The 288,358-nt window shown below is 38.8% G+C and overlaps 2 protein-coding genes and 1 pseudogene across 5 annotated transcripts; all 3 read left to right on the top strand.

Annotated features, from left to right (window-relative positions):
* The first annotated feature begins 51,719 nt into the window (after positions 1-51,719).
* Positions 51,720-283,120, top strand: SYTL5 (synaptotagmin like 5). 4 transcript variants are annotated; one of them, XM_009197395.4, is made up of 18 exons: positions 51,720-51,925; positions 182,041-182,517; positions 209,141-209,350; positions 226,369-226,484; positions 227,910-228,018; positions 230,893-231,027; positions 243,849-243,981; positions 248,891-249,020; positions 250,732-250,832; positions 256,916-257,008; positions 257,605-257,670; positions 261,184-261,362; positions 263,198-263,297; positions 264,916-265,077; positions 274,578-274,686; positions 276,302-276,437; positions 279,566-279,774; positions 280,854-283,120. In XM_009197395.4, the coding sequence occupies exons 2-18, from the start codon at positions 182,399-182,401 to the stop codon at positions 280,994-280,996; spliced, it is 2,250 nt and encodes a 749-aa protein (XP_009195659.1). In that variant the 5' UTR covers positions 51,720-51,925; positions 182,041-182,398; the 3' UTR covers positions 280,997-283,120. The 4 variants fall into 4 exon arrangements, with proteins under 4 accessions (XP_009195659.1, XP_009195663.1, XP_009195658.1 ...); XM_009197399.4 differs by lacking the exon at positions 51,720-51,925 and adding an exon at positions 154,044-155,687 and having other exon boundaries at positions 227,913-228,018; XM_009197394.4 differs by lacking the exon at positions 51,720-51,925 and adding an exon at positions 154,044-155,687.
* Positions 88,224-95,605, top strand: LOC110742199 (annotated as a pseudogene).
* LOC101007805 (huntingtin-interacting protein M) lies at positions 141,263-141,904 on the top strand. The gene has a single exon (XM_003917572.5). It carries the CDS (start codon positions 141,430-141,432, stop codon positions 141,781-141,783), a length of 354 nt encoding a protein of 117 aa, XP_003917621.2. The 5' UTR covers positions 141,263-141,429; the 3' UTR covers positions 141,784-141,904.
* Positions 283,121-288,358: the final 5,238 nt, after the last annotated feature.

The following is a 288,358-nucleotide window of genomic DNA, read 5'->3' as shown; positions in this document are numbered from 1 at the left end:
ATCTGCCTCCATGATGCAAACATTTTCCACCAGGCCCCATATACAACATTGGGGATTACATTTCAACATGAGATTTAGAGTGGACAACATCCAAACTATATCATTTTACCCTTGGCCCCTCAAATCTCATGTTTTTCTCACATTGCAAAATACAGTTATCCCCTGCCAGTAGTCCCCCAAAAGTCTCAACTCCTTTCAGCCTCACTCAAAAAAGTCCCAAGTTCAAAGTCTCATCTGAGATAAGGCAAGTATCTTCCATCTATGAGCTGTAAAATCAAAAACTAGTTGTTTACTTCCAAGATACAATGGAAGTACAGGCATAGGGTAAACACTCCTGTTCCAAAAGGGAGAAATCAGCCAAAAGAAAGATGAGCCCCATTCAAGTCTGAAACAAAGCAGGACACTCATTAAATCTTAAAACTCCAGAATAATCTCCTTTGACTCCATGTCCCACAATCCAGAGCACGCTGATGCAAGGGGTGGGTTCCCAAGAACTTGGGCAGCTCTGCCCCCGTGGATTTTCCATGCTGAAGTTGCAAACTGTTAGCGGGTCTTCCATTCTGGGGTCTGGAGGATGGTGGTCCCCTTTCCACAGCTCCACAAGCCAGTTCCCCAGTGGGGACTCTGTGTGGGGTCTCCAACCCCACATTTCCCCTCCTCACTTTCCTAGTACAGGTTCTCTGTAGGGTCTCTGCCCATGCAGCAGGCTTCTGCCTGGATTCCTAGGCTTTTCCATACATCCTCTGAAAGCTGGGTGCAGGCTGCCAAACCTCCTTAACTCTTGCACTCTGCATGCCTGCAGGCTTAGCACCATATGGCAACTGCCTAGGTTATGGCTTGCACCCTCTGGAGCTTGTGGTCCAAGTTGTACTTAAAACTCTTTGAGCCAAAGCAGGAGTTTGGGCAGCTGGGATGTGGGGAGCAGTGTCCTGAAGCTGTGTAGGGTAATGAGGCTGCGGGCCTGGCCCAGGAACCATTTTTTCCTCCTGGGTCTCTGAACCTGTTATGGGAGAGGCTGCCTCAAAGATCTCTGAAATGCCTTTTTTTTTTTCCCATTGTCTTGACTATTAGCACCTGGTTTTTTTGTCATGCAAATATCTCTAGAAAGTGATTGCTCCATTGCTGGCTTGGATTCTTCTCCTGAATCTTTAGGGCTTTCTAGATAGAAGATCATGTCACCTTCAAATAGGAACAATTTGACTTCTTCTTTTCCAATTTGGATGCCTTTTGTTCCTTTATCTTGCCTAATTGCTCTGGCTAGGACTTTCAGTAATAGAGTGGTGAAAGTGGGCATCCTAGACAATGTATTTTGACACCTTCAAAACACTGAAAGAAAATACTATGAATTTAGAATGTCTATACAGCAAAAAATCCTTCAAAAATAAAGATGAAATAACAAAAATATAGGCCAATAAAAATGAAATTAGTTGCCAGCAGTACATTTCAAGAAATGCAAAAATTTATACTTTTCGCAAAATACAAACTAATTTTAGTAGAAATTTGGATGATGTAGGAAGAAATGAAGAGTAATTACAGGGCTACATTTAATGATTATGAACTCTATAAAACAATGATAATAATATCTGTGGAATTTAAATTATATGCCAAATTCAAATACAGAATAACAGTAGCATATAAATTGAGAGGAGGATAAATTGAGTTAAAGTGTTCAAATGTCCTTTTATTGTTCAAGAAATGGGTAAGGTATCAAGTAATATTTTTTTTTTTTTTTTTTTTTTTTTTTTGAGACGGAGTCTCGCTCTGTAGCCCAGGCTGGAGTGCAGTGGCTGGATCTCAGCTCACTGCAAGCTCCGCCTCCCGGGTTCACGCCATTCTCCGGCCTCAGCCTCCCAAGTAGCTGGGACTACAGGCGCCCGCCACCTCGCCCGGCTATTTTTTGTATTTCTTAGTAGAGACGGGGTTTCACCGTGTTGGTCAGGATGGTCTCGATCTCCTGACCTCATGATCCGCCCATCTCGGCCTCCCAAAGTGCTGGGATTACAGGCTTGAGCCACCGTGCCCGGCAGGTATCAAGTAATATTATACTTTGATAAATCAAGGATGCATTTTTGTATAGGTAAAATGCACTAAATGAAAAGTTTTTTTAAATGTATAATTACCATGCTAACAGAGTAGAGAAATAGAATTTTAACAATACTCAGTTAACCCAAAAGAAGGCAAAGGAGAGAAAAAAAGAACATAGTAAAAGCGAGATAAATATGTAAAAATAATAAAATGATAGATTTAACTCTAAATATATCTTATTTATAATAAATATAAGTAGATCATACATTCCACTTAAATAACCAAGGACAGAACAAAACACACTCCACTTATATGCTGACTATAAATGTCACATAAAAATATCAAGGATACGGAAAAATTTGAAGTAAAAGGATGCAAAATGCAACATTATTTAATGCTGACATATATGTTTTAATCTCAAATAAAGTAAGTTTTAAGCAAAAGACGTTACTAGAGGAAAAGAGACGTGTTTTATAATGGTAAGAATCAATTCAATGGGTGGACATAAGAGTCTAAAATGTTATGCACTTAAATATGCAAAATAAAAATGAATACAGTTAAAAGATGAAAAAGATAAATTCACAGTTGTATGGAAGATTTTAATGCTCCTCTCAATAGATGACAGAATAAGCTAGAAAAAAGTACGTTAGAAAAGATAAAGGAAATTTGTTCAATATGATTAACACATTTTATAATTGATGTGTGTAGAACTCTGAATACAACAACTGCAGAACACATATTCTTTTGAAGTACAAGAAGTACTTTATGTGAAGTAGATTATCTTGCTTGAGGAATTTAATCATTACTTTTATGAACAATGATTGTAATATGGTGATAGATAATTTGTCTATTTGTTTTGTAGCTGGCAGTCCTTCAATTTCAAACCATAGAAAAACACATACTCTCTGGCCGGGCGCGGTGGCTCAAGCCTGTAATCCCAGCACTTTGGGAGGCCGAGGCGGGTGGATCACAAGGTCAGGAGATCGAGACCATCCTGGCTAACATGGTGAAACCCCGTCTCTACTAAAAATACAAAAAACTAGCCGGGCGCGGTAGCGGGCGCCTGTAGTCCCAGCTACTTGGGAGGCTGAGGCGGGAGAATGGCGTGAACCCGGGGGGCGGAGCTTGCAGTGAGCCGAGATCGCGCCACTGCACTCCAGCCTGGGAGACACAGTGAGACTCCGTCTCAAAAAAAAAAAAAAAAAAAAAAAAAAAGAAAAACACATACTCTCATAAGAAAACGTTCCGGGAATTGGAAAGTATTTATTTTACTTCAAAACGATTCATCTTTGAGAACCAGAGTTTATTGATCGAGTCACAACGTACCACTTTGGGAGTGAAAAACTTTGTGGATTTGAATAAGATACTTAAAGTCAGTTATTAATGTTGTCACTAGTAGGCCATGATATAAGTATGCATAGAACTCTCTAATTTAAAATGCTAACTCTACTTCCGTACAGGCTCTTTTGTAGGTATCTTCTTCTATCATTCTTTTGTTTCTAGGATGTAAGCCACTGTAGTCAAGACTCTCACATAGTACTATTTCAAGGCCTTTGTAACATCTGGTCCCAGTATGACAAAATGAATTTTCTTCCATAGCACAAGCCATTATTACAAAAGAAAATTGCAAAGTAATACTTTTTTTAATTACCAGAACTAATTACCAAAAATAGAACACTAATTTTTAAATTACCTTACTTAGGATGAACATAGATCTACAATGGGGCAGGGAATAGAAGATATAAATGGAGCAGGAAGTTACTGTGCTGAGATATCCTTTCTTTCATTTCCAAGGAATTGATCACTAATGTAGACGTATGAGGAGAAATGTACTGACAATGAGGATTGCTATGCTGTAATACTAGTCTTTGGAGAATTGAAAGGAATAGGATTTTAACACTGGCTGCAAATCAGAAGCACAGGATGAGGTGTTAAAAAATTTATTTGCTAGACCCCACCCCCCTGAGATTCTGATTTAATTGTTCTGGAATCAAAACTGGCATCAGTAGTTTTTCAGAAGCTTCCCCAGTTGGGTGATTATAACATGAAGTCAGTCAGGGTTGAGAAACCTTGGTGCAAAATCTTTTTTTCCCCTTCAGATATTACAACAAGGTAAATTCACTTTTGCTGGACAGGCTGAAACATAGTTCTGCTGGACATTAGAACAATACATTTGCTACTTCTTGGGAATGTTTTTGTGCGCTATGGGTTTGTCATTTATTCATTCATTCATTCAACAAAGGTTTACTTAGCACCCTCTATTGCCAAACGTTGTATTAGAGAAGCAGTCCTTAACCAGAGCAGATTTTTACTCTCGCCCCCACTTCCACCCCAGGGAGATTTGGCAATGCCTGGAGACATTTTTGATTGTCATAAGTAGGGTGAGACCTACTGGCTTATAGTAGTTAGAGGCCACGGATGCTGCCAAACTTCTTACAACGCACATGACCGTCCCCCACAGTAAGTTATTTGCCATAAAATGTCAATAATGCTGAGGTTAAGAAATTCTGTATTAGAAGATGGGAATGAACAAGAAAGATTGGCCATCTCTATGGAGTTTATGATCTATTTGGAAAGGCAGACAATACACAAGCACTCTATATATATATCATATATATATCTCACATATATTTATCATATGTAGATATATATATATATGATATGTATATAATCTGTATTATATGACAGAGCAGGAACATCGCCGTCTTGGGTAAGCCCCTCATTCTAAAGTTCACTTAATAAAAAACTGCCTAAATCCAAAGGGCATCAGCCTAATGGCTAAGGTCAGCATGACCATAAACCACAAATAACATCTCCAACCAGAAACATTCCAAACTCCTCCCCGACCATAGGCACATGCTAGCCCTGAGATCATCTCCCTTTGGCTGGGAAGATGCCAGCCTCAAGATAATCCCCCTTCAGCCAGAAAGATGTCTGTCCAAAGGTAAACTCCCTTCCTCCTAAAGACATTCCAACTCTGCCATAAAACCTCTCCCTCACACTGAAACATTCCAAGCTAGTGATAAGCCCCCTCACCCTAAAACAAATATATTCTGTCTGTAAGAGAAAGTGCTCCTGACCAAAAAAATTGGTCAGAAGCCCCTTTCAGGTTTTATCTAAAGTAAGCGTGTCTTTAACTGTCAAGCTGTGTTTCATGTTTCTTTCCTCTTTAACTCTTACATTATATGTGTGTGTGTGTATATATATACACACACATGACATGAGGTAGCTGTAAGTGTTATAAAGAAGACATAAGAAAAGTAAGGAAATAGAGAGTGACTAGGGTGAGGCTACTATAGATAAGATGAAGAGGGAAGAGTTCTCTGAGAAAATGACATTTAGACAATCACTCAAATAATGTAAAGAAGTTAGATAAGAATATGAAAGTTACATTAGAAGTTATATTTGAAGTTTGACGTTAGATGAGAGAGGACACTGGATTTTCTCAGAGTGCGGGGAAAGAAATAAATTAGAAAAATATGGCAAAATCTCAGGCAAATGTTTGGGTTTTGTGGTCATAATTCCATGGCGAATGCTAGATGTTGCAGCCTCTGGCCATGTTCAGCTCTTGGGAAGCATATACAGAAGAAGTAGGATTAGCCCAGTTGAGTTTTTTCCAAGTGATTTTTTTTTTTTTTTTTTTGAGGCCGGGTCTTGCTCTGCCCCGCCCAGGCTGGAGTGCAGTGGCGGATCTCCAGCTCGCAAGCTCCGCCTCCCGGGTTCACGCCATTCTCCTGCCTCAGCCTCCCGAGTAGTTGGGACTACAAGCGCCCGCCACAGCGCCCGGCTATTTTTTGTATTTTTTAGTAGAGCCGGGGTTTCACCGTGTTAGCCAGGATAGTCTCGATCTCCTGACCTCGTGATCCCGCCCGTCTCGGCCTCCCCAAAGAATGCTGGGATTACAGGCTTAGCCACGCGCCCTGACCGAGTGATTTTGATGGGGAGAGAGAGTCATGGCTGGAGGGCGTTTCGGGGTGATTGGTCTGATGGTGTGATTCTAAACTGGTAAGTAATGATGGACAGCAAAAAAGTGATAGGATCATTGAACGCTAGGTCCAAATGGTGTCAGATAATTACTGGTGAAAGTTCTAGAAAAAGTGAGATGGAAGGAAAGAGAGTTGGGGTCAGAAAGTCGGATGATTAAATATGAAGTGTGTGTGTATATATATATATATATATTTTTTTTTTGAGACAAGCTCTCTCTCTATCATCCAGGCTGGAGTGCAGTGGTGTGATCTTGGCTCACTGCAACCTCTGCCTCCCAGGTTCAAGTGGTTCTCCTGCCTCATCCTCCCAAGTAGCTGGGACTACAGGTGTGCACCACCACGCCTGGCTAATTTTTGTATTTTTAGTAGAGATGGGATTTTGCCATGCTGGCCAGGCTGGTCTTGAACTCGTGACCTCAAGTGATCTGCCCACTTTGCCCTCCCAAAGTGCTGAGATTTCAGGTATGAGCCACTGCATCTGGATGAACATAAAATATTTTTGAAGCCAACATCTAAGCAGGAGTGAGGATTCCTCTTTTTCTTGGTGCTTCTTTTACATCCTACTGCGGGCATTGTAGCCAGGAGAGTGGTACAAGAAGCTTTGTATTATCAGCTAGGGGACAACATTTATATCAGGTTCTGTGATTTTGACTTGGTATTTTTCCCTGGCTTTTTCATACATGTGAGTAGGAGTGAATAGGGACAACTGAGTACAAATCCTAGAGTACAGTGCCATGATAAACATACTGGGCGGGGGAAATAAGCAGGCACCAAGGAAAAACAGGAAATAAGACTTTTCCATATAGGTTGATCCCTTTTCTCCAGACGTTCATAGATTCTATATGAGACATCTTATATCCCTTCTTTTTTTTTTTTCTCCTGCCCTTGTCTCTGCCGTACAATTTTATTATGCTTTAGTATTTGTTCATGTAAAGATGAAACTACATTTATGTTTCAGGCATGCTCTGCCTGCATAATCACAATAAGAATGTTTTTGGCTAAGGTTTGGAAAACTTAGTTTTTTTGTGTTTTGGTCCCTCTTGTGCCTACCATTTCTAGTGAAGGTTGTGATTTTTTAACCATTTATTTAACTAAAACTTCTACTAGTGTTGTGGCTAATTTATGCCCCACCTCATCCTCATATTACAAACTTTAAACAAATATCAAACTGAGAATATTTCCTTCCCTCACAGAGAAAAAAATCTGTTTTTTATTTAGTGTCTGTCTTTTAGTGGAAAGAATGATGGCTTTTTGATACAGGGTACATAAACTGACCCTGTTGTTTATTATAATGCTTTATTGCACTGAAGGGGAATATAAACTGGATAAGAAAAACGCTTGTGCTGCATGAATTGGTTCGGTACTGTTTCAGGGAAAGAACACATGCAAGGAGATTCATTTAGTTATACTCAGCTCTTAATCTTTGTAATTCTTCTAAGCCATGTCTCACAAAAGATGTTTCTTGGTGTTTTTGAAGAGCTGGAGTAATGTATTTACAAGCATAAAATGGCTTCATTAGGTATAGTCATTTTGCTCATCAAAAATCTGCAGCTTTATCACAGGGAATCATTCATTGTCAAAGTGCATACGCTAATGACCTTCTTCATAGTCAAAGCACATTTTAAATATTTATTCATAAGCCAGATGAGGACTTTTAAAGTAGTTAATTTTAAAACAAAGTGACCTTTGTACAGGGAGGAAAAAAACACTGAATATTAACAAAATGAGCATTTGTATCATGGTTTTACACATAACAAAGCATTTGCCAAGCATCAGCACCAATCATGTATACTTATTAAACCCATGATGCAGCCCTGGTTTTCAAATGCATAATCAAATGTAAACATATATAGATTGGCCTCAGTTGACATTAAGGGACTGTGGATAATTTTCTCCTTATAACAATCATAATTATATTCCATTCTCCTTAGGTAAAGACATGGATGATGTCGATGTTGAACAAGGTGCTGAAGTAACATGATTATACACATTTCTCATTCCTAGTGGGGCTGTTTCAAGGTGTAAAAATTAGAAATAGGCACTGATTGAAACATTCAAGTCTCAGTTTTCTCCTTCTAAACAGAGACAAAGACTTGGAGAACAACAAAAACTGTTTACAAAGAGTTTTCTGTCCACATGGTCTTATCTCCATTTTACTCTGAGTTAATGTTTGATAGAATGGGGGTATTTGGAGTCAAGAGATTGCCAGTCATTATAGTGAGGACATCAGGTCAGTGTGGTGGAATCGTGTTTAAATTTGTATGAGGCCCTCACTGAGGGCTTTTAACTAGGATAATCTCTCCTGGAGTCATTTTGGTATTTGGTTGTTGGCTATTTCTTTTAGGAATTGTCACATAGCGAAGAAAACTGTAATTTTTCTCTGATTCTTTGTTGGTTAAAAAATTAACCCAGCTAAACTCTTGAATTGATCCAATTCATTGACTTTTCTCCACCTAAATCTAGGCTGGTTGAAAATGTCTCTCAATGAACAGACTAGGGCTCTGTAACTCTGTGGTCTGCATCCACAATGGGGTTCTCAGAGCAGGAGGGGAAACCTCTGATGATTCTCTGATCTATTCAGCTTTGGTTCCCCACCACACCCATTTCAAACATTTTCCCACTCTCCAACTCTCTGACTCCAGAACATTCCTGTCACTATCAACATATTGCTTCCCACTTTAGCAAGAAACTGGATCCATCATTTGAGGGCTCCTTTAACTTCTTGCCATTGAATGAAAGAACACACTTGCATGCTTAGCTATTATTTGCTTCCCTTATAACAGAGTGGTAATTCTTCCACAGGTTCTTTGACAGTTCGTTCCTTCTATCTTATTCATAGACCATGGAACAACATTTTTCTTCTTTCTCCTTTGTTTTTAATCCCACTCCTTCCAGTGTTTACTGTAACTGCCAAACTGCTTATCTTGTATCTCTTACTCAAATGTAAACCCCATAAGAAGCAGGGAACTGGTCTATCCTGCTCCCCATTGTATTTCTAGTGCAAAGATCTATGCATGATTCAATAAATGTTTTTGTTTTTAAGTTAATGAATGAGAGCTAAGAGGGGTGTGTGGTGAGGCAATGTGGTGTTGTAGAACACAGAGTGTTTTAAAGTTCAACTGCAGTGGGGGTGATTTGTCCCGTGTGTAATCTCAGCACTTTGGGAGGCTGAGGCAGGTGGATCACTTGAGGCCAGGAGTTAGAGACCAGCCTGGCCAACATGGCAAAACTCAGTCTCTACTAAAAATACAAAAATTACATGGGTGTGGTGGCACACACCTGTAATCCCAGATACTCAGGAGGCTGAGGCATGAGAATTGCTTGAACCCGGGAGGTGGAGATCGCAGTGAGCCAAGATCATGCCACTGCACTCCAACCTGGGCAACACAGCAAGACTCTTAAAAAAAAACCATGTCAAAAAATTTAAAAAATAAAGTTCAATTGCTATAATTTTGGTTTTATTGAGGTCCCTTATGATGGTCTATACTGATAGGTAGTCTTTGATCAACAAATCAGTAGCACTATTAGAAGATTTTTCTGTAGTTGCTTGTTTATTTCTAACTCAACACAGAGTCTATGTCCTCATCCAGTTGTCCAGTTTATGGCATTCATACCATGCCCTGTTACGCAGTGACTGCTAATGTGTAAATTTCACAGTAAATTACTTATCAGAAAGGTAGGCATTAATACTCAGCTTGATGAGGGTAAGCTGCATAAGAAAATGTTTTGATAGAATTATGCTTATTCTATCAAATTTAATGGAGCATTGCATAATATATGTTAAATACCAATGACATGGTTGAACATAGTGTGCTTTCCCCACTGTTTTAGTCCATTCTCACGCTGCTACAAAGAACTGCCTGAGACTGGGTAACTTATAAAGAAAAGAGGCTTAATTGATTCACAGTTCAACATAGCTGGGGAGGCCTCAGGAAACTTATAATGATGGTGGAAGGCACCTCCTCACAGGGTGGCAGGAGAGAGAATGAGTACAAGCGGGGGAAATGCCAGACACTTATAAAACCATCAGATCTCCTGAGAACCCATTCACTGTCATGAGAACAGCATGGGGGAAACTACCCCCATGATCCAATCACTTCCTACCTGGTCCCTCCCATAACAAGTGGGGATTATGGGAACTAAAATTCAAGATGAGATTTGGGTGGGGACACAACCAAACAATATCATTCCACCCTAGCCCCTCCCAAATCTCATGTCCTCACATATCAAAACACAGTCATGCCTTCCCAACAGTCCCCCAAAGTCTTTTTTTTTTTTTTTTTTTTTGAGACGGAGTCTTGCTGTGTCACCCAGGCTGGCGTGCAGTGGCTTCGCGATCTCGGCTCACTGCAAACTCCACCTCCCGGGTTCACGCCATTCTCCCGCCTCAGCCTCCGAGTAGCTGGGACTACAGGCGCCCGCCACCACGCCCGGCTAGTTTTTTGTATTTTTAGTAGAGATGGGGTTTCACCATGTTAGCCAGGATGGTCTCGATCTCCTGACCTCTTGATCCACCCGCCTCAGCCTCCCAAAGTGCTGGGATTACAGGCTTGAGCCACTGCACCCGGCTAGTCCCCCAAAGTCTTAACTCACTCCAGCATTAACTCAAAAGTGCAAGTCCAAAGTCTCATCTGAGACAAGACAAGTTCCTTCCACCTATGAGTCTGCAAAATCAAAAGCAAGTTAGTCACTTCCCAGATACAATGGAGGTACAGGCATTGGGCAAATAAATACACCTGTTCCAAATGGGAGAAGTGGGCCAAAACAAAGGGGTTACAGGGCCCATGCAAGTCCGAAATCCAATAGGGCAGTCATTAAACCTTAAAGTTCCAAAATGATCTCCTTCGACTCGTGTAGGGAGACCCCCTGAAACTATTGTTATGGAATAAAAGATGAAATGCTCCTGATTATTGTAAATACAGAATTGCATGCAGGATTGTGTAAAGACAAAGCCAGGTTGGACTGCCAGAATGAGCCAACAGCACGTGATGTGCTTCTCCCTGCAGAGAGCCTATGAACAGACGTGCAGTCAGGGAGGTTTCACATAACCAAGATTCCTATCCCAGAAAAACAGATGTTCATAGCTCTGGGAATGGAATGCAACCCTCGTGGAGAGCCTATAAATGGATGCACGAGGGGCGCCTGTTCATATGGGTAAGATAGGGCTATAAACGCCCTCATCTTGCCACGGCTCTTCTAGGCCTCTTTAGGCATACTCCCTTCTGAGAATTTCTGGTCTAACTGGTTGTCTAGCTTCACGTCCTGTTTCTATTGATTGTTTGTAACCAGCTTTTGTTGCAACTGTTACTGCTGATTAATATCTTGCTAATCATAGGTTATGGAAAGACTGTGTTTCTGTTTTAAGGCTCTGTTAGAAATTACTGATGCACACACTATATTGTAAATTCTTATCTCTGTATACTGTACTTCTGCATACAGATGTTATGTTAAAGAATTACTTCATCCCCATGTGACCATCTCACCTCATATCAAATGACCCTAAATCCCTCACTAACCTACTCCTGCCCTCACTAAACTTAATAATAGATGCTAGTATATCCAGTGCATTGGTGGCATCACAGGACCAGAAGACGGTGACCCCCCTGGACCCAGCTTTCACTATCTTGTGTGTGTCTATTATTTCTCGACCTGCTGATCCACCTGGGAACAAAGAGAGAGCCCTGTTGCATTGTGGGCTGCTGGCCAGATCCCGCAATAGACTCATATCTAGATCCTGCTGATGCAAGAGGCGGACTCCCATGGCCTTGGGCAACTCCGCCCCTGTGGCTTTGCAGGGTACTAAGCCTCAAACCCCCAACCCCCGGCTGCTTTCACAGGCTGGCATTGAAAGTCTGTGACTTTTCCAGGTGCATGGCACAAGCTCCAGGTACATGGCACAAGCTCCACTAGGCAGTGCCCCAGTGGGGACTCTGTGTGGGGGCTCTGACCCCACATTTCCCTTCTGCACTGCTCTAGCAGAAACTCTCCATGAGGTCTCTGCCCATGCAGCAGACTTCTGCCTGGACATGCAGGTGTTTCATACAACCTCTGAAATCTAGATGGAGGTTCCCAAATCTCAATTCTTTTCTTCTGTGCACCCACAAGACCAACACCACATGGAAGCTGCAAAGGCTTGGGGCTTGCACCCTCTGAAGCAATGGCATGAGCTATACCTTAGCCCCTTTTAGCCATGGCTGGAGCAGTTGAGACACAGGGCACCTAGTACCAAGGGTGCACAGAGCAGGGGGGTCCTGGACTTGGCCCAGAAAATGACTTTTCCCTCCTACGCCTCCAGGCCTGTGATGGGAGGGGCTGCCATGAAGGTCTCTGACATGCCCTGGAGACATTTTCCTCATTGCCTTGGTGATCAACATTGGGCTCCTTATTACTTATGCAAATTCCTGCAGCCAGCTTGAATTTCTCCTCAGAAAATGGGGTTTTCTTTTCTAATGCATCAGCAGGCTGCAAATTTTTAAAACTTTTATGCTTTGTTTCCTCTTGAATGCTTTGCTGCTTACAAATTTCTTCTACCAGATACCCTATATTATCTCTCTCTAGTTCAAAGTTCCACAGATCTCTAGGGCAGAGGCAAAATGCTGCCAGTCTCTTTACTAGAGCATAGGAAGAGTTACCTTTGCTCCAGTTCTCAAGAAGTTCCTCTTCTCCATCTCAGACCACCTCAGCCTGGACTTCATTGTCCATATCACTATCAGCATTTTGGTCAAAACCATTCAAAAAGTCTCCGAGAAGTTCCAAACTTTCTCACATCTTCCTGTCTTCTGAGCCCTCCAAAGTCACTTCCACATTTTTGGGTATACTTGATGCAGCACTACACTCCCTGCAGTACTAATTTACTTTATTAGTCCATTCTCATGCCACTATAAAGAAATGCCCAAGACTGGGTAATTAATAAAGAAAAGAAGTTTAATTGACTCACAGTTCCATATAGCTGGGGAGGCCTCAGGAAACTTACAATTCTGGCAGAGGGCACCACTTCCCTGGGTGGAAGGAGAGAGAATGAGTGCAAGCAGGGGAAATGCCAGACAGCATGGTGCAAGCTGCTGGTGGATCTACCATATATAATGCTTATATACCATATGATGCTTATAAAACCATCAGATCTTGTGAGAACTCACTCACTTTCATGAGAACAGCATGGGGGAAACCACCCCTATGATCAAATCACTTCCCACTGAGTCCCTCCCATGACACATGGGGATTATGGGAACTACCATTCAAGATGATATTTGGGTGGGGACACAGCCCAGCCATATCACCCACCAAAAATACATTCAGCCATTTACACATAAGATAAAAGTGAAAGTACAAAAGGTCAACTCCAGGAAGCAATGCCATCCACTAAGTGGGAAAAGAACCATTTAAGGTCTATCATTTAGAGGTTATATTTCAGGTTCAAATAAAATGAATCATTCACTCCCAGCCAGTATGTATCATGTTGTGAATCTTTCTTGAAGAGGAGTAGGAGGAAAAGAGCAGTATAAAATCTGGTTATATGTCACCTTTCATCTTAGTAGTCTAAAACAAATTCTGGTGTTATGTCTTTGCCAAACAGACTATGACTTGTTTAAAATTTTGGAACAAAATGAAATGCATGCTACTTTTATTTTAAATAATTATTTCAATAACAGTTTGTCAATAGCCTGTTATGTTCTAACACTCGCCTGGTCTTTGAAGTAAGAGGAAAAAAAGAGAAACTGATGCTTCAGCTGGTCTGATTCTTGGAGAAGCTATAGATGTGAATGAAGCTAAGGAAGGTGGAACTGCAGGGAAAAAGTAACAGAATGTACGAAGGCATAGAGGCATGAAAAAGCACGTGTGGAAAATTACAAATGCTTCAATTTGTCTAAAGAAGGGTACATGTGGAGATATAAATTTGAGAATCCTTAATATGTAGGGGATAGTTAGATCACCCAGGAGGAGTATGCAGAGAGAAAAATAAGCACAGAGGCTGACATACTAGGAAACACTCACATCCAAGGGATGGGATGGGCAGTAGAAGAGTCCGTAAAAGATAGATAATAACAATTATAGAAAAAGTGATCATACACACACACACACACAGAGAAACAAAAAAGGTAATAGAGTAGGTAAATTGCATTAATGACTAATTTTTACCCCTCCCTATATTCATTCCCATTATCCTGTACATTTTCAGTGCTCTTCTACTCTAACTCTAGGCTCACTCATATGGCATACTTTAGCCAATGAAATGCCAGAAAATATGACAAAAACAGAGGTTTGAAAAGCAGCTTGCACAATTGGTCCCATACTGTTATGTCTCTGCTATGAGAAGGACAAACCTAGGTAGCTTACTGCCCACAGCAGAATAAGTTATTCTCAGCTGAGCCCAGCCTAGACCAACCAACCCCCACCTAACTCACAGACTTGTTTTGTAATAATAAATGATTGCTTTCCTTTAGTCACTGAGTTTTGGGGTGGTTTGTTATGCAGCAATAGTTGACTAATACACAGAGTTTTCAAAAAGAGAGTGAATGACAAATAAAGAAAATGAGATAAAGATTGAAAAGACCATATTTGGGCAATTAGAAGGATTCTGCTTACCTTAATTAGAGCAAATTTAACGGAGTAGTGGGTTCTAAACCACAACTGCAGAAGATTTGCAGAGTGTAAAAATAGAATAATCTACTGTTTTGTGGAGACAGACTAAATGCAGACTGAAGACTAAACGCAATGTGGAGAGGTAGAGGGCAATAGGTAGATGAGTATGAATAAAGAGAAAGTGTGCTGTTTGAAGATAGTGGAGATACAAGTACATTTATATGCTTAGGAGACAAAACCAGCAAAGAGAGAGTAGTTGAACAAACAGAAGAGGGAATGACTTAGGCAGAGTGATCTCTGAGCAGGTAGAAGGCAATGACCACTAGGGCACAGTAAAGGGAATTAGCTTTGGTTAGAAGAAGGGGTATTTCTCCACTGAACTGGGAATATAAAAATAAGGATGGGAATAGATAAAGATAAGTTTTCGGGAAAGAAGGGAGAGGGAGAAGAAAAGTGAAATGGAGTTCCCATATTATGGTCTCTATATAAAGTACAAAATGATATTGGGTAGGGCACTCTGCAAAGTCACATTGCAAAGAGTAAAAAGAATGATAAACATTAATAGCTGTTACTAAGTGAAGACAGGGAAGATTTACTCTAGTACTGAGGACATACTAAAGCTGCAAATGATAAATTTGTAGTGGTAAAAATACATGCTTGTATGATTTCTCTAGAAGGACTTTATAATTCAAGACTAACAGAAGATGGGCGGTTTCAGAGATTCTAATTTGAAATATTTCAGGATAGTGTGATAGAAGGCAAGAGTTAATAAATACAGAAGGAATAGCTGGGCACGGTGGCTCACACCTGTAATCCCAGCACTTTGGGAGGCCGAGGTGGGTGGATCACGAGGTCAGGAGTTCGAGACCAGCCTAATCAACATGGTGAAACTTTGTCTCTACTAAAAATACAAAAATTAGCCAGGTGTGGTGGCACATGCCTGTAATCCCAGCTACTCAGGAGGCTGAGGCAGGAGAATCGCTTGAACCCAGGAGGCAGAGGTTGCAGTGAGCCAAGATCAAGCCACTGGACTCCAGCCTATGCGAGACAGTGAGACTCCATCTCAAAAACAAAACAAAACAAAAATCCAGAAGGAACAAATAGGGAAGGACATTGTATCAGTATAACTTTACAGTACAGTCATGAGCAACAGAAAACCTTACCATATGTAATAGATTAAATAAGTAAGAAATTATTTTTCTCATACAACAAAAGTCCTGAAGAAGGAGTTTTGGGTCATGTTTTAACTCCACAGTAACATCAATATATCATTCTTCTTCCTCATCCTTTTTGCATGGCTTTTATTTTTGTTGTTGTTGCAATATAGCTACTGAACAAGGGCATCATCCCATATGAGTTCCAGGCAGAAAGGAGGAGGAAAGGATCAAAAACTTTCTCTTAATGAAGTGTTACCTTGGGAGGGCAGTTTTCAATTGAGTCTCCCCTTAACCTCTTTGGACAAAAGTGTGTCACATTGCATCTCTTGTTGCAAAGAAGACCAGAACTTCAAAGCTTTAACATTCTAGCCACTATAATAGAAGGAGGACCAGGAAGAAGGGTTTGATGTTGGAGTTAAGTGAGCCAATGAATAGTGTCTATCATTTAAGCGAGAGCAACAGGAGCTGATAATTGCAGAAAATAAAGGAACCAAGGATAGAAACTAAATAAATTTGAAAATCAGATATGATGAGACACGAGAGGAGACTAACAGACGTTAGAGATTATAATTTCTGGTGTGAAGCAATTTAGGCAAGAAGAAATGGTTGTTGAAGAGTCATAGGGTTTAAGTTTCTTGGAATTCAGAAGGTCAAGAAAACATCAAACTAGAAAGGATCTTCCATATGGATTTTGACGTTTCTTAAGATGATGGAGGGACTTGGGGTTTTAGTAAAGTAAAAAGTCTATAATAAACAATATCCTCTTCTGAAGATTACATCAGAATGAAAACATGTCCTGTTGCACATTCTTAAACCCAAAAAGAAATTAGAATGACTTAAATTGGGCAGCAGTTCCCAGAGAAAGTTAATATTCACTGACATATCACTTACCGATTTCTTTGTAATAAACAATTTCAAAATGTAATGACTTAAGGCAACAACCATCTATAATTTTTCAGAAGTCTGTTGGTTAACTGGGTGATCAGAGTCTTGCTAATTTGGGCTGCACTCAGCTGATTTCAGCTTGGCTCATTCACAGATCTATGTTCAACTGGTGAGTCAGCTGGTGGCTGGCTGGTCTAGGTTAGCCTCAGCTGGGATGACTAAGCTCTGCTCCTCCTGCTCTGTCACCTTTCATCAGGCTAGCCTAGACTTATACAAAGGAAAGAATCCAAGAGGGAAAGCAGAAGTAAGCAAGATTTCTTGCCACCTAGGCTTAGAATTGGAACAATATTACTTCTTTTGTATATTGGGCAAAGCAATTCATAAGGTGGTTAGATTCACAAGGTGGTTAGATTCCTCTTGGTGGGAGGAATCTACCGCATTGTTTTCTCAAGTCATTATTGTAATTCATGGCCATAGAAAGTCTGACTATTATATCTACTTCATGAAAATAAGCATAAATGTTTAGAGCTTGACTAAGTGGCCTCTTTTAGATTAGTCAGATTTGATTATTTGAAATGTCAGTGGATAGCAGTCATAAACATGGATAGACATACCTCATTTAGAATTTTGTATAGGTTTTTTTTCTTTTTCAGGTTGAATTGCTAACCCAAGTAGCTACTACACATATTGAGCTCTTGACACTTGTTTAATAATAATTTTTTTCATCATCTCCCAAGCCATGTAATAAAGTATAAACTCATCATTGCATTGCTTGGCTACTATGTGCCTGATTTATTAGGCAACTTTTTAGAACACTGGTGAAGCTCGAGCACAGAGTAATCGCTTCCTACTATTTCCATGAGAATGATAAGAGAGAAAAAACTTTTTGTAAATCCAATGACCCTTCACAGGTCTGAAACAAACAACATCAAGCCTGTTTTTCTCAAAGCTGTGACTACCAAATGTTCCCCTGACTGTGTTTGCCCCAATCCAGAGCACACACACATCCAACTATGTCCACATGGCTCATCCTCTCCCTGCTTCTTTTTGCCTTTCCTCTTACCCGCCCTCCAAGTTAGCTCTATATGAACGTGGGTTTGGAAGAGAAAGAAAGTAGAACACTCAGCCTGTTTCTCTGGATGAATGAGTTTCTCAAACAATGACAATCCCCAATGCCAGAAAGAAGCTGTTACCAGGTGTGGGACCTGAGGAGAAATACAACTCCCTTACCAGTTGTTCTTTGATGCACCACTTCAGGAGCCATGAAACAGAGGAAATTTAAGATCAATCATAGCTCTTCACACAGTTCCATAAAACATTTTTTCCCTTGAAAGTCACTTTATTTCTAATGATACTTTCCATGCCAGTGTGTTAAAAATGTCACTGAATCAAGCTTTTTATTAAGCTGTCAGTGTAGCCAGTGTTTCACAGAACCTCTGTGGGGGACTTTCTTGTCTTTTAAACCTACACATTGCCACATAGGTTTTCCTCCATAATTAGCACTGACAGGTTCTCTTTAGAGGAAATATCCCACTCTCAGAGTACAAGAGGGAGCAGGTGGGTGTAAGTAGATTTGAATCATTTGTGAGACAGGAAAAGGGAAACCAACAGTGCTCATGGCATATGGCTGTGAAGAGAATATTGAACGAATGGGTTCTGGACAAGTGAAGTCATACAAGTCAACAGTGGATTGAGGTAATAACACAGGCTACTTATTCCAAGAGAGATGCAAGAGTTTGGAGTGAGATTTTCCCCAAATCAGGATCACACTGCTGAGTACATAACCTTAGTCTACATTTCTGTGGTCTGAGACTATTCTGGGAACCATAATATTACCCTGTGGCCACCTATCCATGGAAGTCTTGGCAAGTCAGAGCCTCTTGGTGTCTAGGTGGTTTCTGCAGGATATCTTCTTCCTTGGCTCTACTGATTTTTATGGCACTAAACTCTGAACACCCATTCAGTTTCCTGTCCCTTTCCCCATCCTAATGGACTCAAATCTTTAGGAAACCATGAGTCCACCCTCATGTCACTAGAAATTCATTCACTTAGCTTAAGGTAAAATTCAAATTCACTGAATGTCCTTTGACATAAGCCAGGAAACTGTTTGGTGGTTTTAGTAGAGCCAGCCCAGAAGGTTCCCATCTATGTATTATGATCTGAGATGGTAGACTTAGCCTATAACATCCTGATATTTTTAATTTATATGAACAGCTTGCCAGGGAATCCAAAGATCCTACTACTGGAGTAAATGATCCTTTGCACCAGATCTAAGTTTCTTTTTTTTCTTTTTCTTTTTTTTTTTGAGATGGAGTTTCACTCTTGTCACCCAGGCTGTTGGGCAATGGCGCTATCTCAGCTCACTGCAACCTCCGCCTCCCAGGTTCCAGTGATTCTCCTGTCTCAGCCTCCCGAGTAGCTGGGATTACAGACTTCCACCACCACGCTCGGCTAATTTTTGTATTTTTAGTAGAGACGGGGTTTCGCCATGTTGAACAGGCTGGTCTCCAAACTCCTGACTTCAGGTTATCCACCCACCTCAGCCTCCCAAAGTGCTGGGATTACAGGCATGAGCCACTGTACCCGGCCCTAAGTAGCAAATTAAAAAATTCATTTATAATTTCCATTTAAATTCAGTATGGTATACAAACATATTACAAGTTAAGATAGCATGTCGTTGGACTCCTTATTTCAGCTCTAACATGTAAAGAGCTCGGAAAGTTGTCACACCCATCCTTATGACAGGAAAAGGTGAACTAAAAGGCAATTATTTTTTTCTTGGACCCATCAGAGAACTGAAGTACAGGGCAAACCATCACCCTGAAATCTAGAGAGATGGGTGAATTAAAGGAGTCACAGATGAGGTCTGTTAACCAGGAGCGGAAGCAGCTAGAGCCATAAACCGGTAGGAATACTTAAATGGCAATAATAAGAAGTTGCTAGAGGTAGAGTGTGGACTAAAATGAGAGGAAGAAACTTCTGGAATGCAGTCTTATGGTGGGGGGAATCCATATTTTCTTGGGATTTACCTCCAGGATCCCCACAACATACTTATGGGAAAAAAATTGAGCATGATCTCCTGGTGGCTCTGACAGGGTAAAAGGAAGAGCAACCATCTTGAAATATGCCCAGGGTATTCTATATGACAAAGGCCTAATCTCCAGTGGAAAAGATTTTAACCAGGATCTTATTCCAAGTTAAGGAAGGGCATTTTTCCTACTCCATTCCCTTCTAGCATAAAGCCAGGAAACACTGGTGATGGTCACAGCCCAAAGATACAGGCCTATTAAAAGATTAAGATTTCATCATAAGTTTGTAGAATGCTTTCCCTCCCCAGTACCTTACCACCACACCAATAGGGGTCTAGTAAAATGGCAGTGGATTTTAGCTGAAATAGCAGCAAGATGCAGACTCTTTGAGGAGTATTAGGGAAGCCCAAAGTCAACAGGTGAGGCAAAAACAAAAACACTAGAGGAATTTGAAGCCTCAGATACCTACAGCTACAGCAAACATTAAACACAGCCCAACTTCTAGCCAGGTTAACATGAACATTTACATTAAAGGCCATAATTTCTATTTTCTGATACATTATGTCTGGCTTTTAACAAAAAATTCAAGCCATTCTAAAAGGCAATAAAAATCACAGAATGTAGAAACAAAACAAACATCAGATCCAGATCTGGTTCTGACAAAGATCTTAGAATTATCAGACAGTGGATTTAAAATAATTATAATTAATATGTTATGGGTTCTAACAGATTAAAAAAATAGAGAAAAACAGATAACACTCAAGAACAGTTGGATAATTTAAGTAGAGAAGCGGGGACTCTTAGAAAGAATTTTAAAAATGCTAGAGATCAAAACCACTGTAATAGAAATTTAAAAATGCCTTTGATGATCTCATTAGTATACTGGACATGGCTGAGAAAAGAATCAGTGAGCTGGAAGATATTGAAACTTCCCAAAATGAAATGCAGAGATATAATACTATCCGAAAACCTTCAATAACATATCAAATAGTAATTTTATCATAATTATACCCATCAAACAATTAAAACATATTTTAGGAAGAAATATGAGATTGCATAGGGGCCATGTCTTTCAATAGAAAAACTATATTGGTCCATAAAATGTTTCAATAAGTTGATTACTTATAATCAATTATTTCTGAAATAGGAGGAGGGTTCTTAGCAAAAGCATTGGATAGTGTCTTATTTCAGAGAACTGGAATTATTGTTATCAGCTTCTGTATATTGCTTTAGCTGTTTTAGCAGAGAATAAATAACAATGGCTTTAACGAGAAGGAAGATTTGTTTCTTTTTTTGTTTTTGGAGATGGGAGTCTCGCTCTGTTGTCCAGGCTGGAGTGTAGTGGCATGATCTTGGCTCACTGCAACCTCCACCTCCTGACTTCAAGCGATTCTTCTGCCTCAGCCCCCAGAGTAGCTGGGACTACAGGCACTTGCCACCACGCCCAGCTCATTTTTTGTACTTTTAGTAGAGATGGGGTTTCACCATGTTAGCCAGGATGGTCTCGATCTCCTGATCTCATGATCCACCCTCCTTGGCCTCCCAAATTGCTGGGCTTACAGGCATGAGTGGCACCCGGCTCAATTTGTTTCTCTTTTATATGAATGTCCAAGCTGCTAAGTAGGACAAAAGGATAAAGAAGCTCTGGTCCATAAAGTCATTAAGAGATTTTCATTTCGTTCTTCTTGTTGCTCTGCCATCCTCTATGATGTTTTTCTTATCCTCAAAGTCACAGGTGACTCAGCATCATCATATCTGTTTTAACCCATGTAGAAAAAAGGAGAAAAATAAGTAGAGGTCACTCATCTTCCTTTTAAGAATGTGACCCAAGAGTTGCACAGACCACTTCTCTTCACATTGCTTTGACCAGAATGTGGTTGCCACGCTTAACTGCAAGGGGTCTGGAAAAAGTGGCCTTTAGCTGGGTGCTTAGCTACCCAGTTTTAAAATGGAGATTTCTTGTACAAAGGAAGGAAGGAAGGAAGGAAGGAAGGAAGGAAGGAAGGAAGGAGAAAGAAAAGAAAAAAAGAAAAGAAAAGAAAGAAAAAGTGAATATTAGGGACAATTAGCAGTCTGTGCCACAGTGTACCTTCTGAACACCCAAGTATCCATGAATACCACTTCCCTCCAGAATACAATCGAAACAGCAAAGCGGTTACTTTTTCCAGCTCAAAACATGGCATCTAATATGCCACTGGAGGGGTAAGACACAGATTGCATTCACAAGTGTACCAGAGTTGACTTGCACCAGCTTGTACTAGTTCACAAGAAGCATTTGTTAAAAAGTTTCAATTTTGTGAGCCAGTTGTTAAACACAGTCATTACTAAAAATTAAATTGTATACAACGTATCATTAAACAAATTATATTAAAAATAAGGTAAATATTCCAAACTCATCTTTTGAAAATTATTTTACTACGTTTTACTATTACCGGGCAGATCTGTGCTTCACTTTGTTGAACTTTGCAGATACGTTTTTCACAAATTGAAGGTTTATGACAATCCTGTGTTGACCAAGTCTACTAGCACCATTTCTCCAACAGCTTGTGCTCACTTTATGTCTTTGTGTCACATTTTGGCAATTCTCACAATATTTCCAACTTTTCATTATTATTATATTCATTATGGTGATCTGTAATCAGTGATCTTTGATGTTACTATTGTAATTTTTTAGGGGTGACATGAACCATGCTCATATAAAATAGTGAACATAATTAATAAATGTGCATGTGTTCCGACTGCTCTACCAACTGGCCATTCCCCTGTCTCTCTCCCTGTCCTTGGGGCCTCCCTACTCCCTGAGACCCAACAATATTGAAATTAGGCCAATTAACAACCCTACAACGGCCTCTAAATTTTCAAATGAAAGAAAGAGTCACATGTCCCTCACTTAAAATCAAAAGCTAAAAATGATTAAGCTTAGTAAGGAAGTCATGTCAAAAACTGAGACAGGCGAAAAGCGAGGCCTCTTGTGTCAGTTAGTCAAGTTGTGAATGCAAAAGAAAAATTATTGAAAGAAATTAAAAGTGCTACTCCTGTGAACATGCAAATGATAGGAAGATACGGAGAAAGTCTTAGTGGACAATCAAACCAGCCATAACATTTCCGTAAGTCAAAGCCTGATTCAGAACAAAGTTCTAACTCAAACTCTATGAAGACTGAGAGAGGAAAGGAAGCTGCAGAAGAACAGTTTGAAGTTGGTTGGCTCATGAGGTTTAAGGAAAGAAGCTGTCTCCATAACATAAAAGTGCAAAGTGAAGCAGCAAGTGACGATGTAGAAGCTGCAGCAAGTTATCCAGAAGACCCAGCTAAGATCATTGATACAAGTCACTACACTAAACAGTAGATTTTCAATGTAGGTAAAACAGTCTTCTATTGGAGAAACATGTCATCTAGGACTTTCATAGCTGGAGAGGAGAAATGAATCCTGGCTTCAAAACTTCAAAGTACAGACTGTCTTATTAGGGATTTAATGCAGCTGCTGACTTTATTTATTTTTTTTTTTTTTGAGACGGAGTCTCGCTCTGTCACCCAGGCTGGAGTGCAGTGGCCGGATCTCAGCTCACTGCAAGCTCCGCCTCCCGGGTTTACGCCATTCTCCTGCCTCAGCCTCCCGAGTAGCTGGGACTACAGGCGCCCGCCACCTCGCCCGGCTAAGTTTTTGTATTTTTAGTAGAGACGGGGTTTCACTGTGTTAGCCAGGATGGTCTCGATCTCCTGACCTCGTGATCCGCCCGTCTCGGCCTCCCAAAGTGCTGGGATTACAGGCTTGAGCCACCGCGCCCGGCCGCTGCTGACTTTAAGTAGAAGCCAAAGTTCTTTTACCATTCCAACAATCCCAGGACCCATAAGAATTATGCAAAATTGACTCTGCCTGTGCTCTATAAATGGAACAACAAAGTCTGGATGACAGGACATCTGTTTACAGTTATTTTACTAATATTTACTAATATTTCTTTACTAATTATTTTAAGCCCACTATTGAGGCCTCCTGCTTAGGAAAAAAAAACATACCTTTCAAAATATTACTGCTCAGTCCTCATAGACAATCCATCTGGTCACCCAAGAGCTCTGATGGAGACGTACAAGAAGATTTATGTTGTTTTCATGCCTGCTAACACAACACCCATTCTGCAGCCCATGAATTGACTTTCAGGTCTTATTATTATTATTATTATTATTATTTTTTTTTTTTTTTGAGACGGAGTCTCACACTGTCGCCCAGGCTGGAGTGCAGTGGCGCGATCTCGGCTCACTGCAAGCTCCGCCTCCCGGGTTCACGCCATTCTCCTGCCTCAGCCTCCTGAGTAGCTGGGACTACAGGCGCCCACAACCGCGCCCGGCTAATTTTTTGTATTTTTAGTAGAGATGGGGTTTCACTGTGGTCTCGATCTCCTGACCTTGTGATCCGCCCGCCTCGGCCTCCCAAAGTGCTGGGATTACAGGCGTGAGCCACCGCGCCCGGCTCAGGTCTTATTATTTAAAAAAAAAATATTTCAATAAGGCTATAGCCGCCATACACAGTGAGTCTGCTGATTGATCTGGGCAAAGTAAATCAAAAACTTTCTGGAAAAGATTTACCATTTAAATGCTATTAAGGACATTCATGATTTCTTGGAGGAGGTCAAAGCATCAACACTGACAGAAGTTTGAGAGAAGTTGATTCCAACCCTCATGGATGACTTTGATGGGCTTGTGGCTTCAACTGAGGAAGTAAACTACAGATGTGGTGGAAATAGCAAGAGAACTAGATTTATACGTGAAACCTGAGAATGTTACTGAATTGTTGCAATCTCATGATAAAAAATTTAACAGATCACAGTTGTTTCTTATGGATTAGCAAAAAGTGTGGTTTCTTGAGATGGATTCTAATCCTGGTGAAGATGCTGTGAGCGTTGTTGAAATAACAACAAAGTATTTAAAACATTACACAAACTTAGTTGATAGAGCAGCAGCAGAGTTTTGGAAGATTGAATCCAATTTTGAAAGAAGTTCTGCTGCGAGTAAAATGTTATCAAACAGCATCACATACTACAGAGAAATCTTTCATGAAAGGAAGAGTCAGTCAAAGCAACAAGCTCTATTGTTGTCTTATTTAAAGAAACTGACACAGCCACTCCAGCCTTCAGCAACCACCACCCTGATCAGTCAGTAGCTACTGGTTATGGCAAAAGCCTCTATCAGTAAAAAGATTATGACCTGCTAAAGTTTCAGATGATTGTAAGCATTTTTAGCAATAAAGTATTTTAAATTACAGTACGTGCATTGATTTTTAAAGACATGACACCATTGAACACTCACTAGACTACAATACAGTGTAAACATAACTTTTATGTGAACTGGGAAACAAACTTATTTGTATGACTCACTTTATTGTGATAACCATTTTATTGCAGTTGTCTGGAATTGAACATGCAATATTTTTGAGGTAAGCTTGTATCTAGGCTATTGAGGTTATTTGCATCTATGTCATCTGTATGATGGAAATACCATCTAATGGTGTGGAAATCTCTTCCCAACTTTGCATTGAGGGACACTGTATCTAGAAATTACACATGATGGGAGTATTTACACCACAGAGATCAACACTTGCTAGAAATTAGCTCCCACTTCCCCAGCTGAAAGCTAGTTGCTAAACAGCACAGTACTGTTTCCATTATATCTCTTTGACTAGAATTTACCCACACGGCCATACCTATCTGCAAGGGAGGCTAAGATATGTAGACTCAAGCTGAGTGGCCATCTTAAATTTGGGAATTCTGTTAGCAGGAAGAGAGAGAGAATATACGTTGGCGGATGATTAGCACTCATATTTTAATGTAGAAGAGCAAGTTCCAGACAAGTTTCTATACCTGGGATCCACTCTGTCACTAGTTCATCTTTCTGGGGAGGGCAGGTATCTAGTCAGCCATCTTGAACCAAAATTTTGTCACAGGTTCATTAGCAGAGATTATAATAAACTCAAAATAGAGATTTTAGTAGCTGTGTGGTCCCTCATCACAGGGTTAGTGAAAATTCAAGATTTCAATTTATGATAGTAGATTAATCCCATAAAGCAAGCTTTTTTGTCTTATGCCCAGTTTCCAGAAAATGTAAAAGATAATTATAAATATATAAATAAATCTATAAACATGCTGAAAAACAGGAAAATGAGCCCATTATAACCCAGAAACTATGAAGAATCACTGAAGGGAAGAAAGGTGAGATAGGATTCAATTATGTATCTACACCCCAAAATGTGCCTAGGTGAATGGGGGCTTTGAAAAGTGGAAGCCACTCACAGAGAGCTCCATACCTGGCTCTGCTTTCAGGAAGATTCAAATGAAGACATTGGATATATACAGGTATAAAAGAAAGTCTGTACTTTTGATTTGCTGAGAAACTGGAATGTGGGGATACCTAGCCCCTGGCTCCTCCTTCCTTCCTTAGTGAAGTTCCTATACAGGTTCATCTTGTTTTAAACTTTTAAGCCTGTGAGTATTTTTTTTCAAGTGATATACCAAGCTCTACAATTTAGTGCTCAATAGAGGCTCCTAGGTTAGAAGAGACATGATCAGTGACTGAATGCAATGTTTGCATGTTTGTTTACAAAGCAAACATCCTCAAAAGCTGTTTGCTTTTTCTACATTAAAGTATAATAAGGATATTTAGACCATATAATATGGTCAGAGACTTGTCTTATGCATATACGACTTATATTAAATGAGCATTGTACCCAAATATTTTATCTTTCAAAATCATGTTGGAACTGAGAACAAAAATCCAAAAGTAAAACTATTAATATTCCTAGGATGATGGATGTTGAAGTACATACTTCTTCCTCACACACAAAAAAAATAGTGAATATTTATTTTTAGCAGTATTTTCCCTCAGGAGATCAGAAGAGCCATTACAGGGTTATGGATGAATTCTCGGTTCAATAATAAGAATGACTAATGTTTCTATGGATTTAACAGAGCTGGAAAACGCTTTTCAGATAAATAATATATTTTAGAATGTTGGAAATTTGCATTTTGGAAGGAAGGAAAATAAAATTACAATTTTATTTTTAAATGATTTATCTGTTTCTCATTTTTGGATCATTAGACACATATCTTGAAATAATAGTAATTGAGCAGTTACTATAAGTAAAGTGCCACTAAGCCCTAAAGTAAACACAATGATGCCCTCAGGGGGCTTACAATTTAGAGAGAAATAAGAAAAAGATATCTTAGCTCAACTTTTTAAAAAAATGTTGAGGCCGGGCGCGGTGGCTCAAGCCTGTAATCCCAGCACTTTGGGAGGCCGAGGCGGGTGGATCACGAGGTCAGGAGATCGAGACCATCCTGGCTAACATGGTGAAACCCCGTCTCTACTAAAAATACAAAAAAACTAGCCAGGCGTGGTGGCGGGCGCCTGTAGTCCCAGCTACTCGGAGGCTGAGGCGGGAGAATGGCGTGAACCCGGGAGGTGGAGCTTGCAGTGAGCCGAGATCGCGCCACTGCACTCCAGCCTGGGCGACAGAGCAAGACTCCGTCTCAAAAAAAAAAAAAAAAAAAAAAATGTTGAGGCCAAGTACACATTGACTGTTTCCTCTTTAAAGCAGGTTCTGTCTTTTTCAACAAGTTGGGAATGCCCATGCTGTGAGATTTATAATATTAGGCAGGATATCTGTAATTCCTCAATTTCTTCAGTAGAGTATAGCCTGTGTATCTTAGTTTAGAGAGGAATATAAATCCTTTATAACAAGTCCACCTTTACCCTAAAGGGGATGAATTAGGAGAAGAGGAAGAGAGGACAAGACTGAGCTGATAAATTTTCACCGCAAGTGCCTTGAAAGTCTGTTTTTAGCTATAACAATAATCGATTTTAGTAATGTGTATACATTCCCAGCCTTTTGCCCTCTTTCACCTTTTGAGAATCCTTGGTTGTTGGATTACTGATGCTAGGGTTTTAAGTGAAGAGAAGAATTAGAGAAAGTGAAAACACTAAGTTGATTTACATATGAAAGAGTATAGAGCTACTCCCAGAATAGAAGAATCTAGAAAGGCTGGAGATCTATGTGAGAGAGTCATCTGGGAGATTAATGAGAGAAAGGAGAAAGATTGAGAGATGCTACCATAAATGAATGTGCAGAGTGATGCCTAAAAGAGTAATTTCTAGAAGCTTTGCTCCCTGTTAAGTATAGATCTTCTTTACTGCTCTGTGAAAGACTTTAGGATATTCTGTCATTCCTTGGTATCTGAGAGGGATTGGTTCTGTTACTGGAAAGAGGTCCCAATCGAGACTTCAAGAGAGAGTTTTGGATCTTATGCAAGAAAGAATTCAGGGTGAGTCCACAGAGTAAAGTGAAAGAAAGTTTATTAAGAAAGTAAAGGAAGGCTGAGTGCAATGGCTCACACCTGTAATCTCAGCACTTTGGCAAGCCAAGGCAGGCAGATCATTTGAGGTCAGGAGTTCCAGACCAGCCTGGCCAATATGGTGAAACCCCGTCTCTACTAAAAATAAAAAATTAGCCGGGCATGGTGGCATGCACGCCTGTAATCCCAGCTACTTGGGAGGCTGAGGCACAAGAATCGCTTGAACTCAGGAGGCGGAGGTTGCAGTGAGCCGAGATCGCGGCACTGGACTGCAACCTGGGCAACACAACAAGACTCCATCTCAAAAAAAAAAAAAAAAAAAAGAAAAGAAAAAAAGAAAAAGTAAAGAAAGAAAATAATGGAATAAAAGAATGGCTACTCCATAGATGGAGCAGGGCATTCCCAAAAGCAAGAGGAGGAAAATGCCCACGTTAGGTACAATGCTTGATTATATATAAAATAAAGCAAAAAATCATGGTGGAGATGTGCTCTATTACAAGGGTCTGTAACAAAAGTTTGTTAATGTTTATGTAAATACTGTCTTCTGCAAGAATATATATTATCATCTTTAAAGTTAAACTTATTCTTAAACTAAGAATGCTTTTGTTTTTAAGGTATCAGAACATCAGAACATTTCCAGGGTCTGTTATTTCCTGGGTCTATTAAATCCTGGCTCTGTTCAGTAAACAATATTAACTTGTTTCCTTAACTGTAAACATCCTCTGACTAAGAATGCCTAACCTCCTGGGAATGCAGCCCAGCTGGTCTCAATCTCATTTTACCCAACCTCTATTCAAGATAGGCTCGTTCTGGTTCAAACACCTCTGACGTATTTCCTCCTTCCTTTTACAAGGGGACCCTTAATTCTAAGGAGCTTTTTTTCAGGCTAAATAGGGGCAATGATATTGCTGCATTAACTATTAGGATCTCTTGTATTCATGGTAGAGAGGAATTCAGTTAGAAAGTGTCAGTAGGGTGACAGTCAGTTATATAACTCTGGGTCCCAACAAAAGGTGATATTTATTCATCTTGTTTCTTTGGAGTAGCAGCCAGAGATCGTTGGTTGGTTCACAGGAATAAGCAGGGTCAGTCTAAATTCCAGAAAAAACTGAAATACAATGGATAATACTAGGATCTAAAAACAAGTGTTCCATAGTTATTTAAAAATATAATCTTTTTCTCTCCAGTCCCAATTTTTATTAAAAAAAAATCATAGTAGGATTGATTTGTTTGCAAAATAAGCTTTAGTATTATTATATTCAGCCTGATTATTTGCATAAAGTACAACAAGAATGATTATTTGCCATGTAGGCTCGTTTTTAAAATTGGCTTTATTGGAATCTCAGGTTAAACTTTTTAAAGCCTTGAGCCCAGCCATGGGTTTATCTGTTCCTGAACATACTTGTACAAGTTGGGTAAATTCCTCTTCTTTCAAAGTCCCAAGATAACTTGGGCCTCCTGAGCCTGTCAGAAAATGGCATTCTTTACTTATTGCAGTTCAGGGACCTGTACAGGGACTGTGTAGACAAGGTATGACACCAGTTTTTCCATGGGGCTTTTATCAGCCTATGAGTAAAATTTGATTCCTTAAAACAGTCTACTTATATCTGAAAGCACACCATTCCAGTCAAAGCCTTGGTAGAATAACAAGTGTCTCCAATTGTGTCCTGCTATAAAATAAAGCAGATTCTTATTGCAGTTATTATGCTAATAACTGTATTGCCCTAAATTAATAATGCTCACAGATAGTTTCTAAATTCTGGAGAAATTTGGTAGAGAGAAAGAAATATGCTCTAAATTTTGTTTACAGAAGTGTACTTTACTCAATTGTTAAAAGCTGTAAATAGTTCAAAAGAAAAGTCTCCTTGATTCTGAAAGTTTGTCAAATATCAAAGGTTTAAAACACTTGATATTATAAAATAGAATCTCAGGTCACCATAAGTCATTATTAGCCAAAACGATAAAGATTTTAAAAATGCCCATCCTGGCTAACATGGTGAAACCCCGTCTCTACTAAAAATACAAAAAACTAGCCGGGCGTGGTGGCGGGCGCCTGTAGTCCCAGCTACTCGGAGGCTGAGGCGGGAGAATGGCGTGAACCCGGGCGGTGGAGCTTGCAGTGAGCCGAGATCGCGCCACTGCACTCCAGCCTGGGCGACAGAGCGAGACTCCGTCTCCAAAAAAAAAAAATAAAAAAATAAAAAAAAATAAAAAAAATAAAAATGCAAAAACCTTTACTTATTGATGCAGGGAAGACTTAGCTTTCCAAACAATCTTTCTTTTTTTTTTTTTTTTCTTAAAAAATTTTCATTATCTCTTTAATATTACATGAAAGTCTTGTTCAAGAGAGAAAGCCAACTTTCAACTTTGTATTAGTGTACTATTAATGTCAAACCTAATTCTTAATAAAACCTTATAGACAAATCTATCCAATCTTAATCTCTTTGGCAAAAAGGTAATATTTTTGGAAAACTTTTATAACACTTTACAACGTTCTGCAAAAGAGCACATCAGTGTGCTAAGAAAACTCTGCTGTGCTTTTATTCCAATGTTCAAGTTATGGGGAAACTAAATAATACCCCTTCAGCTTTAGCCAATATGTTCACACACAGAATTTCTATTACAAGGTTAACCTTTCAAAAATGTTCCACAACATACTCAAACCTTTTGCTTTATCCTATTGAAATTAAAACAATCCTTTAACCCTCTAAGCTAGGCAAAAATCATGCTCCTGTGCCTTCTTATAATCTTTTATCAAAAACACATTCCACTTTCCTTACAAACATTGCACATGAGACTGTTTCACCAGTAGTCTCAATTACATATGTTACAATGTTAACTTTTAGCAACTTTTACTTTTGGTAAAAAACCTGGTAAGTAGTCGATTTTAATTATGTACTGAGTGTGGAGCTTAGGACACCAGACAGAAATGCAGATAAGGTTTGATTCTTTCCAGCACAGCAAGGGGGCGTGGCTAACTCTACATGTCCCAAGGCCTTACCTAGAATCTAACAGCTCTAAAGTAGGTAAGTTGAACAATTATCAAAAGTGAAAGACCCAGATTGTGTAGTTTAGTAAACACAGTATCTGAGCGGCCTAATTGAGATCAAATGTCTACATTTTCAAAACATTTTTATTTTACCAATAACCTTTAAAATTATCTTTATTTCCCAAAGATTACTAAAGCCATGTGAACTAAAAGGCATTAAAGTTTCTTTTTTCTGGAAAGATATTTGACTTAAGTGCTTATTACTTTTAAGCCCATTAATCAGAGCTCTCATTTATTTTGGTAGCAAGATATCAGACACACACAGCACATAAATACACAGATGGACAGACAAGGCAGAGTTGATAGTTAAAGATTTTTCATTGGCTAGCTTTTAAGTTTTTCTTTCACATTTTCATGCCAAATTCTGGGTCACTAAAAAGAGGGAAATGCTATAGGACCAGACAGTGCAATGCCTTTACCATGAATTTTACTGCAAGGACATTCCCCTGAAGCTGACAGGCAATCCAAAGCCAATCAGCCCATCTCCCATGAGAGTTTTAACTTTTGAGGGAGGGGATGGTGGTGGACATTTTCATATTTTGCAGGTGGCTGAAACCACGCTTCTCTGATTCAAACATGCAAGTAGTGGACTATTTCTCCCCTATAACTGCCATTAGCCATCCCCAAAAGTATATTTCTTACCTAGTTATTACATGCCAAGGCTAAAAGCTCTTTAATAATGCAAAGTAATTTTTAATACCCCCAAAAGTCAAAAAGTCAGGTAATGCAATGCAAAATGGAGGAGAGCCTTAGATTTTTACAGGTATCTATTCACTTACAATTCCCGGGGCTTTATGAGGAAAACAGAAGTTTCTCTCTAAAAAGGGTCTGTGGTGCCTTATCTGTATTTTTCCAAGGAGTGCCAGGCTGTCAAAAATCATTTTAGGCCCCCTCATTTGGGAATTGAGGGCAAGAAAATAGACTGGGGAGATAATTCAGTCAATTGATAAGAACAAAACAAAAAACTTTTTATCAAACAAACAAGACCCAAGAAGAGAAAAAGCATAAAGGTCTTTTAAATAAGTTTATAGATTGGACATATGCTTTTAATTAAGCTGATTTTTAGCCAAATCTCTTTTACCAGATTCTAGCCAGGACAAACAGCCAGTATTTCTGGGTTTCGAATTTTACCAAAGGTAACCAACCAGGTGAAACCAATAAGCCTTAACTAAGGGTATGACTTAACCATGGACACAGAAGGTGTCTTCAAAGAAATGGCAAGCAGCTTTACAAGATTTAGAGTATCCAAAGGTAGCTTAGAGAAAAGAAAATTCAAGAGAGGAAGTCAGAAGTTGTTCATGGAGGGGTAAATAATAAGTCAATGGCAAAGGTCACACAAACATAAAACCAGAAGGGACTCATTACCTAAGCTGGGAATTGAACACGAGCCACCATTGTAAAGAGATAAAACCGACCGGGTGCCGTGGCTCAAGCCTGTAATCCCAGCACTTTGGGAGGTCGAGACGGGCGGATCACGAGGTCAGGAGATCAAGACCATCCTGGCTAACACGGTGAAACCCCATCTCTACTAAAAAATACAAAAAACTAGCCGGGTGTGGTGGCGGGCACCTGTAGTCCCAGCTACTTGGGAGGCTGAGGCAGGAGAATGGCGTAAACCCGGGAGGCGGAGCTTGCAGTGAGCTGAGATCGGGCCACTGCACTCCAGCCTGGGCGACAGAGCGAGACTGCGTCTCAAAAAAAAAAAAAAAAAAAAAGCGATAAAACCTTAGCTATGAGCTATAGCATGGAGCAGTCTCTAGTGCTCTTCCCAGAAGGAGCCTAGAGCAGCCAATTTTGAGTTTGCAAATGCTTTTAACTGCTCAAGATAAATTTATGGCTAAGTATGACATGAACTTTAAAATTCCCACACCCCAGATGGTGGATACCAAGAGAAGGTACCCTGCATGGTCACAAGGTTAAGCTCCCAAGGACATAAAACAAGACAAGGGGTAAACCTCACCTAGTTCTTGCTTCAGGGATCTGTAGCAAAGTTTGTACCTGACCAGTTTGTTAAGCCAGCTTGAATAGTAGGCTTAAAGGGGTCCTAGGCCCACATTTTATTCTGTTACCCCTTTTTATGACAGAGTGACACAGAAAGACTAATTCATAGCACAAAATACACTCGATTCACTATAGCCTAAGACTAGCCTCACAAATTCTTTTTCCAATTAATCAAAACCTTGCAGAGGAGACAAATAGTGATTTTTACCATTTATTCAACTGGTTTACACAGAGAGAGACCAGAATCCTGACTGCTGAGTATGCCAGGTTTCTGGGCTTCCTTTCTCTGGGCGTTTGATGGCCCTGCTTACTGTGCCATTGCTTTGTGCACCAAGACACATTACAAAAGAAAATCATGTTTTTTCATTTTTGCAAGATGCTGCATGGGGGAGCCAAATTAACATTTTGCACTCTGGCTGGGACAAAGTACATGTGACAAAACATAGACTTTAGCCATCCCACTTAGCACCTAATATCAACCTGGCCTGGCTCAAACTTGCCCTCATTGGCCCTTGTTGTCTTTGGTCCACTCAAAGTGGGGTGGAATGATCTCTGACCAGGAGTTTCCACACAGGGTCTCTAGGCAAGATGGAAGAACAGTCGCCCTGAGTGATAGAAAAGATAGAAAAGGGAAAAGAGAGAAAGATAACAAGAAAAACATTGCTTACAGCAGAGTGGGGGAAAGTGAGGAGCTCAGGGAGGCCAGAAAAAGATCCACCTATTGCAGCGACCCTGAATCAAAAGTTCAGGCAGTTGCTTGTCAGTCACGAAGGGATCTTTTCCAGCAATCCCATCAGCTCTCAAGTTTCCCAGTTTGGGGGAGAAAGAAAAGCTCCCCATGTCCCATCATTTTGCACGTGCCTAATCGTGTCAACCACAACCATGAAATACCAAATTTCAATAGACAATCTTAGGGATTGAGACTTAAAATGAAACTAAATTCTTCAGTGCCTTATTGTCCCCAGTGTTTCTCAGCTTTGTGACAGAGCCAACAAGCAAACAGATGGAAATCAGGTGGTGCATGGGGTAAGGGTGAAAGGAATGAGGCACATCCCCCATATATCTCCCAACTTCCTGAGTCCAGCACAAACACATTCCTCCATATTTCTTTCAAACTTCAGAAAAAACATCACCTGAGAGATCTCCGATAAGGAATGCTAAATGTAGAATGTTAACCAGTTGTAATGCTGTAACCGAGAGAATTACCTTGTTCCCTGTAACTTTACATATCCTGTTTACATCGGGCTATAAAAAGCAAGCACTCGCATTGTTCGAGGCCCTCCTGTATGCTGTGGAATGGAGGGACCAAGTTCGAACTTGTAGTAAAGATCCTTGCCGCTTGGCTTTGACTCTGGACTCTGGTGGTCTTCTTTGGGGAACAAACGGTCTGGGCATAACAAGGGAAAGTTAAAATTCCCAGAACCAATTAAGCGAGGTCTCCTGAAAGTGGCATTGAGCCACCGCACCCGGCCACACTGGAGTAGATTTTGAAGTCTGAAACCTAGAACTTGTCAAATAAACCGCCCTAATAAAGCACCCCTGTCAACGAAGGGCAGTTCTAAGGCTTGAAGTCAGGTCTGACCCTCTAAGTTGACACTCTAGCTTCTTTGACTCTCAGATCTTTGAAAGAAAAGGGAAAGGTCCACCGTGACTTAATTCCAGAGTGAATTTCTTTAGTTTTCAGAAGCCGTTTTACCATAAATAGATATGCCTTGGGAAGTGAAATTCTCTAATCTGAAACTTTATTGCAAAAATTGTGGGCATCTAGGAGAACTGGAGTTGTGAGCAGGTCAGAAGAGAAACTTTGCTGCTTCCTTCGTCAATGCCGTATGGAGAGAAATTTGAGATGCTCTGGATATTAAAAGAAAGACAGGATGGCAGAAGATACTGAATTAACCATACCAATGAAGAGTGGTAAGCAGACCATGCGAGTAGCAAGACTATTTCTGCAGAGTTCATAATAGGAGCTGTAAGTGACCCAGAGAACACTCACTGTGGAACGTTGAGATATCATCAGGCTCTATAGGACTTCAGGTCGTAGCATTTTACTTGTTGCAAATTATGTAGTGGAATTATACTTCTTTATCATAAAAGTCTCTTGCGTTGTGGTGTGGCCAGGGCTCTTTCATACATGGGAGTTGGTGTCAGTCTACTAAACAGTCCGGTGGAGACAGCTCTTTTTGTTTCCTGTTGAAGTCTCATACTAAAAAATAAAAGTTGACTATTGTACTACAAATATCATTGATCCTAAAGATAGTTTTAGATGGTACACAGGTTTTAATGTTTTCATAATAAGGGCATATGAAACCAAATAACTCTTGGATGTGGGATGGGCTTGAGTGGGGGGATAATCATACAAAGAGTCTTTATTAGATACATTGAAAAGCAAAGTAAAATTTACCTAATAATAGCCCACCCAGTGGAAAATAATTGCTTTAACTTCTCTTGGATATTTTAATCTCAATTCTGACAAAATGAAGTCCTCAATTGAACAGTTCTTTGGCTTTTAGCTGAAAGAAAATAAAAAAAAAAAAAAAAGGAAGTGCTGCTAATGCTTGAGATAAATACTAAGTCTTGCAGGACTGGAGTTAAGTTGTTTTCCAAAGAGATAAAAACATATCACAATTATGCTTCATTTAGGTTTTATTCTCTGCATTATTTTATCTTCATTGTGTCATACTAACATGGCAGACCAGGACTCACTAACGCAGACTCCCATAACAACTGTTCCTGCACTGACTGAGTGGTGAAGTTAAATATTAAAAGCTGATAGAGCCAGTGCCCTTACACAAAGGGTGGAAGGTAACAAAAGCCCACCAAGAGTTTTGCCCAGGCCTTTCCGGGGCCTTGAAGCATGGCAAGATAGTGAAGGAATTCTTAACAGGACCCTTTTAGGATTAAACAAGTTTTACTGGGGGTCTGAAGAAACTCCCCAGGCCTCCACAGACAAGCTTTATTGGGGACTAAAGGAACTCCCCAGACCTCCATGACTTACCAGGAGACAAGATAAGGGTAAACACTCCAGCACCGGGTCACATTTAGATTAAATACATTTACTGAGGCTTCAGAGGAAGGTCTTCAGGACTCACATCTTAGTTATAGATTAAAAGAAGTATCTTCTATCTTTAGATGAACGCACATTTATATCTAGACATATAGCTTAGAAGGCATATAAGCTCCAAAAAACTTTGTTAATTTTGGGTTGGTCTGGCAATAATTTCCAGGCCTTCTCCCTGTAACTGGTTACGGAAATAAAAACTCCCTTCTCTCCTAGTTCATCTGCATCTCATTATTGGGCCACAAGGATCAGTAGCCCGACCCTCGGTTTGGTCCGGGAACACTAATACCTGATATTCCCAAATGTATGTTGGCCTTGCCACTGTGAAGGAAAATTAAATGGGAGTCACATGTCCTCTTATGTTTTGCATTTGTGTTTTGCTCTGTGTAAGAATCATGCAAACACACTCCAGTTAAAAGTGGACACAGAATCTAAATAGACATTTCTCTGAAAAAGACATACAAATGGCCAATAAGCACATGAAAAGATGCTCAACATAACCAATGATTAGGAAAATGCAAATCAATGTAACAGTTGAGATACCAACCCACTAGGATGGCTATAATAATAATTTTAAAAAACAGGCGAGGCATGGTGGCCTATATCTGCAATCCCAGCACTTTGGGAGGCCAAGACAGGAGGATCACTTGAAACCAGGAATTCAAGACCAGCCTGGGCAACAAAGCAAGACCCTGTCTCTACAAAAAAATAAAATAAAAATGTAAAAAGCAGATAATAATGAATGTCGATGAGGAGGTGGAGAAATGGGACCCTTATAGTTTAAACATAGAGTACCATATGATCCATCAGTTTCACTCCTCAGTATATATCCAAGAAAAATGAAAACAAAGTCCACACAAAAGCTGATACATGAATGTTCATAGGAGCATTATTCAAAATAGCCAAAAAGTGGAAACAACTAGAATGTCCATCAATTCATCAATGTATAAACAAAATGTGCAATGTCCATACAATGAATTATTACTCAACAAAATAAATGAACTAAGTATGGATACATGCTACAACATACATGAACCTTGACAGCATGCTAAGTGAAGGAAGCCAATGACAAAAGATCACACATTGTGTGATTCCATATATGTAAAATGTCCAGAATAGGCAATTCAGTAGAGGTAGAAAGTAGATTAGTGCTTGCCTAAGCCTGGAGGATTGGAAAAATGAGAGGCAACTGCTGATGGTTAAGGGTTTCTTTCTGGGATGATGAAAATATTGTAAAATTGATCGTGGTGATGGCTGTACAACTCTGTGAATATACTACTATTGCATTGTACACTTTAAATGGGTGAATTACATGTTATGTAAATTATATCTCAATAAAGCTGATATACACACATATACATATATGTGTGTGTATGTGTGTGTGTGTGTATGAATTATCCAAAGGATTTCATATGAGTGTTTGTGTTTTCAGGCAAATATCATAGGTATACTTATAAAGAAACAAACATGGTTCTCTTTATGTTCTGTAGGCAATCCTTTGCAACTCTCTTTTTCCAATAACCTTACATTCTCCGGACATCTCTGATAGATGTATGGAAAAGCAAATCTGGGAGCAAAGAATGCTTGGGGCAAAAAGCTTGCATGCTACCTCTGCCTCAAATTGTTCATCTCCTTGGAAAATTAGATGTGGATGAAATATGTAAAGCAACTTATTCTGTGGTTTAATTCAACAACTATATTGAAGTTCCTTTGTTGGCTTTGCACTGAGGCAGGAACTGTGGGAAAACAAACACATATGAAACAGAGAGAGCCGGGCGCGGTGGCTCAAGCCTGTAATCCCAGCACTTTGGGAGGCCGAGACGGTCGGATCACGAGGTCAGGAGATCGAGACCATCCTGGCTGACACGGTGAAACCCCGTCTCTACTAAAAAATACGAAAACTTAGCCGGGCGAGGTGGCGGGCGCCTGTAGTCCCAGCTACTCGGGAGGCTGAGGCAGGAGAATGGCGTAAACCCGGGAGGCGGAGCTTGCAGTGAGCTGAGATCCGGCCACTGCACTCCAGCCCGGGCGACAGAGCAAGACTCCGTCTCAAAAAAAAAAAAAAAAAAAAAAAAAAAAAAAAAAAAAAAAAAAGAAACAGAGAGATTACTGTGTAACGGGCTGACAGTGCATGAATAAATAGGTCAACTACTAATCTGAGAGATAAATGTAATACAAGTCATAGGTACACCTGGGATAAGGGAGGCTTTTGAGTAGAGCAGTAAATAATAGGTTGCCTTCTGACTAGACAGATAACAGTAAAGGGGCATGATTTTATCCAGTGAATGTAAAGCACACGACATTGGAGCCAAACATATATTAAAGCAACTTCTCAGACAAATTGATTTCTAGTATATGACAAAGGTTTTATTTATTTATTCATATATAATATATATAATACTTCAAGAAAGTTAAGAATAATCCTATTCACGATTCTTTACCTTCATTTGCTGTAAGTTTGAATAACACCTTTGACATATACAATATCTATGTGTATATGTGTATATACGTATAGAAGGTATATAAGCTCTGAAAAACTTTGTAATTTTGAGTTCGTTTGGCAGTAATTTCCAGGCCTTCTCCCTGTAACCGATTACAGAAATAAAAACTCTCTTCTCTCCTAGTTCATATATATGTATATACATATATACTAATCTATGCATATATACAATTATATACATACACACGAATATATGCATATATACAATTATATGCATATATGCTAATATATGCACACATACATGTTAATGTGTGTGTATCTGCATATATGCTAATGTGTGTACATGCATATATGCTGGTGTATGTGTATATGCATATACTATACTATATACGATATATGTGTATATAATATACTATACTATATGCTATATATGTATATATAAGTTTGAATAAAACCTTTGACATATACTATATAGTATATATAATCTGCATATTATATATAGATTAGTGTATATAATCTATAATTAAGTATGTTATGTTCATCTTAGTTGCTTGATAAATTTTTAAACCTGTGTAACCACAATTCACAATTCAGATTATGGTAGAGAACATTTCCACCCCCCCAGGTTGCTCCCTTGTGCCATTTCCCAATCAATACTACTTTATCTCACCCAGGTAACCATTTACAAGTTTTGCCTTTTCTTGAACTTCATATAAATGATATTACACTATATGTCCTCTTTTGTGCCTAGTCTTCTCTTGCCCTACAAAAAAATGTCTGTGAGCATCATCCATGCTTTTGCATGTAGCAGTAGTTCATTCAATTGCCATGTATGTATATTTTTATGACTATATCACAGTTTACTTGTCTGTTTACCTGTTGTTGGACATTAGAGTTGCTTCCAGTGTTTGGCTATTATAATTAAAACATCTGTGATCCTTATTGCTTAAAGCTTTTGGCAGAACGTGCACTAATTTCTTTTGCGTACATACTCAGGAGTAGAATTGTTGGGTCATTGGGTTTGCATAAGTTAGCATTTGGAAATACTGCCAAACAATTTTCCAAAGGAGTGGAAGTGTACATATTTACACTCCACCAAGCAATGCATTGGAGTGCCAGTAGAATATATTTTTTAAATAAGATGAAAGTATGGCTAGATACTGTCATGCACGTCCGTGTGAAGAGACCACCAAACAGGCTTTGTGTGAGCAACACGGCTGTTTATCTCACCTGGGTGCAGGTGGGCTGAGTCCGAAAAGAGAAGGCCGTTTTATAGGATTTGGGTAGGTAAAGGAAAATTGCGGTCAGGGGTTTGTTTATGCCGGTGGAGTGCGGGGTGCTCGGTGGGGAGATTTTTGAGCCAGGATGAGCCAGGAAAGAATTTCACAAGATAATATCGTAGCAAGGCAAGGACGGCCATTTCACTTCTTTTGTGGTGGAATGTCATCAGTTAGAAGGCAGGGTATTTACACTTCTTTGTGATTCTTCAATTACTTCAAGGCCATCTGAAGCGTTCATTATAGAAATCACAAGGGATCGATAGTTTAGATTTAGGCTCTATTAGAACCCTGTAATAAACTGAACATGAGAAAGAAAGGTCTAAGGCAGGCATGGTGGCTCAACCTATAATCAGCACTTTGGGAGAGCAGAGGTAGTAGGATCTAGGTCAGAGGTCAGAGACCATCCTGGCTAACAGTGAAACCCATCTCTAAAATACAAAAACTGAGTGTCGGTGAGGTGGGCCGAGAGCCTGCTAGTCCCAGCTACTCGGGAGGCTGAGGCGGAGAATGCGTGAACCGGGAGGCAGAGCTTGCAGTGGTGAGGTCATTGCTGCATCCAGCCACCTGGGGCGACAAAGCGAGACTCGTCTCCAAAAAAAAAAAAAAAAAAAAAAAAAGAAAGAAGGTCTGGTTCTGGAATCCAAACCAAAAAATGACTGACTGAGTAGTTAATGCATTGTGAGCATAGATTTAACTTCCCAGACCGGTCTTGTGATGGCTAATTTCATGTGTCCATTTCACTGGGCCAAGGGATGACCATATAATTGGTAAAACTTTATTTCTGCAAGTGTATGTGAGTTTCCTGGAAGAGATTAGCAATTTCAATTGGTAGACTGAGTAAGGAAGCTTGCTGTCACCAATGTGGGTGGGCATCAGCAAATCCACTGAAGGCCTGAATAGAACAAAAAGGTGGAGGAAGGGTGAATTTACTCCCTGTTTGAGCTGAGACATGCATCCATCTTCTCTTGCCCGTGAACATTAGTGACACTCCTGCTCGTGTCTGCATCACTACTCCCTCTTTACTGGTCCCATCCCCACTTGTTTTCAGTCCTTCGGATTCTGACTGAGTTATACCACCAGCTTTCCTGGTGCTCCAGCTTGCAAAGGGCAGATCATGAGACTTCTCAGCCTCTATAATTGTGTGAGCCAATTCCTGTAATAAATCAATCTCTCTTTACCTATGTCTATGTCTACAACTATATCTATCACCTTTGACTCTGTTTCTTTGGAGAATCCTGACAGAGCTGTAAATCTCAACATCTATTAGAAAAATGCTCAAACATTTTTATCAGAAATGCAAAATACTTTCCAGGAGTGGTTGTTAATTACATCCTCAAAAAACTCTGCTCAAAGACTTAAGTTCAAAGCTAGATATGCCATTTAATAATTGTATGATCTTTGGTAAATTATTTAACTTCTTTGTGCCTTTGTTTCCTTAGCTGTAAGCTGGGGACAATAATATCTACCTTATAGGACGAGTTTAGGGTTTTAATGTCTGGCACAGAGCAAGTGTTCAATTAGTTTTCTTTCTTTTCCTTCTTTCTTTCTTTCTCTCTCTCTCTTTCTTTCTTTCTTTCTTTCTTTCTTTCTTTCTTTCTTTCTTTCTTTTCCTTTCTTCTTTCTTTCTCTTTCTCTCTCTCTCCTCTCTTTCTCTCTCTGTCTCTCCTTCCTTCCTTCTTCTGAGGTCAAATGTAAATTGCTAAAGAGTAATGTCATTTTGAACTCTTAAAATTATCTTAACAAACAAAATTATAGGCCAACATTGAGAAAAGTGGGATGGTGGAGGGTGGTTGGGGAAGAGAAGAGAAAAAACGTAGGAAGGCAAGACATTATGTCCCCATCCTTAAAATAATGTTCTCTCTCGGAGGTGGTTAAGTAATGTGCAGAATAGAACACCTGATATTCTAAAAATTAAACCTCATTGTCTGTATCAATATTAAGCACATTAGAAAATAGACTGATCCAGCTTTAATGATATATTACAAGTGAATTTGCATTGAATTGAAGCTAGGTCCATGTGAAAGTGTATCAAAATTAAAATCTCATTTGCATATATAACATCAGTTAGCACAAATGTTCTTTGCATGATTATGCTCCCTCTAGGAGAAGCCATTAGGTTGATTTGCATTCATTTAAATGTTCATGTGGGATGTTGATTTTGTCTGTGCAATTACTAGGGTAGTTAATACATTGTTCTGTTAAAACAGCTAAAAGACTGCACAGATGCTGTTACATACAAATGTGGCAATTGATGGATTGATTGGAAGGAAACCTTCTCACATAAACAGTCACCTTTTTTTTCAGCGTGAGCAAAATAACTGAAACTGATCCTTCTACACAAATCCCTCTCAACCAGTGTTATTCTTGTGCCCTGGATTCACAAATGAATGGAGAGTCTTTTTTTCAATATGCAAAATAAATAAGTAAATTACATGATATGCTAGAAGGTGTGGTAGATTGCAATATGGCCACAAATTATTCTTATCCCTCTTTGCACATCTCTTTACCATGTTTCCTTGCAGCATATCTTTGCAGCTCTTCTCACCAAGAATTGGAGTCTATTTTCTCAACTCATTAAATCTGAGCTGGCTATGTGACTTGTTTTGGCCAATAAGACTTTAGCAAATAAGACATAAGCACAAGTAGAGGTTTGAAAAACGCTGGTTCACTGGGGCTTACTGTTTTACTGCTCTTGAAATGCTGAGATGATCATGTGAATGAATCCAAGGAAGCCTGCTGGAAGATGAGAAAGCTGCATGCAAGAAAGCAGAGGTCTCCAGCTGACAGCCTGCCAAACACTAGAAATGTGAATGAGGCCATTCTGGATCATCTTGTCACCAGCTGACCTCCCAGCTGACCATCAGTGCATGAGCAAACCCAGAAAAGATGAGCTGAGTCAGTCCAGTCTAGAAGAATTGCCCAGTCAACCCACAGTATCATGGGCTGAATAAAATGTTGTTTCAAGCCATTAAGTTTGTGATGTTTTATTACTCATAATAGCTAACTGGTACTGAACGTTATAATTACTGCAGAGAAAAATAGAGCACAGAAGGAGGAAATAGAAGTGTATATGTGTATGCATGTGTGTAGAGGAGGGGCTGTTGAAATTTTAAAGAATTTTGCCAGGGAAGGCCTTGTTGAGAAGATAACATTTGAACAAACATTTGAAGGAGATAAGCAAGTAATTCACATGGTTATTTAAGAGAAGAACATGGTAGGCAAAAAGAATGGCAAGTGGAAATTTTCCTGAGGCATAGCATGTCTGACTCTTTAAGAAAAGCAAAGAAGTCAGAGTGCTGGAGCACTGCCTATAAAAAAAGAATGCTGAGGCAGCGAGCAGTGGCTCAAGCCATAATCAACACTGGGAGGCGCCCGAGGCGAAGCCGGATCCACGAGGAATCAGGAGATCAGAGACCATCCCTGTGCTCTAAAAGTGAAACACGTCTCATGCCAAGCCAGCAGGCGCCTGTAGTCTCAGGGGCGGGAGGAATGAGTGTGAACCGGGAGGCTGAGGAGCTTGCAGTGAGCTGAGATCCGGCCACCGCCTCCCAGCCTGGGCGACAGGGCAGACTCAGTCTGCAAAAAAAAAAAAAAAAAAAGATGAGGCAGAGGCGGAGGCGTGATGGCTCCACGTCCACTAATCCCCAGAACTTTGTAGAGGCTGGTGAGCCCAGATCCAGAGGTCCCAGGAGGATTCAGAGACCAGCCTGGCCAATATGGTGAAATCCCATCTCTACTAAAAATACAAAAATCATCTGGACGTGGTGTCAGGTACCTGTAGTCCCAGATATTCAGGAGGCTGAGGCAGAAGGATTGCTTGAATCCGAGAAGCAGAGATTGCAGTGAGCTGAGATCACAACATTGCACTCCAGCCTGGACAACAGAGCAAGATTTCATCTCAAAAAAAAAAAAAAAAAAGATGAGGGCAGAGGACAGAGAGTTAACAAGGGGCCAAATACATGTCTCATGTGAGAGCGTGACCACTAATCAACATGCAAGTTAAAAACTGACATGAGCTGAACCAATCAGTTTCTCCCTCCTGAAACTGTGAAACTTAGGACACAGAGCCCCAGAGATTGGGAGATGTTGGAGCTGAAGTCACCTTACTGGTTGTCATAGTCTGCTTAGGCTGCTATACCAAAAGTACTATAAACTGGGTAGCTTATAAACAACAGGAATTTGCTGTTTACAGTTCTGGAGGCTGCAAAGTCAAGGTGCTGCCAAATTTGGTATCTGGAGGCCAGGCACGGTGGCTCACACCTGTAATCCTAACACTTCGGGAGGTCAAGACAGGCAGATTGCCTGAGTTCAGGAGTTCGAGACCAGCCTGGGCAAGATGGTGAAACCCCATCTCTACTAAAATACAAAAACTCAGCTGGGTGTGGAGGTGGGTGCCTGTAATCCCTGCTACTCAGGAGGCTGAGGCAAGAGAATTGCTTGAACCTGGGAGGCGGAGGTTGCAGTGAGCCAAAATCACGCACCACTGCACCCCAGCCTAGGCAATAAAGTGAAACTCTGTCTCACAAAAAAAAATTTGGTGTGTGACAAAGGTCTTCTTTCTCCGAGATGGTGCCTTCAACTTGTGTCCTCACGTGGTGGAAGGGGCAAGGCAATTCCCGAGGGTCTCTTTTGTAAGGTACTAATCCCATTCAAGAGGGCTCCACCCTCATAATCTAATCACCTCCCACTTGCCCCAAGTCCTAATATTATCATATTGGGGATTAGGTTTCAACATATGAATTTTGGGGGACACAAACATTCAGACTTTAGCACTGCCTGAATTCAGGGGTACATAGAATTAATACTTTGTTCTAGTTGCCAAATTTCAGGAGCTAGCTTGCTTCTTGTCCTTGTCAAGGTTTGATAATTGAACTTGTTTTTTGAGTCTGTGGAACACTCCTGAATCATTAAAATGAATTTGCTCCAATACTCAATCTTTCTTTCTTAAATAAAACAAAGTTAATTTCTGTTGCTTGCAAATAAAACCCTTAACTAATATAATCATCTTGTGATTTCTCTCTAGCTCTTTAATATAGTCCTTTTCTTCTGAAATAGATTATTAGTTTCTTAGAGACAGGAATAATTCCTTCAATTTATTTTATATCCTTTTATGCAACTATACTTATAGGACAAGATAATAACAGCTAAGCATTCATTCAATGATTATAATATGTCAAGCACTGTGCTAAGGACTTATGTAGATTATCTTATTTAAACTTCATGAGAATTCTGTGAATAATTACTCTGATTATTTCTCTTTTTTACAGATGAGGAATCAGAAACCAGAGATGGGACATGGCTAATAAATAGTGGAGTGGAGACTCAATCCTGGGTAATCTCACCTAAGGGCCCGTATTCTTTCAGGACCCAGCACTTAGTAGGTACTTAAAAATAATTGTGTATTGATACATTGAAAAGTACTAAGTGTCCACAAAATCACATTCTTGGGTGATCAACTGGCCTTTACCATCCAGGCAGGGTTGCCCATGCATCTGTCTACTGAGGGTGGAAAGTTTTCATTCTAGGAACAAACTATGGGTGACAAGTTAGGTGGTATGATGACCAGATGCAGCAAACCATTCCTGTTCAGAATGTATTTTTTTTTTTTTTTTTTTTTTGCTAGCTGCTCTCCCATCATAGTGATCTCCAGAGACCTACTGTTCCTGCATTAAAACTTTGGCTTGCAGTAAGAATACTTGAGACAACGTGAAATTTTGAATAAGAATCTTATAACATACCAAGGAAGAAAATACAAGAAGTATTGTTTGTAGAAAAACTCAATTATTCCCAGTAATAAAGAAAAAACATTAATCTATTATTCATTATTATTAATCTTTATTATTATTGTTATTTTAGAGACGGGCCTCATTAGGTCGCCCAGGGTACAGTGCAGTGGCGTGATCATAGCTCATCGAAGCCCTGAACTCCTGAGCTTAAGCATCCTCCTGCCTCAGCCTCCTGATTAGCTGAGCTAGTGAGGCTCAGGCTTGAGCTACCATGCCCAGCCTATATAAATCTTTGATATTTCTTCTAACAGCCCTAAAAGATAAGGTAGGTGTTAGCATGCTCACTTAACTGACGAGGAAACTTAGGCTCGGAAATTTAAGTGCTTTGTCCCAATCTGTTAACACCCAACCCTAAAGGTGCTAGATTCAGTGAGCTGAAAATGCTCACTGAAAATGCAAAATGGAAAATGCCTAACCCTTAGAACCAGACACTCCAGTCACTACTTATTTGTCCACGTCTGAGTTCACAGCACATTCTCTCTCCCTATTTCGTTTGCCATTTAATTATGTGCTGCCCCATGACACTGGCGTGCTACTCCATAATTATGATCGTGCTATTTTAGTACCAGGCAGCTTCATTGTAATTTTACTTGTGAGACCCTTTTTTAATATATTGGGTACCTGTAAGAATGAAATATTTCCATAACAAAACAGATTTAGAGTCAGCTTGTAATGGTTTAATGCCAAGATGTTATAGAACTATCTACCAATGAAGAAAGGGTTGAATTGGATCAGATAATGATTATATGGGCTTTTCAAATTAAAAAAAAAAAAACAAGCAACACTTCAGAGAGAATTTATATAATTTGCAAATATAGGTAAATATGCAAGCGAATCTTCATTATATCATATTCATTATTTGTTCTCTTAAGCGTAAGAGTTTTGCTTGTCCGTATAGAATAGGCTGAATGAAACTGAAACAAGTCTTGCTTTCTGTAAGCTAATATTTGGGAACTGGTCACACACACACACACACACATTGGTGAGGGAGGGGCTTACCTCTTTTATTTACTGTCCTATTCCTAATGCCTAGAACAGTGCCTGGTGCACAGTAGGCAAATATGCACTCAAATATTTCCTTAGTGCCTACCACAAGCCAGATAGTGTTCTAGGCACTGGGGATACAGCATTGAATAAAACAGAATTCATGCTTTCATAGAGTTTATATTCTACAAGTGGGAGACAGAAAATAAAGACATAATTGAATACGATATTTAGTATGTCAGATAGTGATAAGGACAATTAGAAAAATTAAGCAGGAATAAGGGATAAGGTGGGAGAGTTGCCATTCAAAATAAAGTAGTAAAAGAAGACCTCAGTAATACATGACTTGAAGGAAGCAGTCAGGAAACATTTCACCAGAAGATGACAATTAAACTGAATCTTGAAAAACAACTAGGAGTTTTCCAGAAGACAAGAAGGGAAAAATATATAGAAGATGAATAATTTACTTTGAATTCCAATTTGCATCTCCTTTTCCATGTAATGGCATCATTTTTAAGGCAGATGGTGTATAACTTTGCTCCAGAGTTAAGAATTCTCTTTCCTGAAAACTCCAGGGATAATTCTGATTGGTTCTGCTTGGACCATGTGTCCATCTCTGAAACAATGACCATGGCCAGGCAGGTAGTGTATTCTCATTGGCTGCCCTGGGTCATGTGCCCACTCCTGGGATTTTGTTTTTTGTGTGTGTAGAGGGGGCTTCAGAGCCCCTACTCTGTGTAATCTTCCCCAGTAGATCATCAGTTAGGGGAGGCAAAGACAGTAACTCTTCTCTTTTTGACCTATCAGGGTTTGCAAGTTCCTTCGGAAGAAGAGAATTACAGACATATTGAGACTGGAAGGAGCACTTAGCACAGGACCACAGGATGATTGATTCCTTAGCACAGCTTAGCATCCTGGTGCCAAAGTGGGTGCTTCACAAAGATTTATTGTATGAATAGAGTGGACCATCACAAACCACATGCTGACTGAATGACTCCACCATTGTCTAACCACTGATTTGGAGGGGATCCCTTGGGACTATCCCATGGATCCAAGTTCACCTTACCTTGGGAGCAGATGGAACCAGACCCCAGGTGCTCTGCCATGCATCTCCCTCGGGGGATCCGGGCATCCCACAGATCTTACCTCATAGGAGCTACTGTAGAAGCAATTGCAGGAAGAGGCATTGATGCAGTGTTGTTGTCGTTAAGCAAAAAGCCAGGACTGCAGACACTACCCTGCCAGCAGACAGTCCTGCAGCTGGGCCTGAGGCTCTCACAGGATGCAAGGCAAACACAGGATTCATATGGGGGACAACTAACCAATCGGAAAACACAACCTCGATCAAGCTTTCGCTCTGCAGCTTTTCTCTGAGATCTTTCCTGCCTCTCCTCTACACAACCAAACTGAAGTTCTTATCTAAGAATTAGGCCCATATTATTCAATCATAAGAAGGAATGAAGTTCTGATGCATGCTACAACACGGATGACCTTGAAAACATACTTAGTGAAAGAAGCCACACACAAAGGCCCATATATTTTGTAATTTCATTTGTATAAAATGTCTAGAACAGGCAACAAACAAAAGAGTTGAGTATTGTATAAGGGAAGTTTGAGATTCTTATTGCCATTCAGGTGAGGATGTGGAGCAGGTTGCTCAACAGGTTGCTTGATAAGTGTCGGGAGTTCAGAAGAAATAACCAGTCCAGAGACATAAATTTGGGAGTCATTAGCAAATAATTGGAATTTTAAAGCATGAGACTAGATTAGATTCCATGGGCCTGATAAATAATTGATAGGTAATAAACAAATACACAAAATCTCTTCTGCTATAACACATTATCTATAACAAATAGTATGTATGTAATTGGAAATAGGGGAAGAATGTCAATAAAATGTGGACGTTGTGTGGAAGTAGAATTATAACCTTCAGCATGAAAGGAAAAATCCCTCAATTTGGCTGCTGCACAGTCAAAAGCCCTTTTAGCCTTTTTTTTTTTTTTTTTTTTAATTAAAAGTGAGGTTCTACACCCAGGGCTTCCTCCCCAAGGAAGCAGACCCTCAGCCTTGCATGATTCTTGCCTCAGGCGGAGTGTACTTCTTCCTGTGCCCACCTTAACAGCAGTCTTTCTGTCTTAGACTTCCACTTCCATCTGCATTGTCTCAGCTCTCTCAAGTAGAATTTCCTCTCTGTTGGTTTCTTGTATGTTTAATATCTACTGAGGTGGCCTCTAGCCATAACAAGCTGTGTGTCTGAGCTGTGCACAAGTCATCACCTGGTATATTATTTAAAAAAAAAATTGTTAATGCTCTGCTTATAAAGGTGCATAAGTTTTGAATGATCTGCCCTAACTCTTATGCCTTGTTAGTTTTAGTGTGTGATTTTGAAAAATGAGAGATTTTTCAGAGTCAGGTATATAATTTTATGTCAGAAATGCTTGTATACATATAATTGACATGCTACTTTTGTTCTCATCTTTCCTGGCAGGAACTGAAAGGTATTTATATTTATGTTTCTCTCTCCAAAAAAGAAAAAAAAAAAAGAACAAAAACCCAGGAGTGGGCACATGACCCAGGCCAACCAATCAGAATATACTACCTACCTGGCCATGGTAATTGTTTCAGGGATGGACATATGATCCAAGTAGAACCAAGAATTGTCCCTGGAACTATCAGGGAAGAGAACTCTTTTAACTCTGGAACAATGTTACACACCATCTGCCTTAATAATGATGCCATTACAAGGGAAAGGAGACCCAAATTAAAATCCAAAGTAAATTACTCATCTTGTATACATATCTCTCTTCTTGTCTTCCTGGAAGACTCCTAGTTGTTTTTCAAGACTCAGTTCAATTGCCATCTTCTGGTAAAATGTTTCCTGACCACCTCCTGCCTCCTCCATAAAGTACTGTGTGCTTCCTTCTTATTCCCACAGCACCTTGTACACATTTCTCTTACAGCATTGTTGTGTAACTTTGTTCTATTATCTGCTCTTCTCCTTCCCCCACCCCTTGGTCTGTGGCATTCTTGATGGTAGTCACATTGCCTTATTCATTTCTATAAACCTAGGACCTAACACAATGTCTGGTACGCATTAGGTGCACAGTAAATGTGAGTTGAGTGAATTAATGAAGACATGGTTCTGGTAATACATGGTTGATTGCTTTGCGCGAGAAGACACATTGTCTTGGATGCACACGCGCACACGCACACACACACACTTACTCTCTGGGGAATGTAAGATTTTTGATAGGTAAGAATTTTGATCCAACCTTAAAACAAACAAACAAAAAAGGTGTGTGTGTCTGTGTGTGTGTGTGGGGGGACAGTTCCTGCAAGGTAGGGCTTGAGGAAAGGCACTTCATTAAAATTAAACTTGAAAACATTATTCTTAGTGAAAGAAGCCACACACAAAGGCCCATATATTTTATAATTCCATTTGTATAAACTGTCTAGAACAGGCAACAAATAAAAGAGTTGAGTATTGTATAAGGGAAGTATTGTATAAGGGAAGTTTGAAAATAGGGCATCGGAAGAGAAAGCAGAGTAGGGGGACTTTAGAAAAAGAGAACAAATAAAATTGGAAATGAAACACTGCCTTATAAAATTAGAAAACAGAGGTAGAAAAACTGAAGGTTGGTATTATTCAGGGAAGTAGGTATAGACAAGGAAGAAAAGTAAAGGGAAAGAAATGGGAAAAGATGAAAAGAGGTGGGAGCCAGAGACAGGGGGAGGAAGGTCCTGGATACTAGACTTCTGAGCTTTCAATAAAGCTTCATTTTCCACTATGTGTTAGGCCATGTGCTGGATTACTAATACATTGAAATGAGTAACTTATAGTCCCTATGTGTCCAATTGTGGGGGAGATCTCAGTTTATAATGGTAGAAGAAAGCAATGGGATGATAAGAAAGGGCGTGTGTTAGGGGATATTGCCCACTTTTTGAAATTGGACCCCCATCCTTTACCAGAGTTACAAGAAGTCTGACAGCTGAAATGCTGTCCTCAAGTTGAGAAAATGACCCACCCCTTCCCTATTCTTGTTTCTTTCTCTCTGAACTCTATAATCCCTCACCCTTGCCAGGGATAAAGGAACTCTTTTTATACATTTTCTTCTTCCCCCCAGTTTTGATATGGTGAAGGCAGGACTGAGGGTTCATCACCCCTACCCCTCCTCCTAGCAGAACAAGATGACCTTTACCAGAACACACAAGGTCGTGAGACAGAATTCCCATGCCATGTTTGCTGAAGCTATTAACCCTTCTATAACCTGGCACCCCAGGACACCTTGACTGTCCCAACGAAGCACTGCCACCAAACCCAGTTTGGGTGGAGTCTTGGCTTTTCTTATTCCATGTCAGATTAGAGAGGTGACCCTTGGCACCAGGGTCCCATCATTCCCCACAGTACTTTTCCAAGACCCAGAGGGGATATGAGAGAGGAGAGACTTGCAGACTCCTCCACAAGGAACGGGGCTCCTAGGAGATGAGATGGGAGTAACTTGTGCCTTGGCTGTGGTGAGCAGTAAGGGTACTCCTGGTATAGGTACAAACTGTGGGAAGTTTGGGCATCGCCATATCCACCTTGCAGGCGGATGTGTCAGATGGGCCACGGGTGTGTGTATGGCGGGGGGTGCGGGAGGGTGACAGTTCCTGCAAGGTAGGGTCGGAGGAAAGGAAAGACCTATGGAAAAGGATACACCTGGGGTCTTGAGGAGCCAGCTGCACCTGTTTCTGGGCTGAGAGGCTTCCGGAGCCACCACAAGGTGGAGACCAAGGATGGCAGGGGTGGGGTCTTTTCAGACCGGTTGTAAGTCCTGGGGCTAGTTGTACCTCCTGAAGCCCGTTTGGCACAGCCTGCAGGAGGGACTTTGCAAAGCTGCGTCCAGGTAGTATATGAAAGGTGTGTTGAGCTCAAATGGTCAGCCCGGGGTCAGGGGGTTCTGGGGTGGCGGGGAGCCGAGAAGAGTGAGATCCACGAAGGAGGCTCTCACCCCTTGGCAGCGGGCGGCTGCCTTGAGGGGCGGGCTGTGCCTAGCGCGACTCTGGCGCCGCCGCCTGGGGGCAGCCGGCTGTGAGCCCCGTGGACAGGGGCGCCTGGAGACCGCCTCTCATGAGGCACTGGGTCCTGGTACTTGCTGGGGGTGGGGAGGGAGAGGGGCGCACAGCGCCCAGAGGCGGAAGCCAAGCGCGTGAGTCACTCTGTTCCCCTGGGTTAGGAGCGGGACTTTGCCTCTCGCCTGGGGTCTGCATTTCAGCTCCAGCTTCAGCGACTCATCCCAGCAGGCTGACCCCCTCCAGAGGCTGGACCAGCTGCTTCTCAGTCTAGGTGAGGTCCAGGCAAGTTTCTCGTCTTCTGACGCTTACTGTTTGGGGGACTCGCGGGGAGGGGGTCTTCCAGTCTGTGTCTGTCTGCCTTTGCTTCCTCCCTCTGGCTCTCTCCATTGGAGACAGAAAGTTAGATTTAAAAAACGCAACAGAGAATATAAAATCTATGCTCAGACCGCAGATAAACAAAACTCTGGGGCCATATTCTTAATTTCCCAAGTACCTTCACATGTCCGAATGCGGCGTTTATGGAGCTAGGAATGTTTTGTTTGTTTCGTGTATTTCCCTCCTCCCCCACTTTCCTCCGGTGTAATTCTTAGAGGTGGGGACAGGAGAGTCAGAGGGCTTAGCTGGGATCCTTTGCCAGAGTGGCTTCTTCATTCTCTGCGAGGTGGCAGATGTTTTACTGTAGCCTGAGTTGGGATCTTGGAACAACCCTCTCCAGCCCAGGACATGCCAGCGCTTAAGGTAACTGCAGTTGTTGCATATCTATCTCGCTATCATTGACTGAATCAAAATGTTCCGGAGGCACAATTAATGTGAATGCCACAATGTTGAAACATTCATTGAAGGACACTATTGAATGTTTTATTTTTTAACGTATTGTATTCCAGGAAAATTTTAGAAGACTATTGCTGGTTTTATTTTCTCTATTTTCAGATATGCTCCAAAGCCTATTATTCCCTTGCAAGACAACCAGTGAGGACCTGTTCTGTTTCTTATAAGGATTTAACAGTGCAAAACTACGTGTTAGTTTCTCCTCTAAGGTTAGGGAGTTCCTTCTATTAACCACTTTTAGAAAAACATTTTGGTGGTGTGGTGGAGGGGGGGAGATATTTCCCCTTTCTCTATCACTAAATGCAAAATGTTTCTGTGACTATTAAGTAAATACTAATTATTGTCATTTTTGCTTAAAAGGAGCAGAGGAGAGCATCTCCTGGAATGCATGAATTTGTGGTTCATGTTGATGATTGATTGCTTTACCATCAAATTGTTTGGTTTGATGCAATGTTAACAGGTGGTCTTAATTCACAACACGGAAGTATTCTATTCTAGAAAACAACCCTGTTGATATGCACACCACCGCCCCCCCACCCCCAACATGCACACACGAAACCATGTTTTTGTCTTGCTTTGTGGGAGAGAAAAATGGATGGGGGACTCTTTTCTGGCAGTTGATTAATCCCTGATCTTTCTTGAATTGCCATTTGTTTTATAACCTATAATTATAGAAAAGACCCCTCCTTGAAATAAAATTAATAAAACCTTACATGTTTAGTCAGATCACTGGAATAATTTTTTAGAGTTGAATGGAAGCTTCCATGATCCTCTTCCAATGTCCTCCCCAGGGAGCCGTTAAGCTTCCCACTTCTCTGATAACATAACTCCTCTCCTCTACATACCTCTGTCTTAGCTCTTACCACCTTATGATTCTTGGTTTACATATCCATCTTGCTTAGAGTAATAACATTGATTTGAAAACAAGGGTAATGCCTTATTAATCTCTGTATCCCTGGAGTCTAGTAAAGTAAGGTCTGTTTAAAAAAAAATGAATGAAGAAAATAATTTGGCAGTCCAGATTAGCTTTACCATTCCTTGAAATCCACCTGGGCATTCTTTCTGTTCACTCCTAAAAGATAAGTCATTTAATTCAATGATACTCAAAGTGTGGATCCTCGGAATACACTGTGTCCTAAATAAATGAGAGTTTTCTTTTTTTTTTTTTTTTTTTTTTTTTTTTTTTTTTTTTTTTTTGAGACGGAGTCTCGCTCTGGCGCCCAGGCTGGAGTGCAGTGGCCGGATCTCAGCTCACTGCAAGCTCCGCCTCCCGGGTTCCCGCCATTCTCCTGCCTCAGCCTCCCCAGTAGCTGGGACTACAGGCGCCGCCACCTCGCCCGGCTAGTTTTTTGTATTTTTTAGTAGAGACAGGGTTTCACCGTGTTAGCCAGGATGGTCTCGATCTCCTGACCTCGTGATCCGCCCGTCTCAGCCTCCCAAAGTGCTGGGATTACAGGCTTGAGCCACCACGCCCGGCCAGAGAGTTTTCTATATTTGAAAAAATCTGTATATTGTTGTGAACTTTAACTTTATTTTTATTTATTTATTTATTTATTTATTTTTGCTGAAAGTAACAGAAAAGCCAACTAAACATGGCTTGTAATACTACAGAAGTGTAACTGGGCATAGTAGCATGTGCCCGTGGTCCCAGCTACACAGGAGGCGGAGGTGGGAGGATCCCTTGAGCCCAGGATTTTAAAGCTGCAATGGACTATGATTGCACCACTGCATTCTAGGCTGGGTGACAGAGTAAGACCCTGTCTCTCAAAAAGGAAAAAAAAAAAAAAAAATAGAGAAGTCTGACAGCAGGTGATAACTGGAGTTGATTCAGTGACCCAACAATATCGGGGTTCTGAGTCAGTGTCTTACCCTCACGGCTTCAAGATGGCTCTAACAGCTCAAGACACTGAGTCCTGATCCCATGTTCAATGACAGGAAACAGGGTGGAAAAGGTCAGAGTATTTTTCCTCATGCAACTTTCTTATCAAAGAAAAAATATCTTTCCCCAAATTTATCTAACAGAATCCTACTTTGATCTCATTGGCAATATCTGGGGCACATAGCTGCCCTTAGTGGCAAAGGAGACTGGGAAAGTATCAGTTTTTTTCAGCTTCTATAGTGGAAAGGCAGCCAGGGAGAGGCAGGTAGGTGATGTATCTGGGGAACTAACCAGAAAGTCTACTAGACTGTCAAGAAGATAAGTCTATTTGAACCTGTGATCAATGTTCGGGCCAAGTAAAATACTACACGTTAATCAACATAGCAAAAGCACACATTTAGAGCAGAGTTTCCCTCTCCACAAGGGTGTATGGTATTTTAAGGGTGCCAAATCACTTTTATGGAGTGTGCTAACTTTTAGAGACTGCACCTTGCGCGCGCGCGCGCGCGCGCGCGTGTGTGTGTGTGTGTGTGTGTGTGTATAATCTCATAGGGTTTCTATTAAGTCTGAATCAAACCCTCGAGTTCCTGGAAAAGAGTAAATATTCAGTAAATAGTTGTCCTTTGAGTGGAGTGTTGAGTTTGGGAGCTTCAAAAGTTCACAGGGACATGGGAAAGGATTTAGTGAAAGAAAAAAAAAAAACTGATTAGTGGTTTGCTGCCAATGCCTTGGAAGGCTGGTTTACAGCATCTGAGTGTCCTTAATTTGGATCCTAGGAGCCTTGAGGGAACCTTAACAGGAGGGAAAAGAAGAACCTAGGGAGAGGTAGTGGCACTGACAACTTGGTTCAACAGATTATCTTTGGGGACCTTCCCTATACCTGTACTGGGGAAGATGTACTACCACACACACACACACACACACACACACACACAAAGTTCAAAATGGTCCCTAGCACACACACACAGACACTAAAACTTAAAAAGTTGAAGCACGAAAAGAGTGTATATTATTGCCAGCTTTGATTTAACTTTCTCTTTTCCAGTAGAATATTCTCTTAAATACTTACAGAAGGTAGTTTCGGTACATAATGGTAGGAGATCAGGTAAGCAAGTATCAAGAGATTGAAATTTAAGAGTTACAATTGTCTTAGATTTCTCATCAGTGAAAAGAATGGAGTAGACCAAGCTTGTCCAACCTGCGGCTTGTGGGCCACATGCAGCCCAGGACGGCTTTGAATGTGGCTCAACACAAATTTGTAAACTTTCTTAAAACATTATGAGATTTTCTTTTTCGATTTTTTATTTTTTAGCTCATCAGCTGTCATTGTGTTAGTGTATTTTATGTGTGGCCCAAGACAATTCTTCTTCCAATGTGGCCCAGGTAATCCAAAAGATTGGACACCCCTGGAGTAGATTAGCAGTGGTATTCAAACTTTGTTGCACATTAAAAATTACCTGGGGAGTTTTTTTGTTTGTTTTTTGCTTTTATTTTTTTTTGAGATGGAGTCTCACTGTTGTTGCCCAGGCTAGAGCGCAAGTGGTGCGATCTCAGCTCACTGCAACCTCTGCCTCCCGGGTTCAAGCGATTCTCCTGCCCCAACCTCCCGAGTAGCTGGGATTACAGGCACCTGCCATTGCACCCAGCTAATTTTTGTATTTTTAGTAGAGAAGGGGTTTCGCCATGCTAGCCAGGCTGGTCTCCAGTTCTTGACCTCAGGTGATCCACCTGCCTCAGCCTCCAAAAGTGCTGGGATCCAAGCCTGAGTCACTATGCCTGGCTGGAGAGGTTTTTAAAATCAAGATTTATGAGCTGATCCTCAGACCACTTAAATTGGAACCTCTGGGAATGGAAACCAGGTATCAATATTTTAAAAACTCCCTAGATGACTCCTGAGTTTGGAAACTGTATTAGTTTGCTAGGACTGCCATTCAAAGGACCACAGACTGGGATTTAAGCAACAGAAATGTATCTTCTCACACTTCTGGAGTCAGGAAGTCCGAGATCAAGGGTTGGTTGATCCTGAGCCCTCTCTCCTTCACTTGCACCTGACCATCTTCCCCCTATATCTTTACTACGGTCTTTTCTCTGTGCATGTCTGTGTCCTAAGCTCATCTTATAAGGATGCTGGTCGTATATTGTGTCAGGGCCTAGTCTAAAGACCTAATTTTAACTTGATTACCTCGTCAAAGGCCTATCTCCAAATAGTTATATTTAGAGCCCCTGAAGGCTAGGACTTCAACGTGTGAATTTGGGGAAGACACAGTTCAGCCCATGAAAGAACCCATTGGACAAGTATGATATTTCTCAAACTTTAACATGCGCACAAGTCACCTGGAGACGCTATTAAAATTTAGATTCTAATCCAGTAAGTCTAGGTGGGGTCTGAAATTCTGCAGTTCTAACAAGACCCTAGTGATTTCAATGTTACCAGTTGACAGATCGTACTTGAAGTAGCACGGTTCTGTCTAGATGAGTGGTTCTCAAACTTTAATGGACATCGGAATCACCTGGAGAAATTGTTAAAATTAGATTGTTGTGATCCAGCCCCAGAATTTCTGATTCCACAGGTGTCGGGGTAGAGCCCAATAATTTGCCTTTCTAACAAGTTCCTAGATGATGTTGATGCTGCTGGTATAGGGATGATACTTTGCAAACCATGTATCTCTGACATTTTGAGACTTTATGGTATTGGATGTGTCAGGGTCATTATATACATCATTGTACGTGAAGTTTGTAATTCTAATTGCTGATAGCATTACTTTTTTTTTTTTTTTTTTTTAACAGAGTCTCTCTCTGTCGCCCAGGATGGAGCGCAGTGGCACCATCTCAGCTCACTGCAATCTCTGCCTCCTGGGTTCAAGTGATACTCCTGCCTCATCCTTCCGAGTAGCTGGGATTACAGGTGTCTGCCACCACACTCAGCTAATTTTTTAAAATATTTTTAGTAGACACAGGGTTTCACTATGTTGGCCAGGCTGGTCTTGAACTCCTGTCCTCAAGTGATCTGCCCACCTCGGCCTCCCAAAGTGCTGGGATTACAGGTGTGAGCCACTGTGCCCGGCCAGCATTACATTTTTCTTTTTGCCAAGCATAATTGCTTTTTCTGTTAATAGGAGGAAGGATGAGAAAGTGGGAGAAAATGCTGTATTGGGATTTCTTTTAATCTCATACAAATAGAAGTGAATAAATACAGAGGCTACACATCAGCCCATTAGTCTCTATTCATGTTTGTTCTCCAATCATAGAGCTATTTTGCAGCTTGCTCTTCTAGAAGCTCAAAGTTGATTTTATGAGATTGGTTGCATACTTCTCATAATGCGATATTTAAAGGATTAACCATTCTAGAGATTTCAAGAGGCATTGCAAATTTCCCCCAAAAACATTAATTTTAAATTATTTCTAATTTAATCACACAATTGTTTCTACACGAGACCAACAGTGAGCTACATCAAACAGTATCCCCTCCCCAAAATTATTGGATATGAAGAAAATATTTTACCTGATTTCATAGAATTAGATCAGTAAAATTCACATTTTGCTACTGTTATTAGAAAATTTGATATATATATATGTGCTATATATAGGTGCTATATATACACACACACACATATACGCACGTGTGTATTGTATACACATAGGTTACGATTTTCTATTTGCTTAATTTAAAGCATTTTATATTATTTTAAATTGTTCTTAAATCTTTATTTATATCTCCATATGAAACAGTGAAAATATTTATATTTTAAACTTAAAAATGTATTCAACTTGCAATCCAATAAATTTTTTTATTTTTTTATTTTTTATTTTTTATTATTTTTTTTTGAGACAGAGTCTCGCTCTGTTGCCCAGGCTGGAGTGCAGTGGCCGGATCTCAGCTCACTGCAACCTCTGCCTCCTGGGTTCACACCATTCTCCTGCCTCAGCCTCCCGAGTAGCTGGGACTACAGGCGCCCGCCACCTCGCCCGGCTAGTTTTTTGTTTTTGTTTAGTAGAGACGGGGTTTCACCGTGTTAGCCAGGATGGTCTCGATCTCCTGACCTTGTGATCCGCCTGTCTCGGCCTCCCAAAGTGCTGGGATTACAAGCTTGAGCCACCGCGCCCGGCCTCCAATAAATATTTTAAACAAAGATGTAATCAGGTTTCTAGCTGCCCCATTTACTCTGGGCCTCTTATCTAAAGAATGGGTCTTGCTAAAGTATTTCCCTTACTTATAACTTATCCAAAATTATGCCAAATGTATAGGGCTTCTATTCAGAATAGATTTACTATGCCATAATTGTTTTAGTTTACCCTCATAGCTTTTCCACATGTTCCACATTCTTGGTGAATTTTTCCAGTAATGCACCTCCTAGCACTGTCAATGGGAAGAGGTTACCTGTCATGTTTCTAGCCTGAGCTTCCGACCACCAGATAACAGAAGCCCAATTGTGGAGATGGATACAACAGGCCCAATGCCACTAAAGATCTGAATTGTATAATGAATTCCGTTTCTCCTGACTTCATGCTCAGCAATCAACCTTAGTATGCCACATGTTCATTGCCTTCAGGGTGAGAATAACCTGGTCAGAGTGTCTGGTCTCCCTCACAGTTATATTTCCCATTGTAAATTACTAAGCCGCCACTCTAGCTTTAAACACTTATGAGTGTTGTGGGGGTGAGTCAGCACCCAACACCCTCAAACCTAATAAATGCAGGGACACTGATAAAGATCAGTTATCTGGGGGTTGGCTCAAAGCTAGGCCTTGATGCTGATGACTCATAGAAGTGAATTAATACCAGCTAGCATTTATTAAGTATTTTCTGCATACCAGGCACTGTGCAATTTTATTTACATTATCTAATTTTTCCTCATAGCAACTTTGTGAGGCAGTCATGTTAATTTCCATTTTACAAATAAGAAGACTGATACATGTATATTAAAAACCTGCTCTAAATCAAATGACTACTGTGGCAGGGACTTTTAGTTGCCATGCAATATCTATTCCCACCTTCTCCCTTAGTAACAGAATACCAGTTTTATTACTGGTAGTGATGTATCTAGCAAATAGTTTCTATTTCCTGGCATCCCTTGTATCAAGGTGTGAGCCTATGACTGAGTTCCACCAGTGAGAGGTAATTGTGTTGGGTGGTACTTCTAGGAAGCCTGCTTAAAGGGAGTTGATTTGGCTGGGAGGAGGGCCCTTTTGTCCCTCCCCCTGCTTCCTCCTGCTGCCAGTCTCCAACGCAGGCATGATGCCTGGAGCCATCTTGGACCATGGAGTGACTGACTGGATGTAAGCTAGCATTAAAGATGTTGGAACAGAAAGGTAGAAGAAATCTGGGCCTGTGGTGGCACCATGGAGCTACTGTGCCAGCTCTACCCCAGAGATCTTTGTCTGCTACTGAAACCAATTGGCATTCTGTCAGCAGAGATGAAAATTAGAGATGGCTATTGGTAGGCAGTGGACAATGTTTTCATGCTATGTGCCAAGTACCTAATTTTGATCTGTGATGGATACATGTGTTTGAGTTTCATCTCTGCCACTTACTAGCTATGTCTATTGGACATCTCTTGTGCCTCACTGCACAGCCTTATAGCCTACCATTTAGTTAAGCCATTAGTCCATTAACCAACTTTATGTGGGTAAAACCAGAGAGTGCCTTGCCTTAGCCTCAGAGCGAATATCTCACTTCTCATCCCAGGACTTCTTCAATGTTTCAACAGGAAGGCCTGTTGGAACACCCTTGTACCCACACATGTGTGTTATGGAATGTGAGGGAGTTAAAGGCCCAAGAACCAACCCTTAACTAATGTGAGATGGGAGCCTAAGATAAATAGTCCCTCCTCCATTCTTGGCCAGATAATTCGCAATTGCATTTTAATAGTGTTTGTTTCCAAGAGATTCTCAGAGGGTCTGACTAAGCAGGATTAAGTCCTAGTTGTCTACAGTTGTGACCAACTCAAGAATATACTCCCGTATTGGTTTTCTCTCTTCTTTTCCTTTCCCGAATTTCCTACTTCTATTCCCTAGAATCACTTCCCCAAACAAATTATCTACATTGAAACCCTTGTTTCAGCCTCTGTATAACCTTCTTTGCAACCTTGAAGTAAGCTATGCTGACAAAACTTTTTAGCACTTGCTGACATTTTTATGTCCCTTCTATGATGAGGCAAAATACTCTCTTTGGTGTACAAAGATGAGAATACATCATGAGATCTGATAATTCCAACTATTGGATGAATGTGGATCAATAGGAACTCATACTTTGTTGATAGGAGTACAAATTGGTACCATTCTGGAAAAGAAAATTTAGTACTATCTTGTGAAGTTGAACATTTTGTATACCCTATGACCTAGTAACTTTATTTCTAGGTATGTTACCTAGACAAATTCTCCTGCATGTGAAGCAGGAACCCTCCTTAGGAATGGCCATAGCAGCATGATTCATAATACAAAAATTCTGAAATAATCTAATTGTCCATTGATGGAAAAATGATAAATAAATTTGATATTAATTATTTCAACAGAGTAAAAATGAATGAACCATTTCTCTATGCAAGAACACTGATGCATATTATTAACAAAATCACCAAAAACTTCATGCAGTTGGGTATCATTTTTATAAAGCTCAAAAAAAGCAATACTACACAACACATTCTTAGGAATCACACACACATGATAGATCCTAAAGCAAGGTGAACCCAAAATTCAGAACAGTACTGGGGAGACAGGGATGGGATAAGGTAGGAACAGGTAGTAGAGGTACTAACATTGATGATGTTCTGGGTCTTGAATGGGGTGATGGGTTCATAAAAGCTCATTTAGTATTACTCTTTATAACTTACTTAAACCTGATACAGATTCTTTTATATACATCAAATTTTATGGAATAATTTAAAGAAATGAAACCATCACCAACAAAGATGCTGTACTAACGAAGGACAGCCTCAGTGAAAAGCCTCCTCTAGCCCTCACTCTAAACTAATGGCTCTCAGAGTCAATATTTCTCATCATGTAATGTATTTTTTTCTTTTGTGTTATTAAGTATATTGTAATCAACTAGAATGGCAGGGTACAAGATTCCTTTTTTCTCATGGCCCTTAAGGGTCACATCTTCTACTATATTTAGAAAAAAACAGTTTGCTGTGTCCTCTCTGCACCTGTGTCCATTTGCCTGTGATTCTTCTATGTCCTGAAGCTGCCCATTGCTCTTTGCTGTGCACAATCCACCTCTTATTTTACTGCTGTCTCAGTACAGCACACAGGGGCTACATTCCTCCTTGTTTCGTGTGTGTGTGTGTATGCGCGCGCGTGTGCACGTGCACAGGCGTGTGTTGAGAGGTGGTAAAATGGTAGTGAGTAGGGAGGCAGTTGACATGACCTTTTTCTTTATACTTCCAAACCTACTCCTTGCTTTCCTTAACAATGCTGCCAAACAAAGCAGTAAAACTGTACCAGATTTTTAAACTCTGGGCCAGGATTTATAATATTTAAATCATTTGTGCCCTGGAAACTTTGATGGGGTCGGTGACCTCCTTATCAAAATAGTGGCTTAAATACATGCACTCAAACTCATTGGATTACAAAGGAAGCAAATTTTATTGAAATACAGTTATCAGAAATTAAAAGCAATTGTGTAGTATAGTAATCTACGTACTTTTTAATTAAGTTATTAAGCAACAAGATCTAATGGTGGATCTAATGACCTAAATTTTAAAGTAGTAATGATTATGAAACATATTATATGATATCTACAATAACTGTAATATGATATGAAAAATATCTGTTTCTTTGGTGACAGTCACACGTACTGCTAATACCATTGTGGTTTGTTGCTTACATTCATACTTGCAGGAAATATTAAATGTCAGATAAAGATTAGTGAATATAAGGATGTCATTTTTTTTTCTTCCAAGTTCATGGACTCTTTAAATTCTACTGATATATTCTTGGGGGTTCGTGGATCCCAGATTGAGAAACTTGCTCTAAGCAAAGCAAAGGAAACTACAATAGACGTGGGAAATAATTTTAAACTGGATACCAAATATTATCTAACCCATAGCCCGCAAAGAAAGCAGTTAGCTCTAACCTTTCATGGAGGGTAGGAGAGTCATCTCAGTTTCCATTCTTACCTCACAGATCTTTTAAAGAGGACTTTACTTTTCAATTTTCTGCAGACAAGTCTCCATACTTCCGTTAGGAACTCCTGCCTCATTCTCAAAGGATCTGATCTTGCTCTTGGATTCATCAGTCTTCCTTCTCCACTATATTTTCCCACTAAGAGTTGCCCACTTTAGAATAACTCCCTAATGGCTCCCACACAACAGCATAAGGTGGGCTTTGGCATGCTGAGCCTTGTTTCCTTTAAGACCTTTACACTGGGGTGAGTTGTAATGATCGGAGCCCATGCACCCCTCCTAACCTTCCACTAAAAACACTTATTTTCAGGGATAGCACAATCTTAACACATAAGGAAAAAGAAGCATTTTCCTGACTTTCCCATATATTAAAAGACTGCTGAAGCATACAGGAAAGCTAGTACTGTACATTTATTATGCAGATCAGGTATAGTTATTTATTCATACCATAGCTGCTTTCAAATGGGCTCACTACTGAGCTATGTAGATCTTGTGATGGCTGTTTTCTGAGCTACACAAACACCTGGCTCCAAGTTTGAAGTTTCTGTTTGTATGAGTCCGATTAGGTGTTTAGATAGCGCTACTTGTATCTTCTACAATACCTACTGATTGAATGACTGATTGATTGATTATTTTAATTATTTTTTTCAGGATTAGTAATGGATTTTTAATAAACTTTATTTTTAGTACAGTTTTGGTTTGCAGAAAAATTTTGAAGATAGTAGAGAGTTACATATACCTATATCCAGTTTACCCTATTAAAATCTTACATCAGTATGGCACATTTGCTACAGTGCAGCAATATTGATACATCTTCGTTAACTAAGGCTCATGTTTTATTCAGATTTTCAGAATTTTTACCTAATGTCCTTATTCTGGTCCTGGATCCCATGCGGTCTTCGTGTCTCCTTAGGCTCCTTTTGGCTGTAACATTTTTTCAGATTTTCTTTGTTTATGATGATCTTGACAGTTTTAAAGAGTACTGGTCGGACATTTCATTGAAAGTTCATAATTGGGATTTGTCTGATAGTTTTCACTGATTAGACTAGGGTTCTGTGTTTTTGGGAGGAGTGCCATTCTCATAACATCATATAAAGGGTATATACTATCAACATAACTTATTGTTGATGTTGACCTTGATCACCTGGCTGAAGTAGTGATTGTCACATTTCTTCACCATAAAGTCACATTTTTTTCTCCCTTTCCATACTGCATGCCCATATTTAAGGAATGAGGAATTATGTTCCACCTCCTTGAAGGTATTTACAAAAATTATTTGGAACTTTTCTGCCCTTAAGATTTGTCTCTTCCTTCCTTCATTTATGTATTTATTTATTCAATAATTTATTTGTGTTTGTGTGGATTCATGGTAATGACTTTTTAACTAAACAATTCCAATCTTATTTATGACCAGTGGCATGAATTTCTGGCTAGCCCTATATTTCCTAAGCACAGAAAAGAGTAAAACCAATAGCTACACATAGAATTTGTTTCACTATTGGTCTATTCACCTATCTCTTTCCATTTCCTTATCTAATTTTTGGTCTAATTTTTCACCAAAAGAATAATTCAGTAACATGTTAAAAAATTCAATCATAAAAGATCACACAGTGAAAATTACTTTCCACCTTTTCATGTTTTTGTATCCCTCTTCAGCGGCAACTCCTGTTAACTGTTATTGATGTTTTTTCAGACGTTTTCAATGCATTTATTAGCAAATAGCTATCATTCTGCTTCTTTATACTCTAAGGAAAAAGGCCAGGAAAGGGACAGCAGGGCAACAAAAGGAAATAAGAAAGGGGAGAGCAGGAGCAAACCAAAGATCATGAGGTCAATCATAGAATTCTTAATTCAGTTACTATATTTGCTTGGCAAACAATTCAGTTTTCCAAGATTTTTTTCTGGTGTAGTTTTCCCACAATTGTGAGTTTCAATTCCTGATTATCAAGCAGGGTGGGTATATTACTTAAGTTTTTTAGTTGAAAACAACTAAATCCCCTCTGCCCAGTTTAAGCAGAAGAGTTTATTTGAAGGTATTGGGTGGTACGATTTTTATGGCCCCAATTGTCTCCATCCCTAATCTTGCCTTTTGGACATGTGACTTTGTAGTTTCTCTCACTAAGGACAATATCTATATGTCCCTTGATTCTAAGGTTGACTATGTGACTTGGTTTGGTGAAGGAGATGTTAGTGAATATGAAGCACATAGAGGCTTGAAAAAGCATGTGCACACTTCTACTTCTGTTTTTGTTCCTCTGTCATCTTCAAGAAGATGACAAGAGCCAAAACTAGCCTGCTGAAGGATGAGAGACACGTGGTACAGAGCCAAGTCATGAAAGTTACCCCAGCTGAAGCTGTCCTGGATTGTCTGATAGTCACTTGATCCCCAGGAATTTAGCAAGCTGAATTGCAGCTGACTATAGATATATTAGCAAACTCAGCCAAAATCAGCCAAGGCCAGGTCATCTGAATTCTGTAGATTTATGGGATAACTAAATGCTTATTTTTGTATGTCACTGAAATTATAGGGTTGTTGTGCATCATTTTATGGCAATGAATAACTGAGGATCGTACTTCAAGGAATTTCTGGGAGGGGCAGAGAAGGTGGTTTGGATGCTACATGACCAGAAGTACCAGCAATCACACTGCAGAATGTTTCTAGCAAACAGTTTGCCCCTGCTGCCTTATGGTGCTCAGCATCTGTCATTCTAGAGAACAGCTATTAGAACCTTCACCAGTGCTCTCCAAATGAACTGAATGCCTTGAACTCACTGCTTGCAAGAATCACTGACATCCAGCACAAAGTTCACGTTCTCATTCCAGTCATCCTGTGGATGCATCCGACTACTAGATTATAAACCACAATTAGAACTCTAGCTGCAAGGGAGTCTGGAAAGTGTGTGTGTGTGTGTGTGTGTGTGTGTGTGTGTGTGTGTGTGTGTTTAGCTTTCTAGCTTCTGTAGTACAAGAAGGCCTGCTAGAAGGGGTTTGGAGAAACTGTGAGTCATTCTCCAGTATCTGCCATGGAGGCATAGACAAAAGAACTCAACTTCCTGATCCCCTGAGTTTCTTCCATCTCTGCATAGAGAGAGTCAAGGTGTTGACAGGACTTAGAATCCTGAGGGGAGGACCCCTGGACCCCCTGACTACTCTACACCAAACTTGACATGGCAATTTTAGCTCTAGAAAAGCAGTTTCATTCTGATATTAATGACTGGGAGTACTCCTTGATTTTTCCTCCCTTGGCATTTGGCAGAGTGAGTAGCCAGGTGAAGCAACACTTTATTTTAATTACATTGGACACTGTAAACAAGGAGTCTGGCCTCATTTCACTTTCTCTATAGTTGAGTAAAAAGCTATAGTAAAAACACTTAGAGAAGTGTATTGTATATTCTTATATGGTGAGAATATAAAGGAAGAAATAAATCTCTGTCTGCCCCATATTCATATGCCAATTCCCTTTGATCTAAGTATCCTAAATACCTAAAATGTGACCATATTAGGCTGATACATTGTAAACTCACCCTTGCTCTTTAACCCTACTCCCACCACAAGCTAGAATGGTTATCTGCAGTGTCTGGTCTAGGACACATGTCATTAACTGATTGATAGAAGACATTTCCACAAAATGAAAAGGCTTTGGATATAGATGTATTTATTTGTAAAGTGCCACTTGTAAGATTGGCCACATGAAACCTTTACTTGTTCTCCTTTATTTTTCTTCTGAAGATCTTGTTCTAGCTAAATATTTGCTGAAACATTTTTGTAACCTTTTTGTGTTTTAACTTAATAGACAAAGCCATGCTGTTGCTGACACTAAAAGCACTGAAAAGAATTACATTTGGGCATTATTTTAAGGTGTGCTTTTTAACTAAACTTGGTGAGAAATTAAGTATACCTAGTATCTGTATAGATAATATCTGAATCCTTGACTGGTTACCAGTAAAAGTAGGAGAAAATCAATTGGAATATATATATGCTTCTGAAGAGCATATGATCTGTGAACATTCCCAACAGTGGAACATGATGAGAGCATTTACTGGGAGGATCAAAAGGTATTCTGATGTTGCCAAGATGCTATTTGGGCCATGGGCTTTGCGCACTCGATCAGTAGGTTTAATATCCTTTGGAATTGATGAAAAAATCTGAATAGGAAATAATAATCCATTCAGCTCACTGGGAATTTGTGATAACCACTCATTATTATTGTTATTTTCTGAAGTAGTTTTCCTTGTATTTTACCAAAAATATTTGGGACAAGGTCTGAAACTTCTGCTCACCAAGGTGCCAAACTGGAATCAAGACTTCAGGCCATGGAAAAGCTACCTCCACAGATGGAGTCAAATCTGTGGAGGTAGTTTTTCCTCCTACACCTCTCACTGCAGCTCCCACTACTCCTCTACCTGTGGAATCTTCTCCTCTAGCCAATTGGTAGAACTGTTGGACTCTAGTCATATCATATACATTTCTATATTTTTCCTGTACCCTTTGCCATGCCTAGAGGACCTCCCTGGCTCTCTTGGCATCTATGATCTGCCTGGATGATATCAAGATAAAACTTAGCTGCAAATCCAGAATTCTCCTGGTTTGCTCAGCCTTTGCCCACCATTCTCTTCTTTGAACTTCTAACGCATCTATATCTAGCATCTAGGCTAGCCCTTCTGTACCCCCAAGATGTCTACTCATAACTAAAATGATAGTTTCTGGAGGATAGACCGGTTTGCAATTCTGTGTATCCCCATTCCCTACATCAGTGCCATATGGATACAATAAATCCTCAGTTGATGGAATATGATGCCTAGAACATCTAGCACAAAAACCACAATGTTTAAGGAGCAAAATTCCTTGCATTTACCTGGAGCTTCCTTCACAGGCCCACCTGACTACTGACTTCATTCTTATTCTTAAAAGGGTCACATGATCCCTTTCTTACAAAGGTGACACGATTATTTTACTGCTTCCCTCCAGTAATAGAGAGGAAAGGGCTCTGTATTGGTCTTTCATCTCAATTTTCTCCTTGTGCTTTCTGTGCGTGAGGTGCTAAAGCAGTATGGCCCTTGACCTATGCGCTTGACTGATTCTATTGTTTAATCCCCACAACAACCCTAAGAGTAAGCGCCGTTATTATTCCAATTTGGAGATATGGAAACTGTCATGGAGAAGTTAAGTAACCTATTATCTCAAGCTATTAAGTGGAGGAGCCAAGATTCAAACCAAGACATTACGGCTCCCAGGTCTGTGCTGTTAACTCCTACACGAAACTGCACTTCCTGATGCCCAGGTATTCCATTAGATGATCCTTCAAACCTCAGAGTTTCCTGGGTCAGAAAATTTAAGTAAACGGAAGAAATTATAGCTCCAGGAACCTCTTCTGTTATTCTCATTGTGCTACCAAGAATGCCACAACATGCTCTTGGTGGAAGAAACAAAAGAGTAGGAATTTAGTATATGATATTCCCTCAAGGCTGCAAAATACAGTACTTCAGAATTATTCATGTCATTAAGATCAAATCTGGTCTATAAGTAAATGCAGAGTCAGGATATGAACTCACACTAAGTAAAGCACAGTGGTTGGAATTCTGCTATTGTCACTTACCAGTTATAATATGGGTATGTTACTTTACCTCTTTTTTTTTTTTATTATTATACTCTAAGTTCCAGGGTACATGTGCACAACGTGCAGGTTTGTTACATATGTATACATGTGCCATGTTGGTGTGCTGCACCCATTAACTCGTCATTTACATTAGGTATATCTCCTAATGCTATCCCTCCCCTCCGCGCCACAATAGGACCCGGTGTGTGATGTTCCCCTTCCTGTGTCCAGGTGATCTCATTGTTCATTTCCCACCTATGAGCGAGAACATGCGATATCTGGTTTTCTGTTCTTGCGATAGTTTGCTGAGAACAGAAGAAAACCTAGGTAATACCATTCAGGACATAGGCATGGGCAAGGAATTCATGTCTCAAACACCAAAAGCAATGGCAACAAAAGCCAAAATTGACAAATGGGATCTAATTAAACTAAAGAGCTCCTGCACAGCAAAAGAAACTACCATCAGAGTGAACAGGTAACCTACAGAATGGGAGAAAATTTTTACAATCTACTCATCTGACAAAGGGCTAATATCCAGAACCTATAAAGAACCCAATCAAATTTACAAGAAAAAAACAAACAACCCCATCAAACAGTGGGCAAAGGATATGAACAAACACTTCTCAAAAGAAGACATGCATACAGCCAACAGACACATGAAAAAAAATGCTCATCATCACTCGCCATCAGAGAAATGCAAATCAAAACCACAATGAGATACCATCTCACACCAGTTAGAATGGCAATCATTAAAAAGACAGGAAACAACAGGTGCTGGAGAGGATGTGGAGAAATAGGAACACTTTTACACTGTTGATGGGACTGTAAACTAGTTCAACCATTGTGGAAAACAGTGTGGCAATTCCTCAAGGATCTAGAACTAGAAATACTTTACCTCTTTTATCTGGCACTTAGTAAATACTAACCAAGTATTAGCTACTATTTCTATACCACAATATTTCCCTGTTTCTGTAGCCATCTATGCTTCCTTACAACAAAGCACAGTGTAAAGCTCTTTGCCTCTACCTCATTGGATTAAATAAACAGGTCTGTAAATATAAGAGAGAACAGTAATAGTGAAAAAATTGGATACTCAAGAAGTCTGGATGATCAGAGTGACTTTTTTTCTTTTGTTAATGAAAGGATGAGTTGGACGGAAAAGGAGTGAGTCACCCTGACAATGAAATGCTACCAATTTAGGATTTGATTCATTATTTTATGACTGTTGCTTATTTCCTGATGCTATTCATTTCTTATTCATTGGAGGAACAATAATCCTGTTTTGGCTTTTTTAGTTTTATAGCTGAGACATTCACTTCTAAGTATATCAGCTACACCTCTCCCTTTCCCTACTACTTCATCACCATCTCAAGCATCAGAAAATCAAATTTCGAAAATTGCCCAGAAGTATTGGGTGTACAAAAACATTGGTTTCTCTTTTGGAAGTTCTTCCTGTGAGAGTTTAAGCATGGGGATTTTATAGAGGAGATGAACATCAGGGATATTTGTGGCAAAGTCACTTCCCTTCTCTTAAAATGATGTTGGATGGAGAGCCTCCAAGGTAAAGATTCTCAAATTGTCTGCAGTTATAATGTCCAAATATTCGGGGGAAAATCCCATACGGCAAGCCATAAAACAAAATTATTATGACTTCCCGTTGATGATCCATTTTTTAAGGGATAGTTTGAAGTAATAAAGTAAGTAAATATTAGTCTAGGGAAAATGTGGATATACTTTATGGACTATTTAAATACAGATTATCTTTTCATTTTGTGCCGTGACCTGAGACTACTCAATGAATTTTCCATGTGTATGCATTTGTTCTTACACGTCCCTTTTGGCAATGCCCTTTATTATCCTTGAAAACAAAGGCACCACTATAGTATAATTCAAATGTGTCTAGTTCTTTAGTCCTTAAAGATTGGTGGAGGGGCTGCATTACCTCTCCCTTTAATATAAACTAGGAACATGATTATTTGAGAATGTTGGGAGTCACTTTCCTCTCCCAGTAAGATTGAGGAACCCTGGGTATTTTTACGTGTGTCACAAGCTTAACATGAATTTTCTCTTGTCCCCTCACTTAGTATCACATACATCACAGCTTTTCTTTCAGTCACCCCTGCTTCCTAGTAACTGGTTCTCCATGACACTACTTCCTCTCTCTGACTCATTTCATCCCCAAACTATGGAAAACAGCCTCTTTCTCAAAACCCAGCTAACAGAAAGTTGTCTTGTTTAAGGCTTGAGGATAACATTAGGGATTTACAATGCAGAAAGGAAATTTAAAACTTGGTATCAGATATATTGTGCTTTCACTCCATTGGCCCTGCCCCTTTGCAGGGAGGCACACTGTCTTTACCCTCCTTATCTCTTGGCCTGCAGCTGTGTTTCAGAAGTCCACTTATTCCCCTGCTGTAAGAGTCATTCTTTTCATGTCCTCAAATCTTTCTTTTCCTCTGTGCCAGAGGAAGCAAAAGCCGTTTACAAATTGATCCTGGGCATAACAAAGGCACTGTTCTACGTTGTTCTACAGAATCTGTTCATGGTTTCTCCAGTAGTTTAGTCTTGGGTGTGTAGTAATCTCTCACCTGCTTGGTTACGAAGATGCCCTTAAGTAGTGTGTCCAAGAACGAAAGAAGTACTGTTTCATTTATTATTCTGAAGAGTAAAAATGACTACAGGTTCAAACAATATTTTTGATCCTCTAGTCCAGTGGTTTTACAAAGGGAAAATATGACTATGGAATCTATAACAAACATAAATTTTATATATATAGAAAGAATGGCATATATATACATATATATATATCTGTGTTTATATACAATTCTCAGATATATTCTCAAAAGGTTAAAGGTCATGAAACTCATGTGCCTAGCAGTAGGAGGGGCTCCTTGTGTTAGAAAAACACCACTACCAACAACAACAATCAACACTTTGCTTCAAAGAACACTCAAACCCACTTAGTCAATATTGTGAATTTCACCTGCAGATCCTGTTTCTAATTTTATTTAAGTGCTTATGATTTAACTATTCATTACCTTGGTAGAAGCAGATGACATTCTTAGTTACCGTAAGACTTTTCCCTAGTGTGTTGTTCGAAAAACATTAGTGTTATATGAGGAAAGGCTTAATAGTTAGTGACTTAATTCTAAGTTTCTGGGTTTATTTCATTCAGTCAAGTATTTAGGCACGTGTTTAATGGGTTCCTGCCAAGGTTCTGACACTCTACCAGACACCAAAGATGATTCAGACACAGATGCCACTCTCATAAAACTTATATAACCTCTTGGGAAAAATTGACACAATATAAATAAATACAAGGTAGAAAGTTCTGCATGCCCTAAGGTAAGTCTAGATAAAAAGTAAATTTACATCACTTAATATGCAAGGCAGTATAATTTCTCTGACTGGCACTTTCTAGTAGCTACCTAGGGCATCCAACTTTAGCTTCATGACTTTGAATCCCATCAGACATGGGTTCAAATCCTGCCTCTGATATTTAACAACTATATGGTCTTGGGTTATTCACTTATTTTCACTGAACTTTAGCATCCCCATTTATACAACAAGCTTACTAATACTTCAGAGGTTGATGATGAGGATTAAGTGAGATAACATATATCGTATATAAAGCGTGTGGCACATAGTAGGTACCTGGAAGGTGGCTTCTCTTTTCCCATTGCTCCATAAACTGACCAAATAGATGTAAATACCTTAATGTGTGAATACTTATTGTATAGTTTATAGAAGAAGTAAGAAGTTACATCTTCCAATCTGAAGGCATAAAAATTTTATGAAATACTTGTAAGTTACTTTATCATGAAGCTTTCCCTGACCGCCCTGTATAAAATAGCAACAGAGTACTCCTAACCTCTTTTTTACTTCATTTTTCCCTACCATATATCTGAAATATTATATATTTATTGTTTCTATTAATTTTTGTTGATAAATATTAGTTGTACATATACCCCAAAAGTTGTACATGTTCCCAAAAGGAATACATGCGATATTTTGATACCTGAATACAATGTGTAATGATCAAATCAGGGTAATTGGGATATCCATCACCTAAACTATTTATCTTTTCTTTGTGTTGGGAACATTACACATCTTCTCTTGCTGTTTTGAAATACATAATAAACTATTGTTAGCTAGAATTTCCCTACTGTACTATCAAATGCTGGAACTTATTTCTTTTATCTAAACGTCTGTTTGTATCCCTTAAGCAATCTCTCATTCCTCCTCCCCCTACCCTTCCCAGCCTCTGGTACCACCATTCTACCTTTCGTCTCCATGAGATTCACTTTTATAGTTCCCACATATGTGTGAAAATATGTGCTATTTGTCTTCTGGCTTATTTCACTTAGCGTAATGACTTTCAGTTCCATCCATGTTGATGTAAATGACAGAATTTCATTTAAATTTTTAATCTTTTCTAATCTTTTTTATGGCCAAATAGTATTCCATTGTGTATATATACCACATTTTCTTTATTAATTTATCCATTGATGGACACTTGGGTTGATTCCATAACTTGGCCATTGTGGATAGTGCTGCAATAAACATGGGAGTGCAGATGTCTTTTTGATATATGGATTTCCTTTATTTTGGAAATATTGCCAACACTGGGATTGCTGGAGCATATAATAGTTCTATTTTTAGTTTTTTGGAGGAAGCTCCTTACTGTTTTCTGTAGTGGCTCTGCTGGTTTCCTTTCCCACCAACAGTGTATAGTGTTTCCTTTTTCTCTGCATCCTGCCAGCATTTTAAAATTATTGTCTTTTTGATAATAGCCATTCTAACTGGGATGAGATTATATCTCATTTTGGTTTTAATTTTTTTATTTCCATAGGTTTTTTGGGGAACAGGTGGTATTTGGTTACATGAGTAGGTTCTTTTTTTTTTTTTTTTGGGGACGTGAGTCTTGCTCTATCACCAGGCTGGAGTGCAGTGGCGGATCTCAGCTCACTGCAAGCTCCTCCTCTGGGTTCCGCCCATTACTCCCCTGCCTCAGCCTCCCGAGTAGCTGGGACTACAGGCACCCATACATGGCCCGGCTAGTTTTTGTATTTTTTAGTAGAGGCCAGGGTTTCACCGTGTGCTTGGAGATGGTCTCAGAATCTCTACAAACCTCGCTTGCGTCACGCCCGTCGGCCTCCCAAAGTGCTGGGATTACAGGCTTGAGCCGCAGCGCCCGGCCTTTTGAGGCCAGTCACCAGCTCGCTGAGCTGGAGTGCAGTGGCGATCTCGGCTCACTGCAAGGCTCACGCCTGCCTCCCGGGTTCCGCGCCATTCTCCTGCCTCAGCGCCGAGTAGCTGGGACTACAGCCCACAACCCGGCGCCCGGCTAATATTTTGTATTTTTAGTAGAAGCCGGGGGTTTCACGTGGTCACCGATCTCCTGATGCTGTGATCAAGCCGCGCCGGCCTCCCAAAGTGCTGGGATTACAGGCGTGAGCCACCGGCTGGCCGCTGAGTATTGAGTTCTTTAGTGGTGATTTGTGAGGGTTTTGGGTACCCATCCCACTTTAAACGGTATACACTGAACCCAGTGTGTAGTCTTTTATCCCTCACCCCCCTCCTCCCTTTCCCTCAAGTCCCCAAAGTCAATTATATCATTCTTATGCCTTTGTGTCCTCATAGCTCAGCTCCTACTTATGAGTGAGAACATATGATATTTGGTTTTTCCATTCCTGAATTACTTCACTTAGAATAATAGTCTCCAGTTTCATTGAATTTTCTGTGAATGCTGTTAATTATTTCCTTTTTATGGCTGAGTAGTATTCCATCACATATATATGTACCACAATTTCTTTATCCACTCATTGATTGATGGGCATTTGGACTGGTTCCACATTTTTGCAATTGTGAATTGTGATGCTGTAAACATACCTGTGCAAGCAAGTATCTTTTTCGTATAATGACTTATTTTCCTCTGGGTAGATACCCAGTAGTGGATCAAATGGTAGCTGGATCAAATGGTAGTTCTACTTTTAGTTCTTAGAGGAATCTCCACACTGTTTTGGTTTTGATGTGCACTCCCTGACGATTAGTGATTTTTCATATACCTGTTTGCCATCTGTATATCTACTTTTGAGAAATGTCTTTTCAGATCACTTGCCCATTTTACAATAAGATTAATTGTTTTTTGATATTGAGTTGTTTAAGTTCCTTATGTATTCTAGTTATTATTTACTTTTTTTTTTACTGGCTGACCCCCTCCCTGATAGAACATGTTTCACAAGAGCAGGGGCTTTGTCATTACACTGCTGTATTCCTGGAGCCTAGAATAGTGTTTAAAATATAGTCAGTGTGCTCAATAAATATTTTTTAGATGAACGATTGCAGGAATTAAGTAAAATTTTAGTCAAATAAAATTGAGGAGTTTTTCTATTGGTTTTAGTAATAAATAGAAAACTTTTGACAAGTGAAGTGGTAGTCGCTGCTATATTGGATACTGAGGTTTTACAATTGCATCATGTCTGTTAGTAATGATCATCTCTTAGCTATTTTTAAAAAATTTTTCATGTGTGCTATCAGTCTCCAGAATCTCTTTCTCTCCATGAACCTTATCATTCTCTCTCAACTCTGATAATTTATTTCTGTCAGGGGTATCCCTGATTGCATATTTTGAATTTCTAATCTTTGTTTCTTTTTTCTCTCTGACTCAGTGGTTTCTGTGTGATAGCTGCTCTGTCATATTTTCACCAGTAGGTGCCAGTATTTGCTATAACTTATAGAGACAGATCTACAACTTATGGAGGATTGACTTTCCAGGAAATGTTTTCTCTCGTGTAGATAATTTAGAAAGAGCAAACCATTCTCTCTGCTTGCAGTAAGCCTGCATTGAATCTTCTTTGCCTACAAAAAGATGGCATGATTGGGGGGTGAACAAAAGGCTCTGATAGCATATTTTCACATAAATAAATGCAAATTCATGATGGAATCCTTCTGATGGATATGTCTACATACTGGAAAACTTTAAAAGAGGTATTTCAATCAACCTAAAAGGTAATTACACCATTCCATTCCTCAAATATTCAAGAAACTTTTCTATGCATTTGGGCTACACATCAGTGAATCCATAATCATGGTTCCCAGTTTGCGTCTTAGTTTTAGGGTTTTGTTTAAGGCTCTGTGGTTGGGGGAAGAGTTTAATGTAAGATCATCTTAAACCAAATCAGGATACTTCTGAGAACAAAGGGATTCTTATGAGAGACTAAAGCAGGTAAACAAAGGCAGCTCTGACTGATAAAATACTTGTTTGAAGGTGTATGGAGGAGATGGTGGTATGCAACTTTTAAAAACTGGCAGGGCTGGGTGTGGTGGTTCACTCCTGTAATCTCAGCACTTTGGGAGGTTGAGGTGGGTGGATCACAAGGTCAGGAGATGAAGACCATCCTGGCCAACATGGTGAAACCCCATCTCTGCTGAAAATACAAAAAAAAAAAAAAATTAGCTGGGTGTGGTGGCATGCACCTGTAGTCCCAGCTACTCGGGAGGCTGGCAGAATTGCTTTAACCCGGGAGGTGGAGGTTGCAGTGAGCCAAGATTGCACCACTACACTCCAGCCAGGGTGACAGAGCAAGACTCTACCTCAGAAAAGAAAGAAAGAAAGAATAACAACAACAACAACAAAAACCTGACAGAATTCACAGATACTCCTGTCTTATCATGTGCTTCCCCCAGATTCTACTCTACAGCATCAGTTAAGCCAGCATAACTTTTCTTGGAAGTGAAAAAATGGCCTGAAAATATGGCTAATCCCCAAGATAACTTTAAAATACTTTCAGAAATAGTTTCAAAGAAAACAATGGAAATGGTGAGGTTGTACAGGTCTGGCTCAAACTTTGTGTGAGCTAATATAGAAAAGAAAATTTGATTTTATTACTTAAAGATTTTACATGAATTGCAAAGAGGAAGTGAAGACATTACATATATACCTGTCCCAGAATCATTCCCTGATTTCATGACATTTCCACATCTGTATCTACTTGTTCACTGCCTACGCACGGGGGCTGTATCAAGTTTTGGGGGGCCTGCACCTTATACTATTTAAGTGGTTGCCATTAAGAAAATGGTTACAAAATAAATATCTCACACATTCAACCTAACTAGTCCCCTTTTCCAGAGAAGGAGCTTTCTCATCCATTCACTGCAGTCCCTTACCTAATATATACCCTCACACCCAGGGTCAGCAAGCTACCACTTTGTGAGCCAAGCCTGGATCACCACATGTTTCTGTATTAGAACATAGCCGCATCCGTTCAGTTACAGATTGTCTATGGCTACCTTTGTCCTACACTTACCAAGTTGAGTAACTGCCACAGAGACCATAAAGCCCTGCAAAGCCTAAAATATTTACTCTCTGGCCAACTACTCAAACTGTTTACCAACTCCTGCCTTACACAATAGCTGTGGGTTCTAGACCCACTTCTCTCTGGATCTACTCAAGAGAATCTAAAAGAACCGTTCACCACATCATAGGACCGTATAAGACGCATCAGGTTAATCAACTAGACAAACACTCATGCTTTTTGATTTTGTCTTCTAAGAAGTCCGAATTCAAATTTAGTCCTAATTATAATAACTCATCCCTGATTACTGGCACAATTATTTTTCCATTTCTCATTAAATTTTATTTTTTGTTTATCTTAGTCGAATGGTGGTGACTTTCTAGTAAGCCATCTCATTTCTTATCCAGAAGGTGGAATTTAAGTGATAAATTAACATGGGAAAGTATTATCAGCCTGCCTAATTAGTCATATGTGCTTTAAAAGCACGACTAAAAGTTGCTATTTTTAAAAAGCTACCTTGGAATTTTTGCTTGTAACTCCCAAAGTGAAGGTAGAATTTATCACTGGGATGCCTGAGCTTTTGTGTACACAGGAAAAATACTACTTTAATGTATCTCTTAGTTATGCAGAGGCAAGGCCCAGATCTTATGATGCATAAAAATGTAAAATGTTCTTCTCTTTGGAGGAAGACTACATCTCTGAAGGATTATTATGCTATGAATGGGCTTTTCACCTGTTTTTTCTTCCTTAAAGGGAGTGTGCTGTAGGCCCAAGAGTTTAAGAGAGAGCACAAGACAGAGGTCACTAATCTGAGGAGATAAGGGCTTTTCTTCTCAGCAACAGGATGGCATGCTGAGTGGCTAAAGAGGAAGGGGGTCAGTATGAGACTTCTGGGAATGAGTAAGACCTGTGGGCTCTAGAAAAAAATATCTCAGAACAGGTTTTAAATCTTTCCAAATTAGTGTTTAAATTACCCTCTGTTTACCACAAAGCTTCAACAAAGTATTTTAAATAATAGCCTACTGTTTATTTTGCTTTAGCAAAAGATGGGCAAGGCTGTATCGATGTTTTGCATCAACTATTGTTGAGATAAGTGGAAGTGAGGAAGGCACCATGCAGAGGAAAACAAAAGGGAGGGGCAGTTACAAAATGGGTAGGGGTGGTCTGGGGAGGATTGAAGAGGTGATCCTAGCCTGATTTGAGACAAATGGCCACCTTTGGGAAACCTCAGGAGCATTTTAGGAAGTTATTTCCTTTTGCTAAATCTAGAGAGATATCTCAGAAAGCTGGAATGCCAGAGTTGCTTACGTAAAGCACTCTGATGATGATGTTATTAGATGACGTTAGGGTTATGACTGAGAGACATGAAAACTGTAACTGATTTGGTTTTCATCCTTCTAAAAAAGAAAAAAAATAATAAGGATTCAGAATTCAATCAGGCTGCACAGAGGTTGACTGAAGGAAGTTAGCTGAAAATTAATTGGAATTCAGGGTCGACTTCTAGTTCAGTCAAATGGAGCCATTAACTTTAGGGTAAAGCTTGAAACCAACAAAGACCAGTCGCTCTCAAAAAAATAGAGTCTCTTGTTTTCATAGCAAATGTATAAAAGGTAAGGACACCTATTAGGGCCTTACCCTAGTAGTTTCTGTGTCCTGACAACCTGGCCTGTCTGCTGAGATGGTAACCCTAGTTTAACTAGTTGGTAATTCCAGTTTGTTTAAGCATTGAGATTGCAATGTTGAGATAGCTGGTTATCCTTAAATATTATATTTTACTTTTTTTATTTTAATAGAACCCCAGATTTTTAGCTGGGCATATGTGTGCTCAGAATCAAGATTATATTTTCTAGCCTTCTTTATAGCTAAGTTTGACCATATGAATGTGTTTTTGTCAAAGTGATATAAGAAGTGATGTACAACATCCAGAAGCTATCTCTGAAGGGAGAAAAAGCCTATATTTATTCTTTCCCTTTTTTCCCTTCTTTGTGGCTGGAATATAGATAAGATGGCTAGAAGTGGAGTAGTCATCATTGACAATGAGGTGACCTATACTAGAGCAAAAAGATAGAAGGAGCCTGGGTCCTTGACATGATGAAACTGCTGTACCAATCTGACTGCCTTTCTCTAGACTTTTACATCAGGGGAAATACATTTTTCCTTGGTCAGTTACTTTTGCAGGTGAATCTCATCTTGACTAATTTTGCACAAAACGCTCAACTCCCTTGAAATGAAAACATTTTGTCTTAGCTGTTAAGTTTATTTTCTACCCATGGAACATGAAGAACAAATACAGGGACTGTATCAGTTATCTTTCTCTACTATAATGCTGTGTAACAACCACAAAATCTCTGTGATGCAACTCAAATTTCCTCCATGTGTCCCTCATCCTCCAGCAGGATAGCCCTGGTATGGTCTCATGGCAATGATAGAGGCAAAAGAGAACAAGTACTTTTTCAAGCCTCTAGTTGTCTCATGTTTGTTAACATCACATTTTCCAAAATAAGGCATGTGCCTGGACTCAGAACCAAGGGATAGGAAAATATATTGTCTCTTGATAGGAGGAGCTGCAGTCAATTGGCAAACGGCATGGATACAGGGAAGGGTAAAGAATTTATGTCATTATTTCAATCATTCTAACCTTAATACTAATGTTTTAAAATAAGCTTAAAATTAAATTTTGGGATAGATTTTCATAATCATGACAATACTCTATACATTTTGTATGTAATGTTTTTGCAATATCAGAGAGAATTTGGCATGTTAGAGAATATGCAAGACTTAGATTATGATTTCAATTTCAAATGTAAGATTTTGTCATTGATTTTAGTCTTTTGATTGATATTTGGAAAGTGTGAGATAGATTTACTAAGTTGGCAAACAGTACTGAAGGCCTAAGAGAGGTTCAGGTTCACTAGGTCTCAAGTTGAATTTTTAGATTTTCTAGCATTAAGTTTTGTGAAAATATCTCATTTGGTACTCTTCTTAAATGTTAGCCCTTCTAAAAGGCTTTCCCTGACCATTCAATAAAAAATGACTATATCACTTTACTTTCTCTTCTATAGAGCATTTATCAGTATCTGGAATGATATCATATATTTATTTATTACCTATTTTACCCACTAAAATATAGTCTCCACAAAGGCAAGCAATTTGTTTTGCTTGCTGCTGTATCCAGAACATTTATAAAGGAGCTTGGCATATAGTAGGTGCTCAAAAATTTGCTGAATGACTGAATAAAGCTTTTAGTTTTAGGTCATGCCTTTGAAATACTTAAAGAGAAATTTTAATATAATAAATTTATGAATGTAATTTAATTTTTGTAAATGAATTAACTGAATTATAAACAGGGCTAAAAGTTTAAGGAGTTCAGTCTGGTCAATTTGAGTTGACTGAGTATTAATCAAAGGTTTTCTAGTCAGTGACTGTTAAGATTTAGTGTGTATATAAATAGAATAATAGGATTTGCAAACTGGTCTTAAAGACTTGAAGGAAAGCTAGCTTGTTAAATGTTGTTTCAGTAAGTGAATATTATTTTTAAAAGTAAATTTTGAGAATTAATAAAGTAACAATATTGACTATTTCTGAATTAAAAAAAACTGTGCAAGGACTTAAGAATCCTCATGCTGTCCACACGAAGTCTGTATAATACACATATCGAGGGGCATGGAGCAGTAAACAGCTGAGTCCCAGAGAAGGAGCAAGGAGACATTATTTACTGGGATTGCTGTCACTGTGGGGAATGATGATGGTGTAACACAGGAAATGTAGGGGTTGGGGTAAAATGGAAGGGGGAGCCATCTTTACTTTAAAGAGATGGGTAAACCTTTCCATGTCTCCAAAACTGAAATTGACTTCTGTCTCTCCAAAAACCCCATGATGAGTGAAGACATTAGAGTTGAGGAGAGAGAATAAAGGAATATTTAGGAGGAATTATGGTAGCCTTCCTTTTACAAATCAATTGAAAAGGGGAACAAATAAACAATTTTCAACGACTTAATGATAAAGGTACCCACTGGGAGTGTTGGAATAGCAGTAATGGCAGTCACAATGACTCTGGTTTCATCAGGGCAGAATCTCCTGTCTCTGGCTTTAATTATCTACCATTTTGGCTATATTATCACATAACAACCACCTCAAAAACTAGTGGCTAAAAATAACTATTTTATTTTGTTCACAATTTTGTGGGCTAAGAATTTGGGAAAGGCTCAGCAGGACAAATTTCTGGTTCAGATTGTATGAGCTAGAAAAGATGGGACTGCAAGGTTAGCTTCCAAGAAGGATTTTTTTACCCATGTGCCTAGTACCTTAGTGCTCTTTGATCTCTCACTCTCTACATGTTGTATCATTCTTCAGAGCCTCTTGTGTAGCTTGAGATTCTCATAGCATGATGGTCTCAGGGTAGTTGCCCTTCTTACAGGATGGCTGGCTTCCAAGAGGCAGAAAGTAGGATTTGGCAGGTAGTTATGGCCTACAAGTAGAACTGGAGTAGCATTACTTCCACTGACTCAGTTGGTCAAAGCACTCACAAGGCCTGTACAGATTTAAAGGAGGTGGAGATATAGACTCTACTTTTTAATGGTGTGGTGTCAATGTCACATTGACTGAAAATGGCACAGTAAGGACCTCTGAAAATTCACTCCTACATAAAAATAATAAGAACACTGAAAAATGGTCAGAATCAACATTTTCAGAACTCTGGAAATTAATCAAAGGGTTGTGCTAATCTGGGTAGCATTTATTCAAGCACAATGGCTAAAACTCATCAAGAACAGCAAGCTTTCTGGCATTTTAACTTTCCATATTCCCATCCCCCTCTCTTCAGCTCCATGGTAGCCTTAAACACCAACAGCCTACAATCAGTGAAAACCAGCATCCTGACAGCCACCGGAAAGGGTAGAACAGAGTTGAAGCACTTTGCGACATTCCAGAGAATTATCATTATTTGACCTGTCTGTGGTTCCCTGGAAAACATCAACCTCAAGGCTGTCTTTATTTTACCTGACTTGGAGCTTGCTCAGTATGTAAAACTTTCTCTTCAGAGAATTCATCAAAAACAACGGAGGCAATTGTTGAACCTTGAAGCTGCCTGAGGTGGTAGATAGATTGCAACTGAGGTAGACAATAGGCTAAACAAAAAACTTAAATGGAATAACTGAGGAATGAAATGTCCATGGGGGCTTCAAAAATTGTAACATGTTCCTGGAAATCTGGAGGGCCATGCACATATATAGGGCTCTTTGCATGCTCAAGAAAAACCTGAGAAGTCTCTAACTTTTTATGTCTGACTAACTTCAAGGTGCTATTCAAATAAGAAGTGAAGGCTAAGGCGGAGTTGTCAACTCTGCCTGAGTGTTGAGGGGGTGCCTTAACATGCACTCAGAGACCCTCAACAAAGACTGGGAGACTTATTGGTTTCAGACATGAAAGGAAATCTCAAGCGAATCATTAGCTAACAGAGTAGAAACTTCACTGGCCACACATGACAAGGAATACAGATTTCACCGAATTAGTTTAGAAAAGTCACTAAGCAAACAAGAAACCCTGGGCAAGTAGGAGAAATTGATTTCCAGAGTTACCACGTTATATTATTTTAAATGTCCAGTTTTAAATTATGAGGCAAGCAAAGGAACAAGAAACTATGACGTATCCACAGTAAAAATGAGTCAATAGAAACTATCTTTGAGGAAACCCAGTTGCTGGGGATACTGACTTGAAATCAGCTATTTTATAAAGAGCTGAAGAACTAAGGAAAAGCACAGAACAATATCTTACAAGTACAGAACAGAACATCAACGAAGAGAGAAAGTATTTAAAAAGAAACTTGCAAGCTGAAAAGTTCAGTAACTGAAATAAAACTTTCAGTCAAGGTGTTCAACAGATTTGGGCAAGCAGAAGAAAGAATCAGTGGACTTGATAATAGACTGATTGAGATAATCTAATCTGAGGAGCAGAAAAAAAAAAAAAAAAAGAAAGAAAAACATAGCCTAAGAGATGTGTGGGACACCAGAAGGCATACTAGCATACTCACAATGGGAGTCCTAACAGGAGAAGAGAGAGAAAAGACAGCAGAAATAATATTTCTTTTTTCTTTTTTTCTTTTTCTTTTTCTTTTTTTTTTTGAGATGGAGTCTAGATCTGTTGCCCAGGCTGGAATGAAGTGGCATGATCTTGGCTCACTGCAACCTCCGCCTCCTGGGTTCAAGTGATTCTCCTGCCTTAGTCTCCCAAGTTGCTGGGACTACAGACACCCACCACCACGCCTTGCTAATTTTTGTATTTTTAGTAGAGACGGGGTTTCACCATGTTGGCCAGGCTGGTCTCAAACTCCTGACCTCAAGTGATCCGCCTGCCTTGGCCTCCCTAAGTGCTGGGATTACAGACGTGAGCCACTGTGCCTGGCCGAATACTTCAAAATAAAATGGCCAAAAACTTCACAAATTCAATAAAAGATATGAATCTACACATTTGAGAATCCCTATGAATTCCAAGTTGGATAAACTCAAAGAGATCCACATTTAGACAAATAATAATCAGACTGTCAACATGAAGAGAAACTTTGAAAGCAGCAATACTGTCACAGATCAGGAATCTCCAATAAGATTACCAGCAGGTTTCTTATCAGAAGCCATGGAGGACAGAAGGCAGAGTGTTGATATATTTGAAGTGCTAAAAGAAAGAGACTGTCAACTAAGACGCTAAGACTTCTATATCTATCAAAACTATCATTCAAAAATGAAGGAGAATTTAAGGCATTCCAGATAAATAAAAATAGAGAGAATCTGTCACTAGTAGACCTGTCCAACAGGAAAAATTAGACAGTCTTTCAGGCTAAAATGAAAGGACACCAAACTGTTACTCAAAAGCATGTAAAGAAATAAAGAACCCAGATAAAGATAACTATATAGTTAAATATATATAAAGTACAGCATAAATTTATTTTTTAAACTATTTTTTTCTCCTCTTTGATTTAAAAGGCAATTTCATAAGGCAATAATTATAAGTCTGTATTGATGGGCATGCAATGTTTAAAGCTTTAATTTTTATGACAATATCTACACAAATAAGGGTGCATAAAATGGAGATAAATTGGAGCAATGTTTTTTTGTATTCTGTTGTAATTAAATTGGCATTAATCCGAACTAGTTTGTTTTAAGTTAAGCTGTTAATTGTCATTGCCAGGGTAACTACTAAGAAAATAACTTAAAAAAATACGGTAAAAGTAATGACAAGAGAATTAAATGGTACACCAGAAAGTATCTTTTTAACACAAAATAAGGCAATAATGGATGACTAGAAGAACAAAAAGGCATAAGGCATATGAAAAATAAATTTCAAAATGGCAGATACAAATCCTGCTTGACCAGTAATAGCATTAAATATAAGTGAATTAAACAGCATAATGGATTTTAAAAAATGATACAACTATATTCTGGCCACAAGAGACATACTTTGGATTCAAAGTTACAAATATGGAAGTTAAAGAATGGAAAAAGATATACCATGCAAATAGTAATCAAAAGAGAGCTAGAGAGGCTTATTCTAATATCAGACAAAATAGACTTTAAGACAAAATTGTTGCTAGAGATAAAAGAATACATTTTATAATATAACTGTCAATCCAACCAGAAGATGTGAAAATTATAAACATATATGCACCCAAGAAGAGCATGTCAAAACACATGAAGCAAAAACTGACAGAAAAGCGTACGTGATGGGAGTTATTGTTGTGGTCATCTTTAGAAAATATAATCTGCCACATGCACTAGAAAAATAACACTATGTTTAGTGTTCACATTATCTTGTTCTAGTAACTCTCATTTAGATATCTGTTATAGAAATTAATGGACTGATTATCCCTCAAATCTCAAGATCATTTATTAAGACTTCACATTAGCATCCAAAGGTTGAGGCAGTGCAGAGTTCATATGATACAGCTCATATAATTTTAAAAAGAAAGCATCCTGTTGTCTAGGTTTTTCATCTTTTATATATAAGCCTGCCTTCCCCTAGAGGTCTAGATGTGATGTATTGATAGCCAGCTGTTGAGGACTGTAGGTGATTTACTCACCTCCAAGTTCTAGAGGCAAATTCTTGTGGTGAACCAGGAAGCTGAGGCTTCCTTCATTGAACATTTAGAATGTTGTTATTCACCCAACAGTTGATATAGTCCATGTCATACTTATAAATTGTTCCCACAAGGGGACAGCATATATCAAAATGGGCTAGGTGCAGTGGCTCACGCCTGTAATCCCAACACTTTGGGAGGCAGAGGAGAGCCGATCACCTGAGGTCGGGAGTTCAAGACCAGCCTGACCAACATGGTGAAACCCCGTCTCTACTAAGAAAAAAAAAAAATACAAAAATTAGCTGGGCGTGGTGGTGAGTGACTGTAATCTCAGGTACTTGGGAGGCTGAGGCAGGAGAATTGCTTGAATCCAGAAGGGGGAGGTTGCAGTGAGCCGAGATCATGCCACTGCACTCCAGCCTGGGCAACAGAGCAAGACTCTGTCTCAAAAAAAAAAAAAGTACGTTGATAGGTGTGGTAGGTACATTTTCTAGACATTCTCCCCATGATTCCAGGTCCCAATCCCCAGGACCTGTGAATGTAATTGGGTATGAAATTTGTGATTGAGTCTTGTTACAACTGTGTTACTTCATAACACAGTTGTAAAGGTAAGCTATCAGGGTATCAAGTAGCCTAATCTAAACACATGGGCCCTTAAAGTAGAGAATTTTCTCCAACTGGTGGCAGAAGAGGGCAGACGGGAATGTCAGAGACATTCAAAACACAAGAAGGCTTTGATTCACGACCATTCCTAGCTTTGAAGATGAAGGGGACCACATGAAAACCGTGGATGGCCTCTACAAGCTGAGGGAGGCTGTCAGCTGCCAGCTAGAAAAGGAAGGAGGACTTCAGTCCTACAACTGCAAGAAAATGAATGCTGCCAACAACTTAAATGGACTTTCGGTTGAAGCAGATTCTCCCCCATAGCCTCTTGAAAAGAGCTCAGCCCAGCCAGCACCTTGGTTTCAATCTTTTGAAACTCAGAGCAGAAAATCTAGCCACGTCCACCCGGAATTATGGCCTACACAACTGTGAGGTACTAAACGAGTATTCTTATAAACTGCTCAGTTTATGGTAATTTGTTACACATCCATGGCAAATCAATACAATGGATCAACAGAGTACCAGTGTGGAACCCCCGTTAATTCTTATCTTTCTTCTTCCCATGATCACATGAGTGAGCTACACAGATGTTGTATATAAAGCAAATGTGAAGATGTCTATGACAAGCGATGGGCATTGCAAATTCAGTGATTTCCCCAATACAGACGGAAAGTCTATGGATTTAATGATTGTTGCATATGTGATATGGGTTTTATTATCGCTTCAAAACATTATGTTTCATTATGGAAGGGGGTTGGGCTGTAATCCTGGTTGGGGGATATATGAACTAAGATGATATTCTTACACAAATGATTGGGAGGAATATGTGAGAAATGAATACATGATATATGGGCACAATTTCAACTTTATTTTTACTGCTGCAGATAATGATAAGATGTATTTTCACTGAGCCTGTAGAACTTAAAGGGCTTGTCCAGGGAGATTTTTTGAATGTACAGTTTTGGAAATCTTTTCAGAAAATGAATAGAGAAACTTACCTTTGGTTGTCCTTTATTGTTCAATCTTCCCTCATTGAAAATAACCCTGTGTCAGACACTGGTGATAACTATCAAATTGTTAATCATTCTGCATCCCCACCAAAGTAGAAAATCTTTCTGCTCTCAGATGCTGCATCTCTCTAATAGTAGCAGCCTAATCTTGCACCTTGACATGAATCAACTCATGACTGACTTTAAAATGCTTAAGCAGGCCGGGCGCAGTGGCTCAAGCCTGTAATCCCAGCACTTTGGGAGGCCGAGACGGGCGGATCACGGGGTCAGGAGATCGAGACCATCCTGGCTAACACGGTGAAACCCCGCCTCTATTAAGAAATACAAAAAACTAGCCGGGCGAGGTGGCGGGCGCCTGTAGTCCCAGCTACTCGGGAGGCTGAGGCAGGAGAATGGCGTGAACCCGGGAGGCGGAGCTTGCAGTCAGCTGAGATCCTGCCACTGCACTCCAGCCTGGGCGACAGAGCGAGACTCCGTCTCAAAAAAAAAAAAAAAATAAAATTAAATAAAATAAAATAAAATGCTTAAGCAAATGCTTATTTGCATTGAGTTTTCCATTTCTTTATACTATATCCCTGTTGTTCATAAAGTCACATGCTTTAAAACTTTGGTTTGAATGGAAAAGAAACTTAAAGATACAAAGAGCTGAGATTGATCCTTAACCCACAAAATAAGAATTTTCCATCTCTGCCATTCATTGTGTCATTTTGTCATATTCTCTCTCTCTGTCTCTCTTTCTCTCTCTCCCCCATCACTCCTTTCCTCCTTCCTTCCCTCTTTGGCCTCCTCCCTTGCCCCTGTTTTAAATATATATTCCTATTCCATTGTAATGCCAAAATGCTTTAGACTGAGCATAACCCTCACTTGAGCTTTTTCCCTTTTATCAGCTAAGCTTGGAAATTTTCAAAGGTTAGATATGATTAGTTACTGTGAAATGCTAAGACAGACCTTTTGGCAATTGTCCTCTCATCCAAATGGAGGGTTCAACTTTCAAACAGTTCATTTACTAGGTACTGCACCTATTCAAATGAGCCTGCATTAATACAAACATTTTTGAAACAAAGTTGTTGAGATCGTTTGAAAGATGGCCAGGCACGGTGGCTCACAGCTGTAATCCCAGTACTTTGGGAGGCAGAGGCGGGCAGATCACCTGAGGTCGGGAGTTCGATACTAGACTGACCAACGTGGAGAAACCACGTCTCTACTAAAAATACCCAAAAAACTAGCCAGGCATGGTGGCAGGTGCCTGTAATCTCAGCTATTTAGGAGAATGAGGCAGGAGAATCGCTTGAACTTGGGAGGCGGAGGTTGCGGTGAGCTGAGATCAAGCCATTGCACTACAGCCTGGGCAACAAGCAAAACTCCTTCTAAAAAAAAAAAGAAAAAAAAAAAGAAAGAAAGATAACCCATTCCACAAGAAGAAGATCAGTTTCCTTACAAGCAGGTTATTCTCCTAGTCACAAATGTATACATAGGCTTAACTTCTTTTTATATTTTAGCTTTATCTTTATCCTTCCTCTGCTGTGCTGGTGCTGCACAGAAATTATCTAGAGGAAGACCTGTATAGGGCAGGGGCAGGGCCTAGCTTAAGATGAGACCTAGAGAATATTGCTAATAATTACAACAGGAAATGGAAAGGCTGTCTTAGAATATTTTATGTGCTATTCATTGTCATCCTAGGTGCACTGGCTGAGCGCCATCAATTATACACAGTAATGCAATTAGTCAACACACAGAAGCTTGTATTCCAAATGAAAATTTCCTACATCTGAGGCATCTGTGTAAAAAGTAAGATGCACTACATTTCCAAAACTGTGTATAAAATTCTATTTACAATGGGTTACGAACTCAATACCCCTAGAGGCAAGGCAGGTAGACAATAAGGAAACAGTGGTAACTATGATAAATTGGGTGTGTCTACCCTATCTTTTTGTCTTGTTTTGTTTTGAGATGGAGTCTCCCTCTGTTGCCCAGGCTGGAGTGCTGTGGCGTGATCTTGACTCACTGCAATCTCCGCCTCCCAGGTTCAAGCGATTCTCCTGCCTGAGCCTCCTCGAGTAGCCGGGACTACAGGCGTGTGCCTCCATATCCAGCTAATTTTTTTTGTATTTTTAGTAGAGATGAGGTTTCACCATGTTGGCCAGGCTGGTCTCAAACTCTTGACCTCAGGTGATCCGCCCGCCTCAGCCTTCCAAAATGCTGGGATTACAGGTGTGAACCACTGCGCCTGGCTGTGTCTGCCCTATCTTAAGGAGACAGCCATTCTCCAACCTCTGCCTCTTGTTGCCACACAGATTCTGAGACCACTGTTGCCTGATACTGATTCTTGAAAGAGGAAGCGGAAACATGGATTATTTTATTTGAATTCCCCCATATATAAATGCTTATTCTTTTTTCATACAAATGAAACATAATAGACAAGACAAACAAAACACTCCTATATGCTGAATTTAGCCACTGGATCATTAATATCAAGGTGACCATTAAAATCAAGGGTTCCCAGTGATCTCGTTTCCCTCATTGGTTCTGTCTCTTTTACTAGGTAGACATGTTTAGTATAGAAACAAATATTTTCAGTTAGGGATAGGTGTATATGTATGTGTGTGTATATATATGTGTATATGTGTGTGTGTGTGTATATGTGTATATATGTGTGTGTATATATACGTATGTATATATGTGTATGTATATATGTATATAATTTGTGCAAAGATGTTATCTTTTGCATGAAAATCAATCTAGGTGTATGAACTGGGCCTGGGAGATTTATTGGAAGTCAGTAATAAATAAATATGACCACTGTGTTTATTTTACTGTCTTCTGATTAAATTTTATGTTGACTCTGGGGTCACTTATCTGATACGCTGCAATGGGATATTCCAGGAGACTTATTTGGAAAACCTGATTAGAACCCAGTAGAGGGTAAATGACAGAGTCCAGTAAAAGAAAACATTCTTGGAGGCAGTTGTATTCACTCTTCATGACTATTTCTGGAAATAAGCTTTAGGGAAGGATGTTGCCTAACTAGGGCTTACTATAGAGGGATTTTCCTGTTCCTGCTGGCAATTTATGTGGTTACTATGAATCAGTAGTAGAATTAGATGAATTTGTTGACTGAATCAGTTGGAGTTTCTGTTTGTTTTAAATCAGGCATACAATATATCATGCCCTGCAATGACATTTAAATAGAGATTTAGAATCACTGGATTATTAAATATAAGTATCATATGGACAAGTAAAACGCATCAACTTCAGGGATTCCCCGCCAGAAAGTCATGCATACTGGATTCATTGCACAGCCGTATCTGGGACCAGTTCCCCACCACATTCAGCTTGTGCAGGGACAATCCCAGAAAGAAATGTAAAGTGGCTGATTACAGTTTTGGAGTGTATTTCCTGAGACCCCTTCCCCCTTTCTGACTGTGTAATTCATCATTGATATTAACACAATAATGATGATTGAGGTAATAAAACCTAGATCTTTCTCATATGAAGTTCAGAGACCGTAGCAGAGGCTGCTGGTGCCCTACCATATCCCTTCGATGTTCACCTGGACATGCAAAAGGCTGCTTGCTACAAAAACCTGCTATGGTTACTCTCTGTCTGAGAGCTTTTTTTCCCCTGTGGTCAAAGAGGCAAGCTCTCCTTCTGTCTAGGATAAGGTCCCCAGAAGTAGCCTTTAACCAATGACTGACGGGAAGTTGATGGATAAAAACATCCCAACCTCGTTGACTGTCAAATGATGATTCTCTAAGATGTGACTTTGCATTTCCAGCAAGTTCCCATGTGATGCTTATCCTGCTGGCCAGGGACTACACTGTGAGAACCACTGTACTAAAGACATTGAGCCACATCAAGGACTGAAGCATTTTAGGATTTGATCACATGTTCTTTTCGTAGAATAATTTTCTAAAATCTATTTTTAGTTATGCCTCCTACCCATGGAAGTCAGTTACTTGAAATAACCTGTAGGGAAAAAAAAACTTTTCATTTATATTTTATCTTAGCCTTTCCCTCACTGGGATTTTGATTTTCTTTCTGTCAAAGTTAACCTTTTTGGTAGGCCTAAATTACCATTGAAAGTCATTAGTGGTATACATTTTCTAATAATTCAAAAAAATTCGATTGCATTATTTGTGAATCTAAATGGGTTAATGAGTTTTATTCTACAAATAATATTTATAATAATAGGCCTTTCATAAACATAAGCACAAATTCTTTCATTAGTACATTTTTCCTGTATGTCAACATTTTAAATAAAGTACATATGTTAATTTTATGGCATTTTTTTTTCATTTCTGATCATATATTTCTTTAAGGGAAATAACACATCACTTCAGATTCCTGTTAATTTTACCTGCTGTCATCTCCTACCTAAATGAGTCATGTCAAGTATTACATGCTGCTTCTCCTGACAAGAACCTGAAAGTTGGAGCAATTTTCACACACTGTGTCCTATTCTTCTGTCATAGTTCTTTAATGCATTATGGGCAGGAAATGACTTTGACTGATGAAAAGAGTTAGTGGGAGGATGTTCAAATCAAATGGCACTTATCCTTGCCCTCCACCCCCTTATCTCTCAGAACTCCCCAGAGATGGCTTACATCATCCTGGGCTGGTTTATGGTATAGCACCATTCTCTGCTAAGCTCTTAAACAGCAGTGCATCTGTTTAATTCTACGTCTTCTCTATATGTTCTGGGCTCTCCTATCCTCTTCCCCATTGCTGTGCTTCACTTTATTCCTTTTTTCAAATAAAACTAACATATGGCTTTTGTGTGTGGCCGATTTCTAAATCCTGGAAATAACAGGGAAGGGAAAAAATGATGACAACCCAGCCCAGTACCACAAACTTACAACAGAATATCATGCCACCATGTTCTCAGTTCTCTAGCTATGCCCAGTCACAGAGAATTTCTCCTCAGGCCTCCATATTGCTTATATCTTTGCCTCTTCGTCTTTCTCTCCCCTGCTTTCATCCCATCTTCCCTTCTTGCTGGCCTCCCTCCCGGCCACCTTAGTCTCTCTTACTCTGTTTCATGGTGTAATTTGGCTTTCATTCATTTAAACTTTGAGCAAGGATCCTCACATTTCTCTATGAACAAGTCAGTCAAGGCCCATCATCAAAGTATTTTTATAAACAAAAGAGCTATCTACCTCAGAGAAGATTTGAATCATTCCCCTAGAGACGATGAAGTGACTATAGTCAGTATTGTTTTAAGTACCATTTTAAATACCCCCTACATTTGTTGAAGGGAAGACAATAGGGAGGCTTACTGCTGAGAGTATTTTTGTGAATTGACACAGGTCTGGAAAGGAAAACTAAGGTGAATTAGGAAGTGCATTGCTGGCTTACGTTAAAGAAGAAAATGTTTAAGGACTCTTGCTAAAGATGGTAATGAAGGCTTTATTTGGGGAGACTATCGCTGTAGGTAGAGGAACCACTGCAATGAGGTCTTGAAATGGGGGAAGGATATTGGGCTGAACTCCAATAAGGACAAGTGGGGATTTACAGCCAAGGAGCAGGGTGAGGATCAGTGGGTGGAAAATTACTAAAAGGAAACCTCAGGGTAAGGGTGACTCTTACTAGACCAACTCAACATAATTCCTGCTGAAGGCTGGCCAGGGTGATTTGATATCGACGATGGGGGATGAGAAATTTGATGATACAAAGTGTGGGGGATTTTCAGTAAAGTAACTTAGCCCCATTCTTGCTTATACTTGATTCTACAGGGACAAAGAGGGAAGTCCAAGGTCAGAACTAGGTTAAAGGAGAGAGTCTTTGTTACTTGGAAGTCAGATTCCTCATTCTAGCTCTGCTTCTGTCTGGCAGTGTGGTCTTTTACAAGCCACTTAATGGCTCCCAGCCTGTGTTTCATTTGTAAATCGAAGAGTTTGTTCTGTGTTTTTCAAGCTGAAGCATAAGCCTACACAAAACAAACAAAAATTCACCATGGCTCCCTGTTGAAGCAAGGGAGGAGTCCAGACCCACCCCTTTATTTTTTTCTCTTCCATGGCCTCATGGGCACAGTTCTGAAAACACTAATCTAGATGGTTTTCATAAACAATTGTTCCCTGCTTTTCTGGAGCTTTTCATCAAAATTCGGTTTACTATAAATGCTCCCCATATGTCAGGCAGAAGCCTCTCAGGTGGAAGCCTGAGGAAGGAACTTCCCATGGCCTGACATAGCTGAGGAATTTTGGAGCACAGTCGTTTCGTGTTTATGTATGGGTTGTTTATGGCCCTAGGCTAAGCTATAACCAAATCTTACTCACCATCCTATGTATTCCTAATATTTAAAAGTCTATCACAGGTCTGGTCTATTTTGGAAATGATGTACCTGTTGAAAAATATTTTTTTTTCTGGGAAAAGAGTCTGGGGTTCATTTTGATTGAGATTTGACATTTGGCAATAACTGATGAGTATGTTTTTTATCTTAAAATGCCTGCGTAATTGATAATATACTTAAAGAAATCTATTACATTAGCAGGTGATTCCATGAAGAAGGCAGAAATCACTTAAACCTCTATAGCAGGAATTTGTGACATACCACAAGACTGCCCCAACCCCTTGGGAACTTGATTTCCATTCACTCGTGGAGATGAGTCCCCTGCACTTGCCAGAGACCCATGCCAAGTGGGCAGTGGGGCAAAAAATGGAGGGTCATTCCATGAATGCAGGCACAACTGAAAGTAAGTTAACACCTCCACAGGCAATCCTTAGCCAACGGTGAGTAGGAGTAGGTAGATTGATGCCCCAGCCACTCCTACTTTCGATGGTATGATTTTGAAGGGTATTCTGTGCAGTTCTTCACAGTATCCTCAAGGAGACTGAGTCTCATTTTTCTATAGAAGTAGCATACATTTGATTTTCTTTCTTCCTTTCTCCATTTCACTTTCTCTGTCTCTCACTTTTGCATCTTGGGATTACCTCATAAATACTTATCTGCCTCCAATTCCTTGCCTCAGGGTCCACTTTCTGGGGGAACCCAAATTAAACTAACTTCCAATGCTGGTACAACTTCCTATACTAATAATTAAATAGGTGGTAGACTGATTTCAAAGCAAAGCTTTTGCATTCTGCAACTATTCTTAACTACATATATGTTATTGTTTCAGTACATTGTACTGTGTTCTTGAGAATACAATCTGAAGTGAAGCAGAGGAATAGGTACAGTAATTCTATTTTTACAAGAATTATAAATTGAGATAACCGTGAATTATATGATTTTAGAATTTACCTTTTTAGCTTTCATGGAGCAAGTTTGTTGAGGGTTTTTAATTCAGTAAGAAGATAAATATGATGTGGTTTTATTTTTGTCAGTTAACTATCCCCCAACTGTGTCAACACCCCTTTCCCAAAGATTTTATACTAACTTTATGACATCTTAGATTCCATGACTCTCATCTTACTTTGTATTCCTGTAAATAATCATTTTATTTCAGAAAATTATTTTCTCCTCAGTGGGAAGGGAGGGAATTATCAGTCTCCATGAACACCCCCTAGAAGACTGGTGACTTTTCCACCTTCTGCACAGTTCTCCAGTCTTTATGGGAAAGCAGGGTGGTGTTGGTTGATGATAAGGGTGGCACTGTCCTGGCACCTTCCAATAAACCTGATCTCTACTGTAGGTGGCTCACTGAAGACTCAATGAACTTAGAGCGTGTCTTCAAATTGCTCCTTAAACTCCCATCTGCATCTTGTTGTGGTATGTTTACTTAATCTTAACAGTAAATGAATTTGTACTTCCTGAGTTCACATCAGTAAGTCTGTTATTAGAAGTCAGTTTGAGTTTTAGAAATTTATTAGGTATGATTTACTCATAGTAAATGAGAGTTGGCTAAAACAGGTGGAATGACAAAATCAGAAGCATCAAAAATCATGGCTACAGTCACCTTATGACCATCCAGAATTAGAAGGCTATCTGCAGAGATTTGAGAAATGGCAACAAATGAAAGTGCCAACATCTTTAGTTCAGCATTTGTAACTGTGGAGTATGTAGATTCACTTTTACCTGAGAGTCCTCTGCAAGAACCATTTTAAAATGCTTGGAATTATATGTTAATAATTATACAATGTTCTAGATTGCAACATGGGGATCTGCTATCATTCATGAAAGCTTTTATTTCTTGTTCTTTTTGCTTGGATTTCTATTTCAATTTATACCGTGCATTAAAAAAAAATAACATTGAAAAATATAAACCAGAGACATGGGAAAACCAATGGAAATGCTTTACAGTACTTCTCTTTAATCACTTTTATATCCAGTTGTTTTATTTGTGGAACCTATCATTTTACAGAGTATATCAATATTATTTATGATTGAAAAAGAATGACAAAATGGTATATGCTTTTGGCAAGGTGCTTTGGCTATACTACAGTCTTTGATATTACTTGGCACTATTTCTAAGCCTGCATAAATTCTTGTACCACAAAAAGAGTATGTAAATAGATTCATAAAATTCATCAGAAGTTTGAAGTTCCATTTGGAATAGAAGCTGAATATGCACATCCTTTGGAAATTCTAATTCTTGGAACTGGATTTTTCGTTGGAATCACGCTTTTGTGTGATCCTGTAATTAATTCTTCTTTGGACATGGGTGACAATTTATTTGATAGAAACTATTGATGCCCATCGTGGTTATGATATTCCTCTCAAACCTTTAAATCTCATCCTTTTCTATGCTGGTTCTCAGCATCATGATTTACAACACATAAACTTCATCAGAAAGTATGCTTCTACATTTTCATGGTGGAATAGAATTTTTAGAACACACTTTCAGTTTAACGTTTATAGTGAAAATATGAAGAAGTTTGAGAAAAAGCTGAATAAATATCTCATAAAAACCTTTCTGAAGATATACATTTTCCTGAATTGAAACTAGTAGCTAACATTGCTTCTGGGGAGCAGAAATAAGCATGTGGCTTTGGTTGCTGAGTGATAAAAGGAATATTAATAACCTTTAGTTATCTTCCTAGTGGAGACTTTTTCTACTTTACACACAAATTCTGTATATGTAGAAATACACAGATAATAAGTATTTCCTGCAAAACTAGGCCCCTGTTCATCACCTCACTGCCTTTCCCTCTTGCCCCACTTTCCTCTCTCCCTCATTTCCTCCTCTCCTTAAACTTTCCTCTTTCATTCACTGTCCCTTATTTCTCCCTCACTTCTGAGGGGCCAAATTGGCTGTCTTCATATTATAAGGCTCACCTTTTTCTTGATAATCTCTGGTCAATCAGTTTCATTCAGTGATTGCTTTGTGAACATTCCTGTGCATCATAAGACATTTCCTATTTCCATCTGATACGATTTGGCTCTGTGTCCGTACCAAAATCTCACCTCAAATTGTAATCCCCCTGTGTTGGGAGAGGGACCTGGTGGGAGGTGATTGGATCATGGGGGAAGTTCCCCCATGCTGTTCTCATGATGGTGAGTGAGTTCTCACAAGAACTGATGGTTTAAAAGGATGTGGCTTTCTTTGCTCTCTCTCTCTCCTGCCACCATGTAAGACATGCCTTGCTTCCCCTTCATCCTCTGCCATGATTGTAAGTTTCCTGATGCCCCCCAGCCATGCAGAACTGTGAGTAATGTAAACCTCTTTCCTTTATAAATTACCCAGTCTCAGGTACTTCTTTATAGCAGTGTGAAAACGGACTAACACACCATCAGAAAACTGATATCATTTCAGCTAAGATTTATATCTTTTTGGGCATGTGTTCTGATCTCTCTTTCTCTGTTGGATAGAAGAAATAGAAACTGCATAGATTTGGCAGACAGACTTTGATGTAGATCCTAATTTTCCCACTTTGGAAGTTTGGCTAAGCTGGTTATTTTTTTCTGTATTCAGTTTCCTCACATTAAGTGAGACTAGTAATAGCCACCTTGAAGGATTTTTCTGAGATTAGATAAGATGAACTGTTTGATTATTTGTTAACATCTTAATCTGAAAACATTTTCTCCTGTGCCCCCCAACTCCATCTCATATTTCTTTTCCTGATGCTTTTATACATTTCCAAACTAAACCAAAGTACCAAATGACTCAGTCACTTTAAGCCCAAATACACAGAGTTCCAAATCTTCTCCATAGCTTCATTTTTTTTCAGTATGAGAATATTTCTTAAGTGGGCAAATTCTACTCCAGGAGGCTTCAGAATTGTCAGAATCTTTTTTTCTTATCTTCTTACACTTATTTCATTTAGATCCTGCATAATTTCTCCCAAGTTTATCCTATTATCAAGCAGTCTAATGGACAATAATGACAGGGAACCTCATATAACAGAGTAGTAAAGGTTAATGACAACGAAAGGTATAACACGAGCTGCTTTTATTTACTAGGAATATTAGTTTTTCTAGAATTTGAAGTCCAAAAGCATCACTGGAATTGATTTTCTAAGCATTAGTTTTATGTTTTATTTTTTAAAATAAAAAAGTATATATTATTTTAAGGAATATTATTATATAATATGTTATAAAATTATATATTCTATTATAAAATCATTTACATAGTTTTTGCTTAAATTATTTTTTGCAACTTTATTGAAATATAGATGATGGTTAGAATTTATATATTTACATATATTTTTATATATATTTAAAGTATACAACTTGATTTGATATATGTATACATTTCCACTTTCCCCATCTGCCACCACCTCCCACCTCAGCCTCTGATAACTACCACGCTACTTTCTACATTCAACTTTTTTAGATTCCACATATAAGTGAGATCATGGATGTTTGCCTTTCTAGGCCTGGCTTATGTCACTTAACATAATGTTCTCCAGGTACCTCCATATTGTCACAAATGATAGGATTTCCTTCTTTTTTATGGCGGAATAGTATTCCATTTTGTATATGTACCACATTTTTAAAATTCATTCATCCATTGACAGACACTTAGGTTGGCTATTGTGAATAATGCTACAATGAACATAGGAATACAGATATCTAGCGGGCAGAGATTTTAAAACAAACTGAGCCTCAATTTGTTGCTATTTCTTTTCTGTATGTAAACTCTAAAGGTTCCTATGCAATTTCAAGCATGTTATCTGATATGGCAGGCATTCACATTGGAATCTAAAAATCATTTCCAACCCCTTTCTTCTCTCATCCACCTCTACCATGGAGGCTGAAAAAGCCTGAAACTCACTTTCCTATTCTCCCTTGCCAATGAGATATAAGGGAAGTTATTATGGGGCTTCATGGAAAGTTTGTACTTCCTAATAAAAGGAACAAAGTACGTAAATGACTTGTCTCAGTCTAATTTCTATGAATTCCTGCCTTTAAATGTTACTTTGTTATTGTGATGCTTGGAGCTAGGGAAAGCATCTTGAAACTATGAAGCAACCATTCAAAGAACAAAATCCCATATGCTAAGTATGGTCAAACATAACAGTAGAAAAAGCCTATGTCCTTCATGACATGGGTGTGCCGCCAAACCAACCTGACATTGAGGTACCTCCAATGGTTTATATCATTGTAGTTTGTTTATTATTGTTGTTGTTATTGATATTGCTATTGCTTGCTGCTCAAAGCATTCCTCATTGATTAAATCTGGAAAGAGTAAGCTATCACGCCATTAGTGCTTCCACCTTAATCAGCTTAATTTCTTACACCTCACAAGATCTGAGAAGAACAGGTACATTTTGATTGTGGTTGGAGGGTAGAACATGAAAAAAGGAAAAATAAATAATGTTCACCATAATGAGGGAAGCTTATTCGGCACCAAGGAAGACAAAAAGAGAAAATATACACTTGTTAGGGGAAATAAAAGGAAATGTAGAGTACACGTTTTGCCCTTTTAGTTGCACCTGGGTGCTGAGTTGATCCTGGGTACAACATTAAAAAAAGAAATGTAGTGTTTAATTTGTAAATATATGCTGTTTAATTGCATGTGAACCATGACAAATTATTAATTCCACTCTAGATCTCGCCTGTCACATAGACAGTGGTTTGAATGCTTAGGACATGGAAATCAATTTCTTGACTTGTCTAAAGTACACATCATTAGAAAAGAATATCTGTTGCAAAAAAAATTTTTTTTTTTTTGAGACGGTGTCTCGCTCTGTCGCCCAGGGTGGAGTGCAGTGGCCGGATCTCAGCTCACTGCAAGCTCCGCCTCCCGGGTTTACGCCATTCTCCTGCCTCACTCAGCCTCCCGAGTAGCTGGGATTACAGGCGCCCGCCACCTCGCCCGGCTAGTTTTTTGTATTTTTTTAGTAGAGGCGGGGTTTCATCGTGTTCGCCAGGATGGTCTCGATCTCCTGACCTCGTGATCCGCCCGTCTCGGCCTCCCAAAGTGCTGGGATTACAGGCTTGAGCCACCGCGCCTGGCCCATGCAAAAAATTTTTAAATGTGAGTGATTTGTTTCCTTTGTTGTTTCGGACTATTCACGCTCCCAATGCTTTTCTGTATTTTAATAAGTCTTTCATCAATACCTATTTTAATCTTTGAGGAATGCCATCATGATCAAATTGGAACTTCAGGAAGTTTAAAAGATTTTCTCTCAATAGATTGAGTCATTGCCTTTCACCTTTTTTCCTACTTAAGGAAATGTAAATTATGTATTTAAACATCGTCTTGCTCTCAGATACGGTATATATGCTTCTGGAACCCTTTCTGTTGGCAACTGTTCCTCTACCCTACAGTATTTCTCACTTAGAGGAAACCTGATAAATGTATATCTAAAATATATTGCTCTATTATGCATATATATTTTATGAAATAATTATTTGCTGAAAGTATTTTCAGAAGAGCTGTTTTAGGTAGGAAGACTTTCAAATACCATTTGATAACTTATATGTGAATTACTACCTTTCAGAAGTAATAACTGTAAAGCAGAAAATATCTTTATTTACTTTTACTTTTCCTAAGGTTTGATATATGCTTTCAGTCTTCAGAACCTGTACTTGGAATTCTGTTTCTAACCGAGAAGTGTGCAATGCTTTCCTATTTAAGAAACTCAGAAGCGTATTGCTTTTTTGGTGGCTTTAATATTGGTTGAAATCACCTTTAATGTGTGATATATATTCAGTTGGTTGTCACAGAAAACATTATTCATTAACAGTTTTATAAAAGATAGTAATTGAAAATACACCAAATATTGATTTTCGACCAAATTAAATAAGTACTTTTTCTGAGAGCTTTTCAGGCTACGTAAGTGTAAAGATGTTTGGAAACATACCTTGATATGTGTTCATTTTAAGGTGTACTGAGGTTTTTCAATTGTTAATCAGTGCAGCACATGATGGATGTTATCCGTCCAACATGTAATACAATTTTACTTTTATAGCAATTACCGAAATTGACTAAAGAGCCTGAATAGAGCAAAAATCATTGAAGAAATTGGAATATGTGTAAATTGATCTGATCTGAAGGGCAGAAAGACTTTCAAGGAATAAAAAACAGTTATGGATCCATAAAGTAAAATAATTTTTTTTCAAAGTTTAGTTCACTATTGTATACCAAAGAAAAGTGCAATCTGACTAAGAGGCCCTGTTCTATTAAATTCTTACTAAATATCTGTTTCTATGTGGAAACAAATGCTAAACTCCGTTATCTTGCTTTCATATTACTAACGTCAGATCTGTTAAAAGATCCTCGGTAAGTAAGTGAATTGATTTCAATGGTGATTTTTTGAATCACATGTATTAATAGCAAGAAAAAATATATTATTTGGGAGTAGGAACAGAAAATATCAAAAGCATTTTCATAAACAGTATAAATATGTTTTATGAGTTTTTTAAAAAATCAGTCATTCATTCATTTACTCACTAAATATTTATTTAGCATGTCATACATGTCAGGTTCTGCCCTAGGGCGGGGGATTCAAATTAAAGCACAAGTAAGACAGTCTCCCCTCAAAAAGACAGTAGGAGAGATAGATTGATAGGTCATTATGCTGTGGTAAGTACATATAAATATGTACAGCAAATTGTGGGGAGCAAGAAGGAGAAAACCATAAACTGGGGTAAGGCGATGCTCAGGGATTGCTTTCTGGAGAGATTTTGAGAAACTACAAGCAGTGTTGCTATAGTAAAAATTGCAAAGCAGGAGTGGTGAGGGATGAGTCTAAAGAGTTAGCCAGGGCCAGACCGTGAGAGTCTTGTTTGGAAGTTGGACTTTATTCTGTGGATGATGGAAACCCATTAAAGAATTTTTAGGAAAGAGGAGGAAATGGGGAGAAATGGCCAAATTTCCTTAGAGAAAGGTCCTTTGGTGGATACATGGATCACATTCTTGAGGAGGATGGGCTAGACACAAGGAGACCAGGTAAATCTATTGCAGCAATCCAGGATCAAAGATATGAGGGTTTGAATCAGAGCAGTGGCAAAAGAAATACAGAGGGGAATTTGGATTCAAGAAATGTTTGGAATATAGATTTGTAAGATCTAGGAATTGTTGGAATGTAAAGGTTAGGGTGAGGAGGGAAAATCAAGGATATCTTTAGGCTTCTCTTTTGGGTGAATTCAGTATTACTAACTAAAATAGAGAGGGGAATTGTGTCAATAAGCTATTGTTCCATTAAAAAGCACAGCAAAATTTACTGGCTTAAAACAACAATAATTTATTCTTCTTCACCCTTCTGCTATTTGATTGGGAGTTAAATGTTCTGCACTTGGGTTTGTCTAGTCCTGGGTTTGTCTGCACTTGGCTGCAGGTGGTAGACAGGGTCCAATTTTTGCTGACCTGACTCTTGTCTTTATTAGACCTATGGGCTAGCCAAGAAATGCTCTTTCCACGACAAGGTCAAAAGCACAAGAACTGAAGTTGCCAAACTCCTACTTGAGTTACATCTGTGGTTATATTGACCAAAGCTAATCACCTGGATAAGCCCAAAGTCAAAGGGTAGGGAAATCGACTCCATCTCTAGCGGAAGGAACTTCAATGTCATTAGCAATGGTAACTGGGGTAAGGACAGGGCCAGGGATTGATTTCCGAAGAGGACACTAGGAGGATGGACACTAGGACGGATGAAGAATTTGGACCAATAATTCAACGCCCTTATTGTTATTGTGGATGATAGATTTGAGAGGAAGAAGACTGGTGGTTAAGAGGCTATTTCAAAGATGGTAAAAGTCCAGAGCAGTGGCAGCTGGAAAAGAGAGAAAATGATAGAGTCAAGAAGTGTTTGCCGGGCGCGGTGGCTCACGCCTGTAATCCCAGCACTTTGGGAGGCCGAGGCGGGCGGATCACAAAGTCAGGAGATCGAGACCACGGTGAAACCCCGTCTCTACTAAAAATACAAAAAATTAGCCGGGCGCGGTTGCGGGCGCCTGTAGTCCCAGCTACTCGGGAGGCTGAGGCAGGAGAATGGCGTGAACCCGGGAGGCGGAGCTTGCAGTGAGCCGAGATTGCGCCACTGCACTCCAGCCTGGGCGACAGAGCGAGACTCCGTCTCAAAAAAAAAAAAAAAAAAAAAAAAAGAAGTGTTCAAGGCCTGGATATTGTTATAACATGGAGGACAGATTCAGGGGAAAGAGTCAAGGATGACTCTAAGCTTCCAATTTGACTGACTGAGATATGGAAAGAAGGATAGTGGGTTCAGTGCAGGAAACATTGAGTCTGAGAGAGAGTGACAATGAATTTTATCCTCAAAACCAGGACACTTCAGAGAACGTGAAAGAGTGCTATTAATAATTACTCCAGAACCACCAGGGTAAACATGTCCTGGGACTGACCTCAGGAAAACGGGTTTATATTCACTCTGGAGTGAGTTGCCCTTGGGTAATCAAAGTGAAGTTATTGGGCATCAGAGAAAGACTTGGTCTAAAAAATAAATTAATTAATTAAAAAAAGTGAAATTATTTAGTATAATGTTGGCATTTGAGTATGAAATTCAGGGGAGAGAACTGGTCTGGTGATATAGACTTGGGAGTTATCAGTTCATAGTTTAAAGTTTGAAAGCATGAGTCTGGTTGAAATCATCAAAAGAAGCATATGCAGGATGAAATGAATATAATAGAGTGAGAAGATGATGCTGGAGTAGATGACAGATGAGGAACTTGAGAAGGAAAGGTCAACAAATAAGAATTTGACTTAAGCCAAAGAGTAGAATTTAATGGATAAAATAACCATATCAGGACACTCAGGGTCAGAGCTGACTTTGAGTATGACTAAAGCTAGAAATTTTAACACCGTCTTTTCTTCCCTCAGACTCTCTGTTTTTTTTTTTTTCTTTTAAGCTGAGTGATGCTTTGAGGCTAGAGTCAAGATCTTAGGCAGTTCCAGATTCATATTCTGTTAACTCCAAAACCAGAAAAAAAAGGAGTTTTTTCCTTGTTATCTCAAAATACAAAATAAACCTGAGGGAAGACTCTGATTGGTCAGGTGTCAGTCACATGCCCATCCCTGTACTAATCACTGTGGCTAGGGAGTTGGGACTCCCACATTAGTGAAGATGCAAGAGAGCAGTCGGGGTAAAAGTCAGATTACAGCAACTTGAGAAGTGACTGAGAGGTGGGATGGACGCAGCAAGTACAGATAAGAATTTTAATAAATGTATTATAATAAATACGAAGAAGAGACAAATTGTACAGTAGATTACACGAAGGGCAATGCATATGTATTTTTCGACTTGTTTATAGGCTGAGATAAAGGAATCAGTGAAACTTGAGATATTCAAGTTAAAGAAAAAAGAGAATGCTTGTTGGAACAAGATCGTGGAGCAAGTCTGAGGAGATGAGATTAAGGACAAAAAAAATGAAAGAATGTAGATTTGAAAAGAGAAAAGAACATCTAGTCCTCTGAACCTATGATGAGGTACAGCTAAGTGTGAACATCAGTAAGTTAATGGAAGGGCAGTATATTGAGAGAACCAAGGCTAAGAGGGAGGGCATCAGGGCCTGAGTAATTTCAGAAGAGCATTGAAAAGTCATTGAGGGCACTGTCTTCAGGAACTGACCAAAGATAAGGAAAAGAATACACAGGTGATTAGGCTTAGCTGATTGGTGGACCACGAGTTTGTCTTCTCACCCAGTCTGTAGGGCTGTGTGATTTTTCTCTAGCTGTCCTGGATATGGACATGAAGAACGCAGATTGATCTAGGGTTGATGCTTTGATGAGTTCACATAAATGGGGACAAGATGCTCCCCTCAAGGAAACATACAGCTTTAGAGGCAAATACAAGGTCTTAAAGATAAGTAAGCAAGAACAAGAAGGGAACTTTACTTATTCCTGGCATTCTAATATGGTAATGGTAGACCTCTCTATGAGATAACATTTGTAATTGACCTTTGCTTTCAATTTCTGTTGTGATGAGAAGTTTATAACTCTTGGACCATGCTGGAATAAATCAAAACATAATAGACATTTCACAATTTGCAAAATTGATTTAATTATGTTTTATGTTGCATTATATTTCTGATAGTTATAACTTTCCTCCCCATCTTTCACCACACACACACACACACACACACACACGCACACACATGGATATATAGCAACATTGTGTGCAAAGATCTTTAGGTGGTGTCACTATGAAGCTATAGTGAGTTAACTGGTTATCAGAACATAATTTCAGGTCTCTAAGTTTCAAGTCCAGCATGCCATATGAAGAAAAATTATTATCAAAATAGAACGACTTTATGTAACCTTTATTTAATGATACCAAAATTCTTAGAGGTCATTGCAACAAAGTCTTATCAATAGCAGGAAATATTTCGCAGCATACTGTAAAGAACACTGGATCTTTTTACCACTAATGAGATACGAAATCCAGGGCAAATGAGTTTTCTCATATCTGTAAAATTAGGGTTATGGTCCCTTCTTTTATATCTCACAATGTGGTTATTAAAAAATCAGAGAGGATGTGGCAAAAAATGTTTTATAAATAATAAATGAGATTATAATTTATTGATCAATTTTTTTAACATTACATTTATATTCATTTGGCACCACAGCATGGATTATTTAAAAACTGATAATTACACATTAGTCTCTTTCCAGGGAACTTAGAGGAATTGTTTGAACTGGTTGCCTATTATATGTAAGTTTGCTTAAAAATATCTAAATTCTTTATGCTTCTTTCAATTTATGTAATAGATTTTAAGAGTCCAAAGATGATGACGCAAACTATTTACTTTGTTTTACTGTGTTTGCAAAATTAGTGAGGGAAAAGACTGGAATTATCTGCCAACATCGTCTGTATTGTGTTATGCTAGAAACATATAATTAGATGAACATTTTTTACTTATTTTTGTTCTTAAGGTTAAGAGATGACAGCCTTTTCTGACTGGGCAAAATGCTCACATCTTTTTAGTTGAGATTCACCCTTATGTAGCAATACACTGGCCAGGAAATGTAAGGAAAGTTCTAGGTTTTAGGTAATTAAATTTATGATTACCTTTCCCTAAGGGACTCTGTGAATTGGCTCAATAGCTATTTCCTACCTCAGGTTTCAAGTTCCATGTTAGGCTTTGGTAAGGACTCCTTCACTCCTACTCCTAGACTGAATCCCAAGCTTCCAACCTGAGCATCTGTATCATCTGGAACAAATGATCATCTTAGGCATCACCACAAAGTGATCACAAGAGGAACAGGAGACAAATGCAGACCTTAGTCATTTACTTATAGCCTGTTTTCTATGGTGGACCATGTTAAAATTGAACACACCTGTATACAAACATACATATTTTATTGATTCTCCTAAGCCAACTCTACTGGTTGAACTGTGTGGGAGAGATACAAAATGTAACTACATGGACTAATCTTGCAATTTCAAGTTAAACAATTATTTGGCATATAATCTCAGTTTAACATGCAAAAGCAGAAACTACTGTAGCTAGAGAATTAGAATTCAACATCTATACTTGTAGTTCACTTTGCCTAGTTGCTGGTTCTTGTCTTTGCTCAGTGTAATTTGGGACACTTTACTGAAAAATCTGTACTTAAGTCATTTAATTAATTAGATAATTAATTTAGTTCATTTTTATTTTGGTAAGAGCATTTAACACGAGATCTACCCGCTCCACAAATTTTTAAATGTACAATGGAGTGTTATTTACTATAGGCACAATGTTGTACAGCAGCTCTCTAGAACTTAATCATCTTGCATAAGTGAAACTTTGTACCGATTGAATAGCAAGTGCCCATTTCCCCCCCGCCAGTCCCTGGCAACTGCCACTCTACTCTCTGCTTCTGTGAAGTTCACTATTTCAGATACTTTATGTAAGTAAAATAATGCATTATTTGTTCTTCTATAACTGGCTTATTCCACTTAGCATAACGTCCACAAAGTTCATCTATGTTATCTCATGTGGCAGGATTTCATGATTTTTAAAATAATGAATACTATTCAATTGCATTTATATACCACATTTTTTATCTATTTATCCCTAGTTGGACATTTAGGTTGTTTACATGTCATGACTATTGTGAATAATGGTGTTATGAGCATGGGAGCTCAGATATGCCTTCGAGATCCATATTTATATTTAATACCAGTAAATACCCAGAAGCGGGATTGCTGGATCATCTGGTAATTCTATTTTAAATTTTCTGAGGAACCTCTGTATTGTTTTTTGTAGCAGATCCACCATTCTATAGTCCCACTAACACTGTACCAGGGTTCCAATTTCATCACATCTTCACCAACGCTTGATATCTTTCCTTTTTATCGTAGCCATTCTAAGAGGTATGAGGTGATATCTCATTGTGGTTTTCATTCACATTTCCCTGATTATTAGTGGTGCTGAGCATCTTTTTATATGCCTCGTGGCCATTCGTATGTCTTGTTGGGAGAAATGTCGATTCACAGTTTTGCTCACTTTTTAAATTTGGTTATTTGTTTTTCTGCTATTGAGCTGTAGGAAACCTTTATATATTTGTATATTTGCCCCTTATCAGATACATAGCTTGCAATTTTTTTTTTTCTCATTCTGTAGGTTGCCTTTTACCTGTTGTTTCCTTTTCTGTGTAGAAGCTTTTGGGTTTGATATAGTCCCCTTTGTCTATTTTTTGCTTTTGTTGCCTGTGCTTTTGAGGCTATAGCCAATAAATCATTGCCAAGAACCAACATTATGGAGCTTTCCCTACTGTGTTTTCTGCTAAGAGTTTTAAAGTTCAGGTCTTACACTTAAGTCTTTAACTCATTTTTAGTGAATTTTTGTGTATGGTGTATGACATGGGTAGAATTTCAGACTTTTGCATGTGAATGTTCAATCTTCCCAACACCATTTACTGAGAGGACTCTTTCCCAGTTGTGTGTTCTTGGCATCCTTGTTGAAGGTCTGTTGACTATATGTATGGGTTTACTTCTGGGCTCTCTGTTCTGTTCCATTGGTTTTATAGGTCTGTCTTTATGCCAGTATCATACTACTGGGTTACTGTATTTTTGTAATATATTTCGAAATAGTGAAGTATGATGACTCTAACTTTTTTTTTAACAAGACTGTTTTGGCTATTCTGGGTATTTTGTGGTTCCATATGATTTTAGGATTGTTTTTTCTATTTCTGTAAATAATGCCATTTGAATTTTGATAGAAATTGCATTGAATCTGTAGACTACTTTAGGTAGTATAGATATTTTAACAATATCAACTCTCAGTCAGTTTTCTGTTGCTATCACAGAATACCATAGACTGTAACTGGGCATGGAGGCTCACGCCTATAATCCCAGCACTTTGGGAGGCCAATGCGGGCAGATCACTTGAGGTTGGGAGTTCGAGACCAGCCTGGTCAACATGGTGAAAACTTGGATCTACTAAAAATACAAAAATTAGCCAGGTGTAGTGGTGGGCACCTGTAATCCCAGCTACTCGGGAGGCTGGGGCAGGATAATTGCTTGAGCCTTGGAGACGAAGGTTGCAGTGAGCTGAGATCGTGCCACTGCACTACAACCTGGGCAACAGAATGAGACTCCATCTCAAAAAAAAAAAAAAAAAAATACCACAGACTGTGTAATTTATAAAGTTTTTTTACCTCATAGTTCTAGAGGTTGAGAAGTCTGAGAGCATGGTACCAGCATCTGCTAATGGCCTTCTGACTGTGTCATAATATGGTGGAGGACATCTTATGGCAAGAGGGAAGAGTTTGTCAGTTCAGATCACTCTTCCTCTTCTCATGCAGCCTCCAGTACCATCATGGGGGCCCTAGCCTGATGACCTTATTTAATTCTAATTACCTTTCAAAGACCCCATCTCCAAACGCCATTAACATATGAATCTGCGGATTAAGTTTCCAACACACGACATTTAGGGAACACCATAAAAACACCGTAGCTTTCTGACCCTGGCCCCCAACATTCATTTTCTTTTCACATGCAAAATGTATTAATTCCATTCCAGTAGCCCCATAGTCGTAATTTATTTCAGCATCAACTCAAAAGTTCAAAGTCCAGAGTCTCATCTGAATCAGATATAGATGAGACTCAAAATGTGCAATTTCCTTGCCAGCTGCAAGCCTGTAAGATCAAAACAAGCTATATACTTGCAAAATACAATGCTAAGCACAGGACAGACAGTCGTTCCTATTAAAAATGGGGAAAATAAGCAAGAAAAAATAAGTAACTGGTCTTAGCAAGTCAAAACCCCAACAGGGAAACAACATTAAACCTTAAAGCTTAGAACGATCTTTCACTCCATGTGCCATCTCTGGAATGTACTGTGAGGGGAGGGGTTGGAATCTTCAAAGCCTTGGGCAGTTCCATCCCTGTGGCTTTGCTGGGCTCAGCCCATGCAGCAGTTTATACAGGTTGGAGCCTCATGCCTGCAGTTCTCCCAAGGGGACTGAATGCTTGTAGCTCTACAGTTCTGAATTCTTATGGGCAGTCCTTCCCCTGCAGCTCCACTAGGCATTGCCCTAGTGTGGACTACCTGTGACAACTCTAGCACTGACTGAGGTGTGACTCCTCACAAGAGGGCATTAGCTGCGGGGATCTGCCCACAGGTCTGCCCACAGACCCTGACCTAAACAACGGATGAATAAAACGCACACTGACACACAGATATTCTGTTTTGCCAGTCCTGCTGAGCGTCCGACCGCCTGCACACCAAGAGGGATTTGCCACTGCGGCCGGCCCTGAGCGGCTCGCACTCCAGCCATTTATTTAGTATAGAATTAACAACAGAAGCTTTGAGTAAACACACTTGTGGATAATTAACATGGTTAAGAGAGTAGTTCTACGAATGATTAAAGCTCAGGTACTGTGGTTTAAAGTAAATACTATTATGGGGCAATATGCTTGGTCGACCTTCCCCCATGAGGGCCATCTGGCCTAAAGGTTAGTTATTGGAGGTAGGGTAAACAGACTTAAATGAGGAAGCCTCTATTGTCCCTAGTATTTACCCTATGACCTAATGCTCTAAGGTAAGAACCGGCTGCCTTCAGCCTGTTCAATTATTACAAGCTATGTAACCTTTCGGCCTTCCAAACAGTTTGTGACTACTCCCTATAACTTTGCCTAATATTTCCCTTTAATATTTCCGCCACCATCCCGCGTGAATCCCAACGACTGACCTTACATTTCTGCTCAGCATTGCCCTTGTAGGCGCTCTCTGCTGTGGCTCTACCCTGTGACAACTCTCTGCCTGGGCCTCCACGCTGTTCGTGCCATCCTTTGAAATCTGGGTGAAGGAAGCCATGTTCCCCCAGCTCTTACATTCTGCACATCTCCAGAATTAGCACCTCATGGGTGCTGCCAAGGTTTATGTCTCGTACCGTTTAGGGTGGCAGGTCAAGTTGCACCTGGAGCATCTTGGGCCACAGCTGTTATGATAAGGAGTGCTGCACCAGAATGCAAGGAACGGAGACCTAAGGCAGCCCTGGCCAGTGGCCCATCCCTCAAAACCATTCTACCCTCCCAGAGCTCTGAGCCTGTAATGGCAGGGGAAGACTCGAAGATCTCTAAGAGTTTTTCTCCTATGTCCTGATACTCTCTGGCTTTGTTTCATCCATACTAATCTCCTTATCAATTGATCACTTAGTCATACCCTTGGTTTCCTGTGCTGAAAATGCTCTTTCATTCTCTACCACATGTCCAAAATCATTTCACTCTGCTTTCATTTTAATTACAAATTCTCTCTTCAAATCATCTCTTTCCTCTTTTGTTTTACTATAAGCTGTTAAAAGCAGCCTTGAAACATCCTGAATGCTTTGCTGCTTTCGTATATGTTCCACGAGCTAGTCCAGTTCATCGCTCTTAAATTCTGCCTTCCATAAAGCTCTCAACCAGGAACACAGTTCAGCCAAGTTTTTTGCTACTTTATAACAAGAATGACCTTTTCTCCAGTTTCTTTAGTTCCATCTGATACCTCATTAGAGTGGCTTTCACTGTCCATATTTTTATCAATATTTTGGTCAAGGCCACTTAAGCAATCTCTAAAATGTTTTAGAATTTCTCAGGTCTTCTCTTTTTTCTGAGCCCTCACAAGAGTCACCTTTAATGCACCATTTATGGCAATACAGGTTTTTTTTTTCCTAGTCTGTTCCTCCAGATTCTTTTTTTTTTTTTTTTTGATGAGTCTCGCTCTGTCGACAAGGCTAGAGTGCAGTGGCGGGATCTCAGCTCACTGCAAGCTCCACCTCCCGGGTTTACGCCATTCTCCTGCCTCAGCCTCCCGAGTAGCTGGGACTACAGGCGCCCGCCACCTCGCCTGGCTAGGTTTTTTTTTGTATTTTTTAGTAGAGACGGGGTTTCACCGGGTTAGCCAGGATGGTCTCGATCTCCTGACCTTGTGATCCGCTCGTCTCGGCCTCCCAAAGTGCTGGGATTACAGGCTTGAGCCACCGCGCCCAGCCTCCTCTAGATTCTTACAGCGTCTACCCATCACCCAATTCCAAAGCTGCTTCCATATTTTCAGATCTCTGTTATAGCAATGGCCTCACTTCTTGTTGCCAATTTTCCATTGCTATGGCAGAATACCATAGACTGGGTAATTTATAAAGAAAAGAAGTTCATTTATTTCATAGTTCTGGAGTCTGAGAAGTCCAAGAGCATGGCATCAGCATCTAGTTTGTTTGAAAGCATTTATCCCATTACGTTTACCTGATTAATTTAGTAGTTTACCTAGATTATTTACAAAAACTGTGACAGCCAATATTTAAAGTTATTTTTCTATTAACCATTTTTATAGCTGTGAGTTTCAGGTATTTACTGAGCTGTGCCCTAGGGTTCTTGTGTGGTGGATCCATGTGTGCTATTTGTGGGCAGGACTCCACCGTGTGTCACCACTGAGTCGTTTCTGCCCTCTTAGTGTCTCAGTTTCTCCCTCCAGAGATCTATGACCTTTGAAAGGGCTCAAAACGCTGGGTAATGAGCCCTTATATGCGCTTCCTGGATGAGCCATTTTTTAAATTAATTTTTGTTGGGGATTTCCCTGCAGGACCGCTGAGCATCGCGGGGAGTCAACCCCTCAGACACTCCCACGAGGCTCCCGGTCACCCAAGGGCGCCTTTCGGCTGGGAGGAGCAAATGCCCTTTCTCTTCAGAGCTGAAAAACTCAAGTCCCTCTTTTATCTAGGAAAACAACAGTTCAGTTCCTCACGCAAATGCACACAGACAAACCGAATAAGGATAAATTTTAGGAAAAAAAGCAATAGATAATTCCCTTTAGAATGCATCTCTGAACTAGAATTAGGATCCTTAAACAACTTCCTAGGAGAAAACCAACTCAGAATAAATCAAGGACAATCAACCAAAGTGAGGTCTGGGACTCAGGAGGACTCACCAGTTCCACCGGAGGAGAAGCTCCAATTTGGTGGGGCTTCAATGGGCCCCTGCTTGTACCTTAGCTCCAGTTTCGGGCAACTCCTTCGGGGTCCTGAGTCTTCTCTGAGGCCCCACAGGTTTTGGGAGTCAGATTATTGTTGACGAAAATAGTCAAACTCTGTAAAATATTCTAAGAGATTTATTCTCAGCCAAATATGAGTGACCATGGCCCATGACACAGCCCTCAGGAGCTCCTGAGAACACGTGCCCAAGGTGGTTGGGGTACAGCTTGATTTTATATATTTTAGGAAGGCATGAGACATCAATCAAATACATTTAAGAAATACTTTGGTTTGGTTCAGAAAGGCGGGACAACTCAAAACAGGGGGCTTCTAGGCTATAGGTAAATTTAAACATTTTCTGGTTGACAATTGGTTGAATTTGTCTAAAGACCTGGGATCCACAGAAAGGAATGTTCAGGTTAAAGATAAAGGATTGTGGAGACCAAGTTTTATTGTGCAGAGGAATCTCTCAGCAGACTTCAGAGACAGCAGTTGTAAATTGTTTCCTATTGGACTTAAAATTGTGCCTTGCTCTTAGTTAATTATCTCCTGGATCTAGAAAGAAAGGAAGGAAAACAAAGGGGGAAGGGGCTTCTCTATAGAATGTGGGTTTTTCTCACAATAGACTTTACAGGGGAATTTCAAGGTATGGCAAGGAAATATATTTTGGGGTTAAATATTTTTTTCCTTGTCTCATAATGTTATGTCAGAGTCAGATTGAAAAGTAAGTCACAATACAGAGGGTCAAATAAAACTCATCTGATGAGAATTTATGGTTTGAAGGGCATGACTCCCTCGACCCCTTAGGTAGGAATTTGGGTAAGAAAAAAATCAGAGCTTAGTCCTCAAATGCATCATCAGAAAAGGTCACCGAATTATTGGAGTAGCGCACTCCAAAACCCTGTTCTTCCACTAAAAGAAAAATTAAGCAAAAGTGGTCAGAATCAAGCTTTTCAGAACTCTAGAATATAATTCCAAATTCACAACAACTAGGGGAGTGCTTAATGAAAGAAGCTGCTGAAGTTCGGTAAGATAACTCTGATGATTTAACTCCTCACTTTCCATTCCCCACTCCCACCGCTCAGTGGTATCATAAAAACAGCAGCCCACATACCTGGTGCAGCTTGCTAGTACCAGAGGAGCAATATAAAACTTTTTTTTTTTTTTTGAGACAGAGTCTCCCTCTGTCGCCCAGGCTGGAGTGCAAGTGGTGTGATCTCAGCTCACTGCAACCTCCGCCTCCCGGGTTCAAGCGATTCTCCTGCCTCAGCCTCCAGAGTAGCTGGGATTACAGGCACCCGCCACCATGCCCAGCTGTTTTTTTAATAAATATTTTTAGTAGAGACAAGGTTTCCGCAAGTTTGCCAGGCTGCTCTTGAACTCCTGACCTCAAGTGATCCGCCCAATTGTACTTGTTTAAAGACTTAAAAATAAGGACACTATGCTAAGTGAAATAAGCCAAAAACAGCAAGAAGAATACTGAATAATTTCACTTATATGTAGAATCTAAACAAGTCAAATACATAGAAGCAGAGTAAAATGGTAGCTACCAGGGGTTGGTGGGTAGGAGAAACAGGGAGATGTTGGCCAAATGGTACAAAGTTGCAGTTATATAGGATTAATAAGTCTAGAGATATAAGGTACAGTATGGCGACTATAGTTAATAATACTGTATTGTAGACTGAAAATTTGCTAAATAAATGTCTATCAGCTAATGAATGGATATCAAAATGTGTTACCATCCATACAATGGAATATATTCTGTCATAAAAAGGAATAGAGTGCTGATACATACTGCAACGTCAATGAACCTTGAAAACATTATTGTAAGTGAATAAAACCAATAAAAAAATCACATATTATATGACTTTATATATATGAAATATTCTCAATAGGTAAATAGAAAGAAACAAAACTAATGGTTGCCATGGGCTGGGTGAAGGTAGGTATGGGAAATGATTGCTTGGGTAGTGAGCTTTCTTTTGGGATGATGAAAAGGTCCTAGACTTAGGTAGTAGTGATGGTTGTACAATATTATAAATGTACTAAAGGCCACAGAATTGTGCACTTTAAAATGGCAAATTTATGTTAAGTGATTTTTACTACAACAATAATTTTATAAAACAATGAGAAAGAGAATAATGAAGCAAATGTGGTAAAGTATTAACATTTGGGAGTCCTGGTTGAATATGAGAACTATTTGCAATTTTGCAGATTTTCTATAAATCTAAAATCACTTCAAAATAAAATGTTACAAAAAGTTTCAAGACTAATGAATCTAGATAACAGATTGCTGGGTTATTCTCTATTTTTTGTTGTTGTTGTTGTTGAGACGGAGTCTCGCTCTGTCGCCCAGGCTGGAGTGCAGTGGCGCGATCTCGACTCACTGCAAACTCTGCCTCCCGGGTTCACGCCATTCTCCTGCCTCAGCCTCCTGAGTACAGGCACCCGCCACCACGCCCGGCTAATTTTTTGTATTTTTAGTAGAGACAGGGTTTCACCGTGTTAGCCTTGATCTCCTGACCTCGTGATCCGCCCGCCTTGGCCTCCCGAAGTGCTGGGATTACAGGCATGAGCCACCCGCGCTGGGCCTGGGTTATTCTTAAGCGAAAGAATAGGCAACTCTTCCACTGAGGGTGAAGGGCAAAAGGGAAGTATGTGTGTGGATTTAATTAAGCTTGTAACTGGATCACCAGGGTTATAGATCACCCCTGTGATAGGGCTGGGGTCGTTGTTCTTTCTATGTAATAGGAGGTTAGTGCTTTTGCCGAAAGAGAATGTCTTAACATTGTACCCTCAGAAGCTAATACTGAGACAGGGTTTGCGTGAACGTAGTTTATTTGGATGTTAATTCCAAAAATCACCATTAGATTTATTTAGGAAGTTAGACAGGTAGGAGAAGGAAGCCAATAAAATGTGTACTATGCAGCATGTTTCCGCTTTGGCCAACTGTGGCTCAGTCTTGCTGGGAAATGCTAGGAAACAGAGCAGAACATACATCAGAATTACCCGATTTTAGAAGCAAGGGAACTGGAATATTTCTTCTCCAACTTCCACTAGTCATTGGCTGAGAGCTGCTCCCAGGGACATTAGCTTTCCATGACTCCAGTCCTCCCCAGGCCAACTGAGATAAAAGATTTTAGTTGAGAGGTATGGGTGTTTAGAGTAAGGTGAAGTCAGCATGTACTGGAGTGGCAGGGACTGAGGAGTTATTGGAAAGCACTGACAGCACCTTCAATAATGAGATAGAAAATGAGGGAAAACATAGTTCGAAGAGAGTGATGAGGTTAAAAAAATACACTAGTTAGGAGTGGGCAAAGGGATCCTCTAGGGAACATGTATATTTGTTGCCATGATTGCCATGCAGGTTTTTGAACCTGATGAAAGTTGGTGTCCATGGATTTATCATGGCACCAGTCCTCTCATGGCCACAGAGTAGGTGGAGTATAGAAGCTGTGGAAGCAGTCAGGAATTTGACCTTTTGTGTTTTTGTTAGCAATTGTATAAACCTATTAGCACATCTCACTGAGACTTTGGACTACAAAAACATTTGCTCATATATTTTCATATGAAGTACAGTACTCTTAAGCTAGTTCTCTTTCTTATGCATACTTAGGATGTGAACCTCAATATATAAGTTTACATTTATATAATCCTGTTGTTTTCAGGATTTCCAGGCTTTAGATATCAGTAAATTTCATAAGGTCATGAAGCTCTTCTTCAGCACTGGATGAATGTACCAACTCAGTGCATAGTAGTGGGTACTATATACAATTAGAATGGCCTCTGCCCTCAAAAGCTCAAAAACTTGCAGGGGAGAGAAACCTGTAAATCGATAAGCAGGATACAGTGGATTCAGTGCTGTGATAGAGATACATAATAGATGCTCAGTTAATATTTGTTGAATAACTGAATGAAATGTGATCCAAAATACAATTTTGTTTTGTTGGAATATGCTTATCTTTAAGGGTGTCATCTAAGTTGTCAAAATGTTGCAAATGGCATGTTCTTAGATAAAGTCAGTGACTACAGACTTCAACTGTTATCAAGGAAAGATGTAAATATTCACCATCACATGGTGAGAAGGTTTTCTTAACTCTTGCATAAGCAGACTAGGGAAAACAGAATAAGACACTGTGACCCATAATTTTCCAAATTTGTTTTTATGGGAGGGGAGAATGAGACACATGAGTCATTTTCACTTCTGTTAACTGATTTTTCTCATAATTATTAAGCCACAGAGGCCACGTTGCTTCTTCTATGGTGATCAAGTTTAACAGAGAAGTGTCATGAGTCCTGAAAGAATCTCACTCCTTAATGATGAAGTGTGTATATTCTGAGAATAATAAGGAACTCATCTTACCTTGACACTCATAAAAATGAAAGCCTTCAGTAGCTAGACTTTAAATATTTTACAATTGTTTTATTAGCCATGCAACAATTTCTTAACATTTATTTTCATCTAACAGTAGAGACAAATAAAGAAAAATCCTGGCCAGGCGTGGTGGCTCATGCCTGTAATCCCAGCACTTTGGGAGGCCAAGACGGGCAGATCACTTGAGGTCAGGAGTTCAAGACCAGCCTTGCCAGCATGGTGAGACCCCCGTCTCTAATAAGAATACATTTTTAAAAAGAGCTGGGTGTGGTGGTGCACACCTGTAGTCCCAGCTACTTGGGAAGCTAAGGCAAGAGAATCACTTGAACCTGGGAGGCAGAGGTTGCAGTTAGCAGAGATTGTACCACTGCACTCCAACTTGGGCAACATAGCAAGACTCCATCTCAAAAAAGAGAAAAATCCTGCTCTATCTCAAAGAACTCACAATCTTCTGTTTACTAACATCACTTTACTCTTAATAAGAATTTGACTTCATTTTGAAAAAATTACTTATTTACTCAACCAATATTATTTAGCACTGATTATATTCATAAGAATGTGCTAGAGACCAAGCACAGTAGATGAAAAAAGTAAGGTCCCTACCATCGAAAAGCTCAGATTCTTGCAGAGGGAGAGAGACCTGTAAGCAGGCAAGAACAATGATTTCAATATTGTTATAGGCCAGGAAAAGAAGAGAAAATATCTGCCTAGAGAAATTAGTGGAGACTTTAAGAGGAGGAGACATGCTACCTAGTATTACGGATGGAAAAAAAAAAAAAAAAAAAACTTCTTGTAGACATCAGGGAGAAAGAAGGTGGCTTGGGAGTAGGAATAATAAGGAACTCATCTCACCTTGACACTCATAAAAATGAAAGCCTTTTAGTAGCTAGACTTTAAATAGTTTAAAGGTAGGGAAGGGAAGAGGGAAGTGGAAGTATGAAAGGCGTTCCAGGTAAAGGAAATAGGAGATATACAATCAGCAATTGTGACAGGGCATAAAATGTTCTGGAAATGAATGGTCAGTGGGTTAAATATTGGTTTGTGTGGGGAGGAGGAAATGGGGAATGATGCAAGGGAGGTAGGATAGGGAGAAATGGTGAAGAGTCATATGAGATGTATTTTGTAGTCTACTTTGTGGGGTAGCGGGGACTGAATGTTAGGAAAATACTGTTGTGTCCATCTTAAAGATCCAGGATGAAGAGCCACCCAAATTTGATGCCGGTGTGGGGACCAATGATCACACACACACATACACGAAGAGGGTATGAAGATTTTTTACTCACATAATAAGGTTTTCTAGGAAGAGTAGGGTGACTCACAAGCAGTGAAAATTGCTTGAAGTTTTTGCGGTGATTAGTGAGTCAGGCCACAGTGAAGGTTCCCATGCATGGGAAGGGGTCGGTGGCGTTTGAATTTCCCACTGGCACCAAAGGAGAGAATACCTAGACTTTATTGTTAGCTTGACCACTTGTAGGATAGAAGAAGAAAAAGGAGTGGGGCTGGCCGGGTGCGGTGGCTCACGCATTTGGGAGGCCGAGGCGGGTGAATCACGAGGTCAGGAGATTGAGACCATCCTGGCTAACACGGAGAAACCCCGTCTCTACTAAAAATTCAAAAAAATTAGCCTGGCGTGGTGGCAGGCGCCTGTAGTCCCAGTTACTCAGGAGACTGAAGCAGAATGGTGTGAACCCGGGAGGTGGAGCTTGCAGTGAGCCGAGATCGCACCACTGCACTCCAGCCTGGGCGACAGAGAGAGACTCCGTCTCAAGAAAAAAAAAAAAAAAAGGAGTGTGGCTTAAAAGCTCTCAGAAATCAAACTTTTAAAAAATGGAGTCAGTCTCTTCACCTCACTAGTGCAATCATATTTTTGAAAATTCAAATCAAAACCAAAAAGAACCCAGTAATAGTGAGAAAATAACCTGGAAAAGGATGAGAATGGACCAGAGAAAACAGCAGGAGGTCGTGGCAAATACCCGGGCAAACGAAAACGAGGGCCTGAACTATCACACTGACAATGAGGATGGTCTGGGGAATATTTCTGAGGAAGAATTGAGAGTTGGTGCCCATAATGAGTGAGAGAGGCTGTTAGATGACTTTGAGAGCTGATTGGGCAACTGGAGAAAAAATGACAACTAATGATGGGATATATGGGAGGAAAGACAGGTGGTTAGGGGGAGAAAATGAGTTATTTCAGTTTTGAACATGTGATTGAAACGGCTTAGAGCCACCTTGTCTTTCGAGAAATGAACCACAGTAGTTCCAGGCTCTATCTCTTCCCAGATCAACTTATGTGATCACATGACCTGGTCACACATCATAATGCTTACAAATAAAGCCCCTCTGTGAAACTCAATTGAACATGATTTAATTTGCATTTTCTAAGGAAATTTTATTGTTTCTTTCCCTATTACAAAAGCAATTCATGTTTTATATAAACAATTATGAAATCTAGACAAGTAGAAAGAGGAAAATACAAATGACTTTTCATGCAGAAGTGGTAACTAATACCATATTGGTGTATTATCTTTTAGAGAGTACCACTGGAGCCCAAATATGAGAACAAAATACCTAGAAAACTGAGGAAAAGCTTCAAAGATGAAAAAAAAGTTTTATTTGGATCTTTAAGGATGTTGAGTACATTTGCTGGCTATAAAGGGGAGAAGATGAGCTGAAAATGGAAGTTCAGGGGAAGATGGAAGGGTGAACATTTTAAAGCTAAGGTTGTACAGTACATTCTGTATTATAACATAATAATTTTTAACTTAACATATTATTTAACTTAATATTTAATCTATTATGAACACAAATTATAAGTGAAATTTTTGCAGTGAAATATATACACTGATTTTGACATTTTGTTTTGTAACGGAAGAGTGTCTGAGACAGGTCTCCATCAATTTAGAAGTTTATTTTGCCAAGGATAAGGAAATGTCCTGAAGAAAAAAACATGAAATCACATAAACAGTCTGTGGTCTGTGCCTTTCTCCAAAGATGATTTTGAGGGTTTCAATATTTAAAAGGGAAAAGTGGACTGGAGGGGAAAGAAGGAGGTTATAGTCACATCACTGAATCCACATGTTGCAAGAGAAAAGGAGCAGGTAGGGGAAAGGTTAATTATGTATTCATCTCACTTTACATAAGATAAGGTGAATATAGCATAGCCACTGTGGGGATATTAAATCTTATATCTCTAGCTGTCTGCTTTGGAACAAAAAGAAAGACAGTTTCTTGCATGGCTCAGCCTTCAACTTAATTTTTTTCATTTTGGATAGTGAATTGGGTTCTGGTTTTTATTTTTTTTCTTTCACAGTTTGTATTATGAGTAAAGCATACTAGATAGACTATCTTTCTGACTCTGGAATTAAAGTAAGGAGGTTTTTAGTTGTGATAATACCCACTCTCCTCTTTCTCTCTTGTTCTGGCAAAATGTCTGAGGGAGGATCTCACTCTGCAAGTTTAGCTTTCATGAAATGCTGATTTCAAATGGAGTGATGGCTCCTCCTAACTGAAGACAGATCTTCAGTCTTGTTGTGTTTGCTTGCCACTGAATTGTGAGAGTACTTTTTCTCTGCAATAGAATAAATGACTGGCCATTTCTTACTGCCTAAAGAATTAAACTTCCTTCGCACCTGTCTATAAGTCAAATTCTTCCAATATGACTTAGTTTGTCACTTTTGGAAATTACATAATGAAGTGTTTTTCAGACCACTGGATTGTGTATCAAAGAAGTGTTTTCATGCGCTAAATCCGTATGGTGGTTTCAATTGACAATAGAGGAAATACTCTGGATTCCCCACGAAGTACTGGGAGCCTGGGGTTCTAGTGGTTCCACAATTAGGTAGTGTGCAACAGTTATCTATTGCCCCAATAATGCTGTGTAATAAACTGCCAAACCTTAGTAAATCAAAAAACAACCAGAATTCCACTTTCAGCATAACAGTGTGAGATGCTCTGCAAACTCAACCACTTCAAATCTCTAGAAATGGTCCTAAAGGCATATAGCAAGTGAAAAAAATATTTATTTAAGAAAATCTATTAAAATTGGTGAGAATAGCAAAAGTCTATGGTATTTGAACTAAGACTCAGCCTATTCTTGTCCCCTTCAAACTTAGTGCAATGGAAACTCCGCTTAGGACTGGTACTGCAAAAAACACAGGGCTCTTTCTCCCTCCAGTTTCCATTCCAAGGGCTACCTTTAAGAGAGGTTCAAGACTTCAGCATTTTTTAACCTGCCCCCAACTACTTGTTGCTAAGTTCTGGACAGGAGTGACCAAGAAGTGGGGGCTTCCTTCTTCATCCTAGCCTCCACTGTATAGGATGGAATCTCTACCTTAGGTGGGGCAACATTGAGTACACTGGGACCTGATCATCTTTGCATAGGTTCTAATCCATGTGTGATCCACGTGGAGAGAGGCAAGCTGAAAAGAACTAATGTTACTATCTACGTTCAGAAGTGTTCAGCTCCTATGACAAGAGATGTTACTCAGAGAAGGATGTGCCATTATTTCCATTCCCAGCTTTAGAGCCAAGGTATAGAGATTTTTCCCTGGAGGAGAAGCAGACCATAAAAGAGAGAACTGTGAATCTGTTCCAAAGGAGCAGACTTTACTTGCAAGAGGAAGTGGAGAAATTCAAGCCTAATAGCACTCTCAAAAACTGTGGAAGTTCTTTTAAAAGACAGTTTAGGGTAGATTGGTAAATTAATCAGATATATAGAGAAAACTGTAAGCTGACTACTTTGCTGGAGAGGAACTTGGAAAAGGACAGCTGTGAGGAGCCCTACTGGGGATAGAACAAATTTTATTTTTATTTTATTTTCGAGACAGGGTCATCCAGGCTAGAGTGCAGTGGCGCGATCACGGCTTAATGCATCCTCAACCTCCTGGGCCCAAGCAATCCTCCCACCTCAGCCTCCTGAGCAGCTGGGACTACAGATGTATGCCACCATGCCTAGCTAAGTTTTGTATTTTTTTGTAGACATGGGGTTTCTCGATGTTGCCCAGACTGCTCTTGAACGCCTGTGCTCAAACGATCCAACTGCCTCAGCCTCCCAAAGTGCTGGGATTCTAGGCATGAGCCACCGTGCCCGGCCTGAGAGCAAATTTTAAACATTGACCTAGGAAACTAACCCATCAAGAAAGACCACACTAGATTGGATCAGTCTGTGGAGCAATTTATGCCCTATGTTAGAGGCAATAGAACAATCAGCCAGTAATTAGTGGACTTTAATGGCTGGATGTGATCAGGGAAAGAGAAAAAGAGAGCTCTGCCCAAACCAATGTCATCCCAGGGTGACTATGGTCATTCCCAAGTCTGCACCCCATAAGGAACAGCATCAAAGGTTTTATACTGCAAGAGAGGGAGAGCGGGTTGAACTAGACTTCACTAAAATAATCCAACAAGTCACTAAACAAACAGGCAGAAAACAGTAAGTACTTAGGGGGAACAAATACCCAGAGTTGCCACAACATATTATCTAAAATTTCTGGTTGCCAACACAAAATTATAAGCCATTCAAAGAAACAGGAAAGTATAATCCATACACCAGAAAAAAGCAGGCAACAGAAGCTGCCTGTGAGAGCAAAAAGATGTATGATTTAACAGACAAGGACTTTAAAGTTGTAATGATAAATATCTTCAAAGGACTAATGGAAACTGTGATTAAAGAAGTAAAAGAAGATATGAAAATGCCACATCAAATAGAGTTTGCTAATAAAGAGATAGAAATTATAAAAAGGAACCAAATTGAAATTCTGGATTTGAGAGTTATAATAACTGAAATGTAAAGTTCAATAGAGGACTGACTAGTATATTTGAATGACAGAAGAAATAACCCATGAACTTCATGATTTGTCAACTGTGATTGCCCAATTTGAGGAGCAGAAAGAAAAAAATAATTTTAAAAAATTAAAGAAAGTTCTTCAGACTGAAAGCAAGTGATCCCAGATAGTAATTCACATCTATGCAAATAATGACTAAATAAGTAAGATAAAGAGAGCACTGGTAAAGGTAATTATGTAATTATGAAAGACTGTATAAATGTATTTTTTCCTATCTTCTCTTAACTGATTTAAAAAGCAATTGTATAAAGCAATATGTAAATAATGTATGTTGTACATGTAGTATATAGAAATGTAATATAATTTTCCAATAATACCACAAAAGAGTATGGGTGGGACAAAAGCCATATTGGGTTAAGGAAGTGACTCCAGATTTTAGCTGAAATCCACAGAAACAGATGAAGAGAGCCACAAATGAGAAATAAGAAGGTTCATATAACAAAAGCTGTAAGTATATGTTTGCTCTTTTTCTCTCAGCTTCTTTCCAATACATAAAATATATGAAGTAACAATTATGTCAATGTACTGCTGGGTTTGTAGAATTTATAGTTTTGATATATATAATAATAATACCATAACATGGGGAAATAAATAGAACTATATAGAAATAATGTCTCTGTATCTCAGTGGAATTCAGTTTCTGATAAGTTAACATATGATAAGCCCTAAAGAAATGACTAAGGAAATAACTCAAGAAAATATAGTGAAAAAATAAAGAAAATTCTACATTAGAAAATATTCATTTAATGCAAAAGGAAGCAGTAAAGCAGTAATATAGGAACAAAAAGGACATGTAAGCTGTAAAAAACAGAAAGTAAAATGGCAGAGGTAAATCTAGCTGTATTAGTAATAGCATCAACGGTAAATGGATTAAACAGTTCAAATAAAAGGCAGTTTGTCAGCCTTAATTAAAAAACAAGATCCAACTGTGTGTTGTCTATAGAAAACATACTTTAGATTCAAAGATAAAAATTGTAAGTAAAACAGTGGCAAAACATAAATCGTGCAAATAAAAACCATAAGAAAGCTGGAGTGGCTATATTAATGTCATAGGAAACATATGTTAAAATTAAAAAAATGTTACTAGAGATAAAGAGGGACATTTTCAAATGATTAAAGGGTAAACCCACTAGGAAGATATAACAATTATGATCATCTATACAACACAGCACCAAAATATATGAAGCAAAAACTGACAGTAATGAAGGGAGAAATAGACAATTTAACAATAATAATTAGAGACTCAATACCACACTTCCAGTAATGGAGAGAAGTAGGTAGAACATAAATAATAAAGAGGATATTTGAATACTACAAACCAACTAGACCTATTAGGCTTGCATAGAACACTCTACCCAAAAGGTAGGATGTGTATTTTTCTCAAGTGCACGCAGAACATTCTGAATAGACCACATGCTAGGCCATAAAATAAACCTCATTAAATTTAAAAGGGTAGAAAAAACATCCACTGTTTTTTCTTTTCACAATAGAGTGAAACTACAAATGACAGAAAGAAATGTAGGAAGCCCACAAATATATGGAAAGTAAATGACACGCTCCTAAAAAACAATGGGTGGAAGAAGGAACCAAAATGAAAATTAAAAAATAATTAGGAATGAATGAAAATATAAATATCACATACCAAAACTTATGAGATGCAGCTAAAGCAGTGGTTAGAGGGAAACGTATAGATGTAAATACAGATGTATATTTAAAAGGAAAGAGGATCTCAAATCATTAAATTAACCTTCCACCTAAGAGACTGAAAAAAGAAGGACAAACTGAACCTAAAGCTAGTAGAAGAAAGGAAATAATAAAGACTGGAGCCGAAACTAATAAATAGTTAATTCAAAAAAAATAGAGAAAATTAAAGAAACTAAAAGCTTGTTCTTTGAAAAGGTGACGAATTTGACAAACTTTTAGCTAGACAATAAAAAAGAGACAATTCATGTTGCTAGAATCAGTAATGAAAAGGGAACATTACTACTGACACTGCAGAAATAAAAATTATCATAAGGAAAGACTATGAACAATTTTATTCCAATCAATTAGATAACTTAGATAAAATGGACAAATTACTAGAAAGGCATAAACTACTGAAATTGACTCAAGAAGAAATAGATAATCTGAAAAGACTTCTTCTAAGAAATAAATAAATTGAATTTGTAATCAAAAGACTACCTACAAAGAAAAGCCAGGCCCAAATGGCTTCATTGGTGAATGCTACCAAATATTTAGAGAACAATCAATAGTAATTCTTCACAAACTCTTACAAAATAATGGAAAAAGAGGGCCAACTTCCTAAATCATCCTGTGATGTCAGCATTGCCCAGATACCAAAGCCAGATAAATACATCGCAAGAAAAGAAAACTACAAACCATATATCTTATGAATATGGTTACAAAAACCGTCAAGAAAATGATAGGAACTGGAATCCAGCAACATATAAAAAGAATTGTACACCATGACCAAGTGGGATTTATCCTAGAAAGTTCAAGTTGGTTTAACACCCCAAAAGCAATTAATGTAATATTCCATATCAATGGAAAAAACATGTAATATTCTCAATTGATGCAGAAAAATAATTTGATGAAATCCAAAACCATTTCACGATGAAAAGTATTCAACAAGCTAGAAATAGAAAGGAACTTCCTCAACTTGATAAAGGGTATCTATGAAAAATCTACAGCTAACATCATACTTAATAGTGAAAGACTGAATGTTTTTTCCCTAAGATGAGGAACAAAACAGGATGTCTGCTCTAACCACTTCTACTCAATATTGTACTATGGGTTCTACCCGGGATAGTTAAGCAACGAAACAAGTAAAAGCCATCTAGGTTAGAAAGGAAGAAGTAAAATTAACTCTATTCATGAATGACATTATCTTATATATAGAATATCCTAAATAATCCACTAAAAGTCTATTAGAACTAGTAAATGAGTTCAGCAAGGTTTATGGGATACAAGATCAATATATAAAAATCAATTGTCTGAGTTACAAGCATAAATGTAAACGAAGAAAAAATATCAAAAACAAAACTATCAGTTGTCTTTCTATACACTTCAAATGAACAACCTGAAAAAGAAACTAAGAAAAATAATTATAGTGCCACCTAAGATAATAAAATATTTAGGAATAAATGTCACAAAAGAAGGGCAAAAACTATACTCTGAAAACTACAACATATTGTTGCAAAAGTAAACATTTAAATAAATGGAAAAACATATCATTTTCATGGATTAGAAGGTTTAATACTGTTAGATTGGCAATATTCCCCAAATTTACCTACAGATTTAACATAATCCATCCCTATCAGAATCCCAGTTTATTTCTTTTTTAGAAATTCACAAGTAAATTCATGTGTAAAATTTCATATGAAATTTCAAGGGACTCAGACTGATTAAAACAATATTAAAAAAACAAAATTGAATAACTTACATTTCCTTATTTCAAAATATATTACAAAGCAACAGTAATCAAGATATTGGAACTGGTGTAAACACAGACAAATGGATCAATGGAATCAAATTGAGAGTCTAGAAATAAACCCATACATCTATAGTCAAGTGATTTTTGACCATTGAATGGGGAAGAAAGAGTACTATCAAATGAATTGTGCTGGTATAACTGCATAGCCACATGCAAAAGAAAGAAATTGGACCCTTACCTTAGACTATATAAAAAAAATTAGTTCAAAATGAATCAAAGAACTAAATGCAAGAGCTAAAACCATAAAACTTTTGGAAAAAATATAGGAAAAAAATCTTCATGACCTTTTCTCGGGCAATTGATTCTTATATGTGACAAAAGCACAGGCATCAAATGAAAAATATAGATAAATTGGACTTTATTTTTATCAAAATAAAAACCTTTGTGTTTCAAAGGACACTATTTTAAAAATAAAAAATATTCTATATCTTGGCTGTTGTGAATAGTGATGCAATAAACATGAGATTGCAGGTATCTCTTTGATATACTGATTTCCTTGCTTTTGAAACTATACCCAGCAGTCTGGATTGCTGGATCATGTGGTAGTTCTATTTTTGGTTCTTTGAGAAATCTCCATGCTGTTTTCCATGGAGGTTGTACTAATTTACATTCCCTCCAACAATGTATGAGGGTTCCCCTTTTATCACATTTTCATCAGCATTCATTATCCCCTGTCTTTTTTATAAAGGCCATTTTAACTGGGATGGGATGATATCTCATTAGTTTTGATTTGCATTTCTGTGATCGTTAATGACACTGAGCATTTTTTCATATACCTGATGGCCATATGTATGCCACCTTTTGAGAAATGTCTATTCAGATCTGTTGCCCATTTTTAAATTGGATTATTTGTTTTTTCCTATTGAGTTGTTTGAGCTCCTTATATATTCTGGTTATTAATCCCTTATCAGATGGGTAGTTTGCAAATATTTTCTCCCATTCTGTGGATTGTCTCTTCACTTTGTTGAGTGTATCTTCTGTAGTACAGAAACTTTTTAGCTTGATGTGATCCCATTTGTCCATTTTTGCTTCAGTTGCCTGTGCTTTTGAGGTCTTATTCAAGAAATCTTTGCTTAGACCAATGTCTTGGAGTGTTTCTATAATTTTTTTAGCATTTCATAGTTTTAGTTTTATATTTATGCCTTTAATCCTTTTTGATTTGATTTTTATATTTGGCAAGAGATAGGAAATCAACCTAAGTGTCCATTAAGGGATAAATGGATCATGAAAATGTAGTACATATACACAATGGAATATTATTTAGCCATAAAAAAGAATAAAATCCTGTCATTTGCAACACCATGGATGAAACTGGAACACATTGTGTTAAGTGAAATGTCAGGCACAGAACAACAAATAATCACATGTTCTCACCTAGACGTGGGAGCTAAAAAAAATTGGAACTCATGGAGATAGAAAGTAGAATGATAGTTACCAGAGGCTGGGAAGAATAGTGAGGAGGAGGGGGATAAAAAAGGGATAGTTAATAGGTACCAAGATGTAGTTAGATAGAAGGAACAAGATCTAGTGTTTGATGGCACAACAGGGCAACTATAGTTAACAATAATTTATTGTGTATTTCAAAATAAAAAATGTTAAACACTAAAATTAAAATGTTCCTAACACAAAGAAAGATAAATGCTTGAGGTGATGAATATTGCAATTGCCCTGGTTAGATCATTTCACAGTATATGCTTGTATCAAAATATCACATGTACCCCGTGAATATGTACAACTATTATGTGTCCATAATAATTAAAATAAAAAAATTTAAAAGACATGAAAAGACAACACACATAAGAGAAAATATTTGCAAATAATTTAGCCGATAAGGGACTTGTATCTAGAACATAGGACTCTTAGCAATACAATAATGAAAAGACACTCAATTAAAACATGGGCAAAGGATTTGAATAGACATTTCTCCAAAAATATACAAGGCCAGGTGCAGTGGCTCATTCCTGCAATCTCAGCACTTTGGGAGGCCAAGGCAGGAGAATCACTTGAGTCCAGGGGTTCAAGGCTGGCCTGGAGAACACAGCGAGACTCCATCTCTACAAAAAATTAAAAATTAGTCAGATGTGGCACACACCTGTAGTCTCAGATACTCAGGAAGCTGAAGCAGGAGGATCACTTGAGCCCAGGAATTGGAGGCTGCAGTGAGCTGTGATCATGCCACTGCACTCCAGCCTAGGTGACAGAGTGAGACCCTGTCTCAACAAAACAGAAGGTATACAAATGACCAACAGGCACATGAAAAGATGCTCAATGGCATTAATAATTAGGGAAATGCAAGTTAAAACTACAATGAGATACAGCTTCACATCCACTAGAATGGCATTAATACAAAGAAAAACAGAAAATAACAACTGTTAGTGAAGATGTGGAGAAATCGGCATCCTCATACATTGCTGGTGGACATGTAAGATTGTATAGCCACTTTGTGAAACATTTTGGCAGTTCTTCAAATGGTTAAACATGACCCACCAATTCTATTTCTCGTTACATATCCAAGAGAAGTGAAAACATGTCCGCATAAAAACTTAAACGTGAATGTTTATATAAGCATTATTCACACTAGCTAAGAGGTGAAAACATCCCAAATATCCATCAAATGATGAATGAATAAACAAAATGTGGTATATTCACACCTTTCCATGTGCCTGGCCAAGTGAAAAAGACACAGTCACAAAAGACTGCATATTGTATAATTTTATTCATATAAAATGTCTACAATAGGTAAACCTATTGAGACAGTAAGAAGATTACTAGTTTTTTGGGGGATAAGGGGATAGAAAGGTGATAGCAAATGAGTACAAGGTTTCTTTTGAGATGATGAAAATATCTTAAAAATGACTAGGACAGTTGCACATATCTGAGTATACTAAAACCTATCAAATGGTACACTTGAAATGGGTGGATTGTATGATATTTGATTTGTGTTTCAGCAAAGCCTTTATAAAAGCAAAACCCCAAACCACGTATTTCTGATGTGTTTCTGTGGTTTGGCAATATGAACTGGACTCACGTTGGTGGTGGTTTTTTTAATCTCAGCTAGGCTTCCTTTATACCAGTGGTTACCTGTGAGTTGACTGTACTGATTGAATGGTTTGGCTGTGGCCCCACCCAAATCTCATCTTGAATTGTAATCCTCATAATCCCCATGTGTCATGGGGGAGGCCCACTGGGAGACAATTGAATCATGTGGACCGTTTTCCCCATGCTGTTCTTGTGAGAGTGAGTTCTCATGAGTTCTGATAGTTTTATAAGCATCTGGCATTTCCCCTGCGGGCACTCATTCTCTCTCCTGCTGCCCTGTGAAGAGGTGGCTTCCCCCATGATTGTGAGTGTTAAAAGAAAAAGTCGGCTGAATGAAATTTAAGAGTTTAACTGAGCAATCAACAAGTCATGAATCAGGCAGCCCCCAGAATCACAGCAGATTCAGAGAAACTCCAGGGATGCCCCGTGGTCAGAACAAATTTATAGGCAAAAATAGGGAAGTGATGTACAGAAATTAGAAGTGAGGTACAGAAACAACTTGGTTGGTTACAACGTGGCATTTGCCTTATTTGAACACAATTTGAACACTCAGCAGTGTATGAGTGGTAGAAGTACGGCTGCTGGGATTGGCCAAGACTCAGCTATTATTACAGGTGCATACTCCTAAGTTAGGTTTTCAATCTTGTCTACCTATTAAGTTAGGTTGCAGTTCATCCACAAGGACTCAAATACAGTAGTACAGAGTCCTTCTTAGGCCATATTTAGTTTGCTTTAACAATTCCTTCCTTTTGGTATTTTCTCAATTTTGAGAGACTGACCAAAACTTTAGTCATTGATGTCACCATCACCATCATAAATGTACCTATTTGGTCTTGAAACCCACTGGAAATCAGTGGAACAGTGAGTTTTGCAAAGGTAGGAACAAGGACTGAGTAGAGGATACCTCCTTATGCTGGAATGTCTTGTTTACAGGAGAGAAACAAAACCTGCTCTGTTCTGGTCTAGGACCTATGTGTTTCCTAAAAGTCTTAGTTTGATTATGTCACATTTAGCATGAACGACTCCATTTTTGTTTGGTTTAGTCTGTTGGGGCCTAGTGCATGAGCTCGGTCCAAAACAATGACCTCCCATAATTTTGTTTTGAAAAATTCCCCCTTTTTGGCAAGATTCTCACTTAGGTGAGAGTGTGACAAAAACTTAGGGCCTCAGCATCACTTTCAATTACCAACATTTTGGGTTTCTGGTCTCAGCATGTCACTCATAGGTTATGGTGCCCTCATGGTCGTACATTTCTTTCAGCTCTTGTCATTCCAATTGAAGAGAGACCATTTGATGTTCAAGAGATTGCTGCATGCAAGCATTTAAAACCTTTGAGAGAATACAGCACACCAGGGAGAGTGTTAGGACTATCAGGAGGATAATACTAAGAGTTTGGAGTGTGTTCCTTACCCAGGGTCCCTATAAATCAAATCACCTAAAATTAAATTGATCAAAGAATGAGGTAGATAAAGAGTCTACTTACTTAACTAAGCAGTCTCTTTGTTAATCCCCTGCAACTGAATCTCTTTAATCTACATTTGATGTATTTCTTCATAGGTCACAAGTGCCAGCAGCTGCACAGATACTTCTCTGTTTAGCCAATTCTATTATTTAGCATAACTTTCACAAGATAATTTAAAGTCTGTTGTGTAACTATAGCCTTTACAGTAGAATCTGCTCTAAAATCTATCATGAGGGATACATTTCTGATCATTGCCTCTTTTACTCCAAACCATGCAAAAATGACCTAACAAATGATGCCCTTCTAGAAGAGTGCAGGCTTCTTGGCAATGCTCTCTTTAACCCATGATGTGGGTTAAGAGGAGTGAACCAATGTTCTGTTTCTGCCTGATTGTGAGGCAACATGTACCATTTAAGTTTCTTGCCTACACTGGCCTGTCATCTTTATTAAAATATAAGGTTATCCATGTATAAAGCTGACTGCAAAACAAAATCCTTCACAAATATAAGTATGCCCCATAAGTGAACACAACAGACCCCCTTTTCATTTCTATTGCTCATAGAGGCATAAACAAGGAAAACATATTTAAAGATAAGAGTCTCATGATGCTAGAGAAGTCTTGAACAGTGATCTTGGGAAAAGCTGTTCATATCAAGGAAGTCATCTTCTTCTGGGCAGTGACATCCCTGGTTAGCTTTACCTTAAGGGTTCTAATGAGGGTACATTGTCAATAGTGCAGAGGGATCCTTCTCAGTTGTAAGATTATGAACCCAAAGTTCAAGATCCTAAAATTTTGTTGCAATGTGGATGGCAAGGAAAGTCTTTCTATGATGTTCCCAGAAGATCCAATCTTTGGGTTCTAGATTGTGAAGGGGTTGATTGTCCTCAGTTAACCATAAAAAGTTTCCTTTACCTGGTGAAATTACACTGTGGCATAATAACCTAGTATGATAGCATCAGCTGTCTTTCATGGTAAAGCTTTTATACAACCAGAAAACATGCATTGAAAATGACAATAGAATGAAATCCCTTTATAAATGTTTAAATGACCCATCAGGTAACTGAATGTACCTGAAGCTTTAATTATCTTCCCAGGAGTATGTAACGAAACATCAGTTATAAGCTATTTTAGCAATTTATAAGTCACTAAACCAATATATTTAGTTTGGATCATTTTACCTTTTCCATGATGAGTCATGGAATGCAGAACTTTTAATAACAAAAGCTAAAGCATTTTTTTTAAAAAGGACTCTGGAAGGACTCGGTGGCCATCCTGGTTCTCCATGAGTCCATGCTTAATTAACATTAGACTTATATCCTCTTGAATACCAATTGTGTCTCCAAATTAGGTGCATAGCACTGATAGCTGATGGGTTATCATATATAATTTGACTTAGACCATGGATTTCATTTAAATTGTATATCTAAACAATTTTAATATTAGCTGACTTAACATGAAAATGTGGCAAAGTATTTTCTTGCTATTCAATTAATTTTTGTTCCACTTGGGTTAGCAGTTTTGTAACCCAGTCAGTCTTTTCATTAAAGTTCCAGGAATTCTTACCCAATTAAAATGATATGATTCTAAACTTATTAGAAATCTGTAATCAAGAATGCTTTTTAGGGTCCTTTCCATCCTTTGATAAACCTCCTAAAAGACACCATACTTTTGAAGTTTTCAGAAACTGCATCAGCATTAAGCAATTAGCTGTGGAAATGACTTTAAGTAATCATAGCTAAAAACACAATTGACAAGGAAATTTGGTTATTTCTATGGTTTACAGTAACTTAACATAATAACCATAAGTATGATTGATAGCATATATTGTGACATATTACAATTTTAGAAAGCCCATACAATTTTGGAACATATGTTAATGTCATTTACTAAAATACAACCTGAAGAAAACTAAAAATTACTTTTTTTATTTTGACAATGTTTCCCATGTAATTAGCATGTCAAACAATCCTGTTTCCCTCTCTTTTGGATGTTTCAGGGGTCCTCTGTAGCTTCTCAAAGTCAGAGGTTAGAAAAGACAATTTTGAAGCTGAAATTTGATTTGGAGAAGCCTATCAAATATGTAAAAAATTTAAAGCACTTGATATTATGAAATAGAATTGCAGGTTACTGTAAGTCATTCATTTAGCCCAAATCATGACTCAAAAATTTTTTAAAGGGCAAAAACCTTTAGTCATTGATAGAGGGAAGACTGAGCTTTCCAAACAGTCTCATCTTTCCCTTCTTTTTTTCAGAAGTTTATTCAAGAGACAAACAAAAATATTTCATTATTCTTTAATATTATACAAAAATCTGGTTCAAGAGAGAAAGCCAAATTTCACCCTTGTATTAGTGTACCATTAATGTCAATCCCAATTTTTAATAAAATCTTATAGATAAGTTGATTCAATCTTAATCAGTTTGACCATAATGTGATATTCTTATAAACCTTTTATAACCCTTTACAATTTTTGTGAGAGAGCAGATCAGTGCTTTAAGAAAACCCTGTTGTGCTTTTATTATATTTTCATGTGCAATTTACAGAAAAACTGAATCATAACCCTTTAAATTTAGTCAATATGTTCACACACAGGATTTCTTTTGCAAGATTAATTTTTACAAACCTTCTACAACTTGCTGTAACATTTAGCTTTAGCTTATCTAGTTTAAAAAACCTTTTACCGTCTAAACTCAGCAAAAATTTATATTCCAAGGCCTTCTTATAATCTTTTACCAAAACCACATATTCCTCTCCTCACACATCTTGCATGTAAAACTATTGTTTCAATAGTATCAATCATGTGTTATAATGGTAACTCTTAGCAACTTTTACTTTTGTTGCATAAATTTTGTTTCATGAATCCTCTGCAACTTATGCAGATCATCCACAACATGCTTGAACTTTCTGACTTGTCCTAAGCATTCCTCTTTTTAAACAACCAGTTATTTTACTTTAGGACAAGAATTTACCACACAAGATCCTTTCTTATATAAAATCTCTTTTATTTATAACCTTCTTTGCATAGCTGGGAGACACGGCTAATTCCACATGTCCCCAAGCTTTATCTAGAATCTAATACTGCAAAATAAATTGAACAATTTTTAAAAGTCAAAGAAACAGCTTGTGACCTTAAAGCATTTAGCAGCCCTAATATCCGACGTGCATAATTTAGACCAAATGTTTACATTTTTGAAGATATTTTTATTTTACCAATAATCTTTAAAGCTGTCTTTATTTCCTAAAGATTACTTAAGTCATGTGAACTAAAAGCAGTACAGTTTTTACTTTTCTGACAAAATATTTTATTTAATTGATTATTTTTCTCTAAGCCAATTAATTAGCGCTCTTTCATATAAACATCACACACGCAACACATATATTACTACACAGACAGACAGAAAAAGATCCAGTCATTGTAAGATATTTTTATTTTCCAGTTTGAAGCTTCTTAATCGGATTACTGGCTTTAAGGTAGTCCTTCAAGAAGCAGGGCTAAGAAGACACACAGTTTTTTTAAAAACGTCTAGAATCTTCAAAGGTAGCTCAAAGAAAGGAAAATTCAAGAAGGGAAGTCAGAAGTTGTTCATGGAGGAGAAGAGAATTAACAATTGGTAAAGGTCACACAGATATCAACCAGAAAGCACTCATTTCCTAAGCCAGGATTGAACCTGGGCCGCCATTGTAAAATTGCAGAGACCAAAAAAAGTACTGCCACATGTTGCAAGGTTAAGCTCCCAAGGACGTCAAATAAGATGGAGACCTCATCCACTTTTTTTTTTTCAGGGTCCTGAAAACTTTTATAACTTTTGTTTAAGGGCCATCTTGAACAATGGGCTTACGGGTGTCCTAGGCCCACATTCTACCCTAAGATACCCCTCTTCCTGACAGAATGACACAGAAAAACAAATTTATAGCACAAAATACACCAGATTTGCTACAGCTTAAGGCTAGCCTCAGAATTCTTTTTGCATTAATCAAAACTTTACAGAGGAGATAAACAGTGATTTTTACCATTCATGTAACCAGTTTGCACAGAGAGAGGCCAGAAGTCTGACTGGCAAGAAATTCTTACCCTTTTGCTGGCATGTCAGGTTTCCGGGTTCCCCTTCCCTGAGCGCCCCTAGCAATCGTACTCACCACACTACAGTCCTGGGGGACAAGCTGTAACACAAAAGAAAATTATGGAACCACAGGCAAAATCCTCTCAATTTTGCAAGATGCTGCCCAAGGGGTTGCATGGGGTAACCAAATTAGCATTTTTCATTCTGGCCAGAGCAAAATATGTGTGACAAAACATACACATTAGCCACTCTGCTTAGCAGCACCCAAAATTGAACTGGCAAGGCTCAAATTTGCCCCTGGTTGGGCCCTATCATCTTTAATCCATTTTTAACAAAGAGGGATTTTACTGAGGGGAGGGCCTCTAACCCAATCCCATCCTTTAGTCAGGTAAAATGTACCCCATTACTTGTCCAAAGTCAGCCAGTTGGTGCTGCAGTCTACTTCCTTTGGATCAGGATGGTAACTAAGTTAAAAGATTAGCAGATTTAATTTGGGGGGATCTCCTCATTTTTAAATGCACTGCAGTGCATTGTTGTTTATTCAGAAAGTTCTGCTGTAAGTTATCTTTAGTTAAATTTCACCATTTCTCTAAGACTTTGCAGCTTCTTGGGACTATCATATAAGCTGGAAGAAACTCAGGGTTTCAGAAATTAAGGACCCAATTTTTACCTAAAATATTGGCTTTGCTCTCAGGTTCCATTGATTAACTTAGCCAATGATTTTTCCTACCTAAGCACTCAAGAAAAATGAAACAAAGGGGCAGAACACAAAAATCCCTGTGGATTTTCAAAAGCCAAATTTTACAATCCCTACAATATTACCATTTGCTACCAGTTTTTTTCTGAACCAGTCATAGGTAAGAGGTCTCTGACTGAATCCAAGGCAGTTAATTATCGGATTCAATACAATCCCGAACCCAGTACCGTTCCTGTCGTGACTTCCAAACCCAATCTGGAAGATAAATTTGCTCAAAGAAATTCAGAGATCTCAAAACACAAATCTGTGGAGTTCCAAAATCCAAAAGAGAACTTATCATGATCCCCAGGCACTCAGAGATCAAAGGACACAAGTGGGTACAGCAAGTACCTTGCTTCTTCACTTAGCACTCCTGGAGGTCATTAAAGCTCTACTTTGGACCATGCTTCTGACATCATCTGTTGAAAGAAAAACTTCATCCAAATTAAATTTAAAGGAGTTCATTCAGCAATGAAAGATTCACGAATCAGGTAGCTCCCAGAATCATAGCAGATTCAGAGAAACTCCAGGAATGTCTCATGATCAGAACAAAGTTATAGACAAAAAAGGGAAGTGACATACAGAAATCAGAAGTGAGGTACAGAAACAACTGGATTGGTTACAGCTCAGAGTTTGCCTTAATTGAACACAGTTTGAACACTCAACAGTGTATGAGGGGTAGCAGTACAGCTGCTGGGATTGGCCAGGGCCCAGCTATTCTTACAAGTGCATACTCCTAAGTTAGGTTTTCAATCTTGTCTACCTATTAAGTTCATATATTTGAGTCCTTGCAGTTCATCCACAAGGACTGTGATATAGAAGTACAGAGTCCTTCTCAGGCCATATTTAGTTTGCTTTGCCATAAGTTTCCTGACCCCTTCCCAGTTATGTGGAACTGTGAGTCAATTAAACCTCTTTTCTTTATTAATTACCCAGTAACAGGTATTTTTCCATAGCAGCATGAGAATGGACTGATACAGTAAATTGGTACTGGGGGTGGGATACTGCTATAAGGATACCCAAAAATGTGAAGCAACTTTGGAACTGGGTAACAAGCAGAGGTTGGAATAGCTTGGAGGGCTCAGAAGAAGACAGGAAGATGTGGGAAAGTTTAGAATTTCCTAGAGACTTGTTGAATGGCTTTGACCAAAATGCTGATAGTGATATGGACAATGAATTCTAGGCTGAGGTGTTCTCAGATGGAGATGAGGAACTTGCTGAGAACTGGAGTAAAGGTCACTCTTGCTATGCAAAGAGACTGGTGGCATTTTGCCCCTGCCCTAGAGATGTGTGGGACTTTGAATTGAGAGACATGATTTAGGGTATCTGGCAGAAGAAATTTCTAAGTGGAAAGCATTCAAGGGGAAGCAGAACATAAAAGACTGGAAAATTTGCAGCTTGATGATGCAATAGAAAAGAAAAACCCATTTTCTGGGGAGAAATTCAAGCTGGCTGCAGAAATTTGCATAAGTAATGAGGAGCCAAATGTTAATCCCCAAGACAATGAGGACAATTTCTCCACGGCATGTCAGAGACCTTCACAGCAGCCCCTCCCATCAAAGGCCTGGAAACCTGGGAGGGAAAAATGATTTTGTAGGCCAGGACCAAGGGCCCCCTGCTCTGTGCAGCCTTGGGACATGGTGTCCTGCATCCCAGCTGCTTCAGCTCCAGCCGTGGCTGAAAGGGGCCAAGATACAGCTTGGGACATTGCTTCAGAGGGCACAAGCCCCAAACCTTGGCAGTTTCCATGTGATGTGGGGCCTGCATGTGCACAGAAGTCAAGAATTTGAGGTTTGGGAACCTCCACTTAGATTTCAGAGGATATATCGCTTCTCGGCCTTTTGGCTAAGATCAAGTGTGATTTCAGAGGATATATGGAAAAACCTAGATGTCCCAGCAGAAGTTTGCTGCAGGGCTGGAGCCTTTGTGGAGAATCTGTGCTAGGGCAGTGTGGAAGGGAAATGTGGGATTGGAGTCTCCACACGGTTTCCTCACTGGGCCACTGCCTGGTGGAATTGTGAGAAGATGGCCACTGTCCTCCAGACCCCAGAATGGTAGATGTACCAACAGCTTGCACTGTGTGCCTGGAAAAGTTGCAGACACTCAATGCCAGCCCATGAAAACAGCTGGGAAGGGAGCTATGCCCTTCAAAACCACAGGTGTGGAACTGCCCAAGGCTGTGGGAGCCCATCTCTTGCATCAGCATGCCCTGGATGTGAGACATGGAATCAAAGGAGATCATTTCAGAACTTTAAGGTTTAATGACTGCCCTATTGGATTTCGGACTTGCATGGGGCCTGTAACCTCTTTGTTTTGGCCAATTTATTCCATCTGGAATGGGTGTATTTACCCAAAGCCTGTACTCCCATTGTATCTAGGAAGTAACTAACTTGCTTTTGAGTTTACAGGATCATAGGAAAAAGGGACTTGCCTTGTCTCAGATAAGACTTTGGACTTGCACTTTTGGGTTAATGCTGGAATGAATTAAGACTTTGAGGGACTTCTGGGAAGGCATGATTTTGTTTTGAATTGTGAGGACATGAGATTTGGGAAGGGCCAGGGGTGGGATGATATGGTTTGACTGTGTCCTCACCCAAATCTCATCTTGAGTTGTATTTCTCATAATCCTGAGGTGTGGTGGGAGGGACCCAGTGGGAGGGACCCAGTGGGAGGTACTTGAATCATGGGTGCAGTTTCTTCTATGCTATTCTCATGATAGTGAGTGAGTTTTCATGAGATCTGACAGTTTTATAAGTGTTTGGCATTTCCCCTGGTGGCACTCATTCTCTCTCCTGCGACTCTTTGACGAGATGCCTTCTGCTATGATTGTCAGTTACCTAAGGCCTCCCCAGTTATGCAGAACTGCAAGTTAATGAAACCCCTTTTCTGTGTAAATTACCCAGTCTCGGGTATTTCTTTATAGCACCATGAGAACGGACTAGTACACTGATCATGGCTGGGCTCACTTATCTCAGACCTTAGAGGGGACAACTGGACTGACTTGACTCAGTCCACATGGTCTCTCGTCCTCCAGCAAGTTAGCTCATGCTTGTTGACATGACAAATGTAGATGTTTAAAGTGAGAGTGAAAGAGTACAAAGTTTTTTGGGAACCAGGCCCATTACTATCCCACCATCACTTCCCCATCTTATTTTTCTAAGTATGTGGGAAGGCCAGCTCAGATTTAAGAGGTGAGAAGGTCAGCACAATGTCTTTATTGGATGAGCTGCAAAGTCACATTTTAAAAATATGAATACTCAGAGTAGATACAGAGGATGGGATAACTGTGGGCACTTCTGAAAATAATCTGCTATAAAGTATTACAATCATTTATTTTGCACTCTTGCCCTCTCAGAATCTTTTTGTGTTTTATCAATAGTTCATAAAAATACATAAATTATGTTCATGTTCATTCACATTTGAGAGATGGATCCAACTGCCAGGACGTCTATAAGTTCAGATTCTTCATTGCTTGGGGATGAATACAAGGTCATCTTAAACCACTCTCATTTTTTGCACTCAGGTTCAGCATACTTACTAGCTTTCATTTAAAACACGCCAAATACTTTACCAGTCTGGGGATTTGTCCATGCTACCTTCTGGAATTTTATTTTTCTTACCACTTCTCTGACTCATTCCTTATTCTTGTGACAGTTCTAAGGTTCAATGTCATTTCGACATTCCTTCATAACCCTATGTAAATTACATCCCCTCACTACATCTAAAAGTAACATTTTAAATGTAAATAAGTGATTATCAATTGAGAATAATTTTGTCCCCTAGCTACTTTTTGGCATCACAGCCGGAAGATGCTACTATCTAGTGGATAGGGGCCAAGGTACTGCTGTCCTTTTATACCAGGAGCAGCCTTTCCACCAGAAAACAAAGGATTATTCAGTCCAAAATGTCAATAGTGCTAAAGTTTATAAACTGCTTTTGATCATGCACAGTAAGTTTGAAATACATATTTGTTTAGGTGTTTGTTTTAACATCTGTCTTTCCTACTAGACTGAATGTTTCATACAGATGAGATAATACCTATTTTGCTTAGCATTGAATATCCAGCGTCTTCCTCAGTGTCTGATGCCAGGTAGCTACATGAAAGGATGAAACAGCAGGCATGAGGTAAGAAGAAAATGAAAAGCTTTATTAGGAGGGTATACAAACATTTCTTGGTGTAGAAGATGTTGTCAGTGCCCTGTCCATACTCCAACAGCTCATACCATTTAAGTAGATATTTGCCTGACTTTCAAATGTCAGAGCCTTTATTTCTTGGTGTGAGACCTTTCATTAGGTCACCAGAGTCCATTGTGCTCAATAATATGACAGTCCAGAACAGTGGGGCATCATCTGCCCCCTGGAAGATGTGTTTTCTACATCGTTCTCTAAAGTTTTTCAGTAACATTAGCTGCTTGATAACAAATACTTTGTTTGCTTCTTTTCCTTCTCTGTCTCAGTTCCTCTCTTCCCTGCCAGAGTTTCCTGGGAATAACTCCCATGGTAGGCTGAATAATGGTCCCCAAAGGTACTTCGATCCTAACCCCTTGCACTTATGAAGTTGCCTTATATGGAAAAAGAGAATTCACAGAGATGATTGTGGAAGATGGGAGATTATTCTGTATTATCTGATAGAACTTAAAGGCAATCACACACGTTCTTAAAAGAGGGAGGCAGAGGTGGATTTGACACAGAAGAAGGAAATGTGACTACTGAAGAAAAATACTATGCTGCTGGCTGTAAATAGGAAGGAAGGGGTCCATGAGATAAGGAATGCAGCTCTAGGAGCTGGGAAAGACAAGGAAACAGACTATCCTCTAGGGTCCCCAGAGGGAGCATGGCAATGTTGACACTTTATTTTCAGCCTAGTGAAACTGATTTTGGACTTCTGACCTCCAGGTTTGAAAGATACTAAATGCATGTATTTTAAAGCTACCAGATTTACAGCATTATAGCAGCCATAGGGATCTATTACAATTTTTGGTCCCTGGAAGTGGGTTGCTGCTATAACAAATATCTAAAAATGTGGAAGTGGTTTTGCAACTGGATAATAGCTATAGACTGGAATAATTTTCAGGAGCATTATATAACAACCCTAGATTATGTTGAACAGATCATTAGTAGAAATATGAATGTTCAAAGTGTTCCTGGTGAGAGCTCAGACATGAGGAGCACAGTAGAGAAAGTCTATATTGTCTTAGAGAACACCTAAATTATCATAAACAAACTATTGATAGAGATAAAATGTCGAAGGTGTTGCTGGTGAAGGCTTAGAAAGAAATTAGTAACATAGTATTGGAAAAGGGAGTTTGTGTTAGATAGCATCAGAAATCGTAGCTGAGTTGTGCCCTACAATTATGTGGAAAGCAGGACTTGTAAGCAATGAACTTGAATATTTAGCTGAGCAGATTTTCATGCAAAGGATTAAATGAATGGCCTGCTTTTATTGCTGCTTATAGTAAAACGCTAGAGGAAAGACATAAATTGAGGGAAGAACTGTTAAGCAAAAAGAAAGCAGGATTCAATGATATGAGAAATTTTCAGCCTATCCAGATTGCAAAAAGACACCAAAATTAGGAAATTCATTGCCACGAAATCATCCTCCAGAGATAAAATCAAGGGCATGGCTAGACATCCTTTTGCTAGTGCCTTTAAAGGATCAACAGATCAAAGTATTCAATCACACAGATGGTGTTTTGAAGAGATATGGGGTGTGCTTCTCAGAATAAGCAAGGGATTGTCTATGAGGGATCTTGAAGAAACCTCTTGTCTAATCACATGAATCCCCATGACATACATAAAAGACCTATAAGTTTTTGAGAATGTTATATCAGCAGAAACAATGCCAGCTTAGACTAAAAGGGACAAATTAAGGAAGAAATGAAAGAAGGCCATAGGACTCCCAAAATTTGACAGGAGAAAGTAGGCTGATAAAACTACTCAGCTGTAAACATATGCTACCATTCAAAATAAAGGAACAATGACTGAGGGCACAACCTAGAGGCCAGAGGGCAGATTTATGACCCCAGGTGAAGTCATAGGATCAGAGCGATCAAAGGGAGGAGTCTCAAGTCATAGAATATTCCCAGGCCTTGAAACCTAATGGTTGGATTTTGAAATTGTTTGGATTTGAGACTCTTTTGTTCTTTCCACGTTTTCCCCTATGGAATGGCAAAGTTATTGGCTATAAATGAACCAAAGTCAAAGGGAAAACACAGAATTGCTAGAGAGGAAAATTAAATAATAGAAAAGAAACATCTCTTTGTGCTTTTGCTTCACCTAGGAGAGACAAGAAATACACATCTGGGCTTAAACTGAGCACAAGATGCACTTCTCTATCAACTGCTTACCTGGCACTGACAGGTAAACTTATTGAGCATCTTATTATTAATTGAAAAATGATTAAAATTTATTTTTCAACCATTGTGGAAAACAGTGTGGCGATTCCTCAAGGATCTAGAACTAGAAATACCATTTGACCCAGCCATCCCATTACTGGGGATATACCCAAAGGATTATAAATCATGCTGCTATAAAGACACATACACATGTATGTTTATTGTGGCACTATTCACAATAGCAAAGACTTGGAATCAACCCAAATGTCCATCAATGACAGACTGGATTAAGAAAATGTGGCACATATACACCATGGAATACTATGCAGCCATAAAAAAGGATGAGTTCATGTCCTTTGTAGGGACATGGATGCAGCTGGAAACCATCATTCTCAGCAAACTATCGCAAGAACAGAAAGCCAAACGCTGCATGTTCTCACTCATAGGTGGGAATTGAAGAATGAGATCACTTGGACACAGGAAGGGGAACATCACACACCGGGGCCTATTGTGGGGAGGGGGGAGGGGGCAGGGATAGCATTAGGAGATATACTTAATGTAAATGACGAGTTAATGGGTGCGGCACATCAACATGGCACATGTATACATATATAACAAACCTGCACATTGTGCACATGTACCCTAGAACTTAAAGTATAATAATAAAAAATAAAAATAAAAAAAAATAAATAAAATGCATTTTTCAAATAGGGTAAAATCATGACACTCATACAGATACGAAATGAACACATGCTAAAAGAAAAAGATGTTATGACTGCTTCTAAAGGGAAACCAAAGAGTCAATATGGGAATATTCATCAGTAATATTAAATGATTGTGCACATGGAGGCAAAACTGGTTTCATAAGGTGAAGACCAACTGAACCTCTACTAAAGAATATACTGTACATGTATCAGCAGCCTACAACTAACAAAAGGCTATAAAAGACTTCACAGATAATGTAAGGCTAGAATCAGATAACCTGCAGTGGTGTCCTAAAGATAGAGCAAAGTTTTCCATTGAAAAACACTTTTGTTTTTATAATGTCAAAATCAGGTAGAGAGTTATAGTTCCCTCAAAATCAGGGTTCAGTCATTAGGGTGACTAGATCAGTGTCACAGACATTTCTAAGCTGAGGTCTGATCAGGGACCAGTGGACACCAATGAAATCACAAAGCCTACGGATGTCACAAAGGCAGCTAGCTCCCTGACCAATCAGGGCCTGGAGCAGAGGGATACAATAGGCAGCACCAGTGTCCTCAGAGACCTACTTGAGCTGGAGAATCAAGCAGAGCTGATCAGAGCCAAACCCAGCAAATATCATGTCAGAGAAAAATAACCGTAAGAACTCCTCTACAAATAACAACCAGACTCAAGACCGGTCTAGAAATGAGCTGCGGGTCCCTATGAGCTTCGTGGACCGAGTTGTGCAAGATGAACAAGATGCCCAAAGCCAGAGTTCCTCCACAATAAATATCCTCCTTACCCTGCTCGATTGCCTTGCTGACTACATCATGGAGCAGGTAGGCTTGGAGGTCATCAACAATGGCAGAATGCGCAACACTTCACAAGATGGGGAGAGAGAAGTGGACAACCACCATGAGCCCCACTGCACTGAGAGTGATGGAACCCGCTTTGTGTTTGATGAGATGCCCAAATCCGGAAAGAATGACTGAAGACTGGGTCCCAGAGCCTTGAGGGGATCCTCACAGGCTTAGCCAGGGCAAAAATGTGTCACAGCTGAGGAATATCTGCTGCTGTCATCAACAAGTGCTACTAAAGGATGTAAATCCATGAGTATGTTTCTGACTCCTTCTAGTTTCCGTCTCTTTGGGTTGTAGGTGTCTGTGAGACATCAAGGAGAAGCTATCCCCAGAGAGCTGAAGTAGGGGGGGCGGGAAGTGGTGGCCAGTGTGGAGTGTTTGAATCAGTGATTTAGAGGGGGCAGTTTCCAACGGTGACGGAGAGGGCACGGGCCGTGTGGGGAGGAACTGGCTGGGATAAAGACACCGAGACTTCCTCATTGCCTCTGAACAGGAAGGCCTTGTGAGACCGGGGAGTTGGCTGGGGGCCTCTGAGGCTTGCTGAATTCCCAGCCTGATGCTGGGGCCTGGGGTGGAGCTGCAGACTCTGGCTGAGGTGCAGGAGGCAGAGGGTGGTGGCCACAGGGGCGGGTGGAGAGGGGGCACACTGGCTGGCATGAAGTTCATGGGATAGGGACTTTACATGGAGATTGAGAGTGAAGGAGAAACCATGATGAAAAATGCAAAAAAGAAATGATGGCCTGCTGGATTTCATTTCTTATTTCTTTATGCCCTGACTTATTATGAAAGAGGATTTGAGACAGGGATTAGTAGCTAGTGCTGTGAATATATCTTTCTGTCCTCTCTTCAGGACACTGGTAAAATAAATCATAATAATACGTAACACTTATGATCTGGCCTAAGATGGGCAATTCAAGAAGTTCTTAATGGTTGTTAATTATTAATGAATCAGCTTAATTATATATGTATTTCATTTAAAACACAATTAACAATTTCATTTTTAAATTAAATACCTATTCATTATAATTACTATATATTGCATAGAGCACCAAAGAATTATTAGTGACTCAATACATGTTTTAAGAGGTATAGAAATAATTCTGTCCCAAGTGACGGCCTCTAAAGCATGTGCAATCCTTTTCAAAACTTCCTGCTCTGTGCTAAGTTTAAAAGAGGTGTCACATCAAACGTCGTAGCAATCTGTCCCCTCGCCTGTGAATGCCCGCATTTGAGGTTTCCACCTGTTCCTTGGGTCCTTGGGTGCCACAGTCTGCTGCCTGCTGGCCTTTCACAGAGGATTGGTCAGAGGCTGCACAGGCAGCTCCAACAGTGGGAGCTGAGGGCCTGGGTTTCAGATCCCAGTTCACCACTTCCTGGACATGTGATATTAGACCTTCAATTACTACCTCTGAGCAGGTCCCCTCATGTGTAAGATGGGGATAATAAGAGTCTCTCCATCTGTGGGTTTTCCCAAGATCGAGTCTACTTGTGCCTATAAACGGCTCCTCCACACGGTGCATGCACAAGGTCGCCCTTAATAAACAGCTGCATCTCCTTTCTTCCCTAACAGCAGACCTGTAGGCAGGCTTCCCTAAGGTGCAGTGGGCCTGGTTCTCAGGTGACCGCTGGGGACTTAGGCCACTGGCTGTGAGAACCACATCTTGCTGAGCCCTGTGGAGAGACAGGAGGAATTTGGGAATATTTAATTTATGTAAGCAAAAGAGACTTTATAATCCAATACGTCAATACCATCCAGAGGCAGGAAAACTTTACATAATCACACAACCAGAGGTGGAGTTATTTCAGAATTACAAGCACATAGCCATATAGGCACAGAGAAATAGAGCTTAGAGCTTCAGTTCCACAATTTCAACCATGAGTCAAGTGTAAATAGAAACAGTAAAGTTCTCTGATCCAAATATATATATATATATATACTGTTCTCCTCTAAGAGAGTATAAAATTCTTAATTGATTTGAGCCACAAATAGACAAATGGACAAATAAAAAGACTGTCAAACCAGATTTTCTGTTGTCTTTTACACAACAGACTGGATTTCTGTGAATCATTAACTCATTTACACAACTCTCCAGATGGTCGGATCCTAAAACTGAATTCCCAACCATTTGGTCAACAATGCAAATAAGTTACCTAATATCGATGAACAACAACAACAACAAAAAATACAAAATTAGTAGAGAAAAATACTGAAATCAAAATTAAATGTTGAAACTAAAATTCGAAAAACACAATGAACAAAGACCTATTTGGGCTTTGGAGTCACCTAGATGAGGCAAGCAAAGACATTGCTGGGTTTAACCGAGCATGAGGTACACATCTCTGTCACCAAGTTTGCCTAGCTCTGACAGATGAATCCACTGGGTATAACATTGTGACCTTTAAAAACAGGTAAAAGGTATTTTCCAACAGAGTAAAATCGTAACACTGAAACACCTATGATATGGAAATGCGTTGAAACAATCGGTTAACTCATGAGGAAATTTTCAGATATTATAAGCCATTCAAAAGACAATTCAAAGAATAAACATAGGAATATTGATCATGAATGTTTAAGTAAATGTATACAGGGAGGCAAAATCGGGGGCAAGGCAGTGAACACTACTGTAAGTGACTTACAGCTTCTAGGGGGAATGTAAATTAGCTCACAGACAATGCAAGGCTAAACTTAAAGAATCTGGAGTGGTGTCCTAAAGACGGGACAATACTTTCATTGAGACAACTTTTTGCTAAAATGTTAAAATAAAATATGAGCCTTTCCTTAAAAAGAAGTTCCAGCTACTAAGGCAATCGGGTTCCTCTCAAAAAGAAGTTCCAGTTACTAGGGCGACCAGGTTCCTCTCAAAAAGAAGTTCCAGTTACTAGGGCGACCAGGTTCCTCTCAGAAAGAAGTTCCCATTACTAGGGTGACCAGGTTCCTCTCATAGGCTTTTCTAGGCTGAGGCCTGATCAGAGACCAATGGACACCAATGACATCAAAAAGTGGAGGTTGTCACAAAGGCAACCCCTGACCAATGAGGGGCTGCAGCATAGGGATACAGTGGGCAGCAATAAGCACTGGTACCTTGACAGGCTCAGGCCAGCAGGAAAATCAAGCTGTGCCAATTGGGGCAAAACACAGCAATCCTCATGGCTGGAAACAAACGCTCCGTAGGCCTAGGAGACAACGCCTTTCCCATTCCAGAAGAGCAGAGCTGCAGTTTCCTGCCAGCCGCTTGGAACGCTGCCTGCGAGAAGGTCAGTATGCCCGGCGCCTGAGCTCAACCACACCTGTTTTCCCGGCTGGTGTTCTCGAGCACCTGACAGCCAACATCCTGGAGAAGGCTGGGCAAGGAGGCTGAGAACAGCCACAGGGTGTGCATCACTCCAGAACACGTGAAGAGGGCACTGCAAAAGGATGAACAGCTCAGATGGATCTTGGAGTTGGAAGATGACACCCACTCTCAAGTAGAAGAAATGCCCCAACCTGAGGAGGAGGAGGAGGAGGAGGAAGAGGAGGAGAAGGAGCAGGAGGAGGAGGAGGAGGTGGCGGTGATCGGGGGAAGGAGGAGGAGGAGGAGAAGGAGGAGAAGGAGGAGTAAGGATTCCTGAGTTTCGGAGCTGTGCAGGACTTCATCGGCAACCTCCTCCAGCTGCCAAAATTCCCACAGATGAAAGACCCCAGGTTGCTTTCATCTGCCCAAGCTATTAAACTGTGTAAATGCATGACAGTGCTCCTGACTTCTCTCAGTTTCCACCGCTTTGGGTTGGAGGTGCCTGTGAGACATCTAGGAGAAACTATCCCCAGAGAACTGAAGTGGGGGAAGGGGTGGCCAGTGTGGAGTGTTTGAATCAGTGATTCAGAGGGGGCAGTTTCCAATGGTGGTGGTGAGGGCACTGGCCCTGTGGGGAGGAACTGGCTGGGATAAAAACACCGAGACTTCCTCATTGCCTCTGAACAGGAAGGCCTTGTGAGGCCGGGAAGTTGGCTGGGGGCCTCTGAGGCTTGCTGAATTCCCAGCCTGATGCTGGGGCCTGGGGTGGAGCTGCAGACTCTGACTGAGGTGCGGGAGGCTTTATTCAGGATAGCAAAGGTCTGAAGTCAGAGGGCGGTGGCCACAGGGGTGGGTGGAGAGGGGGCACACTGGCTGGCATGAATTCATGGGACAGGGGATTTACATGGAGATTGTGTTGGGGTTGTCCTTAGGGTCATTTGGGAGATGTGCTTGTCTGAATCCCAGAAGCCTTTCTTGCCACGTGATATCCACTGAACCTCATATTCCCAGGCAACTCATTGTGAAGATGCCCACCCCACCACTGGGTGATTCCTTATGGAGAGCTATAGAGCATTCCCAGCCTTAGCTCAGATCGTCACTTTCTCCTCTGTGCATTTGAGAAGCAAGCAGGCGTCTCTCCAGCATCTGCAGGTAGCTGGTCTCCTTTAGCTGATCACATCATGGTGACAACAGCGCCCTCTCCACTTGCCAAAGTGAAACATCTTTGTTTTCAGGGTATGTGTTCCTGCTAGTCCAGTGTCCTCCAGTCAGAAGTGAGTGCCTCTAGGATGGGTAATGGTAGCGAACTGAGTATTTTCCTCAGATCTTGACATATTGGCTACGTAGCCGTCTGGTGTTTAAAAGCTGTTGATGTTGCTTATGGCTGTGGCTTATTGTAGAGCTAGACATAATGTCCTGGATACTTCACTGGAATGCACATCTGAGGACTTCATTCAAGGCAGGAGAAGCCATAGTCGGTGGGTGGCCCGTGGCGGGTGAGTCCCTCTGTGCAGTCAGGTGGTCACCTTACAGTGTATGCAGTCGTCAACACTAACGGTCACTCTGACCTTGTAAGGACCCGGGCTTCTGGGCTCTTTCAGACTGTGTTTCATGTCTGAGGTGGAGTTTGGAGGTTGACCTTGGATGAGCCCCTGTTGCAAGCTCTCTGCAGAATCAAGGGGCATGGGACAGCCAGCAGGAGTGACCGCCATCCCTTTAAGAATTGTGCTCAGCTGTGCTCGTGGGTTTCAGAGGAATCGTGGGGGGCCACAGCCAGCATAGCTTCAGACTAATGCAGCACTCTGCCAGACCCCCCTTCCACACGTGCAAGGAATCCTACACTCAGGGGAGATGGGGAGGCAGAGAGAATCACTGCCATTGGGAAGGCGTGAGCCCACCCATGTTTAGGCCTTTTGTGCATTTCTAACAGGAGGGAGGGAAAGGTGAGGAAGGAGTCCCTCTGGCCTTTATCCTGTGGACAGGACGGCACTGGTGGCCAGTGCCCTATTGGGAGTGTGAAAATTAACGCCCAAGTAGGCAAGGACAGAGGCTGGGGTGACTGTGGCTGCCAACCAGGCCAGTGATCATAAGCCGTGTCAGGGCAGGCCGGTGCCAGACTCAGGTCAAGACTGCAGAAAACATCATGTGTGAAGAGAGACAAGCCCCAGAGTCAAGCCTGAGGGCAGGAGACTTAGAGGGTAAAGGCAACTTTTTGTTGGCTTTAACACAAGGCCTGGTTATCAGGCTGGTCTCCCACCTAGAGCATCTTTTGGGAAGCAAAGCATTTTGAAGGCCCAGGCCTCCTGTTCCCTTTATGCGATAGATCCTACATGATGTAGCCTATGGAAGATGGCCTGACTCCTTAGAGAGTACCTCTTTTACTCCCAAAATAGGAGTCTGGAAAGAGAGGTACTTCTGTGAACATCTAATACATCATTTTCCCAATGCTCAGATTACAAAGCGGCAGCTCACATACCTCATCTGGACAGCAGATGGGATCATTAGGACTACAATGATGTTTTTAAGGAAAATTATTTTGTTGCCAACATTGAAAAATCTAGATCTTTCATCTGAAAATTTCAATTTCTAGGTTTCCTTAGAAAATCAAAATGTCTCAGTATATATGTGGCTACAGTTAGAGAGAAATAATTAGCTCCTACCCCATTAAGACGAGATATCTCGTTTCCTACATTCCTCATGATGGCAGTGGTGACCCATCTGGGGTGGCCGCTGCCATCATGCCAGCTGCAGCAGGGAGTCATGATCGGGGATGCACACTTTGTGGAGCTGGCGGGAGCTGGGGACAAGTGGGAGCCCTGTCCCTTTCAGATTGGCGTGGCAGTAGCTCCCTGGTTGCAGCCGCAGCTGCCCGCGCGGTGGTTGTGGACCCAGGCCTCCCACTACATGGAGCAGGCAAGAGTCTTCCCCTCCCAGACACAGCTGCAGCCACCCAAATCGCGGCTGCAGACCCAGGCATACCTACCCTCTTGGAAATGTCTGCTTCCACTGCTTAGCTTCTCCCTGCTGTCAGTGCCCACTCCAATCTCAAAGCAAAGTCAGGGCTGATCCCGGGTGCTGTCACAGCCAGGCCATGTGCGCACATGCTTGAGGCAGTGCTGACACACCAGTTCACTGCTGCCTTAGCCCCCTCCAGATCTTGGGCTCTGACAAGCATAGGAAGGAAGCCAATGAGGGGAGTCAAGGGCAGCTCGGTGCTGGCCTGCAGACATCCCCTGGCACCTACAGCCTGGGTGCCATGAACGGCGGCATGAGGCAGACAGGTTCCTAGGTGGAAGGTCCACAGTGAGGCCCCATGTTCAGGCCAGGAAGGGCCTGAAGGCTGGGGGCTGGACTGCCAGTCCTACAGACCGGAGCGGGAATTTGTGGTGCTTTATCTGGGCCCACCCATGGCCACCCATGGGCCAGTCAGCATGCACTTCCTCCCCTCTGAGGCCCTTAAAAGTCAGAGGACTCAGCCAGAGCTGAACAAATGTTGGGACCACCAGCTGCAGAGAGGAGCTAGCTGCCCCAGGTCCTCCTCTCTGCTGAGAGCTGGGAAGATGACAGGAAGACCTGCCTACAGTGAGGAGCTTCGCCCTCCAGGGTCTCCTCTCTGCTAGAAGCTGAACACTCATCAGGACACCTTTGCTGCAGAAAGAAGCTGCCCCCCTGTGGGAGACTGAGCTGTTCTATTGCTCAGTAAAGCTCCCCTTTGTCTTGCTCACCCTCCACTTGTCTGTGTACCTCATTCTTCCTGGTCACAAGACAAGAACTCAGGACCCGTCAAATGGTCAGGCTAAAAGAGCTTTAACACGAACAGGGTTGAAACATGCCCCTTGCTTGCCATGTTGCAGGCAGAGAGAAGGAGAGAAGAGTTTTGCCCCTTCGGGGAGCCCAGACCTGGGAACTCCTTGAGCAAGGGCTGTCACTCCCTCTTTGGGGCCCTGTGGTTCACTGGCATCTCCAAACTTCTGGGTGCCACCATGTTTCCCGGTGCCAGCTGTGGAAGCTGCTTGTCGTGCTTCTGGTCCAGTGGCAGCCTCACAGAGAGCCGGCACCTGTTCTGGCATCTGGAGCTGCCTGCCTGCCCTGTTGCAGCAGCTGGCATGTCTGACTATGTGCGGTGGCTGAACCCCATGCTTGCTCACACACCCCTTGCCGTTCCATACCTTACTTCCCCTTGGCAGATGTGGGACCCAGGCTGGTAACATGAGCCAAGCACAGCCTGCCAGGCTGAGTGGGCAAAACGAGCCCAGCAGGACCGAGCAAAACTCAGACAAAGGTGCCACCTGCCACAGAGATTTCTGGCCAGAAAAACGACACCCTAAAGATCCCACAACACAGGCCGGGCGCAGTGGCTCACGCCTGTAATCCCAGCACTTTGGGAGGCCGAGGCGGGCGGATCACGAGGTCAGGAGATCGAGACCATCCTGGCTAACACGGTGAAACCCCGTCTCTACTAAAAAATACAAAAAACTAGCCGGGCGAGGTGGCGGGCGCCTGTAGTCCCAGCTACTCGGGAGGCTGAGGCAGGAGAATGGCGGGAACCCGGGAGGCGGAGCTTGCAGTGAGCTGAGATCCGGCCACAGCACTCCAGCCTGGGCGACAGAGCAAGACTCCGTCTCAAAAAAAAAAAAAAAAAAAGATCCCACAACACTTACTCTTCCCTATTGTATCCAATTACTGACTCATCCCATTCCTTAAAGTACCTGCCTGGCTCCTACAGATGAGTTCATTATTCTCACTGTAATTTAAATCTCCAACTCTAATGTTCAGAAGGGTTCCTTCTCGAATTAGTATAGTGCAGTGCAGCACTCCTCAGACTATGTATGGTGTAAAGCCACCATTTTCTGTTTTTCATGTTCTGTTTAATTTAGAGATGATATGTGGTCCTATTGTGCATGACTAGTGTATGGCTCACCATTGAATCATCACTGGAGTTTAACAACACTCAGACTGGTATACACTCTGTCCAATAAGATGACTTCACTCACTTAAATGTGTGGCAAAGACAAATTTCTATAAAGGATCCTGAATGGTGGTATTCAATTCCTGTACCTGTTGCAGTCAATCAGTAATTAAAAAGTTTGTAGCCATACACTGTTCCTGAAATCACAGTGTGTATAACACTGGAATAGTGAATTTATTGTATTATATGATTTAAATGTAATGAAAGGCAATAAATAGAATTTGCATTTGGCATTTTCTTTTTTTTTTTTTTTTTTTTTGAGACGGAGTCTCGCTCTGTCACCCAGGCTGGAGTACAGTGGCCGGATCTCAGCTCACTGCAAGCTCCACCTCCCGGGTTCACGCCATTCTCCTGCCTCAGCCTCCCGAGTAGCTGGGACTACAGGCGCCTGCCACCTCGCCCGGCTAAGTTTTTGTATTTTTAGTAGAGACGGGGTTTCACTGTGTTAGCCAGGATGGTCTCGATCTCCTGACCTCGTGATCCACCCGCCTCGGCCTCCCAAAGTGCTGGGATTACAGGCTTGAGCCACCGCGCCCGGCCTTCATTTGGCATTTTCTTAACGTGTGTCTTCCAAAGGACTTTATGAGAGTAAAAGATTGGTTCCTCTTAATGTTCTAGAATAACTATGGGGAAATATCTCTAACTTATTAAAGCAAACTCTAGTAAAGGAAACCAGTTAGCATCAGGGAGGCAGGTTATACACTGTGGTGGGGAGTTACTTGCATTCTGAAATGTAGGATGAAAATAATTCACCAGCTCAACTGTGAAGGGGAGTCTTCATGCCAAGAAAGAGGAAAATAGTGAAAGGAGGGGCAGAAGAGCTGGCTTCTGGTCACCTCAGTAGAATTTACTTGGGGGACCATCAGCTTCTGTGGCTGTAAAATGAGGTTGAAAAAATTATTTCAAAGGTCTTCCCGAGGTATATAGTTACCAGACTATGCTCTTTTCCTAAGAAAGAATCTACTGAAAATGGGTAAAAAGGGACCAGACTTTTTTCTAAGGTCTCCATTTTACAGCTGAGACCACTGTGGCCCAAAGATGATAATCAGCTCTTTCAAGGTCGAAGCAGGGATGAGAGCTGTTCATCCCACCTGTTGTTGAAGCTCTTTCCTCTCCTTTATCCTTAGAAATAGTCCTCAAGATAGAAGGTGTTTAATATTCTCTTCTGGGAAAAAGAAGCTCATGTGTTCAATGTCAAGATGTTGGGGGGTCTTGGATTTCTAGGAAAGCACTCACAAGAACTTTTGAGCTCTCACTCTTGATAGTGAGTCTTGACAATACTCTCACTTAACAACTCACTCTCGAGAACTTTCACTTGTGTTTTATTTGGGGAAGTCCAGACAGGTTGGGAGAAAATGGCTGATTTTATAATACGGGTCCTTAGACTTTGCAAACCTAGGTCTTGTTCCACTGGACATTGTGTAACCATGGTGTGAACACAAATACTTCTCAGTTAAGGTGTTCTGGAAATTCTGACTGTGTCCACTAACATTGTCTTAAATGTGGTTATGGGGTGATATGATGAGCCCATGCCCAAAAGTCAATTTTTTAAAAAATGTTATGGGTACCTAGTAGGTGTATATATTTATGGGTTACATAGAAATGGGAAAAGTTCCTTTGTCCCCCTCACAGGCATGTAATGGGAGTGTGGTTCACTCCTTTAGTGCCCTGCTGCTCAAACCCCTAGGGGAGCATGCAGATGTAGGTTGTGGGGCTCTGACCCCACGGCAGTGTCTAAAGGTGACTGTTTACAGGTGAAGCCTCAGTGGGCATGTGTTACAGTAAGCTCTTTCAGTTTAGCCGTCTGTAGGTAGCTTCTGTTAGTCAGCTCAATTAGACCCACTGACTTATCGCAAGGACAGAGGTCTTTCTGTATCCTGGGGTTTCTTGCCCTGGTGTACTGGAAGGATTGGATTACACATGGGTTTGGAGAATGAGTGCAAGGTGCAAGGTTTTATTGAGGGGAAGTAGCTCTCAGCAGATAGGGAAGCCAGAAGGGAGATGGAGTGGGAAGGTGGTTTTCCCCTGGAGCCAGACCCGCTCAGTGGCCGGGTTCTCCTCCTACCACCCCAGCCAAACTCCACATTGTTCTGCTGGTCAATGGCCTGCCAACCTGCCAGCATCTGCCAGTGCCTGTCGGTGTGCTCTGCCAGCGTGCTCCTCTTGACGTCCAGCTGCTTGTGTCTCTACCTGCGAAGGCCTTGGGGTTTTTATAAGCACAGGATGGGGGTGTGGTGGGCCAGTGTGGTCTTGGGAAATGCAACATTTGGGTAGGAAAAAATGCCTGTCCTCACCTAGGTTCTTGGTCACAGGCCCGGGGGTGGAGCCCTAGCCAGAGACCACACCCTCCCTTACCCAGCACTTCCCTGCCCTCCTCCCGTATCAACATGAGATATTTTGATATAGGTCTTCAATACGTAATCATCACATCAGGGTAAATGGGGTATCCATGACTTCAAGAATTTATCCCTTGTGTTACAAACAATCCAGTTATACTCTCATAGTCATTTTAAAATGTACAATTAAATTATTTTTGACTATAGTCACTCTATTGTGCTAGCAAATACTAGCATGGAAAAAATAGAAAGAATTAATGTCTTATTTATTCTTTCTATTTTTTGCACCCATTAACCCTCCCAACTTCCCTTCCAGCACCCTACTACCTTTCCTAGCCTCTGGTAAACATCCTTCTACTCTTGTCCCCACGACTTCAAATATTTCAATTTTTAGTTCCCACAAATAAGTGAGAACATGTGAAATTTATCAATCTGTGAATGGCCTATTTCACTTAACACAATGCCCTCCAGTTCTTTCCATGTTGTTGCAAATGATAGGATCTCACTCTTCTTTATGGCTTGGTAGTACTCCATTGTGTATATGTACCACATTTTCTTTATCCATCTGTTGATGGACATATAGGTTGTTTTCAAATTTTGTCTGTTGTAAATGGTGCTGCAATAAACATGGGAGTGCAGATATCTCTTGGATATACTGATTTCCTTTCTTTTAGTTATACACCCAGCAGTAGGATTGTTGGATCATATAATAGCTCTATTTTGAGTTTTTGGAGGAACCTTCAAACTATTCTCTAGAGTGGTTGTACTAATTTATATTCACACCAACAGTGTACAAGTGTTCCCTTTTCTCTAAATCCTCACCAGCATTTGTCATTGCTTTTCTTTTGAGTATAAGCCATTTAGCTTTAACATTTTGGGTATAATTGCAAATATTATCTCCTGCTCTGTAGGTTGGCTGTTCACTTTGTTGATTGTTTCCTTTGCTATGCAGGAGCTTTTTAACTTGATGTGATCCCATTTGTCCCTGTTTGCTTTGGTTGCCTGTGCTTGTGGGGTATTACTCAATAAATTCTTGCCCAGTCAAATGTCCTAGAGAGGTTTCCCAATGTTTTCTTTTTGTTGTTTCATAGTTTGAGGCCTTAGATTTAAATAGTACAATTGCATGGAGAACAGTCTGGAGGTTCCTCAAAAAATTCAAAATAGAGCTACCATATGATCCAGCAATCCCACTGCTAAGGATATACCCAAAAGAAAGGAAACTAGTATATTCAAGAGATATCTGCATGCCCATGTTTACTGCAGCACTCTTTACAATAGACAAAATTTGAAAGCAATATAAATGTCCATCAACAGATGAATGGATAAAGAAACTGTGGTACATATACACAATGGAGTGCTACCATCTATAAAGAAGAATGAGATTCTGTTGTTTGCAACAACATGGATGGAACTGAAAGTCATTATGTCAAGTCAAATAAGCCAGACACAGAAAAAAAAAAAATTGCATATTCTCACTTACTTGTGGGAGCTGAAAACTAAGATAATTGAACTCATGGAGATAGAGAGTAAAAAGATGGTGACCAGAGGCTAGGAAGGGTAGTGAGGTGCTGGGGGGAAGTAGGGAGGATTAATGGGTACAAAAATAGAAAGAATGAATAAGACATAGTATTTCTTAGTAAAACAGGGTGACTATAGTAAAAAAAGAATAATTTAATTGTGCACTTTAAAATAATGAAGAGAGTACAATTGTATTGTTTGTAACACAAAGGATAATTGCTTGAGGCTATGGATACCCCATTTACCCTGATGTGATCTTTATAAATTGCAAGCCTGTATCAAAATATCTGTGTAACCCATAAATATATACACCTTTTATTTTTCCATAAAAATTACAAATAAAAAATCCTAAAAGTCAGCCCTTACAAGATCTACAGGGGAGATAGAATTTGTAGGTTGCTCTCCCCAAATTCATCAGGCTTGGAAAGGACCTTAGGCTTTCTGCATAACTACATTGGCAAAACCAAACCAATTCTATGGAAATGCCAAATATTAATAGAACAAATATTAATACTCCTCAGAGGGAGATAGCAGAACTCAGTCTTTACACTATATGATCCCCATTGTCCAATATACAGTAAAAAATTCAACATGCAAAGAAACAAGAAAATATCACCTACCATTGTAAAAAGAAATCAATAAAAACAGATCCAAAAATGTCCAGTTGTTAAACTTCATAGAAAAAGACTAAATCAATTATTATGTGTTCAAAGAACAAACAGAAAATAGTTTCAAAGAATGAAAGGAAAATATGATCTTTATGAATGTACAGATAGTGAATTTCAGCAGATAAATGGAAACTATGAAAATAACCACATGGAAATTTTAGAACTTAAAAAATTATAGTAACTGAAATTAATAACACACTAGATGGGCTCACGTTAGTTTGGAGATGACTAGAGTCAAGTGAGCTTGAAGACAGATCAAAAGTAATCATCCAATCTGAAAAAAACAGAACAAAACATATATCTCTAAAGCTTTTTAAAGGTGTTGTATTGACTTCTCTGGTATGAGTTTTTTAACATAAGAAAGTAATAACTCTCTTGGTACTTCAAGCTGGACTCATGTTTTCGATTCTCCAGGACACCACCTTTGGGGTTCCCTGCTGCAGCTAAAAGGGACCTGGCTATGGTAACGTAAATGGGTAATCATCTTGGGGGCAGTAATCTCAAGAAAAATTTCAATTACTTCAACTAAAGATTCAGTATCGTACAAGCACTGAGAAAACCTCACTCATTCTCTAATGTTCATCTGAGAATTCACATACTGTTACACATTTGTCTTCTAAAAGTCATACATACATAGTACAGTGCTATGATTAGATACCTGGACTATGGTTATTAAGTGCCTGGATTTAATGTTTGACTCCAGCACTTACTAACTAGGTGACTGTTGGCAGGCTACTTAGCTTGTTCAATTGTAATATGGGGATAATAATAGTACATACCTAATACATTTGGAGAATTATTGGAGATGATATATGTAAAGCACTTACAACAGTGCCTGGCACACATGTGTTCATTGTTATTATTACATTTTTCCCAGGTTTTTTGAGAATAGAGTTTTCCAGGGGTAGAAGAATATTAAAAGAGTGAATCACCTTTAAAACACTGGTGTAAAAAATACTTCATGTCAAAAATGTTTTTAAATGTGCTTTTGATGAAACCTGTTACCTTTCCCCTGCTGATCAACAGAGACATTCCTTTTTGAAAGCTCAGCTTTAGAGATACTGCCTTCTTGGAATAGCTGTCTGCAACAGATAAGCATTACTCTGTGCTACTGGGTGTGTTCAATGTGTAAACAGATTGTGGGAATATGAGAGGCTGGTTTTTCAAGTTCTTGCTCCAAGTAGTTCACAAGGGTCAAGTAGTCCAGCATTCTACAGTTTGTGTGTCTGAGAGAAAAATAAGCCCACAAAAACAGTCTAACCTTCAGATTAAGGTAAGACTAATGTGTTTAGGGATCTCCAATGTGATATCTGATTTCTTGATTTCTGTATTTTGTGTGTAGTGGGGGAATACTGGGATTTGCTGGTCAGGAAGAAAACAGCTCCTTCCACCATTCGATATTGGATTTTACAATAAAAAAGGGATAAATACATACAGAAGGGACATTTTGGCCACTGGTCGCTATGAGTTTAATGGATTGAGGAGGGAAATATAAGTATCTTTTTGTTATTAACACTTGATTCTATCTACAAAGTGAAACATTGCACTAGGTTCTACTGAAGAGTGAGTGCCTCCAGCAACCAATATGCCTTCTAGTGACAAAAAAGTCAAATTCACAACAGAAGTGTTGCATCATTTTGCTATAAATCTCTTACATCTGTCTATATAAACCTCTCACATCTCTAACATAGATGGTCCTCTTGCTCTGAATTTCTTTCATTTATTAGAAAACTTAGATGTTTCATTTGGAATTATTTAATTGTTATTACATTCAGTTCGGTTTTTGATAAGGACAAATATCCAGTATGGATATAAATTCAGTAGAAGGATTAATAAAGTCTGAAAACCCTGTAATAATTTCAACATGAATATGATATTGCAACAGCTTACAGAAATGAGATATTAACTGTGAACACTAATATACTCTGAAAAGATGCATCAGGGTTTAAAAAATTTATCCTTAATATAGATTGTTTTAATTACCAATACTATCTTCCTCATTTAAATGAAAAATGTAATTTTACAACTATTAATACATAACTTCTGTTTGTTCCAAGTATATGTGTATGCTTGGAGAAAAGCATATGCCTGGAGAAGACAGGAGTTATATATTTATAGCATTCGATTCAAAATAGTATAAAATATTGTTTACATGTAATAATGCATTTAGGCTACTTAAGTAGTAGCCTCCTTAAAAAGTATTTTAAACACAGGAATTAAGTATTTAATTTTTTCATTTTATAATAAGTTGTTTATATGTTATTTGGACAACAGCTTACACACAAAAGTGTTACAATTCATACCCTAGGTCTTAAATGCATGAAGCCATTTTATTTGACTCTAGTGAAATCCTTAAATTGGTCCTTGCATCCCTCAGTATATATATGTACATACCCACATATACATGCATATTTACATGTGGGGAACTAATATCTGAGAAAATGTCTTACTGGTCTTTTAGTTGTTGAATCATGCTTTTTCTATATATTTATGATTTCCTGAAATTCTTTGCTATTTTAAGTTTGGGTATTAGCTATGTTATCCTTCTATTTTTTCAGACTCATTAAAGTCTTCTGATAGGTTTGGTGAATAAAATTATTGAGTTTCTACCTCTTTTCTTTTGGAGGCACATTTAATAATTTTGTTGAAATTACTTCTGCATTATTATTTAGTATGTTAAGGGAAGGAAAAGGAAATGCAGCTTTAATATGTAAAATGAGCAGTTCATTTTACTTAAGCTCTATTATATGATGATATATATTATGACTATTTTGCCAGCCTACATAAGCACTTAGCTAATCATCTTTAATGCATTCTACTTATAATCTACTTGTAAATATGCTTTTGTACATTCATATCTTACTTGTATGTGCTCTCTCATCCTCTTTCTCTCTCACCCCTCTACATACATTCACACATTTTCCATGATTTCACAGAACTTCTCTTCAACCTGGTTCCATTCCTGGTTATCTCTTTCTGTGGGGAGTATCATCATTTCCTTTTACCTCTGTTTCTCTACATCTAATATCATACTCAGCCCATGGACTTTTGATTTTACTGAAGACAGCAAAAAAGCAGATGGTGCTTCTATTACTTGCGGAGTTAGCAACTGCTGTGGCTACCTTACGTTCTGGAAGATTATCTAAAATAGGGAGGAGCTCTTAGAGGAACAAAATATAATAAATATGTAGTGTACTAGGATAGAAAATTCACTTGATCTGGTCTCTCTCTCCTTTTAACAAAAACATTTCTCTAAGAAGTGATTAATAAAACATACCCTACTGCCTCACTTTCTCTTTTAAAATCTTTCTTTCAAATTCCTCTATGACATAAAATCAATCTTGATCACTTTATTGACACTGTACTTCCAAGGGTCACCTGTAGTGCTGCTAGGAAATCCAAGTACATTTATTTATTTATTTATTCATTCATCCATTCAATAAATATTTATTTAGTGACACATATGCATCAGGCATTGCTGAGCACTGAAGTTACAGCAGGGAACACTTAAGTCTGCCTTTATGTACCTCCAGTCTAGTTAGGAAGGACGTTAACTCACCCAAATACTTCATTACAAGTGTGATAAGGGCTATAAGGAATACTTTTCCAAATTCTCATCTTATTAATTCCCTTGACTGTATGTGACACACATGATCAATTCCTAGTTCTTAAATTTTCACTTTCCTTGTTGTCCATGACTCGATACTATTTATTCAACTACTTTTCTACCACTTCCCCTCTTGTCTATTTTTCATTTTCTCTTCCTTAAGTTTGGGTTTCCCTCAAAGGTTTAGCATTTATTTAGCCTATAACCTATTACGTTTTTCCTTTCTCTGTAACTTCTTATCAACCCTTAGTTTTAAATATCACCTCTAAGTGGATACCTCTAAGACATCCATTTCCACATCTTATCTTTTCCATCTGCTATACATTTTCCCACTGTATGTCCAAGGATCACTCGATATTCATCATGATTATAGCCAAACTCACAGCTTTATGTCAAACCACTTCCCCTTTCTTTTCATTTGTTTCTGTGAATGGCATTAACGGTCTCCTCATTTCTCACATTTGAAACCTTGGAGTCAATTTTGCTTCTAACTTTTCCTTTGCTCTCGATATCCGAACCACTACCAAGTCCGTTCATTTATTTAATTATAATGTATCTAGAAGCCATCCTCTCTCATCTCCTTTTTCTATTATTTTTTTCTTTTATTCTCTATTTCCTCATCCTTTTTTCCCTCAGTCTAAGAGCTACCTACAATTCAAGGTTTTGGTCAGGCCCCATCTCCATCAGAAAGTCCACACCTCATGGATATCTTCGTTTTCTAAGCCCCAGAATCATGGGGGTAGTAAAAAGAATGTAGCCAAAGAGCCAGGTTTAAGTTTTGATTCTACCATTCACTGCCCCCTGTGTACTCTTGTGAACCACAGTTTCCTCAGACTCATCCTATCTCATATAGTGGCCACAGGAACAAATATGGTCATGGAGATGAAATCATTTTGAAATATGAAGCACTATACAGATATTAAAGTAAGATTTGTTGCTGGAAGAATAACTCAGGAGCAGAGACCAGAGCCCCAGGTCTTCACTATTGACATAATATTGCCCTGGGGACAAGAGTGTTGACTCTGCGGTCAGATGACTTGAGTTTGAATCTCAGCTCTGCTACTTACCAGCTGCATGAAATTGAGAAAACTTAGTTAGCTTTCCTGTTCCTGAGTTTCCTCACTGTCAATTGGAGATAACAATAGTTTCTACTGATAGTAGTGATGTAGGATTAGAAGGGTTAGTAAATGTAAAATACTTAAAATAGTGCCTAGCTCATAGTAAGTGCTCTGCAAATGTGTAAGGGGTAGTGGGGGTCTATGAGGCTAAGTGTGGTTACGAGGTGAAAGCCAGGTATTAGAACTGAGCCACCAGATGAGGATTAGGTACAGCAAGGATGCAAGCACAGAGCTACAGACTGGACACATGTACCTAGATGAATCCCTCATGATTCAGATTAAAAAAATAAAAGATAGATCTTGCCATTTGGGACAGAACTGAGCAAATGATGGAGGTATGATCGTTCTGAGCGACCATTTGGGGCACAAAAATGGGGATATCAGTCTTTCAGACACATTTTCTTTTTGTTGCCCTTTTGTGTTGTGAAATATGTCAGTATATCATGAAATCAAAATGTCAGTATCCAATTAAATGTCCAAATGTTGAGAAAGCTGACTCAACTGTCCTCTATATTCTAGAAATCCCTCTCTTTAACAAGCATACGCTTATTGCATTTCAGAGGACAAGGGCCCTTAGAAATGTCATTCCTCACAATTTATAGGATTATTGCCTAGAGTGTGTATTTTTACTAATACACTTGGAGATTAGTTTGTTTGATTGTTTCATGTCAGAAAGAAAAATAATAATACTACTACTTAGAATATTCTAAGGGTTGTTCTAAGTGCCTTAAATTTTTTAACTCATTTAATCTTCACAAGAACCTCATGAGATAAACATCATCATCATCAACATCATCGCCACCACCATTTACATAAGAATAAACTGAGGATCACAGAGGCTAATTGGTAATTGGACCAGATTTCAAACCCAAGCAGCCCAGCACCAGAGCCAATTTTCTCAACCACTGAGTGCTATCATATCAGCAACTCTGTGTTTTAGAATCTGGTTAAGAGGGCATGCTCTGGAGTCCTAGACTGCTGTTACGTGTTGCATCTCCAGTTTTCCTTGAGAAGTGGTAATAAATGTTTCATATTTTTCATAATTGATAAAAATTACTTACATAAGATTTACACTAAGTAATACAGTGTCCAGTAATGCTGTGCAAGAAGAGTCTGGTTTTTCTCATCCATTATTCTGTATCTGAACATCAAACAAAGGTCTCAAATACTGATGCCCTCTGTTTCCTAGAGAGTATATTATACTGCTTTGCCCTGTACTTAACTGATGTTGTACCCATGTACTTAACTGCTGCTGCTACCCGTGTGGATATTTTCTAGGGTATGTATGAGTTTCCATCTTTGTCTTTGCTAACTATTTCAAAAGTTCAGGCTCAATTTTTGGAGTTGCTATGTTTGTTTTCTATTTCCTATTTTAACTACTTCTTGTTCATTTAAATGTTCTCTCTCCATAGTTTAATGGGACTTTTTTTTTTTTTTTTTTTTTTTACTTTTCTCTAAGCATTAGCTACAAAAATAACTTAATAGACTTTTAGTTCATTTTCTTCTTCACTGAATAAGAATATTAAAATCAAATTTACCTTCACCAAACACTTAATAACTTTTTTCATTTCCAAGAAGGCCCAGTGCCACTTGTAACTCTTGTTAAAGTTTAATTTAGCAGTTTCCAATTTTTGTAACAGTTGACTTATCCAGGCTAATTTGATTTAATCTTTCTAACAGAATGCCAGGAAACACTCTGTTCCTACAATAAGAACATGTCTGATTCATTTAAATGAATAAGAACACGTCTGGTTCATGTAAATAGACTTCAGTAGCATTTTTGTTTTGGTGTTGTGCAGTCAAAAAATATTTCCGAGAGAATATCAGGACTTGGAGGGAAACCAAGAAAATGAATACAAAACAACTATAAGATACATATCATTGTAAAGCAAGTAAAATCCTCAAGACCAAATAATATAATTTAAACAACCATTTAACATTGACAATGTTTACTAAGAATGGAAGTGGTAGACTTTTCCAGAAAATATAGTTGAGTTGGAGTGGGAGGTGGAGGTGTGCAATAGAGAAATCAAACTTGGAAAGTAGCCATCAGATAATGATGTTCTAGGTTCAAATATAAACTTTAAATCCAAATATACTTTTATCTGGATTATAAAAACGAAAGTTCAGCAACAGCCCACTTGGTAAACAGAGAACAAGAGCGATCATATCAAACAGGTTTACTTAATACAAGCAGCAGAGTATAGACAAATCCATTAATATATCCCCCTAAGAGCTATTTATGTACAACAATAGTCTTCAGTCCCTTGTGTGAACTTACATTAAAATCAGTATATGATTAAAATTTTTGAAATTGATTTCATTAAATCAAGTCACATTATATCAAAGATCAATTTTCAAACAAAGTAGTAAGAGCCTATTGCAAAATAGGCATTTTTCCCAACTTTCAACAGATAATGGTATATCCAAAGATGTCTGTGGCCACAAACAAATGTGTAATTTTTAAGTTGTGTATTTTGACTAGAACTAGATATTACTAAAAAAACATTTTGTGATGAAGAATCACTTCCCACTAATTGAGAGACCAGCACAGGGAGAATACTATTGATCTTAACTACAAGGAAGTCCAGACAGTAATATGGAAAAAATATAGATTGGGATGTCCTGTTTGCATTAGCCATGTTCAAGAAGGAAGAATTTAACTTGCTTTGAACTACTCACAGTTGCCATCTAATTACTTTTGTTGACTGTTACAGAGTTTGAACTCCAAACACAGGAAGGTTATTTCTAAATCAGTTATACACAGCAACCAAACAGCTATTGATTTTCTTTCAAGTGAATTCCCATCTGATTATTGTTCTTGTGAATAATAGTCATATGTCTGGCTTTATACTTAAGCACAATAGGATATAACTAAATATTGGCTCAAGTCAGACCTATACAGTAGGTTCCTGAACAATGAGAATAACATCTAGTGATAATCTTTCACTGTGTATACTGGGAAAAATATTGAACCTGGGTCAGCAAACATGAAATGTAGGTTCAGTACTGCCCCTAATAATAATGGCAAAGGCTCACACTTTCTGAGGATTTACCATGACTCAAGAACTATTCAAGTGTTTTCTGTGTAACCAAGGCATACAGAGGTTCAGTCATGTTTCTCAGAAATGTTAGAGCCAAGATTTAAACCAGAGTTCCTGCTCTGTACCAGAGTCACTTTGGTCAGCTTAAGTAACTTTCAAAAGCATCTTCATGGGATATTTTTTCCTGCTGCACCAATTTTTACCTTTCTTCCCGATTCTCAGACTCACCCAATCTATACTGGTATCTGTGAACCTGTCACTGACCTCACCCCGTCTCCAGCATCTCACTGATTGGTTTCCTCTCCATGATCTTTTCTTAAGGGGACCCTGCATTCTTTGGGCCCCTCATCATTACTCAACGTCCCTAGATCTACTGGCCCCCTCAGTCCTCCTAGTCCCTCAACCACCACCAACTCCTCTCCTAGCTTAGCTCCCCCTATTCCTGCTCACAGAAGCCAGGTAGCATCAGGCCCTCCCCTATCTCATTTCCCTCTCTACCCTCTCCACACTCTGACCACTGCTGCAGCTTTTATTTCTTTCTTTAGTCAGGGCAATCTGCTCTGATGTTGTATCCTACATCCTCTTTACACTGTCATATAATAAAACTCTTTCGGGAGTGCTGGGCACTGGTATAAATTTGACCAACACAAAATTAAACACACACACACCCCTATGTGTTATGTTGTATATTATGTTATATATAATATTGTGTGTGTACATAAATATTATATGTATGTATATTTAATTCTACAGTATATTATAGTGGTCAAGAACACAGTCAATAGAGTCAGACCCCTTAGTCAGAATCTAGCTTCACCACTTACAAGTTGTGTTAACATTGGACAAGTTATTTAACCTCCCTCTGCCTTGGTTTTCCTACCTGTAATACGGGAATAGTGAAAGTATCTAAATCAAATGATTGATGTTGTAAACCAAAAGGTATCTGAGACAGGTCTCAATCGATTTACAAAGTTTATTTTGCCAAGGTTATGGATGCGCCCGTGACACAGCCTCAGGAGGTCCTGACGACATGTGCCCAAGGTGATTGGGACACAGCTTGGTTTTACACATTTTAGGGAGGCAAGAGACATCAATCAGTATAGGTAAGATGAACATTGGTTCAGTCAAGAAAGGCGGGACAACTCTAAGTAGGGAGGGGGCTTCCAGGTCATAGGTAGAGAAGAGACAAATGGTTGCATTCTTTTGAGATTTTGATAAGTACAATTTACAGGAATAGTCACTTATGCCTTGGTCTGCCTTGGTGAAAAAATAGGGCAAAGGAAGCAATCAGATACGCATTTGTCTTCTGTGACAGAGGGATGACTTTGAGTTCTCTCTGTCCTTTGTCCACAAGATATTTCCCTGTGAGAAAATTGTGAGGAAGGTATGTAGCTTTTTTTTATCTTTGTAGGTATCTTATTTAGGAATAGAATGGGAGGTGGGCTTGCCCAGTGAAGTTCCCAGCTTGACTTTTCCCTTCAGCTTAGGGATTTTGAGGTCCAGAGATTTATTTTCCTTTCACAATGTAAAGATTGAACTGTTCGTATGTATAAACCAAGAATTCGTAACAGGGCCTGAAACTTGTATATAAGTGCTGAGTGTTCACTACCATTATTACCATGACCCATAAGGAAAAAGCATTGAGACAAGTATAACAAAGGAGCAGAAAATATACATTTAAGTGGAAAATATAGTACAACATGGATAATATGACATGTGTGATTAATTGTGACTTGAATAATGCGAAGCATATAATTATTTTTTGGTTTTGCATTTGATATCTGAGGAATACCAGATATCAAATGTGACAAGGAATCTTCCAGGAATTTTGCATTAGAAGTTCCTTTTGATCCTCCTCAAAACGCCGTGAAGTTAGTTCTATTATTATCTCCACCCTGTATGAAAAGAAACTGAGGTTCAGAGAGGTTAAGTAACTTAGTTTCTGTAACATAGTAAGTGCCAAAGCTGGGATTTGAACTCAGAGCTTCCTGAATCCAAACCTGACTCTTTGCAATTCTCCACTTGAGGTGTCCATTGGAACCCCATAGGACGTTTAAAAAAAAAAAAAAAATGAAACCCATAGAACACAAACTCAGAGATTCTATTTTTTTGAAAAGCAGCTTTTATGAGATATAATGTACATACTATACAATTCACCCATTTGAAGTGTACAATTCAATGGTTTTTTATTTTTTTTCTAGTCTATTCAGAGTGCGTTTAACCATCACCACAATCTAATTTCAGAACACTTTTGTCCTGGGTGGGCGTGTCAACAGAATCCTTGGGGTCTTAACCTCAAAGCCACAGACCTTGTAGGAGTCCTGAATGAACTTCAAATGATTTGTGAACTTTTTCTAGGATCCACAGCTTTCACTATCTTCTCTAAAGTGATAAAAAATATAAGCCAAAAAAGTATTAAGAAACTCTAGACCAGAATGGCCTTGAACTTTAAGGTACAAATCACTGGGGGACCTTGTTAAAATTTAGATTCAAATTCAGTAGGTCTGGAATGGACTAGACCTACTATCATTAATTTTAATGCTCACTTTAAGTTAGATGTTATGTGCCATAAAATTCCATTCTTCTCTTTAGTAGAGTTATGCTACGAAATAACTGTACTCAATTATTATTGTTATATTTTTAATGTCATTGGTAAAATATTGGTAGACATTTATTTTCTTGATTGATGCATAATTATCCACAAAAAAGCTATGGTTTTGGCTCTTGGCACAAAACATCTAAAATATTTACTCATTGTTCCTTAATAGAAGTTTGCCAACCTCTAATATAGACCATGGGGGAAGGCCACCTTTAAGGAGCAGAACGTTGTTCATCTTACTCTCCACAGCTCCTTGCTACATGTGGCAGACATATTATCAATCAGACTTATAGGAATCCTAACCAAGTATAAGGGGCAGCAAGCTGGCTATGTTTATGTATAACTCCTCCTCTAGAGGAGAGATCTGGGCAGATGAGGGTCAACTTCATGTTTAGTTTAAAAATACATCTCCCTAGAGCTTCAAGCTACTCTCCTGGGTGATAGCATGGGTGGGTGTCCACAAAAGATCTTCGTGCCTTTTCAGTTAGGTCACGTCTCTATGATCTTGGAAGCAAGATTCCGTAAGAGTAATCTGCAATCCATATAGAGAGCTTGGTTAATTGGGATTGGATGGTGGTTCACCAAACTTACAGGTAGAATATTGTATCTTCTTACACTCACCTTCAAGCTACTTACATTAAGGTGTTTGTTCAGAGCACTGAACTTTCAAGAGCTGTCTGACCGTGCATTTCATATGCCTTCATATATGAAGGCATTTCTGCTTATTTTCCAACACTAACTCACTTTGAATCCTACAAAAATGATCTATGCTATGTTAATGCCTGAATATGCATGACTTCAAAATTCTCCATGTTTCAGGTGGTCTCCTGCACCACAAGCCTCTATTGCAGAGCATCCTCTCAGACATCCATCTTGAACTATTTTTTCCTTATGTCTTAGTCTATGACAACTTTAGATCTCCTAACTAATGGTTAATTTTTCAGCCAATTTTTTTGTCGTTTTCATTTTTTGACGCGAGAGGTTACCCATTCTCAAAACCCACTTCCTTCTCCCAACCAATCCCCATTACCACAAGGCCCACAACTGTGGTCAGCTTTCAGCATGCTCCAGGGGAACAAGTACAAAGTCTGACCTGGATGGAATTAGATTACACACCAAAATAACTCCAGGATTTACTAATTTATATCATTAGAAACCTAGAACGTTAGGCCAAGGAAGATGTAATATAACACTGGATAGGCTGAATGTATTGATATGGTGCATTTTTCAGAGATTCTGGGTTTAGTGTGACACTTCTTGCAGCTGGAGGTGTTAACAGTTTACTTGATTGTTTAGCTGAAATCTGAACTTAGCAATGACATACATCATTGACTCTGTGTGATATACTTGACTCCCGGTTCATTAGACTTAACTAACTGCTCCTCCCATTCTGTTGATCATCCCTCTTCAGTCTCTTTCATCATCTCATTTATTCCTCTTGTTCCTGGACCAAACCGAAGACCAGGCTGCTTATTCTCATGGTCCAATCACGAGATTCAGATAAGCTGGGAAAGAAGGAAGTTTATTTCTGTAACCGAGTACAGCTGAAAAATATCTCCAGTACAACTCAAAATTACAAAGTCAAAAAACTTAGATTAGAAGAAGTGATTTACTTCTTCTGAGTCCTGAAGACCTTCCTCTGGGGCCTCAGTAAATTTACTTAATCTAAATGGGTCCATGTGCCAGGGGTGATTACCCTTATCTTGTCTCCTGCTAAATCATAGAGATCTGGGGTGTTCCTTCAGACCCCCAATAAACTTGTTTGTGGAGGTCTGGGGAGCTTCTTCAGCCCGCCAATAAAGTTCGTTTAATCCTAAAAGGGTCCTGTTAAGAATTCCTTCATTATCTTGCCATGCTTCAAGGCCCAGGAAAGGCCTGGGCAAAACTCTTGGTGGGCTTTTGTTACCTTCCAGCCTTTGTGTAAGGGCACTGGCTCTATCAGCTTTTAATATTTAACTTCACCACTCAGTCAGTGCTGAAACAGTTGTTATGGAGGCCTGCGTTAGTGAGTCCTGGCCTGCCACACTCTGTCCATTCTTTACATATTGTTGCTTCTCATGATTCTATCTTTTGCCCCTTTCGCTTCTCTTCCTGGAAATCTCGCTTGCTTGCATGGCATCAGCCACCATCCACCATCTAGGCACCAATGATTCCCAATTAAATACCTCTAGTATAGACATCTGATAAACTATAAACAGTCTATTGGAAGTTTCCTATTCTAAATGCCCTTCTGGACAGGTCTTTGTTGTTGCATCATAAGTACCTGGACCTCAACATATCTAAATTGCAGTTAATTATTTTTTTTCTCTTTCAGCTTTTTTTGTCTTGTACTCTCCATCACTGTGAACAGTATTATCATCAACATTTCTAGGCTTTACCCCAGTGGTACTGAATCAGGCTCTCTGGAGATAGACACCCAGAAATCTATTTGTAACAATCTACTTAGGTATTCTTATGCAGACTAAAATTTAAGAAACTTTGCAGTTCCCCATGGTGCAAACCTCAGAGTCGCTCTCTTTTCTCTTCCATACCACTCACATCTAGAAGGTCACTGGATCTTATTGAGATTATTCTAAAACATCTCAAAAATGACTCTTATTTCCCTTCCCACTACCACAGCTTTAGTTCCTAATCTCTCCCTGGCACTCCTGCAGGAGCCTCCTCATTTTGTCTACCTGACCTTTCCCCTCTCTTTCATCCAGTCACTGAGTGCTGGTCTTTCAAAAAACAAATCTAAAATTCAAATACGATTGTGCTGTTCCTTGGCTTTAAAGCATTCAACAGCTTGATGGCATGAGAACAGTTTTCAGGCTTCTTAAGGTCATGGAATTCTTTCTTCAAGTAAAATCCTACCAGGAAATCCAACTTATAGAACAGATGAAAACGGAGCTGCTCTGTTTGAAGCAGGCATCGGCGCCACAGGCTTGGCCACTCAGCCTCTTTCGCTGTGTTTCGTAAGAAAACATTCCTGAAGATACAGTTTGAAAAACACTGGATAAAGTCCATATTCTTTGGATGCCAAATTCCTCCCACTCTGACATCCCCCTTTCTCTTAGCTTTCCAATATTAACCCAGACCCCAGACCTGGAGTTAGTCACTATTTCTTCTGGACTAGTTTTGTGTTCTTATGACTTTTTCACATTTGCTGTCTTTACAACCTAGAATGACCACTTTTTTTTTCCTAATTGTTTTTTCCTTTATGTTCTCGAAGCCAAAATTGGGATTTATGAAACCGTGATTTTATGTTTATGTTTGTCTCCACCAGAAAATAATAGAAAATAGAGAGAAGCCCCTTGAAAACAGAACCTATGCATTCTCCATGAATGTGTCCCCTAGATCTAGCATAGTTTCTTTTTCTGTTTTTTTGTTTGTTTGTTTGTTTGAGACAAAGTCTCACTCTGTTGCCTAGGCTGGAGTGCAGTAATGTGATCTTGGCTCACTGCACCCTCTGCCTCCCAGGATCAAGTAGCTACTCAGCCTCCCAAGTAGCTGGGACTACAGGTGCGTGCCACTATGCCCAACTAACTTTTGTATTTATAGCAGAGATGAGATCTCACTATATTGCCCAGACTAGTTTCAAACTCCTAAACTCAGGTGATCCACCTGCTTTGGCCTCCCAAAGAGCTGGGATTACAGACCTGAGCCACTGTGCCTGGCCCCACATAGTTTCTGACACATGATTTTATACATGTTTACTGCATGAACATTTATAAGCTCTATAACTCATTCTATCTGTTCTTTGGTTTTATATTTTCTTCAGACTAAACATGTCTTTGTGAATTAAACATTACTTTAAGAACTAGATTTATTAACTTCAAAACTATATGGCACTCATACTGTTCTTTTCCTGTTCAGTAGTCTAGCATGATAATTATTGATAATCAGTGGATATATGCATTGTGTATCATGACATATGAAGCAGAGGTAATATGGCTATAAGATATTTTTGACAGAAATGCCATTTGCTGTGTTTTTAAACTGATTTTATATGTAACATGTATTCATTGTAAAAACATATAAATAAATAAAATTATAAAGAAGATATTACAATACACTTATAACTATCCAGAAATAGACTTAATATTTTGGCTTATTTTTCTCATTTTTTCTTCTATAATACATATGTGTGTGTGTGTGTGTGTGTGTGTATATATATATATTTCTTTTAATATAATTGGGACCATACTGCATAAGTAATTTTGTATCCTGAGTTTTCTTTTCACTGCCTTTGTGTTGTGAACCTTCAAGCATGCCATCACATATAAAAAGAATATTAGTATTATTAATAATTGTATTAATTAAAAATTATGTTTCTAAGAAATTGTTAAGATTTATAAATTATTAATAGAAAGTCTAGGAAGCCAGAGACCTCTGGGTATTTTGTGAATCAAAGGGAATGGAGGTTTGTATTGGACTGATGCATTTTAACGACGTATTGCTTAACTTCAGTAAGAATAGAAAGGATGGAGGGGTCTAAATTTTCTGAGCATCTGTTATGTGCCAGGCATTGTGCTAGACACTTTTTATACATTAACTCATTTTAATATTCACTTCAAACCCAGGAAGTAGATATTAATATGCCCATTTAACAGATGGAAAAACTGAGATGCAAAGACAAAGTAGCACGTCTATGTTATTCTCTCAGGGATATAATTTTAATTCCATTAGTTTCCAAAGCCCACACCCTTTCCCTTACCCCACACTTTCTCCAACACCAACTCTGAGAGAGTCCACAAAGTCAGTCTTTTATTCTGAAGACGTTGTATTAGCAGTGCTTACCCTGTGGACCATAAGCCCTCGGGTGACCACAGTTTATAAACCCCTGAAATTACCTCCCTTTGTCGTTAGAATGTATGTGTATATTTTTTAGGTGAAGAGCCTATAGTTGTCATTGATGATCTAAGGGACCAACTGTTGCCAACAATATTTATGAATCTCTCCTGCAAACAAAGAGATGTATGCAAGTATTGCAGAAGCCCTTTGAGGAGTCTTTAGTTTTGCTTGTCAGGCCTTGTGGTGAGGGGTTATATTCCAATTTCCATTTTAAGCACCACTTCTCAAATGTTGTATTTTGCATTGAATTCATTAATTTATTCATTTGGCAATATTTTCAAATACCTACTATGGTGCCAGGAGCTGTGAGGTGTTAAGAATACAGGGCTGATCAAGACAAAACGAGATATCCCACAGAGCTTAGACATTAGCAGGGAAAACCAATGCATGTTGGTTAAAATCAGCATTTTAAATCAGCATGATGTGTGCTTGGCATAGTCCTTAGCATTGTTCACCAAATATTTATGATTTCTTCCTCTTGTAGGCAGATGGTAGGATACCATTTACTGGCCCCCTTGTAACTGGGTAGGGCTGAGTGACCACCAGTTCTGTTTAAGGAGTTGTAAGTAGTAAGTAGAAATAATGCTTTTCACTTCCAGACCAGGACATTTAACTCCTAGAATGAGACCTTTCAGAACTCTTTTTTCCCTCTGGTGTGGCAACTGGCAGTGTTCAAGATGGTAGCTACCTAAACAGCCTGGATTCTTGAGGGATACATAACATGACCAAGAAATATGAAATAAACCTGTGCTGTTACAAGCTGTTGCAATTTGCAAGTTATTTGTGTCACAACATAGTCTACCCCAGTATTGCTCAAAATATCTGTGGTGAAGGATCAGGTTGTTTGTTTTATTTTCAACCTGGATAGAATAGTATTTTCGTAAAATACAATTTAAATAAATTAGCAGATAAATGAGACAGGAAATACATAAACATTCAAGTATAAATTTTCATTAGATGCAACAGATTTAAAATTACTCTGTCAAATTGCTATAAACATTTCTAAATGCTTATTCTCAATTTCTTTACTTATATAATTGCAAACTCGTAAGTTTACAGATCTGCACTGGTCTGCAAGCCACACTTTGAATAATGCTGTATTAGCCTATCCCAACTGATACAGTGTTACTGTAAGAGAAGTATGAAAATGTATTGAATAGATACTATGAGTTTCCAATTGCTGCTGTAACCAATCACCACAAACATATTGTCTTAAAACAACACAAATGTATTATCTTAGAGTTCTGAAGGTTAAAAGTCCAAAATGAGTCTTGAGAGACTAAAATCATGGTGTTAGCAGGTTGCATTTCTTCTGGAGCCTGCAGGAGAATCTTTTTCCTTGTCTTTTCCAGCTTCTAGAGGCCATCTGCATTCCTTGGCTAGTGGCTATTCCTCCAACTTCAAAGCCTATCACCTCAGCCTCTGCTTGTGTCGTCACACCTGCTTTTCTGACTTTAACTCTACTACCTCACTCTTATAAGGACCATTGTGATTACATTGGGATCACCCATGTAATCCAGGCTAATCTCTTCATCTCAAGATCTTTTGCGTAATCACATCTGCAAAGTTTTGCCATCTAAGGTAACATATTCACAGGTTCTGGGGATAAGGACGTGGACTTCTCTGGGAGCCATGATTCAGTTTATCATAGATAGCTAAGCTAAACTAGGAGTCAGCCATTTAAGCAGATCCCTGTGGATACTTAGGAATTGGGAGATGGAGAAATGGGGAAAGTATTCCAGGCAGAGTCTTACAAATAGGAGGATCTGGAGGTGAGGAAGATTACGGCTTTTTTAGAGGAATGAAATTTTGAGTGTGATTAGAGGATAGATACGTTAGAGAGAGGTAAGCAAGGGCCAAATCATGAAGGGTTTTGTAAACCATATTAAGCAACTTGAACTCTTAAAAAGCAAAGGGAAGACATCAAAGGGTATTCAGTATAAGAGCAACAATTATCAATTTGTATTTTGGAATTGCACATAGAAGAGCCAGATTGGAGGCACAAAACTATGATGCTGATGAACCATGGTGGTGTTACCCAATTCACAGCATATCTGAAACCCAAATCCATTATTTCCCACAAAAGCCAGCACATTTTTCAGCTTCCATGTTCCTAGCAATGTCACCTGTATTCTTCTAGGATTCAATTCTTAACATTATTTTTGGCCTCTTTCTTTCTTTGGCTTCTTACTCTAGTCAGTCACCACACCTTACTGGTCCTTGAAAATTTTTTGAAGACATAAAATAATATATGGTTATATGAATACATCCAAAATAACAAACAATATGGAAATAAGTCCCTGTTCATCCCTTCTCTGACCCCTAACAATCCAACTCTCATCTTCATATGCAACCTGATTCACGATCAATATGCATTATTCTGTGCCTTTTATTATGCATTTACATTTATTATATACATGCATATATCTACTGCATTGTTTTAAAAGCATTTGCATTAAAAAGTGTAATTATCTTGTCTATTCTCAGCTCAAAATATAACTTAAGATATTTTCCATGTCCATGTATATTAAATGCCTCATTTTAAAATTGAACATTGGTATTGTTGTCTTTTCCAGCTTCTAGAACTTCTAACTCTAATAGAATCTAACAGCTTCTAACTTTAGACTATTGCAAAATTTCTACTATTGATAATTACACTATAAAGTAAGTGTATCTTATAACTTATTTTCCAAATCTTTCTCTTTTGAAATGTTTATTAAGGCTTTCTCTTTGCCAGCATTTTTAAAGGTAGAAGTAGTCTTCTCTTTAAAAATATCAAAATACACAATGCCAAGAAAATAACCAATGATCTTAAATATTAGGTTGGCGCAAAAGTAATTGCAGTTTTTGCCATTTTGCCTTTTTCCAAACTGAGAGTTCTGTGAAAATTCACATGGACATTAAAGACTCTGAGAAGTTCTGTAGAAAAAGAAAATATTTAACTTGGTTTAACTCTAAGTATCCAAAATTTTTGTTGAATGACATCACTTGATATAGTTTGGCTGTGTCCCCACCCAAATCTCTTGAATTGTAGCTCCCATAATCCCCATGTGTTGTGAGAGGGACCTGGTGGGAGGTAATTGAATCATGGGGACAGGTTTTCCCATGCTGTTCTTGTGATAGTGAATAAGTCTCATGAGATCTGATGGTTTAATAAAGGGCAGTTCCCCTGCACTCGCTCTTTTGCCTGCCACCATGTAAGATGTGCCTTTGCTCCTCCTTTGTCTTCCACCATGATTGTGAGACCTCCCCAGCCATATGGAAATGTGAGTCCATTAAAGCTCTTTTTTTTTTTTTTAAATAAATTACCCAGTCTCAGGTATTTCTTCATAGCAGTATGAAAATGGACTAATACAGCACTGTTAACAATTCCACAGAATATCTAATAACATCTCATGGGATACTGTTGTTCCATGAAGGCAATGTGTGGCCTCAAATGTAGTGGTTACAAGCAGGGTCCCTGAAACCAAACTGTTCTGAATTACTTACCAGTTGACCTTGGGCAAGTTACTTAACATCTCTGTGCCTCAGTTTTCTCATCTATAAAATAGGAATAATAACAATTTTTTTCATTAGGAAGTCATAAGGATTAGTTGAATAAGTGTTAGTGGTTATTATTTGGAGCATTCTGAGGATACTGCTCTTGAAGCATTGGTATGAAGTTGATGGCACCGTTAGCCTCTCTATTGTTATTTGGATAATCAATATCATTGTGAAATTTTAAAAAATCTTGACTATGGCACTCCCACGTAATGTACCACACAGAATTGCCCGTGTGAGAAGAAATGGCTCTGTTGCAAAGAAATGCCTGCAATTTCATAGCATCTATCCTTGAATCATTTAGTTTGGGGTTCGTAGTAAAAGTACTACTTTTATCTCTATCCACAGCGTGGCAGTTCTCACCTTTTGACAGTCATGTGGACTGCTGTACTTGTGGTAATCCAATCACAGCTGCCTTGCAGGATGACTGCTCCTCTATTTGAAAGGCATCCTCAAGGGAATTTTGCATATGTGATTTAGCTTGTATTCTAAGCATCCTAAACATGTCTGTAAGTGTGCTGAAAACTCATCTAATTTGTGTTGTCACATGGTGACAGGCAAACAGGAAATTAACTTTATTTCTATTAATTTCATCCTAGGAGCACTCTCAGAAATATTCTATATTTAAAGCTGCATTTCAAGTACACAGTAATGAGATATATTCAGACATACCCTTTCCTTTGATTCAAATATCGGCCCCTATTATTTTTAAGTGTGTGTTACTCAAAACAGATGCTTTTTAAACTTATGTCCCTTTGTGATGCTATGAGAATATTTGATTATCACATCTTTTTGATAATCAGAAGTTAATGACTTGTCCAAAGTTATCTATGCTCAAATGCAACAGAATGACGTACAAAGCATCTTGTCACCTTTTTAAATAGCTTAGCGTAGTTCAACAAGGTTACTGGCCACAGAGGGAAAAATCTACATCTACATTTAAAGAGAGAGATCTGTTTAAGTTAGGAATTGAAGAATAAAAGAAAAAGGAATTTCACTCTCCTAATCTGACTAGTGTTTACTAGCCACATTTAACTAAAAGAATGAGGATCAATTACTCATTTTTTTCTCTACTTGATTAAAATGTGTAATGGGTAAGGGATTCTCCAGGTGAGGTATGAGATAGCTGAAAAGAGATACGCAATGATGATATATCCTCAGGTGAAGTCATTGCAGCCCAGATGCTGGTCTTCAGTGCAAAGGCTGAAAAATTTGATTTGGTTAGCACACAGCAAACAGATCTGACATGGGTTCAAACTAAACCAAACATGGAGAACTCCATAAACAGGACCAGAACATTCACTCCTCAAGGGAGAGCTCTATGGGAAGCCAACTTATAATCAAAAGTGTCTGGGAGGAAGTGAGATTGAGCAAGGGGAATTAGCTGTATGATTTGAGTGATTCATGGCATGAAAATTTCCCAGAATGAGGCTCCATCACCTAGTGTGGAACATGCGCTACAGGGAACAAACAATTATTTTCATTTTCATTCCCTTTCTCTAGTTGGAGTCTGGATGGGCACTGTCATCACCTAGCTCCTTAAATCTTCCTTGTCTATGCTTTCGTTCACTGTCTCCTTTTCTTCACCCTGTATTTCTCTGGAAGGACTGTGTTATCATCAACTGCATTCTATCTTACTAAATTTATAATCATAGTCCAGTGCTGCCTTCTGGAGAAAACATCCTGATTTTCTTGATAGAGTTTTGCCTACTTCTGATCTCCTTAGCCAACTGTTACTGGAAAGGGGTCCTGATCCAGATCCCAAGAGAGGGTTCTTGGATCTCACACAAGAAAGAATTGGAGGTGAGTCCATAGAGTACAGTGAAAGCAAGTTTATTAAGAAAGTAAAGGAATAAAAGAACGGCTACTCCATAGGCTGAGCAGCCCCGAGGGCTGTTGGTTGTCCATTTTTATGCTTATTTCTGGATTATATGCTAAACAAGGGGTGGATTATTCATGCCTCCCCTTTTTAGACCATACAGGGTAACTTCCTGATGTTGCCATGGCGTCTGTAAACTGTCATGGCACTGGTGGGAGTGTAGCAGTGAGGATGACCAGAGGTCACTCTTATCACCATCTTGGTTTTGCAGCTTCTTTACTGCAAACAGTTTTATCAACGAGGTCTTTATGACCTGTATCTTGTGCTGACTTCCTGTCTCATCCTGTGACTTAGAATACTTAACCATCTGGGAATGCAGCCCAGTAGGTTTCAGCCTCACTTTACCCAGCTCCTATTTAAGATGGCGTTGTTCTGATTCAAACACCTCTTACATTTTCCCCTTCCCTTTTCCAAGAGAATCCTTAATCCTAAGGGTTGCAGAGAAATGAAGATCCATCTTCTGTAACTTCTTCATGCTGAACAGGGGTGATGATATTCCTGCCTAACTATTAGGGTCTCTTGTATTCAAGGTAGAGAGGAGCTCAGTCAGAAAGTGTCAGTATCGTAAGGGCCATTCATAACTCTTGAGTTCTGACAAAATGTGATATCTGGAAGATTAGTAAGTATTCAATTTAAGAAAATTTTCAGTAAACTTATTTTGCATTATTACACAAAGAGTACAACAGCAATATATTCCACAACAGTAAAGCAAGATAAGCAAAATTATCCCAAGTAAACTAAATTAGAAGGCTTTCCATGAACTGGGCAACTGTTGGAAACAAGCTGATATGGAGTCACTAGCCAATTTCAATATGTGCCCAGAATTAGAATATTGAACCATATTTTTACATTACACATCCCTTTTGTTTCTTTTGAGATGCAGTCAGACATCACGAATTGGTTCACAGGAATAAGCAGGGTCAGTCTAAATTGCAGGAAAAAAACGACAACAACAACAACAACAAAAACAACTGATGAGAACTAGAGTTTAATAACAGGAGTACCATACTTCTGGAAACATAATTTTTCTCTCTCCAGTTTTCCATTTGTATTAAAGACAAATCATGGTAAGACCGATTTGATTGCAAAATAATCCTTAGTCTTATACTTATCCTGATTATTTGTATAAAGTGCAGCAAGAATAATTATTTTTCACATAGGCTTTTTAAATTGGCTTTGATGGAACTCTGTTCCATGAGAAATCTCAAATAATACCTTTTTTTAAAGCCAAGCCCAGCCATGGGTTTATATCCTCAAATATCTATGAATAAATTCTTCTTTTTTTTTGAAATGGAGTTTCACTTTGTTGCCCAGGCTGGAGTGCAATGGTGTGATCTTGGCTAACTGCAACCTCTGCCTCTTGAGTTCAAGATACTCTCCTGCCTCACCTTCCTGAGTATCTGGAATTACCGGTGCCTGCCACCATGCCTTGCTAATTTTTTGTATTTTTAGTAGAGATGGGGGTTTCACTATGTTTGCCAGGTTGATCTCGAACTCCTGACCTTGTGATCTGCCCACCTCAGCCTCCCAAAATGCTGGGATTACAGGCGTGAGCCACTGCGCCCAGCCAATTCTTCTCCTCTTGAGGTCCCAAGATAACTTGCAGCTCCTGGACCTATTAGAAAGTGACATTCTTTACTTACCGCAAGTCAGAAACCCTGTACAGGGAATGTGTAGAGAAGGTATAAGGCCAGTTTTCCCAAGGGGCTTTTATTAGCTCTGCAAGTCAAGTTTGAATCCTTAAAGGAAAATGCACCACTCCAGTCAAAGCCTTGGTAAAATAACCAGTTTCTCCAATTGTGTCCTGTTGCAAAAGAAAACAGATTCTTATTGTGCTTATGCAAATAACTATATCGCCGTAAGTTAAAAATACTCACAAATAGGTTCCAATTCTGGAGAAGTCAGGTAGAGAGAAACAAATATGCCCCAAATTTTGTTCACAAGAGTATACTTTACTCGACTGTTAAAAGCTGTAAATAGCTCAAAAGAAAAGTTGTCTCGACTCTGAAAAACAAAACAAAGGATCAGCAATGTTTTAAGCAAAAAATCAAAAGATCACTTTGGTCTTCTATTAGTTCAATCCATGCAGTTAACTCCTGTCCTGCTTGATATTTATTAACATTTCAGCTTTTCATGAGAGTCCTGAAAGTTTTTTTATTTATTCTAATGTCATAATCCCCAACGTTATCAGAAACCTGCATTCAAGAACACCTGTCAGAGTCCTTTAGCTGACTATAAACCACCTTTTAAATAGGACTAAAATAAGACAACTGTTGGTGGATGACAAAAATTTCTCAGGGCAGCCACAGTCAAAAAACATGATTGACAAAGAAATTTGATTACCTTGGTGGCAATGTTGACAATGTTTCCTGTATGATTTTTATACCAAATAAGCCAAATGTCATTTTTATATTAGTGTACTATTAATGTTAAACCCTAACCTTAATAAAACTTTATAGATATATCCACCCAATTTTAATATTTGACTTAAGGTAAGATTCTTATACCTTTTATAACCCTTTACAAATTTATGTTAAAAAGCAGATTAGTGCTCTAAGAAAAACCTTTTGTGCTTATATTCCAATGTTCAATTCATGGAAAAACTGAATAATACCCCTTTAACTTTAGCCAGTATGTTCACACACAGAATTTCTTTTACGAGATTAATTTGTCACAAGCCTTTCACAGCTCACTCAAACCTTCAAGTGTTTGAGTGTCTAATTTCAAACAATCCTTTAAACTCTTAGGCAAAAAAATCCATATTCCTATGACTTCTTATAATATTTTACCAAAAATGCATTTCAGTTTCTTTACACACTTTGCACGTAAAACTGTTTCTTCAGTTGTCTCAATAACATATTACAATGTTAGCTTTTAGCAATTTTTACTTTTGGTGGAAAATCTGGTTAGTAAGCGATTTTAGTTATGTACTAGGTATGGAGCCTAGGACAACAGATAAGATGTGACTTTTTCAAGCATAGCTAGGGGGCATGGCTAACACCACATGTCCCCAGGTCTTATCTAGAATCTAATGCTCTAAAGTAGGTAAATTGAACAATTTTCAAAAGTCAAAGAAGCAATTTATGACCTTAAAGCATTTAGTAAACTTAATATCTGACCTGTAAAATTTAGACCAAATGTGTTTATTTTATCAATAATCTTTAAAACTCTGTTTATTTTCCAAAGATTACTTAAGTCACATGTACTAAAAGGCATTACACTTCTTACTTTTCTGACAAAATATTTGATTTAAGCTCTTATTTTTAAACTAATTAAAGATATTAAACGTATCACACACACACACACAACACATAAATATACATACAGGAGAAGATTCAGTAATTGTAAGACTTTTCATTTGCCAGTTTCTAAGTTTCTCTTTAGGCATGCAGTTTCTAGGGCTTAACTTGCAGGCACAGCTGGAAGGCAAAACAGATATACAAAATTAACGATCCCATTTTCATGCCAGATCTTGAATCCCAAAAAGAGGGAATCAGCCCATCTCCATGGGAGTCTTATCTCTCAGTGGTGGGTGGGGACTTTTTTTTTTAACCTTCTAGGTTGCCAACAGCATGCTTCTCTGATCTAAACATGCAAAAAGCCACATATTCCCCAATAACTGCCATTAGCCTTCCCCAAAAGTATATTTCCTACCTAGTTATTACACACCAAAGTTATCTCATAATACTAAGCAATTTCTGACTCCCCAAAAGTAAAAAACATTGGATAATGCAATGCAAAACAGAATAGAACCTTAGATTTTTAAAGGAATCTATCCACTTCCAATTCCTGGGGTTTCATGAAGAAAACGGGTTTTTCCCAAAACCCAGTCTGTGGTGCCTCCTCTGTTTTTCCCAAGGAGTCTCATGCTGTTAGAGCTTGAATATCCACTTAAAAATAAGCTAACTTTTAACCATAGCACTCTTTTTAAAAAGTCCTTTTAAATCTCTTATTCCTGAACTTTAGCCAGGCCAAATGGCCAATATTCCTGTCTTCTGAGCTTTACCAAAGGAAACCTCCCAGGTGCTCAAAGAAAGGAAAAATTCAAGAAGTGAAGCCGGAAGTTGTTCATCATGGAGGGGAAGAGAATCTACAAATGGCAAAGGTCACACAGATATCAAACTGGAAAAGACTCATTCCCTAATCCCGGAATTGAACCTGGGCCACCATTGTAAAACAGTGAAGCCTCTGATGCTGAGCTACAGCATTGGGCAGTTTCCATTGCCCTTCCCAGAAGGAGCCTAGAGCAGCCAATTTTGGGCTTGCAAAGGCTTTTAACTTCTCAAGATAATTTTTAGTGCTAACCATGACATGAATTCCAAAGTTCCTGTTCTCTGGAAGGTGGAGACCAAGAGAAAGTACTGCCACATAGTTAAAAGGTCAAGCTCCCAAGGAAATAAAACAAGATGAGAGGGAAACGTTACCAGTTTTTTGTTTTTGTTTTTGCTTTTTTTTAGGGACCTGCAGCAAAGTTTTAACTGACCAGTTTGCTGGGCTGGCTTGAACAGTGTGCTTACAGGAGTCCTAAGCCTGTGTTCTATCCTAAGGTACCCTTCTCCATTATAGAACAACACAGAAAGACAAATTTATAGCACAAAGTACAGATTTTCACTACAGCTTAAGACTAGCCTCACAATTCCTTTTTCCGATTAATCAAAACTTGATAGAGTTTTGGCTACTTCTGATCTCCTTAGCCACCTACTTACATACCAGTTCAGATAATATTAGTCTGTTGGTCCAGGTACAGAAGAATAAAAATTCATTTAGGCCTAATTTTGTTAATTACACTCTCACAGGGCAATTTTATTTCTCTTATATTCTTACTTGATCTCTCATCTTCTCTGTCACCTTCATATGCTACCCATGGTGTTACTTTCCTCCCTTCATTCTCTTCACAGGCCAGACTCTTGGATTTTTAGAGAGCAGATTTGTATTTATAGCCCAAGGCAGGGATACCTATAAGCTTCAGGTCAAGCATTTTTATAGCTACCAACCCCTTGAATAATTTCTGAATACGATTCTATAAAATATTCACAGAGTACAGTCTAAGTCTGACATTTTAAACACAAAATATGTCTTCAATGAATGCTGACTGTAATGATAACATAGTCATTCACTGAGTTTTCTTTTTTTTTTTTTTCCATTTCATCACAAAACCAGATGAGATACACAAGGGATGGAAAAAAACAACTGTGTTCTTTCTCTGCGGAGACTGTAGTTGACAGTGATGCAAAAAAACAAACAATTAACCTTTCTGAAAAGCCCGGTTGGTCCTAAACTAATTGCTTCCTCTTCTTTTCAACCTTGGAGCACTCTGGGCCCTGTTGCCTCTAGAGCTTTCAAGATGGAGGGAAGACCTAGAGCAAATCCAAAGAATACGCACTGACCTGAGCAGCTTCTTAAGAGGGGGTTGGCTCTAGGTCTGTAGGAAGCAGTTCAGTTCTGAGTCATTTCAGCAAAGTTCTGGTTTGGTGTACACTGTATAGAACAAACACATGGGGGTTTGTGGAAGTTGAGAAGGATCTAGACAAGATCCTCTCCTTTCAGATCTCCTGAGATTTAGGGGTCAGCCTGACCTTATGGTTACTGGGAAGCCCCAAAGTAGCCTTTAAGTATGTATCTAGTTATTCCTGGAAGCCTTACTAGAGGCAAGCAAACCAAGTGTAACTTGCAGGTAGACTGTAGTTCATAGCTCTGGGGGGAAGCTAAGGGACAGTATCATGGGATGATACCCAATCACAAAAATCAGGTAGATTACCCAAGAAGTCATCATTCTTAAGCAGCTTTAGAGAGAGAATCCAGGTAACAAACCCATGAAAGAATGTGCTCAAGAGTTAGGATGAGAGTCAGGGCCTGGTGAACTTTTTATGTTGACAAAGGGGTAGTTTTAAAACATCTATTTTACAATATATGATATGTACCTAGAATAATTCGCAAACAGCCATGTACATCAGGAGATATAAGCACTCATTTTGGGAGTAAAACATTACCCAATGCATTGAAGCCCCTGTGTTCTCCCCTGTAATTGAATACCTGTGTCCCCCAGAGGTAATCATGATCTTGAATTTCCTTATTTGCCTATATTTATACTATGAATGTATGTGTTTCCAAATTTTATATATATGTATATATTTGCAAGTTATACAATTCATGTGTGTGTGTATATATATGCGCTATCATTTTTTCATGAATTCTTGCACAACGTAATTTTTTTGTTTTTAAGAGACAGGGTCTCACTCTTTTGCCCAGGCTATAGTGCAGTGGCGCAATCTCAAAGCTCACTACAGTCCTGGGCTCAAGTGATCCTCCTGCCTTAGCCTTCCAAGTACCTGGGACTACAGGTGTCTGCCACCATGTCCAGCTAATTTTTAAATATTTTGTAGAGACATGGGTCTCACTATGTTGCCCAGGCTGATCTCAAACTCCTGGCCTCAAGAGATCCTCCCACCTTGGCCTTCCAAAATGTTGGGATTACAGACGTGAGCCACCACACCCAGCCTGTAACTTAATTTTTTTATTCAGCTGTGTTTGTGAGATCTATTTAGGTTGATGCATGTAGCAGAGGTTCATATTTGTTTCAACAGCAGGGCTTTCTATGCTGTGGGCCTAGTTTCGGAAGGGAAGGAAGAAAGAAGGAGGGAGCCACTTAAAGGCCCTGACCTGTTATAGGCAGTCCAGATTGTGCACTTAGTGTCCCAAAGTGGTGACCCAATTCACCCATCAGTCAGCTGCAAGAGTGGCGATGTGATGCAGCTGGCGGAGGAAGCTAATTATAATGGAGAAAACTGAATTTGCATAGAGAACCAGGAATCAACTAAATACAAATAACATTTCCTGGTTCAAAAAACACCAAATAAGGATTTAAAAAATGCATGTTTACTGTTTTAAAAAATAGTTTTTTGAGTTAGATACAGCAAAATTTCAAAATTAGGCAGTTTTACAAGTGCTATGGGAAAAATAGCCTAATTAAACTTTTCTCTCCTCTTTTTTTTCTCCACCGTCTTAGTGTTTTCTGCATTCTGTCCCAGCGGATCTGATTCCTGTTCTGAAGAACTGAAGTTCAGCATCGTTAGTTAAATTCAGCTGCTGCCTGACTGTACACCACAGCAAAGGCTTTGGAGACGTTTCACAGTTAAAACTATAATGACTTTCTCGGAGTGTAATCCCAGTGGAGGCTGTTCTACATATAGCCTGAAAGAATACTTAACTACCATCAGCAATTCTGCAGAGACCTTGTAAAAAACACACTTTACACCAAACAACTGAGTGATTCTGAGTTGGTTGGGGGAACCTTAGTTGTAGATATCAATTTACCTTCTTGAAGATTCAACCACTGCTACTCAGAGAGCTGCTGCTGAAATACCATGTCTAAGAACTCAGAGTTCATCAATCTGTCATTTTTATTGGATCATGAGAAGGAAATGATCCTGGGCGTCCTAAAGAGAGATGAATATTTGAAAAAAGTGGAGGACAAGAGAATAAGGTAGTATTCTTTTTATTTTTTCAGTCCTCCTTGACTGCTTTCTGTTTGTTTGAAGCAATTTGGATCAGAAATGGGCCAAGTGCAACCACACTGGGGACAGAGGTCAGTTAGGAACTTCATGAGTTCTCAGCAGTAGCCCAAATATCAGAAAACTTTGGTGTTTCACCATTTAGCCAGACATGAAAATGAAATTTAGCTAATAAAATGGTGTTGATGAGAACACTTAATTTGCTAATAAAGTCATAATTTTTAGTTAAAAGGAAGGACTACCCAAGTTTGAGTACCAGCTCTGGCAAGTATTAGTCGTGTGACTTTGAGCAAGCTACTCAACTTCCCTGTGCCTTGGTTTCCTCGTCGGTAAAACAAAGATAATAATAGTACTCACCTCATAGGGTTGTTGTAAAGATTAAGGAAGTTTGTACATATGTAGTGCCTGTCACCTAAGTGTTCAATAAATGTTAGCTATTATTTATTTGTAATGCCTTTGTCAGATCAGTCTTACTGGGGATTTGCCTCCAGGACAGCTGGGAGAAGAAAGGGACCTGGAGAGTAAAAAGTTCCCATCATATCCCAGAAACCACTGAATTTTTAAAAACAAGTTTCTTGTGAAGAAAGTTGAATAATATGGGCACAGCTGAGTTTCATATCTACTGTAGGCAGAGCTCATATTTAGCTGGTTTCCTAGGTATGACTTCACCTACTATTTCAGCCAGCATCAATTCTGATTGGTTGCGTCACCTGCTCTAATTGGTCACATCATTGTTCCGATCATGCGCAAGATCCACTGTGATTGGCTGCTGCCTGTACTGTCTTTGTTTTAAAATATATTTGGTCATTACACGTCACCCCAGAAAAAAAAGAGCAGAAATAGAGTTCCCTCCTCAGTCACTGCCAACTATAAAATGTGTAGGTTTTTTGTCTTGTATGGCTCCCCAAGTTGCAATCAGAAGCTTATGTTTATTTTACCTGAGGAGAAAACTTGTCATATGATTATCTTCACATGTTGAAAAAATCTTTAATGTGCCTAAAGCCACTAGGATCTTAAGAAATGGAAATACATCTAAATATTCTTGATTTATGTTTATTTCACAGGTAAGAGCCCAGAAGCTTCATTTTCATTTTTCCAAGATATTCAACTAATCTTGAAGAAACAAAAGTTTTGATGAAAATTATTGCACTTTTTCTATGCATACAATTCAGGTGGCAACAAAATGTAGTTAATGATTTTAAAGAAATCATGAATAGTATTTCTGACATTAGTAGTCATGAAAAGTAACTAATTTGTGCAATGCACTGCCAAAAAGAATTATGTTGTTTATAGGGGTGACATATTAACTAGGAATTGATGACATTCTAAGGGGAATTAAAAATCATTTCTGGCTGGGAGTGGTGGCTCACACCTGTAATCCCAGCACTTTGGGAGGCCAAGGTGGGCAGATCATGAGGTCAGGAGATTGAGACCATCCTAGCCAACATGCTGAAACCCCGTCTCTACTAAAAATACAAAAATTAGCAGGGCGTGGTGGCACACACCTGTAGTCCCAGCTACTCGGGAGGCTGAGGCAGGAGAATCACTTGAACCCAGGAGGTGGAGATTGCAGTGAGCCAAGATCTCACCACTGCACTCCAGCCTGGTGACAGAGTGAGACTCTGTCTCCAAAAAAATATTATTTCTATAGGAATAAACAATTTAATAACCAGATGCCCAGAAACATTGAAGTTCAATTTAATAACCAGATGCCCAGAAACAATAAAGTACAATGAATAGGACTTTGTTCAGAATATTTGTTTCTGTCATTATCAATAACTTGTATTAATAATTTTTGGCCAGGCATGGTGGCTTACATCTGTAATCTCAGCGCTTTGTGAGGCTGAGGAGGGTGGACCACCTGAGGTCAGGAGTTTGAGACCAGCCTGGCCAACATGGTGAAACCCCATCTCTACTAAAAATACAAAAAATAGCCGGGTGCAGTGGTGTGCACCTGTAATCCCAGCTACTCAGGAGGCTGAGGTAGGAGAATCGCTTGAACCCGGGAGGTGGAGGTTGCAGTAAGCCAAGATCGTGCCATTGCACTCCAGCCCAGGTGACAGAGCCAGACTCCATCTCAAAAAATAATAATAATAACTATTATTATTATTATACCCTATCTTCCTTTTTCTCATTCCATTTTTCTTCCCTAGTCTTCTTTCCTTATTCCCTACAAGTAAATTCAGTTAAATTGTGTAATATAAAACAGAGTATCAAGAATAAAGTCATTGATTTCCTGGCTCTTCAAACTTTTTTGAGAATAGCATAAGAAAGGCTGTTTATAAATCCAAGAGATACTTTTACAGAAAACAGATTTTCTGAAGCTGTGTCTTATCTCCTTGTTCGATCTGCATTAACTGCATCAGATGTGTTATCTCATTTTGTTCTGAGTTCCTGTAATATGACTCAGGCTCCACCACTCTTAACAGCTTGGTGTATTGAAAAGTCATTCCAAAGTGGGTGGCATGATGTTGAGGGTGTATGCTATTGAATCACACAGCCACAGTTCAAATCTTACTTTCGGCATGAAATATTTGTGTCATTTTAGACAAGATGCTTCCATGGATAAATCTAGTTTCCTCATTTGACAATAGAAATAATATTAATGACCTCATAAGATTGTTCTAAGGATTAAATAAGCTAACATTATAAACAGTTTAGAGCAATGCCAGCATACAGTAAGCACTCAAAAACTGTTGGTTATAATCATTAGCCCTATAGTTGGTTTGTGGTGCCCTTGATTTGCTAGTTGCAGTGGACACTATCAGTGCTCTACTCAGATCCCCTGGAGTCCCTCTCACCTCCTAGTTTTCATGCGCTTTACTTCTAAGGACTTGAAGTTCAAAATTACCTTCAGGTGACTGGAGTTTCCCATAGGATTAAAGAGACACAAGTGCCAGGTAAACTTGAGTGTAAACTGGGTAGCCCAAAGCCAATGGTTGACAGGTACAGAAATCCTTTGCCTCAAGGCAGGACAGACTCTGCGATGCAACTTGAGCTTCCTGTGGGATGATGCTGAGGCTGGACTTCACCTAAAAATCACATCCTTGCCTAGCCCCTCTCCCTACCTTCTCCTGCCTCCCTTACTCCCTTACAGATTTCTCCTGAGAGCACTCCATAAGCCACTTGCACACAAATCTACATAGCAGAATTCGCTTCTGGAAAACCTAGTCTGAGACACTATGAAGTTTGTATTACCAAAGCTATTGCTATTTAATAAAGTTCGTTTCAGGGGAAATATAATAAGTCTGCAAGGTGAGCATTAAAGTAAAGGATTTTGGTTCATTTGATTTACAAGCTATGATCTTCCCAACAATTTTTATCACAGTCATTGTGATTTACATACTGGTAAAGAAAAAAGTCCAAGCTAAAGAAAGAAACCCAAGATTAAGCATCTTGGTCAGATAGTATAACTTTCTGTTGGCTTTTCTCCTTTTATCTCCTCTGAATAGCCCTCCTTTTATTATGAATTTAAGTACAACCTAAATCAGTTCAGGGTACCTTAACTCCAGCCCAGTAGGTCTGCATGGCAATTAAATTCTGCAAGCATTTTTTTATAGATAGATGATAGATAGATAGAGATAGATAGATAGATAGATAGATAGATAGATAGATAGATAGACAGTTAAAATTATTTATTATAGGGAACAGGCTCATATGAGTATGGAGGCTGAGAAGTTCAGACCTAGGAGAGCTGATGGTATAATTTGAGTCTGAGTCCAAAGGCCTGAGAACTTGGAGAGGTGATGCAATAAGTTCCAATCCATGTCTGGCAGTCAGTAGCAAGGGAAAACTGATGTCCCAACCTGAAGACAGAGAGAGAAAATTCATTCTTACTCAGCTCAGCTTTTTACTCTATTCAGACCTTCAGCAGATTAGACGAGGCCCATCCGTATTGGGGAGGGCAACCTGCTTTACTCAGTCTACTGATTCAAATATTAATCTCATACAGAAACACCCTCACAGAAACATCCAGAAATAATGTTTAGCAAAATATCTGGGCTCCTAGTCATCCAGTTAAGTTGACACAAATACTTAACTGTCTCAGGAATTTATATAAAGCTGGCTATAGCCCCCGTTCCCACACTTTTGTGAATTGTATAGCTCATCCCGGCTCTGTATCCCTGCTTCTGTTGAACTCTCCTCTCTCCTTGAATCTCACCTCTTATGGCCATTCCTTACTCTTTTCTTTGCCAGGCCAGAGAGAACTTAGTCCTTTTTCCTTGATATCCTCCAAAACCATCAACACAAGAAATTTAGGTGGGTAACAGATTTTATTACAACAGTAAGCTTTGGTGCTAGCTATTACAATAGTTTTCATCATGCTATAGAGGTACAAATTGATATTTTGGGGGGAGTCTAAAGGAAGAAGTAATTAATTATGAGTAAGATAGAAATTGAAGCAATGGTTTCACAGAAAAGGTGAACATTTGTGCTTGCCTTTGAAATGTGCAAAGGACTTTTCACATTGGCAAATATAGGTCAACTATGTTTGGCTGTTTACCATGAGCCCCAAAGCCACCTTCAGACTGTACTAATCAGTTTCAGAAGGAAATGGAAACCAAATATTTTTTTAGACTGAAAAAGATTACAAAGAATAAACTTATCTGAAAAGTTAATAAAGTGGAGTTTGGGAGGCAGTGGATTTATTGTTTGTTTGCCTGTTTATTTGTTTGAATAGGTAGGTTGTCCTTTGAGATAAAAAAGTAGAAGAGGGAAAAAGTGTAAAAACTGTACTGAATCAATATTTTAGGCCTGACACCCAAATGTGTTTCACAGTCCACATACTCACTAAAGTGTGACATTGATTAAGGTGGGACTGGTCTTTGGGGACTCGTAGAGGTGCTCCATACCCAGAAGGCACATGGCAAGCCTGATAATTACCTCCAGGCATAAATCATCAGCTGGGGAATAGGCATCTGCCGACTACCATTGCATTTTAAGTTCATTCAAGAGGCTCAAATATATTTATATACATTCTTCTCCTTCAGACTAAGCAGGAAGGAGTGGTAGGAGATAGCTACACACAGGTTTTCACTGTTAGAGGGTAAGAGTATTTTTAACGTTCTCTATGGAGAACAAGTCACTCAAATTTATTGACAGCTTTACTGCAATGAAGAAAAAGCAGAAATGTTGCAAATAAAAGTGAGTTATCAACAATTATTGCAAATGGATAAAAATACTGACAGGTTGGAAGCACAAAATGGAAATCGTTGTTGATTATTTTGATTTTGTACCTTAGATTGCTTTTCACTTACTTCGAAAAAACTCAGACTAACATGTACATGGGTCATAATATCTACTCCAAAAAAATCTCATTAACAAATTCTTACTCTACTTGATCTCCCACATCTAAAAACAAATACTGTTAAATATCTACTTTGTGGTATTGACCTGTATTTAAAATCCTCAACTTATTAATGAATATTCATTTCAGCAGCATATTGTGAGCTTTGTTCTCACTAAGGGTACATCATTTCCATTTGACCACCATGCATGAAAACATATCTGCACATATTTTCTTTGGCACCTAATCTTGGGCTTGCCTCAGGGGTAAACTCTATTGGTTGCCCTACAGCATACATTTCTCCTTTCTTCCTTTCTATCCAAATCTAAGTTTTATTCAACTCTAGCAGTGAATTTTTTTAAAATTTTTTTCTTAATTTTTTTTTTTATTATTTTTTAAGAAATGTTTTAGGCCAGGCATGGTGGCTCATGCCTGTAATCCCAGCACTTTGGGAGACCGAGGAGGGCAGATCACAAGGTCAGGAGATCGAGACCATCCTGGCTAACACGGTAAAACCCCGTCTCTACTAAAAATACAAAAAATTAGCCTGGCGTGGTGGCATGAGCCTGTAGGGCCTACTGGGAGGCTGAAGCAGGAGAATTGCTTGAACCTGGGAGGTGGATGTTGCAGTGAGCCGAGATCGTGCCACTGCACTTCAACCTGGGTGACAGAGCAAGACTCTGTCTCAAAAAAAAAAAAAAAAGTTTTAAATATTTGTGGGTACATAGTAGGTGTATATATTTATGGGGTACATGAGATGTTTTGATACAGGCATGCAGTGTGAAACAAGCACATCATGGAAAATGGGATATCCATCTCCTCAAGTGTCTATCCCATGAGTTACAAATAATCCAAATAAATTCTTTACTTTGAAATATATTAAGTTATTATTAACTATAGTCACCATACTGTACTATCAAATAGTAGGTCTTATTCGTACTTTCTGTTTTTTTAACCCATTAACGATCCCCCCACCTTCCCCTCACCCCAGCCCCACACTACCCTTTCCAGCCTCTGATAACCATCCTTCTACTATCTATGTCCAGGAGTTCAATTGATTTGATTTTTAAATCCCACAAATAAGTGAGAACATGCGAAGTTTGTCTTTCTGTACTGGGCTTATTTCACTTAACATAGTGATCTCCAGTTCCATCCATGTTGTTGCAAATGACTGGATTACCTTCATTTTTATGGCTGAATAGTACTCCACTGTGTATATGTACCACGCTTTCTTTATCCATTCATCTGTCGATGGTTGCTTCCAAATCTTGGCTATTGTGAACAGTGCTGCAACAAGCATAGGAATACAGATATCTCTTCAATATACTGGCTTCCTTTCTTTTGGGTATATACCTAGGAGTGGGATTGATGGATCATATAGTAGATCAATTTGTAGGTTCTTGAGGAACCTCCAAACTGTTCTCTATAGTGGTTGTACTAATTTACATTTTCACCAAAAGTGTGTGAGAGTTCCTTTTCCTCCACATCCTCGCCAGCATTTTTTATTGCCTGTCTTGGAGAAAAGCCTTTTTAACTCGGGTGAAATGATATCTCCTTGTAGTTTTTTCATGCATTTATCTGATGATCAATGTTGTTAAGCACCTGTTCATATGTCTGTTTACCATTTGTATGTCTTCTTTTGAGAAATGTCTATTTAATTATTTTGCCCTTTTTTGGATCAGATTATCAGATTTTTTTTCCTGTAGAGTTGTTCAAGCTCCTTGTATCTTCTGGTTAGTAATCTCTTGCCTGAAGGGTAGTTTGTAGATATTTTCTCTTATTCTTTGGGTTATCACTTCACTTTGTTGACTGTATCCTTTGCCGTGCAGAAGCTTTTTAATTTGATATGATACTACTTGTTCATGTTTGTGTTGGTTGCCTGTGCTTGTGGGGCATTTCTCAAGAAATATTTGCCCAGACCAACGTCCTAGAAATTTTCTGCAATGTTTTCTTGTAGTGGTTTCATAGTTTGAGGTCTTAGATTTAAGCATTTAATCCACTCTGATTTGATTTTTTATATGGTGCGAGATAGGGGTCTAGTTTCGTTCTTCTGCATATGGATATCCAGTTTTCCCAGCACCATTTATTGAAGAGACTGACTTTTCCCCAGTGTATGTTCTTGGCACCTTTGTCAAAAATGAGTTCACTGTAGGTGTGTGGATAGCAGTGAATTTTTAAATAATTAACCATACCACTACTGGTATTCCTCTGGAAAATATCATTGATCTGGAGGTGGACATGAGACCAAACATGACCCACTCAGACATGTGGTCCAGATTTTATCAAAGGTCCTCTTTCCCACTGGATGTATTCAATGAAACATATTATCCCAGTTGCCATTAAGGACAAAAACTAGCATGTCAACAAAGCTGAGCCAAAAGAATGGCAAAAAATTATTGTTAGTATACTGATATACTAGAACCTGCCACACCTCTGAGATTGTTATTTAAGCAATAAAATATGTTTTCTTATTACTTATAGCAATTTGAATTGGATTTTCTGTTATATACAGCCAAAAGCACCCTATGATCCTCAGAAGTCAGAATTAATCAATGTTTGTTGAGCTCCTTCTATGGTTCAAGTGCTATTTTTATTGTTGGAATAATGGAGATGAGCAGAGATGCAATGTAAGGAGTTAGCAATTGTGGATTGGGCTTTATCCGTGATATAGACTAGGGGTTAGCAAATATTTTCTGTAAATGACCAGATAGTAAATATTTTAGGCTCTATGGGACGTATGCTCTCCGTTACAACTACTTTGCCATTGCAGTATAAAAACAGCAATAGACAATATGTTTTTTTTTAAAGAGAGGGGAGTGGTTTTGTTCCAGTAAAACTTAATTTACCAAAATAAGCAGAGGGCTGGATTTGATCCAGGGGCCATAGTTTACTGATCTTTGGTGTTTAAGACAATACCTTGGTAGGTTCTAGCCTTGGAAATAGCTACATTATACCCGAAAGCCCTGATAGCCATCTCAGGAAGAAAGAGAATATCTGTAGTCCAAGAAATTATATAGAGTTGGGATAGAGATGGCTGTCAGAGATGGAGCATGGGCACCTGTCTGGGAGGTTAGATGATTTCACAGGGTCTCACCACCTTCAGATTATGCCCCACCCAATCTGTAGTGCTCATGTCCTGAAACAATTTAAATGTGTTTTGTTGCCTCTAGTAGAATAACAGTAAAGTAAATCCGGAGGTATAGAAAATACCAAGAAATAGAAGATTCTACAACTTTGTAAAGGATAGGATATACATTCATTTTACCAATGAGATAGGAACTATTAGTATCCCATTTACAGATGAGGAACCCAAAGTTCAAAGTTAAATAACTTGTCCGTGTTTGCACAGCTGTTAAGTGGCAGAACTGTGATTTCCAGCCCTGCAGCCCGACTCCAGAGCCTGCACTCAACTCTTAGGCCACTTTTAACCTCTGAAAAATTTATCTGACCTTGCAGGGCCCCCCCCAAAAATAAATAGTAAACTATACAATGCCTACCTCACACCAGATAATGTATTATCCAATTCACAAATGTTTCCTCGCTTAATCCCCATGTCATCTCTGAAGTGAGTAGTGCTATAATGTACTACAGATATGGTACCTGAACTGTAGAGGGATTAAAAAATTTTCCAGCTGGGAAACAACAGAGCTGAGGTTCTCTCATTCCATACTGCCACCCTTTCCTCTTCGCTGTGATGCTTATGCTAGGACTGCACCTATTTGGACCCTATTGAAAGTCTACCCACAACCTTACTAATAGCTATCAGAGAAATGGAATAAAACAGAAATCATTTCCTTAGCCTGGTATTTACTGACAGTGTTGACCTCTAAGTCGTGTGGCATCATCCAAGTTACTATGACTTTTTATTGAACCATTGCTCTTGCACACTGAAACCTGATGAGCATTCCTTAAATTGTTCTACTCCTTATGCTGACTGAAAACCAGAGTGCAAATGTATTGTGATTTCTTCTGTAAAGCTGGCTCAGCTAAAATGGGCCACTAAATAAGCCAGAACTTAGTATCTTCAAGAGACCACAGACCCCAGCCTAGTAACTGCCATTCACCTTATGGTTTTCTCTTAATGTGACTGATTTCGTCATTTCAGTGCTAGGAGAAGAGAAGGAAGGAGAAACAGGAGGGGAACGTGTATTCAAATTGCTTATTTGGAATCCTGCAGATAAGTTAAATATTTGGTTCAAACGGACTTTGAAGTGATTTCAAGAATTATGCATTCAGCCTGGAAGTCAGGGAGTCTAAGCGCCAAGCAATAATACCCTTTTAATACACTACAAATGTTTGATCATTTGTTTGTTTTTCCAAATCTTATCACTCTACCACTAAGAACAAAATTAGTTTGACCTTCTCAAAAGCCTAAAGGCTCATCGTCCCCATAAAACACCAGGAGAACTGCTGGACTGGACTTCTAGTTTGGTAAACACTTTGGTTTAATCCCTAATAGAATTGCCACAAAGCTTCTTAATGGATTAACAGAAACTCCCAGCATGAACATATTGGCTCCCTAATGGAACTCAAATGCTTAATGAGTCACAGAGAAATGAACAAAAATATCCAGATCTGCCTTAAACCTTGGACGTTTTCCTAGCAAAGACCTTACCAATTTCAATATATAATTACATTTAGGGAAATTAACTTAAATTTTGATTCTATAGCATTTTTCTCCAAGGAAGTTTTACTTGTAAGGCTCACCATAGGCACAGGGCCACAAATACCTGATATTCAGAGACATGTTAAACATTGGATTGTCCAAATAAATAAACTTACCAGACCATTTTAAATATGTTTTACATTTTATTTTATTGATACTTAGTAGATTTACATATTTTCAGGGTACATGTTATAATTTCATACATTTATATAATTTGTAAAGATCAAATCAGTGTAATTGTGATATCTATCACCTTAAGTATTTATCTTTTCCTTATGCTAGAAACATTTGAATTATTCTCTTCTAGCTATTTCAGACCATTTTCTTGGGGGTTTGAAATAATAGGTCACCATAGTCATAAGTAAGATTGTTAGCTGAGACTATATCTATTATCTGTATCTATATATGTCTCTATATAGAGATCTATATTATTTCAAATTATTAATGTGTCTATATTATATTCATATTATTATAAGGTATATATTATTTCAAATACCTAGACTATATATAGAAATATAGAGAGAGATAGGTTTTCTCTCTACATATATATCTATACTTGGAGACAGTCTATATAAAGAGAGACTCAGTATAGGCTGGGGAATGGTTTCAGGGCCCTGGTGTATACCAAAAGCAACACGTACTCAAGGCTACAGTTGGCCTTGTGGAATCTGTATATAGGGAGAGTTGGCCCACTGTAAATGCGGGTTTCATATTCCACAAATACTGTGTTTTCAATCTTTGGTTGCAATGCAGAACTCAAGGTTACGGAGATCCAACTTTGTTTATTTTTTAAAATCCACGTATAGATGAACCTGGACAGTTCAAACTCATGTTGTTCAAGGATCCTCTGTATATGTTTTACTCTTCCCAGTATTCCCATTTTACTACCCTTTCCTTTCCTGGTGTATTGTCTCTAGCCAGAATTGGTATAGAGGTCATGCCTCTAGGCAGCAGGGGTTAACTGACACTCACATCCCAAGAAACTACCATTCCCTTTCAATGCAAATTGCAGAAACAGAACAACAAAGCCAATGTAATCCAGAACATGGCTGAATGTTGGGGCTGGAAGGGGGAGTAAAGAAGACCCATCCCCTCAAAGGTAAGTCAGTTCATAAGGGAATATTTAATATCAACTATATCCTTGGAGAAATAGGTATTTTATTCCTAAGAAAATGATATAAGTGAAAACTTCACTAATAAAAATGTCACCACTATTGTGAATAGTGCCGCAATAAACATACGTGTGCATGTGTCTTTATAGCAGCATGATTTATAATCCTTTGGGTATATCCCCAGTAATGGGATGGCTGGGTCATATGGTACATCTAGTTCTAGATCCTTGAGGAATCGCCATACTGTTTTCCATAATGGTTGAACTAGTTTACAATCCCACCAACAGTGTAAAAGTGTTCCTATTTCTCCACATCCTCTCCAGCACCTGTTGTTTCCTGACTGTTTAATGATCGCCATTCTAACTGGTGTGAGATGGTATCTCATTGTGGTTTTGATTTGCATTTCTCTGATGGCCAGTGATGATGAGCATTTTTTCATGTGTCTGTTGGCTGTATGAATGTCTTCTTTTGAGAAATGTCTGTTCCCTTTGTAGGGACATGGATGCAGCTGGAAACCATCATTCTTAGCAAACTATCACAAGAACAGAAAACCAAACACCGCATGTTCCCACTCATAGGTGGGAACTGAACAATGAGATCACTTGGACTCGGGAAGGGGAACATCACACACCGGGGCCTATCATGGGGAGGGGGGAGGGGGGAGGGATTGCATTGGGAGTTATACCTGATGTAAATGACGAGTTGATGGGTGCAGCACACCAACAAGGCACAAGTATACATATGTAACAAACCTGCACGTTATGCACATGTACCCTAGAACTTAAAGTATAATAATAATAAAAAATAAATTTAAAAAAAAAATGTCACCACTAACGTTTCAGATTTCAGGCAGGTGACAATTTTGTATCAACAGTAATCCTATAAGAATGTTCCTATGTTAATAGGAGTTATGGTTTAACCAATTTAAATTTATAATGAGATTAGGCTAACATGCATTTCATAATTTTTATAATTATTCTTTTATTGTAATTAAGCACAATGCAAATATTTAATGCAAATAACTAAATTAATAAAATTCTTACACAGCAAACAATTTTTTAAAGTTTTTAATCTCAGTATTGTACTAGGATCTATAAAGGGCATCAGTGTGTGCAACTTTTAAAATATCATAAACCTCAACCTGCTTAAACATTTAATATCTTCTGATACATATTTTCATTATAGAATCAATGGGCTTATTAAAGAAAATTAGATAACCATATAATATGAACATTAAAGTCTCACATAGAATTCCACTTTCCAGAAGTGAATAGTCTCCATTTGTGTTGACTTTCCTTCCTGTCACACACACACACACACACACACACACATATATATACATATATATATGCAATTTTCATATAGTTGGAAATTGCATGAAATTTACATATACATACTGTATAAAACATCATAAACATCAATCCACTCAAACATTTAATATCTTCTGATACATGTTTTCATTATAGAATCAATGGGCTTATTATAGAAAATTAGATAACCATATAATATGAACATTAAAGTCTCACATAGAATTCCACTTCCCAGAGGTAGTCTCCATTTGTGTTGAATTTCCTTCCTGTCACTTTTATGTGTGTGTATATTTTCATATAGTTGGAAATTGCATGAAATTTACATATACATACTATATAAGTAAATTTTACTTTATTTTTGCTTTACATTATTTCATGAACATTTTTCATGTCATTAAAAATTATTTGTAAACATTTTTATTGGCTGGATAAGATTTCATAACATAAGATTTTCCATATAACATGAATGTGCCAGGTGTTTCTTAACTATTTATTCTTATTTCCATGAACGTTCTCATTCATAAATCCTCTTATATTGTGATTCATATCTTGATTAATATTTCCTTAATTTTAAAAACCAGCAATCTGAGAAAATCGATTCAATTAAGACTATGCATCTTGTGAATCAGATTGCTTATTGCTTATCAGAAATCTCACCTTCCTTTCGTAGAATCTGAAAATTTGTAATTAATTGCCAGTGATGGTTTCCGGTGAAGCATATAAGGAAAGGACAACGCATAAAGGAAACATTTATATGCATATTCAACAAATTTCAAAGCAATGGTGACAACATTTCTTGTATCATGTACTGTTACTGACAACTAGGAAAACTGCTCGAAATGTGTTTTGCAATAACCTTTATCTATGAAAATGTGAATCTCCATAAGTATCACCTAAAAAGGTAAAATGGGAAAAATTAAGTACTGATAACTGCCTTTGATGAACATATAACCCCTTCCCCACCACATTTAAAATAATTTAGTTTGCACAAATTCAATTTAGAGTCATTCTAGAAATAAACTTCAGTTATATATCTACAAAAACTAAAATGGAAACCCTCTACTATGTGTCCATATTCAGCAACAGAATTGGTTTTAAAGAGTTTTTCATGAGCAACATGTTCTCTTTAAAGTATCAGTTTTTTGTATAAATGCCTAGTTTTCTTCTATCAAGTCAGTTCTATCATTGCATTGTGATACCAAATATTTTAAGAAGCCCAGCATTTTATCTTGGTTGTTTTTTAAAGAAATGCAGCTTTCCTACTTCTTGCTATACTGATTCTATCTCCATCTCCGTTTTTTTCTGAGTAATTTATCATATTGATAACAAGACTTTCTGATGTTTTTAATGCTTAAGCAAGGTATTCTTTAGGTTTCAGATTAGCAAAACACATTCTTGTTCCTTGATGGGCCAGGAAATTGAGGCAATAATTATATTAAGATAGTTCCATGTGGGAGATTTGTTTGCTAATTACTATGAGATAAATTTCTGCTATGATTTTAAGACTATAGTGAATAAACAGCAAGGTATCAAATTGCGGTGATTCCTAACTCCTTTAGAGTTGTAACGAGCTGTTTTTGTCATATAATTTATAAGATCCCTGTCTTAGGTTGAATTCCCCCAGAGGTAGACCTTGAGCTCATGATTTGTGTGCAAGTGATTTATTAAAGAGTAGTTCAATATTTAATATTAACTATTAATTAATTATATTTTTATTAATTGATTATATCTATAGAATTATCTTATTAATATATTAATTTATAATTAATTGATTGATATAATTAATTGAATTATAATTTATTTATTAAGTATAATTAATAATTATTTAATAAACTACTAGTAGGGAAAGCAATACAGGGAAGGAGAAGAATCTAAGCAAGGGTGAGATGTCAGGCAAAGTTTGGCAGAGGTCACTATCAGCATGACTTTACAGGGACAGATAATGTTTGCTGTTTTGTCTCCATCGTCCTTTTTAAAAAGAATTCAGAATGAATACTTGAGTCATTGTCCCTTTGCATATGTGAGCACATTTAATGTTTCTGGAAAATCTGTAATAAGTCATTAATTCTCTTGGGTTATAAGGGATTGGTTAAGTTCTTCCTTGTATTTCTACGGTTTTAATTATTTTCCCTAAAGCTGTTGCTTTTCAGCATTATCGCTCCTTTTTTTTTTTTTCCGGTTTTGTTGGAATTTGGGTTTTTTGGGGTTTTTTTCAGTCAAATGCCTGTCAGTTGACATGGTTTTGTGAGATTTTCCGGTGTACTCCTATGAGCCAAGCTTTTTAATACCAGGAAGTGTCTTCTGCAGATATTAAGATTTCACAATGCCCTCTTTCCTTGAGACTATTTGTTGAGACTATTTGTAAACATGAAATTGGCACAATTCACAAGACTTCTTTATCTGAACAAGTGTTCTTTTACTCCTCCATGTTAGTTTCTCTTAAGCAGCTTTTTATCCAGGCAAAACTTTTTCCCAGTTCTCAGAGAGTCTTGATTCTTTTTAATAGCCTTTGATTTAAAAACTAATCAAAAGTTGTACAAAATGTATTAAGATAGAGTCATGCTCGTTGAAGAATGGCTCTGTTGGGGAATATTTGTCATGAGAAACTTTGTGATAAGATCCAATTTGGGCAGATGCCATATGTTGAAAGAAGCCGAGCAGGCAGAAGAAACCCTCTATGTTTACTGAGGCTTAACTTTGAGTGTGCTCAGCATGGCTTTGCACAGCTAGGAAAGAAACAGCAGTCATTAATAAATATAGGGTCCTTTCTGAGCAAAAATATTTTAGTATATTGAGAGCCAGTGAGAGGATACTGATGTGTGGGAAGAGTGCAGATTTTGGAATATAAAATTCAGGGTCTGAATCCTGACCTCCTTATTTAGTAGCCCTGTGACCCACAAGTTACTTCTCAGAGATTCCACTTTCTTATCTATAAAATGGGATTCATAACGTATTTTTCATGGGTTGTTGTCAAAGCAATGGTATGACATGTGTATTAATTCATTTTCATGCTGCTGATAAAGACATACCCGAGACTGGGCAATTTACAAAAGAAAGAGGTTTAATGGACTCACAGTTCCACATGGCTGGGGAGGCCTCACAATCAAGACAGAAGATGAGAGGCACGTCTCACATGGTGGCAGACAGAAGAGAACTTCTGCAGGGAAAATCCCCTTTATAAAAGCATCAGATCTCATGAGACTTTTTCAGTATCATGAGAATAGCATGGGAAAGACCTACCCAAATGATTCAATTATTTCCCACCAGGTCCCTCCCACAACACATGGGAATTATGGGAACTACAATTCAAGATGAAATTTGGGTGGGGACACAGCCAAACCATATCATTCAGCCTCTGGCCCCTCCCAAATCTCATGTCCTCACATTTCAAAACCAATCATGCCTTCCCAACAGTCTCCCAAAGTCTTAACTCATTTCAGCCTTAACTCAAAAGTCCACAGTCCAAAGTCTTATCTGAGACAAGGCAAGTCCCTCCCACCTATGAGCCTGTAAAATCAAAAGCAAGTTAGTTACTTCCTAGATACAATGGGGTACAGGCATTGGGTAAACACAGCCATTCCAAATGGGAGAGATTGGCCAAAATGAAGGGGCTACAGGCCCCATGCAAGTCTGAAATCCAGGGGGCAGTCAAACCTTAAAGCTCCAGAATCATCTCCTTTGACTCCATGTCTCACATCCAGGTCACACTGATGCAAGAGGTGGGTTCCCACGGTCTTGGGCAGCTCCGCCCTTGTGGTTTTGCAGGGTACAGCCTCCCTCCTGCCTGCTTTCACTGGCTGGTGTTGAGTGTCTGTGGTTTCCTAAGCACACAGCGCAAGCTGTCAGTGTATCTACTGTTCTGGGATCTGGAGGACAATGGCCCTCTTCTCACAGCTTCACTAGGTGGTGCCCCAGTAGGGGCTCTGTGTGGGGCTCTAACCCCACATTTCCCTTCCATACTGCCCTAGTCGAGGTTCTCCATGCGGGCCCTGCCCCTCCAGCAAACTTTTGCCTAGGCATCCAGGCATTTCAATACATCCTCTGAAATCTATGTGAAGGTTCCCAAACCCCAATTCCTGACTTCTGTGCACTTGCAGGCTCAATACCACATGGAAGCTGCCAAGGCTTGGGGCTTGCACCCTCTGAAACCATGGTCTGAGTGCTACATTGCCCCCTTTCAGCCACAGCTGGAGCAGCTGAGATACAGAACACCAAGTCCCTAGGCTGCACACAGCATGGAGACCCTGGCCCTGCCCATGAAACCATTTCTTCTTCCGGGTCTGTGATGAGAGGGGTTGTCACAAAGGTCTCTGACATGCCTTGGAGACATTTCCTCCATTGTCTTGGTGATTACATTTGACTCCTTGTTACTTATGCAAATGTATGCAGCTGGCATGAATTTCTCCTCAGAAAATAGGATTTTCTTTTCTATCACATCATCAGGCTTTTATGCTTTGTTTCCCTTTTAAAACTGAATGCTTTTAACAGCACCCAAGTCACCTCTTGAATGCTTTGCTGCTTAGAAATTTCTTCCCCCAGATACTGTAAATCATCTCTCTCAAGTTCAAAATTCCACACATCTCTAGGGCAGGGGGAAAATGCCACCAGTCTCTTTGCTAAAACATAACAAGAGTCACCTTTGCTCCAGCTCCCAACAAGTTCCTCATCTCCATCTGAGGCCACCTCAGCTTGGATTTCATTGTTCATATCATTATCATCATTTTAGTCAAAGTCATTCAACAGGTCTCTAGGGAGTTTCAAACTTTCCCACATTTTCCTGTCTTCTTCTGAGCCCTCCAAACTGTTCCAACCTCTCCTTGTTCCCCGGTTCCAAAGTTGCTTCCACATTTTTGGGTATCTTTTCAGCAGTGTCTCATTCTACTGGTACCACTTTACTGTATTAGTCTGTCTTCATGCAGCTGATAAGGACATACCCGAGACTGGGCAATTTACAAAAGAAAGAGGTTTAATGGACTCACAGTTCCACTTGACTGGGGAGGCCTCACAATCATGGTGGAAGGTGAAAGGCACATGTCACATGGTGGCAGAGAACAGAAGAGAAATTGTGCAGGGAAATTCCCCTTTGTAAAACCATCAGATTTCATGAGATCTCACTATCACGAGAATGGCACAGGAAAGACCCACCAAATGATTATCTCCTACCGGGTCTGTCCCACAACACCTGGAATTATGGGAGCTACAATTCAAGATGAGATTTGGGTGGGGACATAGCCAAACCATATCAACATGTAAAGTGTCTGTTATTATGTGGCTAAGTGTTGTGAAATTTAGGTTTTAATGATAGGTGCTGCATGTGGAAGCTACAGTCAAAATGAAAGTGTAATTTTTTTATATTCAGAGTACAGAAAGAAGGTCTAGTCAGCCCCAGATTTTCCTCAGGCAAATATGAAATAGCACAGTGTTGCTGGCATTGTCTCTGAATCTTACAAAACATGGCAGTGCAAGGAGGTGTGCAGGCATCGGAATCAGGCTACTGTGACATTATTCTGTCCGCATATATTATTTTAGTGATTTTTGTCTCATTGTTGACAATAGACTTTGTCAGTTACTATGGCCTTGCTCTCTTAATGGAATATGAAACACTAGTTCTAGAGAAGTGCTTAGCTTGCAGGCATTACATCAGAGGCTGAAGCAAAACCTGACAGCAACATCTCTGCAAGTGGAAGCAAGAATACAAGCTAATATTTCCTGAGTTCTGATTGTATTTTTGGGGAAATAGGTTTGGCTGCTGGTGACAGAGACACATTATAATAATGACTTAAGATGGGAACATATTCCTGTCTAATGTAGAAGTCTGGGTTGATTGGTGGCTTTTGTGGTATTGTTATGGGGGCTACATTAAAGTGGGGGTCTGGACTCCCTATCTTCTGTTGCTCCACCATGTTGAGAGTTTAGCTCTTGATCCAGGATGGTTCATTCCTACGTTCTCATCCCAGCTTCTGGGAAAGGAGAAGGGGTCAAGGGAAAGGGATCCTCCCTATTCTGTTAAAGGCATGACCTAGAGGTATATCGTTTCTGATTACACTCCCCTGGCCAGCATTTAGTATCATAACAAAACTTAACTGCAAGAAATACTGAGAAATTTAGTTTTTATTCTGAGTGGCCATGAGTATAGCTAGATGTTCCACTAATAAAGAAGAAAGAGAGAACAGATATTGGGAAACACACACCAGAATTGTCTATTCCATAATTATTACGTGTCAAGCTGTGCTAAACACTTTCAAACACTGTCTTACTTAATGCTCACAACAACGCTGTGAAGCTTTTACAGAAGAAGTATTTTGAGACACAAACAGGTTAAGTCTCCTTAAGTCTTGAGACAGACAGACGTTAAGTAATTGTCTTAAGGTCTCAGAGGAAATAAGTGGCATAGCCAGAACTTAAACCCAGGCACTCTGACTTTAGAACCCTGTGCTCTGGGCCACTGTGTAATCCTTGCTTGCTCATTATCTCCCTTAGGCCTTGATGTGCTCTACTAGCTGAGATAGTTTAAAAGCATCAAGGAATTAAAGATACTTTATAAACTGTTTATTCATGGCTTCCTCTTCAGGGCAGCTAATTGCTTCCATTCTAAAATTCCTATCTTATTTGGTGTAAAATGGTGTTCAGTACATTTTGGTCCAGACAAGATAACACAAGAAAAACAACGCCACACAAATGTGAAAAGAATTTTAATGAAAGCAATTCCTGATTTGAAAGAAATATGTCTATGTGACGATAAAGCAAAAAGTCTTTTTCAAACATGGAACATTTTTGATGATGGGGAGGAAAAAACCTTCAATATATCACTAGAATACAGAAATGAAAAGATTCTATCATTCAACAACCATCAAGATAGTTAATCTTTTCAGTCTTTACAATTTCAACTACATGTAGGTCACCAATTTATATGTTAATAGAAATGCATCTACATAGCAACAAGGAAAATTAAAGAATGTGAAGCTGCTATAGATATGGTGGTCAGAGAAAATCTCCCTGGGCAGCAGCAGTAAAACTAAAATTAAAAAAAAAAAAATAAGTGAGAGCCAGCCAGATTAAGAATTAAGTTGTGTGTTTATCAGTCAAGATAGGTTAAGTGATGCTGCAGTAACAGCTCCAAACTCTTAGTGGCTTAAAACAACAAAGATTTCTCACTCATGCCACGTGTTAATAACAGGATGTCTGGGGACTCTACTTCATGGTATCCTCGGACCAGGGTCCAGACTTGCAGAGCAGACACTATTTGGAACATTGTCATTCTCTATGCAAAGAAAAGGGTGTGTGGTGAACACTGCCCTTGATTTTAAAGCTTTTACCTGGGATTACTTACCATATTTCATTAGACATTGTGAGTCACATGATGACATCTAATGCCAAGAGGGCAGAAATGTGCAATCCCAACTTGCTTTCAGAAGTAAGGAGAATGGGAAGTATTAGACAAATGACTACTGTGTTCGGTGATGGAGTGTGAAGGGAAGGCATACCCAGCTGAGGAAATAGCATGTTCAAAGGCCCTCAAGTGGGAAAGAACTTGGCATATTTATGAAACTTTAAGTTGAATTATGTTACTGAATCCTATCTCCTATCTGTAGATAGGAGATGACCAGAGGGAAGAGGGAGCAGATTAGGCAGATCTTTACAGGCTATGGGAAAGAGGTATGCACTTTATTAAAAATATACAGGAAAACTACTGGTTGGTTTTAAGCAGAGGAACCACATGATATAAGAAATATTTTAAAAGAGTATTGACTAATGACATTGATTATTCCATGGAGAGTAGATTGGAAGGGAATTGAAAGTAGAGACACCTAAAAGGCACCTTTTCAAAATTCTAAGTGAGATTGCATGGCGGTCTCAGTTTAATGCAGTCTTATTTGAGGCAAATATTCTATCTATTTTATACATTTTTTAAGTTATTCATTATTATCCATTTCAATCTCCTTCCCATATGCCTCAAATTCATACAGCACTTCAAGCCACTGCAGTGAGCCACAGGGAAGGAATAAAGGTTTTCTTTTACTCTTCTTTTACTTCGTTTTCTCTTCTCCTACTAAGGATCTGTGCCTGCTTATGTTGAAGGAAAGGAAAGAGAAAAGGTATGCATCATTGCTTGAAATATTTGGTAATGGGACAAAGAGGCCTCCTTTCTGTTGTCATTACCATTTCTCCATGTGAAACTGATAACAGAAGGCTGTTGATATCTTCTCACTCTGTTTAATCCACATGAATTTTCAAAGAGCTGATCTTCTCCCTCCAGGATGTTTGTAGGGTAGGAGACGCACAATCCCAAGCAGGGTTCCTTCTGTTCTGGCTCCAAGGGGAAGTGAGGCTGAGAGGAGAACTGATGGATAATGAGAAAGTGATATACTCATTAGAACTGAATAATGGCTTCAACGGTGCTTAAATTCATGATTTTGGATATAACATAATTTCTAGAGATAACAAGTTCCAGGGTTTCTTCATGAGAGTGAATGGTGCACATGGACAGAAAGGTCAAAGAAGATGACCAGGTCAAAGAACTGAAAGCCCAGGGAGTTGGGTGTGTTATGCCCAGGAATGTTGTACTCAGTAAGAAATGAGGCCAAATCGAGGGTATATCCATTTCCTGTGGCTGCTGTAACAAATTACCACAAACTTGGTGGGGACATAAAAGTGCTTAGTATGGCTGCCTGTTGCAACACATGAGTCATCATGTGTCATTTGTCTCTTTAACTAACATAAAGGGTAATGGTAATTCTTAGTAGTTGTTTTGTTTAGACTCATTTTTTTCTCAATACCGGAATGCCTAGCACAGTGTAGGCTACTATAAGTGCTTATTGGATGAATGAATGAGACATTAAGTCAAAGATTTTAAAAACTTTGCTCTACAGTTTGAAAGTTCTCTTTTTCTGAATCTCTCATCAGGCTGGGAAATAAATGACCTGGTTTCTGATTCCATCTGTACTACTTATTATGTTTAACATGAGTCTTATAATACCTCAGAAGCTAGTTTGAAAGATCAAAAGAAATAATAAATAGCTTTAAATATTCAACTGCTTTATAACCTAGCATGGAATTGGATCCTGACCAGTATATACAAAAAACTAAGGCCTTTGTTCCTGCCTTTGGGAAGATGCTAGTCTAGATGGGCATGACAAAGTTTGACACCACAAATGTAAAAGGATATGGTATAAAACGTGTGGGATGATTCTCAATTTTTTTTCCTGGAACATAGACATTCTATGTTGAAGAAGGGATTGACTCAGTAACACAAAGCAATGACATGTCTGTGAAGCATTTAAGTGAGAAGGAACCTGTCTTCTGGAGCAGTGTTTTCCAAATTTGGCAATATATTGGAATAAACAGTGAAGCTTTTAAAAATCCCATTACCTAGGCCACATTCAAAGCTAATTACGTTAGAATCTGTGGAAGTGAGATTTGCGAATCAGTATTTTTAAAATCTTTCCAAAGTGATTCCAATATATAGCCAAATTTGAGACTGAATCTGCCAAAGCTATGCTTCTCAAACTCTAATTACCTGAAAATTTTGTTAAAATGTAGGTTCTGATCCAATAGGGTCTAAGGCAGTGCCTGAGATTCTACATTCCTAAAATGTTCCCAGGTGATGCTGATGCTGCTGGAACAAGGACCACACTTGGAATAGCAATTTTCTAAAGGATAGATAAATAAATTCCATGTCAGGTAGTAAAAGAAGGGACATGGAGCTAACATTTCTTTAGAACCATTGTGCCAGGCAGCATGCTGGGAACTTTAGATTTATCATCTCATTTAATCTTTAAAACAATCATGAAGGAATATTATTACTCGCATTTTAGAAATGAAGAGACTGGGGTTGAGGGGGTAAATCATTGCCTGAGGCTGGACAGCTTATTCATTATGGAACCCGGATTTAAACATAGGTATGTCTAACAGCAAAGCCCATAGGCTAATAGAAATTATTGGAAACTTTCAAATGCTAAGCGGAAGCTTTTCAGTGTGAAATGGTAGGCAGTCTACAGCCATACCACCCTGAATCCACCTGATCTCATCTGAAATGGTAGGCAATGTCTTTGTTACTTTTCTTTTTTTATTATTATTATACTTTAAGTTCTAGGGTACATGTGCACACTGTGCAGGTTTGTTACATATGTATACTTGTGCCATGTTGGTGTGCTGCACCCATCAACTCGTCAGCACCCATCAACTCATCATTTGCATCAGGTATAACTCCCAATGCCATCCCTCCCCATAATAGGCCCCGGTGTGTGATGTTCCCCTTCCTGAGTCCAAGTGATCTCATCGCTCAGTTCCCACCTATGAGTGAGAACATGCGGTGTTTGTTTTCTGTTCTTGTGATAGTTTGCTGAGAATGATGGTTTCCAGCTGCATCCATGTCCCTACAAAGGACACAAACTCATCCTTTTTTATGGCTGCATAGTATTCCATGGTGTATATGTGCCACATTTTCTTAATCCAGTCTGTCACTGATGGACATTTGGGTTGATTCCAAGTCTTTGCTATTGTGAATAATGTCACAATAAACATATGTGTGCATGTGTCTTTATAGCAGCATGATTTATAATCCTTTGGGTATATCCCCAGTAATGGGATGGTTGGGTCAAATGGTATTCCTAGTTCTAGATTCTTGAGGAATTGCCATACTGTTTTCCACAATGGTTGAACTAGTTTACAATCCCACCAACAGTGTAAGTGTTCCTATTTCTCCACATCCGCTCCAGCACCTGTTGTTTCCTGACTTTTTAATGATCACCATTCTAACTGGTGTGAAGATGGTATCTCATTGTGGTTTTGATTTGCATTTCTCTGATGGCCAGGGATGACGAGCATTTTTTCATGTGTCTGTTGGCTGTATGCATGTCTTCTTTTGAGAAATGTCTGTTCATATCCTTTGCCCACTTTTTGATGGGGTTGTTTGTTTTTTCTTGTAAATTTGTTTGAGTTCTTTGTAGGTTCTGGATATTAACCCTTTGTCAGATGAGTAGATTGCAAAAATTTTCTCCCATTCTGTAGGTTGCCTGTTCACTCTGATGGTAGTTTATTTGGCTGTGCAGAAGTTCTTTAGTTTAATTAGATCCCATTTGTCAATTTTGGCTTTTGTTGCCATTGCTTTGGTGTTTTAGACATGAAGTCCTTACCCATGCCTATGTCCTGAATGGTATTACCTAGGTTTTCTTCTAGGGTTTTTATGGTATTAGGTCTAACATTTAAGTCTCTAATCCATCTTGAATTAATTTTCGTATAAGGAGTAAGGAAAGGATCCAGTTTCAGCTTTCTACTTATGGCTAGCCAATTTTCCCAGCACCATTTATTAAATAAGGAATCCTTTCCCCATTTCTTGTTTTTCTCAGGTTTGTCAAAGATCAGATGGCTGTAGATGTGTGGTATTATTTCTGAGGACTCTGTTCTGTTCCATTGGTCTATATCTCTGTTTTGGTACCAGTACCATGCTGTTTTGGTTACTGTAGCCTTGTAGTATAGTTTGAAGTCAGGTAGCGTGATGCCTCCAGCTTTGTTCTTTTGACTTAGGATTGTCTTGGCAATGCGGGCTCTTTTTTGGTTCCATATGAACTTTAAAACAGTTTTTTCCAATTCTGTGAAGAAAGTCATTTGTAGCTTGATGGGGATGGCATTGAATCTATAAATTACCTTGGGCAGTATGGCCATTTTCACAATATTGATTCTTCCTATCCATGAGCATGGTATGTTCTTCCATTCGTTTGTGCCCTCTTTTATTTCACTGAGCAGTGGTTTGTAGTTCTCCTTGAAGAGGTCCTTTACATCCCTTGTAAGTTGGATTCCTAGGTATTTTATTCTCTTTGAAGCAATTGTGACTGGAAGTTCATTCATGATTTGACTCTCTGTTTGTCTGTCACTGGTGTATAAGAAAGCTTGTGATTTTTGCACATTAATTTTGTATCCTGAGAATTTGCTGAATTTGCTTATCAGTTTAAGGAGATTTTGGGCTGAGATGATGGGGTTTTCTAAATATACAATCATGTCATCTGCAAACAGGGACAATTTGACTTCTTCTTTTCCTAACTGAATACCCCTTATTTCTTTCTCTTGCCTGATTGCCCTAGCCAGAACTTCCAACACTATGTTGAATAGGAGTGGTGAGAGAGGGCATCCCTGTCTTGTGCCAGTATTCAAAGGGAATGCTTCCAGTTTTCGCCCATTCAGTATGATATTGGCTGTGGCTTTGTCATAAATAGCTCTTATTATTTTGAGATACGTTCCATCAATACTGAATTTATTGAGAGTTTTTAGCATGAAGGGCTGTTGAATTTTGTTAAAGGCCTTTTCTGCATCTATTGAGATAATCATGTGGTTTTTGTCTTTGGTTCTGTTTATATGCTGGATTATGTTTATTGATTTGCATATGTTGAGCCAGCTTTGTATCCCAGGGATGAAGCCCACTTGATCGTGGTGGATAAGCTTTTTGATGTGCTGCTGGATTCGGTTTGCCAGTATTTTATTGAGGATTCTTGCATCGATGTTCATCAGGGATATTGGTCTAAAGTTCTCTTTTTTTGTTGTGTCTCTGCCAGGCTTTGGTATCAGGATGATGTTGGCCTCATAAAATGAATTAGGGAGGATTCCCTCTTTTTCTATTGATCGGAATAGTTTCAGAAGGAATGGTACCAGCTCCTCCTTGTACCTCTGGTAGAATTCAGCTGTGAATCCATCTGGTCCTGGACTTTTTTTGGTTGGTAGGCTATTTATTAGTGCCTCAATTTCAGAGTCTACTCTTGGTCTATTCAGGGATTCAACTTCTTCCTGGTTTAGTCTTGGGAGAGTGTAAGTGTCCAGGAAGTTATCCATTTCTTCTAGATTTTCTAGTTTATTTGCATAGAGGTGTTTATAGTGTTCTCTGATGGTAGTTTGTATTTCTGTGGGGTCAGTGGTGATATCCCCTTTTATCATTTTTTATTGCATCAGGGACCCACTTGAGCAGGCAGTCTGTCTGTTCTCAGATCTCAACCTCTGTGTTGGGAAATCCACTGCTCTCTTCAAAGCTGTCAGACAGGGTCATTTGCATCTGCAGAGCTTTCTGCTACTTTTTGTTTAGCTGTGCGCTGTCCCCAGAGGTGGAGTCTACAGAGACAGGCAGGCCTCCTTGAGCTGCTGTGGGCTCCACCCAGTACAAGCTTCCCAGTGGCTTTGTTTACCTACTTAAGCCTCAGCAATGGCGGGCGCCCCTCCCCCAGTCTCGCTGCTGCCTTGCAGTTAGATCGCAGACTGCTGTGCTAGCAATGAGGGAGGCTCTGTGGGCATGGGACCCTCCTAGCCAGGTGTGGGATATAATCTGTTGGTGTGCTGTTTGCTAAGACCCTTGGTAAAGTGCAGTATTAGGGTGGGAGTTACCCAATTTTCCGGGTGTTGTGTGTCTCAGTTCCCCTGACTAGGAAAAGGGATTCCCTTCCCCCTTGCGCTTCCCAGGTGAGGCGATGCCTTGCCCTGCTTCAGCTCTCGCTGGTCGGGCTGCAGCAGCTGACTAGCACCGATTGTCCGGCACTCCCCAGTGAGATGAACCCGGTACCTCAGTTGAAAATGCAGAAATCACCCGTCTTCTGTGTCGCTCGTGCTGGGAGCTGGAGACTGGAGCTGTTCCTATTCGGTCATCTGGCTCCGGGGGCCTTTGTTACTTTTCTTAAGTGCATGAAGATTGTGCCTACAATGATGCTGAGTTTGATCTCACACTCTTGCCTCAAGTAGTATATATAGGCAGGTAAAGAGCCAGGTACTATGTATACCTGTAACCTGGGACCATGCTCTCTAGTGTTATGGTATCAAATATATCCTAGAGAAGTTACAGTAGAATGTGAATAAATACTAATAGCAAAATAATAGTGCCAGTAGAGAATGTCAAAATTCAAAAGTAAGACACAAACATTTTATTTTTTGGTTACTGATATCAAAGGATTGTTGCTTCTGGAGGGAGAAATTGTATTTCCTGAAAATAGTTGGCTCTAACTCCTTGATTCAAATGTTCTTCCAAATGAAAATATCTCTTAAATAAAGAGATGGGAATTGAAAGTAGCGACATCAAATAGGCACCTTTTCAAAATTCTAAGTGAGATTGCATGGTGGCCCCCAGTTTAAAGCAGTCTTGTTTGAGGCAAATATTTTATCTATTTTAGACATTGTTTTAGACATTGTAGATATCTCTGCTCCTGTTTGTTTGTTTGTTTTAAGTGATTTTTTTCCCTCTTCTTTCAGGAAGCTGAAAAATGAACTCTTAGAAGCAAAACGTAGAAGTGGGAAAACTCAACAAGAGGCCAGCAGAGTTTGTGTTCACTGTCAGAGAAACCTGGGCCTAATCTTTGACCGGGGAGACCCTTGTCAGTCTTGCTCACTGAGGGTATGCAGGGAGTGTCGAGTTGCAGGCCCTGATGGCAGCTGGAAGTGCACTGTCTGTGACAAAATCGCGTGAGTTTCTTGCCTTTTCATGGAAAGTGGAGATTGATGACTGAAGGGATTGGAGTGGGGAAAGCAAGAGAGAAAAAGAGTATTTTAAGTTTAAGGATAGAGAGTGCAGGTGAAATTACATCCCAATCACAGGCTTAGCAATGCCTTGGCAGAGCTCTGGGGTGTGCGTGTGTGTGTGTGTGTGTGTGAGAGAGAGAGAGAGAGAGAGAGAGAGGCAGATACAGAAAGAATATTTTTTTAAAAACTGCAAAGCATTGTAAAATTGGAAGCCTCACTGAACCATATATCTTTCTTTTTAATCATTATTAATACTATTATTTTAGGGACAGGATCTCACTCTGTCACCCTGGCTGGAGTGCAGTGGCTGTTATCATGGCTCACTGAAGCCTCGACCTCCTGGGCTCAAGTGATCCTCTCACCTCAGCCTCCAGAATAGCTGAGACTACAGGCGTGCACCACTATATGCAGCTAACTGAAGAGGCAGGGTCTTGCTGTGTTGTCCAGGCTGGTCTTGCACTCCTGGACTCAAGGGATCCTCCAGCCCTGGCCTCCCAAAGTGCTAGGATTACAGGCATGAGCCACTGCACCCAGCCACTCTTTCTGTATTTAAAAACTGCCCCTGAGCATCCTTGTCTCAGGACCCCTCTTGGCTTCACGTGGCTCCTCAGAAGGCACAGATAATTCCCCTGAGACATTCTTAGACATTTGAGGTGACTGGCAATATGATTCTCACATGTTCAGCCTGCTCTGCACATTAGTTGACAAGTAAAGCTGGAGTAGTTCCCGAATTTCCTCAAAACCTACCTTTCCTTGAGAAAGAACGAAGGGAGGGAATCTTCCCATTTTCCTGTGGGAGTGCAGTGAGCACAAATTTCACTTTGCCAACATGGATGAAAGCCAAGAGTCTTTGTTTTCTCAGTTCAATTAAACCAGTCTTAGTCTGATTCCGTCTCTACTATCCTCACCCTTTCGAGAAATTTCCCCTGAATCTATTGGTATGTTTTCTCCCTCCCAATGTCTGTCTCCTCTGCTCTGGGAGGTGCCTCATAATCTCATCTCAAGGCAGCTGAGTGTTGATCTACCTTTCCTGTGAATGAAGTAGGGGATGCTGGCATCACTCCAATTCATTAGTTTTTGTTTTGTTTTTCAACTAATTAACTCATCCTGTTATAATAATTTAGGGGTTGTCTTGAGAGGAAAAGTAAATAGTGAGGTAGTAGAAGTGATCTTTCATTTTCAACTTCTCTAAATGAGGACTACTGTTCTGTTGAAGATGCCTATATTCAGTGCTTACATTTTTAGCGAATGTTATGTTCCCTGTACTGTTTCACAAAAGTGATCCTGAATAGAGCAATTCAAACTATGTTTTAATACTGGATTGAGATAAGTAGGGTTACTTTTTCTCTTCTTTAGTTTTTAATTTTTGTGAGTACATAGCAGGTATATATATTTATGGGGTACATGAGATGTTTTGATAGAGGCTTGCAATATGTAATACTTATATCAGGGTAAATGGAGTATCTATTACCTCAAGCATTTATCCTTTGTGTTACAAACAATCCAACTCTACTCTTTTAGTTATTTTTAAATGTAAAATTAAATTATTATTGACTATAGTCACCCAGTTATGCTATCAAGTACTAGATCTTATTCATTCTGTCTAACTATTTTTATACCTGTTAGCCATCTCCATTCCCTCGACCCCCACTACCCTTCCCAGCCTCTGGTAACCATCCTTCCACTCTCTATGTCCATGAGTTAAATTGCTTTAATTTTTAGCTCCCACAAATAAGTGAGAACATGTAAAGTTTGTCTTTCTGTGCTTACCTTATTTCACTTAATATAATGGCCTCTATTTTCATCCATGTTGTTGCAAATGACTGGATTTCATTCCTTTTTATAGCTGAATAGGACTCCATTGTGTATATGTACCACATTTTCTTCATCCATTCATCTGTTGATGGTCACTTAGGTTGCTTCCAAATCTTGGCTATTGTGAATAGTGCTGCAGTAAACATGGGAACGCAGATATCTCTTCAATATACTGATTTCCTTTCTTTTGGGTATATACCTAGGAGTGGGATTGTTAGATCGTATGGTAGCTCTATTTTTAGTAGTTTGAGGAACCTCCAAATGTTCTCCTAGTTGTTGTACTAATTTACATTTTCACCAACAGTGTATGAAAGTTCCTTTTCCTCTACATTCTCACCAGCATTTGTTATTGCCTGTCTTTTGAATAAAAGCCATTCTAACTGGAGTGAGATAATAGCTCATTGTAGTTTTGTCATGCATTTATCTGATGATCAATGTTGTTGAACACCTTTTCATATGCATGTTTGCCATTTGTATGTCTTCTTTTGAGAAATGTCTGTTCAGGTCTTTTGCCCATTTTAATCAGATTATTAGATTTTTTCCTAGTCAGATTATTATATTTTTTTGTAGAGTTGTTCAAGCTCCTTATAAATTCTTATTATTAATTCCTTATCAGATGGGTACTTTGCAAATATTTTCTCCCATTCTGCAAGTGGTCTCTTCACTTTGTTGACTGCGTCCTTTGCTGTGCAGAGGCTTTTTAACTTGATATGATCCTATTTGCTCATGTTTGCTTTGATTGCCTGTGCTTGTGGGGTATTTCTCAAAAAGTGTTAGCCCAGACCAATGTCCTAGAGATTTTTCTGCAAAGTTTTCTTATAGTAGTTTCATAGGTTGAGATCTTAGATTTAAGCATTTAATCCACTCCAATTTGATTTTTGTATATGGTGTCAGATAGGGGTCTAGTTTAATTCTTCTGCATGTAGATATCCAGTTTTCCCAGCACCATTTATTGAAGAGACTGTCCTTTCCCCAATGTATGATTCTGGCACCTTTATTGAAAATGAGCTCACTGTAGATGTATGGATACGTTTCTTGGTTTTCTATTTGGTTCCATTGGTCTTTGAATCTGTTCTTATACCAGTACATTGCTGATTTGCATATGTTCTACAGCATAAAAACATAGAAATTATAGTTCTGTGGTATAATTTGAAGTCAGGTAACATGAATCCTCCAGTTTTCTTTTTGCCCAGGACAGCTTTGGTTATTCTGGGTCTTTTGTGGTTCCATGTAAATTTTAATATATTTTTTTTGCAGTTCTGTGAAAAATGTAATTGGTATCTTAATAGAGAATGCATTGAATCTGTAGATTGCTTTAGATAAACAGTTTTAAAGAAACGAATCATTTAAGTTCTTTTATTACTTACTTTGGATACGTTATTTTGATTTATGTCAGCAATTATTCTCAATTCTTTATCTCACATAAATAAAGTTTTCCTAGTCCTTTCTGTCATCAATAAACTTCCTTCTACAGATCTGGGAGGATGAACACCAATGAAATAAACAATATGTGGATTTCAACGTAATATTTTACTGATTTGAAGGAGCTCTTTCTATATTCTATGTACAAGCTATGTTGGTTACCCATATTGCAGATATCCTCTCTCACCTCCTGACTTGGCTTTCCACTGTCTTAATGGTATCATTTTATGAACAGAAATCTCTACTTTTTAGTAGTTCCATTTGTTAATTGTTTCCTGGATTACTAGAGGGATTTTTTCTGAATCCTGTTGAAGAAAACTTTCCCTAACACCAAAATCATGAAAGTATTCTCCTATGTGATGTTTTGTAATTGTTATTGTCTTACCTTTTTTCTTTAAACTTATAATCCACCTGAAACTTATTTTTTGTGCATACTGTGAATTAAAAACTGATTTTTATATTTTAATATGGGAATTATGCAGTGGCTGATTTGAGTACCCTAGATAACTCTATTCAGTGATGTTTGTTAATTGGATTGTCTAAGTCTTCCGTATACTTAGTGATTTTTAATCTGCATATCCAGTCAGATATCGAGAAAGATATGCTAAATTCTCTCAATAATAATTGTGGATTTTCTATTTATCCTTTTAGTTCTGATTATATTTGCTTATATATTAGATTTACTACATAGTTCCCTTCCCACTGCTCTTTATTCTTTACTATATCTCTACGCTTCCATTAGAATAATTTTTCTTCTTCCTAAAGGGTACTCTTTAGTATTTCCTTTAGTGTGGCTTTGCTGGTGGTGAGTACTCTCAATTTTTTTCTTAGCATGGCTTTATTTCACTCTTAATTTTCAAATATGTTTTCACTGCTTATTGAATCCTAGGTTGGACGTTATTAACTTTCAGTAATTTGAAGATTCTGTTGGCTTCTGATTTCCAGTGTTTCTATTAGGAAATCAGCTATCAGTATATTATTGTTCCTTTGAAGGTAATATTTTTAAAACGTTTTTAGTATTTTCCCTTTTTCTGTTGTGTTTTCAACAGTTACTATAACAAACCTATGTCTGATTTTCTTTGTATTTATCTATCTTGATGTTCCTAGAACATCTTGAACCTGTACATTAATATCTTTTGTCATATTTGAAAATTTCTCAGGGAATATCTCTTTAGATATTTCTTTTCCCCCATTATCTGTCTCCTCTATGCCAGGTAGTCAAGATATACATCTTAGTAATATTCAACATCTTTTAGATATCTGTATGTTCTTTTCTGTATTTGTTATCCATTTATATCTATAAACTCAGTTTGTATATTTTGTCTGACCTATATTTCAGTTCATGAATCTTGCCTTTGTGTCTAATTTGCTATTAAATATATCCATTTAATTCTTAACTTCAGTTACTGTGTTTTTCAGTTTTAGAATTTTCATTTTGCTTCTGTTATGTTTTCTAACTGTCTGCTGACCTACTCATTTTTTTCTTGCAATTTTTTGAAATAATTATTTGGAGTTATGTTAAAATGTATAAATTATAGCTCTGTTATCTGAGTCCCCTATGGGACTATTTCTATTGTTTATTGTTTCTTGTGGTTTTGGTCATGTCTTTCTTCCCATAAACTTAGTAGTTTTTTTTGATGATCAAAATATATGAAAAAACAGTAGGACTTAATGAGACTCTGTGTAATATGCCTCTACTGAGAATGTACATTTTTCTTCTGGAAGGGAACTAGGATAAGGCTCTTGCATATTCAAGATTACCTTAATCAAGTTAAGGATTGAACTAATTTCAAAATTGGGACCTTGGTCCCCATGAGGGCTGATCTGTTTCTGGATCACATAAACTCATAGGGAATACTCCTTCAGAGACTCATAACACACCTATTAGATAACATAGGCAACTGGTTTTACATTTTGTGGATAGTGTAAACAAGAACGCTAAGAGTCAGATGTGTGTTAGTAAAGTTGGGATGAGTTTAAAAGTTTTGGGGATTTTTGTTTGTTTGCTTGCTTTCTTATTTTTTCACACAGCTCTTTTCCTACCAGATTCTGCCAGGATGAGATTTTCCATTTTAGAGCAATGAAGAAGAAAATGGAATTTTAACAAATCACTGATTTGCTAGTCCTCAACTATGGAGTCTGAGGATTTATGGGGGAATTTCTCAATAACTATTTCTCTAAATTTATATAATACTATTTGATCCTTAGTATTTATTTTTTTCATTTATATATCATGTTTGTTCCCCCTATTCTTTACACCTGAGGCCCTCACTCACTTAGACAACAGTAACCAGGGACTGTGACTCAAAAGCTCTTCAATCAATTATAAGTCATCTCAAGCTTCTGTATGGGGAGAACTTTAACTGCTAAATATCACTTGTAATTACTGAAGTATACTTTTCAATAAAAGATCCAAGGATATTGTGTATTCACACATTTTGCCATCAACTAATCTGCTATTTAGTACGGATGGTAACTAGAGTCCTAAGTCACTCATACCTCTCTCCTACATTTTATCAGATTAACTTTAAGTTCCTTTAATGAGAAATTAACTTCTAAAATAAGCCAGTGGAATTCAGAGGTTGTTTTAGAAGCTAGCCTACCCAAATTAATACAACGCTTTCCTGTGGTTTTTCCCTTAATACTTACATGCTCTATATTTTACTTATTTATCTTATTATTTTTCTTTCTCCACTAGAATGTAAGGGCAGGAGTTTTTATCGGTACTGTTCACTGATGTAGTTCTAGTGCTTAAAATAATGCCTATAGTAGATACTCAATGAATATTTGTTAAATGAATGGATAGATGAATGGATAAACAAACAAATGAACAACTGAATGGATGAATAAATGGTTGGCCTCTACTTAAAGCGTCTCAGGCTTAAGCAAGTGGAACAAGTATGGAACAATTGTGGTTTTCTTCTGTCAGGAGCATGGGATTAAAAAGAAATGAGCCATGCCAAATACATTTGCCCTCTGGACAAAGTCAATTCCTAACTGTCACATAAAGATATAACATAAGTGGTTGTCAGAGGGTACAAGAATAAATAACAACAAATCAAAACTTCTGTGTCTTCCTTGGGACATGTTAGTGCATTGATACAGAGCTTCTGAATCAATTGCACTAATTTTATTGGTGAAACAATAATTTAATAGACCCAAATATCCACCTATATGATTAATCCATTCATTAACCCATCCATCTATCTTTCCCACACGTTTATTGATAACCTGTTAAGTATACTAGGGACTAAGGATACAAAGTTGAATAAAAAATGGACTATCCTCAATGGTTACACAGTATAAGGAGGAAGATGAGTTTATTATTTCATTCATAAATTTCTGTCTTGATGCCTTAAAATGTCCTAAGGAAGAAACAGCTCTTTCAATGTGTGATTCTAACCCTTCTATGACAACAACCTGTCTTACAGTTATATCTTTCTGTGACAGCTAGAAATTTACATGATGAGTATTTAATTTGACATATCAAAATTACTTCTCACTTTTAAAGCTGAAAATCAGAGTATGTTACTTCTCCAGTATTCCAACTGTTAGTCTGTGTGATATTAGAGACTTCAAACTATCTCTCAGTATTGGAAGTATCTTGTTTGCTATTCAAGGAGTAGTTTTCAAAAAGGAAGCATAAATGATATTTTATTGGCAGCAAACACTCTTTGTTTGTTGTGAGAGAATACTGCAGCCTCACTGGGCTGTCTCTATGTTTAATAGACCATAAAATTGAAATTCCCACTCTGACCTCTAAGAGATGAGATGAATCAGAAGGTGACTCACTCTCTAATCAGTTGGAAATAAATGACCTTTATTGTCATTTACGTTGGATTGGGTAAAAGTAAAGAGTTTTTATTGCTTTAGCACTGAAACGATTACAGCAAGGACTGACAGAGGAAGGTTACTTGTTATAATGGGCTGAGCAGCCCCTGACATTTTCTCCAATCCCTTCTGATTCTAACAAGTTGGCGACTGTAAGCCTAGTTTTTAAACTCTATAAAAACATGATAAAAGGGACCTTGACACAGCCAGTTAATTCATTTTTCTATCTTAATAAAACCTACAAAATTCCACATTGTTATGTTAGCTGAGGTAGTTGCTGTCCAACACAAAGACGGTCATAAAGATCGTGTTTTCTAGTTAGTACTAAATTGAATTCAGAAAGGCCCAAAACGTAAAAGCAGCATGAGTTGGAACAAAACATGAAATATTTTTTCTTTTCTTTTTTCTTTTTTTTTTTTTTTAAGACAAAGTCTTGCTCTGTCACCCAAGCTGGAGTGCAGTGGTGTGATCTCGACTCACTACAGCCTCTGCCTCCCGGGTTCAAGTGATTCTCCTGCCTCAGCCTCCCAAGTGGCTGGGACTACAGGCATGTGCCACCACACCCAGCTAATTTTGTTGTATTTTTAGTAGAGATGGGGTTTCACTGAGTTGGCCAGGCTGGTCTCAAATTTCTGACCTCAAGTGATCCACCCGCCTCAGTCTTCCAAAGTGCTGGTATTACAGGCGTGAGCCACTGTGTCTGGCCAAAACATGAAATACTTCTAATATGGCATTGATGGGCTGATCTTATGTTCATGCTATGTTGCAACATATTACACTGCTATATGTCCTTGTGAGAATCTTTGTCCTTTTAAATTAGGAAGATCCTGATATTTTTATTTTTGATTAATTGGTAATGATTACTGCAATGGATAAAACATAACTGAAATAGAAGAAAAGTATTGAGTGTTTATCAGTAAAATAAATTTCAAAAAAGATAGTACTGATGGGTGGAACATACACAGAGTGCAGAAGAGAATGTATACACCTTTGTTATAAGAAAGAGAAATACAGCCCCTGACATCTGGAAACTGGGCTCACACTGACAAACCTAGTCCCTTGATGTTAAGAGCTGGTCTTGCACTTACAAGTAGGCCATACTGTTATCCTGTTGGACATCAAGCAGTCTCAGGGTACCAGAATCCCACAAGATCATTCTACAACAATAATAAAGTAAACAAAACAAGAACATTTTATAATCTTATCTAAGCATAGATGAAAACAAGGTGACTGTTGAAAACGCAAATTACCAAACATTCCCATTTCTTGACTAATGTGAATAACCTACTCTCTTACCAATTAGAGCTTTAACCTAGCATTAGTCTGCCATCCTTCTAAATAAAATTTATTGAGATACCAATGATAGAATTGTCTCCACTCTCTGACATCTCTTAATCCAGAGAAAATCCCTGCTCCACCGAACTCTCCTGAAAATTACTAACATAAACCCAAATCCTATAGTAAATCCTTTCAAGTGCCCTCTTACTGAGACTCTCCATGATTCCTCATGGTATGTGGGGTTTATTTATTTATTTATTTTCATTACTATGGGCAAAAATCTCAACTTGTTTGTCCATAGGTGGAACAAACATCTGGTCATCTTTGGCCTGATGAGTGAGTATTGGTAATTGCTGCATAGGTCATTTCAAAATCACCTCTAATTTAGCAAATTTTCGTAGTGCAGCTATAAGGGAAAGATTCATATTGGAGTAGTCCCACATTTACCCACAGATTTTTTGAATGGTAAGAAGCTATTTTGAGTCCCTTGACATGCTCTTTTGCATCACCTATCAATTATATACAAGTGCCTCCACGCTTGTATAGAATGAGGTGTTCACTACGAGTATGGTACCTTAATATCTATATAAACTAGAAAGATTTTTAAATCTAAAAATACAGTACATATCCAAGATACTCTATAATACCTATGGTTTAAACAATAATAAAAATAGCCCCTGTGTATTCGTTACCCAGTCTAAGAATTAGAACATCTTGTTTTGCATTTTTCATTCCCTTGCTTTATTTTATGGTTTTACTGCATTTGGATGTGTCTCTAAGTAATATATTTTCCAGTTTTGCATTTTTGAGTGTTATGGAAATGGAAATCACACTACCTGTATTCTTTTATGATGTTTTTATCTCAGCAACATTTTTGTAAAATTCATTCATATTCGTGTGAATAACATTATGTTCATCTACACTGTTGTTACATTCCCTTAATGCATCTATTTTCTGGTGAATAGACATTTAGATTGTTTCAGTTTGTAATTTTACCAAAAAATGCTGCCATGACATTCTTATACAGATGGCCTGACAAACATGTATGAGTATGTACACTCAATGGTGGGATTTTTAAGTCTGTGGATCATGACCTATTGGTAGGTAGTAACCAGCATTAAAAACAAGTGGTGGGATTTTTAAATCTGTGAATCATGACCCATTGGTGGGTAGTAACTAGCATTAAAAAAAAGTGGAGTAGAAAACGTCAGTATACGTATACATATATATGTGTGTGTGTGTGTGTACTTATACGTGTTATTTATTTTCTGAATTGTGACATAAAATGTATTTCTTACTGCAACCTGTGCCAAAAATGCTTGAGAAGATTGCAGGGTGTGCATCTAGGAATGAAATTGCACACCAGACAGTGTCAGCATTTTCAGCTTGACAAGATGATGTTAAATTATTTTTTATAGTGGTTGTACCAATTAAAATCCACTAGCATTGTATAAGTGTTTCCTTTACTTCCTGATCTTACCAACACTTGGCTTTATGAAAATTTTTTACTTTTTTCAAACTGATAGATATAAAGGAATATCTCCTTATAGTTTCAATTTACATTTTACTGTTTAAGTATGAGGTTGAGCATCTTTTCATATATTTATCATCTTTTTGTGGTTCTTTTTCTGTGATATGAGTATTTATGTGTATTGCACAATTTTATTTTAGGTGCTGGTCTTTTCCTTATTAATTTGGAGTTACCCTTTATGCTTCATCTCTAAATATGTTTTTGCTTTGAAGTCTATTTTTTTTTTGTTGAGACGGAGTCTCCCTCTGTCGCCCAGGCTGGAGTGCTGTGGCCAGATCTCAGCTCACTGTAAGCTCCGCCTCCCGGGTTTTACGCCATTCTCCTGCCTCAGTCTCCCGAGTAGCTGGGACTACAGGCGCCCGCCACCTCACCCGGCTAGTTTTTGTATTTTTTTAGTAGAGATGGGGTTTCACTGTGTTCGCCAGGATGGTCTCGATCTCCTGACTTCGTGATTCGCCCGTCTCGGCCTCCCAAAGTGCTGGGATTACAGGCTTGAGCCACCGCGCCCGGCCTGAAGTCTATTATTTATGTTATTAATACAACTACATCAAATTTCTTTTAGTTAATAGCTGCATACATGTTTTTCCAACATTTGACTTCAAACCTTTCTGTGTCCATATGTTTAAGGTGAGTCTTTTTTATGTGGCATATATGTTATTTTAAAATATAGCATATGTTATATGTATTTTAATATTTGCTATACTTATATACTACATACATTATATATGTGCTATATATACATATACATGATATATATATTATATGTAATTTTTAACATTTAATCTCATAATACTGTTTCTTAAATTATAGTTTAGTCTGTACTCACTGATCACTGCAATATTTACATGTATTTCTGTTATCATTGCGATTCCTAAAATATTTGCATTTATTTATTTTATCTGTAGATTCATTAAAGTGTATTTTTCTCATTCCATGTTATTCTTTCTACTGGTATTCGTATTATACGCTTTTTTCATTTTCAGTGGTTACCCTGGAAATTATAACATTTATATTTAACTTTGCAAATCAATAGCAGAAAGAAGCTTGGTATTCTTAAACTCTAAATACCATCTTCCTGGCTGATACATGATTTTTGTCCTTTGTTTTAGACATTTCTCATTATATAATCCAACAATTTATGTAATCTCATTTTTCTTTATAAATCAATGTTTGTTTAGATTTTTATATATTTTATCAATTTCATTGTTCACCATTCCCTTTTGTACCTCAGATCTATTTTGCCTCCTCCTGAAATATAGTTTTTAAAAGTTCCTTTAGTGAGAATCTATTGGTGATAAATTATCTGTTTTCATTTTGTTGAAAATTTCTTTATTTCATCCTCATTCGCGAACAGTGATTTCTGTGGATATGCAATTCTAGATTGATAGTATTTTCTCCCAGAACTTTGAAGATATATCATTGGTTTCTGGATTTCATCATTGCTATTAAAAATGAATTGTCATGCTAATTGTGATTCTTTTGTAGGTTTCCTTTTGCCTTCCTAGCTGCTTTTAAGATGTTCCCTTTGTCTGTAGCGCTCTATAGTTTCACCATAATGTGTCTAGGGATTTCTTTTCACTTTTCCTGATTGGAAAGGAAGAAAGGAATAAATGTACACCAGCATCTTTGTATGGCCAAGGTCCTTGTTTGTCTTCTTCACCTCTGTATTCTTAGCCTTAGCCCAGGGCCTGACACATAGTAGAAATGAAATAAATATTTGCTGTGTAGGCCGGGCGCAGTGGCTCACGCCTGTTATCCTAACACTTTGGGAGGTCGAGGTGAGCGGATCACTTGAGGTCAGGAGTTTGAGACCAGCCTGGCCAACATGGTGAAACCCCATCTCTATTAAAAATACCAAAAATTCAGCCGGGTGTGATGGTGAATGCCTGTAGTCCCAGCTACTCGGGAGGCTGAGGCAGGAGAATCTCTTGAACCTGGGAGGTAGAGGTTGCAGTGAGCTGAGAGCATGCCACTGCACTCCAGCCTGGGTGACAGAGTGAGACTCTGTCTCAAAAAAAAAATCGCTGTGTAATTAATAAATGTATAAATAATTTGAATTAGTTTCCTTATGAATAAGAGAAGGGAACTAATATCTTATCTCAGCATGTCTAATAAGCATATCTTATTGCAGATGTCTCCAGTAGTTAATAGAAAATAAAGGAGCAAAATGAATCTTCTGGTCACTATTCTTTTTTAAGATAAAATTACCTATTTTCCCCTGTAAAACTATAAATAATTTAATTTGACTTTACATTCATATAAGCTTCCAAGTGAAGGTTTGAAAAGTCCCAGAGGTTTAGTGTTAAAGAAAACCAGGACCTAGCAAATCCTGAACTGTCAGTAATCATTATTCACAAATAAGTGTAGCCCACCATAATTTTAATCAAGCCCATTCTTCAGAGTATGACTTAGAGTACATAAAGTCTATGTCAAGTCTTGTGTTTTTCAAATACTAGATTGATGTGACAGACAGGGATATAAATTTTATAGTGGTCGGCATTTTTATTTTCTTTTGTCTTTTACCCCTTCTGTATTCTTACCACTCTACCCTCAACACACAAACATGCACACACACACACACCCCTCCCCCACAATCACAACCAATCATATGAAATACTATGTTTGTTATTCCTTGGACTCTATAGGTTTTCACCCTTCCTCAAAGCCTTGTTATAGCTGACAAGTATGAGTTCTCTTCAGACAATTTTCCCAAATATAAAGCATGTGGGATTTCAATACAAATCCTGTCTCTGACATAATACCTTTATAACTATGTGAGCTTTAGTTTCCTTGTCTGTAAATTGGTAATAGTAATAGATACTTCATGGCTTATAGTGAGAATTAGAGATACCATATATAAAGTGACTAGCCTATTACTTGGTGACTGATATGCACTCACTAAGTATTAGTTTTTTGTTGTACCAAGCCTTCTGTCTGCCTCCTGACAAGACCTGACACCTGAGAGTGTGACAAAGGCATAATCCCAACAATCTGGTCTGATATTTTCTCTGAAATGACAAATGACTCAAGTACATTATCTGAGTTGAACAAATACAAGATTTATAGTTATTATTCTCCAAGGGTAACAAGAGGTAATGACTAACAATTCTGGGAAGATCTTATTTGTGTTAGGTGTTGGCAGCTCTAAGCATACGTGGTAAAAGTGATATGGAGGCCCATTTCCTGGAGAGTGTAGACTGGAGGTGTCCACTTTCTTCTGTGACACATGAAACTGCTGTCAGTATGCTATCTACTCCATCTCACATCCAAAGAACTATCAAAAAAAAACCAAAAAACTAAGGCCTTGGCATGCCACTATTTAGCGATTTTTAGTCACTGAACTATAGTATTCCCCTTGTTCTTATTTCTTTTTGTGTACTCTTTGCCTCCTGCAGAAGTTAAAAACTCTTCTCTTTTTTTAATAAAACACCAGAGAGTAAATAGCTTAGGCTCTGAGAGCTATGTGGGCTACCGCTGCAACTACTCAGCTTTGCAGTTGTAGCACAAAAGCAGCCAAAGACAGCATATAAACAATTGAGCATGGATATCTTTCAATAAAACTTTATTTATACGATCAATGAATAAAGGACTCCTTATTTAATAAATGGTGCTGGAATAACTGGCTAGCCACATGAAGAAGAATGAAACTAGACCTCTATTTTTCACTATATACAAAAATTAACTCAAAATGGATTAAATATTTAAGCGTAAGACCTCAAACTATACAAATCCTAGAAGAAAACCTAGGAAATACCATTTTGAATATCAGCCTTGGCAAATAATTTATTACTAATTCCTCAAAAGTAATTACAATAAAAACAAAAATTGATAAATGAGACCTAATTAATCTAAAAAGCTTTTACACCACGAAAGAAACTAATAGAGCAAACAGACAACCCACAGAATGGGAGAAACTATTTGGAAGCTATGCATCCTACAAATGTTTAATATCCATAATCTGTAATAAAGTTAACAAGCAAAAAGCAAATAATCCTATTAAAAAGTAGGCAAAGGACATGAACAGACCCATCTCAAAAGAAGATATACAAGGAGCCAACAAGCATATGAAAAAAAAGTTCATCACTAATCATCAGAGAAATGCAAATCAAAAGCACAGTGAAATACCATCTCACATGAGTCAGATGGTTGTTATTAAAAAGTCAAAAAATTACAGATGCTGGTGAGGTTGTGGAGCAAAGAAAATGCTTATACATTGCTGGTGGGAATGTAAATTTGTTCAGCCACTGTGGAAAACAGTTTGGAGATTTCTCAAAGGACTAAAACAAAACTATTACACCATTCAACCCAGCAATCCCATTACTGGGTATATACCCACAGGAGAAAAAAAGTCATTCTACAAAAAAAAACACATGTACTTATATATTCACAGCTACACTATTCACAAAAGCAAAGACATAGACTTAACCTAGGTGCCCATCAACAGTAGATTGGATCAAGAAATTGTGGTACATATACAACATGGAATACTATGCAGCCATAAAAAATAATGAAAGGAGGCCATTATCCTAAGCGAATTAATGCAGGAATAGAAAACCAAATACTGCATGTCCTCACTTATAAGTAGGAGCTAACCACTGGGTACATATGGAGACAAAGATGGCAACAATAGACACTGTGGACTCCTGGTGGTGGGGGCAAGGATTGAAAAACTACCCATTGGATGCTATGTTCAGTACCTAGGTGACAGGATCATTCATACCCCAACCCTCAGCCTCACACAATATACTCACATAACATATGGATAATCTAGGATAATCTCACTATTTAAGGTCAGCTAATTACTAACCTAATTCCATCTGTAATATCTGATCATATCAGCACCTGGATTAGTGTTTGATTGAATAGCCAAGAAACAGGAGACATCTTTCGAATTTAGAATACCACAATTGTCACCTGGATTTCCAACATTGTGATACATAAGTATATAGATCATTTGAAATGTATCCAGAAATAACTTAACCTATTCAAGCTTTCGGTTTTGGTAGGTTATATCTTAGATTTGAACATATTCCATAAACATATTTTATATAGTTACTGTTATGGGGCTTATCCAATAGTCTGGGCTTCTCAGTAGGTAATATAGCCACTTGGGAGTAAATCTATGATAGACAAACTATGGTCTGATCTTTCAATGAATACGTTTCTCCAAGGTTAACATTTTCACTTTTTTTCCCAGTAGTGGAATGGTGTTTCATATAGAATTTACCTTTGCCTCATAGATTCCGAAGCAGATTTCAGGATAATTGCTGTGGGGAACAAGGTTGACATATTTTTCTGGAGTGACTTTTCTATTTGGGATCCAGCTATTGATTTTCAAGTCCAATAAGTTGCTGAATCAAATGGGTATAATACTCTGGGACTTGAAATGTCTATTTGACTCTCAGTTGCTTTTCCTCAGCCAACATATCAGACATGTCACCAATTCTTACTGATTCTCATTCTCAATGGCCCAAGTGTCTGTGTCTTTCCCTTTACTCCTCACCTCCATGATACCCTGATTTGCATCTTCACCATTTTCTATCCTCTTTATTGTTTAACTTTCTAATTTGCCTGCCTACCTCTGGTTTCTCTCGTCATATATTTATCCAGAGATTATGTGATTCAATCTAAACTTTAGAAAAACTGCTAGAATGACACTCCAGTTCTTTACCTCAGCATTCAAAGATTTGGCCCCAAATCCTACCTTTTAACTCCACTTTTCAATAGAATTCTCCACAAATCCTTTACCCTAGTTACATAGTCCTATTTACTATTTTCAGAACTTGCCCCATAGAGGTTTTGGGACAGTAATGCTCACCTAATCAGCTAAAGCCGTTTCTTAATTTTTAATTAGAAATATATTTAGTCTACCGAATGACTTCTACGGCTGTTAAAATCATTGTGATATGCCTGAAAATGACTTTTATAGCAGCATAACTACTATAGGTTGAATTCCAGGTATTCTAATTCATTCCACAAATATTTCCTGAGAGCCAGTTACTGCTCCTAGAAGTGGTGAACAACACAGCCAAGGTCCCTGCCCTCATTTCACTGATAATAATGAGAACTATGAGGATATGAAAAGAAGGGTAATGTGTTAAAATTATGGGAGAATAGTCAGCCATTCATTTGAAAAACATTAATTGAGATCATAGTCTGTGAAATACTTTCTTGTAGGTACTATGAAAAAAAAAAGATGAAGCACACAGAAATCAGTTCTCAGAGCATTTACAACCTAGTAGACATGAGAGGATAGAAATAATACTGAAGGATGCTATAAGTAGTGGGAGAAGTACAGACAAAGAAGAGGATTATAAGCATTTCAGGAGGGAAGATGAGGGTGATTTCATGTAGCCATTGCAGGTAGGGCTTAAAAGATGGGTGTGACTATTCAAGGATCCTTCTTTCCCATCTTTAACACTGAATTTATTACCAAATCCAGGCAAGCAGTTCCACCACTTACAATTTGAATTTATTACTCCTCTCTTAGTCTTACCATTGCCCTAGCATGGATGCCATCATCTGTCTCCTGGACTATTACAATGGCCAATCTGTCTCTTCATCCTACTCTCTCATCAGTCTAACCCACTGTACATGTTATATCAAAGAATCTTTCCAAAACAGAATCTGATCATGACCTCTTTTTCATTCAGAACCTATATTTGATCTCTATTGTTTGCACTGAAGATCATTTATCCACTAATGCAGTGGTTAAGAACTTGAGCCCCAGGTCAGACTTACTGGGATGGGATCCTGGCTCTACTACTTACCAACTGTGTGATAGGAGGCACATTATTTTATTGCTCTAAGTCCCAATTTCCTCATCTATAAAATTAGGATAATAGTGTCTACATAAGGTTGCTATGTGGATAAAAATATATGAAGTGTGAACTGCAATTAGCAAGTACCTAGCAGATAGTAAATATTCAATTAATACTGGCTATTATTATCACCATAAAATACTCCAGAGATTGAGATAAACTTTGTAAATAATTAGCTGTTTTCAGTTTATTAGGGATTTTTGAGAGTTAATTATGTGGCTAAATAATTGAATTTCAATGCTCTTCCCTTTTCCCTTGAGTAGGCAGCTAAGGATTATAACTGGTGAGTGGTTTTTTGAAGAAAAGGCAAAACGTTTCAAGCAAGTCAATGTTCTCGGCACTGATGTTGTCCGACAGTCCATTTTAAGAAGAAGTCCAGGTAATTAAAGCAAATGTGTGGTTTCACAACTATTTTCATCTTCATTTGGCTAACTAAATAACTTCCCTATGTTATGCAGTTAATCAGCACAAATGAGTTTCCTGAATCCCTTAGGTCATTTCACAACTTGGTAGCATGAAATCTAAATACGTAATTCATATAGGACAAGAGGAAGTCAGTAGAAAACAAAATTCACAGTGATTTTCCATATATCTCACCCACCAAGATTTTCAAAGAAACCATTTGTCTCCATCATAGACAGTTCTCTTTCTGAATGCACATCCAATATTTTACTGAACACTTAAGAAAGTAACATAAAAAAGATGAATTAAATGATTCACATTGTGAAAATAATCCTTGATTTTTTCAACAATATTTATTTCCGATTTCTTTTAAATGTTACTTTTTAAATCCAGTGGTTCGCAACCAAGGATTGATAATGTGTACCTTGTCTCCCTCCCTCAAAACGGGAGCATTTGGAAAGGCAAGGGGGACATTTCTGGTTGTCACAATGACTGGTGAGTCAATGGCATTTGGTGGGAAGGAGCCAGAGATGCTAAATGGCTTGAAATGCATAGTCTTACTGAATGAATACTGGCTTCAAATGAAAATAAAACTCTACCTTGACAGTGCTTTTTGGTGCAATTCAAACTACAATTCAGTTAAAGATGGAGTAAATCTTGTGATCGGGAGCGTGTTTCTCATATGTGGTGTAGTAAAAGCAGAACAAACACCTTTCGGCCTGTTTCTAGGCTTATCTCATCTTTCACACAGAGGAGACAAGTGCCCTTGTATTTAAGTCTGGCATATATGGCAAGGAGGCTTGGAACTGATTCCAGTGTTACTTCTGGGTGTGGCACTAGCAAGGAAAGGCTTTTGCACATGGGTCACACGGAGAAGATACTACAGAGAGATAGTGTGGAGTACAGTTAGAATTAGACAGTCAGCCATGGCCTCTTCTTCCACTCAAACCTCAGTACCTTCCAGAATGTAGGCAGTTCCTAAAGTCACAATGTATTGCACAGATGCCCACCCTCCCAGGAAGTGTGGTTTATATGCCCAGAAATTAGGACATCATTTCTATAACCTCATGCTAGAACTCAGTCTCCAGGGATTTGGAGATCTTAGGAGACCATGTTCCCCTGCTCTAAAAATATCAGCAGAAGGCTGATGCAGTCATCCCTAGAAAGGTTATCTCAGTAAACCTCCCACAGTTGAGTCCAGGATCTTTGTCTTCAGTTAACTCTAGAACACTCAACAAATTAGAAATAACTGTGTGACAGAAAAACTTGGGATGGGAATGGCATTGCCAATTATTATAGACTTCCTTGCCTTGAGCTAATCTGGGAAAGTGAAAGCAGAATATAAATTTGCTCTCATTTCTGGCCATTTTGTATGTCAATTTCTCTTCTGATTGTTAATGAGGAGCTGAAGAAGTACAGAGCCAAGAGCAAACCTGCCAGGATGCAGAAAAGTCTGACACTTCACCTGTTGCTGGGAAGAAGGCCAGCCATGATGGTCCCAAGAGAAAGGGGTAAGACATGGTCTTTCTGAGGGAATTTTTGATCTTTATTCCAGATGCCTCTGAAATGAAGACTCCTTAATTTTTCAAGTTTGATGTCACATCAGTGACCCAGAGGAGGTCAGAGACTCAAACAAAGTAACACTTTCTTATCATTCTCCTCAGGAAATGCAGTTTTAATACTTTTCAACAAGTAAATATAAGTCCTGTCTGACCTAAGCACAGAAGAGTTTTCCTTTCATTTGACATATCCGGTCTTGCACTATATGGTTCCCATTACTTATAGGTAGAAAGTTTCATGCCAGGGCCAGTCTATAAAGAGGTGACAACAGTTTCTGTTGTACAATGTCAATACTTGTCCCCTCCAACCTGTGTGCTGATATATGATTTTATCCAAAATAAAGATTTATTAACTGAGCTTAAAGCATCATATTCCCTATTTAAAATTCAGGCTTCCTTAAGAAAAAAAGTCACATTTGGCCATCACAGTAACTTAGTTCAGTAAATGAATACAGGATATAGATGTCAAGTACTGAGAATAGGAATGGGAGGTACATAAGGGAGCAAGAAGTTTCTTTCAAGGGAGAAAAGTGGATCCCAAAATATAGGCTATAAGGACCAAAAGGAAACTGCATTTTTCAGTTTTTGTTTCTCAGGCAGCTATTGGCCAGTTTTTGTGGCTGAAGTAGTGAGAGTTCTAATATGCACCAAGTCATTGTATGGTCCTTTCTGTTTTTTTATTATTACTGAGATGGGGTCTTATTATGTTGCCTGAGCTGGCCTTGAACTCCTGGGCTCAAGCAATCCTCTTGCCTTGGCCTCCCAAGTAGCTGGTACTACAAGTCGTGTGCCACCATGCCTGGCTAACTTTATGGTCCTTTCCAGACAGCATTGTTTCATTCTCTCAGTAGAATACAAAGTGAGATGGCGCTAGTGTTAGAAGCTTTCTCTGGCTGTACAAAATGTCTAGGGTTCTTTTAGAATCTTGGGCTGTCAATGGGAATACAATCTAAATTTCATCTAACTCAAGCACTCATGACAAACCATGTTTTCATTGATGAGCAGAGATGAGTTGGAAAGATAGCCTAGAGTATCCTATGTATTCTATCCTATGTATTGACCCTTCCTACCATCTTGAGTTCATTTATCACTCTTTGGGTCATCCACAATGCTTTGTGCCTTTGCACCACCAATCATATTGCACTCTGACACCCCCTCAACACACACACACACACACATACACACACTTAATGGTAAGCTCCTTTAGTGGTAGACCAGTGGTTTCTTTGCTTCTGTGTTGCAGTATCTAGCATGGCACCTGACTCATCAAAAACAATCAATGGCTTGATTGAATAAGTAACTCAGAGCCCACAAATGCCTCTAGGAGTTGTCATTTGCAGACCCCAGCTCAGGCATCATAGAGTAGGTTACAGAATAGTGGACTTGGAGATGGGAGACAGTAACTAACTCGCCAGCACAATCAATTATGCAAATTCTGAATCATTCAAACCATTATAGCACTGGGTTGAGCCTTAAGTTCTGATTGTTCTCAGTCATCAAGGAATATAACATCTAGTTAGGGAGAAAAGGTACACACCTGAAAAGTTACTAAGTATAAAAGAATTGCAGGAAAATTTAAGATGGCAACGTGAGCTTCCTAAAAGCCTTTCTAAAGCAGAGGAGGGTGTTCACCACAGAGATATCCTAAGGTAATAAATTACTGAGTACATATAAATAAATGGGTAGGTAATAAATGCCAGCTGAGTATAGGAGCCATCCAGAAAGACATCAAATTGTACATGAGACTTAAGGAGGAGATAAATGGGGTTCAGGATCACAAAACGGAGGAAGAGTGACTCCAGGCAGAGGAGATACCTTAAGTAGAGGATATGCATGAGGTGGTTCTCAGAGCAGCATACCTTGACATTGTATTAAGTGCTATTCTCACCAAAGAAAAATGTAATTTTCTAGTAGATTGAAGCTTCAGATGCTTTGACAATGACACTATTCCAGGAGTCTTTGAAACAGAGACAACATGGTAGATTCTATTAAAATTGTGCCAGTGCCTTTGGAATCCATTTTTTCCTCTAGAAAACTGTAGAATGTAAATGAAGTGTATCTCCCAATGCCATTACAAAAAGGAATACAGCTTTGATTTTGTTATTAAAGTACATTTGGAAACACCCATGTTTTGGGCACACGGTATCCTGGATCAGGACTTTAAGTTCCTAAAAGCCTGTTTTTGCTTAAATCCCAAATAATTTAGTGAAATGGGAATCTAATCAGATTTTATCCAACATGAGGAACAAGAATAAATGTCATGGAAGATAATAAAGGTGGTTTCCACCACATGAGTTTAGTCATTCGTTCCACAAGAGTTGGTTGGATTCTAGTATGTACCAGGCATCATTCTAGACTCAGGAAATCTGTCAAGGAGCAAGAAAGGCAGAGTCACTGCTCTCATGGAGCTGCAGTCTAATAAGTAGTTACCTCAGTTTGTCCAAGAGCATCATCCTGGTTCCCCTCTCTGAGCAAAGCGAGTTCAAGCTCTCTATTCTCACTGTTCCTACAAACAGACCCAGCTCAAGGAATGCATCTCCGTTCTCAGGTGACAGTGCTGAGTTCTCAGAGTAGGCAGTCTTTTGCTTAGTAGTGACCGACCAGCAAGTGGTATGGTCTTCAGAGAATGGTGTAACCTTCTCCATTATCAATCACCCTTGATACTGTATTGCAGAGGCCCTGGGAACTCTCCTGATCCTCTCAGCCCTAAGGCTGCTTTATTGAAGAATCCTTTATTATTAAAAGTCCTAGAAATTGTATTCTTGAAATGATATTTTTAAATGCTTTCTTTCTTATCTAATTTTAAATACATATATATAATTTCAGATTTCTTCTTAGCAAGTTCAGATCAGCAACCAGAGGAGAAATCATAACTCCCAAAACTCAAAGTGGGCGGAGCTATAGCTTGGACTTAGACGGTCAACATTTTAGGAGTTTAAAGTCAGCTCCTGGTTCAGACAGGTAAGAGTCATACAGATTGAGCAATGAAGCAGATTGAGCAACCTGAAGATAAGGTTGATATACTCCCATTCATAGGGGGATTTTAGGTGTCTGTGAAATATTACCACTTGGAGAACTCCTAACACATAATATGAAAATTCAGGAAGATATGTTTTAGTTGATATGGAAAGCACGCACCCTACTTCTAGAATTACAGCTATTGGAATTGCTTATGTCACCTGCAGGGATGAAACTTTATGTTCTGGTACTTGGGGCTGCAGTTCAAATGGAAATGTACGGGGCAGGTAAATGTTTTTCATTGACTTCTTGAGCTTTTTCTATTTAAGCTTCTGAAAAAAAGAAACCTCTGAGTGTCAAATACATTCCTTGCAGCTTTTAAAAAATTATTAATAATTTTACATTTGAATTGCATCAGAGACTTTTTCATAAATTTCACTTCCTTTCTAGTTCCACCTCTTCTGACTGGAGGAGGAGGTTGTCAGTGGAGCCAAGTGAGAACGTCTTATCCACAGATCTATCACTTGTCAAGAAAAATAATGAGAAACACAAAGGATAGCCAAGAGCATAGTCATTTTGTATCAGGCGTGATTTTCTGTGTCCTATTGGAGCATAGTCAAGACCTATTTTCATGGTTCATGTATTATCGAAGCTAGCAATGAGAAAAAAATATCCACCCTCATATTTCACTGGTTTGTCCAACTGTTAACTCCCTTTCATTTGCTTGGATCTGGGGTAATTCTGCTAAGCCAGATAGTACAACTGGCAGATTTTTCTTTTCTCCTTAGGTTAGGAAGAATGCAAGCAGAATTGCATTCTTCCCTGTGATCCGTTTTAGAATGCAGACCAAAAAATTTCCTTAGAAGGGGCACTATTTTGACTATTTGGTTATTTTTTCATGGTAACTCTCCATAGCTGTTTCTTTTGTCCCTATAACAGTCCTTTAAGCAAGCGTTACTTTATGTAAAACTATACAGAAAAAAAATTACAAGGAAGCATAAAGTCATTTGTCACCCATTATCAAAATATTAGCACTGTATTCAGTATTTCCCAAACTTTCAAGAATACTGATATATTCCCTTTTATGATTACAAACTGTTAAGCTATGGTTGCCTTTATCCTTGAAATAGTTTCATTTGTCTTCCCTTGGGGTAGCTTCATGTTGTGTCCCACAAAAACTTTCTATAAAAATCTCATTTTGGCTGGGCATAGTGGCTTACGTCTATAATCCCAATGCTTTAGAAGGCTAAGGCAGGAAGATTGCTTGAGCCCAAGAGTTTGAGGTTACAGTGAGCTATGATAATGCCACTGCACTCCAGCATGGGTGACTGAGCAAGATCTTGTCTCTAAAAAATAATAATAAATAAATCTCATTTTTGTTTTTCATAGTTGGACTCCTGACTCTGAGATAGTAGTGGTCAAAATTATTTAGAGACAGTAAGCAACTAATTTGGTGTTCTTTTTGCTCAGCCTCCTGGGACTCCATGGATGAGCCACCTTGGCTAACACTTGAGGCTAGCATTTAAGAAAAACAATATATACGAAAAGACAAAAGACAACGTTCCTTGTTAAAGAAAAAAAAAAAAAGGCTGCCACCCTAACAAAATTAGATCATGCTATTTTAAGTTATATGTCTTACAGTTACTCAACAAGAATAATAAGGGGCATGCTCTCCAGTATCAGTGCTTATACCGTAATGGAATCTGTCTGCCTGGGTTTACTTTTTGTGATCTTACCTACTGGTAGGTATAAATAACCAAAACTATAAAGCCATATGGACATGCATCACCAAATACTGGTATATTGACCCAGGAACATCTTGTTCTTGTTGTAAGCTGAAAGGAATTCCCTAAGTAGACTTTATCTTAAATTGTAAATACCTGAAATGGCTTACACATAGTCAGAACATTGTAGTCAGGAGTGCTTTGGCTTAAGCATGCTAAGAACAATGTTTTCCCATGAAGAAAGTGAGTAAAGATGCTCGGGAGATCAATAGAGCAAAATGTCCTTTCCCTTGAACGTGCATTTATCACAATGATGACTCATTAATGAACTGCCACAGTGAGATGAGTTCCATTATTTCAAAATGAGTCCTTAGAAAATTGAGGCAGGAGGTAGCCCATCTTTTCTTAACTCCCATCATCTAAAGAGACTGTAAGATCCCAGTCTCTTTGGTCTATTGCCTGACCCAGCTTGCTAATAATTCCCCTTTCTCCTTTACAATGCATATTTTTTTCATGGATCATTGATCTTTTCCTGGAGCAGCTGGGCTTCGGCATTCCTTTTTAAAGCTCACATCATATAACAGTGTAAATGATGTTTTATCAGATGTCCAGTTGGCTTTATTTCTTTTCAGTAGTTTCAAAGCAGGGGAAAGTATGAATAGATTAAAGAAGCCCTAGCAGCCTCTCAGAAGAGCTTGTCAAATGGATGTTCACCAGTTGCTAGGGACTTGACACATGAGACAAAGAATATTTTTAGGAAAATAAATGTAAGCTCTAGTTAATAAACAGAATATTATTCAAGGTGGTGATTTTTAATCCCTACAAAGTTGTGATGAGCTGTCACTGTGGTATGATTTACAAGATCTCTAACTTAAGTCATGCTCTCCCAGAAACAGACGCCTAGGCAAGAATTTATAAGCAAGTGATTTATTATTAATCAAGTGATTCCAAGAGAAACCAGGAAGGGAGTAGGAGAGACAGAATAGAGAAGAGGAAGAAGCTAAACAATAGTGCTAGCTCCAGTGAGGTCTGAGGACTCAGCCTGATCCTGTAAGAGATTCTAGAGCATAAACTATATCCCTGAGCTTTCTCCACGTTGAGGAGCTGGACCATTGCACTCCTATACCAGTCAGTCATTGACCATGGCCTCCCTTGAATAGAGTCTCTAGACTTAGCAAATGAAGATACAGGATGCCCAGGTATATATAGTTGAGACTAACAACTGTTTTTTAGTATAAGTATGTTTCGTGCAATATTTGGGACATCCTTATGCTTAAAAATTATTTTTTTATCTGAAATTCAAGTTTAACTGCGAGCTCTGTATTTTATCTGACTACTCTTCTGTAGGGGTGAGGGGAAGACAAACTCCAGGGCACTTCTAGGCGTCCAGCTCCAGTGCTAGAGGGAATGCCTCTGAAGGTGGCAAGTGACATCCATTAGTAGAAAAGAACTCAGGAGCTAGGGAGGAGCATGCACAGCTGGTAAAAGGAATCTGAGGGAGACACCAACAATGTTATCTTAAAAAAAAAAAAAACAAAGGAAAAGTAGAACTTTGAGCCTAAAATGTATTTTGTTCAGTAAAAATGGAGGAAGAATGATGCTGTTTCTCAGTAACCTTTCTATCATGTCATTGGAGAATATGGCAATATTTACATGGACTGTGAACAGATGGTGGGACCTTGTTTGGTCTCGTAACCAACTAGGTTCTCATCTTTCTGCCCTCCCACTCCTTTGCCCCACGCACACCAGTTTCATCCAGTTATTCCCAGTTGCTCTTCAGGGAGTCTGGGACTGATGATCAGTCTCTGTGAAGCTTCATAAGCTGCTTTGCTTTGGCTGTGATCCACCAAAAGCAGAGACCACACCATTCAAACCAGCCCTTAACTAGTTCTCATCCTCATTTCAAGCACTGCCCCTCTCTCTTTCTCTCTCTGTCCAGGAAATATGGCACTTCTGGTACTATCATGAATTTGAAGAATCATCCATTCCTCATATCTATTATTTTGGTAAAGTGAGTTTATTAAACCCATTCTATCACTAAATGATACCTTCTTCTTCATCAGAAATAAAATTATTCTCCTGTCCTGAATGTAATTTTCATTGACATCTTTGCAATTAAGGTGCCAATTAGGTGGCAACCTCTTACTAGAAATTTGAATATAGCAAGGCGGGAGTGTTTAACTCTGAGTCAGGACCACATCCACAAAGTCAACAATGGTCTGTTTTGTGTATTAGATAAAACACTACATACCTAGTTGCTAATGCTAATAGCCAACTCCATTCCTTACCAGGCTTAAAAAATGTTCAAATGTACAGCATATCTCTGAAAGTACGTACATTTTATTCTATAATGATCGTTTGGTGACTCAACAGGATAAAGGCTGTGAGCATTGTCCTCCAAAGGAAAATTACTTTCACCTCTTTCCTGTGCCTTTCCCTCCTTTGTCACTGCTAATTCCTTTTTTTCCATTTTAATCTCCTTTGGGTAAGCTCAGCCCTCCTTACAGGGAGTGAGGGGTGGGCAATCAGAGCCACAAGCTGTAGCAAATGCTAACAGCCTAAAGCAATTTGCAAAACCATGGGAGCCCGAGAAAAGTGAATTTTAATTCCAGGGAGCAACTGACACATGATAAAACAGGAGGGGAAACATCAATTCACCAGAGTATTTTGTTATACTGTGACCATATCAGTGGGAGATACACAGTCTGAAGTTGCAAAAAAAAAAAAAAAAAAGAACTTTAGCTAGAAACTTCTATTTAGAACTCAAAGCCATCCTTTTCTAAACTCATCCTTTGCCTACCATATGCACCAATATACACTTGATTTGGGTTCCTTTGGAAGAAAATCCTGACATAAGGATTCAAGAGTAAGTAATATGTTCAGGATGTGGTCTAGGGAAACAGAGATAGGAGAGTGGGGAAATGAGCCAGGGAAGGGAAGAAGGCAAAAAGGATGTATCATTAATTAAGCCAGTTGCTATTGTGGGCAACTAGAGCTCCATCTCACTGGCCAATTCTAGAAAACAGTGCTGAACATACATCAGAGTTATCCAGTCAAGAGGTAGGGAATCTGGGGTATTTTTACAGCAGCTGTTCAAAATTTATTGAGGGCTGCTTCTAGGGCACTAACTCTCTGGCACTTCGACTTGCCCTGTTCACAGGGGCTCCATGCTCCCATGATTCAAAAAACTACTCAGGCAGGGAGTTCTGGGTATTCTCAATAACCAAGATTCTGTGGGTAGAGGTGAGTCCTGAGGGCAAATGGGCAGGGACACTGACAGAGTCTGCTACAACCTCCCTCCCAAACTCCTCTCAGACCTCCTTCAAAGATGCAGTTTGTCAGACCATTGTTCAGCCCCTGATTTCTGTTTACTTTATATTACCTGTGACTTTCCTCACTATAATGCGAATAATGTGAGAAGGTATGGAGGCTCAGTAATTCAGCCACACCTATGCTTAATGCCTGTGATCAAATGATTGTAAGCCTGAAGCCTCCTCCTTGCTGTTTTGTCTGTTTCTCCCATTGTTTCCCATGGATGCACTGTCTTGGCATGCTCTATTTCTGTGAACTAAATCTAACACATCCCCCTCCTCCAAATTAGTAAATTGCCCTTTTACTCACTGCTATCTAAATATGTATTATGTGACATGTTACGTTTCTCAGAGTAGCTAAGATACAATAGATGACCTTTCTTCTACAAATCATTGAGGAGCAGAGATATATGACTTGGTCATCTATGCATTCTATTCATACAAATGAATTCAACACACAGCTCTGCCAACATTATTGACGTAGTACTATATATGCCAGATGGTAAATGTGGAAGTTCTTAGACAGTAATACTGTTCCACCCTTTTATGAGCTTCCAATTTAGCAGGAAGCCTGGGATAACTAAACAAATAATTTAAATACAATATAATAATACAACTTTAAAAATATGTTCTACGTGCTATGAGAAAACCAAAGATAAGCATTTATCCTTCCAAAGGATTCAGGTACGCTTCATTGAAATGATCCCTAAGCAGCTTTTAAGAAATGAGGAGGACTCGGCCAGGTAAAGAAAGATAGGAAGAGCATTCTATGCAGAGGAAATAAAAAGTACAAAGGAAAATAGACATAAGGCAGACTGCGTGTGCTGAAAAGAAACTGTTCAGAGTTTCTAGAGTATAAAAATTGAAGTATGGTGTACAAGAGATGAAGAGATGGAGAGGTAATTTGGACCAGGATGTAGATGTCTTTGGATGCCTTAATACCTATCTTCTTATATGCAATATAACATCCTACTCAGAACAAGTGATTGGCAATTCTGAACTACTAAGTATGGAGTAAGTATTTGTTCCATTTAGTTGCTGAAAAGTGAAGTTCTGTTAAGCACTTCCTTTTTTGTGTGTCTATGGGAAAAGACACACGGGAGCTTTCTTCTTGCCCCCGACTTCTAATTGACCCAAGGCTTTTCATGGCTGCTGGCCTCTCTCCTCAAAACGGCTTCTGGTCATTATTTAGAAATAAGAAATTAGATCAGGATTTTAATGAGATGCTAAAAAACAAAAATATTATCACATGGAGAGTACCACCTGTTCTTAAGATCTATTTCTTCATACCCAGCTGGAGTCCCTTCCTCATGGTAACTGTCTCCTCCGTTTTAGAGGGAGTTTTCTTAAAGGAAACCAATCCATTAAGGAAACACTAAACGTTTTAAAACCACCAAACAAAGCAGCTTTTGTTTTATTAAGTCGAATTATAAAGCTATTTATATAATTAACACTGGGATTCATTTGGCACAATTTCATTGAGTGCCTACTACATTATACTACTCTTGTCCTCTTTCCAAAAAGGAAAAGGAAGATATGTGTGAGTAAGCCATATAAGGCCAGTGGCTTCAGGGGACATTGCAGCTATAGAAGCTGCTTGAGGAATTTCCATGTCTTTCTCATCTCTCTGCTTCCCTAATTCTGCTTTCAAGGGATCCTATGATGGCTCACTTGGGCCTAAGTGTAACACACAAACACCCAATACCTGAAATTTACTTATTTTAGGTGTATTGACTTCTCCAAAGAGTTTGTTTTTAAATAGACTCATCTCTGTGTGTGTGTGTGTGTGTGTGTGTGTGTGCGCCTGTGTGCATAGGCACTGTGGTGTTAATATATATATATATATTCTCATCTATAGTTCCTGCCTCCTAACTTCCATAGTCCTTGTTATGCTGTTGGGCCACTTTAGGCCTCAGAAAACATAATCTCTCGGACCTTCTACTGTCCTTCTTTCACCTGCCAAAGCAGGACTGTAACCTGATTGTGGTTCAAAAGACCCTCATTCTGGAGAACCCTGCCTCATAACCTAGAGGAAGGAATGCTACACAGAGAAACCAAGAAAAGCCTGAACAGACAGGCCTTGCTGGGTTTAGATCATGCACTTTCTGTCCAATCACATTTTTACACAGTTGTCAATCATGCCTATGTAATGAAGCCTCCATACAAGTACCCTAGACCAGATCATAAAGTATAATAAAAAAAAATAATTAAAAAGTGTAAAAAAATCCAAGAGGACAGAGTTCGGAGAACTTCTGGATAGCCACAAATGTGGAGGTGCCAGAAAGGTGGTACACACAGGGAGGGCATGGAAGCTCTACAGTCCTATCCCCGTACCTCACCCTACGCATCTCTTTATCTGTATCTTTTGTAATATCCTTTATAATAAACTGGTCGATGTAAGTGTTTCCCTGAGTTCTGTGAGCCACTCCAGCTAATCAAACACAAAGAGGGGGTCATGGGAACCCCAAATTGAAGACAGTTGGTCAGAAGTTCTGAAAGCCCAGACTTGTGACTGGTGTCTGGGAGAGGACAGTCTTGGGGACTGAGTCCTCACCCTGTGGGATCTGACACTCTTTTTTAATAGATAGTGTCAGAATTTAATTAGAGGACACACAGCTGGTGTCTGCTGCTTGGTGTGTGGGGAAAAACCCCACACCTTTGTTCACAGAAGTCTTCTGTGGTGATTGATGATTGTTGTAGTACTGTGAAAGCAGAGGATAACCATGCTTAGAGTTTTTCCCCAAACTGGCATACACGCAGAGATCAACAAACCTTTTCTGTAAAGGTACAGATAATATTTTTGACTTTGTGGGCCATATGATCTCTGTCTCAACTACTCAACTTTACTGTCAGAACATGGAAGAAGTATAGACAATACATGAATGAATGGGCTGCCTGAATTGCAATCAAATTTCATTTATGGGCTCTGAAATTTGAATTTCCTATAATGTTCATGTGTCACAAAATATTCTTCTTTTGACTTTTTTCAACTATTTAAAAATGTAAAAATTACTCTAAGCACATGACTATATAGAAACATTTGGTGGGTCCAAATATGTCCACAGGCCATAGTTTGCTGATTCCTAGTGCAACACATTCACTCACTAAGACAAAGTGTCCTTCCATGTATCACAGTCTGAACCACAAGGACAACTTAGCTCTTTTCACGTCAGTACTGCTGAATTAAAAAAAAAAATAGTGGTAGAAGGGGAGGGAACAATGCAGGTGGAGAGATGTCTGAGATCAATGAACTTTTATCCACAGCTTAGCACAGTGGTTTTCAGCCCTGGCTACATATCGGAATCACCTGGGGAGTTTTAAAACATGCTGGCACCTAGATCCCACACCCAGAGTGTCCCATGTGACTAGCCTCAGTATAGTCTGGACATGGGAGTTTTAATAGCTCCCCAGGAGTTTCTAATGTGCGTCTGAGGATGAGGGCCACTCATCTCACATAAGACTATTAATAAAGACACAGCACTTGGAGATCACCAAAGACTAGAAGATCGAGCTACATTCATTTTTAGTTATCTCTTTCCCAGTTAGCAGGCTCATCTCACTTTCTAATTGCAGTCTCCATTGGCCGTCTTTCCTGCATATTCATTGTAGCTCCAAAATAACTATAAGAAGTTAGGAAAGCTCATAAACCTCAGAAAGAATATTGTGCATTGTCTCTGTGTTGTGTTGCACATTAGTCTCATCGTCCCAGTGAGTTTTAGGATCTCTCAGGTTCAGGCTGCCTTAGGAGAGCACACATTTAACCATATGGGAACAGGCTCAACACTGTCAGTCACCCTGGGAAGGTTGGATCCTGGAAAATTATTTCCTGGCTACAACTCCTAGGAGACCTTTATGTAAAGCAGAAAGGCAGCTCATTACATTATGAGGATCCTACCCTTGGATCCTCTGTCTAGAAATGGATATATCTGGGAAGCTGTTATCAAGATTTTTGAGCAACATGGTGCCGTGCTGAACCCCTATTAACCTCAATAGGGAAGCTGCCAGGTTCAAAAAACTCAGAGCCGGCAAACGAGACATACGATTTTATTAGCATCTTACACACAGGGAAGAGTCCACCAGTGGTGGGCTGGGCAGGAAAACCACAACCACTTGCAAATAACAATGTAGTTTATATAACATTTTCACTTAAAACCTTCCCCCTAAACAACCTCCACCTGGAAACCTTCATTTAACCCAAAACTCGGGGCCTCAGTCCCTGGTATGGCCCGTGTTCCATGAGAAAGGCCAGGGGCTCAGATGGTTTTCATAGGTAAGAAACAAATCTCAGGGTTGGCCACTCCTGAGTTCCCTAGCTTGGAACAAACATTCATATGCATCTGCCATACAGGGTCATTGTAAGAGTATACTGAAATTATTGCTGTTGGATGTGTTTACCCTACCCATGGAATTAGAGATAACAAAACAGAAGGCTTTTAAAGTATATTTCATAAGGTAAAGTAAATGAAACTCTTTCCTAATCTGGAAAATGTGTCTTTCAGCAACTCAGAATATCCAAACTCCCAGACAGTGACATATCCCCACATTTGGGCCTTTTAGAATGAGATAAATGTATCTCTTTCTTGCCGGTTTTTACTTAACCACATTTTAGCCTGAAGGTTTGTTGGCACTGATTTATCATACTTTTTATTTAAATCTAAGTAACATGATAGCTGAATCAAAAAATTGCTTTTTCTTAGTTGACCTTTAAACTTCACAACTTTAATTTTGACTTGACATAGCTTTTATCCTTTTCCAATTTAAGTGGCAAAGATTCATGTATTTTATGTCATATTTTACATAACTTCTAAATGAGTTGGCACCCAAATATTTATGACAATATGCCTTATTAGACTAAACCTTTTCCGAGTTTAATCAACTGGAAAAAAAATTTTTGAGAAGCTCACAATAAATGTCAGGGACAAATGTGAAAGTCTATGTCATTTTTGAGATAATGCTGCTGGCAATGATAATTTGCAGTAGCTGACTTACAATCACAAGAATTTTTTCCTTATTATAGGATAACCTCTTGAATGTCACCACCACAATTAATCAACTTCTGCCAGAGCTTCTACATAAGTAGCACTTTTGGTTTCAGCAAGGCTAATCCATGATGAGGCCTTTCTCAAAATCACCTGGCTCTGGGAGGACCTTCCACACACACACAGGCAGAAATACCCACATGAGTCCCTTTGGTTCATAACTTCTTGGCTCATTTCTGCAAGATTCACCCCTGCCCTTTCTTTTTAAAGAAGATTTTACCTGAAACAGTAGGCAGACATATTTTTTGTGTTAACATTGTTCTAGAGAACCTATGGTCACAGTACAGCATCAACGGGAAAGTCTATATGCCTCTCCTAAGTAGGACCTCTGAGATGAGCGGAAATACTTGGAAGGGTACAAATGTGGCTAACTGTTGTCAAATGTAGAAATGTCATGCTCCAGGTAGAAGGGTTCTGGAAAATCACCAAGAAAATTAGAGTTCCAAAGTGTATCAATTTACTTAATCACAAAATTTTACTCTCTTGTTGTCAGAATCAACAGACACGGTCTTAGACATCTTCTCAGCTGAGTCCATAGTACTATAATTTACTTATAGTGCCATCTCTACAAAGAGGAAGCCAGAGATCCTTTCTGCAGAGACTCTTTAGTAAAAAAGAAATGCCACCCTTTAGTAACCACTCTTTAGTAACATAGAAAATTTTCATAATTCTCATAATCAAGTCCCAAGAAACTAACTCCTAGCTCCTTGTTCCTTTGATTATCTTCTGTTTGATAGTTCACTCTATAAATGCAAAACCTGCCAGGCTGTAATGACTTGTTCTTAGTGAAATGATGAGTAAGCAGTATGAGAAACTAGAATGGTCACAGGCTTTGGGTAGACTGATAATACTGTTTTTATGCTGATAGCATGGTGGTTTGTCGGTGTGTGTATGCATGTGTGTGTGTGCACACATACATGTATGAATAATTATTTAACCTCTCCAAGACTCAATTTCTTCATTTAAAAAATATTAAATAATATTCTAAAACATATTTTACAGGGATATTGGGGGATGGAAAATGGCTAACGCCTAGAAGATACTAAGTAAATGCCACTGCTATTCATGATTATTGAAGGTAGTGGTAGCTGGTAATGTGGTCCAGGACAAATTTGGTTTTGGTGACTTCTCTGGTGCACAGCTTTGAAAACACTTAGGAGTTGTGGTTGACAGTTCTATCCAATGGTCATTGCCTATTCTTCTGCCTGATTTGTCTTCTAGTAATGATATGTGCACATTTAAACATTTAAACATTCTTTTAAAAAATATTCCTTTATTCTATTTAGTCTTTCCTCTTATTGGCTTAACTGTAAGTCCTCATCACTATTAACCACTGCTGGTATGCTTCACCAATAAGATGTGTACTATTTTTTTTTTTTTTTTTAGACGGAGTCTCGCTCTGTCGCTGAGGCTGGAGTGCAGTGGCGTGATCTTGGCTCACTGCAACCTCCGCTTCCCGGGTTTACACCGTTCTCCTGCCTCAGCCTTCCGAGTAGCTGGGACTACAGGCGCCCGCCACCTCGCCCGGCTAGTTTTTTGTATTTTTTAGTAGAGACGGGGTTTCACCGTGTTCGCCAGGACGGTCTGGATCTCCTGACCTCCTGAGCCGCCCGTCTCGGCCTCCCAAAGTGCTGGGACTACAGGCTTGAGCCACCGCGCCCGGCCAGACGTGTGCTATTATATGTGCATTTGTAACTTATTAAGACAGTAACTGAGAGAGTAAAACTCATAAGGACTTCTGTTTTACCACTTAGCGTATTTTGTGCCTACTGAGGAAAAAGAATAAAATGGGAACAAACACTTCTCTTAAACTCCAATTTGTCAAAATTTATGTTGACTTATGAAGCTCATTTAATAAGAAAATTGTGAACACCTCAAGGGCAGGAACTGCTTTTTCATTTATTGTTATTGGATTGAATTGAATCGTTTTAGCACACATGAAAGTGATTCAAGCTCATTTACCAAATGTCACTATTTTTGTACCATATTTATTAAATGTCCACCATGAATTAGACACTAAAACAACACAGAGAAATGAAATATAACTTCTAATCTTTGATTAAATACGTATTGAGTGGCTTCTTTGTACTAAGTCACTACAAAGCTGCTGGAGATACATGATAATTATGGCATAGACTCTGTTCCCAAGGAGTATGAAACACCCAAGCTCTCATATGTGGATCCACTAGGGAGCCAAACAAGACGTTGTGCAGTCAAGTACTAAATACAGTAGTCAGGCAAAGACCATAAGTCAATAGGAACTGAGTGGAACAGAGGTTGACAAGGCTTCTGCTTGACAGGAAAGGCCTAATGGGGAAGGCTGGACTTCATTTGCCTTTGAAGACTGAGAAAGATTTGCATAGACGGAGAGTGGTTAAGAGGGCATAACAGGTGGAGAGAAGGTAAGAAAAGGCCTCAGGAGGTGGAATTCAAGATGGCGAGTTGAGAAAATGGTAAGGAACCAAACTGGCTGAGAGAATGCTGGTAAGCAGAAGGAAACAAAATGAGAAAGATGGGGTGAAGTTTAATTACAGTGACCCTAGAGTCAGGCAAATGGAGACAAATCTAGTGATACCCTCAGGGTCTTTGAGGAGGAAGGTGACATGATAGTTTCTGAGCAGTTCCAGTGTGACTCTTATGAACTCAGTGTGGTTCACATGTTCTTATCAGTTTCGTCAGCTTTACTCTGCCTGTGTATTTGGTTGCTGCTCTGCTTCCATGTTAAAGTCAGAATATGCTTTCTCATTTAGGGGCTCATCAGATCTCAATGACCAGGAAGCTGGTTCTAGGACCCCAAAGAGCAGTAGGAGCAGTGGTGTGACCCCAGTCACTCAGAGGTCTCCAGCCCCAAGCACACGAAGTGTGACCTCAGTCATCAGTAGAGTAAGTATACAAACCTGATGAACACTGTATTAGTTCGTTCTCGTACTGCTATAAAGAACTGCCAGAGATCGGGTAATTTATAAACAAAAGAGGTTTAATGGACTCACAGTTCCGCATGGCTGCAGAGGCCTCAGGAAACTTACAATCATGGCAGAAGGAGTCTGTCAAACACTTGTAAAACTACCAAATCTCGTGAGAACTCACTATCACCAGAATAGCACAGGGGAAGGCTCCCTGATGACTCAATCATCCACCACCAGGTCCCTCCCTCGATACATGGAGATTGTGGGGATTACAGTTCGAGATGACATTTGGGTAGGGACACAGAGCCAAACCATATCAGACACGGAGTCTCTGAAATTCAACCTCACCACTGCATCGTGGCTAGGTTTCAACTCTCTATATATCAGAGCATGTTCTTTATGCTCTTTAAAGGTAGAAGCTTCATCAGGACTGAACCTCCTGCATCTTAGCTCCCGGAAGGAAACCCAAAGTGAAAAAGGGAAGGGAAAGACCAGATTCAAAGGTAGTACTTGTATGATGGAGGTTTAAATTGCTATATGGTTTAAATAAATATAGAACATTTTAGAAGGCTCCGATTTTGATCCTCTCTGTTACTCTTTAGAGAAAATATTCATAGGTTGAGTGCACAAATTTTTCCAAACTGTTTTAAATCTGGAAAAGTAGAACTGTTATCTAGTTTTTAAAGTAGAAATTTTTATAGTTTTCTTTTCTATACATCTGTTAAAATAGGGGGTCAACATATAATGAAGGCTTAAATTGTATTTTTTATATATATATATATGTGATCAATTATATTTTCTATTGGTTTTCTCTTTTAAAAGAATATGAAAAAACTATTTTGAGAAAAATGTTCTCTTTTATTAAATATTCCGTTGGAAGTTGTATTTGGAATGAATTAGCATATACTAGATTTTTTTATTTAGCAGGAAGCTCCATCCATTGCTGGCATCTATATTTGATAAATCTTTATATGAGCAGTGAGTTCATACAATACAAACAATTTTTGACTCAACCAACATTTAATGAGAACCTACTATATAACAGACTCTAGTCAAGCAAAGACTTGAAGGAAGTGAAAGAATTAGCAATGTAGTTTTCTGGGGCACGGTGTTCCACCAGGCAGAGACAGCACTGATATTTAGCAGGTACATGCAGGGAAGGCTGCTCCACTTCCTTGTAGCTGGCCTCCATCTTGATTGGTCAGTGCCCTTGCTCAGCCAGTTTCTAAAATTTTTTTTTTTTTTTTTGAGACAGAGTCTCGCTTAGTCGCCCAGGCTGGAGTGCAGTGGCGCGATCTCGGCTCACTGCAAGCTCCGCCTCCCGGGTTCACGCCATTCTCCTGCCTCAGCCTCCCGAGTAGCTGGGACTACAGGCGCCCGCCGCCTCGCCCGGCTAGTTTTTTGTATTTTTAGTAGAGACGGGGTTTCACCGTCTAAAATATTTTTAATGCCTCTAGAAGAACAGCCAGTGTGGAGCCCCTGAGGTGGGAGCACACCTGGTATGTTCAAGGAAGAGGAAGGAGGCCAATGCAGCTGTGGTGAGTGAATGAGGCAAAGTGAACTAGGAAATGAATCCAAAGAGGTCATAGGGCTGGAGAGAGCCTTGAAGAGTGATGTGTGCAGTCAGCATTCACACTGATTAAGATGGGGGAAACTGGAGGTTTTACAGCAGAAGAGTAACATAATCTGCCTTCTCTTTAAGCAGGATTTGGGGGTTGTGCTGAGAACCAGCTGTAGAGAACAAGAGTGAAAGCCAGAAAAGCAATCAGTAAGCCATCGTCATACCCCATGTGAGAGACTGGGTTTTGAAACAAAGAGATAGTGGAGGTGGCGAGTAGTCAAATTCTGTTAAGGCATTCAGACAGACTGAACAACAATAATAGATTTATTTAAACATTTATAGTGTAACTCGTAGTTGCTAAGATAAAAGGCATATTTAAAATTTCATAAATATTTATGCTAAGGTCAGCAAGCCATTTCTGTTCAATAGCTAGAAAGGTGCATGGATAGTTGACGAATACACTCAACTCTTGGAATCTAAACAGGAATGATATTCAAACTACTTAGTGACCAGTCTGGCAGGGACGTTGAGAAATCACAACAGACACTGGCACAAGGCTGGGGCAGTATCCTGGGGACCCTTCCATGTCATGCACTAGATCTGAATTATGGGGAGACCTGGGCTTATGGATGAGGGTGAGCACAGGGAAGTTGGGGGTGGACTGGGAGTAGTGCTGTTTATCAACTGACACAGAAATATTTTTAAAAATTTTACATCTAGTACAGTTGTCCCAGTGGGTAGCAGCTGACAATCAGTCCAATGACCAATAAGTTAATCAAGTTTATTCTCACAACAAAGTTTATCTTCCTACGTACAATTTGAGATTATTAGGGGGGAAATCACCCTTTTCATGTGCTAATACCATCAAAACTAACAGCCCCTACTTGTGTATTTCTTTGTTTAACAGCGCCCAGATTTCCCCAACAGAAATTCCCTGCAATTTAGTAGACTATATGTACATATATGTAGGCAGTGCCTATGTTGAGCTCATTCTTGCAATCTATGTGGTCTAAGTTGGTCTTTTCTAAGAGAAAAAAAGAGAAACAAAGAGAAGAACTTTCTATTGAATAAAAATAAGACAGCACAGTAGTTTATGAAGTACATTTGCTCTTTCATTATACAGGGAAGTATATAGCCTTAGATGGGAAGTATATAGCATTAGATGATGAACAAGGTAACAACTTCTCAATTTCTCCCATTTCTTAGCATCTCTTTGTTTCAATGTTCTTTTCTGCTTTAGCATGAAAGAAAATATATTAGTCAGGGATCTCCACAGGGATAGAACCCATAAGATATATGCAGATATATATAAGGGAGTTTATTAGGGAGAATTTGTTCACACAATTACAAGACAACGTCCCACGATAGGCTGTCTGCAAGTTGTGGAAAGAGAGAAGACAGTAGGATGGTTCAATCCAAGTCCAAATGCCTCAAAACCAGGGAGGCTGACAATGTAACCCTAGTCTGAAGCTGAAAGCCCAAGAGCCCCTGGGAGGCTGCTGGTGTAAGTCCCAGAGTCTAAAGGCTGAAGAACCTGGAGTCTGATGTCCAAGGACAGGAGGAGAGGAAGCCAAGTGTCTGGTGCAGCTTGGGAAGAGAAAGAGTGAGCAGACTTAGCAAACAAGCTGCTTATCCCTGTTATTTCATGTGCTTTGTTCTAGCCACACTGGCAGCTGATTGGGTGGTGCCCACTCCACACTGGGAATAGGTCTTCCTCTCTCAGTCCACTGACTCCAATGTCAGTCTCCTCTGGCAACACCCTCACAGACGCACCCAGAATAATACTTTATCAGCCATCTAGGCATCCCTCAATCCAATCAAGTAGATACCTAATATTAACCATCACAGAAAACTTTTAGAGCATGAAAGTCTCTAACCTGTCCTCTACTATGATGTAACCTATTAATTTTAGACTTGACATCCTGAACCTCTGGGGTATGTATTGCTTGTTAATGACACTGTAATATTAATTGGCCTATTATTGCACAATACTAATGATACTCACAGATCACCTGTGGGAAAACTTGCCATTAACATAATTGCCTCCAAGGAACTTTGTCTTGCTTCATTAGAGGACTCCATGTGTGAACAACTTTTTGAAGAGGTTGAAAATTGACCTAAACTAATTTATCAAATTGACCTCTGTCACACTCTTGATAAACTTTGCTTGTCTATGGCAATTAGAGGAAGTTAGAAGCTATATACCTCCTGCTACAGGTATTATATGTTGGAGAATAATAAGATACTAAAAACAGTCTAAATTGAAACTGAATCAATTAGCATGTTAAGCAAGTGAAAGCCACATTTCACTGTAGGGAGTTCATCAAAGTGTTCCTGAATGTCTAAGATATGGGAAACAGGGAGGAAATTCTTCCTCTAGGGTTTCAAAAGGCACTTTTTGATTGTTTATAGAAGGGAGAAGTGAAAAATCTGTTTTAGATTTGATCATTATCATACCATGATGTAATTTGAATGGACACTTAACCTCAGCCCAGTTCTGGAAAGGTCCAAAATTTGTTGTAGTTGTTACAACACTCAAGCAAGCTTCAGATGAGGCAGCAGTCAAGCCCTGCCTTGGTCTGTGGCAGGGCAAAGGTCACAGACAAAGTTGGGTCTATGGTCATGGGCAAAGTTGGGACAGAATTTTCTTTAACATGTGTTACAATAAAAGCAAGTCCCAGACTGAATTCTGCCACATGTACAAGCATTTGTTAACAAGCAGACACCACACAAAAGAATACTATTCCTGTGAACTTGGGAAGTTTTCTCTCTTTATCTTTTTATGAACATTGATAAGTACCATGCATGAAAGTCATTCCAAAATAGATGTAACCATCCATATTCTGACCAGCCAGCCTTCTAGATGGAAAAGGTACATGGTGTTCTGTTAAATGGGAGTGGAAGAGGTAAGGGATGGTTGAAGAGAGGGTATGTTGAAAGAGGGAACAAAATAGGACCAAACAGAGTTTTAAGCCTGAATCTTGCCAGATTATTATACATAGTTCATATAAGATTGAGGGTACCTGTATAATCTTTCTTATTAATCATATATTAGAACACTCATTAATTTGGGGAATGAGAAATTGTACAGATACTTTTTGCACTAATTAACAAACCTCTTGGAATAGATTTTGGATAGCAATTATTGATGGTAAATTTTGGAGTTACATGGACTCCTGGTGAGGGTCCTTCAAATGTCAATTAGGTCCTCCTAAATAGTAATACCTATAAAGGTGTTTATACTGGAGTATATTTTATATAGATGAATTTTGTAGTAAATTACAGTCAGTATAATTTGTTTTTCTCATTTTTACTTTGTGGGAAGGAGTATGGTTTTGAAAATTCCACAGATTTGGCTGCTCTTGAAGGTACCTCTCAGGAGTTCACAAAGAGTCACCGCAGAAACACTTCTGGCACACCTTCCATAGCAGTGTCTGGAACCTCTCTCTCCTCAGGTGGGTATTTACAACGTGCCTACTCTGTTGTTTAAAATGACTAAAACTAATGGAATTGACTGATATGTATGGTATTAAATGGATGTCTCATACTTTAAAAAGTAAGCATCCCTTCTTGACCTATGGTGGTAGGCCACTCCATAAGAACTGCTTGAAGATAGACCCAGGTAATGCTTTGGGCACCTTACGTTTGTGAAAATTCCACTTATTTAGTATATACTCTTGCCAGGCATCATCACTGAGTTTCAGTGCTACATCAGAATATCAATATTTGAATGTAGGGAATATAAACGGTTCCAAGATACATTTGATATGACAGATAAGAACGCTAGCTCAGAGTTCAAGGAAATGGTAGTTCAATTGACATAGTGGTCAGAAGTTTCCTACATAAAGACAAAAGAAAATCATTCTGTGGTTTAAATAAGAAGTTATTTGCAAGCAGCACTAAGATATTAATAATTACCCCTTTCATTTGCATAGTACACTCAAATATGTCATTTTACTTCATTATCACAACTGTCCTCTGAAGCAGCTATTATTCATTTTGAAATGTTAATACCTATGACTAAGAAAATTCTTCAGAGAAATTTGTCATAATTATGAAGCTTATGTCCCATGCATGGAATAAAAATCATGATGAAATCTTCAACATTAAAAAGTTACGTGTTCCTAATGATGACATATGCATAAAGCCTAAGGCAGGATTCTGTATGCTGAATTGAGGAGTCTGTTCTAGCCAGCCAGCTCCCAAAGGGTTTTCTAAATGTGTGTGGTTATTGCTACATTTTGCTCAGGAGTAAAAAAGCTGTTCACCTGTTAATTAAATTTTTAAACTAGTTTAGAAACCAACATCATAGGGTCTACTTCTATTACTACTTCGACTCAAAAACTCCTGTTAATTGAGTACATACTCTGTGTCAGGCCTATGCTAAGCACTTCTGCATTATTTTTTTCATCAATTCAAACTTAAGTACTTGACTACTCTCTCCAATCTTTCTCATTTAAAAGTAACTATATCAATCTCAGTAGTGCTTTGGTATAGAACTATTTTGTGGCAATAAGCTGTGCTGACTTGGTAAGCTGTCTACAGCATTACTAAGAGGTGTATTGCTCTGTAACTTATATTTTCAAAACTGAAAACAAGATGTTCTTCTGATGAAAGAATGTTTAGGTCCCTTAAGAAAGAGAACTTCCTCTCGTTGCATCTATAGCGTCTCCTTTTTGTGTGAAAGGAACTTGCTATATCACTTCAAAGTGGCAGTTTAGAATCAGTTGCATTGAATTTTATGTCAAATCTGAAAACACAGTGAATTCTCTAAATATTGCAAGCAAGAACTGTTAAGGTTTTATTTTTTTCTAAATTTAAGGGCCCAGTCTAAGAGAGTTTTTTAAAGTCTAGGAGCAAAGCAGTTGCCTTAAACAGCTTAAAACATAGCATTTTACAGTAAAACATTTAACCTCCTGTGATAGAAGGAAACATGAACACATAAGTGTAATTTGGTCCAAGGCAATTACCAAAATATTATTAAAAATGGAAGTATATTGTCATAAACAGCATGAAGTTACTGACTCCGACTGTTGCTTTCATGGCACTATTTATGATCTGTGCCTAAAAAGAACTGAAATAAAGGTGAAACACTCACAATAAAAAATGAAATCTTCTCACAAAATATGATGACTCACGTCTTTCTTTTTCCTTTCCACCTTCCAGATCGGAGTCGATCTGAGTTAGATTTGAGTGAGTCATTTACAGAAGACTTAGAGGATACAGTAAGCATAAGAAGCAAATCTGTCCCTGGGACTTTAGACAAGGTAAGCTGGATGAAACTATAATGATGAGGAGGAAATAAGGGCATAATCTTGTTGCAAGTGGTTACACTTTTAGGTGATGATGAGTTGAGAGTAAAGAGAGGATGTACAATCATCTCTTCCTGTTAGTCTTCACAGTCAACGCATAAACACAGAAAGAATAACTTAGAAAACGTAATGGTTAATCATGTTAATGAGTGAAGGTTATGTCTAAGAAAACACATGTTGGGGATTTCGGTTTCCGGCTAAAGGCTTATCACTTAATCTAAACCTGGGAAATAAGGGATCTTAGCATTTTCCTAAGCCAAATATTATTAGGCATATCTGATTACATATTTATATGAACATTGCTATATCTCAAGTTACCACTAATAAATTCACTTCTAAACTGAGACAAAATTATGTGAAAATTAATGTTTCAGTGAACTCATTTCTAGAATGAGAAGGTTAAATTAGATTATTGTAAAGGTTATTTCCCAGTCTAATATTCTGATATTCAGATTTCTGTAATTGCTATAATAAAATTTGGACTCCTTGGAAGAAATAGAACAGAAATGTAAAATGGTATTGATAGTTTTTCCAAAGCAAACTAGGAAACTTAGAGTTATAAAATGAAATAACATTTTCTATAGTACAAAAAACTGGGAAAATACTTTAAAATCTACCTCCAAAAGAGAGGTAGGCAGTGAGATCAAATTATTTCAAAGCTTACTCATGTTCAACCTTTAAAGAATTACTAATTCCAACATTATTAAACTATTAAACTATTCCTGATCTTAGAAAACCATTAAAATCTTTACATTAATTGTATGCAGCCAGTATAATCTTGACACTGAGACTTGATTTTTAAAATAGTTTAAAAAATAAAACTACAAGTCAAACTAGTTTATGAATATATATGCAAAACTTTAAATATAATAACAGTTAAAATCTAGCAGTGAATAAAAATAGCAATAAGTAAGTTTTATGCTAAGTATGGGTGGAAGAATGAATCTATATAAGAATATTTGTCAGCATAATTTATATCAATATACTAAAGAAGAAAATGACATGATTCTGTATGTAGAAGATATTAAAGGATCTACAAAAATATGACTAGAACTGATAAGTTCAGCAAGGTTGCAGGAGATAAGATCAATACACAAAAATCAACTGTATTTATATATACTAGCAATAATCAATTGGAAAATGAAATTAAGAATATAAGTCCATTCATAATAGCATGAAAAATAATTTTCAAAAGTAAGGAATAAATTCATTTTTAAAAGTTAAGACATGTGCATTGAAATTAACAAAAATATTTCTGAATTAAAGGAGACCTAAATTAGTAGAAATATATTCTGTGTTAATGGATTAGAAGATTCAATATTTTTAAGATGGAAATTCTCTCCAAATAAATGTATAGACAATGCAAACCCATCAAAATACAAGCAGGATAATTTCGTAGAAATAGAAAATATGATTCTACCATTTATATGAAAATATATGGGACCCAGAATAACAAAATCAATTTTAAAGAGCGAAGTTGGAAGATTTATACTACTAGGTTTAAAAACTTACCCTACAGTTATAGTTATCAGTACAACACAGTATTGACATAAGCATTGGCAATCAATGCAATAGAATTGAGATTTCAGGAAAATAAAAAAACTTTATGGCCAATTGATTTTTGGTACTTCAGTGGGGGAAAGAATAACCTTTTCAACAAATCATACTGGGACAACTGGATATCCAAATACCACAAAACATAAAAGAACTTTGACTCTTAACATATACCATACAGAAACCAAGTAACGCAAAATGGATTATAAACCTAAATGTAAGAAGTGAAACCATAAAATTCTAAAAGAAAACCTAGGAGAAAATCTCCATGACTTTGAGTTAGGCAAATAATTCTTAGATATGGCACCAAAAGCATGACGCATGTGTTCAAGAAAAAAAACACCGATAAATTGAATTTCATCAAAATGAAAAATGTTTACACTTCAAAAGACAACATTACAGACATGAAAAGTCAAGCCACAGACTGGAAAAATATTTTCAAATTATATATTTGTTAAAGGACTTGTATCTAGAATATATTTCTTAAAACCCTTACATTCAATATCAAAAAGACAAATAATCATATTAGATAATGGGGAAAAGATTTGGATAGACATTTAATCAAAGAAGATTTTCAAATGCCTAATAGCCACCTTAAAATATGTTCAGCATCATTAGTTATCAGAGAAACAAAAATTAAAATCACAATGAGACACCACTTCACATCCCCTTGAATGAATGTGATTAAAAAGACATAATAATAAGTGTCAATGAGGATGCAGAGAAATTGGAACCCCCCTACATTGCTAGTGGTAATGCAAAATGCTACCCACAGCCATTCCGTAAAAGAGTTTCACAATTTCTTTAAAAATTAAACATAAATTTACTACATGACATAGCAATTCTGATCCTAGGTATCTACCCAAGAGAAATGAAAACATATGTCCACATAAAGACTTACACACGAGTGGTTATAGCAGCATTATTCGTAATAAACAAAAAGTGAAAATAATACTCTCTGGTGAATAGATGGAATACAATGATATATTATTCAGAAGTAAAAAGAAATGAAGTACTGACACATACTACAACATGGATGAACCTTGAAAATATTATGCTAAGTGAAAGAAACCAGGTGAAACTATATATCATATAATTATATTTATATGAAATGTCAATGAAAGGAAAATTGATGGGGAGATTAAAGCAGTGTAATGGTTGCCAGGGACTGAAGAAGTAGGGACTGACTGCAAACAGGCATGGGGTAACTTATTGGATTGATGATATACTAAAACTGGATTATGTTGATGTTTGCTCAACTCTAAATTTGCTAAAAATCACTGAATTGCATACATACAATAGGTAAATTTTATGGTATGCAAGTCATACCTCAATAAAGTTGTGGGAGAAAAAATAAGCAGCAAGGAAAATAGCTGGAAAAGTGATCATTGTTAAAACTGGGTAATCAGTTATAAGGGTTCATTATGCTATTCTTTCTATTTTGTGAATGTTTGAATTTTTTAATATCCACTTTTAAAAAGGAAGTAAAGAAATACGAAGACTGGTACTTTATGTGATGATCACTGGGTAATTGTACACCGAGAAAGAGCAAAACATAAAAATATAGAAAAGGGACAATTTGAAAAAATAATAGGGATACATGTTTTCAGAATTAAAGAGCTTATTAGTTTTGGCAGCTTTTTGCTGAAGTTTTTAGGGTGTTCTATATATAAAATCATGTCATCTGCAAACAGACAATTTTATTTCTTCCTTTCCAATTTAGATGCCTTTTATTTCTTTTCCCTGTTTGATTGCTCTGGCTAGGACATCCAGCACTATATGGAGTAGAGTTGGTAAGAGTGGGCATACTGTATTTTTTCTGATCTTAGAGGAAATGTTTTTAGCTTTTCAATGTTGGGTATAATGCTAGCTAAGAGCTTGCCCTGTATGATTTTATGTTGAGGTAAATTTTTTCTTTATCTAATTTGTTGAGTTTTTAGTACGAAGAGATGTTGATTTTGTCAAGTGCCTTTTCTGCATCTATTGAGATGATCATATGGGTTTTATCCTTCATTCTGTTAATGCAGTTTATCACAACTATTGATTTGTTTATGTTAAACCATCATTGCATTCCAAGGATAAATCCCACTTAGTCAGGTTGAATGAGCTTTTTCATGTGCTGCTGAATTCAGTTTGCTAGCATTTTGATGAGGATTTTTACATCTATGGTTTATCAGAGATATTGGCCTGCAATTGTCCCTTTTTTTTTTTTTTTTTTTTGTAGTATCCTTGTCTGACTTTGCTATCAGGGTAGTGCTGGTTTCATAAAATTAGTTTGGAAGTGTTCCCTCGTCTTCAATTTTTGGAAGAATTTGACAGGAATTGGCGTTAATTCTTCCTCAAATGTTCAGAAGAATTCATCCATGAAGCCAGCCCTTTCTTACAAGATGCTATTCTACAAGATATTCCAACTCATCTTGTGGGATCATCAGTGAGAAAAAGGCAACTACAATAAGTTCTCATTTAACGTCATCAACAGATTCTTGGAAACTGCCACTTTCAGCAAAATGATGTATAACAAAACCTTTTTTTCCCTCATCAATGTTTTAATGAAATGACATTATTTGAGGACCTACTGCACATCCTTTCACTTAAAGTTGCAGTTTTCAAGAACCTATGGATGCCGTTAAGTGACAACTTACCATAAACCAATATAAAAATAAGCAATTTTTGAACAAGTATTTCACAAAACAGGAAATCCAGTTGGCCAACTATCACAAAATAGTATTCAACTTAGTAAAAGAGAAATGGAAATTAAAATCATGAAGACCGTAAACATCTACTGGATTGGCAAAAATGAAAAAAAATCTAACAATACCGCCTGTTTGCAGGCAAGGATGTGGAGCAACAGGAACTCTCATACACTACTGATTAGACTGTAAATTGGTATAACTACTTCTGAAAATTTGACATTATCTTTAAAATGATGTAGATAAGCATGTGGAGATATGCTCACCCCATGACTTGACAATTCCTCTCACTGGTATATATTCAAGTGTGTGAATATATATACTGTGTTGTGTGTATATGCGCCAGGGTACATATTCACAGAATATACATATCAGTGTTGGTCACAATAGAAAAAAATCTGAAAATAACCCAAATATTCAGCAACAAGAGAATGGATAAAGTTTTGGATATTATACAATGGAATATTAAATGATAATAAAAATGAATGGGCTGCAAAAATATGCCACAATTTTGATGAATTTTAAGGCAATATGAAGCAAAAAAAAGCAAAATGCAAAGGAATGTGTAGCATTTAATTGCATTTACACGAAGTTCAAAAACAGGCAAAATGAAATCTGTTTGTTTCAGAGTATATGCTTATGCAGTTAAACTATAAATAAAAGCAAGGATGTGGTTAACTGTAAGAGTTAAAATACTAATTATTCCCTGGGGGAGAAGGGGCTTGTGATATGGACAGGATACACAGGGAGCTTCTGCCTGATCAGTTGATGTTGTTATTATACTATACATCTACATTTTATGTACTTTTTAATATGCTGTATCTTATAATAAACACTTTTCTAAAGCAAGCCCAGAAGTGTACATCATAATCCTGATTTGTAAAACAATAGTTAAAAAAATCAGAATGTATACTTAGATTTGTGTGTGTATGTTTTTATATGATTTTTCACATAAACAAGGAGAAAGATATGGAATATAATATGTGCAGCAGGATGCCAAATATTAATTTCGCCTGGTGTGAAAGGAGGGGAAGGAGGAGAGGAGAAGCAAAAAAAAAAAGTGCCCTTAATAAAAAGCAGTATGCATGATATAATCTATCTATGTGTATATGTGTATGTGTGTATATATATATGTGATCATATAATCAAAAATATTGGAATTGATCATTAATATGTTAATGAGAGACCTAAGTTTTTAATTTCCATTTATTTATATTGCTTAAAATGTTTTTACTAGGAAAATATATCGCTTAAATAACTAGGCAAAAAAAAAAAAAGCCACTTTATCATGAAGGAGAAAAAGAAATGGGAAAGGAAAAGTAGAATCTGGGATTTGAGATGAGAGTCCAGTATCTAGTTCACCTAGTGGAAAGATTTTTGAGATATACTTTACCACCTTGGCAGAGCGTGTGTGTGTGTGTGTGTGTGCACGCACGTGCACACAATTTTTTTTTTTTTAAATTTTAAAGTAACGTAAGTACATTGCCCAACATGAATCACCTTACTGGTAGGAATTGAACCCAGGTCTGTATGATTCCAAATTTCATGTTCTTTCCATAAAGTAAGCACCATTAGAAAGGAGACCCCACTCTCCACCCACTATCCCTGCCCGCTTCTCCGATGGTATAATTCAGATTGACTGGAGAGAAAAAGAGGAAAACCTAGGAACGGAGTGATTTCTAGATATTTTTATCTGATTCTCAAAGATTTATGAAAGAAAGTGGTTTTTCAAGTGAAAAGACATTCTAGAAAAACAAATAAACCAACCCACTGATTTTTCCCCTTCTTTTTTAGGACTCCTTGGAAGAGACTGAAGAAAGCATTGATGCCTTAGTGTCCTCGCAGTTATCTACAAACACGCACAGTCTGGCAAGTGGCCTATCAACTGTAAGCAGTTCACTAGGACATGCGGAAAGTTTCTTTTCTCTCTTTTTGATTTGCTGTGCATTTCCAAAGGAGATATAAATGTTCTTAGAACAATATGTGATAACGAGTTAAAAGTCATTGTAAGATCCTGCTTGCCCTTTGCCCACAGAGTACCTTTCAGTCTAATTTGGTCTGAGTTTTTTTCTCAGGCTCCTGATTTCTTCCTTCTTCCACAGTCCTCACCCAAGTTTTAAAAATCTCCTCACTCCCTAGTTCAGGCTCAGTCAGCTCAAGCCTATAAATTATTTTTCAATTATCTGCTGACACATTTCCTTGACACCATTCTCTAAACTCCCCAACTGTCCTCCAGACTGCTGCCAGTCATTTTCCTAAAACACGTGCCCAATCAGGTCTGTCCGCTACTCAAAACCCGTCAATAGCTTCCCACCGCCCACAAAATAAAGTCCTTTCTTATGTTAGTGTTCAAGGCCTTTTCTGAGAGAAAGGCCCTGTGTCCTTGTATCTAACTGTGTGTCTGTAAGTCTTTTTCTTGGCTTCTCTGATTTCTGTTGCTCTGATGCTTTTTTTCTTTTGATCTTTGGATGACTTCTCTAAAGAATTCTCAAGCAGGTTCTGACAGGAAGTGGACCTACCTAAATGTGCCTGATGCTGACTCAGACACTGTGAGTTTTCAACCTTTCCTTTTTGTTCTTTCCAACCATACTTCACAAATTTCATGGCCTGGGAACTATGATTAAGCAATTTGTCCCATATTTATCTTTTTCGGACTTATATACAATTAACCAGAGATTATCTTTTAAAAGATTGATGAAGTTATCAGAACCCAAGTATTCCAATTCATTAAACATTGGAATCCGAACACCACTCAAAAGACACATGGTCTAAAATGATGTACTGTCAACAAAACCTTTGAAGTAAGCATCTATTTTAAATCACAGCCTTAGCTTGGTTAAGAGCATATGGTTTAGTTAGTAGTAAAATTGCCATAGCTGTCTTAATTTCTCACAAGCCTCCGTATTTGCGGGTTCCTAAATTTCCTTCTATCCATAGGGGCCCTCTGCTTACAGAGGATTTTCTTTGAAAATGTGGCTACAGAGATGTGGTATAGACACAAATCAGTGATACAGGGAGGTAATCAGGTATGGTGGGGCAGTCCTCAGACTAGAAACCTGGAGATCTTGCTTTATTTCTTGGCCCTACCAACAATTTTCGTGAGCCAGAATTTTCTCATTTGTAACATGAGGAGGTTGGGGCTTATTCTTGAAACCTTTGCTACTCAAATCTCCATGGACCAGCACATTGCATCACTTGGAACAGATACCCCAAAACTTTCTCAGTTCAAAAAGCCCCTAGTGTCTCAGTAATTCTTTCCTGGCACTCCTACACTAAAAGTAGCACCTGACTAGTCCATTTATTAAGTAGTTAGACCCAAACAATTTAATAAGCACTGCATCCTAACAACTAACTAGCCATTTGAAAAAAATGCTACAAGTAAATGGAAAGAAAAATAGTATTTTTATTTCATCCTTAAATAGCACCTATTACTTACCACTAATAGGATATATGTGCCTATGGAGCACTACACAGTTACCAAATCTTGGAATCTGATTGGACATCACTACTTTCATTTCCCATTTCATATTCATTTTTGTACAATACTTGCTTTTTGTTGCAGCAACTGCCAAAAACTCAGCTTCAAACAACTAGGAGTTCATTGAAAAGAATAAAGCGTGGCTTAATGTTGACACTGTGAATTACTAGTTAGTAGCTTACATGGTGTCTGATAGGTGTTGTTGTGTTTCCCTTGAGAATTTAAAATCTTTCTGTGATTCCCCTGTGAGTTTGCTGTGGTGCTCTGTGGTACCTCGATACACAGTTTGGGAACTGCAGGCCTAGGAGTTTGTTAGAACAGTCAAATCTCAGACCTCACCCCAGACTGAAGAGAGAAGCATTTTCAGTTTAAAAAGGTATCTGGGTGATTTCTATGCAATTAAAGTTTGAAAAGCACTGCTCAAAGCCACCTGCTAAACATGAAAATTCTGTTGCTTTGTTTTAGGAATAAGAAAAACAGATTAGGTCACTCACTGACTTTCTTTAAGCTCTAATTTCCAAATAATTATGGAATTATTGGTCTGCTCTTGCCCGTGAAGAAGCTTAGAAGACATGTGACCACATCACCCACATCCTGTTCTTTGGTCAGTCTCTACTCCCAGAAATTGGTGGAATATAATGGCTTTTACCAAAAGTAAAGTACAAAAAAGAGGACAGTCTAAGGTCCCTGTGTACTTACTGTAGTCTTGACTTCCCAGTGGTTCACAGAAAAGTGGTTTTGAAACTATTGGGTCAGCCGTGAAATACCTCCAGGTGGTCTTTTGTGACAGTTACTAAGATACACAGTTTTCACTTCTAGTGCCAAAGCGTAATTTTATTACATTTACAGTAGTCACCTTTATCCACAGATGATACATTCCACCCACCCCAGTGGATGCCTGAAACCTCGCATAGTACCAAACCCTAGCCAAGGAGCACCAAGGTCACATCTTCACTTAAAGAAAGCACTTTTGGCTTCTCTTTGACGTATATAAATTACTACCATCATTACTCTTAACACTTTGGAGTCATTATTAAGTAAAATAAGAATGAGTTGAACACAAGCTCTGTGATAGCAGGACAGTCAATCTGATAACTGAGACAGCTAAGTGACTAATGGGCAAGTATCATCTACAGTGTGGCTCCAACTGGACAAAGAGAGGCTTCACATCCAGGGTGGTGGGATGCAGCAGTATGATGTGAGAGTTCATCATGCTACTTGTGAACCCTGAAAATCTGAGGCAGGTCTCAGTTAATTTAGAAAGTTTATTTTGCCAAGGTTGAAGACCAGCACCCCTGACACAGTCTCAGGAGGTCCTGACAACATGTGCCCAAGGTGCTCAGAGCACAGTTTGGTTTTATACATTTTAGGGAGACATAAGGCATCAATCAACATATGTAAGATGAACACTGGTTGGGTCCGGAAAGGCGTGACAACTCCAAGTGGGGAGAGGGCTTCCAGGTCATACGTAGATAAGAGACAAATAGTTGCATTATTTTGCGTTTCTTATTAGCCTTTCCAAAGGAGGCACTTAGATGTGCATTTATGTCAGTGAGCAGAGGGGTGACTTTGAATAGTATGGGAAGCAGGTTTGCTCTAAGCAGTTCCCAGCTTGACTTTTTCCTTTAGCTTTGTGATTTTGGGTGCCCAAGATATTTTCCTTTCACATATTCAAAACAGCATACAATTTAAAACTTATGAATTGTTTGTTTCTGGAGTTTTCCATTTAATATTTTTGAACCGCAGTTGACCATGGGTAGCTGAAACTACGGAAAGTGAAACTGTGGGTAAGGGGAACTACTGTACATTAAAAGCTGTCTCATGTCATTAGTGTCTTGTCGAAAGCTTCATTCATTCTGGTAGATTTGGACTTTTTTAAAAAACTTTTTTCCTGATTGGTTGGTGTGTGATTTTATTGTGTAGTGGTATATTTTGTGGGCTGCTACTTTATACAGATTTACAAAGCCATGGTCTCATAGTACTCTTGTAGCCACACAGCTAGCTACTCAGTGGAGGGAAATCGTGGAAGCTGTGGGTATGTGGTGTTCTTCTGGCATGTCCTTGTTAAAGCTGCAGTTATGGCTCCCCAGAGACTGATGGGATGCCCCCTGTAGGTGTCAAAGAAAGCAGTATGTGGCTCCTGGTAGCACAGAATATGAGATAAGCTATTCTTTGTCCCGGTCAATGTATTCTACACCTTGTAGTAGATTGAACTTGAGTCTACCAGTGAAAATGAAGAAAGCTGCAGGGATGGAAGAGAAGTGAGATTTGAAATGCCTCAATTACCCTGTATTCATTAGTAGAAGTGAGTAAGCAAAGGGTATTCTCTAACCCAAGAAGGAAATGCTTCCCCTCTAAGCAAGTTTTCTACCTTTTTTTCCTGATGGTACTAGCTCTGTTGTCTTTTCTCCAGCTGGGATTTTATACAACACCAGCCAAACAAGCGACTCTTGTTTTCTTTCCTCACCCTAGACTTCCGTGCTCATTAGAAAGAACAGGAACTATAATTGAATGAAGTCGGTTGATTCTGTGAAGAGATCATTAGAATGACACTAGATGCCTTTTTCCATCTTGTTTATTTCAGACCAGTCTTAACAGCATGATGAGTGTTTACAGTGAAACCGGAGACTATGGCAACGTGAAAGTCAGTGGTGAAATCCTTCTCCATATCAGCTACTGCTACAAAACTGGTGGGCTCTACATTTTGGTCAAGAATTGCAGAAATCTGGCCATAGGAGATGAAAAGAAACAGAGGACAGATGCGTAAGCACGTAGCATGTTCCTCAGACTATTTCAATCACTGCCTTTTTTGTCTGTATGTATGTTTCCTTTTCAAAAGAGTCTTAGCATTCTTCTTGATTCAGTCTTCTCAGAGAGTTGATTGTCACGTTCCTCCTATACCACACTTCTGGATATTCTCTGAAGCACATGTATGCTGGTTGTGTCCTTGATTAACTGATTTTTAAAACATAATTCCGGATTGACATATTTGAAATTTACACAGAGGCAGCTCTTTGAAGTAGAATGCTGACATGTTGGCACACCCAGGATATACAAAAGCATCTTGTCAATTTTTGTTCTGGGAAATCCTCCAGAGAAAATTACCAAGCTGTTACCCAATTAAACAACTCAAAAAGGCAATTATGAGGCTCTCAGGATACTAGAGATCAGCCTGGGAGGGCAGGTATGGACCATAGCACATTGGAGAGAAGCTAGATATAAAGGTGTGTCAGGGGTCCTCAAGACCACCGCCAGGTTCAATGATTCACTAGGAGGACTCAGGACTCTGCATGCAGTTATAATCAGCAAAGAGGCACATGGGGCAAAGTCCAGGGGAGATCAGGCTCAAGCTTTGCAAGGGTCCTTTCCCAGTGGAGTCACATAGGATGCATTTAATTCCTCCGGCGATGAGTTCTGACAACACTTGTGAAATGTTGTCTACCAAGGAAGCTTGTTAGAAATTCAACTGGTCACATACCAATTTCCAGTCTCTCAGAAGGAAAGAACCTGTTCAGCATAAGCCATTTTCTTTGTACAAACAATTTAGGAACAACGAGCCACTTTTATCCGTTCTGGGAATGGTGGGAATCCTCCTGAAATCCAAGTTGCCAGGTGCCACCCAAGGGCCATATTTGCAAGCAGGCATTTAGAAGAATGATAGTCTCAGGCCCACTATGTTAACCCTTTTCTGCACAGTAGATGACCTAGGTCCAATAAATAACTCAGTGAACCTGGTTCCAAATACCCTGAGATAGACAAATGAGTGGATTCTGACTACAAATTGGTCCACCTGCCTCCTCAACTAAATTTCAGAAGGCTACAGGACCCATGTAATTATTTTGACTAGCTTGGAAAGGGGTGTTCTAAAACTCAACAGGTATTCTGTAGAACTCTGGTAGCATCTTATACATTTCAACCTCGTACACATCTTGTACATTTCTGAGTTTGCTGTGGTACCCTGCTTCAAGAGGCTCTTGAGATAGCTCAAGCTAAAGTGTTGGGTAGAATTGCTATCACTACTTCAGGTTGTCGTTGTTTATTTTGTCTTTTTCACTATTTTCTTTCACTCACCCATTACCATTGACCCCACTTTCTGACATCAGAGGGCAAGACTAGGAATAGAGAAAGAAGCATCTAATCCCAGAAAAGTTTGTGAGACCGTTAACATTAATAATGTGTTATATTTGTTGAGTAGTACAATACGGTAGCTCCTTGGATGTGTCAACTAATTTAATCCACAGAAGGCCATCAGTTAGACACTGTTATTTTCCCAGTTTTACAGATGAAGAAACTGAGGCACAGAGTGGTTATTTAGTAAATTCTTGAGGTCACCAAAACCTCTGAGGCATGGAGTGATTCAAAACCAGGTGGCTTGACTCCAGAACCCACACTCTTTTATCATTATACTTTACCACTTCTCTCTTATGGAAGGCCCAGGGTTCTCATTTTAAGGTATCCTCTCATATAGACAAAATTCTCTTTGGTATTTCCTCTCATGCACACTGGCCCTTTGCCCCTTTTATTCACAATGAAGTCTTTGAACATTTCTTGCAAATAAATGTTTCACAATAATTACATTTATATTTTCTTACCTGTAGTTATGTCAAGTCATACCTTCTTCCTGACAAGTCCCGAAACAACAAGCGTAAGACCAAAATCAGAACAGGCACCAATCCAGAATTCAATGAAACACTAAAGGTAAATAAATATGGTCTCATAGTAACTCATGTGATACTGTTCACAACTTCAGTGGTTTAGAAGTAACTACAGAGAATATTTTATTTGCATGTCAAGGCTTGTATATGTTTTAGAAATTAGAATTTGAATAAATTAACATAATACCCTTGACTTTTCTAACATCTTTTGAGGAAACGAAAACACTCTTATTCTGTTTATGTCTCTGCTGCTACTGAATTTTAACCTTGAATAGAGATGATCCAGCCAAACTGCATCCGTGCTGATGCATCTTGCCAAAAAAATCGGTTTTACCCTTGGGCAAACAGTGCTTTTTCTGACTTCCTTAAAAGAAGTTTGTCACAGTTTTGACACTACTTAACAGTCATTTTGCACACATTCATTGTTCTGCTAATATAGCATAGATCTATACTGTTTGTTGTTAGAATTTCAGAATTTGACTAAATATAAGTATGTGGTTAATGAATAGTGGAAATGAAGAGCCAGATTTGAGAAATCTCAACAAAAGTGGCCTAGATAAAATATAGCCCAATCCAGCTCAATGATCCAGAAAATAGGAATCTCTTTCCAATGAGCTTTCACATAATTAACCCCTTCCCTTGCTATGGACCAATCTGGCCTGGTAAGAAACATCCAGGGAGAATGGAATGAAGAAATTATTGCCAATTCTATGGAAATTTATGGGCTTTTGCCCAAGAATGATGGAGGCAGAGTCCATTTTAGGAGGAAATTGGTAAAGACAGAAAGCCATGAGCCTGCATGTGTCAGTGGGAGCATGTGTGGAAGCAGGAGCTAATATTAAGACAAAACAAACACAAATGAATAAATACAGGCAGAGAGTATATTCAATGGCCATAACAGGATTGAAAAGATGAGCCCAAATACAGGGAGAGGGTAAATTTAGGAAGCAGGGAGCCAAGGTTAATTATGACAATAACAGCAAGAACGAGAATAGACACTAATCCAAGATCAGGAGTCAGTCAGTCTGAAGTGTGTCCCAGATGGTGGTTGCATAGAACAAGCAGAAGGTTGGAGGGTGTGTGAGCATGTGGCCCTGGATAGTGCTGTTACCAAAAAAAAAAAAAAATGCTAGCCCAGCAACATCTTCTTTCTGTTTAATATACATGTACACCTTTTCACCTCTACACTTAGGCTGGACTTTATAAAATTTGGTGTTTGCGAGTTTCTCATTGTCAATTCTTTTCTGGATTTGGGGATTCTCATTATGAATAAGATAAGAAAGAAGTTGGAGAATTTATATATTAAACCTTGAGTTTACAAAGTAGGTGTGAAAAAATAATTAAGGAAAATGAAAAACCAATAAAACTGGAAAGAGGATAAGCTTCATCACCTAACACTTTGTATACAGTATCTGGAGTTTACCTCTACCTCAAATACTGCCTCAAATATCTTTCAATGCTAAGTCTGGCACAAAATGAGTTTATGGCATAGAACTTCAATTGTAGCAGAAACAAAGAAAAACGAAGAGTTTTCTTTGGGTTTGTTTTGTTCATGTTACTGATGTATATGATCTGAAAGATGTCGGAAGTAAATTTCAACCTGTCCTGGAATTGGATAGAGCCCTCCTTGTGGAATGTAATGTTGCAAATCTCATTTGCAGTACACCATCAGCCATACCCAGCTGGAAACAAGAACTCTGCAGCTGTCAGTCTGGCACTATGATCGATTTGGACGTAATAGCTTCCTCGGGGAAGTAGAGATTCCTTTTGACTCATGGAACTTTGAAAATCCAACTGATGAGTGGTTTGTGCTTCAACCCAAGGTAGGAAATGCTCTTAGATTAGTCAGTTATGCAATGATACAAGTTATGAGCGAAATTGATGTCATAGGCCTAAAGAACTCAAAGACTTTCAAATTTCAAGTGATAATCTGCAAAAAATTTGTACAGGAAATTTTGGAATAATATTATAAAAATGTTGTAAATCCACCGCTTTGGAAATTCTTTTTCAATATAGGTCTTTTGTATAATGAAAGCCACATAACCATATATATTTTTTGCTAAAAATGTGTATTATTTGACAGTCTTATTGGATAACTGAAAGCAATACATTATATGATCTTATTAGAGAGTCTTCATTTTCACATAGGCAAAACCAAATTCATACAGCATAAACAATCTCAAAACATTACCTTTATTTCTCATTCTCCACAATTCAGACCATAAGCAGGAGTGATCTTGCCTTTGCTTATACGAGGGAATAACCAGTAGCTAAAGTATCTGATTTTCTTATGTTCCTACTTGTGGGATTCATGACCCAGGCCTTGAGTTACATTCAGAAAAAAAATCTTAGAGCTGATAATTAAATGCCAATACTGTATAGCATGTTCTAATCTAGACCAACAGTGCCTTGGATTCACTTTAAGTGACTGGAGTCTCTATGCATTTACAGTACTTTTTAAGCCAAAATAGAGGTGAGTAAAGGTCACATTTATGCAGTCAAAGATTATTCTTTATATACAGAAAGGCAAAAACACATTATGATGAAGACAGTGGACTCAAATCAAACTTACTTGGTTCAGTCCTGGCTTCATGACTGCCCATGTGACCTTGGGCAAATTATTTAACTTTTTATGCCTTAGTGTCCTCAGTTGTAATATAATCATTGGATGTAGCTTATAGGTCCGTGGTGAGGCTTGAATAAACATTGTATACATGGCTGTCAGCATTTTATCTGGAACATTGTAAGCTCTCAGTAAATGTTAAATGGTATACATGTGACTTGGGAGTCCTTGTATTGCAACTGACAGAAACTCCAGCTCATACTGCTCAAAATATAAAGGGAGATTATTGGCCAGCAGTGATTAGGCATGGCTTGATCCAGATGTTCAAATCTTATCAAAGTCTTGGAATTTCTTGGTCTCTCTTTTTAACTTCATTGGCCTCATTTTCAGGTTCCATGCAGTATTGTCCTCCCTGACTAGCTCCAAGCATGCCTCTCTAATGACTACAGTGGCTGAAAGCCTTTCATCTTTGTATCACACTGTTCAGAAGAGGAGAGAGTTCCTCCTCCTCCAACAGCCAAATCAGCGCATTGGGTCTGGTTCTCCTAATTATAATTCTATCATTTGCCTATTCTAAGCTAATGACTGTGGCCAGGGAGGTAAGATGCATTAGGTGGCTTAAGACAATCAGAATATACCCTGGTTCTGAAGGAGGGAACAATAGCATCCTTCCAGTCAATTTCCTGGAAATAGTTGAAGGACTTTGCTGGAAGGATATGTAAGCTCTGTAAGCTCTCCTAGACCTCTCCCAGGCATCCTTTGTGCTTAGAAATCAGCATTTTCCTCAGTAATCACTTCCACATTGTCAGTGAGTGATTCACAGCCTATCATAAGAGGGAAGCATCTCTGAGTCTTTCTGAGCCTACTGAAGGTAGAAAAGTTCGGATCGCATTCACTGTGGAATACCATGGGCCCTCGGCCAGATCCTCTTAGGTTCCTAACCATGTCTGTTAGGAGGTTCGCCGCAACAGCCTCCACCTGAGACTCTCTTTAGAAGACTTCCCTCGGGCTACTGTAGCTTTTTGCCTACATAGGCAGAAAGCCAGAAGTCCTGGGAATTTTTGTACCCGCTGCCACGTGACAACCCTTCATCAATAACTGATAGGTGGGGGAGTATGAAGGCCCACTTCCCTTACTGAAAGTGGGGAAAAGCTCCAAAGTGTTATGTATAGTACCACCTCAGGTAGAAGCTACCTTCCATGGAATTTTGCCCAAGGTTAGACTCGTCCCTGTTCTGCTTCCCATATCGCTTTACTGGTCTCTCTAAGAGAACTTCCTTAATAATTCACTTGCATGCAAATCTTCACCTTCGAGTCTATTTCTGAAGAACCCAACAGAAGTTAGTATCTCTAACCTCTGCCATCTTCCTCTGCCCAGCTTCCTCTGTTCTATATAGAAGAAAAGCTGAAGACTCAGACGTGCTTAGATACCATGTCTTCTGAAAACGCGGAGGACAGGCACAAAGGCATGCTCTATAGGCTGCCTTGTGCTTCATTAGTGGCTCATCCTCAGGCTGAGCTGGGCTCTGTGTGGTTGGTTATCAGCCAGCTATGTAAAGTGGCACTTCAGTTTCAGTTTCCTGCCTTGGTCATTTCAATGCAATTATCACTCCAGCAGCTGCAGATGTAGTATGAGCAGCCTTGGAGACTTGACATTTCTTGTAGATTATGCAGTTGAGAAGGTGAAACGTGAGTTACAGGGACTGATTTCCCTAGTAATAGGGGATCAGAATTAATAATCCTTAATAATTCAGAAATACTGACATACTTCTGCACTAGGAGTGCCAGAAAGGCATGGTGCCTTATTGCTTATTGACTCTGTTAGTGAAGGTTCCTCAATATCTATCTTTGCATGGGTTAGGTCCTACAGTGCTAAGCCAGTGAGGAGGCTGGTGCAGAGAAAGGACTCAAGATGCCAAACATACTGTAGTTTCACAGTATAACTTCCATTTTACTTCATGGTATGGGATTATTTATTAGCTGTAAATCATTATCCTTCTGAAAGGCATGTCAGGTAGTTAGACAAGAAGGTTTTATCAGTATGAATTGCCTTTCAAGCCTTCCCAAGGTGTGCTATGGGACATCTGAAAATCAACAGCAAGCTTAAGTGGTTTCCCAAGGAAACATTCTCTTATTCTGCCTTCAGGCAGAGAGTAAATGTATGTTCCTTAGGAATTATACCTAGATTAAAGGCTCTCTCTCTTTTTTGGCAGACTTTTGTCTGTAATTCCTTACTCCATGTTACACGTGTAAATGCACTGGGAGTCTCTTCCTTGCTCCGACGGAAAGTGGACCTCTCTTTTTTTCAGAAAGCAGAAGGTAGTGGGTGTCATCTGCTTATTTCACATCCCTGCTCAGATAGTCTCAGTGGTTCCCTACTGCTTTTGGATATGGCTTGAATAAATACCCTCACCCTGGCACTCAGTGTTCTGTTGAATGGCCCAGCCTACTGTAGCAGCAAAAGATGTTAGTTCTCTACGCATCTCCATTTTCTTGCAAACAGGGCTCCCCATTGCTTTCACTCCCACCAGTCAACACCTGCCAATTATTGTAGGAGGGGAGCCCTCGGGCTGCTAGAGAGGGCTTGGTTTGCAGGCCAGAAAAGCCAACATAGCCTGGGTATTTAAGTCTCCTGGGGGTGAGCAGATTCTTGATCAATGACTGGTGGATTAAGGAGCATCAATACTCCCACGTTCTTGCCTCTGATTAGAACAGCTCTGAAGCGTGATCTGTCACATCTCCAGAGTACCCCTATGGGACTTAACAAAAGTTACTCTCCATGGAACTTTGCCTGAAATCACATCCTTAAACCTCCTTCACTTTCAGTCCCCCTTCCCCAGTACCCTTCCTAGTAAAATACTATAACTTAAATTAGTGCCTTAGCATCTTCTGGGAAACCCCGAGTTGACACCTTATTTCCATCCTCCTTCCTACTACCTCCCTGTACACACTCCCCTGATCACATTTGACTTTCTGTCAGTCCCTAAACATATTCTACACAGCCCCCATCATATTTTGCTCTTACTGCTTTCTCAACGTGGACTAACCTTCCCAATCCATCTTCATCTGTCATCATGTCTCCCATTCTTTAAGGACCAGGCAAGAGCCACCTGTTTTTCCCAATCCGGATTAATCTCTCTCTTCCCATAATAGTTTCTTTTTACTTATGTTGGAATAACTGTCACCATTGAACTTTCTGTATAGTCGAAACATCTTACATTGAACTTTCTGTATAGTAGAAACCCTCTTCCCCTAGAAATTACCACCAATAGTAGGTCAGTTAATAGACAACATCACAGAAATCACCCACATACAAACACACACACTCAATGCATTTCTTTTATTTTTAATTATTTTGAACTAACACATAAAAATTGTATATAGTTATCATGTAAAATGTGGTTTTTAAATATGCATATATTATGGAATGGCTACATCAATCTAGTTAACATATACATTACCTCACATAGCATACTTTTTTATGGTCAGAACACATAAAATTTGCTTTCTTAGCAATTTTCAAGAATACAAAGCATTGTTATTATTAATAACTATGGTCACCATGTTGTAAAAGAGATTCTTCAAATTTATTCCTCCTATCTAGCTGACATTTTATTTTGTTTGGCCAACATCTCCCCCAGTTCTGCCCACCCCCAGCCCCTGATAACCACCACTCTACTCTCTGCTTCTATTAATTCAACTATTTTAGATTCCACTATTTTAGATTTACATCTATTAGATATAAGTGAGATCATGCAGTGTTCATCTTTCTGTGCCTGGCTTATTTTAATTAACATAATGTCCTCCAGATTTATCCACGTTGTTGCAAATGCACATGACAAGATTTTATTTTTTAAGGCTGAATAGTATTTCATTGTGTATATATACCATATTTTCTTTATCTCTTCATCCATTGATAGACAATTAGGTTGTTTCTATATGTTGGCTATTGTGAATCATGCTGCAATGAGCATGGAAGTGCAGAGATCTCTTTAAGATACTTATTTCATTTTATTTGGCTATATACCCTGTAGTGGGATTGCTAGATCATATATACGGTGGTTCTATGACACTCACTGTATTTAGTCCTTTTGATAGTAGCCATTCTAACAGGTATAAGATAATAGCTCATTGCGATTTTAATTTGCATTTCCCTGGTGATTAGCGATGCTGAGCATTTTGTCATACACTTGTTGGCAATTTGTATGTCTTCTTTTGAGAGATGTCTATTAAGATCCTTTGCCCGTTATTTAATTGGATTATTTGTTTTCTTACTATTGAATTGCTTGAGTTCTTTATGTATTTTGGATATTAAATTATTTAACTTAAACTATATCAGATGTATGATTTGCAACTATTTTCTCTCATTCTGCAGATTGTCTATTCACTCTGTCGATTGTTTTCTTTGCTCTGCAGAAGTTCAGTTTGAGGCAGTCCTATTTGCCTATTTTTGCTTTTGTTTCTTGTGCTTTTAGGGTCATATAAAAAAAATTTCCCAGACCTATGTTATGGAGCTTTTCCCCTATGTTTTTCCTAGTGGTTTTACAGTTTCAGGTCTCATGCTTAAGTCTTTAATCCACTTTGAGTTGATTTTTGTATATGGTGTGAGATAAGGGTCCAATTTCAATCTTCTGCATGTGGATGTTCAGTTGTCCCAACACTGTTTACTAAAGAGACTGTCCTTTCCCCATTGTGTATTTTTGGCACTTTTGTTGATAATCAATTGACCATAAATTTATTTCTGGACTCTCTATTCTGTTCCATTGGTGTTATGTATCTGTTCTTATGCCAGTACCATGCTGTTTTGATTACTATAGCTTCCCAATGCATTTCTTAAACATTTATTTTTAACTTAAACCAAATAAATGTACATTCATTCGCAAGTCTTCTAATACAGAGACAATTAATTTTGTTTGAATTTCATTCAGTAAGTAAAATTCTGCCATATATTCCTTGCATAAATTCTCCTCCTAATGCATCATCATCAGCAGATTCAAATTTGAGTTTTTTTCTCGAATGAAACAAGAACATAAGAATACTTTCAAAGTAAACTAAATGCAAATTCTTCTCAAAAATTTATGATTTTTTCTAACCTTTCATAGATTCAAGCCCACATATAATCCAACAGCAACTTTGTTTTCAAATCTTTAGTTCTTCTAAAGTATTCAACGGAATTGTTATAGTAGCAGCTGTCTTTTGCACTCACCAATTTATGTGACATTAAACTATATAATTACAATCACAAATATGCCTGGCCTAAAGAGCTTGGGGGACTAACTAACGCAGCTGACTCTCAGTGTGCATATAATTCAACTGATGGGAGCAGATGCATGTTCTTTGCAGGAAGGATTCTGCTATTCACTAGGGATGAAGAACACTAATTAAACCGATGAGTCAGTTAACTAAGTGTGAATTAATAGATCCTGCTACTGCAAATATGTCTACTACATAGACTGAAAACTCATTGAAAGCAGGGTCTGTCTTATGTGTCCCCACAGCACTTAGCAAAGTGCCTTATAAAAATGTAAGCATTCCATATGTGTTGGTAGAGTTGAATTGAATATGATTGGATTCTGCTAACTTTTTCTAAGTAATAGTTGGTTGGATAATGACAATGGTGTTATGCCAGGAGAGGGTGTTGCTTAGGAATTTCCTGGCAAAGTATAAGTATCAAAAATACTCTAAGACATTAGACATGTGCAGACTGCAATATGACTCTCCACTTTAATTTTTTGTATGTGATTATAATGCTACAAGCTTCATCATTATTGTGTTCTCCTTTCATAAGACTTGAGGTCTATATTTATACGGGGTCAACAGTATATTTTAAGCTAAAAACCAATGGAATGTTGGTAAATCCCAATAATGCATGTTTTTGATCTCTAGTAGCACACTGTATATTAGTATGTGATTCCTACACATATCACTTTTTCCTACCCGAAGATCTCACTCAAAAAGCCAACACAGCCTACTCTGGTTAACTATTGCTGTATACCGAACTACCTTAAACCTTCGTGGCTTACAGCAAGAATTTATTCTCTCTCATGATTCTGTGGGTTAACTAGGCTCATCTAGGTAGTTCTCACTTAGGGTTTATCGTGCCACTGCAGCCAGATGGTTGACTGAGGCTGATGTCATCGAAAATCTCAACGGCATTGATTGTTCGAATTGACTCACTTCCATGTCTTACACATGATGTTGACTGCTGGCTGGAAACTCAGCTAGGCCTGCCAGCTGGAGCACCTACGTGCGGCTTGTCTCTGTGGCTTGGGCTCTCTTAGCATGGATTCCCAGAGGAAGCATTCAGAAATATCCATTCCAAGAAAGAAAGTAGAAGCTGTCGATCTTAAGACCTGGACCCCAAAACTGGCACATTGTCACTTCTGCCATATTCTATAATACTAGTCAAAGCAATCACAGAGCCCACTCAGACCCAAGGAGAGGTCACAAATACCCCATCTCTCATTGATGACAGTACCAAAAAAGTGGTAACCATCTTTAATCTGTCATAACATCCATTATTATTTTCTACTTATGATACTCACCTAAACTAAAATTTACTGAGATTGTCAAAACAAAAAGAAAAGTCCAGTTACAAGGAACTTGATCTAAAATAATCAGATTAAATATTAGATGGATAGTCTATTTTACCATATATTCTCATTTTTGCCCCCGGTAAGAAGGTTGAATAAAATATTTCAAGCATTTTTCCCACCCTTACTAGTAAGTTTTACTATCACCAGCAGGAAAGAAAAGGGAAAGTCAGGCAAGGATTCCTTTTCTTTTTAATAGTCTCAGTATGTTTAATTTTTTTTTTTTTTTACTATTTATTTGCTTATTTATGCCAAGTCTTGAACAGTCTCTGGCTTAGCTATGAGTGGGCTAGGTTTCTGAACTCTCATTCTGCCCTCTCTGAGAGAGCAGTTCTCTGCTCTTGACTCAGAAGTCAGATCTCTAAAGGAAAACCTTAACAAAAGTTTCCTTTCCTGCTCTACCTGTGAAAGAACTCAAAGTTCAGTTGACTCAATGGCAAGTGGGAGACCTATAGAACAGAGGTTCTGGGTGCATGTGCACATTGATTTTCTTTAATTTGAACTTTATATTTTGAGATGATTGTAAATCTACATGCAGTTATAAGAAATACTACAGAGAGATCCCATGTACTTATTACTTGATTTTCCCCAATGGTAACCTATAGCAAAGCTGTACTATAATATCAAACCAGGTTTTGCTTAATTTTTTAAAGGCAGGGCCTCACTCTGGCATCCAGGCTGGAGTACAGTGTCAAAATCATAGCTCATTATAATCTCAAATTTCTGGGCTCAAGCTATCCTCCCACCTCAGCCTCCCAAGTAGCTGGGACTACGGTGCATGCCACCATGCCCAGCTACGTGGGGTCTCACTGTGTTGCCCAGGCTGGTCTCAAACTCCTGGGCTCAAGCGATCCTCCCACCTACACCTCCCAAAGTGCTGGGATTACAGGCATGAGCCACTACACCCAGCCACAACCAAGATATTGACATTGATATGATCCACCAATTTTATTCAGAATTCCCAGTTTTGTACTCATTTGTGTGTGTGTGTGTGTGTGTGCACGTGTGTGTGTATATTTAGTTCTATGCAATTTTATCACCTTTATAGGTTTGTGCATCTACTACCACAGTCAAGGTACAGAACAGTTCTAATACCACATGTGTCCCTCAGGTTGACCTTTTATAACCACATCTAACTCCCTCCCACTACTCACATCCCTAACTTCTAGCAACCACTAATCTGTTCTCCATCTCTATAATTTTGTCATTTCAAGAATGTTACTTACATAAATGAAATCATAAAGTATATGTCATTTTAAGACTGGCTTTTTTTCACTCAGTAGAATTCTCTAGACATTCAACTTGTTGCATTTATCAATAGTGTATTCCATTTTTATTAATGAATAGTATTCCACGGTATGGATGTACCACAGTTTGTTTGACCATTCACCTGTTGAAGGAAATCTATGTGATTTCCAGTTTTTTACTATTACAAATAAAGCTGATACAAATATTAGTATACAAGTTTTGTGTGGATATAATTTTTTCATTTCTCCGGGATAAATGACCAAGAGTGCAATTTCCGGTTAGATGGTAGTTGCATGTTTAGTCTTACGAGCAGCTGCCAAACTGTTTTCCAGAATGACTCCACCATTTTACATTCCCACCAACAATGTTTGAGTGAACCACTTTCTCCATGTTGAATTTTGATTATATGAATTACCAATATTGCTTTTAACAGTTGAAGACTGGCAGCCCCATGTGAATCAAGCATTATTGCCTACTTTTCCCTTCTTGATCACTTGGGAAAGCCTTAAAAGACATCAAAGATGACACGGAGAAGTAATTTCTGGAGGTACTTTCAGTGGCATTTTTATTCCTGCTTCTTCACATCCCAAACTATATATGTAAACTCAGTGATAGGTCCGGTCATCAATGCATCACAGGTGCTCAATATCTATTGACTGGCCAAATATAAGTTATATGCCTTCTTTCAAATTCCTTTTACTTAAATGTTAAAGGTTATATGTAAATGCCTTCATAGAGTTTTCCAGCCTTTCTTTTCTCTTACCTAAGGCATCTCTTAAACCAATGAGAGCCAACAGAGTTGAAATGGGAATGGATTGTCACATTTATGCCACCAAGTAAATACTGCACATTCAAATGTGGACTACAATACTAAGCAAATCATTCATACTCTTTCAATTTACTTGTTTCTCCTTGGCCAGGTGGAGTTTGCTCCTGATATTGGCCTTCAATACAAAGGAGAGCTGACAGTTGTTTTACGTTACATTCCCCCGGAAGAGAATCTGATGCTTCCACCAGAACAACTCCAAGGTAGAGTAAAAATCAGTGACTTTGATCAATGACATTCTGTTTCTAGAAGTGTGGTAGTAGGAATCAGGGATTGGTTGCATTCTATGTCTTTCATATTACACAAACAAAACATAAAGGATTAGGTGTCACTGTCTTTTGGGGAAAGTTGATATGTATATACCGTATATGGAAGAATGCAGGATTCTTACAAGGAAAGGACAAAATTCATAATTAGAGATCAGCCTTGGTGGTCAGATTTGTTTTCTGTTAGTCCCAAAGATATAGGATCTTCCCCCACGACTGGGGGAAGGCAGGCTGCTGGGAGGCAAGCATAGGAAACTGCTCCATGGATTTATGACATTCACAACTATTCAGGGAGTCTTGATGAAGAAGTTGTTCTAGAACACAGGATTTAAAGGAATAAATCAGATGGAGTCAATTTAGAAATCTCTCTTCCCCTTTGTATTAAGCTGTTATTGCATTGCTATAAGAAATACTCAAGATTAGGTAATGTATAAATAAAAGAGGTTTAATTTGCTCATGGTTCTGCAGACTATGTAGGAAGCATAAAACAGGCATATGCATCTGAGGAAGCCTCAGGAAGCTTACAATTATGGCAGAAGGTGAAGGTAGAGCAGGGGTCTCACATGACAGGAGCAGGAACAAGAGAAAGAGAGAAGGTGCCACATACTTTTAAACAACCAGATCTCACAGGAATTCACTCAGTATCGTGAGGACAGCACCAAGGGGACGGTGCAAAACCACTCATGAGAAATACACTCCATGATCCAATCACCTCCCACCAGGCCCCACCTCCGATAGTGGGGATTACATTTCAACATGAGATTTGGGTGAGGATATACATCCAAACTATCTTGCCCTTCTTTTACCATCAACTCTTGCAGGCAGCCTCCTCTGTCCTCCCATTCACTATAACTCTTTTCAGTGTGAGCTTGTGCAAGTAACTCACTATCTCCTGACCTCAATTTCCTCACTTCAAAGGGTTGTTGTGAAGAATAAATAGGTTCATATATGTAAAGTGCTTAAAATAGTACTAAATAAACATGTTGGTTGTGGTACTGGTTTATATCATTCATGTTGAACGTATTTCATAGAATAGAAAAGTGAGGTGGAAAAGAGATTTCTCTCACCCCAAAATGTAACTGCTTGGGCTGTAGCCTCTAGAGCTGACTCTGACTAAAACTGACTATTTGTAAGACTAAACTGTCAAAGGGAGTTATGGAATTTTCTCTTTCGGAGTTGTGGTGTGTGTATATTGCTTTCATCATAGTTATTTCTCACTAAGAGCAGGAATGGTGCTCCGGAAAACTCTTAGGCATTCCATGCCTTTATACCCTGTGAAAAGATATGCTTTGTAAGGGAGTGTTTAAAGTTTTAAATTTATTTGTTCATTTGTTTCAACAAACACAAATGAAAGGCCTATCTGGAAGGAATCCAACGGGGGCAAAAATGGTTAAATGAGTAAAAATATACAACAATGTAAAGGCCCAATTCAGTCAGCAAATGAAATATATCTTTGTATATGATCTTTGTAAATTTTGAAATGGAACCCATGATTTTTCTATTTTTTTTTTTCTCTCTCCCCACCATTCCCTCATTTTGGTGGCTGACACAGGAAATAAGACTTTTAAAAAGGGAAAGAAGAAGGAGTCACCTGTAATCTCTGGAGGAATACTAGAAGTGTTCATCAAAGAAGCAAAGAATTTGACAGCAGTGAAGTCAGGAGGCACTTCTGATAGCTTTGTGAAGGGGTAACTTTGTTTTAGCTCTTTCTGGATGATACTTAATAAGAGATGAAAGGATCTGTGATCCATAAGCCAGTGGTGGCTGTGAACCTTCCGTGTGCTGTTTACTAGAAGTGTATGGGTGAGAACTACCCTTAAATGCTGGCTTTTACATCTAAAACAACACAAATGTTGAGGGAACTGCTGATTCTAGCAGTCACTCTGTTTCCAACATATTTCAGGAATTCCCATCATTCTTACTTTCAAGACAGGCAACTTTTTTCTGTAAGATTCATTTGTTGAAAAAGTGGAAAAAATATGATTTTCTAGGTGTAATGTATTTTTATTGTTCATTATTATCATTTTGTACTGGCAATGTGCAATGATAACCAAAATATCAGATCCTTGATATTTTTCTCTCTTGTGGGAAATTGTAAAAAGTAGAGATGTCAGAGCATTCTTGCTGGACTTATCCACTGTCGAGTGCTTTGGAGAGGCTCCAAGACCACCTGCTAGACATTTGTGCCCAAGCTGTGGAGCAAAGGGCAGCTTCTTGAGGGAATGCAGCCCTTAAAATATATACTCTTGCCCAACTCTAGGCAACTGAAACATCAAATCCCTTTTGATTTCTGACTATTGGATATTTTTATCTTGGAAATTGAGGAACGAAGACTGCAAGGTTATTTTTCATTCATTTGAACACACACAAAAATGCACATGTGCCAAGCACCAGGTGCTATGCTTTCAAAAATGAATAACATATTATCCCTGCCTTCATGGAACTCCATAAAGCACATAAGGTAAAACAAATTCCCATGATGCCAGACCATGAGGTTCATTCTTTGAGTCAGATGGCAATATTGTTCCTCTTCTCATGCTGTGTTAGAAAAGTGTATTTTTTCCTACAAAGAAATGGTTTGGGTTCACTCTCACATGTTCTAACTTTGCCTTTTTGTTGTTTTTTTGTTATGTTGCTTTTTTTTGTTTGTTTTTGTTTTTGTTTTGAGACAGAGTTTTGCTCTGTCGCCCAGGCTGGAGTGCAGTGGCACCATCTCAGCTTACTGCAACCTCCGCTTCCCAGGTTCAAGTGATTCTTATGTCTCAGCTTCCTGAGTAGCTGGGATTACAGGTGCGTGGCACCATGCCCTGCTATTTTATTTATTTATTTATTTATTTTGTATTTTTAGTAGAGGCGGGGTTTCACTACATTGACCAGACTGGTCTCGAACTCCTGACCTCAAGTAATCTGCCTGCCTCAGCCTCCCAAAGTGCTGGGATTACAGGCATGAGCCACCGTGCCTGACCACATGTTCTAACTTTGGTAAAGCCAGTAGTGGGGAGAAGCAGTTTTGGGGCCTCCCCATTGGTGAGTGTGTGTGCCTGAATCCTGGCACATCTGCCCTTCACTCTTTCTTGCAGTAGATTTGAGCATAGAAGAAATGCTTTCTTTGGATACTGCAGTTACAATTTGTGTCATTAGCCCTACCATCCAGTTTAAGCCTGTGCTGCTCACTGTCTGGTGGAATGAGGAGATGACTCCCAACCCGTGGCCACATTGTGACCTTGCGGCGCTACTTGACATCTTCTGGAGCACTATTCACTTTATCTTGTGGAAAATTTATAAAGCAGAAATAATAAAAGACTATTTTTGTTCTAGAAAGAAAAACAAAAGCCAGTAACTTTCTGGTAAATTCTATCTATAATAATACTTAAACATTAGGCTGATTCTAAAAAGACATGAGTTTTTTTTTAAAGACAGTGAGGGAGCAAGAATAGACCCTCTGTAAAGTTTAATAATATAAAATATATCCATTAACAATATTTCTGGCTGTGAGCCAAAAGAACAGTGGCTTAAACAAGACTAGTTTTTTTTTTTTCTCTCTTACATGTAAACAAAGACTGAAGGTAAGGTCTCCAGGGCAGGTATGGAAGCATCATGATTATCAGGGACCCAGGATTTTTCCATCTCATTATGGTATCCACCTAATGGGTTAGGATAGCTGCTCATGTTTCAGCTATTCCATACAAATTCCAGCTGACAGGACACTTTCCAGATGTAAGAAGTAGTTTTATAAGCACTGCTTCTTATATCCCAATGGCCAGAACTCAGTCACATGGCTATTCTAGCTGCAAGGGAGGCTGGGGAATGTAATCTTTATTCTGGGCAACACTGTGCTCAAATAAAAACACAGAGTTTTTTAGAGGAATGTAAGGAGAGAATGGATATTAGGAGATAATCAGTCTCTGCTTGGGACATGAAATGAAATATTAAGTGACTGAATGTATCTTCTTTATTGTAAAGTCATTTGTTTGTAGCACTTTTCATTTTTGTTCCATGTACTAATTCCATATGCACGTATGTCTTCTTTTCTAAAGTATGCTCCCTGAAGGGGGAAAACAGCCATTTTTATCACATACCTAGAGCCTCATACAGTGTTTTGACCATAGTCGAGAAAACCTAGGATACAGGTGTTTTATTTGAAGAGATTTCAGGAAACGCCAGTGAGGAAGTGGAGAAAATGAGACAAGGAAGAAAGAGAAGTTGATTAAAACATATATTAATGGGCAGGTTACCACTGTGGGCAACTGCAACTTGATTCCACTGGGGAAGCAGTGAGGAACTCTGTGGAATATACCTTAGGATTGTCACTTCGAGGGACAGGGAAGCTGGGGAATTATCCACCAATTTCTCAAACTCATCAGTTAAAGGTTGCCCCAGGGGCATTAAATTCCAAGTAATCCCAGAGTTTCCTGCACATAAGCTGAGCCAGCTAACACAATATCAGATAAATTCCTTAATTAGAGGAGTTTATTCCTTGTGTCAAAAGACACAAGCACTTGAGGTAGGAAGCTGAAAGCATATCAGGAACTTCCCATCCTGCTGCAAGTCAGCTCCAAGGAGGGCCAAAAAGATGTGAAGCAGGGCATACAATAGTGTCTATTGCAGGAGGTATTTTCTTTTCAAGATGGAAGGAAGGACAAAAATAGGATTAGAAAGGAGAATGAGGGCATTAAAGTCATTCCACTATATAAATCCAGATTTAAGCATATAGAAGCCTGGGAAGAAAAATCAGATAGACACATCACACTTGCGTGCACGTTGACATTTTCTGTCTGCTGTCTTACTGATGGTTTGATTGTTTTTCCTCCTGCAGCTACCTGCTCCCTGATGATAGCAAAGCCACCAAGCACAAAACTCTGGTAATAAAAAAGAGTGTTAACCCTCAGTGGAATCATACATTCATGTTCAGTGGCATCCATCCCCAGGATATAAAGAATGTTTGCCTAGAACTTACCATCTGGGACAAGGAGGCCTTTTCCAGCAACATTTTTCTGGGAGGAGTTCGTTTGAATTCTGGAAGTGGTGAGGGATTTGGGGACCCACAGGGATGGTCTGTGACTGGGTCCGTTTGGGGGCACTATTCTTGCAGGTGTGATGTGCAGTGGATACACATACGTAGTTTCAGCTAAATCCTGAAATTACCACAAATGCTTCATTCCTTTAGCTAAGGATCTATTCATTGTTAAAATACAAATATAACTACAGTACCTTTGTATCCTTAGGCTAGAAGATTGGAAGATATAATGTTGACATTCAGTCCTTTCATAGACTAACATTTACACTTTAGTCTAAGTGAATTTTAAGTACTTTCTTGGACCTTGCTTCAGATTTTGCTCAGAAGATGATTACCAAGACAGCACAGCCCTCTGATAGGAGGACAGCGACTTTCAAGACCAACATTACTTCATCATCTTCTCAGTTCTGTCCAGCACTTGCAGCTATTATTCATACTGGTTGAATTGAAAAGAAATCATTTTTTCATAAAAATAACACCAATGTTGTTAAAAACAGATCAAGGAAACCCACCACTGGTGCCACAAGACACAACTGTAACAGGGTGAATTGGAAAAGGGATTACAGTAGTAGAGCACGTGCAGTCCCCCTAACTCTCATTATCCCATAGCCTAAGCCAGACATAGATGAGACCATCTGCATACACCATGGTAAATATTTCTGTTGAGGAAGGTCCTATCACTATGATAATTACTTATTTATAGATTAAGGGGAGCCAAGAATATCTATACCACTAAAAGGAAAGCTCCCCAGGTCAGAAAAGTGTCCTTGTTAGAAAAAGAGAGCCAAATTCATCCCGTTCTTCTGTCATGTTAGCACAGTCCAGATGAACCAGCTCTCTGCTAAAGTAGGGAGGAAGTGAGTCACCAGGGCCACCCTGATTTGCCTCATATGGCCTAGGCATTAGAGAATAGTGCAGGCTGCAAATGATTGATTCAATTCTAACACCACTCACTATATATACTAAGTGAGAACAAGCCAGTAAAAGGTACTCTGGTCAAAAGGCCCCCTCAGAAGTTGATAGATGCCTTGCAGGAGAGAAAAACATTTCATGTGTGACATATAATGTTCCCATTTCGTTTCTTCAGGTGTGAGCCATGGGAAGAACGTGGATTGGATGGACTCTCAGGGGGAAGAGCAGCGCCTTTGGCAGAAGATGGCCAACAACCCTGGAACTCCTTTTGAGGGTGTACTCATGCTTCGTTCCAGCATGGGAAAGTGTAGACTCTAGAGGGACCAGTTCTCCAAGAATGAGGCCACCAGGGCCTATCTGGCTGTCTTTTCCTACCAGTAGCAAACTGAGACCTGGGATTCTGCTTCCCTGCCATTTCTCATCTGACAGTATCGGGACATGAAGGGAGAGATGTCAGTAGTATGAACATTTAGGGTCTTGCTGAGTGCCTAAAAAACATATATTTTCTTCCAATCAAGGCCTTCTTGATTGGATGATAGAAAGTGTACTACTCTGTCCTGTCAACGAGGAAATTGTGCAAAGGTTTATAGGGTTTATACCATAAAAGAAATGGCACAAGCTCATTTGAAACTACAATTGAGATTTGGGTCCTCCGTTTGCTAATTATAAGTTACTTTAGATTTCCTCAAATCCTTTGAAGAGAAAGGGGACCACTGAGAAGGTAGATCACTTGAAAAGTTAGAAGAAATGATACTGGCCAACTGTTGCTCACCCTAGGAATCCACATGCTCTCAAGAAGGCATTGTGGGGATGGTTGCTTGAGCAAGGGGGTTGTCCTGTTATTGCAGCAAACTTGTGGATTAACCAAGTAGTATTTCAAGATGGACTGACAGGGCTTTCTATGATTACTATAGAATTTATCATCTAAATCAGTTTATTTTTGAGAACAAAGAGAGCTAAATAACTACATCAGAACAATTGATGTTGATTAGAATTGACCTGGGAAAATTGGGATGTAGGGTTACCCTACTGATGACCTAAGAGAGCTCTGTTGTAAACATTTATTTTATAAAATGTTCTAAGCCATTAACTAAAAGGGAATGAGAAATAATGGTCAATTGATGTACCTTTTCACATTGTGTTCATTGATGAGACTAGTTTAATGTAAAAGGAGGTACTCTACCTGCTATTTTACTTCTGTTTCTCTTCTGCCCTGTTATGGGAGAGAATCAAGGACTCCATCTGCTCTCTCCCCCCTTGTCTTCTCCTTCGTTGAGTTTTTCTTATCTCCTTTTGCAGTGGTTAACCATTGTCACAATAATGCTGAATGAAAAAAACACACCAAATGTCAGTAGCTTAAAATGACAATCCTTTTTCTCATAGTTCTGAAGACTGGCTATGGCACCTCTGCTTCCTGCTACAGGCCTGAGGTTCTAGGTTGGCTTCTTATGCCTCATCCTGTTTGAGCCCAAGGGATAGCCAGAGCATCTGGATGGCAGAATTGCAATAGGATGAGCCCCACTGCTCGGGTACATTTTCAGCCCCTGGTTGTGTCATGTCTACTGATATCTCATTGGTCAAAGGAAGTCAGATGGCCAACATGAAGAGGCAGGGAAATATGCACTGCCCACAATGAAGCCATGACAAGAGTGAGGATGCAGGAAGGGATGAAGAATTGGGGCCAACAGTTCAATCTACCATATCTTCTCTCACTTGGAATTCCAGATGCTTGAGCCACGAAACTTAGATGCAAAGAAAGTTAAAGCTAGAAGGAACCTCAGGCCCAGTTCCTCATTTTGCAGATTCCAAACGTGAATTTCAGAGAGCTGAGATAACTTGCCCAAGGCCATATAGAGACTGTGACTAAATCTGGACTTAAATCCAGGCTATCAATCTTAGGCCAGTGTTCTTTTTTCACTGCAGTCCTTGGCATAATGCTATGCTTATTAAGGTGGATAAGAGGGCATATGTCAAGAAATTTGGAGCAGAGTCCGATTACTTGAGCATGAACATACCTGACCAAGCTATGTTCTGGAGTCATATTCTAGCCTCTGAGCTCATTTTTTTCATATGAATTCATATAAAATCCTAGAAAGTTTAGAAACTGAGTTTTAGTAGTAACAGAGCTAGAATCAGCTTCAGGCTTATTTCTGCTAGTTGTTCCATATTTCTAGATTTCCTCTTGAATTTTGGAAACTGATTTAAGAATATATTTAGTATTATTATTAGTAAGGGAATAAGCAATCCAATTTCAATTTTATTCAGAAATAGGTCACCTAATTCTAGAAAATGGTTATTAGTCTAGTGTCGCTTAGCAAGGTACTTAAAAGAAAAAACTGCACATATCCCTGTGCTGCCCTTCTTAAAAACAGAAAACAAAAAGTGTAAGATCATCATTGCTTCCCACATAGGAAAAATAAAATGTCTTCGGACTTGATGTGACTCATTCTGTCTTCAATTATATTTTTAGGGGAGGTAAGAGGGTGGTGATGGTGAAATCTGGAAGCATATCTGGAATAGACACAACAAAGTGGATTTATTCATTAATAATAAATATGAAGGCTGGGCGCGGTGGCTCAAGCCTGTAATCCCAGCACTTTGGGAGGCCGAGACGGGCGGATCACGAGGTCAGGAGATCGAGACCATCCTGGCTAACACGGTGAAACCCCGTCTCTACTTAAAAAAAAAAATACAAAAAACTAGCCAGGCAAGGTGGCAGGCGCCTGTAGTCCCAGCTACTTGGGAAGCTGAGGCAGGAGAATGGCGTGAACCCGGGAGGCGGAGCTTGCAGTGAGCCCAGATCGCGCCACTGCACTCCAGCCTGGGTGACAGAGAGAGACTCCATCTCAAAATAATAATAATAATAATAATAATAATAAATATGAAAAATAATAAATCTTAAAATGTATAACTTGAACTCAAGAAGAGCATGAACTTTATGTGTTCAGATCTTTGCCACACATAGAGCAACTCTCTGTATCATGATTTCATAAAATCCAACATCTAACTAGGTATTCCCATAATGCAAAACTCAAGTATGCAAAAATCTATCAGAAACCTATTGGTGTTGCTCTTGGAAATAAAAGGCAAAAGTATGGGCTAGAACTACAAATAGTATTTTTAAATATAGGTAATGCATGTGAATGGCACAGAATTCAAATAGTTCAAAATCGTGAAAAGTTAAGTCTTCCTCTTTCCTGTCCAATTCTCACTGTCTGCATGGCACCACCCTAGTCCAAGCCACCATCACCCGTCTCCAAGATTATTGCAGCAGTCTCCTAACTGCCATCTATGCCACCAATTTTGTCCTCCCTCAATCCATTCCTCTTACTGTGACCAGAGTGATTTGTCTCAGCATGTTATTTTAAAATGTTCAAATATACAGAAAAGTTGAAAGAACTTTATAGTGAACACTCTCATATCCACCACCCAAATTCAGCTCTGCCATTCGCATTTGACTATACTTGTTTACCATTATTGATCTATCTGTCCATCCCCAGAGTGATCTGTAAAACCCTCCATGGCTTCCCATTGTCTTGAGAATAAAATATAAATTCCTGCTCATGGCCCTGCATAAGATGGTCACTGCCAGTTTCTCCCAGGCCATGCCACCCCTCCCCTTCTCTTCAGTTACAGAATTCATTTTTCTTCTTCTCAGTTGTGCCAGGCTCTATCCCACCTCATGGCCTTTGCCAGGAATCTTCTTGGTCCATCTTTTCTTCAGCCTGATTCCCATTAGTCATCCAGGTCTATAATGTTACCTCCTCAGGGAAACCTTCCCTGATGACTCTCTACTGAACCAGGTCACAGCAGCCTGCCTCTATTTCCCCTTCAGTGCATGCATCACAATTATAATAAATTATGAATGTAATGAGTCCTTTAATATCTGTGTCTGTTTCCTCCCTGCCACATCCCTACAATGTAAGATTCGGAAGGGCGGAGACAATATTTATATTTTTTACAGCTATATCCTGGTCCTTAGCTCACAGTAGGTAATCAAAAAATATTTGCAGAATAAGTGAAAACAAACTAATGTAACACCATAGAATATTAGACGTAGGCATCTTTAGAAACCACCACTTCTAACTCCCAATTAACAGATAAGGAAACTGGGGCCCAATTAGATCAAGAAAAATCTCTGATTTCGTTTACTGATTGGTCTTTTAAAAGCCACCTTACTATAGTCGCCATGCTGTGCAATGACACAGCATAATGACTATACTTAAAAATAATGTATATTTCAAAACAGCTGGCCGGGCGCGGTGGCTCAAGCCTGTAATCCCAGCACTTTGGGAGGCCGAGGCGGGTGGATCATGAGGTCAGGAGATCGAGACCATCCTGGCTAACATGGTGAAACCCCGTCTCTACTAAAAATACAAAAAAAAAAAAACTAGCCGGGCGTGGTGGCGGGCGCCTGTAGTCCCAGCTACTCGGAGGCTGAGGCAGGAGAATGGCGTGAACCTGGGAGGCGGAGCTTGCAGTGAGCCGAGATCCCGCCACTGCACTCCAGCCTGGGTGACACAGCGCGAGACTCCGTCTCAAAAACAAACAAACAAACAAACAAACAAAAAAAACAGCTAAAAGAGAGGATTTCAAATGTTCTCACCACAAAGAAATAATAAATATTTGAGGTGATGGATATACCAATTAGCTTGGTTTACTCATTCCACAGTGTATATGTGTATCAAAACACCACATTGTACTCCATAAATATATACAACTGTTATTTATTAACTAAAAATAAAATTAATTTTTATAAAAGCAACCTTCCAACAAGTACTGTAGTTACAACCCTAGACTGTTGGGCCCAGCTTGTCTCAGCATAGATCAAAGCACAAAGTATGCTTCCAGCCCCACATGTCAGCTTATCAGAAGAAGAGACCACAGCCTTGCATGGAACGTCCTACTCCTTCTTTGAAGATCTCAACTGTCATTTTTCCCTCAGATAAATCAAGTTGAAAAGGGACATGGACAAGTCTAAAACCCTGATTTTACCCATGCACACATAAATAACACATACAGGATGTGGTAGATTCATTCTGTTAATCAGCTCTCCTTTCATTTATGTTGTTATTGTCGCTGGACTCATCAGGATGTAGATTTTCCAGGCCACGAAAACACCATAAACAAATGTATTTTGAAGTAACCTCATACTCTTGGCCTCTTTTTCCTTAAGAAATGTTCACAAATGTATGGCTAATAATCATTAGGTACTTAGGTAATTAATGAATGAATTGAGCCTACCTGATTCACAGTCATGTTAGTCTCATCATTACCTACTGCTCCAAGTTTTACCTTTGGTGAAGGAGGAGAAAACCATGGAAGTAATTAGAGTAAACCCCACCTTTAGGAGCAAAGTGTAATGAAATATCAAGTCCTAGAAGCATCTGAAAGTGAGAACTAGTAGCATTTTGAGCTGTGATCAATGTTTGTTTTTCTGCCACGTATACATTTCACATTAAAGTGAATATTGTCTCTGGAAGTTGCCAGAAGGGTTTTACTCTTACAATAGTGTCATGTATGGCCTCTGAAATTGAAGAAAAATAGGAGGGGAATGTTCATACCGGCAAAAGTACAACAAAAATTAGATCTGGAAAGGTTTGAACAATAGCCAGGAAAATTGTACTACATCAAGGATTCCAAAGGACTATCTGAATCATCTGGAGTATGAACCGAATACATTTATTCCAGAGCATTGCTCCAAGCCTACTAAACAAAATCTCCAGCAATCCCAATAATTTTAATCAAGCTTCTTGGGTGAATCTAATACAAATGGATCACAGTTTGAGAAACACTGCATTTGAGGACAAATTATATCAACTCTATTCTTCGAATACTTGTGGGTAATATATTTATTACTTTATATATTTCATTATTTTATACTTCATTGGATTAGATAATAAATATTACAGAAAATATTTAATTTCATGAGAAGAAAAATTGGTCAGTTTCTTGGTCTACAGATTATGGAACCTGCAAGCAAACCATCTTTCCTCCCCTTTCTTCAACACTCTCTTTCAGTGTAATGACCATCTCTTTCTATGTCTCATTCCCTATACCCCATGTCAGGAACATAAAACCTGCCAGCCTCACAATAATGTTGTATAGAGTCATGTTCTTTATCTACAGAAGGAAATTTACCATGCTGTCAAAACAATTTCCATAGAAACATAAACTGCTATTGTCGCTATGAGTAATGCATAGTGTTTCAAAGATTAACAATTGTTCCTCATTTAGTTCACTAGAATTTATCAAAATTTTCTGGGGGAGGTTTTTTTTACACTTGGAAAACTAAAGTCGAATATATGGTTAGTATTGCCTATAAATGCCAAAACACTCTTATGGGGTAGTAGATCATACTTTTCTCTCAAGTATTTCAGCACAAGTAAAGATGTGTCTCTGATTTCCTTTTACTCTGAAGGAGACAGAAATTAATACAGCACATAAATCAAATATTTCATTATAGTAATTAAAGCAAAAGTTTAAATAATTGGAATTTTCTAAAAAATGTCTTCTTATAGGAGGGCAGAGAACTAGGTAGATATTTAAATCTAAATATTGTATTTTTCCTCTTTATTGTGAGATACATTTACTTTTGGGAAGGATTCCGATTTCTTCTTCCAAACATTTTTTCTACTTAGTCAATAGTTCATTTTGTCTGTAGAAACTTGAAGTTCATTTGTGCAAATCCACAGGAATCAGTAAGTCCCAATAAGTAGACTTATTTTTAAACCTTTCTCCTTTGGAAACAAGGAAGGAAGCCATTCCATCACAAAGCAGTCATGGCAATCATTCAAGATTGAACCCGTAGTTGAAATGATTGGGGATTGGGTATGTGTATTTGTTTCCATCCTTTCTTAGTATTTATTATTCATGAATGGACATTTTTAAAGAGAGATCATTGGCTTTCAGTTGATTTGAAGAAAGAGATACCTGGACTTTTCCTTAGTCTTGACTTTTGAGTTCCCCGCCACCTCCATTAATTTGTCTTCCCTAATACCTAAATATCTTCTTACATTGTCCCTCTGGCTGATGGCGTGCACACCAGAATCTTAAGAGATGCCCTTCATGCTTTTTTCCGCATGGGCTTATGGAAATATTATTCTTCATTTTCAGCTCTTTCCTGTCACCTCAGAGCCCAATTCTGTTAGAGGCACTTGCTTGCAAGGCATCTGAATGCACAGAGCCAGGCTGAGGAGGGGGCTTCTGGGGAGCTTCCCAGGGTGCCAAATTATAAAGGGTGCTAAACATTCCTGAAAATGTAATGAGGTGGAGAGCTCCTCTCAGGAAGACTATAGTATTAGCGGGAAGAAATAATGTCTGCTCGAATAGATAGATGGGGTGAGGAGCTCATGCGTGAAGAGCAATTTATGGCTGATAAATTGCCTCCTAAGACAGATCTGTTTAAATGTGGGACTTTTGTTTTGCTGAATGGGGCATGCAACCTTGGGCGGCACAGGAATTGCGAAGGACATTGGGAAAAGGAACATTTGCCTTCACTGGGGACTTCTTTCAAATCCCTTCCACCAGGCAGGTCCACCTGAAAATATGTGTTGTACAAATTCTTAAAGAGCATCTGAGAACTGCACCACATAATCAGCCCAAGTATTGGCCCGGCTCTTTGAATGCACTAGGTCTCCATTCCTGGATTGAACATAGTAGTCATGAGGAGAGTTTCTC

This window comes from Papio anubis, chromosome X (assembly GCF_008728515.1).
Source record: "Papio anubis isolate 15944 chromosome X, Panubis1.0, whole genome shotgun sequence".
Classification (NCBI taxonomy): Eukaryota; Metazoa; Chordata; class Mammalia; order Primates; family Cercopithecidae; genus Papio; species Papio anubis.
The sequence above is the reverse complement of the archived record's forward strand: the minus strand, read 5'-3'. Positions and strand labels throughout refer to the sequence as shown.

Bases quoted from the DNA above. Each gene is read 5' to 3' on its own strand.
- SYTL5 (XM_009197395.4), top strand. From the start codon at position 182,399: ATGTCTAAGAACTCAGAGTTCATCAATCTGTCATTTTTATTGGATCAT. The intron at 226,485-227,909 runs GTAATTAAAGCA...ATTGTTAATGAG, and splicing joins CATTTTAAGAAGAAGTCCAG to GAGCTGAAGAAGTACAGAGC. The intron at 257,009-257,604 runs GTAAGCAGTTCA...ACTTCTCTAAAG, and splicing joins TGGCAAGTGGCCTATCAACT to AATTCTCAAGCAGGTTCTGA.
- LOC101007805 (XM_003917572.5), top strand. From the start codon at position 141,430: ATGTCAGAGAAAAATAACCGTAAGAACTCCTCTACAAATAACAACCAG.